The 288358-nt window shown below is 39.0% G+C and overlaps 6 protein-coding genes across 7 annotated transcripts in view; 3 read left to right on the top strand and 3 right to left on the bottom strand.

Annotated features, from left to right (window-relative positions):
* rergla (RERG/RAS-like a) overlaps positions 1–4130 on the top strand; it is a 7119-nt gene extending 2989 nt beyond the window's left edge. The window contains exons 4-5 of the mRNA XM_007259756.4: positions 824–972; positions 2360–4130. Of these exons, the coding sequence (XP_007259818.1) occupies positions 824–972; positions 2360–2645 (435 nt within the window). The 3' untranslated portion in view covers positions 2646–4130. The remainder of the gene's footprint in view (positions 1–823; positions 973–2359) is intronic.
* A 29447-nt stretch (positions 4131–33577) lies between these two features.
* Positions 33578–43626, top strand: il17ra1a (interleukin 17 receptor A1a). The gene is made up of 12 exons (XM_022671217.2): positions 33578–34217; positions 34290–34504; positions 36681–36705; positions 37064–37210; positions 37378–37502; positions 37594–37720; positions 37844–37891; positions 39374–39525; positions 40343–40417; positions 40536–40605; positions 40700–40816; positions 41501–43626. The coding sequence occupies exons 2-12, from the start codon at positions 34403–34405 to the stop codon at positions 42913–42915; spliced, it is 2403 nt and encodes an 800-aa protein (XP_022526938.2). The 5' UTR covers positions 33578–34217; positions 34290–34402; the 3' UTR covers positions 42916–43626.
* Positions 43627–50404: 6778 nt separating this feature from the next.
* On the bottom strand, positions 50405–51751 carry tmem121b (transmembrane protein 121B). Its single transcript, XM_007259768.3, has one exon. It carries the CDS (start codon positions 51686–51688, stop codon positions 50489–50491), a length of 1200 nt encoding a protein of 399 aa, XP_007259830.3. The 5' UTR covers positions 51689–51751; the 3' UTR covers positions 50405–50488.
* Positions 51752–54011: 2260 nt separating this feature from the next.
* mkrn1 (makorin, ring finger protein, 1) lies at positions 54012–70636 on the bottom strand. 2 transcript variants are annotated; one of them, XM_022671215.2, is made up of 8 exons: positions 70482–70636; positions 66600–66728; positions 61528–61745; positions 57597–57814; positions 56794–57008; positions 56540–56650; positions 56159–56321; positions 54012–55417 (listed from the first exon to the last, which is right to left on the bottom strand). In XM_022671215.2, the coding sequence occupies exons 1-8, from the start codon at positions 70553–70555 to the stop codon at positions 55205–55207; spliced, it is 1341 nt and encodes a 446-aa protein (XP_022526936.1). In that variant the 5' UTR covers positions 70556–70636; the 3' UTR covers positions 54012–55204. The 2 variants fall into 2 exon arrangements, with proteins under 2 accessions (XP_022526936.1, XP_022526937.1); XM_022671216.2 differs by having other exon boundaries at positions 57597–57811.
* Positions 70637–80161: 9525 nt separating this feature from the next.
* On the top strand, positions 80162–116250 carry cnot4b (CCR4-NOT transcription complex, subunit 4b). Its single transcript, XM_007259759.4, has 13 exons — positions 80162–80380; positions 92340–92576; positions 95914–96111; positions 100415–100501; positions 100644–100745; positions 100846–100971; positions 101062–101186; positions 101300–101500; positions 104479–104536; positions 104660–104915; positions 105043–105588; positions 111199–111426; positions 113978–116250. The coding sequence occupies exons 2-13, from the start codon at positions 92403–92405 to the stop codon at positions 114292–114294; spliced, it is 2418 nt and encodes an 805-aa protein (XP_007259821.2). The 5' UTR covers positions 80162–80380; positions 92340–92402; the 3' UTR covers positions 114295–116250.
* A 6559-nt stretch (positions 116251–122809) lies between these two features.
* tmem178bb (transmembrane protein 178Bb) lies at positions 122810–274683 on the bottom strand. The gene is made up of 5 exons (XM_049473320.1): positions 273762–274683; positions 271561–272561; positions 199906–200019; positions 137110–137247; positions 122810–129925 (listed from the first exon to the last, which is right to left on the bottom strand). The coding sequence occupies exons 2-5, from the start codon at positions 271964–271966 to the stop codon at positions 129675–129677; spliced, it is 909 nt and encodes a 302-aa protein (XP_049329277.1). The 5' UTR covers positions 271967–272561; positions 273762–274683; the 3' UTR covers positions 122810–129674.
* Positions 274684–288358: the final 13675 nt, after the last annotated feature.

Below are 288358 nucleotides of genomic sequence, written 5' to 3'. Positions count from 1 at the left end.
TACTTAAATTAAGGAGCTTTAAAGGCCGACATAATTAATGGCTCTTATGCAATGACTCCACCAGCCCTACGTTGCAGGCAGCAGTATTTTGTGTAGAGACCCTTTAGTTTGTTTGCCTTGTGTACCCCTATACACAGTTACATCAGACCACTCTCACTGTGCCACCACAACAGATTATGACTAGAAGCACCGCCATGGAAAGCATAGTGGTGGATAAATAGCCTATTATTTCAGCTGCAGAGAAAACACACACACCACATTCACCGATCTAATAAATATGATGTACATTGTTAAAATAAAGAGACATATGTGAGACAGTCATGTGAGATAATGAAGATGAATGGAGATAATATAACTAAAAACAAACAGAACTGAAGAAAATGTCTTTAGATTAATTTGTAAAATGTAGTTAAATGTAAAATTAGAATCATTTAAAGCCCATTAGCTTATTGTTATAGGATTATCAAAGGAGTTTGGAGGAGCATGTCATATAAAACCCTAGAAAGTTTGATTTGCTTTTGATTGAGGAAATCCAAAGAGCTCTCTGACTGTAGATGCAAATAAGAAATAGGTTTTAAAAGATCTCAGAACAATTAGAAAGCAGATGTTCCAGTGTCTGGACAATAATTTACAAGTGAGGAACATTTAGAACAACTGCCAGCATGACCAGGTCAGTCTGTCCTAGCAGGAACAGCCAAAGAGCAGATAACAAGATTCAGACTGACTAAAATAACTGAAAGTTTACTGTCTTTATCTGATATTATTCTGATGGTAAGCCAAACACCCATATCTTAAATTATGTGTTCTGTATGTTTCTCTGCAGCCCTGCGAAGGGAAGTCCACTCTGAACGAGCAGATCCACTGGGCTGATGGCTTCGTGGTGGTCTACGACATCAGCGACCGCTCTTCTTTCCTCGCAGCCACGGCCATAGTCCACCTGATTCGAGAGCTAAACCTGGGAGTAGCTAAAAGGTGTGTAGGCAGCAGAGAGCATCGCTATTTCTGTCCACCATTCACAACTCCTACAAGTACTGTGTAGGTGGTCAGCAGATGAAGAGGATACAGGCACATTATATTTTCACGACAGAGAATAGTGGCTGGAGTGGCTGGATCTGCTGTGGGAGGCTGAGTAGGTGCTATATTAGTTTAAGGTCTGACAGCAAATATGTGACAACAGTTGTCTGGTATTGAACGCCTGACTGTTTTTTTTTTTTTGTATAATTGATCAGCTGGTTATCCATAATGTGCATGGGATCTGGGAATGTGCTTCTCTGCTTCTCATTAAACCTGTTTTGTTTGGTCATGTGAGCACCATCCAAGGGGAGTCCCAAAGGGCCAAACTGAAGCAGGAATGTAAACGCCCAATAAAATTAAATCTGTCCTAGTTTGAGCTGAATGGAAACATTCCTTTAAGCTCAGAGTTTGGGTCTCAATTTAGAGAATCTAATTTGTCGATGGATTATAGAAGGATTCCAGTCAAGTATGTAAACACTGGATTTCTGTAAACATTAGTCTCTGTGAGAAACCACTATTCTCTATACAAGAAGGGACATTTTATGAATGAGGAAACTGGTCACTTGCTGAAATATAACTTCTCATAATCCATAACATGGCATCTGTTTCTCTTGGCCTTTAACAAAAAAAGGCTTGCTGGTTACATGGAGGAGATGGGAAAAGCCCACAACTCAAGATCAAGTTCAAGCTGAATATTGAACAAAACACCACAAACTCTGTAGTGAGTTAAAATATGATTCATTATTTTTGTCTTTTATCTTTAAGTATTTTGGTCCCTCCCCGTTTAAAGAGATCCAAGCCTTGTTTGTGTGACTGGAAATAACTTAAAGGCACTGTCGCAAAGATGGCTGCTAAGTGAACAATTTCAAAATAAAGGTTTTAAAGAGGAGTTCTTTGGAGTATTGTAACAGAAGCACAGCTTTCTTGAACCTATCAAGAAGCTTGAATACTGGAAGTTTATTTCTAGAACTGTATATCCAAGCCAAGAACCAGTTATTACCAGTCCATTTAATAGTACTGACATTTAATGGGATGTAATGATACAAATGTATTTTTTTATCTTTAAAACCAACAGATAAAGTGTCTGAAATGTTCGATATGTGCAATGTGTTAATTTCTGCATGTTTTTTTTATTATTAAAAATCATTATCACCATAGATGACATATTGGATTGGTTCCAATGAATAAAGATTCTCATACAAGTAACCTACAGAAGTACAATGAATAAAACTGATTTGGATTGATCAATAGAAAAGGCAATCATTGCAGAATAATCATAATCAAGCAAAACTCAAGCGTGTTCTTTCCTTCTGTCATTAAAAATCACCTCTTTATTTCTCTCCAGGGACTCGGACTCTGTGGTTTTCCTGGTGGGCAATAAGCAGGACTTGTGCCACATGCGTGAGGTCGACAGGGAAGAAGGCCAGAGGGTGGCGTCGGACAGTCGCTGCCAGTTCTACGAACTCTCTGCTGCTGAACACTGCCAGGAGGTGGCGCTCATGTTCACTAAGATGGTGCGAAATGCCAGCCTCGGTGGCAAGGCCAAGGAGCGCCGGCGCCGGCCCAGCGGCTCCAAGTCCATGGCCAAACTTATTAACAACGTCTTTGGCAAGAGGCGGAAATCTGTGTGACCTCGGAACGAATGACAACAAAGCATGGACACTGATGATGCCATGATCATGAGAAGCCCTGTGAGGAGCTTCATTATGGAGTGCAAGAAGCATCCAGTAGAGACCAAAGAAAGACAGATGTGGTTATGTTTTGGCTGCTGCATGTCCCTGTCTTTAAAATAAATGTCTTAGCTGTGTTGTAGCTGTGTCATACAGTGTGTCAGACGGCCTGTGTGTGCTAGAGCATCTTCGTGAAGTGCCCTTCATCAACGAAACCTTACATGTCCCAAGTGTGCACTTCTCATTTGTTTTCCTATCACTTCTTTTCAAGTTTTCAAGTGTCTTGGAACTTTGGAGTTACACGCCTTGGAAATCCTCTGACTAAGAAATGGGACAATCCTTCAGGAACCTGATATATAATCAGAACTGATACTAGCACAGTCTGTTGTGATAGCAGAGGAGTGCTAAAGCCACTGTGTCTTGTAGGGGTTAATGCAACAGTTATTTATTATCGTCCACCCCATTTCCTTAGTTGTAGAGAGCGGACGTTAGCCAATCACTACTTTTTTTGTTTGAATTTTCCCATTCCACCTTAAATCGTGCAGTTGCCTAATAAAGTTAAAATATACTATGGATATTTTCCTAATAACAAGCATAAGAATTACTAGTATTATGTAGTATTAAGGTAGCTTGCACAATTTGAGGCGTAACAGACTAGCTAACTTTCCTGTTCCACCTTAAATTGTGTTGGAGACTCAGGTGACAGAATGTAACTGCTGCACCATTTAAGATGGAACGGTAAAGTGAAGTAGCTAGCTATCAGTACATAGTAATAGCATTTTATTATGCGTATTATGAAGCAAGGGACCATAATACATTGAAACTACATTAAACTAAAATAATGCAATGGTCATTATTTTTCTTTTCCAGTCATTTCTAATACCGCTTTGTTTGGAGTTTGCTCTGAAAATACTAAGTTTGGGGGGTATGCATCCCTAACACTTTATTCTACCCCTCTATCCTTACAATTATCGGTACACCCTACCCCTAGGGATAGTTCATAGAAGCAAGGGTTGAAAGGGGATTGGGCCTAAATGTTTATGTGTCCATATATACAACATTGGATGTAACAATAAGGGCAAATCTGCTACTTTTGATGTATGAGGAATATGTCCAAGAGGCACTCATAAGTTGTAGCTTTAAACATGTCGAATAAAGATTAGATAGAAGTGCTTTACAGTGTCTTTAAAGTATAAACGTTTCTGTGCAGGTTTACTGTGTGAACTGTTATTCTTCTTTAATGTGATTGCAGAAATGACTGATTAAAGCAGTGTTCCGTACTCTACTGTAATTTCTCTATAAACTGGCCTGTTTAGTCCAGTCACTTTTATTGTCAGTAGAATAGGATTTACAGTATAAAGCAGTTGCCTGGAAACTCTTTTGCATTTGTGTTTAAAATACTGTGCCCTATCTACAATCAAATTAAAGCGGCTTCTCCCAGCTCCACCCCCATTCTGTGGCCATTATTTTGCTGCATGTGTGGACCAGTCTGCTGTGTTTTGAAAGCTTTGAGTGGTCGCAGCATGTACACCTAATTTTAGCGGTGAGTACTGCTGGGCAGAACAGGGTGACGTGGCCGCTAATTCTATACCACAGACTAATTAAATCTTACAGAATGTTACAGTTACAATGCAGAGGGATTTTACTGGAGAGAAAGCCATTTAAAATGATTCCAGTTTTATTTAGGTCTCTTTCTCAGGCCTTCTCTCAGATTGCACACTTTCCAGATACAGATAAAGCCTGGTCTTGAGCTCAGTGAGAGGGAGAATTTCTTTTTTTTGTCAGTCCTGGAGGAGACACAGGAGTAGACCCAGGACTGGGACAGACAGTCAGCTAGCGTCTACTAAGCCAATAATAGCAGCCCAGAACTGTGATTAATGGAGGAGATTGCAAGGAACAAAGATGACAGGCTAAGAAAACTATTGTGAGAGAAAACATGGCCATGGCCTGATAAGGAAGGAACTGTGATCTAGTAAATTTTGGAAACATACTTCCTCTGCTGGCAAACAGGGATTAAGACGTTTGTGTTGGAATGACTTTTGCTTATCTATTTTATAGGTTTAAATAAATCATTCAATGTAGCTGAAAGCATGGATAGTGTAATAAAAATATTAATTTTTAGGGCAAATATGGAGCCATTTATCTAAAAAGTAAAGAAAATAGTATCAACTATACATTTAAGTACACTCCAGTACACTGACATTCCGAATCCATCTCATGGGGCAGAAACTACTGTAGTATTGTTTCCCATGACATTTGGCATATCCCACGGAGGACCTGTGGGATATGCACTTCAGAGTAAAAAGTTGGCATATAAACAAACCCTACTAATGATGCATTCAATGAAGTATCACCAAAAAAAGAGGATTCTCTGAAGCAGATAAACAGTAGATAAACCCATTGGCACAATACATAATGCTAATCATGGGTTAGAGAAGATGACACTCCGTCCAGTACTTTTGGGATGGTGAACATCCAATATAATGCTCTTGTCATGAATGCAATCAAATCCTCACAGTAGAACTCCAGTACTCCACAGTTGCTACAATAAAAGCCGGATGCAATCTGGTTTAATCCTTTTGATTTTGAAAGAAACTGTGAATGAGCAGATGCTCCAGTACTGTGGTTCATAGCTTTAATCTAATATTTTCAGCAATCTTCTGCCAGAAAACCATGATAACCCTTAGGTGAGTAAAATTAGATAAGAATCAGAGAAGTGCTGATAGGTTAATAAGCACTCAGCATGACTCAGAGGCACAAATCCTGTATCTGATGTGCTTGGAGTGGATTAAAATGGACCATTTACTTGTTATGTAACATCGGCCACTTGTTTGTGGCTTTGCAGTGCTAATGGAATACAATTATATCACGCATCTTCACTAACACCATAATTATAACGATGTGAAACGCGTAGATCATTCATTTTAGCTCAGAAAGCAGAGCATAATGCATAAAACCCGACACTGAGTAAATCTAATGGCATGTTGTATAACTGCATTTAGCGAATATGCTGCAAGGCTGTATGATATACACATACTGAGAACTGTATTATAAAGACCTATACACCTACTAAATTATGCAGTTATCTACTACGCCAATATAGCTGCACTGCAGTGCATTAAATTACTCGAATATAATGGAAGCCAGAAGCTTCATTTAATGTTCACATAAACCATTAACCACAGGAATAGAGGAAATCCTACTGCTAAGCAGAGTATTTCTAGAAATTCTGGTCACTTTATATTTAAAGCAGCACTAGGTAGGTTCTTTTTAAAGAAGTGAAATTACAGCTTGAAACTTGGTGTAATAGGAGGAATAGCGGTGCTCTTGTGTCTGTGCCGGAGCTCCTGCGAGGCGGCCGCGACCAACGCTCACGAGAACTGCGACCTGCTTTCCGACCTTATTTCTAACAGTTCTACAAGGACTACTGGTTCATTCTTTACAAACTAACACACAGACACTCTGGCAGAAGCTGGAAAGTGACCGAATATGTCTGTGAAAGCCAGAAAACGAGAAAGAGAAACTAATCGACCTGAAACATTTATTACACTCTGCAACTGTAGGGGGAGCCCACGAGCACAAAATCTCAATCCTACCAAGTGGAGCTTTAAACTAAAACTGTTACCAGGCTCCTCTTTTGGAAACAACTTCCAAGGTGGAGATTTCTGACATCACACAGTAAGTCTGCACATGTCTGCTTTTGTTTATCATATTATCTGCACTATAAGACACCCTTAAAACCTTTAATATTTCCAAAAGTCGACAGTGTGCTTTATAATCTGGTGCACCTTATGTATGAATTCTAAGAGTCAGGTTGTAAAGAGCAGTAAAGCCACTCTGCTGAAGTACAGCATTATAAATGAGCTTCAGTGAAGTTTCTCCAGCACTACACTGAGCAATATTAGCATTAGCCACTAACCGCAGGGCTAGCTCTTTCACCGTTTAGAGGTGAGTGTATTGGGCTGTAGTCTGCATATTTACTGTGTTAAAACAAGCTGCGTCAGATGAACCGCTAGGTGATAGTGCACTGGCTTACCGGTTCCTCAGTGTAGCTCTGTCAGGAAGCATTTACTAGTGCTAACCGCTGCTAACTGTGGCTAGCGCTGCTGCTAATGCTGCTTGAGTGGTATTGCTTTCTGTGTGAATGGGGATATTTTCGCTGCTGGTGTGGAGAAAGATATGTTTAAAAATGCAGACAAAAATCTTTGTGTGGACAAAAAAGATTTGTGTGGACGGTGCCTAAGCGTGTAATAGATTTTTATTATACATTTCTTCTTATGTTAAATATATAAAATTAAAACCTTGATTCTTATATGAACTGTAAAAGACAAATAAGTTAAGTTCAATGCCAATAAAAAAATGCATCTTCACCCAGAAGCTTGTTTGTCGCCACAGCAGCATTTAAGGTGGAATGGTAAATTTAGACAATCTAATGTGAGTGATTTACGGAGGCAAGAAAGTGTATTTAAGACACCTAGATAGCAACTACTTATATGAATAACCCTGCGTTCACACTAGAACCGATGAGTAGCTTGTGTCGCACCGTGTTTGTCGACCCTAAAAAATATTTATTATATGTGTTTGTATTAAATATGTATTTGTTAACGAAATTAAGATCAATAAAATGGTTACAAATAAACTTTAATAGGACATAGTGAGTGTTTTTTTGTTAATATATATATATATATATATATATATTTTGTTCACCATCCAGTAATTTTTATTCCCGCTTGATAAATATACATATTGGTGGGAAAATATGATATAAATATGAGAAATCGCTTGGCCACATTATTCTGCAGCTATGAGTCCCAAGCTTGCTAGACTCTTAGCCATTTCTGTGTGGTAGGAAGGAGAACCAAAGGAAAGGAACAAAAAGTTCAGAGAGCAAAAGCTTGAGGACCTTGGACCACTTTGTATGTGATAGGTCCAAAGAAGTGCTAGAAGCAAATCGGGTTAGAATGTAAGGGAGGAATGGTGTGGTCCTCTTTAGTGGTGTCTGAAATCATATTATAAAACATTTGGTGGATTATTTATTTATTTTAGGTGATGGAAATGGGCTTTTAAAGATGTGTCTGTTGAGAACTGTCCTTTGAAATGTTTTTATTGGAAAGTGGTTTAATTTAAATGTTAATTGCCAGATTGGCACCGCTAAACTCTAGCTCCTGTTTTTTCCACACGCTTGCTCTATAATAATCTTTAAAGTTGTAGTTTTTTCAACAAATACTAATGATCCCACCAATAAATTCCTCTAACGTATCCAAATCATCAACCTTTAAAAAAGTGACAAATCATATTATGTAAATGTTGAAGATTAGTCTGCAGCTGTTAATCCTCCAGGCTGGATCACACAGAAGCTCACAAACAGGGTCAAAGCTCATCATTTTGCCCTCTTATCCCGTTAGCAGCGGGTAGGAGCAGAGACAGAGCATCACATTCTCTTCAGCTTGCTGGTGCTCTGGCTGGAGTCCAGTATCTCAGGGTACAGGGACAGACAGCTCACTGCTGTGGAAATGAGCTGCTGGAAGGAGCTCTAGCTTCTCCAGCTCACATACCTGCAGAGGAATGCCTGGGAAACAGGGACAGTCTTTCCCGGTTGGGTAGTGGATAGAATGGGTTGTTGGGGGGGTGTAGGAGGGAGGGGTGTTTGTGTGGTTGTGAGCTTTTAAACTTGGCTGTAGATTGTGAGGGAGATATCCAAGAAGAAAAAGAATGAAAAATTGATGGTGCATATAGGGGTCTTGTCAACATTTCTCTTATCCAGGATCAACACAGACTCAGACTCTCAGGCTGGTCAAGTCGTGCTCTGAATATTAAGCCATGTTATTAAGCAGATGTTTTGATACAGGCATTTCTTTTAAATTGTGCGAGGCAACTTTTTAATTTATGTGAAGCCATTTGAGATTATTTTCTAAAGGGGGTATTTTAGGGCTGTTTAGAGGCTTTAATAATACTAATTATTATTAGTATAATTACTAGTAACTAATACTAAGTTGTTCTGAGTATATAGTGGATACAATTGTGAGTAAACTTTGAGTAAGCTCAGACCCGTTCATTTTTTGATTGTAGTGATTCAAAAAATAAATAAATACAACACAAAACAGAAAGGGAGGAGATACTCACATAAAAAATGCAGCAGTTAATTGCAATCAAGTGCAGCAAGTTGCTGTAGATATAGAAATAAATGAAAAAAATAAGAAAAGAAAATCTTCTCTTCCTCTCAAACAAGTGAGTACATTAATACTTGGCGCACCTTATTTTTGTAGATATTTATTTTACTGCATAATTTGAACACATAACACTTTACACTGTGATAAAATGTATTTATGAATGGACCAATAAAAATGTGTTTTAGTATAGTTTTAGTATAGAACTATATATAGTATAGTAGAGTTATGGAAAAAAAATAAGAGATTTATAAGTATAGGTGCTATTTATGGGTATATGTTTGAGTAAAAACAACATTTCTCCCAAATTCCAAATAAAAATATTGTCATTTAGAGCACTTACAGTATTTACAGAAAATATAAAAAAATGTCTAAAATAACAAAAAAGATGCAGAGCTTTCAGACCTCAAATAATGCAAAATCTATATTAATATTTGAGTTTAAGAGATCAGAAATCAATATTTGGTGGAATACCCTGGTTTTTAATCACATTTTCATGCATCTTGGCATCATGTTCTCCTCCACCAGTCTTACACGCTGCTTTTGGATAACTTTATGCCTTTATACTGGTTGAAATATTCAAGCAGTTCAGTTTGGTTTGATGGCTTGTGATCATAGATCTTCCTCTTGATTATATTCCAGAGATTTTTGGTAATTTGGTAAAATCAAGGAAAAACAGCATCATTAAGTGTTTCTAATTATCTTTTTTCCAGAGCTGTATATACCATATAGTATTAATGTGTAGTAGACATTGTTGGATGTGGCTTAAGTACATTGTTAGCAATATTAGCCTAACATCTGTTGTCACAAACTAAAGAATGACATTTTTTGCAAACAAAACAAAACCTTACATTAGATACCAAACATATTGTATTGTAAATCAAAAATAATATTAATATATATTTTAATGATTGATAAGTTTTTGCTATTTTTATTGCTATTGTATTTTTTGTGTATTGCAAAGTGAAGTTACACAGAGAAGCTGTTCATGTCTATGGGTAATCTGTGCACTCATGCGAAAGTGAAGCGACAGTGGAATAACCTCACAGTGTTATTACACCTTTCTTTCGTTCCGCTTTTCTGCTTTTGCTTTTCTGTGATAGGAGGGAGGATTAGCTTGATAAAAAATAGGCGTATTGATTTAAGTGCCATCACCTCGCCCCCATGTTGCATGGCTAATCGCGTGGCCTGTGTCAGACAGTGTTAGTTATGGGGATTAGGACGAGCTCTATAGTTAGCTATAGTCTTAGTGCTGTATTTTTGCTTGGGCAATGATGGCTGCTGTAAGGTGTGGGCGCGTGGGATAGAAACAAGGCAGGCTATAATGTGCGCTCACACTCGTCATCCTCCCCTAAGCCCTACTCCAAATCTGGGCATGAGACAGAATGAATAATATTGTTTATCATACCTCTGTGTTCTTTCTCTTCCCTCTCTCTTCCTCTTTTACTCCCACTCACCCGGGGACGAGGTGTTGAAAACTGTGGCCAGTGTGGGGGGTGAGGTGTAAAGGCTTTAAGCAGTGCTGGTCTTGGCTGGTGTGTATATGGGCATGTGTGGGCGTGTGTGAGCATGTGGACATGCGCTTGTGTTTTTGTTGTTGTGTGCGAAGGGAAAGAGATAGAGAGACAGTGTAGAGAGGCCGTAAACATGTCTGTGATAACCACCCTGTTATGTAAAATACCTAAATAACTAACTGTCACAGCTCAGTAAAAGTAAAGACCTGTTTATGGAAAATGACTCACGTAAAAGTTACAGTGGACTGAGAAAAAAAACATTTAAAGTACCTTATATTCCCTATATAGTATAGGACCAAAAGTGCCATGAATAAAAGGCGTGAATAAAAATAAAAATGCTGCTTTACCTATTTTATCCATCTACACTCCTGGAACCTTTGGTTTCATAAACAAGCCTTTTTGTAAAAGATGGAGTACCAGTGTAAAGTTTGGACACACCTTCTCATTCAATGTTTTTCTTTATTTCTTTATTAAATTTATGTTCTACATTGTAGATTAATATTAAACACATGAGAACAATTAAGGGACACATATGGAATTATTTGTTAAAGAAAAAAAAAAAGGTTTTGTACTCCACAATCCCTTAACTTAACCAAACTGCTTGTCCTGCATTCTTGTCCTGTTCTGTGTGTCTCCTGTCTATCTCTGTGTTTTTCCTGCCCTCCTATTTGTTTATTTACCCTTTTCCCTTTAAATGGCCTTGTATGTTCATCATATGTCTCCTCTCCTGTCTTTAGTGCTCTTACCTGTGTTCATTTGTAGCTCCGCCCTTTTGTTACCTATCCCCATGTGTTTCCTGTCCCCTTCCATGTATATATAGCCCTTTATTTTCAGTGTTAGCTTGTCGGTTCTTGTGTGTTTAACTGTCTAAGTGTAGTCTATGTTTCTCCCAGTTACCCTGTGTGTTTATTTTTCCAGTTTTGTGTTTTTATCTTTGTTTTTCTTCTATTATTACAATTGCTTGCAAATTGTAAAAAGGTTGACTGGGAAAGTTCACCCCAGCCCAGCTGGTCTTGCTGTTAATAAATGTCTGCAGCTGTATGCCAGATTTTTATCAGTTTCATCTAGTGATTAAATATGCAACTGCAGCTTCATGTTACCTGCTCAAATCCTTTAATCTCGAAAAAAAAGATCTGATCAGCTTTCAAAAGTAACATATTTTGGGTAAGATAGGCAGTTAAAATAGGGCTTTCGAGATGTACAAAAATTATATCAAAAGACTTATTCAAGCAGCAGGATACTTAAAAAAAAACTTTTAAAATTATATTTTTAACATTTAAATTACACCCGCATATATACCAAACCTTCTAGGAAAAAAACTTAAATTACTTAAACTTTGCATTTTAGATTCTTGTAAAAGGTTGTGTAGACGTTTCACACTCTTACAACCCATTAAAAATATTATTCTGTAAAAAAAACTACTGTGGTTCTTCTATGGCATCCCTCCAAATCCTGTGTTCTGGCACCTTCACTTTTATAAGTTCTCTGGTTAACAGAGGGATGGGGTCCAGCTCCAGCTGTGAGCTGCAGGTATGCTTGACAGTTTCTGGATCCTCACCAATCACAACATGTGTGTCATCCTTACATTCTCCTGCAGATCTACCTGCCCACAGTGTGACGTGTTTACATTATGAGATAAAAGCCTGCGTTTTTCTTACATGCACAGGAATATGGGGATAGAACAGGTGTGTAGATGCAACACTGAGCAGCAAAGCAGACGACGGATATAGATTCTCCTCACACCTCCTTCCTCCACTCCCACAGCCTGCACTCACAGCGCTCACAGTCTCAGTCCTGCCAAGGAAAGTGTTTAAGAGGGTTTGTCTAGGCAGAAGATATGTTTTACTTGTGAAAAAGCTCTACACACTGAGTTGCCATGTTATGAGGTGCTCTGAAGGTCTGCAGTTAATGACTGTGGCCCACTGTTGCATGATTTATCAGCGCCGCAGTGCTCCATCCATCAATGGAAAATGATACAGCAATTATAATAATAATAATACATTATTCTTGAACTCGTAGAAATAAAAGTGCTACAAGGGGGTCAATGCCACAGACCCTAACCCAATTTGGGTTCTGTAAAGAACAATTTTGTAAAAAAATTGAGCTTTTAAACTGGTAAAGGACTTTCATATCTATTTAATCAAATGCATTGTTTTGATACATTGTATGGATAAGAGTCTGAAATGTCGCAAGATTTATTTCAATCCAGTGTTGCTGGATTCATTTTTCACCAAGATCTTGCAGCAGCATTGATGATGGTAGAGTCTGACCACTGCACAAAGCAGCACTTCTCCATCCAGCACATCCCAAAGATTCTCAATGAGGTTAAGATCTGGACTCTGTGGTGAACTCTCTCTCAATCCATGTGTGAAAATGATGATCTCATGCTCCCTGAACCCTGAACTCTTTCACAATTCCAGCACCATGAATCCTGACATGAATCATCTTGGAATATGACCGTGCCATCGGGGAAGAAAAAAAATCCATTGATGGAATAAACCTGGTCTATATTCAGTATATTCAGGTAGTCAGCTGACCTCATTCTTTCAGCACATACTGTTGCTGAACCTAAACCTGCAGACCAACTGCAGCATCAACCACACATCATTTACTTTTTTTTGGCCAGGCAGTGTATGTGGACAATGATTAAAACAGACATCTAGAAAATGCTCAATTACCAAAAAACATAAAATGCTAAAGTGTCATCACTCCAAATCCTACATTTAGCACCTTAATTTTTATATTGCTCTGGGGAAGATATCTACCTAGGGTTTTGTTTAAAAAAGATGGCCCAGACACGTAAAAAGAAGGAAGGTTATTGAAAACTATAATATCATAAATAATAAAGCTGACAATAAAGAGATTAACTTAAATATAGTAAAACATTTTAGTGTTAAATAGGTGATGTAATATAGGATGGTCAAGTATGAACTAAAGCCACAGTATGAATTTGTTTATTTTCTCCCGCAGCTCACCTGATTTATGTTAATGAAGGACTAGGTATTAAATGGTACTATAAATTCTGGCCTTCCCCAAGGACAATTTAGCATTCTGACCCATCATAACATATTATATTTATCTAAGCAATTTACGCTTAGTGTTTTTCCTCAGGTGGCTCAAGAATTTTGCACACAGTGCAAACACAGTGTATGAATACATAAATAGCCACAAAAGTATTGTTATCCCAATTACTTCAAAAAACTGCATAATATTAGTCTGAAGTGATTGTGTTTTCTGTGTGAGGTTTCCCTTGTTTTCTGAGGCAGAAACAGAAAAATACGCACACTTTACTTCACATTATTAGGCCAGAGACGGGTTTAATGAGGTACTGAATCATCTCCATGGAGAGACATGCAACTAATATGCTTCATTAACTGCGTCCACCAGAGATGAGAATGAAACTGCAATGGAGCGCTGGCCAGCCATTAATGAGGACGGCTGAGAGGAGTCACAGCAGAATGTAGGCCAGCATCTGGGAAAACTTGCTCCAGACTGTGGCACTGGCACCAAGGCACACTCTTAAAAGGTGTCATTCCAAAGTTTTATTCATTTTAAAATGTCTAGTTGTAGTCTCTAGCATGAATGAATACCATGTGCCATGCCAGTTCAGCAACATGCCTAGTCTTAGAGTCTCTGTAAAATGCAACATCCACCGGAGATCCTATGTAAACCTAGTTACTTACACACAGAGGTGGTTAGTCCAGGTCCTAAAATTAAAAATCCACCCCAAGGTGCAGCAGAGCCGCTCAGGCAGTTGAAATAAAACCCCGGGAGTGGATTTTTACTTTCTGGACCTGGACTACTCACCTCTACTTACACAAGATAGCTAGCTAGCTAAGTAACTAGTGTACTAGCTACTGCAGACAATGGAGGTTGAGGAACAGTTTCATGTGCAGCATCCATATGCAACTCAGAGAGACCTATTGTATTTTACAAAGAACAAGTAAAAGTGGATTTTAGTGATGGTTTTTGAATACATATGGCTCTGAAACTGCCCTAGTGACTCCATGCCCTAAAGTGCCCCCTATAGTGGTGAAAAAAGAGTCAATGGGCCCTGCTGGCTGCATTCTCATAGGGAAAAATGAATTTGAGTGCCGGCTAGGGTGACTTTCATGCAAAAAAATTTGATCTCTAGCCTGAAAAACCTAAAAAAAAAAAAAAAATGTCATTCTTAAACTTGCATCAATTCCATTCATTTAATTTTTTTCAGCCATAGCCAAATGACTGAGAATACTATTCCAAGAGTGTGCAAATATGTCATCAAAGCTAAATGTGAATCTAAAGTAAAGTAAAAAAAAAAAAAAAATCATAAAAAGAAAGAAAACACATTAAATGAGAAGAAGTGTGTCCAAACTTTTGTGATATTTTATGTGACCCATATTTTTCCCACTGGCACAAAAAAAACAGGAGATTCACAGACCACAGGTAATGAATTAATGGCTGTGTAAGTCAGTGTGGGAATAATATATTCTAGTTTAGTGGAGACAGCTTCTGGAGAACAGCCATTCAGGAAGAGGATACGTGCTCTAGTGCATGAGCAGTGGAGAAGAGAGCAGGGAGGACAGTAGGACAGCTCATGAATTCTTTCTTTTAGTAAACCTGTGTAAGTATTAAGAGCGCTTGATATGGGCCAAAGACTCTTGCTTTGGGACCCAGTAGGACAGTAGCTCTGAAACGTGACTAAAACCTGACTGCTGCTGGTTTCCAGTGATGCACAGCAGTAGTAAACAGTGGTAATTACACCACTGGGGTAACAGGGGATATGGTCAACACCAAAGAGCTGATGTCATCTCAGTTCAGCCCTGTACGCCGATAACTCTCTACTGTTGTGTCCCTTTGCGTCGCAGTGTCTGGAAATGACGTGTTTGACCGAAACTCGACGTCCGGAATCGTCACACTAATGGACTTTCGTTATGACGGCAGGAAATAGCGGGACTTCGCGTGTTTGAATTGCTTTAGGGGTGTGAGAGAGGGTAAATTGTGAATATAAACTCAGTAACATTAGACCCTATCTAAGGCTATTAGGGTCTCCTCCTTTCCTGTGTGATATCCTGTGATAAAACTACAGGGCAGAAATCGTGAGCAGGCCATTCCACTTGAGTAACGAATCCATTTTCTGGCACTTTAATTCAGTATCCAGTGTTTTACAGGAGCTGAGTAAGTGAAAGTCATTTACTCCCATTTAAACAGCCTGTAATTTTGAATGCTAAACAATTATTTATGTGAACTAGAAAAGTGCGTTTCCTAAAGGAAATGAAGAATAGTCATGGAGCTGAATAGGTGGAACTAGGGATGAAAAAACAACAAACATGAGTGTGAGTCAGTTGAATGTGAATCTAAGGGAGTCTAAGGGAGGCCTGATAGTGGGTGCAGATGGATGGGCCGTTCCATTTTTGAAGTTTTGTAGGTATTTAACACACTCAATCCATAGTGTCACCTGTGTACCAGGAATTTATCATAGTAGGCTAATATTACCACCCATAGTGGACAGTGAAATGGTAATGATGGTTTAGCTTCTGTGGTACAAGATAAATGTCATGATAACATTTCCTGTGCCATTACATTTGGCATGTATATGTGTATACAGCACTGTAAAAAAATAAGAAACCACTTAAAAATAACAAATTTCTTTGATTTTACCTATTTGAAAAACACTGGAATATAATCAAGAGCCAGATGAATGATTTTAAACCATCAAACCAAGCTGAACTGCTTGAATTTTTGCATCAGGAGTGGCATAATGTTATCCAAAAGCAGTGTGTAAGACCTGTGTGTAAGAGAACATGCCAAGATGCATGAAAACAGTGATTAAAAACCAGGGTTATTCCACCAAGTATTGATTTCTGAACTCTTAAACCTTTATGAATATGAACGTGTTTTTTTTGCATTATTTGCATTAGGTCTGAAAGCTCTACATCTTTTCTCTTGTTATTTCAGCCATTTCTCATTTTCTGCAAATATATGCTTTAAAGGACAATATTTTATTTGGAATTTGGGAGAAATGTTTGTAGTTTATGGAATAAAACAACAATGTTATTTTTTCTCAAATATAAACCTATAAATAGCTAAATCAGAGAAACTGATTCAGAAACTGAAGTGGTCTCATAATGTTTTCCATGTTTCCATGTTTCAGTTTCATGGTGACTAGAGCTCTGGTATAAAACTGTCCATCATTTCCAGTGATGATTATATTGGTCTTACCTACCACCAAAAAAACAACATAATTTAAATTCAATATCATATTTTAATATAAGGATTTTATATATGTCATATGCATAGAAAATGAATGTATTTGGATTTTTAAAACAAACAATGTATTCATTTGTTCTGAGCCAAGTGTGTCTGTGGGTGATCAAGTGAAAGGATTTCGCTTTGTTCATATTGGGTGAAAACTGAGCTGCCTGGTGATCACAAACACAAAGACCACCTACAGTAGCTCTTCTAGGTAGGTGAGCAAACCCAGTGCACTTTTAATGAAACAGCGGGGCCCAGCACCTGGCACTGCAAACCGCCCCAATGACGGGAACCAAGCACAGAGATGGTGCAGATAGCCCACTGCGTCTCAACTGGCGCGGAACATACCGGAGAGAGTGCAGGTATTCACGCTGAGATAAGGCACAGTGGCTCCCGCTCCGCTCCGTTTGGCCCTGCCATTCCGGGACAGCCCACCGCTGCTATGCTCGGAATGTACAGTCGAGTTACAGAACGGGAGTGAGAGGCAGCCAATAGATGGTAGACATGAGAACGAGGACCAGGGATGGATATACTGTGGTGAAGGGATGCTCTATAGTCCTGGAGATTTAGCGCAGTGGAGAATTAATGGCACACCCTAGGTGGTCCTCATAAAGTGGGCCGACCATGTAAAGTTGGAAAATTGTCATGTCACAGAATTATGAATTGGTTTTGCCATTTTTAACTTAAACACTATGTAGACCGACAGTACATCTGCTGGACCTGACCAATGAAATTGCTAACATGAAAAACTTGAGTTGACTGGATGACTGCTACTAATTGCAGGTGTTTGTAAGCATTATTACAGATATTTGGGTGTTATTAATATAGTTATCAATTGGTTGGCCAACTTAAAGTTTAAAGTAAAAAAGCAGGGGTGGATTTCTACTTTTTGGACCTGGACTACCCACCTCTGTGTAAGGTTTACATAGGATCTCCGGTGGATTTGGCATTTTTCAGACTCTCTAAGACTAGGTCAGTGGCTGAACTGCACTTAGCAGGGCATCACACATGTAAAGTAACATATGACATTGCAAAGACTGTTATTAATGTACAAATGTCTTTATTTTAAAACGTTTCTAACTCTCACAGTGCTGTTAGCCAATCAGAGGCAACATGAGCAAGAGCCGAAATCCTATCGTTTCTCCCCCTACTCCTCAACAAAAAGCAGCAATTTACCAGATTACCGGAGCCTTTTTTTATTTTTTCTCACAAAAAACAGCTCACATGATATTCATTCCTACTAGAGACCACAACTAGACATTTTAAAATGAATAAAAAAATGATGGAATAGGATCTTTAAGCACTGCTGCTTTATGCAACAAACCCACTAAATCCCATTGAAATCCCTGGAGAAGTTGCACATTTCAATACTGGATATTTTTCTATAGATTGCAAAACTAAATTACAAGCTGCTGTGTTTACATTTCAGTATGTTTAATTTGAGAGTTGTGGCTATAAGAGTATTAGTTTTTAAAGTGGCGAGGAAGTTTCTGACCAACACTGGGGAAGTTATGAGTACCAAACGCTGTATGATGACCAGGAAAAAGCGAAGCAGAGTAAATGCACTCAACAATTTAGTCCCAGAGAGACAAAAGACAGTTCCTGAGATTGTATTGTGATAACCTACTTTCATGAACACCAGTTCATCCAGTGGGCTTTACTGCTTAACCTACTTCTTTACTGATATCCTACTTGGGATTCAGGTACAGTACTGAAAAAAATGGGGCCAGTAGTCATACCAGGGTCATTTATGTAAGTGTGGATATATGTGTGTGTATGTGTGAGTGTGTAAGTGTGTGCCTGTGGGGGCATAGTGTGAGCTGTCCTATCCGATTATACCTGTGCTGCCAACTCTGCCAGAAGACAAAGTTTACTTTCAGGAGACCTTGTGGAGACCTATTCTTCTCAGGGCTCGGGTAGAGCATGAGAGGGAGGGGGAGACACACACAGATTACAGCAATCCACTCGTACCCATCAGGAAAGTATTCAACCCCCATTCCAGGAGAAAACGAGCAAGCAAACAAAAACAGGGAACATAGATGTGTTCAAAATGCAGCGCATTTCATAACACAATGCAAGCTGCCTTCTCAGGGTTGACACAAGGGGGCGCTAAAGGCATAAACTGAACACCAGAAACAAACTCTAGACTCCCAAGTCTCCTGGAAGACGCAGAGGTCTATCAAGTCCGCATATCAATAATGGTTCCCTGATGCCTGCAAATCGGGTAAAATCTCCCGGAATATTGCACTTGCATGCCGGCGACACAGATTTTTCCCCAATTGCATGTGTGAAAGAGAGGAAAAGGGAGAAAAAAGCGCTCACCTTGTGTGCATATTCATGAAGCACATGCAAAACAAAGAGGGTTCTGATTGGCTTGTTCTGTGCAACGAGTCTGTCAGTGAGTCCACCAATCAGTTTTTAGTGTGGGCGAGAAGTGTTTTTTCCCCCCCTCCTGGACGGGATGCGTTCAAGAGCATCATGGCTCCCATCAAAACTAATTTCACCTCTGACTACTCTAAAGTATATCCATGTCTGGTAAAAGTAAAAACACTGACAGTCTTGCCCAGTGTACAGTTTGTAATAATATTAAATAATTGCGCATGTTGAAGTGGCATGTTGGGGGGGGTTTCTTCCTTGAAATTAATTTTTGCAACTTGGGATGTATGAGACTCTCAATCTATTCATAAGTAAAGCAATATATTAATACTCCTCTACTTTTGAAACATTTTTTCCTGTTTACAGATACTCAAATTTGTCCTTTGTCACCCCCTGAATACTGAAAGCCCTATTGTACACCTTGTGCAAAGCACGTCACGATTCTCATTCCTATCTTACATCCCGTCAACAGTCTATATTCATGCCTTGTTCCCATGTTGTTAAAATTGGAGGCAAACTTGCTAACTTGCAGATAGCATGCCCATGTGGTGCTGGCATGGGCAGCCCAACTGGGTTTCAGAAAGTTTTGTTCCATGTTGAACCCATATATGGATGTCAGTGATGGGTTACATACAGTAGGTGACCACCTGGAACATAGAGAATATTGGCTGGGCTGCAGGTAAATTATGTAGAAGATTTCTATAACTAATTTCTCTAATAGTAAACCGATTCATTGTTAAATGTCATCCTGTGTCTCCTTGGAATTCTGTATTTCCCAAAAAAAAAAGAATGATTTGAGCTAGAAATTTGGCCAAGCCGTCCTGCTGAAAACCTGTTTGCCTGGCTGTGTGGCAGTGCAATTACACAGTTACACAACAATGACCCCAATGTCTTATACAGTGTGCTGACTGAAATCTGGAGAAGGCTCCTCACACCTTGAGATGGTTCCTCCTGAAGAATAACGTTTAGAAAATACTTTTGAAAGGATTTTATATAAGTTATATAACAGGCCTGTATCTGTGTGATGGGTGGATGGGGAGGATGGACTACTACCACTGATTCATTATGATCAGTCTAAACTTTAAAAATGTTGTTAAGTAAGAGAAAAGAGACGTGGAAACAGAGAAGGAGAAAGTGTGAGAAGGTGTCCGGCTAAAGCACTATATTTGGTAATGTTCAAGAGTCGTGTTGTGGATGCTGGAAACAAATGTTTCCTACAAATGCAGATCAGTTCTCCACATTGTTTTAGAGGAATTCTAGTACACTCTTATTTGCAGAATTACTTTCATTTTCTCTGTAGGTGGACCTTGGAGTATAAACAGCCCATTTTAGGTCCTGACACAGTATCTCAAAAGGGTTCAGACTAATAATTTGACACAGATAATGTTTAAATTGCAAGCCTTTACATTCAATTTAGATTGTTTGCTCAGATCACATTTGGTTATCATGATGGTGCACATTGTAAATGAGTATATGAATTCCAACAAAATCTTATCTAACCAAAAGTCTCCACCTGGATTTAAGTAAGTAAATAATGTGGGGTTGATGCTGCAGTTGGTCTGCAGGTCTAGGTTCAGCAACAGTATGTGCTGAAAGAATGAGGTCAGCTGACTACCTGAATATACTGAATATAGACCAGGTTATTCCATCAATAGATTTTTTCTTCACTGATGAACACAGCCATATTCCAAGATAACAATGTCAGGATTCATTGGGCTGGAATTGTGAAAGAGTTCAGGGTTCAGGGAGCATGAGATCATCATTTTCACACATGGATTGAGAGAGAGTTCACCACAGAGTCCAGATCTTAACCTCATTAAGAATCTTTGGGATGTGCTGGATGGAGAAGAGCTACTTTGTGCAGTGCTCAGACTCTACCATCATCAATGCTGCTGCAAGATCTTAGTGAAAAATGAATGCATCACTGGATTAAAATAAATTTCTTGTAATTGCAGAAGCTTATTGAAACAATGCAACAGTGAGTGAGTGCCGCAATCAAAGCTAAAGGCGGTCCAAACAAATATTAAAGTGTTTAAAAAGATCAGATTTGACATGTTCACACAGCCCTAAAATAATCTGATCTGTGTCATATTTGAGTCTCTTTCGCCTGGTACAATGAATGCAGCCTAATCTAATTTAAAACTTTATTTTTAACTCGGGTCAAATGTGCTCTTTGTGACTTGGGATCATGCAGCATGAGTCTTGCTGTTTCAGCAATCAGCTCCATCATGAACATCAGCGGCTGTTGATGTGACATTTTCCAAATAGTTTTTTAGTAAAGAGCAGAATGAATAGCATCTCTAAACCATCACATTACCACCACTCTGTTTGACTGTTGATATGATTTTCCCATTAGGTAATGCTGTACATGGAATTGTGCAAAAAGTAACAAGACCTCTCTGTTCTCTTATATTTGACAAACTTGAGATTATCTTTATAGTTAAACTGTTCACTTTTTAAACTCTTATTTTGCAGAGGTTTTTACCACACAAATCTTCCATGGATAGTGGGAGTATTCACCCAGTCTGTTTCTAACAGTGGAATCATGAACACTGACCTTATTTATCACAGCCTGATTAGTCATCGTTGGTCACTACTGACTCCAAGGTTCCAAAGGATCATTTAAAACTGGTTTATTCAAGTCTTTGGAGTTTCTGGCATGCTCTTTCTCTGTGGTTGAGGTTGTTTAAGTGCATGAGGGAGTATGTGTTTAATTATTTTTGATTAATTTAGTTTAGTTGTGGTGTATTCTTTACCCTCTTGGTGTTGGGATTAAACCTAAGGGTTTTAAACCTAATAAGGGTTTCTATTGGTCGGCCACCAGATTATGGGACTATGGTTAGGTCTTGTTATTCTGCCCCTTTAAAAGATACAGCTTTTTACCTTCTCCTACAAAGTTACTGCATCATTTTGAAGATTTAGAAGAATATGTACATTGTCATATGAAGGCCTACATGTACGTTTTCAGAAATTTGAATAGTTTCTTTGTTTAATAATCTCAAAATGCCAGTTTGAACCATTCTCAATCCAACCTCTTGGATATATCTTGTACAGTACCTTCTTCACAAAATGCCATTAATCTTGCTTATCTCACATTATAACCATTACTCTTATCTTTCGCAAAATAGATGAGCCTACAGAATATACATTAAAAAGTTATTATACCAACATTGTTCATATTACTTCTATATCTTTTTAATAAGTCATGCTGGTTTTTGGCAATAGGGAGTGTGCTTTGTGTAAAAGAGGAGAAGGTCTATGGCGTACTCCTTTTCCATCACCGGCTTAAGTGCTCTTCTGGCAGTAGTGAAGAGTCACTGTTGAGGAGAGCCTGATTATTCCCCCTCACTCTCCCACCTGCTTAGGTTTAAGTGTCACAAATCTCCATTATCAAATGTTCAGTGTGTTCAGTGTAAGACAATATGGACGTGGCATCTACTCAGAAATGGACTCAGGGTTGTTCTCAACATGTAGAAGGTCTAAATTTATCAATACACACAACCCATACATAATAAATGGTTGATTCAGAATCAGAAATGTAGTATATTTTACATTTACTTTGGCTTTTATTTTATTGCAAACAGAATGAACCCAAAATATTTGATAATTTGTCTTCTAATCTTCTTATCATTTAATTAAAATACCTCCATTTCAGGTGTTGTTTTGTCCCTTTTCTCCTGCAAGCACATCTTAAACTGTGCAAAATTACAAGGTTATTGTCACGTTTTCCAATTTAAACTTTTCCACACATTCTATACTGTTAACCAATCAGGACTGCAGGCAGACAAGTACATTACCTGTACCCTCGTCTTCCACAGCCATGCCTTTGTAACGTGTGCAGCATGTGGTTTTGCATTGTATTGTTGGAACAAGGCATGGACATTCTTGAAAAATGTCTTATCTTTATGTCTAGAATATGTTGCCCCAAAGTACTCAAAGGTGCTTGTCTGCAATAATGCTGCAATAACAGAAATGTACTGACATAACTCCATGACATGGCACCATGACATATCACTTTTATCTTTGGTTTAGAGCATGCAGCATCCATTGCTTTGAAAAATGTAAAAAAAATAAAAAATAAAGAAGTCCTGGAATACTGATTTGTCTGACAACAGCACACTGCTCCACTGTTTGATGTTTGGCATTTTTGAATGAAACTCTATATTAGGGTTGCATGATATATTGTTTGAGCATCGTCATCGTGATGTTCGCATGCGCAATAATCACATCGCAGGACGTGCGATGTTACTTAAGGCTATTAAATCAAACACGTCATGTTACAATGTTTAGATTCTTGACACAAGAAGTAAATACACAGCGCTGTCTCTGTGTTAGTGACAGGCTGCTGCTGCCTGTGCGAGAAGCGTGAGAGGGAGGGGGAGCATGGCTGGACAAAAAAAAGCTGTGCACCTCAGTCCAGCATAGTTTTGCACAGATATTTCCAGTTACAGCTGAGTTCACACTTTTAAAAGTGTAAACGTTCTTATTTACCTTTTAAAATGCCATTTAAATGTCTGAAAGGGCCGATTACTGTTGTTTTGCTGTTTTCCTCAGGTTGTGAGTGCTCAGCGCTGACTCAGCTCTTCATTGGTTTGGACAAGAGACAGCACGCTGGTGGGAGCAGGGTTGGTGGCATCATGGGCCCTGCATTGTTTAATATCACGATATATATCTTTGAAAAGAACATTTCTAATGTTTTTTTTTCCAATATTGTGCAGCCCTACTCTACATTGTAGTGCTTGATAAACATTTAGCAAACTAATATCTTTCTACAATTGTACTAAACATAGTTAAAAATGTTCAGACACACTTGAAATCATGGCATGATTGAAATGAACAGTTCATGCTGGTGTTTTAGTTTTACTTTGTTTGATTGTGTAAGAAATTGATTGGTATTTTAATGGTATTTTATGAATTTAATCATTACCGACTGCCTATTTCACTAATTAAAATGAATTTCCAATTATTCTATAAGCTGAAAAATGGTAAAACGTTGGACACTAAACTATGCAATACATTGGCATTATATAAGAAATAGTTAAACCATCCTGGCGGACAGACATCAGACTGAAAATGCTGGAGGTTTTTTTTTTAATATATAACAGCAATGAAAGGATTGTGAATGTTTTAGTATGATAAAGTGCTCTATTAGGAAGGTAATTTTCTCAAATATTAGTTTGAGAAGAGGAGAATGGCTACATGCTCTAGAAGTCCAGGGGAGGAATTCACCAGATAAGTATGTATGTCTGACAAGACAAGTTAACTTCTTATCACATCACATGTTCACTCCCTTTACACACTCTCATATATACTGTATATACATTGTTAAACACTGGGCTTGTACTAGCTATAGGGTTTTGACCTACAGTGCAGGCTAGGCATTCCACAAGGCTTCTATAATATAAGGGTCTTATTAAAGGTCTTTATTCTATATTTTTCATGTATTTCATATTTTCTATCCATTGCAGAATATTAGATTAGCAATGTAGCATGTTTCATGGTTCTTAGGCTTATTATATGACATCTAAAAAGTGAAATTTGATGTTTAACTTTGTTTTTTGTTGGCTCTAATATGAGATTATCCTATGAATATTAAAGTAATTTAATTTTAATGACATGTTACATTAATTCCTATTTGAGTATCTATTGTGAATAAACAGATAGGCTTCATAAACAGTCTAGTCAGAATATTTTGTCCATCTCCTTAATTCTACACTTATTGTCCATTTTATCAGCTCCACTAAGCATTTAGGAGAACTTTTTTATAGTTCTATAATTACAGTAGGGGTGTGCCATATCATATCACATGCAATAATAGTGACAACATTTTTGAATATTGTGAATGATATTATATCCTGGAATATCAGGCCATATCACCCACCCCTAATTATTACATCAGAGTACTACTTTTTTGCTGTTTTTAGTAAAAGAAAAATTCACACAGTTCTCATTTCCCATGATATATTTATTAGAGACATATTATATATGTCCAGTGTCATTTATTTTATTTTAATCCTGGATATATGGAGATATTTGAGTATAGTGAATTATAAGTATTATGATATTATGAATCATTGACTTTTGTTACAAATCTGATAAAATTCTTGAAATTTTTAATATAGCCAAGAGTATCATTAACGTGGAAATACCCTGAAATATTGGGATATTATTTTAGGGCAATATCGCCCACCCCTAAATTACAGACTCCTTAACATAGTCCTTCTGCTTTTCTGTGTACTTTATTATTCTCCATTTTTTGTTTATCAATGGTCAGAACTCCTACATGCTCACTGGAGCTGAGAAGACAGATAATGATTCTAGAAACAAGGAGGTGGTCATAATATTCTGACTGGACTGGACTGGACTGTGTATAATGCCATATGTCCTTATAGGTTATTTTCAGGGACTCAGGCTCTCAGATCATTCTAAGAGTAAGGAATTAGAAAACTCTGCCTCATTTGACCCTCTCTATTTTATACCTTTAAACATGACTGAGCTTGATCTTTGAAATATGAGTTTTATAACATGATATGAACATATGATGCTATCCTAAAGTAGAAGTTACTTGTGTTAAGTTCCCATAAGTGTTCACCTTCTTTTAAAGTTTCATATGTACTATGCAGACCTACTATTTCAGACCTAACAGAGCGCTCAGTCTAATCATACATTCTTAAAGGCTGGCGTTCTGCTTTGACTGTCACTGAGTAGGCTTTACCACAATATCTCAATGAAATCTGCCCATAAAACCCAGCTGCAGTCAACAGAACCTCACATCAGCCTTGTTTTTTACTGATAAGATTGGAATAGTTTCAGCAAATGTTTGACATTTCTTGGCTACAACTCAGTGCTGCATTGGCATGTAGACCATACAGTTAGATATGTGGTGGCACTGCAGGAAACAAGGCCCCTTTGGTGAAGGTAGAGGCCGGTCGGCTCCAATTGGGCCATTCATCGCTTGCCACTCAGTTAGGCCACGGTACAGCCACTATTCTTTCTTCTCTCCTCTACCAAATGAGATGAGGTCATCACAGCCAATCTCAGTCTGAACACTTCAAGCAGTTTGTTTTACAAGTGTAATGTTTGACAAAGTGTATTCCGCAGTCATGAGCTCAATTACCTAGAGTTCCAGGTATTTTCAATTCATTTTTCCATTTTGGAGAAACAGGAACTGCAGGAATGTATTTTTTTTTGCAATGGTTGTCAACTGAAATAAGCCTCAAGCAAGGCTGGAAATGATACTCTGAAATGCATGTCTTTTAATCATGGTCCAAGAAGGAACAAAAAAACACCAACAGTTAAAATAATTGGGCCAGTCTATGAGTGTTCTTTTTTTAATTTGAGGAAGAAGGAGAAGAAGGCCTGCAATACATACAAAAAAAAGTTAGGACACTAAAGCATTTACAGCATTTATCACTTTGTAACTTTGCCATTTCTTCTCACAAGGTTTAATAGATTTTAGGTTTTAGCACTTGGGAGGCCAAGAAATGAAGTATTTAGATCAAATATAGTGTAGAACAGTAGTGTTCTTAGTGTAGTTTTTTATTCTTTGAAAATTCTTCACAAATTCTCTATTGGGGACCATTTTGTTATGTTACTATTCACTCAAAAAAACAGAGGTACGATATGAGTACTTTTTTGTACTCAAAGGTACACTCTTCATAATTGTACCCTCAATGGTACCATATTGGTCTTTACAGGGTCAGATTTGTTCCCTCTGAAGTACAAAGTCATTTCTAACAGCAATAAGTACAGATTTGTACCATTTAACCTGCAGCCAAAGAGTACATTCAGTATTCTGTATCACTGTACTAATAAACTATATATATTTAAATTGCACATTTTTTTATTTGAAAGCCAGACAATTTTGCATCATGAAGTTCTTGACACATATTTAGTTTATGATAATGTTTATAATCTTTATAATCTATACTGGCATAAATACCATGGGTACAAAAAAGGACTTTCACTGAAAGGTACTTTTTTGTACCTCAATATAAGGTACAGCCCCAGCGACAAGCTTTGTACTCTTTTAAGTACAAATCTGTACTTACTTTTCTTAGTGTGTTCCTTCTCACAACATTTGGGCGGCACCGTGGCTTAGTGGTTAGCACATTCACCTCCCAGCACTGGGGCCTTGGATTCAAGTCCCTATCTAGGTGGGGTTTCCATGTTCTTCCTCTGTCTGTGTGGGTTTCTTCCAGGGTTTCGACCCACAGTAAAAAACATGGATATCAGGTAAAATAGATACTCTAAATTGGCCAGATAAATTGGGCAAATATATATGTATATGTGCAAATCTGTGGTATGTATGAAGTTTGTGTGTGTGTGTGTGTGTGTGTGTGTGTGTTAGGGGTGTCACGATCTCGATATTTTATCGAAATCGAATCGAAATGAGGTCACGATCTCGAGTATCGAAGTCAAAAAGAGGATCGACGATCCCTCCCGCGCGCGCTACGCAAATAGCGCAGCGCGCTACGCAAATGGCGCGGCACCAACACAGCGCATCCTATTCATTTAAATAGAGATAGCCACTGCATGAGCGCAGTCGGCGGGAGTGTGATCACTGTTTTTATCTGTCCAACGGGGGAGGGGGGGCGGGGGTTGGGCGCGCAGGTTTTGTATCTGTATCTAACTGAGGGGTGGGTGCGCGCAGGTGAGAGCGTGTGAACTCGCTGAAATGCGTGTGTCAGTGTGAGTTGAGAACACTGACTATAGATCACAGTGAGGTGGATTAAAAATCTTAAACTTATAATTGACTACACCTGTTGCTTTCCATTGAATTAAAAAAACATCTTTCTCTCAGATAAAGTAAACACAAGCGTGTTTCTGACTAAAATAAAAGCTTTTCAGGAGAGATATAAGTTATGTGTAAATATTTATAAGACAATACCCACATCACTTATCTAACCAGCCTGTACTGATTTCTGCCCCCCAATAATGCTTTCAATAACCTCTTGTAACCCCTGGGAGCCAGGGGTTACACTCTAATAGCCTTTAATAGTCTTCAGTAGCCTTTAAAAGACTTACCTGGCGGCCGTGGTGTGTCCACTAAACTCCGTAGTTATAAACATCCTGAGGTTAGCAGCGCGCTAACTGACCTGTTTATAATTTAATCCGAGTAGTGCCTCCGTGTCGGCTGTTCTAACCTGCTGCTGTTAGCTGCTTGGGCTGAAAGATGAACTGTAGTGAGCTGTATTATCCGGTTAGTGGGGTTAAAACCTTTATTTGTTTACAGAAACAGTAAAAACGGACTGGCTGAGCTCTGTAGCCCGTGGCTGGGCTGTACTGAAGTAGTGACTGAGTGAAGAGAGCTGCTGCTGCTAGTGGTTGGATGAAGAACTGCAGCTTCATGTAATGAGCAGTTTCACCAGCCATCCACACACAGCTCTGATAAACTGCTTGTTTTAATAGTGCACACTGTTGCTACCAAAAAAAGTCACTAGATGGCATTACCATATATATCTTAATAAATAATAATAATAATATTTATAATAATAATAATAATAATAATAATAATAATAATAATAATAAATATATTATTTAAATTTTATGAGGCATAAAATAATAACAAGAAAAAAAACAAGAAAATCGAGAATCGAATCGAATCGTGACCCTCAAATCGAAAATGAAATCGAATCGAGGATTTAGAGAATCGTGACACCCCTAGTGTGTGTGTGTGTGTAAATGTCTGCATGACTGTGCCCAGATATGGATTGGCACTCTGTCCTGGGTAAAATGCTGTAGTGTCCGATGCAGTCCTCCAGGTGGACGGTCGTTTCTGGTTGAGAGTAGGCTGTGCGCTATTGGTTGCTGCTTCTCACCGGTGTGTGGATGAGTGCTGAGTATGAGTGATTTATTCATTCATTCATTTGAAATACATTTTGTCACTGAGGATACCAGGCAATGAAGGTTTTTAGGTGTAATTTTGTCCCATTCTTCCTGCAAACACGTTTAAAGGTGTATAACAGTATGGAGTCATACTCACATTTATCATTGAATAATTCTCCACACACTCTCTATCAGTGATAGTTTAGGGCTGCAGAGAGGTCAGTCCAGTATCCATACCCTCTACTTCCACAGCCATGTGTGCAGCATGTGGTGTTGCACAGACACATTTGGAAAATTTGTTCATTTAAGATCTCAATGTTGTCAAACTCAATCTCTGTGTCTCGAAAAAATAATCTGGAAAACTGACCACATTACATATTTCCACTGTGTTGGTACATCCCAGATGCCACCAAGCCCAGAGAAACTGATGCTGCTTTTGGACATTTGGCAAAAGCCTTTTTTGAATGATTTGCACAGTATTGATTTAAGTGGGATTTCATGCAAGGTGTTTATACTGTGGATTTTTTTTTTTTTTTTTTTTTTTGGGGTGGCATAAAGGTTCTATACCAATGTAAGGTTCTTCTATTGCATTGCTTCAGGCCCTTTAATGTTAAAGAGTGCAACATACTACACAAGCTGAGTTCTAATTAGTTTTTTTTAGCTAGATGTCTTCTGTAGGTAGGATTTGCAGATCATTTTGACTTTGTAAAAGGAATACTCTTTTGATTTATCATTAAAATCAAAGTCTTTGTTCATCCCTCCACACCCTGCTCCAACACTGTCCAAACAACTCACTTTAAACCAGGGATGCAACATTTTAACACCCCTCTAATCCCTCTAATGTCTAGTCGCTCTATGAAAACATGGCTGTGAACACCTGGGCTGGGTGTGGGTAGCCCATATAGTGATCAAGCGGTTAATCTCAGGGTTTTGATATTGGACAAGTGTTCTGGCTTTGCCCTCATGGACTGGGCTGAACACACTGTGGGTTTGCTTTAGCGGTGCTCTCTACAGTTAACTGGCCCTGAACTATTACTGTACTCTCATATGCTTGGGCTCCCTGCACTGTTTCAATTCATTATGTGTGTGTTATTTTTTCATGATCCAGCTCTGAGATCATGTGCAGATGTATGGGGAGGAAGGCATGCTGGTGACTGTCTGTATAGTGGTCTACATGAAATAAGCTATTAATCATACACTACATGTCTAAAGGTCTTCAGACACCTGCTTATCCTACGTTTCTTCTGACATAAAGGCTATTAAAAGAGTAGAGAAGCATGTCTACATTTTCAGCAGCAACAACCTCTTTAAGTTGTAGTGAAATTGCTGTAAGAATTTGATTGCATTCAACCACAAAATTGTATTTGTTTAATTTATTTCTTCGAAAACCAATATTTAATCATCCTGAAGGTAGTTGGAGCTCCACTAGCCCAGAGATCATACTGTAGGTCCATTGTTCCACAGTTCAGTGCTTGGGAGTGTATGGTTATAGCCCTCTGGACCAGTTCCAGCCAACATGCTCATGTGGGGCTCAGTGTGGAAGTATGGAACATGTGCTAGGTGAGATTCTGGTGTTTTTGCTGGGACCCAGTTGGACTTCCCAATAGGCCTCATCATTACAGCCAACCTCAATGTCACATGGTTTCTGTCTACATGCCCCATGAGCAATATCCGATCCAGAATGACCCAATGACATCTACAGCTCTGGAAAAAAAAAACACGCCACTTAAAAATGATGAGTTTCTATGATTTTACCAAATTAAAATATAATCAAGAGGAAGATGGATGATCACAAGCCACCAAAAAAAGCGGAACAGCTTAAATATTTGCACCAGGAGTGGCATAAAGTTATCCAAAAGCAGTGTGTAAGACTAGTGGAGGAAAACATGCCAAGATGCATGAAAACTGTAAATAGAAAACAGGGTTATTCCACCAAATACTGATTTCTGAACCCTTAAAATTTTATGAATATGAACTTGTTTTCTTTGCATCATTTGAGGTCTGAAAGCTCTGCATTTTGTTTTTTGTTATTTCAGCCATTTCTCATTTTCTGCAAATAAATGCTCTAAATTACAATATTTTTATTTGGAATTTGGGAGAAATATTGACTGCAGTTTATTAAAAAAAATATCATTTAATTCAAACATATACCTATAAATAGCAAAATCAGAGAAACTGATTCAGAAACTGAAGTGTTCTTTTATTTATTTATTATTATTATTATTATTATTTATTTTTTTTATTTTTTTTTTTTCAAAAAAAGTCTGGTTCCTAGTTGACCTGGCAATACAGGTCACACACTGCCATGATATCCGGGGTGTTTCCCTGCCCTGGTTCTAAAGGACTCTATGCACTAAACATGTGCATTAAACACACCAAATCCAGCTAGTCAGCTAACAAACAAGCCTTTTTTAATTGAAGGTGGTGTTAGAGCAGGAAATGCAAAGCAAATGGTCCTCCATCACCAAGACTGAGAACAACTGCATCTAAAAATAAATCTATAAAAAGAAAAATATTAAAATTATATCTGAAAACATTTCAGCAAATTTAGAAAAAAGTACAACTTGTATATTTAGTAGTGGTATGATTAGTAGTGAATCAATATACAACCAGGACAGCTCTCAACTATTGTTAGAAGTTAACTACCCTTTTCAATACTATTTTAAACACTTTCTGCTTGTGTGTGATTAGCAGTTAAAACTTACTAATGCCAACAAATGGATTTATTCATAACAACAGTACAAGAAACCAGTGCCAGGAGTGCTACACTCTAAAAAACAGAGGTACGATATGAGTACTTTTTTGTACTCAAAGGTACATTCTTTATAATTGTACCCTAAAAGGTACAATACTGGTCTTTACAGGGTCAGATTTGTTCCCTCTGAAGTACAAAGTGTTTTCTAACAGCTATAAGTACAAATTTGTACCATTTAACCAGCCAAAGGGTACATTCAGTATTCTGTACCACTGTACTTATAAACAATATATACTTTAATTGCACATTGTTTTTTATTTGAAAGCCAGACAATTTTGGATCATCAAGTTTTGACACATATTTAGTTGATGATAATGTTTATAATTTTTATAATCTTTACTGGCACAAAAACCATGGGTACAAAAAAGGACTTTCACTAAAAGGTACTTTTTTGTACCTCAATATAAGGTACAGCCCCAGCGACAAGCTTTGTACTCTTTTAAGTACAAATCTGTACTTACTTTTCTTAGTGTGTAAGACTAGTGATAAGAGAGGAAAGTACTGCCATCCAGTGGTGAAAAAGAAAACTTGTTTGAAACATTCCAGCGTGTATTTTATATGTTTAAAAAGATGTAAACAAGGTTATTCAGATGCTATGGGAAACTTGTTTTCCTTGGTGACAGGAATCAGACGTTTGTATTTTGTAAATTATTTGATGTTGATGTTTGAACAGATAAATCATTTTTAATTTTATGTCTTTATTTCCAATTAATTCATGAGACGCACACGCAGGGATAATATAAATAAGGCAGAAGACATATATGGATTTACTTGTAGTTTGGGGTAGCATTATCTGTTGCAAACAATTCAACCACCTGTGTAAAGAAACTTGAGGTAGCATTTCACAGTTAAACACCACAATAAAGTTATTTTCATTTTTGATATTCAGCTCTTCATCAAAACCGATGTATGCATATACTAGTGCATCTCAAAAAAAATTATATAATTGAAAAGTTAATTTATTTCAGTAATTCAGTTCAAAATGTGAAACATTTTATAGATGTATTACACAACAGCAGATGGCATGGCTCTCCAAACCATCACTGACCATCAGCAAATTTTGCATTTTATTTGTAAATCAAGGGAGCAGAGTCTGGAGGAACAGTGGAGAGACACACAGTCCAAACTGCTTGAGGTCTAGTGTGTTTAAGTTTCTACAATCAGTGATGGTTTTAAGGACATGTCTTCTACTGGTATTAATGGGTGTGGGAGTGGGGGGAAAGTGGACCTGACTACCCAGGGCACGAGTAGGGAGAAAGGGGGCCCATGAAAGTCCTGATTTTATTTTTTATTTTTTGCTCACGTTTCTTGTGTACTGTCATGGATAGAGGCCCATTGACATTGAGAGTGTACAGGGCCCAGGATTTGCTGCTACGCCCCTGGTGGTGGGTAACATTCTTTATACTCAGCTTTACTACAGTGATGTAAATTTATTGTTAACACTGTTAGGGTGCTTTCACACCTGAAAGTCCGGACCGTGGTCCGAACCAAGAATCATGTGTTTGCTACATGTATATATTTGGTCCGCTTATTTTTGTTTTCAAACTGCAGTTTAGGGAAATATAAGCACAAGGAAAAACAGAAATAAATAAATCGGGAAATAAATGAATACAGAAATAAATAAATTGGGAAATAAATGAATGCAGAAATAAATAAATCGGGAAATAAATGAATGCAGAAATAAATAGTCATGTAAATAAATAAACAAAAATTAATTAATGTTAATAAAGAAATCCATAAATAACAATTTATTAAGACATTTCTTTTAAGTATATGTATTTATTTTTACCTTAATTATTTTTTTTTACCGTTTTTATCCACCATATTACTTTTATTGAGTGATTTACTAGTTATTATTTAGTTATTTATTTTTAATTTTGGCAGTTTTGGTCCTCCATAGACTGCAGCCAGCAGGAAGGCGGAGTTGGACGTCCAGTGCGTCTAGCTCCGCCCACTTTGTTAGCGTCATACCGTCAAGTTCCGCCCATTTCGTCAGCATCATGTCTTAGCTCCGCCTCTGAACGGAAGTAAACAATGTACAGGGCAGTTAGCGGACTTTAAATATAATTGACGATATAATGACTGCAGTCAGTACTAATTTGTCCGAAAGTTCGAACCATTCAGAAAAGCGCTTTCACACTGCAGGCGAACCGGACCATGGTTCAGAAGATCCGGACCGAGACCTCCTCTCTTGGTCGGACCAAAATCTGGTCCCTTTCACATCTGCTACTTTGGTTCGGACCAAACTGAAAAGTCCGAAAGTCCAGTCCAAACGAGGCAGGTGTAAAAGCACCCTTAATCATAGGATTTTCTAGTTTTAGTGAGCTATGGTTTATTAAAGATTGAACGTACTACGTTGAAACAATGTTGCCATATCAAAGTTGATTCACTTTTCAAAATCAACACCAAATCCAACATTGATTCAACCAATAACATCAACAATAACATTGAAATGCCAGCAGGGAAGCTACACTTAATGTAACAGCTCCTCTGCTCAGCTGAGACAGAGTTACAGGGTTGTTACATGTTGTTACAGGATGTTACACGGTTTTACACAGTTGTTACAGAGCGGGTTCGTCACTTGTGTCTCCCCCCGTGGGTTTTTCCCCCGCCCGCGCGCTTCTTTAGAAACTGTAGGCAGGTCTTTCCAGTAAGGCAGGTAGGTGTGAGCGTGCGCTTTAAGATTTGCATAAAATCCAGGAAGTTTTGATGGTTTTATTTTCTCTCTCAGTCCCTCCGCGAGACACTGTATCCGCCTGCTCTGCCTCACTACAACACAACAGCCCTGATGAACCCTGAGATTTATTAAAGCTTCATTAAGTTCTGCTCTATCATGTGAGGACCATGGCTCTACTCTACCTGAGGGCGGCTTTATTTCTCTGCTTTCTGTCTCAGAGCTCGGCTCTCCGCGTGCTCAACTCCTCCGAGCTGAGGTGTGCTCTCGAGGTAAGCTAAGCGGTCCTTTCAGGAAACTAAACTGGGAAGAAAAGGTTTAGAGTTCGAGAATAACTCACCTCAAATTTTAAAACTTTTAAGATATTACTTTTTACAAAAAAATAAAAATAAAAAGGAAATGTCCCTCCTTTAAGAGCTAAAGCGCTTAATTCTTCAGTTCCACCTTAAATACTACAGCTGTTTTTTTATTGAAGTGACTGACAACGCAGCATACTGTAACTGCTGTAAGCTATTATTTAAGGTGGACTGGAAACATTACGGCTTTAACCCAAAAGAGATGAAGTATTCTATGTGTCGCACACAACACCTTCTCACTCATTTTTACTCATGAAATCCATTAAAATGCTTTAATAAATGTTTTACGTTCCACATAACTAGTTCTGACCAGAACAAAATGTAAAAATATACAGCTCTTTGCTATTTTAAGTATATGTTTGGGTAAAATGAACATATTTGTTTTATTCTATAAACTAGGACAACATTTCTTCCAAATTCCACATAAAACGTTTGGCAAAAAATGAGAAATAACAAAAAAGATGCAGAGCTTTTGGACCTCAAATAAAGCAAAGAAAACACGTTTAACAATATTTATAAAGTTTTAAGAGTTTAGAAATCAATATTTGATGGAGTAACCCTGTTTTTTTTTTTATCAGTTTTCATACATCTCCTCCACCAGTCTTACACACTGCTTTTGGATAACTTTATGCCACTCCTGGTGCAAAAATTCAAGCAGTTCAGCTTGGTTTGATGGTTTGTGATCATCGATCTTTTCAATTTGGTAAAATCAAAGAAACTCATCGTTTTTATGTGGTCTCTTATTTTTCCCTATGTTATGAAAGTGTTGCTGTGTTATTTGTGTTACATTAGGATATTAACCCTTAAAATATTTACAGTCATTTGTTCACAATAATAAAAAAAACATTAAGCTGCTCTTTGAATTTATTTGATTTAATTTTGAACTTAAGTTTAATATTCAATAAATGGGTCTGGGTTCTTATGAGTTAATTTCAGGCTTTGTTTAGAAATGTCAGTTTAAATATAAGAAATTATCTCATTGTGTATGTCAGATCATCTGTGGTTTGAGTTTTCTGTTACAGTTGATTTGTATCTAATGTGTTCCCATTTTCTCCCTTTTGGGCTAGATTAAGTTACAGTTACATAATCTAGCAACAGAGTACATTTACAAGACTTTTTTTTAAGCTACATTCTTTCACATTTAATTCCACAAAAAAACTTTTTAACACTCAATTTAAATATGGCAGTTGTTCTTTACATTGTGTTGAAATTAGGGCTGTGCAATATGAGAGAAAACACATATCCCAATATATTTAAGAGAAGTGGTGATATATTTATTGGATAACATCATATGTCAGACTTTCAATACACTGTCCCGGAGCAGAATTCCCATATCTATGCTTTCCTACTGTATATATACAAAAAACTTTTGGTTTATTCTTTCACTGAATATTGATACTGCCACACAGGGCTGCACAATGTTTTGATTCACCATTGTTATCGCAATGGACGCATGTGCAATTGCCATATAACAGTATGTGCAGTGTGCTGTGAAAGTCAAAGTTCTTACTGTCCATCACATATTTACTAGAGACATTTTGCACCTGCTCAGTGTCCTTTATATAAACTCTAATATTGGATACGCAGGGTGCATTATACAACATCTGATTTTCATTGAATACCACTGCCTGAGATCTTTTTATTTTTTTTATTAAATCAGATATGTCAAACAAAAGGAATTGCAGCTTTTTTCAACAATATGCTGCCATACATACTTGCATATGCAGAACCTTTTATTTAATAATTATTTAATGCTTGTTTGTAATAGGGAAATAAAAAAATAAAATAAAACTAAAAATATGTATTTTCCAAACTATTATTATTAGGATGATATATAGTCCTCAAAAAATTTTATTGGGACAGGCCTAATCCCTTACCCTGTCTTCCTGTCCTGTTTCCCCCATTGTATGTTATTGTATGTAGTATGTATGTATGGATGGGTTGATGGCTAATTTCGCTTGTACTTGTGACCATGTGACAATAAAGGCAATTATGATTCTGATATTCCCAGATATGCTTTTAATGAACAAACAAAACAAAAAAACACCATTCTGTTAATAAACCTGTTCATCCCTTTGTTCTCTCTTTGCAGGACGTGCCATGTAAAGCTGAGTTTAGTAAGTATCTCTTTCTTCTCTTTTGTGAATTAGAGTACGCACACATATTGTCGCTGTCCAATGACAGCTTTCGATTTTTAGTTTACTAAATAATTTGAACAGACAAACTGTCTCTTACATTCTGCCAAAATTTCTTGATGAACAGACCAATAGAAATACTTAAAATGACCTGAATTAATCTCTTTTCACATTGACTTTCATTGAAAGTTTTGGAGATATTTGTTTTTCATTAGACAGCAACGATATATACATATGCAAACCCACTGTTACCATCCAAATCACAGAGGAACAGAAATAATAAGATTAACTTTAAAGTACTGAGTTGAAGCGATACTGAATAGTTCATTACTTTCTTCAGATAACTGCTTCTATGAAGAATGGATGAAACAGCAGGATTACACTCCGAGTGCGCCGCGGGATCTGAGAGCCAAATGGGATGTCAGGGTTGACGAGAATGGAGACTTGGTGCCGGTAATTGTGGCACAATGGAATGCAATGGATGATGGTAGGTGTTTTATTAAATGTTTTGACTTCTCTTTCCAAGCCTTCCCTTAAGATAACAACTCATGATTAACCTACATACTGCTATCCCATGACTTTTGGCATGTCAGTGTAGTTTAAAAAGTTATAACATTATGTAACTTGAACTAAAGTAAAGTGTGTTTCTTTTAGGAAGCATCTTTTTTCTGAAAGGAAATCAGCTTCAGGTGATGAAGTTAGACACCAGTGAACACTTGTGTATCCAAAACACACTTTCTGAGGGGCTTTCGGGTATGAGGAGTCCCACTAATGAACTGGTGAGTTTACAGCTAATGAATCTGCCTGTTGGTAAGTTTTAATTGCTTTAGAGATTTAATGTAATTTGTGTGTTTTTGTATATTTTTTAAGTGGCCGTTTTTCGTGGACCAAATGGTGGTTGACCCTGGATTTAACTATTCAGTTTCCATCTCCAACCTCCCTAAGCCAAATTCAGGCCAGTCCAACTACGATATTCGCACATTTGTTGCTGTTCCAGGTGAGTTAATGAAAGTAAACGTTAACCAAGTACACCAGTACACACAGCAAATACAACAAAATATTGTTAAATTGTTAAAAATGCTTTTTAAATTAATATACATATATTTATCTATGACCACAGACTGCAGTCACCCTGTCGTGCAGAAGACCAAGTTCTGTATTGAAACAGGTGAGAGAAAATCCAAGAGAGCAGGATTGTTGATTCTGAGAAGAAACAATACAGAATATTAGTTACTATTATTATTATTATTATTATTATTATTATTAATATTATTATTAATTAATGTACACTATTTAGACAAATGTTTTGAAACCCAGGTTCTTAAAAAATAATTATTCCTGTTTTTGCTGGAGTATCCAACTTTACTCTCCAGAGAAGGATTTCTCTTTGGTTTTAGGGCATTTCTGTGAGGATTTGGTTGCATTCAGTGACATGGACTACTGCATTAGTGAGGTTTGGATGGTGGATGATTTCTACCCCTGAACCCCAACTCAAACCAAAGTACTGAATTGAGCATCATCATTGCAGAGAACACAGCTCCACTGCTCTACAGCTCAACACATGGTGCCACTAGGCATGGTGCCAGTAGTTACATGTTTATCTGCTTCAGAGAGTCAGTATTCTATTGGTCAAGCGGTGTACTATTGTGTCACCAGCAGATCTAATATCTAATATAATAATATATTATATTATAAATATATAAAATATTTGCTATTATTAAGTGATTTAATTGATTTACTAAAATAACCTCAAATTATAGATTACAGATTGCAATTTAACGTCTTATTTTTGTCAAGTTTTTGGACATGACCTATGACCTATTATTTTTTCACCAGTCATTTTAATGTCTTTGCTATTCATGCAAAAAGGGGAATTATAAGGAACTATGGAAACTAACTTCCGCATTTGTATGTAAATAAATACCATATATATTTTCTGTAAAACAAAATATATATATATTTTTTAAAATCAACAAAACATGACATTTTGACTCTAAACTTTCTATATGATAGCATTAGTGTTGTACTGTGTTTAAATGACCTAATGGATTTAACCCTTGTGTGGTGTTCATATTTTTGTTACTCGTTTACTTTGTTATTTGTATTTAATTCAGCAAAATTAAGCAATTTTACATTAAAATGCTTTACACATGCTTGCTTCACCTAAATTGCAGGCAAAATACAAACAGCTTACATGGTTAATATTTGCCCTTTACCTTTCTTATGTTATATTTCTTTCAAAAAGTGATACTCTTTTTTTATTAGTTTTTTAATAAAATGTAAAAGAAAATGAATTAAACTCAAGATATGAGTAGAAAATTTGTTTAGTTTCAAATTTACAAATGAAGCAATGTTTATTAGCCCTTGGCCAAATATACTGTATGTAATATAAATGTGTGTGTGTGGGGGGGGGGGGGGTGGGTGTGTTTATCGAAAATGTGTTTTGATATATGTTTTTCACAAAAAATGAACCAATGCCAATGAGTTTGAGTTAGAAAAAATATTTTTTAGTATCATTTGATGAAAAATGAAAACGGGTCCCACAGACCCGAACACCACACAAGGGTTAATCACAGTTTTTGCTTATATGTTGCCAGGTTTTCATGGATGTTCCTCCTCATGTGAGTCTGATTTTCTCTCTTTGCCACAGGATCTTTTTGGCAGCCCAACATTACCATGAAACGCACAGGAGCAGATGACAGGACGCTGCTGGTTTCCTTTAACACGGGAGAGCTTTCTGAAAACTATTATGTCTTTGTGAGGTGTGGTGATGACAAACACAGAAAACAGATTCTCAATAAGGTATGGAGTTAAATTGTTACTAGACTGTCATAGAAACAGTCCAGAATCCTTGTTTCTACAGAGCATGTGGGAGCACTTTGTTGCTCTGTAATTACAGACTGTAGTTATGTCTGTAATCTGTTTCTGTGTATACTTTATTATTGTCCTCCTTTCACACTGTCCTTTAATGTCAGGACCCACAGGATAGTCCTCCACAGACAGATACACTACAGATACAGCAGTGCTGCTGGAGTTTTAAACACTGTCCACTCAATGGGACACTCCTACCTAGCTGCTCCACCCTGTAGTAGATGATGTAGTAGATGTAGTCTGAGACATTTGTTGGTGCACAGTGTGTGTTGGTCAGTCCTTTAGTCCTCCATTATTGGTTACAGGAAGCTGCTTACAGAAAGCTGTTGTCTGACTATTCCCAGTCCAGCATTAACACTGGGGTGTTTAAAAACTCCAGTAGCACTGCTGTGTCTGATCCAAGAATACCAGTACAGCACACACTAACCATCATCTTATCAGTGCCACTGCAGTGCTGAGAATGCCCCCGAAATGCCACCCAAATTATAGCTGCTCTGTGGTGGTCCATCCTGTGGTGTCCTGACTATTGAAGAACAAGATGAAAAAAGTATAATAAAGTATAAACAGAAACAGGTACTAGACTATATTCTGTAATTATAGAACTACAAAGTGCTACTCTATGGTCCTACATTAATGCAATAAGTGTAAAAACATGGAGATGATAATAATACTCTGATATTACTATATTATAGTTGTTACAGAACAGTTATTGGACTTAATGTTAAATGGTATCTGTTCTCTTTTACAGGACAAAATGTCATTGCTGAACATTACGTTTGACCTTGATGCTTGGCCACACACATGCTGCAAATTCAGTGTCCAGGTTTGTGTTCAGATGTATTATGTATTTAGAGACTGCCTACAACCAGTTACATATCTTGCATATGATAAAATAGTGTTTTATTTATTAAAGGTTTTGTGTTAAATGTCTTCTTATTTAGATCCAGCCCTTCTTCACCAAGTGTAAAAACGACTGCACCAGAAAGAACCGTTTTTTTAACATATGTCCAGGTATGCAATTCCATTCCTCAATCTATTTCTTGCAAATGGACAAGTGTGTTCCTTATGCATGTTTGTGAATGTTTCTGTTAATTGTTTTAAACAGAGGCACCGGCACCTCTAAAAGAGTCTAAGATGTGGCTGGTTTTTGCTGGACTCTTTCTTCTGTTCTCGGGTCTTGTGGTTTTTGCTGCTTGTTTGTGCCGCAGGAAGCAGCAAAGGAGTAAGCTCTCTTTAAGTCCTACATTTTATCCTGGCTGAGACGTTTATACTTTACATTTGGTTTGTTCTGTAGAAATTGAACTGAATATCATCTTCTATATGGTATACACTGACATGCCGAACATCATGAGAGTAGTACCAGTACGTAAAAGTAGTAGCAGTACGCGGATTGATTGCGTTACCTCATGGGACATTTTGCGACTGAACTGTATAAGTTGTGAGGTGTAATCTTGTCAGTAAGGCTGAATACATGCCAGTGTGCTCATGGCAAGGCAATGTGAATTATCAGAGTCAGTTATTTAAGAGCCAAATGGATGTGATATTCTGTTTCTAAAGATGTTCAGGCATTGAACACTCCTCAATCAACAGAGTATCACAGTTTTACCAAGAATACATCACAGGAGGCATTACCACCCACAGTGGACAGCGCAGAGCATGATGATGCTTGTGACTGGTGGTGTCTGGATAGAATTGTCAGTGCAAAATCACATTCACATTTAATACATAAGGCTACACAATGGTAGTTCCTGTCCCTTACTTTGACCATGACCTGGCATGTCAGTGTATACTGTATTCAGTCTACAGTAAAAGAGAAAAAAGATACATAAATACATCAATGAAAATTCAAGACTCAAAATAAGATATCTAATACTATATCTGTGCTTTTGCTTTTTTTGTTTTTCAGATCGATTAGAAAATGAACCACTTATTATTCTGCCCACACCCTCCCACCCAGTTCCACCTCATACGCATTCAGTGCTGATCCTCTACTCTCGAGATCACCCTAAATACACAGACATAGTACTGAAGCTCTGTGCCTTCTTGAGGGCCAAATGTGGCATACAGGTCTACCTGGACCTCTTGGATACGACCTCAGTCGGAGTCATGGGCCGCCTACAGTGGACCGAACAGCACATGCGCCTCATCGAACAAACCTCCAACAAGGTGCTGGTCCTCTGCTCTCGAGGAGTGCAGGCGAAGTGGGGAGCCATGTGTGGAGGACCACGAGTTTACCTACGGGAAGATGTCCAGTCGCCAATGGGAGACATGCTGACTCTCGCGTTACAGCTAATCACGCCCGACATGCAGCATCCAGCCTCGTACGGCAAGTATTTGGTGGCATATTTCGATGATATCTGTGGGGAGCAAGATGTGCCGTCCATGCTTGATGTGGCGGTCAAGTACAAGCTGATGAAGCACTTTGAAACGCTGTACTTCCGAATCCTGGATAGAGAGCAGTATCAACCAGGGAAGATAAATACAATTGAGGGGCTTGGGATTGATGAGTACTTCAACTGCGACTCAGGCAAAGCCTTAAAGGATGCGATAGAAATTTTCCAAGCCTACCAAGTGGAGAATCCAGACTGGTTTGAGGAGGAATGCTGCGACAGCGAAGATGAGGTGATTGCAGCCGAGAGCATCCCATTTATTGATGAGAACATCCCACCTGTTCTTACATGCGAGCCTGTAATCAATATTGGTCCCCCTGTCTTAAAGCACGGAGTTGAGATACACCCCATAGATCTGACGGAAGATGTACGGACTTCTGAAATACCCAATCTGAACCTGGATGTTGAAGAACCTTCCATGCTGGGCATCCAACCAGTGCTGAGCCAGGTATATTCCATCTATCCATCTGTAGAACCACCACCTGGCATACACACATCTGGTGTGTACCCGGCTCTCATAGATACCCACAGCTGCCTTTTGGCTGAACCTGCACTACATGAACTTCTACCTCCAAACCAGAATGAGCTGTATGTGAAGGATTATCTACCGTCAGATGACTGTGAACGGCGCTCAGTGGATGCGATGGAAGCGCTCCAGCAACTGCAGCTCTCCCTGATGTCTTCCCAGATACCTGCTCCTCCACCCTCAATGGTTGATCACAACCAGCCAGAGGAAAGAGATGAGAGTGAGATGGAAGAGGCGTCAGGTAAGAGACAGTCTAGATGGTCAGATCAAGGATACAGTTCCAGAGACTCCAATTCGAATGTACGGGAAGAGCCTCCAGCATTCTCTCTGGCTGATCTGGCCAAGTTACAGGAAGTTCTCTACCTGAACAGTCCCATCTCTTCTGGCTTCTGCACAGAGACTTGAAAGTTGAAAGTGAGACACTGATGTTCTGTTGATTGTTAGCTGGAAACAGCAGATTATTTCCAATGTAGTTTAAGAACCAACATCACTGGTTCTTAAACTAGTCCTTGTTGCCCCAAGCTTTATGACTAATGCAGTTGGCTGCTATTGCCGTTTATCACCAAATATGGAAGTATAAGTCATTGCTGCAGCTGAACTTTCTTCAAAGCTTAGTGCTGTGTTCTATTACAATCAAGAAATGAAATATACACCGGTTTGTTTTGATTACATTGGTACTGCACATGTTTATTTTGGGTACCTCAAAGAACATACAGGTTTTAATTTACAGAACACGAACTTCTGTTGTACTGCATGTATTATTCTGTAAATAATATATAATTACTTTTTCTAATCACTAAATGGGTCTGTGTCTAAGTTGATTCATGTACATTTAGAAGAATAAAATATACATTACATGGAGCTTTAAATTTAATACTGCAACAGTACATTCCTAATAACAGCAAACTCAAAAAAGCAGCAGTCTTTGGTTGTCTTCATGTGCTCTTTACTGGAATTTACTGTAGATCTGAAAACAAAAGCGTTACATTTGTCCAAAATTCCAGGTTTAATATACTTCATGTTGAGTAGATTAAGAAGATGGCAGGATTTGGATAGTGCAAAAAATGTCTCGTAAAAACAAAATGTAAATACAGTAAATAAAGTGTGTTGTTTCCAGCCCTTGTGGCAGAGTCTTCTGTAAAACATTTGAAAGTGTTATGCATTGCACATAGAAACAGCAATCCATCTGCATGAACATTTCATCATGTGGCCACATTTAAAGTTTTGATAGACACATATTAAACAGTTTCAAAGATTAGCATTTTTAACATGTTCATATTGCACGATGAGGCACAGAAATCCAGTTGTTAATAATGCACTTTCGGCCTGCATATTTAACACCCCACCCTCCCCTTCTCTGATCTGAACGTGTGAATGATGACAGAGTTAAGATGCACAGTCATTTCTGATTGTGGTCTGATAATCTGATTATCGAATATGTAATCGCTGCAGAACAAAACCTCATATCTCTCAAATTGGAACTTTGCTGGAGATAAGGCAAAAACACTCCATATAAAAATGCAGGTACTTGTAGGTCATTCCCAACTAGAAATATTTGGTTTGTAGAATATTAATTGAACAGTCTACTGTAAACTTTTGCCTTTATGGACATTCAAATTTGTCATGATTTCTGGATGATGCTAAAAATGTTTTTATCCACATACTTTTTTATGATTAATTGTTTATTCCCGCAATATATTAATATATATATGAGCTTTTTTACTTTTAGTAGACATATCATATTTAAAAAATGGTATTTACAATTTATTAATAAATGCTCAAAAGGTTTTTTATGACATTCATAAAATATTCATTATTAAAATGATATCAGCATGATTTAATAAAAAATGTTATAAGTACTGGGGAATTTTTTTTATATCAACTTTAGAGTTGATGTTTCCTGTATGATAGTGTCTAACTGTGAATGTGGTGAGAGAAATGTTTTAATAATGTCGTGATGCAAACAAATATTACATCACATGTTTTCAGAACATTACAGGAATATTATGTAACATTATGAACTAACCTCCCTGGAACCTTTTTAAAACAAAATCAAATGCTATAAATATAATGTTTCTTCTACAAGCTTTAGAACTTTTAAATACAAAATAGTCAAAAGAAAAAAGGAGTGAAATAAATATAGAAAGAATTATTTGAAGTTTGGAGTTATGAGGTTTTGCTCCAACAGCGATGATTGCTACCATATATTAGTAGGAACTGTACTAGCCACGCAAGTGATCAAAGAACCCTGTTTGTACAGGACTGTGTCAGATCTGTGCAATTACGTAAAACCAAGAAGAGTTTCAAAACAAGGGGGTTTCCATCCAAGTGAGATTTGCTTAAACTTCTTTCCTTAGCCTGACTTACTTCCTGTGACTGACCTAGCTTGAGCCTTGACTCTCTCTTTATCTGAATTCTGATCTAAAAACAAGGTGTTTTGCATGTGCAGGCAAATTTACATCACAACCACTCACATTTCATTGATCAGCTCTCTCTCTCTCTCTCTCTCTCTCTCTCTCTCTCTCTCTCGAAACACTAAGGGCATTTTCACACCAGCACATTTGTATCAAGTTAAAACGGACTCTTGAAAAAAAAAAATTGGGAGAGCCATGTTAACCCAGAGTTCAGAATCCAAGATGGCTGCACCACACATCAGCAATAGTAAAGCAGTAGTGTTATACAGTTTATTAGCACTGCTATCTTTCTCTATCTGTTTGGACATACGGACATGTTTGGATGCACAACATACTATATCGCGTAGTTTTGGGACACTGCTAACAGACATAGTAAATAGCTAAACTCTGGTGTGATGTCATTTCCAGCTCCAACATCCGGGCTAAATGGAATGCAGCATAAGCTCTGTTGGCTTTAATAGCCTCTGTATGCTGAAATGATTAAAGCACAAGAACCAGAAGACATAAATAAATTGGCTCCTGACTTGAAAAAAAAAGAGCAATAGGACCAAGTGTAGAGAGGTAGCCTAGTTCTGGGTCGAGACGGATGAGATGCCACTGCTGTAATGTGGCCTGCCGAGGCCACTGAAGAAGAGCGTCAGTTCTAAAGATGAATTACACTTTTCTCATAGGTAGTGCTATTCACAAAGTATCCGTGCTAATCGCTAACAGTATCAGCAATCACCACAAGCCCGTATCATACACCTTACAGCGTTTTTTCATTCTCAAGTACCTTTCTTCACATTCTCGTCACATCTGAATACAGGAAACAATACACAACGGTCACTATCTGAGAGATACACCGAATCTAGCAGGGCACAAGGTCTATTTACACCTCTTATAAGTGCATCCACTGACAACGTGTCTTAACAGGTCAGTGCCTGCGAGACGTCACCTCACATTTAGTAGGAAATGTCAGTTGATTTCCATGAAATGTTTGACATTTTACTTGTTTGATGTACTGTGGCATGAAAATGTTTGGCACTTCTGGTCAGAACCTTCTGTTACTGTGATTGGTTAAAATAATAAAAGATTACCTGGTTAAGAATTTTTACGCAAGATTCACTAGCATATTGTTTTGTTTTGTACATTTGTGTACAATTTTTAAATGAAAAAAAAAGGTAAGTTTGGGCAAGCAAAGATATTTTAGCTCTCTTTTATAGACAGGATTAGTTTTTCAGGGGGTCCTGGGGTAATTTTCTCTTTTTTATGGGGGTCCTGTGATTTTATTCTTGTCCAAAATGACCATATACATGTTTTTCTCAAATGTCCTCTGAGAAAATTACAGGCTGAATTACCTACTGTTTTTGCACATCTCTGAGTTTTATCAACTCGCATTTAATAAAATAGCTATTTGTCCACTACCACACACCGTAATTACACTTTAGGCTTGTGTTTCCACAGAGATCCACTTAAACACAACAGTCAGTGGAAATGGAGGAGCTACTGAACATGATGTCATGTGACCAAGAAAGCTAAAAAAAAACCTTACTGTTCCTCCTGTTTTTTAATTGCAGTCCGGATGCAAGAGATTTATCACTAAGTAGAAGTGTGAACTATTTTTCACAGACGCCCCTCTGAGAAACAAGTCCCATCAGGATAGGGCTTTTCTCAGACGTTAATTCACTTAGTCAGACCTATGGATTCTTCATAATATTTTTTTAGAAAGAAAAGGCTCATCAGTGGCTTCAGATTTTGCTACTAAAATTATCACTCCCACTGAATTTAGTATTTTTTCTGAAAGTTTTTGACAACCAGAAGCTATGGGCTCCTCTAACCAGCTCTCTGGCTCACAAGATAAAAGTAAGGCAAAGAAAAGTGTCTTCATGTAGAAATTTCCCAAGTTTGTAATGTACAAAATTAAGAAATGGCTGTTACCAAGAATGGTGTAACTCAAGTTGAGGTCTGAAAGACCAACAAAACTTTCAGAAAGAACTGCAGAAGACTTTCACAGAGGCTTACCATACTCTGAAGTGGTGGTGCCCTGTTCTGCCTGCTCTTTCGCCTGGACAAATACATCCTTTAAGGAAGAATCATCAGAATAAACAGTAGAAAACTTTCCTCAACATTTAGTGTTAATGACAGGGCCACCTCTCCAACTGTTAAGCATGGGGGTGGATGGATCATACTTTGGTATAGTTTTGTGCTTTAGGCTTTTCACTTTTCTTAAAATATTATAGAAACTATTAGTTACTAACTATTAGCTTAACTATTCACAGTCACAGAAAGTTTGAACAGAGGCTCCCAAATGTTTGCATGCCACTGTAGACCTCAAAAATATAGCACTAACTTTACCAAACAGCACTGTCTGTAACATCCCATGATATATTATATTTTCACATTATAAATTATAAAGTGCCTCACGATACAAGTGCAAATCAAACAAAAACAAAACTGCAAGTCACACATATCACTATGATGACCGTTCATGACCACAGCCGTGAAAGTGTACTGGCAAGTTTTCTTGGGGGGAAGAGGGAGATGGGTGCAGAAGGGAACTGGAGGCTGGATGGAGTAGATGGAGTATATATGGTTGGCGGAATGGTATATAGGGGCCGTACATATATATATATATATATATATATATATATATATATATGGTATATATTGGTATACACCAATGCTGGAGTGATATGACATCCACTGTCCATGCTGTTTTCTTTCATAGTCCAACAACATCCACTGGCTGTCAGACGATACAGCTGAAGTAGATGGCCTCTTCTTGACTAGCATTTCCAGTCTTTAAATCCAAAGTGGGTGGAGGATGTTTAGAAACCATTTTTATGATTTTACAATCTGCCTGCTTCACTCAGGAAGCAGCTCTGCAAACAATAAAGCGGAGCAGTCACCCAGTTCCACAGCAACCGCATGTCACAGATTTAGAAGTGACCTAATTGCCTGAACATATCTAATCTTAGATAAACTTTAATTAGCACCTGCCATTGTTACTCTCTGCTCTCTGCAATCGATGCTCTTGAGTTGGGAGTGAAGAACAGTGATGGTGGAAAATGCAGAGGAAAGAGGGTTCAAAGTAGGGCACATACGGTATGTGTCAGACTCCAGACCGGGGGGATCTATAGCACTGCTGTCGTCTTCCTCATTAAACTCACCTGGCTCAAGTCATCAGCTAATTAAAATGGCCTTTCCGAGCTGAACTTGTTTCTTTGGGTTGTCATCATTTTCACACCTATGGTTTCTTTGCTCTGCTCCAAATAAATTGCAAAAATGAGCTCTCTTTACTCACATCATGATACTTGTAAAATGGTTTTAAAAAGTTCTTCCAACCACAAAAAAACACACTTCTTGATCGATGAAAACTGAGCTTTTTGTAAATGCTCTCCAATGTGGAGATTTAAAAAAAAAACTCCAATGTTAAAATGCATGCATGTTTCTGGGATAATGACTGTATCGTCAAATACATAAGGAATAAAACTACTTGTTAAACTATCTTCATGTAGCTCTATATTTAAGATTTTGATATATGAATGTAAATACTGTTCTATTACAAATATATGATGCTCTGTTCATATTAAGAATCTGTGATTTCGTTGTTTGCATAGTACATGAGACTTAGGGACTGTGTTTTCTTCCTTTTTAGTGGTGTTTAAATAGTAGCATATTAGTCTTTTTGTGGATGGTAGAAATAATTAAAAAATGAAAAAAGGGAAATCTCAATTTCTAAAAAAATCTAAAAATATCCTGATAAGCATAGAAGTGGTCTTAGAGTGTGTCCCTTGGTTTGGTTGATGGAATGCATTCATTTGAGACCAGGGTTTGTTGAAAAAGACCATAAGTGACTAAGTGGAATTCTAATTCTGCATAATTAAAATGCTAAATCAGTCAGTTGGAACGGTTTGGAAGTGGTTTAATGCTCCATTCTAGAGAATCTTACATTTCAATGTTTATACTGGTGGTAAATGGACCCAGACATCTGAAGTGTTTTTAATGCCTCTAAAAGCTCTCGTACAGATACAGCTGCTGCATAAAATATTATGTTATGAATACGCTAGTGTCAGCCTCACACACTCTGCTGATAGCTTATGCACACAACGCTGGCAGGATTTTGTCAGCTGCATTCTGATTGGGTATCCACATGTCTGAGGAGCCTTTCCACCATTCTGACAGGTAAGAAAATTCTGCTTTCACAGCTGAATCCTGGCTAGTGATAGGGAACAGCCAACTGCTCTAGACACTGTGAAGACAAACGAGCCCTTTAGTGCAAGTTCATGTAGAACAGCCTCGTCCTGAAACAGTAGTCAGTTCTAAGCCATATTTGCTTTAAGAATTCTCACCAAATTCTCTGCTGATATTATCTGAACTACTTAATTTTGTATCCACTATTCCTACCCTATAGGATTTTGCCTTTGGCATGACAGCACTTTATTTACAATGGCAATTCACATACCATGTGTTTTTGGGAGATGGGAAGACAAGAGCATCTGATGGACACCCACACAGAAACTAAACTCCTCACTGGCAGTGTGACTAGAGTAAGGACTCTTGTATTTTAAAGTGCATTCATGGGAAATTACATGTTTTACACACTGACAAGTCATAAAAATTGTGACACATAAATTAATATTGGGTTCCGTGGCTTTTGTCATGCTGGCTAGATTTGCAATGCAGACATGCATCAGGCAAACTCAGGCAAAAAATCAGATTCAGTAAGTTTCTCTAAAATGAACCACAAAATTGCACCAAACCACTCTGAATGGCTGCTTACATCTTCACTACTGAATATCTTGATGCCACGTAGAGCCCAACAAGTTCAAACACACTATGCAAGATTTTAGCCTTTAAATAGAAGCTTTAAAATTGTGATGTTCTGCTGATTAGTTATAAAGCGACATATCTGCTTGCTCCTTCGCCTCATCTTACTCTATGTAAATAGAGAGATCCCTCTATCACTAGTGATGCCCAACACCAGGAAGGTGAAGACTAGCACATGCCTCCTCTGATACATGTGAAATCAGCCACCACCTGATGCAGCATTGTCATGTAGCATCACAGCTCGCTCTGAGGAAAGCTCAGCGACTTGATTCTGATACATCAGCTCACAGACACCTTGTGCTGAACAACATCACCCTTAGGAGTGAAAAGGGGAAAAAGAGCTTCATCTATCCACCCAAAGAGAGCAAGGCCAATTGTGCTCTCCCAGGGCTCCAGTAGCGAAGGCAAGCTACATGAACAGGATTCTAACCAGCGATCAATTAGGGAGATTTTAATTGCCAACCTACTACCAACTCAAGCACACTTCTGAAGGTCTGTGGTCTGACCATCCAGGCCCTTTGTTTGAGCCCTTCTGAATCTGATCTAGGTGATGTTAAATGGAGGGGTATTTAAGGGCGGATGAAATGCAGAGGGCAATGGTGGGCGGGGCGGGGCTGTTCTTCACTGGCACCGCGTGTCGTTTGGTTTTAGCACCTGTCGGAGACGCTGGAGCGCGACGGCGTCCAATAAAAGGCTGCTTGCTGCTGATGTCCCGCGACCTCCGGAGAAGAGTCCTCGCGCCTCGCGTCCTCTCTCTACGGCTGCGTGCTGACGGCCAGCGTGTTGACGTAGCCGTGCGGGCCCATGTCGTTCTCCGAGACGCAGTGCGAGACCTGCGCCGCGTGTCCCGCCAGCCGGCGCGCGCTGCGCGCGTTCGCGCACTGCTCGATGAGCTCCAGGCACGCGCAGGCCAAGAAGAAGGCGTTCTTGAAGAGGAAGAGCGAGGCCGGCGCGTGGTACAGCAGCACCAGCACGCACCGGATGGCCAGCAGCGGCGCGTTCACCAGCGCGCCCGTCAGAAAGCGCGCCCACGCCCAGCGGCAGCGCGCACGCGAGGCGGTCAGCTCGTATAGCCACACGACGGGCGCGGCCAGCGCCACCACGTGCGCTGCCACCACCGCGTACCTGACGTAGCGCGCGTCTGTGGGCAGCGTGCCGCGCACGAGCGCCTCCACGAGCTCGAAGCTGTCCAGCACGTCCATGCACGTGGCCGTAAAGCACCCGCGCGAGTGGTGGCGCGTGGCTCCGTTCGGGTCCTCCGCCACCGAGTTGATGAGGCAGAAGAGCAGCGGCGCCGCGAGCAGCACTGCCAGCTCGAACCCCGTGACGCCGAGCGGCACGCGCTGCGCGACCAGCTCCAGGATGGACGTCTCGAGGATCAGCACGACCTTGGGCGCGCACGCGATCACGTAGATGAGCCAGGCCAGGTAGGCAAAGGCGAACTCTCCCAGGCGGCAGCCGAAAAGCGAGCCCTTCTGGCGGAATCCGCACGCGCGCTCGCGCTTGCTGCGGCTGTTCTTGGCGAAGAAGATGGCCCAGCCGGAGAGCACCACGAGGTCCGTGGCGATCCACGAGCACCAGTACAGGTCGGTGAAGGCGATGAGGTAGTAGTCCAGCACGGCGCCCTGCGCGGCCAGCACCGCGAAGCACAGCGCCTTGTACAGCAGGTTCCGCCGCGAGTTTGGCACGAACAGCGGGCCAGCGGACGGCGCGAACTCGCCCGAGGACGTCATGGTGCGCGAGGCGGCAGAGTTGGCGGCGGCGGAGGCTGAGGGGACCAGCGGCTGCGTGCTGCCGCCCTCCGGGTTGACGCTGCCCGTGCTGGTCTGAGTGGGCCTGCGGAGGAAGAGCTGCCCGTGGTCCGGCGCCGAGGACGCGGGGGAGTCCGGGTACGCGGCCGCTGCGGCTCGGGGACAGCTGGCCGCGGGATTGTCTTTGCCGATTTGCGCGATCATCGTAGCCGCGCCTCGCGAGCTTGTTTTGTCTGCAGCCGCGTGCTGACAGGCGCTGAGTGGAGGGAGGGGGGCGCAAGGGCTGGGGGGGCTAGAGAGAGAGAGAGAGAGGATAAATCCCGACATGGAACATATTGGAATGGAGTGGAAGGAGCATACGAAAATGAATGGATACATATAATAATAATAATAATAATAATAATAATAATAATATTATATATATATATATATATATATATATATATATATATATATATATATATATATATATATATATATATATATATATATTATTAAATAATTAATTATTCAGCATATTTGTATATTGAGTAAATAAAAGCAGTCAAGGCAGCGCATAATGTGTTAAAAAAAATAATAATATATATATATATATATGATGCTTGTACAGCTAAAGCAGTCCTCAATGTGGTTGCTATAACGCTGCCAGGTGATTTTAGGTCCCTGCTTGCTGATTGAAATTGTGTTTTTAGGTGGTCGCTATGGTGTTGCTATGGTGGTTGGTAAGATGTTGCTGTGGCATAGATGTTGGTTGCTATGGCATAGCTGGTGGGGAAGATGTTGCTGTGGCATAGCTGTTGTTTGGAATAGTGTTCCTATAGTATAGCTGGTGGTTGCTAATAAGTTGCTATGATATAGCTGTTGGTTGCTATGCTACTGCTATGATAAAGCTGTTGGTTGCTACAATGTTGCTGTGACATTACCTGTTGGTTGCTATAGTGTTGCTGTGACATAACCTGTTGGTTGCTATAGTGTTGCTATGGCATAAATTGTGGTTATTAATAAGTTGCTATGGTGTAGATGTTGGTTGCTATGCTATTGCAAATGGAAGTTTAAAACACATTGGAGCAGTTTGCCAAACAGTTAATACACCTAGTCTTTAAGTACACAACATTTTGAATGAATGCTTTTTTCATGGAAATGTTTTGTAATGACTGTCTGGTACACTATATCCATAACAATACATATGTTTTGTCATATATAAATGGATGATCATTTTTGGCTGGGAAAGCCACAGTATAAAACGAAATGAACACAACAGGAGATCTAATTAATTGGCAGGTAAAGTCAAATTCGCAGCCAAAAAGTGGAGCATGCTGCAGGTTAGAACGTGTGGTTATCCAGCGTTTGGAACTGTGGGAGGCAGCCGTAGGGGCTTATATTAATTAATGGCTGCATGCAGAATCAGATGGAGAGGCTGCAGGTGTACTGCAGACAAAAAATGTAAAAACCCACCCCTCTTTAACATAATACAGGCAGATAATCAAGCAATCTAACCTCCATTAGAATCTGCTGTTTATGAACTGAAGCCATTTGCATTCTAAGGAAACACTGCAAGTCAAATGACCCACCTTGATTTAAGTTTTGCATGTACTCAGCTTGGCAGGAGACATGTATCCATGAAAATAAATATCAAAGCAACTGGTTCGGATAAGGATGAAGCTTAATATGGGCAGGGCTTCACGAGGTCCAGCCTTTGTCAAAGCAAGATAGGTCCTGGGTCCAAGTCATACAGATATGGCCTCACCCATTGGAATAGGGAAACATTTGAGGGCAGCATGATTGTGCCAGATTGGCTGGCTTGATTTATCTAGAACTTTTTTTTTTTTTTTTTTACAGTGTGGCCAAAGGAATTAAGGCAGTTTTAGTGCTTAGTGATTGCCATTTGGTTGCTGAGCAAATAATACAGTCATTACATTGGTGCCCCATGTTGATGGATGCATGTTACAAACGTATTTGTATCCTGGATACATGGATTAGGGTGCTAAAACTTTTACAACAAGTCTGATGAAAACCACACATTCAATCAAAAAGTGGTAACAAACAATCTGAAGCTGGAACCCTGTCGCTACCACAGTGCACAGCTGTAATAAATCTATAAATAATGAACTAGTGAACGCATAAATTAGGTCAGGATATTGGGTAATTACCACCACACTTTATCACCAACTCCCAAACTTATCCCAAAAGTACTGGAACAGTTCCACTGCTTCATAGCTAAATGCTGGGGGTCTTTATATCCATCCAGTTCACACCTGTCACCAATAAGGCGTCAATAGGTTCATGGTAATCTGCTTCAGAGATTTCAATGCTATTGGCAAAAGGTCTCTAAAAGGACTATGCATGCATGCAAATATCAAAAATGGGTGCAACTTAGAGAAGCTGAATGCATTCATTAGAAGGGATGTTCACACATTTGTACATACAGTGCATTCTCAACAAAGCAGCAGGTTATCTACAAACTGTGTTGTAGTATTTAGCAATACATCCAAAATGACCCATTAAACAAACACCATCAAAAACACCATTACTGTATTATGAAAATGTTTTTATTTCGTGAGGACAAATGTAAAAGATAAACTATGATACTTTGATAATAAACTTTAATTTTCAAGTTATGTTGGATGGTTCTGGACCATAGAAAACAAGCACATTTCAGTATAAACATATGCAATTCAACCAAGTTCGACAAGAACCGAATAAACAACTGGGTTTTTGTGGATTGGCTACTGACAGCCGAGCTTAAATTGCAATACTGAAGCAAAACAGAAATCTACAATTGAATAGACAGTTAAAGTGATGAACCACTGAGCTTCGTAATCGTATGCATTTAAGTCTGCTTTCGGGAGTCCAATTTCACAAAGGTATCGCTACACGCAGTTCTTAGGAGAGACTTGCCATTTGATACCACAGGTGCTGCTGAACCTGTACGGTTCAGGTACATTAAAAACTGACCTCCAGGCCAATTAGAGAGAAAGAAAGAGAGAGAGAAATAGATACAGAGAAACAAAACATTAAATGTTCAGTGACATGAATTGTCTTTATGAACGTTAAGAGTGCATGTGTGCATTTGACATCAAGGAAGCTCACCTCTGCCACCCACCCTATCAAAGTCAGTGCATGAATAGAGGAATAATCCAGAAAGCATTACAGCCACCACCAGTTACAGTGAAGTCTTACAAAGCTGCTGTATGCTCAGAGTCCCGCTTAAGTGGGACCATATACCTGGGTAGATGATAAGTCAAACCTATAATTCAGAATAAAACCATTAGGATTTATTAGCGATAATCCAATTTTTTAAATGTATAACTTAGTGTCTTTGTCATTTTTAAATTGTTTTGTATTTTTTATCAGTACATAAAGTGAACACAGACAGACTCACAGAACAGAGGAGGTTTTCTAGAAAAGGTTTTAGCACAAGCGCACAGACCTGTTTCTTTTTTTTTTTTCGGTTGCTTTTTTCTCCTTTTTTCTTTTGTCTGGTCTTTTATCATATATGCATATATATTTCATTTCACTTTGAACTGAACTTATCATTTTAATGGCCTGCTGAAAGGCACTGCCACAACACATGGGGGGGAAAAAGACGCTACTGCCCATCACTCACACGAGACAGTCCAGTCTAGTTTCTATTAAGGGGAAGAGGGGAGGGGCGTAATTGATAGGTGCATGGAAGATTAGTGAGGGGGGGACAGGAAAAGAAGCAGTAAAATAGGGCTGCTATAGGTAGAGCTCGTAGTAATCGTCCAACTCTTCGTGAAACAAGTCCCACTCGTCTTCAGAGTCGGTGACGTCGTCGTCGGTCCCCGCGGCCAGGAGCATGAGAAGCATCTCGCTCAGCTCGAACGTCACCATCTCCTCGTCGTCGTTATCCAAGGAGTCGCTGCTCTCCCGCTCGTCGAACATGTCCCACAGCGGCGTGCGCCTCGAGTTCTGCAAAGCACAAAGTTGGCAATATAACCAGAGAAAGACCAATCACTAGCAGATCATCCCTGCTTTATTTATTGCTGAGAGAAAAAATTATAAACACATGATGGACACTTGCTTAAAACTGTCAAAAGATGGTGCCATACATGTTACACAAGCTAAGGAAAAAAAAACATCCACCCAAATAAGAAGTGCAACAAATCTGTGGATTGCACACCCTTGAGACTTTTTCTTGGCTACATAACAGGCACAGCGGGATAACTCGTGATGGCTAAGCGTGGATTAGTGCTGAGCAATTTTACCTTAATTACTATTAATTAATTATCTTAACAAATACATAAATTCTAGTGTGGATTCTTTTAGATCATGTTAGTTACATTGTTAAAACATGTTAGAATAATGACAGTAACTATAAACAGTAGATATATCAGCAGAAATAGATACCCTTTTATAGTGAGCTGAAAATCTGCAGATGTGCATCTCAATCTATAACTGATTAGTCAAAATTAATGTAAGTTACTTTGTGCTGATCTTTAACTGAGTCCCAGATTACCTAGAAAGTTAAGAGTGGTAGATCAGTGGCAGGCTGACAGACCATACAGTATGTGCTAATTGATTCGCTGTACATGTAACAAAATTGACATGACTACAATTTGATTTAACCTGCAATACTGGTCTTACTCATTTAACTTCTTAGAATTTCAATCTAAATATGAAAAAAAAAAGAGAATAATAAGGAGCATTTACCCTGTTCCTCCCATTGGAGCCGTTTTGCCGCCGTTGAGACTGGTTCTGGTTCTGAGGCTGAGCCTCCTCCAGGTGTCCGTCAGGGAAAGCATGCTTGTAGAAGCAGTTGGCTCCAAACGGACATGTTCCACGGCCCTCATCAAAATACCGGCATGGTTTAGTCCTGAAGACAAAGAAAAGAACTGCTTGAAGAAAAAAAAAACGCCATTCCTCGTTATTTAAAACACAAATGCTTCATTAAACAAATCATGTTTTTAAATGAATAAAGAAGTTTAAAATCCAGCCGCATCCTATATATACTCAAAGCAGACCTGCTTTTAGTTATTAGAGATTATTAGAGTGTGTTCCTTGCAAGCATGAAAATAATCTGCCTCTACCTACCCCATGCCATCCTTGTATTTCTGGATGAGATTCTGCTTTTCCTCTTTGTCTTCCACCCAGTATTCACTTGGGATGACAAAATTGGACGTAATGCGACACTCTGGGCAGGACCTGGCGAGAGACAACAAACAAGCATCAGTTTTTTAAAAAGCTATACTTACAAATGTATCTGTTAGAAAATGGACAGACAAGAAGAGTAATTGCGTATGAATTATACAGTATATATTAGTGCAAGATTTACTCATGCGTCTTACTTAATGATCTTGCTCTCAAACTGCTTGGCACTCCTCCACTTGCGGATGCACTTGAGGCAGTAGCAGTGGCTGCAGTTTGACAGGATGCCAAAGCGGCGCTCGCTGGGGTTGGCCTTCTCGAACACCACCTCCATGCACACGCCGCACATCATGTCCTTACTGCGCTGGATGGCGAATGAAATCTCCATGTCTTTCTCATGAGCCTCAATGCATGCCTGTCATGCATGAAAAAAGGAAAGGAAAGAAAAAGGCAGAGAGTTACATAATTATATTTAATAATCTGTACTGGCATCACCTGAATTGTTTATGTTTCCATAACAAACCAGTTTTAGTTTTAGTTTCATCAATACCGCATCTCAGGAAATATGAAGAAATTATCTTTTTCGGTCACAATAATAGTTTTTTTAACCTAATAGCATCATCCTCTTGTAGTAGGACTGCTCTTCTTGCATTTTAAAGAATCGGATCTGTATTAGATTTCCATACTACATACAAAAGGAGTCCAAATTGAATTCAATTTTGACTGTTAGGTAAAACTTATGTTACATATGACAAAAAAAGATGGAATTTAGGACACTATTATCTGCTGTGTGAACAAAACCATACTAACTAACTAGTAAGCCCAGATTTAAAGTAATTTCACTTAATTTGTATAATTTAGAGTGTTTATACCTAATGTAGACAACAGTTGCTTATAGACATAAAAGAAAATACATAAGTACAACTGTCCCTCAGCACTGATCAATACTAAATAGAGTGAATCTGCATCCTGTATACAGTACAGGTCTAAAGTCTAGACTCACCCTGATGTGCTGAGAGCGCTGAGCAGTGTCGGACGGATGGAGCACCTGCAGGCCACACATATCACACGCATCGCCATGGAGATAGGCACAGTTGAGACCATAGCGGCACTCGCCCACGGCGGCATACGGGCACAGCTGCTTCTTCAGCTCCTTGTCGGCTTGTTCCTTCTCATATTCGTCCTCGATGAGAGGTCCAGGACCCTCCGCAAGAGTGTCTGCTGAGAGTCGAACAAATAACAGCTGCAGTTCAGTACTGGAAAACTGATGGTTCTGACAGTGAGAGTGGAGTACTCAGCTACACATGCTGCACTAAATTAAAGTTAACTTCAACAGTGCACAAGCCATATCTTATTATCATATCATATTTGTGTACCATAATACACAAAGCAGTATTTAAGTAGGGAGATTTTGACTATATGATATTAGTCTCAGAAAATATCACAGTATTTTACCATAATCTAAAAGCATTAACAGAGAAAGGATAAACAGAATTATAAATATCATGGATGAGTTATTTTCAGTGTATTTTAGCTGCTATTCTGAGCTGGATTTCACTCCGGTGGTTGTTGACAGCCTGAGTGTACCATGCTGGTTTCTCAAGGTTTTTTTGAACCTGTGTTTTTGAGCCTAATAGTTGAGCTTAGCCATGTGAAAGCCGCAAAGCACACACACACACACATCATCAGTAAGAATCTGTTTTCTGGCTTGTTGGGTCACCAAGACAAGAAATAGCAAGTGGCCATGGTATTATTATTTGTGCATTTTCACATCATGGCATACCTTGAAACCAGTTACTGCTGCAAGCCAATTTTCAATAATATGATCTTTAAGGGTTCTTTTTTTTTTTTTTGAATAATTTTGAGTCAATTATCATGTAACTCCAAAAATTGACATGGATATGCCCTGTCAATACCACATGTCCTCAGGCAGCCAGGCTGTAAAAGATACTCCTGCTTTTGACAGAGCAAAAACGCTTGTGTACTGTAAAAACACCAATGCAAACAGAACCACACTAAGCATTCATCTCATACTGATGACATCAGTGTACAGGCAGTTTTTTTTGGTCCTAGACAGCAAGGATGAAATATAGCTCTGGTGGATTCCAGCCAAGGGCATGCAACTCAATTTTAATATGAGGCTAATGATTAACGAGGCAGTTATGACTTAACACTTAGCTAACGGCAAAAGATTTAATCTGGAATAAATGGGTCTGTTTGCACAATATACATAATAAATGAGGCATCAGTGAATTAAATGTATACATTTGTAGGATCCACATTTGTAGCAACTGTTTTTGTGAGTTTAGCAACATGCTAAACGCAACAATCTTAAATCAAATCAAATCAAATTTATTTGTATAGCGCTTTTTACAACTGGTGTTGGCACAAAGCAGCTTTACAGAAACGTAAACACACCCAATGACTATTTACTCAACTTTGTGCTCTCAGATATATCTAACCGCCTGCTAGCCAGCTAACTTGTACTAGCTGGTCAGCTAAAGGTCCAAACATTAGAACTGGTCGCATTTTCTGTCACTTTTAAACCAGTCACTCTCTAACACCAAAATTATTGTTTATACTTCAGTCAGGTAACAGTAGCTGCTCTGAGCTGTCTGACACTCAGGGGGATTTATAGCCAGCTAGCTAAGCAATAACAAGCCTAGCCAGTTACCTACAGAACACACACACTAAGGGGGGGAGCCTCAATTTGCAAATCTAAGCTTACTGTAAATGAACAGAAGCGCTTAAATCACAAACAGTCTTTAGGAGAGAATTTTTTTTTTTTATATATAATTACAGTTTTATTTACTTAACTTCGCTTAGCTTTACAGGTCTGCTGAATGTAGAAGGGAAAAAAACAGTGACACCCCTGTTCCTACAATTAATTACTTATTACTAAAAAAAATTATTATTAATAATAATAATAATAATAATAATAATAATAATAATATATATATATATATATATATACACACACACATACACACCTCTAGTAGATAGGATTATATCATTATACTGACAAATTATCCAACAATTTACTTTTCAGAGAACACCATGAATTTAGCCAAAATCTGTAGAAATGATAAAAAAATGTTTATTATTATTTTTTTTTTTAGAACTTCTGTTCTGCTAATGCTATATGTATTTCTGCATTTCAATTTCATACTACATTATCACACAAATGTCTTCCAGGCGGTTATCGTGCTTACTAATATTCATGACTCTGGATGAGTAATCATTTTCACTGGATTTATATTATATATCTGGCATAATATAGCCCTAATCTCCCAGCCAGAACTATAAAGAATTTCTATTAAATAAACAACCATGGTCTGTCTCGCACAGCTAACAGATCTGTCTCAGAGATTCTAAGAGCTTCTGCCCACACATTTCTATCTTCCTAACATGCAGCTGCATTATCACGCCAGTTTGTGCAAATGAGGCGGTGTGTGAACAGAAACTGGCAACTACTTTACATAGAAAGGAGGATTCCTCGCAAATAGAGGCTCCAGAAACTGAAACATGAAGCTTTTCTTTAACATACAGCATCTCTTTCCATGCTGCAATGATAAAATGTGCTGAGGGTAGTGAGACAGGCTAGGCCAGTGAGCTCCAGAGCACTGTACAGTGTGATTTATTGGGGCTATGGGTTTATACACACTGGGGAACAAGCTTGAGGAAAGGCATCGTATATAAAATCTTCCGTAAGCACTACATCTCCTCAGAGGCATCAGTATTTCTAGCACAAACCTTACGTATGATGCTTATTTAAATTTTATACAACCCCAGTTCCAAAAAAGTTAGGAAGCTGTGCAAGATGTAAATAAACATCGAATGCAATGACATGCAAATGTCATACACTCAAATGTTATTCACAATAGAGTATAGAATACATAAGATGTTGAAAGTGAGCCATTTTACACGATGACACTGACTTGTTTAGAGTCTCTTAGAGGCACATATAAGCAGAGGTTAACCAATCTGATAAAAAAAAATGCATCAACACATTGTGGTCCAGAGAAAATGGAGGTGTTTCTGTGGTGTTTAATGTTGACATATGGCTTCCTCTATGCAGGTTTTGTGCATTGCTCAATAAACTGTTTACAGATTTCTTTAAGTGTTTCTGAATCCATGCAGTAATTTCCAGTTCAGGATCAAGCCCTTTTTTTAAAGCAGTGCATTGTGAGGGCCCGAAGATCACCAGTACCCAATATTGACTACTCGCCTTGGGTTGATAAACGACATTTTTGAATAGAGTAATAATTTAAGCTAGTGCATTATTCTTCATACTATAACCATGTAGCTTTTTTGGTCTTTCCGCAATGCGATGTGGATTGCACCTTCTCCCAGTTAAATGTTTTTCTTAAAAAAAAAGAATTTTTAAGTCTCATGGTCTTTGCTTGTTAATCGTCTATGCAGTATGGTCAAAACCACCAATGTGCGTGCACATTTTAGTATTCTTTTTTTGGCATCGTGTGAGAGACTCTGCCTTTAAGGCTATAAATCGGCCAAAAAATTATATTTTTTTGTACCCAAGACTTGCTTGCAAAATCTATTGCCCCTATTTGTTTAAAAATATGGGTCTATGTGATACTGGAACTGAAGTTGGGGTTGTAAACATTTACTATTTCTAAATTGCTCAGTTAAAATTTAAGAATGTTAAGTATTAGATAACTAGAGCTCATCCTTTGCTTATTTAAACTACTAAGCTGTTAAGTTAAACATTACCTCTGAATTTGGCAGCCATCTACAACTGCGACTGTTTTAAAAGGACACAGAGCCTACTTGTACTCGGTCTTTCACAGTCAAACAGCCAAATAATATGCCTCTACCAAGTACATGGACTGACTTGGACATGGACATTTACTGAGGAACCTTGCTCTGTGAAATATTACACTGGCCATTTATACAATTTGCGCTGCTACACTTACCCCTCCCACAGTAGGGCTGGCCAGGCACAAACTCGGCGGCATTGACCCAGTCCACTGCCCCGGAGCTGTGGGGCCTTTCCTGGGCATCGCTTGTGCCACCTGGCCCACTGGGCACGGAGTCAGGGGCACCAGCAACGGCAAGGAGGGCAGCGGGAAGCGGCGCAGAAGGCATGGAGCCAGGGAGTTCCTCTTGCTTGGCTGGTTTGGTGTGTTCATACCTAGAGCAAATATTGATAGACGATTATAGCTAAAATGGTAGTTATATGGGTGGTATCAAACAGATAACACAAAAATAATGCTGGAGCAGTATAGAAAAAACACAGTATAGACATGTTATTATATTCATGGACCATGTTTGCGTTTGGGTCTTCATTTGGGAGAACCCAAATGTACCCATTGCTCTCATGCTGCACCAAGTTTTTGGGTTTGGGGTCAGTATGTGGGGAATAATGGTGGTGGTGGTGGTCCTTCTTGGGGGATCAGGATGATACAGGGTACATGGGTTACGATTTAATTGATAACAGATAATAGAATATATGTTATTTTATATATCTTAAATTTTCAATCATATTCCATATCTGTTTAAAAAATTAAGTATAGTGATCCAGTTATAATCCTTTGTTTTAACATTTAAACAAGGTCTTCTAGTCTTCTAGGAACCATTAACAGTTTCATTAACAGTTATTTCACATCAGTAGTCAATTAAATCTGCATTTTTATTAAGAAATCACATTCTAATCTTTAGTCTAAGCTGTGTGTATTTTAATTCCACAAAAACACAAGCATATAAAATGCAGCAGTTAAGCAGTGTTCTGTATTTTTGGGATGCAGTTACTGAAACAGTAGTACACAGTGAAAGCACAATGCAAACAAAATCAGATCATCATCAGTAACAACAGTCATTAAAATTAGTTAATATAAATTAAATCAAAACTGCAACAGTATATTAGGCTGTTCCCTTCAGGATCCAGCAGGGGGCTGATACACCCCATGAATCTGCTCTCCTATAGTGGATTACAGATAAACCAATTTATCTGGTGTAAAACATCCTACATAATAATACAATAATGAATTATATATATTTAACGCCACATGATTCCACAATCAACTATTAAAAATTAAAATGATGAAATCTTGTTTTGCTTGAGACATTAATGTGAAATCTACCCCAGTACTTTTTGATTACACTGTTCCTAACTGTCTAGATTTGATAAGCAGCAAAGCTGCAAGGAGGTTCTAATAAGTCGTAGTCAATATAAAGAGGCTCGCACACGCTCACTGATTAATGTAATTACATTACAACATATCCTGTTTGTAATACATTTTATTAACTTCTAACACCAATCTGTATTAATGCAACACTACCACTGTTATCATTCAGATTCAAATTTACTGTTACTAAGATGTAATGCTGATTTGTCCTGTATGTTTCTGAATAAATATTCTTTTGTGCTCCAAATAAATGCGATTTCCAAAGTACAGCTACATCAAAGATACATCAGATGCATTTATTGAATACTGAAAAAGAAAAACTTGTTAAAATCAAATTTGGCTTTATGCAACATTATCAAATGAAGGCCAATGTCTTGCTGTAAAGATCAACCTTTTTAATTTATTATCTTGGTTGGCATCCCTCTTTATATTAACAATTATTAATTTGCTTTGTTTAAAGTTCTTTTATTATTGAAAAAGAAATCTTTACATCATTTTGAACCAGTGAGAAAAACAGCATTCTTAATTCATCACAAAAATAAATGCATCAGGATATTTGATTTACACTGACTAATTAATTTATGGTCTATATTCAGTGAAAAACAGGTGTGATGACCACTGCACTCATTTTAATTTCTGCAAAAAAAAAAAAATAAAGCTTTCCATTCAAATTGGAGAGTAAATATAAATACAGAACAGCACAAGCTGATGTGAAGAAACAGTGCAAGCTGAAACCTGTAATGGTGAGCATAAACACTAGTACGCAACAGACATGCTTGTTTGTTCTTTCCTCTTCCCCTGATTGCAAAAAAAAAAAAAAAAAAAAACACATTTCCCTTAAACATCTAACAAAACTCCATTCATGTGTGTGTATGAGTGTGGTGTTGGTGTAGTGGGGTAAAACTACATGATGGGAGAGATGGAGGCAGCTCCTGCAGAATGGCGGAGTGAACTGATTGAACCCAGCAACAGCAGTAGTAAGGGGACAAGAGGAAGAGGAGGGGGGAGAGAGGGAGCGCGAGTGAGAGTACGAGAGAAAATAAAGACAGAGAGAGAACATGTTAGCACATAGGGTTATGTAATTTCAATGCAGGCAGCAGTATGCTCTGTCTGCCACAGGGGGATGTATGGAGATCCAGAAAAGAGAGAGCGAGTGAAAAAAAAGAGAGGGAGGGAAAGACACAGACAGAAGACAAAATAAAAGGCAGGATTCATCCATAATGAAGTCAGACAAAGCCTACATGGCCATAGTCTGCACGGCCCCCTTTATTGCAAGCTGTAAGAAGCCTCCCTCCCACCAGGACGATAATAATGAGAACGGACTCCATATGGGGGGCAGAACCTCGAGTGCAGCAGAGCGGAGGAATGCCTACCTACCCTGACAACAAAGCCCCGTCAGACACTCGCAGACGTCATCAGACAACACACAGACACACAGGACCAAAACACAACCTCTGCTGAGTGGGGGCAGGTGGTAAGAAGGAGAGAGAGAGGGGGAGAGAGAGAGAGAGAGAGAGAGAGAGAGTGTAGTTGAGTAGGCTGACATTATGCGATGCTGTCATAGAGCAGGCCACAGCACACAAAGGCATTCCCTCGCTGCAAAGCTGCTCGCTGCAGTTACTATGGGGATGCACTTGACCGCAGACAGATACGAGGCACACACTGCTGCCGCTGTCTGGACGGCAGGCTAATTCTCAGACTGCTTCACAGCTCAGACATCCATCCACTTCACGCTGATTGCTTTCCAGCCAGAGAGACGAAACTCCATGTAGGCCCTGTGTCTGGGCACCACGGTCAAATGTTGACCTTTTACCGCGGTTTTGTTTAGTCAGAAGGTGGTGTTATCTTAACAGTTAGCGATGAAGACCGGCTTGACCGTGCATTCCAAGATACAGAACACCATTCTCTCTCTACATACGACCTTGTAGGCAACTCAAGGCTGTGTGATAAAGTGAAGCCTTCTGTCAGAGGCTCTTACAGTGAAGGTGTAAAACAGATCTGGAAACAGTACCTCTAAATACGTCAACAGAAATCTTACAAACACCACCAATTAATTCTTGAATATTTACATGCATTATTTGTGGACTATTTCAGTGCAAATGCAAACACACAGCTTGTCTAGACTCTGTAGAGAAGTATTGCCAATGTTGCCAAAGACTCTGAGCAGACAAATATAAAAAAGCATAGACGGCTAAATGCCAAAACCATTATTTTTATTGGAGGTTCATGCACCAGAAGGTCAGGTATTTACACTATACAGAAACACTTAATGCAATAGTATATTCAATATACACAAATTGTCTATCATGGCACACTTTGCTAATGGCGCTTTGTTGAGAGGTGGTTGCAATTGCTACTGTTCTGTGAATTTATGGTGCTCCTTCCAGTACTTTTGAGTTGGTGAGGTGGGGATGGTATGTTGGAGTGGTGGAGAACATCCTACTAATGTTCTTGTTTTTGAATACAATCAAACAGTTTAAATCTTACAGCAATGTTCCAAAATATAGTAGAAAGCCTCCTCTGCCCAGCAAATATGGTTACGCTAACAAAAACATTCTTAAGTGTCTATAAATACAATTTATTTCCTAATAACAATGAATAAACAAATGCCCCAACACCTTTATCCACAGAGTATATTTTCACCGTGTCACTAAAATCATTTGGCACAGTGTTTATACAAGTCATTACCACTGGCAAGCAAATAGATTAATATGCTATTTTAGTAAAACAGTAGGTCAATAAAAATAATAATAATAATAATAATAATAATAATAATAATAATAATAATAATAATAATAATAATAATTATGCTAGAAGGACTTAGTCAGTCAGTCAGTGACAGATTTCTCAACAAACCTTACTAAAGCCATTGTTCTCACATACAAACAACATTCAAACAAACAAAACAAAAAAACAAGCCTTTCAGGTGCCACAGACAATAAAGCAACAGTTCACAGAAACCAACCTCACCACCAGTTCATTCTGGAACATACACATGCAGGTCTGACACCCATTCATAAATTATATAGTGCTGGCAAGACCCAACAGGGCAATCTGGCCTTTTCATGTCCTTTTCATGCCCTTCATATCCAGGATATGAAATTAAAATACTGTACATATACAAACATAAGGAGTGCCAACTGATCTGCTCCAGCCCAACACGCAAAGAACTGAAATTGTAAAAGGCCCAAACTATTATATAACTTCTGCTGAGAGTAAGATTTGTGTCATTGCTTTGTCCAATTTATTGTCATTTATTTATTGTTGTAAGAGAATTAAAAAAAATTATACATACATAATTTACAGCATCCGTCACTGACTGACAATCATTACTCAGCGATTTAAATTAATTGTTGGTACGGCTATTTATCCTGGGTGTTATTGGTGTTTTTTTTGTTGCTTTTACATTGTTCATACTGATACTAAAAAAGGCCATAATATTCAGTACAGTTTAATGTATGTTGCTCTATGCTGCACCATGGTCATACAGGAGCGTAATTTTACTTCACTGTTTACTTGTATGCAGATAAAACAATGATTAAAGCATTGTAACTTGACTACTTATTAACACATCTTAACCAATATTAGAAACCAAACAGCTTCATTCACCAATATATATTATATATATATATATATATATTATATATATATATATATATATATATATATATATTATATATATATATATATATATATATATATATATATATATATATATATATATATATATATATATATATATATATATATATATCTGGGCAGGTGCACAACAAACAAAAACCTATATCTCCATTATTCGCTTTCAAAACATGCCTTACATCTTATGATTTTGCATGATAACATCATAAATCATATCTTACCTGCAACGATCACCAAACGCACAGCAACCTTTCTGAAAGAATTTGCAGATCATGGCTGGCTTGCTGCTGCTTTGATCATGAGAGTATCGACAGTTGTCCCCCTCTTTGCAAAGACCATGCATGAAATACCTTCAAAGAAAAGAGAAAAACATGAGATCTTTATTAAAGCTGTATTTGAAACAGCATTTGATGTGTAGATAGTATCAGTGTGATCTGGTGTTATACCAGCCTTCCAGCTCTGTTAAAAGAAAGCGAGTGAGTGTTCTTCAGCCAATGATTTTAGATAATCAAAGCAGAAGCGCTTTGAGGCCTAACCCAAACATTTGTTTTGACTTCTCCATTGTGGATCTTCAAAGGATGCTTCAAAACATACAGACGTTAGCTAGTATTTAAATCACAAAATGCAGTGTTGGTCAAATTAAACCTGAAGGATTTGATATCCCATTGTTAGTTGGTAATGTAACAGCATTTTTACAAACAACATGACTTTTTTTAAGTGAGATAGGTTAGTACTTAGGCTACAGATCATCATAACTCTTATTATGCAAATCTCTATGTCTGTTTTATAACCTAGTTTGCTATAAACAAGCTGAGAGAAGAGAACCAATTGCAATTCTATGAGTATCAGATGATAATCGCTTTTTTTTTTTCTTCATTACTGGCATTGGCTAATGTCTAGATATTTCAAACAGATACTTTGTGATCTATCTATTGCATGCTGGGAAAGAACCAAGTACCACTGGCTGAACTACTTTAAAGCCTATTGATTTAAACTATTTTATTTATTTGTTTTTAATTTAAAAATATATATTGTTTTATTATTGATTTTAATTCATTTTATTGTTTGCACAGAGTTGGTTGAAAGCTAAAATGCAAGGTATGTAATGTTACATTTATTTCTAAAATTATACCAGGGTGTCTGGTCTCTCTGCAAGTTATAAATATGTACAGGTGCTGGTCAACGAATTAGAATAATTTGAAATAGTGCAATCATGAAATTCTTTGAATGCATTTTTTGTGCAGAAAGCAAATCAGGTGTTCACCGCACCTGTCCTACTCATTAGACTAATCACAGAACTCGTTACCTGGAAAAAAATTTGCTCAGCTGAGCTTTCCAAAAGGCCCATTTAGGCCATTTAACTGTGACACTGTTGTTTCATTGAATTAGAATAAATGCTCGAATTTTTGTTTTCTGTGAAGAGTGTTCACTGTGCAGTATAAAGTCAGGGTTGAGTAGAATTTCTAAGTTGTAAAATCAATCATGGGTAAGCAGCGCGACCTCTCAACCGGAATAGTGGCTCAAAATCAAGCCCTTCGCCAACAAGGCTTGACCCAAACTAAAATTGCTGAGCAGCTCGGCATCAGCCAGTCTTCCATCTGCAAAGCTCTCAAGAAAAACTGCAGCAAGCGCACCAACTGTTCCGGCGTCCGAAAAACTTCTGCTCGCGACAAAAAGCAGCTGAGAAAGATCGCAGTCAGCAACCGGTTCAAGTCCACTTCCGAGCTCACCGACTTGTGGAACAAGCAGACCGGCGCTGACGTCTCCAGATCAACCACTTACCATTGTCTGCGCGAACTCGGCTTCAAATCTCGGAGAAACGGCTGAAGTGGGCCAAAGAACACGGCGAGTAGACTGCTGAAGACTGGCAGAAAGTGGTCTTCAGTGACGAATCACGCTTCTGCATCTCCTTCGGTGACCAAGGTCCTCGTGTCTGGCGTCGTGGTGGCGAAACCTACAGCCACGAGTGCGTGAAAAGATCCGTCAAGTTTCCCCAGAGCGTTATGGTCTGAGGATGCATGTCCGCTCGAGGTGTAGGGAAACTCTGCTTCCTCAAGAAGACTGTCAATGCTGCCGTATATCAAGATGTTCTGGAAACGTTCCTGATTCCGACTGTTGAGGAACAGTTAGGCGAAGAAGACTTCATATTTCAACAGGATCTTGCACCGGCTCATGCGGCAAAGTCGACCAAAGATTGGTTCACTAAAAAACAGCTTGAAGTTTTGGCATGGCCGGCCAACTCGCCTGACCTCAATGTCATTGAAAACCTTTGGGCCATCGTCAAGCGGAAAATTCGCGACAGAAAGCCTACTACGCTGGACCAACTGAAGCAGAACATCGCCACTGCCTGGGAAGCTGTGAGTGCGGAAACTTGCGACAAGCTGGTCAAATCGATGCCGCGGAGACTTCAGGCAGTCATACAAGCCAAGGGGGCAGCCACAAAATACTGAGAAAGTGATGATTGTAATTATAATAAAAATTATTCTAATTCAATGAAACGGTTTCTCCATTATTCTAATTCAATAAAACAACAGTGTCACGGTTAAATGGCCTAAATGGGCCTTTTGGAAAGCTCAGCTGAGCAAATTCTTTTGCAGGTAACGAGTTCTGTGATTAGTCTAACGAGTAGGACAGGTGCGGTGAACACCTGATTTGCTTTCTGCACAAAAAAATGCATTCAAAGAATTTCATGATTGCACTATTTCAAATTATTCTAATTTGTTGACCAGCACCTGTATATTGGCATTAGCATTGGCATATTGCTACATGTGTCATTTTGGATTTACGCATCAGCCCAGAATTCCCACATCCGTGCATTTCTATTAATTAACCCCTATTTATTTGTCTTTGCACTTGTGTCTTTATCAGAATCTGCCTCAAAACTGTTAATTTTCATACTTTTAACAGACAGGTTAAGCTAATAGCTAACAAAAATCACCAAAATCAGCTGGTAAAGGAGGAATACATGAATAGCGTTTGTTTATTCAGAATAAATAAATAATAAAATAATCTATTTACTAAACACCTAAAGCACTTGGCATTCCTAAAAAAACGTCTCTAAGGCTATTGTTCCCAACGTTAACAATCATCTACAAAACAATAGGCCTAGGACCAAGACGTTAACAGAAACGTTAACAGCTTGCTGTTATTATGCGAATCTGCATGTTCGCAGAAGAACAACATGTGTGGCTTCACTAGTTTGAGTTCATAGTGCGGTTAGCTAACCTAGAAAACCTATAAACAAGCTGGACGAGCAACCTTAACAGAGACGCTTATAAATCAAACATGCGTAGAGTCTTTATCACTGTGGATCTTTAAGTTAAATCTATAGGAGAGCATGCCATTGCTGAATGGGGGACTAAATGAACAACGTCAAAAATACTTTTATTTGTTAAAATAGATAACTAGTTTAAGTATTTAATGCCATGCTGAACTAACAGACTGGTTAAGCTAGATAACTCGGTTAAATCAGTTGGAGAATTCTTCAGTGAGCAGTGCTATTGTTTAAAAGGGGAGCTACAAAAATGACTTTTGTTTTATTCACAACATATAAGTAATAAAAGCGTCAAATTACACATAGAGGGCTTGACATTCCTCAATAATCGTCGCTTAGGCTATTGTTCCTCATATTTACAGCTATCTACAAACAATAGAGCTCTCCTAAGCTAACTAGCTAGCTGACAACTTATATAACTTACTCTCATACACTCATTATAATATCCTTGTCTTCACTTCTTTACTTTGCCATAAACAAGCTGCTTGTCTACGAGTAAACTGCTCAGAGAAACGTTATTTAATGGTGTTCTGGTTCTCGTACTGAGAGATAACCCGAGCTCAGCCGTGTTCCCTGCACCGTTTAGGCTGAACACACTGCAGCAGCCGTGTTTACTCCGCTGTTACTGTGGAGAGTCTGGCTGATAGCTAACCCAGCTATCGAGTTATCACAACAACAAACATCCAGCTCTCTCCCTCTGTGTTTCTCTACCCGACAAAAGACGCTGTTTTCAGCGGCTCCGTACAGCCAAGACACGGCGTGTCCGCATTAAACACACGGCCATTTTGATAACACGACAACACCTGTACTTCCAACGCATTCCACCGACCTGCAAGTTACGTGCTTCGTCCAGCCTCCCGCCGTTGTTGGAGCCGCTGTAGGTGCCGCCGCTGCCTCCGCCATTGCTGTTTATGTTGAAGCCCAGCAGCCGGATGTTCCGGCGAGCCGCGCGCTGGAGCGGAGGCTCCTCGGCAACAAGAGCAGAAACAGATCCCAGCGCTCGCCGCCAGGGGGCCGGAGAGGACCGTCTACAGCAGCACAGCGCACTGGCTGCGTTCCAAACCACGCACTAGCATACTAGCTCATTATTATGCAAATATGAAAGGGCCGTGTATTTGTGCGGCTAAGCCTAGGCGGTGAAGCGGCTAAAGCCCCGTACTACAGGAATGTGCGATTTGGAACGCAGCACTTCACAACCACTTACTAAAGGGACACGCTGTACCGTATTTTCAAGTGAACTAGATTACATCTAATAAACAGTGTTCTCCACACAGATACATCATGTTCAGATTAATCTAGTACAACTGAAACGTTTAAAAACGTTGAAAAAAAACATTGCATTTTTTTAACGGAACATTTTAATAATTTATAAATGTTTTCTTCTTAGTTTCTTAGTAACACATAGAAATTAAACGGCATAAACAATAAACCACTTGCACTGATAGCAGCTTTTTACATGTAGGAACTATAATAAACAGTGTTAAGAAGTTTTTTCATTTAATTATTATTATGAATATGTAATATATAAGTAATATATATATATATATGTAATTGCATTGTGCTGGATTTTATTTAGGGTTTTCAGAGTAAATGGCGCTGAATACTTTTGCACATCACACTTTTCAGATTTTTATTTGATTCAATTTTTGAAAACTTTGTATAATTTTCGTTCCACTTCCACTTTATATAGCTATGGAAAAAATAAGAGACCACTAAAATGATGAGTTTCTTTGAGTTTACCAAATTGGAAACATCTGGAATATAATCAAGAGAAAGATTGATGACAAGCCATCAAACCAAGATGAACTGCTTAAATTTTTGCACCAGGATTAGCATAAAGTAGTGTGTAAAACTGGTGGAGGAAAACATGCCAAAATGCCTTTAAAAACGTGATTACCAGGGTTATTCCACCAAATATTGATTTCCAAACTCTTAAAACTTTTTTTGAATATGAACTTGTTTTCTTTGCATTATTTAAGGTCTGAAAGCTCTGGCCTTTTTTCTTATTTCAGCCATTTCTTATTTTCTGCAAATGAATGCTTAAAATGATTTTTTTTTTTTTTTTTTGAAGAAATGTTGTCCGTAGTTTATAGAAGAAAAACAATATTCATTTTACTCAAACATATACCTATAAATAGCAAGAGAAATTGATTCAGAAACTGTAGTGGTCTCTAAATTATATATATAGTTAGTGCCTTTAAAGCTTTGATTAAAGTCTCTATGGAGATATTTAAATGTTTTGAATGTGGCGGAGAAGAGACCTGCATGACAGCATCAGGCTTTTAACATGAGTTGTTAAGGATAAATGATAATTGTTCTTAAACAAAACTAAGGGATCGATATGAAGACATATCACAAGTCATCTCAAGCTTCAGTTGAGTTTTAGATGATGGACTGACGCCCACAGTGAGATGCTAGACATCCTGTGTGTGTGGAAAAGAGAATGAGTTGAACGTTATTTTGGGAATGTTATGGAAAACTCCCCTACCTCCCTACCGTCTCAAAACATTGCTTAACATTCTTATAACATTCTCTGTTAGCTGGGAAGGAGACAAGGTTGTGTGGTGCAATGAAATCATCCCACTAGGCTGAAAAGGTGCTGTAGAAGCTATGTGTCCATGTGTCTTAAAAGAGCTTTACACCAGAGCCGCTCAGTAGCTGTGTTTTGTGGACAGAAGTGACACCCACCTACTGTTCTACAATATGTCATCACACACCTGTTCAAATATTACCTGTGTGTCCCTGTGGCAACAGCGGCTCACTCTTTCCCACTGGTCTTTATTATAAGAGATCTGAAGAACCAATTAGTCTAAAGCAGTCTCTAAAAGCTCTGTATTCCTGCTTCTGAGTGTGTTCATCTTCTCACTGTTTGCTGATGAGGTGCAAAGTAAAGAGGGCACTTCTGTTATGCAGCCCAGGCTATTTCTGTATCAATGGGGCTTATAGGCTTTGTTCACCTGTCTGTCTTCTATGCATGCATTAATTAACTGCAAATTGGACAAATATTAATGGGTTATCCTTCTTATAAAAGAGATTTATTAATTTATTAAGGTATATAACTAAGGTATAGTTCCATTAATCTTGGATGTCAGAACTGGGAAAAATGTCAAACGCAAGTTGACCGCATACCACTTTTAACACTAGCCAAAAACTCCTGACAATGTATTACTATCATTTTATGGCAAATCCATGCAAAATGTATCTTACCTTTTATGTCCAAGATTATTATTTTTAGCATTGCCTCAGGTTAGTATTGTTAGTAATATTAATTAATACTATTTACTAGTAGATTTCACACCACTTTCTTCCAGCTGGGTCGGGTCAGGCTCAAGAAAATGGTCTGTGAAGTAGGCGTCTGTTTTTTAATGGTATTTTTTTTATATAAAGCTATGGCGTGATAATAACAATATAGTATATAATATAATAAAGTTGCACAAGTTAGAATGTTATAATCTCGCAGCTCTGGAACTGCGCAGTAAGCACTGTGCACATGTATTAATAAACATTTTTATTGAATAACAGGTCTATGCTTTTTTAGTGTTGCAATTTTAATTAACACCATTCTGTACAGATTTTGCTCATTCACACAGCCTAAAAATGTCTTTAAAAGCTCCGTTTTAGCAATCTACTGACAAAAAAAATGTCGGGTTTAAATTGGGCTTGGGCTAACAAAGTCAGTTTATAGGGCTGGTCGGGTCGAGCTTCAGCAGAACGTCCATGGGCTCAGGTTGGGTCGGGCTGGAAATTTGGGCCCAATCTAAGCTCTGTGAGACACAAATACAAAGAACTGTTAATAATCTGTGTTAATGAGTGATGCAGCCATCTTGGATTCTGAACTTGGGTTGGTCAGGGTTCCAGTTGAAATTTCCTACTCGGAAATTCTGACATCATAGTACCAATGAAGTGAAGCATAATCCCAGTCAACCAGACAACACTCAGGTCTGCTCTATGATGGAAAACCTCTTATGTACACAGTTAGAATAAAGAATAGTCTACAAGTGCCTATATATTCCACCATACATTGTACCCTCAACAACATCATCCTTAACCCTTTATGGTGTGGTGTTGCCCCTCAGGCAACAAACCACTTTTTGGATTATTACACTGTACTTTCATTTCTTAGCACTACTGTTCATATTTGTGGATTTTTTTTTCCCAGACAAGAGATATAAGACAATTTTATGTCTCTTCTGCTATCACAACAGACTGGCAGGGTCACTGCACAATGTTCTTTAGCTATTAGCCTGATAATGAAGCAGTATTGTTTTTTACTTATTTATTTAGATAGCATATCAGGTTCTTGAAACTTTATTCCCTTTCATTGGGGGAAGATTTCTGTCACTTTCCTTTATAACTCAGTTTTAAGTGAAAGGGTGACAATTAGGAACAAGGGGTAGAGGTAGAAATGATAAATAGGAATAAGCCATATTATGATAGGATATTATGTGCTTTTTTTAATATTGTGGCGGCTCTGGGTTGTGTGTGTGGCTGCCTGCAGGCATGTTTCTGTTCTGGTTGGTGGGTTGGTGGCCTTTGGTGGCTGGGTTGGTGGCCTTTGGGCTATTAGAGTTCTGTGGGTAATGGTTTTAGCTCTCCTAGTCTTGTTAAAGACTGTAAGTGAGTGGCAAGCCGGTTCAATAAAGGAGCTGTTGAGCATTCAGCATGAGTCTCACGGGTCTTCGTTCCTCTTCCACGCCACAATATACTCTATTAACATTAATATTTTGAATCAGTGGTGTCTTAAAGTGGTCCACAAGACCACAGGTTCACCATATTCTGGTGGATCAGAAAACAAAAAAACTAAATGAGATACAGAATAATCTCTTGGGTCTGAATAGATGATTTATCATTTCCAATAATTTATCTGTGCAATTTATCAGTCACTAATCACAGTTACTTAAGCACTAAGGTGTTGTTTTCCAGGACATGACATATGATGTGTAAGTCATATAACAATTTTGCATGTTACTGCTGTCCAGTGAAAACAGATATTTTAGTTTTCATCATCTTTTAACCCTTGTAGCTGCTCTGTATACTGTGTAAATAATTCTGGATGAATGGACCAATAGAAATGCTCTAAAATCCCCTGCAAAGTCACTATTTTAAAGTCACTATTTTAAGAGCTTTAAATTGGACAGCGACAATATTTGATCCCTAGCTCTGTTGCTGTGGCTCAATAAACTATACAGAGTGAGTTTATCCCTTATTCCTGTTATGTCACTCACTCAGTACCCTCTGTCAGCAATGCCCCTTTTATCATTTAGACAGAGGATTAAAAGCCAAAACCCTTTGCCTGGTTACCAAATATACACTACTGCTCATGCACCAAACACACAAAACTTTAGCGCACAGCAATGATGTATGTTTGGCGTATTTTAAAAACGAGACATGTCTTAGATTCCACTGCAAATAAAGAGGCACACGGTAAACTGTTCTCAGGTTGTTCACTAATCCAGCATTTGTGTGCCATACATCTTTCAATCTTCTCCCATTCCACCTTTCTTTATGCTTTCTTGGTAACTAATAAACGTTACAAAGCAATTGTCCGTTTTGTTTCCACCGCATTGAGGACCTGTTTACCTAGGCTTAAGTCAGGAACAGATAAAAGCTGCTGTGGCACTTGTTAGCATTTGTACAGAGCAGACTAGCAGTACGTTGTTTTAGTCAGCCTGTCAGCACTAGTATATTTAAATTAATGTACATTGCAAGTTCTGCGCAAGAGTTTAAGGCACTACAGCTCAAGAAAACCAAGAATGTCCCCCCAATGTGTTCTTTTTCTGCTCTTAATACAAGTAACTACCAGCCTTGAGTGGGTCAGAAGAGTTAGGAAAGCTGGTCGTATTAGGATGCCTCAGGTACGTGAAGGTGGCTTTACGTTTCCAACAGGAGGGCAGCACATCTCTGATCAACCAGGGCACATCTACAGTGATTTTACCAGCAGCAGATGGACCTCTGGTAGGACTCATTTTGACCAATTTGGAGCTATTGGCTCAGGGCATTATAACAATGCCCACGGTCAACAGCAATATGGTCAATTCAACTCTGATAAGGTAAGAATTATGCTGTTAATTTATGAACTGTGTTTAAACAATTTGGAATTATGTCATAAAAGAAACACCACATTTTTCAAATTACATTGACTGACAATGATTATTTGTAAAGAATATGTTAAAAGGAGCAGAACCTTTTTAAATATTTAAAAAGAACCTACATTTCACGGTTTACAGCCTTTAAACATTTCACTATAACCATACACTTTTACTTTGAACCACAGCATTTCCTGAATATGCAATATTAATTTGATGAATCTAAAAAAAATGTGTTGCATGTGTGATATATGTACCAGTCTGCCAAAACATTAGTGCCACCTGCTTTATTTTGAGAAGCTTCCTTTTTTGTGGCCTCAAATAACTTGAGCCCCATGCTAAGAACCACATAGAATAGCCTTAGGTGCCCATGTGCACTTGCTGCCCAATACATCCCACCTCCTGACCGATGCTATTGTAAAGGAGGATAATCAGTGTTTATCACCTCACCTGTCAGTGCTGTTAATGTAATGGCTGCTCAGTGTATATACTTCACATGCTTTTAAATTATTTTGTGCTTCATTGTAGTCTGGCTGCAGTGGGATCAAATCACGGAGATGCAGTGAACCATCAGACTGCTCTGGATGTCTGGGTCTCTATACCTGTAACGTCTCCAACCACAAGTGTCGACTAAAGGGACGGTCACATTCACGCAGTAAGTCAGCTTACTTTTTAATAAACCCAACTGTCTGATATTTTATGTATTAAAACTTAACACTTTGCTAAGTAAAACATGCCATTGGCAACTAGGGTTGCCACCTGTCCATGTTTCACCTGGATTGTCCTTTTTAAAATAGTCAGTCGCAGGAAAAATGTTATTTCTAATTGTAGTTCATGTTTTTTTTGTGGGTTAGTAAATTTAGTGTGCTATGTCTGTTAAATTGACTATTTAGATTTACTCTGTTTGCTCTTGTGTTGTTTCTCACTGGTATTATGGGATCATGTGACTTGACTATCCATCAGCCCTAGCAGCTCCTACAGGCAGTGAATCAGTAACTGTGGTGCTCTGCTGTGGCATTATTTGAGGAAAACATCCATTAGTAGAAGATGAAGATAAGACTTTGTCTCCTGGGTCTGCCAAGCTAATCGAAAATAAAATAACCAGTGAACTCTTTTCAATAATGGCTGGATGCAAAATAAAAATTACACTGCATGGTTAAAGCCAACCACATTAACATATTCAGTGTTAGGTACAGCCTTAATTTAACAAGGGCTTCTCTGATTTTGTTCCATTCATCTTATGGAAAAGTATGTTGTTGTGGAAAAAAAACAGACTCTCAGTCATTAGTGTGACTGTTTCTGCATTTTTATTGGTAGCACTGAAAATACAAAGGTTCTTGAAATGGTTCTTTAGAGCGCAGATGATCGTTTGTGGTTTGACTAAGATAGTTATGTATGTGGTTCTAACATAATACATGTTTATGCTCCTTGTTGTTACAGGCAGATTCCTGAAGAGCCTGGAAAACATCTGACAAATCTGATTTAAAAATTCTCCCCGATTTGCCATTCGATTACACTTGCAGCTCATCTACGTCCCAAGCTGGAAGAAACCTGCAGAGGTACCAGCCAGGCAAACTGTCTTGCCAAACCAGACTCCAGGTAGCAGTTTGTCAGTAATTGCAGTTACAGTAGCAACTCTGAGCATCACCTTCTAAGCCTGTGATTGCATCTGGTACACCAAAATGCTTTGGGTATGGATCAGAGTGAAAAGACGAAAGAGCAAACATGCTAAAAAAAACTGCCACTTTCCCCTACCATGCTTTCAATTTCTACAGCCAGCATAGGTGGACTCCCAGCTGGTTGCAGCTTTAGAAGCCGAATCTGCATTCATAAGTGCGACCTTTACCTGGCCAATGGATTGTATCGACAATATCTCTTAGTTGTGTGGAATCCAGATACAAAACACTATTCATCTTCTCAAAGAACTTTGTCCAGAGCGAATGGTGCAACTATGAGCTCTTCTTTGCTGAACATAGAGTTATAAGCGTGAAAGATGATTTGTTAGTCTCCGTCCTACTGGATCTCCACCAGAGAGCTGATTTTAATTGAGAGCTTATTTGTCAGCCTTGCATTGTTACACCTTAGCCTGTGTCTGTCCAGTGTCTTTCCTTTTTTGGTTCCTTCCTGCTCCTGTTTTGTTTACCTGTCATGTTTCCCAGCCATGTGCTACTGTGTTTTGGTCATGTCTCCGCCTTAGCCCCGCCTTGTCATCTGTAACCCCTCCTTTCTCATTTGTAACTCCGCCCCCCTCATTACCTCCACAGGTGTCCCTAGTGTGTGCCTGTGTATAAATACCCCATGTGCTCCTTTGTAGTTTGTCGCATCTTTTGTCTCAACTTGTCACGTTATTATGTCCAGATTGTATTCATCTGTTTTGTTTAGCCACAGACCTGCTGTGTTGTTTGTCCTCAGTGTCTCAGGTTTGCTTTATTTAGTTTGTTTCTTTGTTTGCTTAGCTTGCTTGTTTGGTTCAGTATTTTAGTTTATCCTCTGTTTCACAGTGTTTTGTTTTAGTTACCTTTTCTTTTTATACTCCCTAGTGTTCTTTTCTTTGTTAGTTTAATTATGGATAATAAAAAAGACTTGCATTTGCATCCTGCCTCCTCCTCTGAGTTACATGCATGTTCTCTCCTGTTCTAAATAAAATGTAATCAGGATAAATTAATATAGTTATAATCATATATTATCATTTTTTCAAGATGTGTTCTCCTGTGTATGCCATTTGTTTGCTTTAGGTTTTAAAAAATGGTGAATGTTTCTGTTTTATAGTTTTGCAAAAGTAACAGGGTGTAAGGTAACAAATAATTATGAACATATACAATAAGCAATATGAGTGTTATTTTAACACTTTTTACCTGTGAAGAAAATATTTGTTACATAGCGTTATGTGATATGTGAACTCATACAGTGTTGATTTAATTGTAATTAAATATATAACCTTTTTGGTAGAATTTTGTTCATATCTCTGGTTTTATTGTTGTTCTAAATTCTTCCAGTAATCAGTTTATGTATTTTCATGTCCAGCGTTTGTCTGTATAAACACCCAAGGGTTTGACAATGTCTCCACCTACTGTTAATGTTTTCACATGTGTTGTGCTTTCATTTTCATTAGATGTACTTAATCATAATTTAATCATAATTTACTAGTAAGATATTTTTTTATGTTGTATAACCACATTTGTCTTGGTAGGTACTTTTGTTCTGATTCACTTTCCAAAAAAGCTGTAAAGGTGTTCTGTATTAATGAAAATAAGTCTGTGTTGAGTATAAGTTATAGTCACTGGTCAGTAATGTGTACTTGTTAATATTTTCAGCAACAAAAACATTGGTGAATCATGAACATGAATGCACAATACTACTGCAGTCACTCAAAATATTGTATGTACATTCTTATGCTGCAAAATTTTTTAAATGTTAGATAATAAAATTAAGTAATGCATTTACACAGATATAGTTTAAACTAATTGTGCATAAATGCCTGAATTTAATTCACAGAGCAATATTGAGAGGTTACTAATGCAAAAAACAGTGGTCCTCACACACGGCATCGATTTCTTGCAAAAACATTTGAGAGAACTCTTTTTGAGAGACAACTTGTAGCTTTACAAAGGTAAATAAATGCATTAGTAGCTCATATGTGGAGCAGCCTGTCTGAAGTACAAGAAAACAAAAAATGTGCTCAGGGGAAAAAGGCCAGGCAGCTTGCTTTTGCTGTTTTTTGCAGCTATAGCTACACAGCTGTGGGTACAAGCAAAAAGATGCATGAATTGACCGTTCACATATATGGACGCATGTCCATGGATCGAATATGTATTCGAATTAGGACCACATATGGAAGGCTATGTTCACATTAAAAGGCTGAAGTGACTCAAATCCAATTTTTTGCTCAATGTGGCTCAGATCTGATTTTTTTAATGGCTGTGTAAATGTGCCAAATCTGATTTTTTCAAATCAGATCTGAGCCACTTCCATTTGTGGTCCTAAATCGGATATGGATCCGATCTACTGACATTGCCAAATTAATCTGTGCGCATGTGGGGCGTTTTAGGGACAGATTTGTTCGCATTACACACAGATACAAGTCACTTACATTTGTGAATGTGAATCTTCAAGATAGACAAATCCGATTTGAGCAAAGAATCGGATTTAGGAATGTGGCTTGTAATGTGAATGTAGCCGAAGTGGCTCAGATCTCATTTTTTTAAAAAATGGCACGTTTACACAGCCATGAAAAAATCATATCTGAGCCAAAATGTAGTCATTTCAGCCTAATAATGTGAACTTATTCTTTCACATATGGTCCTAAATCGGATTCGTATATCAACGACGCCGTTCGCAAAGGGTTACTCATTAGTACTACATTACCCATAAGCAGTATGACCTGACGCATGCGCGGTAAGTTCTGACTTGTCCCCCTCACCCTCCTCACTCCCTCCTCCCCACTTCATGTAAGATGGTGGTTGGAAGGTGCCGCCGCTGTACATGGTCATAGAGGCTACGAGAAAGGGCTTGGTCACTTCAGTTCAGAACTGAGAAATAACCCCCCTAACAATTCAAGCACACTGCGGAGTCCGGGGAGTCTCTGCCATATTCCCATCCCGACTGCTGAGCATTAATCCCGGGGAGAACACAGTTAGACAGGGTGAGTATCAGCAGCCAGCAGCCCAACAGCTAACCCTATGGCTAACCTAGTTAGCGTTAGCTCACCTATAGCTCAGCAGCCAGCGCTCACCACAGACCTCACAACTCAAACTCAGAGTCTCCAAAAGTTTGGTGTGCCGTTTAGTGCGGCGCTTGGTGTTTGAACCGGAATGAACATGCACCTCATTCGGGTCTACAGGCGTGTTTGGGTTGTGTTTGAGTGAAAAATCTCTTGTAAGACTTGGGGTGTCGGGCTGTGCCGGTGTTCCGTCGAGTTATGCTATCCATCGATACGTGCTCCCTAAAGGCACTGCGCATGCGCTGACCTACACTTTTTTTTTAAACATTTCTCATGTTTATTTTGTTAATATATCTATTTGTGCTTTTTGTGCTTTAAACAAGCTGGATTTACGGTAATTGCGCAAAAGTGTAAATGTAAATTGGTTAAGATCAGTACGATACTTATTATTTACAAAAAAATCAATAGGAAATTGTAATGACCTCTCATTGCTGTAACTTTACCGTGATACAGTGATTTATGCTATTAAAATGTACTATCTACATCTACTGGGACTTTTGCTGGGAACATGCTCTAATATGGTGCTTCTTTTGTATTTTTAGAGTTAAACACACTAGGGTAGCACGGTTTGACAGGGTAGCAGAACTTGACAGAACACCGGGCTGGGAACTGCAGGCCTCGGCGCTGAAATAGCGATGAGCTCTGAGACGCTCCGGTAGTTAGCTAGCTAGCTTGTTAGGCTACGCTAGCCAGCTAGCGTTAGCTTAGCTTAACTAGCTCGTTCGGCGCCTCCACTATCCACCCTAGCTTGCTACAATTTTATACGTTGTTTTTTATTATTTTAATATATATTGCTGTGAAACAGCATATAAATATGAGTATTGTTGATGTCGGACACCATGTTAGCTTAGCTAAGCTAAGAAGTTGGTTTTGTAGCTAAGCTAGCTGTTTAGCCCGCTATAACTCGGCTCGTCTGTCAGTTAGCTAGCCACTAAGGCTAACCTGTCAGGCCGGCTGGAGAAAGATGTGTCGGGCTAATCACCTCAAACCTGCGCTCTGAGTGTGAGTTATAGTTCGTGGTTGATCAAGTTATTTGAGTTTCTGTGAATTGTCCTCCTTTTAGTAACTTGTTGTGTTCCCACCCCTTCCTGCACCTTTTTGGTATAAACTACAGAGTGACTAGTCTTTGAGTGGTCCAGCAGACTAAAGGCTGGAGTTTAAACTACAAGGGCGAGAATATGGGGGCGGCTCAGTGGACTAATCACAGCTGTCCGCAATGCATAGTTACGTTTCAGACTACGACTTAGTATTCACATCCTTCCGTAGACTACGCTGCAGGTTCGACACAGAAGTATGATATGAGAATTGAGAGTCCAAGAGAGCACAATTGGCCTTGCTCTCTCTGGGTGGGTAGAATGTGCACGGGCGGGTCGGTATGGATTTTTTGGGATCGATCTAAGGAGTGGGTTAAAGACGTAAAGTGGCCGTCCAGCCACAAGTTGTCATGCAGTGAAACTGTTCTGTGGAATGATGGTGCTCCATGCATCCATCCATCCATACTTCTGGAATTTGTCTTGGGAATTCTCTAGTGTTTATGACTGGTGGATTCAGGAATGCAATTGCAATCCAAATCTGTTATGTAATTTTTATGGACTTAACTCCCATTATCAGTAAATAAGTGAATATTCCATTATGTTCTATGGAAAGTTATGTTTGTAGGTTTTATAGGTATGGAGGTACTCGTGTAAGTGAATCTCCAGCAAGTGGCTCAAATTAAGTGGGTTGTTTAAGTCTGTGGGTGAATGTGGGAAATGTCATGCGTGGTATGATGCAGCATTCAAATCTTGTAGGTTTTCCAAAAGGCGTCCAAAAGGAGCCACACTTTTGGCAGCTTTAGTGAGAGTTTAGTCTCCTACGCTCAGAAACAAAGATATATCAAATAATCATATAAATGGTTTTGGTTTGAAGGTGATGCGTAAATTTGAATCAGAGTAACCAGTCAGGGTGTTTGGGGCTGATATTGATAATATATGATTTTTCAGGACTATAGGTCGATGGCTGGAATAGCTCCAAGCACCAACTCTGAGGTCCCTTAAATTTGTGTGCAGAACTTCTGTGTTACTGGGCATAGATTGTAAATTTGGGATGAACATCAGCTGATAACGATACATAGTTGGGCAATCCTTCTATTTTGATTAATAGTTACCATGTCTGTTGCCTTTCTTGGGTATACTTGAATTTAGGCTATTATGTAATGTGTTCTGAAGATAGGTGTGTCTTTATCAACATATCTATTTTAGAAAGGCGTTGTTTTATGTAGTTGCTCTCTTTGGAAAACTGGGACAGTAAGATAAAAATAAATAATGTAAAGAAAATGTTGGCCGAATCAGATTACGATGCAAAGGAAGATAGCATCAGCATCATAGTGAAGACTGCTTGCTCGCCGAATTATCTGTTGTTGGTCCAGATGTGTATCTAGGATTTATTTCAATGCAAACAATGCAAGTAAACATTTAATTGTGGTTAAACATTTTTAGCACATATTGATTATTTCCTATGTAAACTGCATTAGCATCATTTTGCAGTCTTTTTCTGTAGGTGTAGGCCTTTATGTCTTGGCAGGAATGTAATGTGGGTGCAGCACTGAAAAAAAAACTAGAAAAAGATGCAGTACACTGAAGTCGCGATTTGGTTCACAACATGGTTTGGACCTCAGTTCTGTAAAACAGTGGCTGGTGGCAACAGAACCCCCCAAAAAAGTATAAGACAAGTTTTTATTTTTTTTGTGTTCTAAGTTTCAGACTGTCAATTTTGATCTATGATTAGCATGTCATTTTGCAAATAAACAGCTTAAGACAGGGGCACCTAAACTTTTAATGGCAAGAACTTGTATCAACACTCACACAGTACACAGTTTTAAATAATGTAGTAAAACAAGGATTTTTTCTGTTTTCAGTAGGGCTGGGGCGACGCGTCGACATAATCGACGTCATCGATTACAAAAATACATCGATTTGCATAACGTGCGTCGGCGCGTCGTAAACATGGCGGCGCCTGTGGAGAGCATTAGAGGTTAGATCGGGCCCAAAAATTCCAACTGGCTGTTTTCGGGCTGTTTTAATGAGCGAAATATGATCAGAATTATGTTAATTAACACGGTAACATAGAAGCATAGAACTATTATTTAATTAAAATGATTTTTAAGAACAGCTAAACACAGTTCTGCAAGTCAAACGCGGAGGAGTTCACGTGCGAGAGACACAGAGAGAGAGACACAGAGAGAGAGAGAGAGAGAGAGAGAGAGAGAGAGAGAGCTACTCACAGGTGAAGGTTCTCTTTGATCTCCTCGTGCTCATATTCTAGTCCCATTCATAATTCTGCAGCTCCCTCAGTGTTTTCTGCCGTATTTTGCGGCTAGCGCGAGCGCTTACAACTGACACCGCGGACCGCGAGGTGCCGCCGCGTTTGTGCCGAATCCGACTCTCTGCTGAATCTGACTCCCGCTTCGCGGACAGAATCGGCACAACACCCCCGCTGTAGAACTGCGGTAGTGAAAACAGCGCTTATAAATAAATTAGTTTAGTTTCACTTTCAGTTTTCGTTATTTTTTTTTTTAAATAAAAATATCATTAAAAAACAGACGCCTACATCTCGGACTATTTTCTGGAGCCCGGGTCGGATTTACGGGCGGGCCTCGGGTCATGTCGGGTTCGGGCAGAGAATCTAAGCTCTGGAGAGCTTGGACTCCGGAGAGCAATCTCCAGCTACAAAAAAACGCCAGCGGGCATCTAAAGTTTGGGAGCATTTCACGCAAAAGGGCAACAATGTGGTCCTCTGCCATACGTGCAAAAGGAGCACTTGAAGCGCAAACATCCAGGAGCACTATGTCAACAGGGTCACACAGTAAGTTACCGTTTACATCAGGGTCTCCGCGGGTGTCCTTAAAAAGACTTAAGGCTGTCTACCAAAGGTTTTAAACCTGCCACAGGCAGAAATTATACATTTTTGGTTTATATTTGTGCATGGCATTTCACAGTTTCCAGAAACAGTAGCATTATTCATAAGTTCAGGTGTTTAGCTAAGCTAGCTGCCTTAAGTTATTTTAGCTAGCGCCGTCGGCGCTGCGGTGTCACACCGTTTTCTGTCACCGTCGGAATTTTGTGACCAGTGCTCACGGTTATGAGCGTTCATTGGCAAAACGGAAGCTTTCTATACCTACACCTTACCCTCAGCCCTAAACTGAACCGTTTTGGCCAGTCGGGGTAAACATTAGAAACGAACACGTTTCGAATCGGCCAGTGCACCGGTCTGCTGAGAACTACTTGCCAGTGGTCACAAAATCTAGCGGTCACAGAAAACAGTGCAACACACGGTTGTGGTGTATGGGAGCTTATCCATTTTTAGCGTTATAGATCTAAACAACGTGCTGTACATGTAAGTGATTATAAGTGTGGGGTTTGGTTTAGTAGGCTTGTGTTGTTGTTGTTGTTGTTGTTGTTGTTGTTGTTATTATATATAAATATAGTAATTTATCGTTTGCTTTAAAACGTAAAATAATTATTTAAATATGTTTCTCAATGAATAGATTAGTCGACTAATCGAAAAAAATAATCGTTAGAATAATCGTTTAAAAAATAATCGTTAGGGACAGCCCTAGTTTTCAGCTTCATGTATATACACAAACATATTAAATGCATTCAGATAACAGTAATATTTAGTTGTTTGTTGATTAATCATTGGGTTATAGGGCTGACAGGCATGTGCTTCAGTGTTTATAAAGTAACATTGGTATGTAAATATTATTAAGTGTTAATGAGGATCACTAGTGCAGTCATAAAACCCAACTAACACTTGATGCATAGCAATGCATGATGTCAGTGTTGTGCGCCACTTTGGCCTTTGATCTCGACCTAATGACCTGATGATGTAAATGCATTCCTCTGTGTTGAAGTAATTGTGCTGTGTTTTTACTAAGATTCTCTAGTAGTATGTAGGCCTGTGATTATAAGTGTATTGTTTATTTGTTGTACATATGTATGGTCAGGAGCTGAATACCATTTCTGACCTTGAAATTGCCTGTTGTGTTTACTTTATTGTTTGTTTACATAAGAATAAAACATACCAATATTTTGTTAGATAATAAACAGATAAAATTGTTAAAAAATGAGAATGTCAACGAAGACGTATGTCTAAGCATGCCTGTATAGCAAGTGTTTTCCCAGAAGTGGTCCAAAGATTAAAATTTTTTTCATACTTAACAAAATGAATAAACTTTATGTAGTGAAATCTTGTAAATAGCTGTAACGCATTTATTTCTATGTTTATTCATTTTTATATTATTTGCCTTATTTTTCCTGTTAGTCAGGCTGGACATGCCATAGCTCTCATAAAAGTCCTCTCTTATAGTTTCTTTGCTCAGTGTGCTTTCTGCCCACCTTTTTTTGGCTCTCTTTAATGTTCTTCTCCACGTAAGTGCACATTAGCGAGGAAAGAAATACTCTGCTTCTATGTGAAACATAAACGGACTCGGAAGCTCCTAGACAAACTTTAAAAATGTCTAAGTAAAGGGGCATAGGGTAGCGTAGGTCATTCCCCAAAAAGTTAAATGTTAAAGACAAGCTGCAAGAACTTAGTGTGAATGTCCTTAATATGCATGTTGTCGTCTAAAAATACTTTATATGCAATTTTTGTTTTCGTAAAAAATAGATGAATCTTGAAAGGGCCTTATTTCTACAAAACAAGTTACAGAGTACTGTGTAGTTTCTTTGAGTTAATAATAAATCATGCCTTTAAATTTTTGAACTAATTTAAGCATTGTTAGTGTTTGTTAGCTTTATGAGCGTTAGTAACTAAGTACATAAGTACGAGGTTATGATGTGTAAATAAATGATGTTTTTATATATATATATATACATACACACACACACACACATATAATATAAAAATTAGTCTCTTTGAGGCAGTCCTTGAGTATGTGACAGAATATCAAAATTGCAGTATATCATTTTGATTGTATCGTACCTTTTGCACACATTTTAAAAATATATTTCGCTACATATTTGCTGCAATGTATGGACAAAGAAACAATCACCTAATAGTTTATCAATAAATCAGTGACATTAAATAAATATATATACATGACATGAAAATTACAATAATGGTTTTATGGAATTATCTGTGACACAATATATTGTCCAAAAATTGTTCGTATAACTATTGCAGTAAGGTTCATTTGTAGGACACTGTTGCTTTTCAACCACAGAGAATAAAAGTGTTACATAGAAAACACAGATAAGCATTATTTTGTGTACATTCCTGAAAGTGAGTTGTGAGAGAAGTTGCCTGGTCTAGGTTTGAGAGAGGTCAAGTGTGAATAAGTGTGGCAGATGATTAAAAGAAGTAATCAGAGAGTAATAGATAATTAATACAGATGTATATCACTGGCCCCATGTGGGGAAATATGCACCAGCAGACATTGTCTACAGCAGACACAATGTTGTAAGTTTTTTGGCGAGGGTGGCTGCTAATACCAACAATGTTCCCAGGGGGCACATGCTGTAGTGTCAAGTTTCATAGAAATGACTGTGGCTGAAAGCCATAGGAGGCCTGTTACATAAAAACGAGTCTGCACGAGTGTAACAGAGTGGATTGCATTTGTTTGAATAGGCCCACCTGCAGCCTGTTGGCACAGTCTGTATTTAACTTTATGTACTCAGGGCTTCTGATAAGACCTATAAACATACCACTTTCTCTTTTCTTCTTGTCTTGTTTTGAAAACAGTGTTTTCCACAAGCCAAGATTACTGCTGTCATAAAATGACTGCATTTTCAGTGAGGAATCAGAAAACTTAAGTGTATCTTTTGAAGTGCCTTAATTAAATCATTTTTGATTTCTATGCATGAATTCTAATTTCTATAGTGACATTTTTTTTGATGTATCACTTAGTAGAAAAGGAAACGATGGAAACACTTTTAATTTATACATTCTTTTGTGGCATGTCATTTAAGTAACAAATGTAATTTTGCTTTAGGGTTACATTAATGGTATAACCAATAACTTTGAGGCGTTTTCTTTAATAAACTGCTGTGGCTACAGATTTAGGAGTTTTCCTCTGTTGTCATTTCCTTGGCAGCTACTGCTACCAGCTTGTCACTGTTCTGAAGTCCACAGAGTCTTTTGGCCATCAGGCCAGACCACGGATGTGAACCATGCTATTCTAACTGTCAAACTCTTGTGTTAGTCATGTGACGTGTAACACTTCCTTGTTGTATCCACAGACAGAAAAACAAGAAGTTGATGAAGGAACAGCAGATCTTTTAATGTTTGCTCATAGAGCTCTTTCAGTTTTTTTCTTCTATAGGCTGACGTAGGAATGAAAAATGAAAACGTGCTTTAACCATGAAGCAGTGCAGTGAATTTTAAATTTGCATTTATTGGACATGGTTGCATTTAGTAAAGTAGAACATGCAAAGCTTGTGGCAAATCTGGACTCTGGAATCTGGAAGTTTAGTTATTTAGCTCTATTTTTGTGCTAAGAGAGGTAAACTGTTTGACTCTATAGTTGCACCTGATCAGCCCTCACTATAAATAAACTGCAACACTACACCAAATTAAATAGCAAAGTGTACTTAGAAAGAGGCTGTATGGACCACACGGGAATGGAAACACAAATTCACTGAGTGTAGTACATCACTGATGATATATTGCGCTCTGCTGGATCCTCACTATTGCCATTGTGCTTACTCTAAAGAGGATGGACCCAGAAAAAAAAAACACTTAACATTTCAGTTTGTATTGAACTTAATTGTCTGGCACGCAATAACTCCAGATTAAGAAGCTTAACATCATAAGTTACACCAGTTACAAATACCTGACTTAAGACACTCAGTTGAGACCCTGAATGTATCTAAAGGTTCTGATCCATTCAATGGAACCCAGGTATATATACATGTGCCCTTAAAATAAGCTGGTGCTTTACAAAGCTGATCAGTCCCATATCTCTTGAATTCAGTGTAACAAAGAGGTCATAATGCAGTGTTGTGCATGTTGATGAAATTTTGTGCAAATGCACACAACCTCAAAATAATGTATGTAAGGAGTGTTTTTAAAAGCCTTTCAGATTGAGTAGAATAACTTCAGTGTGTATGTGTATGAGTTGGCCTATTCCAATATAAGACTTTTGCTTGTTATACCTCACCAGTATAAGCATCATTAATAGTACCATCCCTCAGTAGTCCACTACAGCAGCCTGCACATATGTATTCAGTCTGACTTTAACATATGTTAAAGTTTACTCAGTCAACTTTATTGCTCTGTTGTTGTGCTGCATTACATCTTTAACAGCTGAATCATTTGATTGGCCGTGTCTCTAGACTTCACTGCACTACATCTTGGTCTGCATTCATAATGCATCTGTTGTTGCTAGACCAGTAATATGTATTCAAATGTAGCATCATGCCAGATGTTAAAGTGACTGTGGTATGAGATTTTGCTGTGATGCATTCTTGGAGGGAAAATATAGTTTAGCGAACAGTGCTGTTTTTTTCCCTTTAGACATTTGTGTTGAGTGGTATGCTTTCTAAGAAGCAGAATGTCAGTCATGTTTCATTCTGGTTTGGTCTGATTGCAGCTATTCTTGTTGGCTTGACTACATGCATGTTTGCTTAACACCAGGGGTAGCACATTCTTGTCCTGATGGTATAACCTAGCATAGTTTAAAGAGATTTCTCGCTCTCAAAAAGCACCCGATCTGGTCATTACAAATAATGCTGTTTTCATGCCTGGAGATCTGCATTGACGCTGACTTTTGGTTTCACATTGCAATTTGCAGATCGGACCAAAGAAGTTTCCTGTGTCCTGTTATCTTCACATGCTTGGGCTTTCTATACTGCACACTGATTGATTGGTTTATAGAATGTTGTCAGTTAGGTGAATTGATTTCCTGGTGTAATGCTAAATTCTGCCTCTGCAAGAATTCAACTTTCCGTTGTGGACACTCACATCACGACAGATACAACTCTGGTTCCTTTTTAAATTAGGGTTAATCTACAGTTACAGAAAATACAGGAATCACCAACATAAGCTGTTGTGCACATACTGCTGCACGATGTGTGTGCATTAGAAGGGGAGTCTAATTTTTGCACAACACTAGTTATTTTTGTAGTATACTTTTGTATTCAGCTTCCTGTAACTGGTCTGAAAGTGTGCACCATCTAGAAAAGCAGCTTTACACTGCGGAAAACCCAACCATGATTGAGACTATCTCTATTGGCCTGATCCAATATTGGTTGGAACAATTTGGTACAAACCATTGTTAATTGCACCTGCTGTTTTGGTTCAAACTGAAAAGGTTGAAAGTCCAGACTTAAGACTTTCGGGCTTTTTATTGTCCGACTACATTGGACACTGGGCCTCAAGGAGTGGACTTTGAACCACTGCTATACAGCTATTAGTTGAAAGGTACATATATCAGATTTGTCCCCCAGACACAATTGAAGAGACCCCCTCCACAGGAACAGTGAGGGTACCATTCCCACTGTGTTGCTAATTCCATCCACGGTTCGTTTCAGCATGCTTGCAGGTCCCGCTTGGCCGCTTGGGACCTTACATCGGCCAGAGGAAATGCTGATGGCCCTACATGTAGAGCAGCTGAGTGTGGGGAGGGGTTATTAACCCCCTTTCCCAGCGTTTCCATTCCGGTTTCCCTTTTAAAGATAGAAACAGAGGGGCTGGCATCTTCTTCGACAGCCGGCCTGCCCTCAGCAGGGTATTTTTAGATGCTTCCCAAGTGTCCCGCCTCTCAGCCCTGTCTTATACTATTGGTGCTCCCCCTGCAGAGGCTCTGGACACACTGCCTCTTCACACACTGATTTGGGCAGAGCATAGACAGCACAGATATGTTGCAGAGGGACATTGACAAAGATGTGATCCAAATGTGAGGAGATGAACAAAGTACACATGAAGGACTGAGCCTGAAAGTTTCCGGGCACAGTGACCTGCTGTTAGACAGGCCATTTGTCAGAGATTTGGCAAGGCTGTGTTATAGTGGCTGCGAGGGCTGGGCAATTTGACTCAAGAACTGTCTTGATTTTTGGTTTTGGACAAAGTATAATGTTAAAGTATTAATATTTATTTATAACACAAAAAAGCAGCCTTTAAATAGTAAATATCAACTATGCATCTAAGTAAAATATATACGTTTAATAATGGGCATAAAACAATTGTTAAAATTCATCAATGTACAGACTTGTAAAATATACCGTAAAATACAGTGTTTCCATACAATTTCGACCCAAATCTTTTCAATGAATTTTAATGAATTTACACAGCCACACAGGGTAACCTGTATGGATGTAAGATGATAACGGATTTATATCGGTATCTGCCAATTTATGTGTTTTTTTTTTATTTTATTTTTTTTATCCTTGTGTGTGCGTGCGTGTGTATAGTCTGCCTAAGAAATCTGTTTGTGAAATGTTTCTTTTCAATGTGACTAGACTAGTGGGTGGTTTTGCTCCTTCCTGGGAATCCTATTCAAAGCACTGTTCAGTAGGTGAAGGGATAAGTCATCGTGAGGAAGTGCTGCCACTTGTTTAAGTGTGTCTGTGCTGCTAAGGCCAGTAAAATAAAGGCAGAGAAGTTTTTTTTCTTTGTTGGCCTTTGACATTGATTTATCAACTCTGCCTGATTTTTAGTGTTGTAGACATGTAAACAAGTTGCCTTTGTAAAATTACTTTATCATAAACCTTTCAAAACAAACCAGACAGCAGTTTTTTATTCTTATACAGTGTAAAATGTTATGTAACTAAGGCTAAATTGCTCCTCTTCCCCATTATTACATTGCAGTCTTTTTGTTTTAGTGCTTTAATGAAGGATCTGCTTGCTGATCCAGAGACCTTTGGCCTTTTTTTCTCATTTTCATTTTTAATTTCGCCTTTGCTATGGCGTTATTTCACAACCTAACAGCCACGTTTGGAAGTTTGGTTAAAGAAACTTGATGATGGTTTGTTTTCTGTGGTAATGGTACATGAATGGGACAGGAAGCAGGAGTTTATTCATAAATTAGCCTTGAAATGAGCCAAAAAAAAGAAAAATAATGTATTTCTGGAAATAGAAAGAAATTTAATAAACATGTTTTATTACTTGTTTGGTATCAGTCCAGTCTGATTTAGTTTAGGAAATTGGAAATGCTATACCAGTGTTGCTTGGAAACTGGATTGGGTCTGTCACCAATATTATTTTGTAAATACATAGCTCAAATCCATTCTTGATCTACTCAAAAAATGTCCAATTGGTGTCTTAAGTTGTTTCACATAGACAAATTCATGTGGTGTAAAACATTATGCTTTAGCTGTGCTTCTGAAGGCATTTTAACAGATCTGTCTTAGAGTAGGGTTTGAATAATGTAAAAAAAAAAAAAAAAAAAGAGAAAGAAACTAATTCGACGACAACCTATGTCCTGTTTTAAAATGAAGCTTTGCTGTGTTAATGGTTTATTGCTGCCAGCAGTGAATGTCTATATCCACTATGCAGTGATGTCTACTGTCTAGATCTAAAAATGCCTGGAGTCATTTAATATGATGCTTATAACTGGATCTGTTTTATTTACCTGAATCTGTAACTGTGCTAATCATTTATGTCTGAGCTGTCAGTCCTTTCAGAATTCACAATTTCAGATGCGCGCACAGGGAAATCCTCATCCTCATTATCTGTTTACGCAAATGCATTTCTGTCTTGCCGCCAAAGATGATTGACGCACACCTGTGTTTTGTTGCATCGTGCAGACGGCAGGCATGATGATCATATCTTATTCTTTTGTGCTATAAGTAGTGAAATTCAGTGGGTTAGCTCTTAATTAGTGGTTGTTCTGTTTCTGTAAATCAGATGCTTGGTAGAGTGAGTGTAAATTCTCTCTTTTTTTTCTTTCTCTGTTTCTACTCAGTCCAGTGCCTGGTCCTCCTCCTCCACTGCAACAACGCCGCCACTTGACGCCTTGTGCCATAGGATGTCCCGTAGCCCTGAGGTGAAAGAGGACCCAATGGAGTGCCCCTTGTGCATGGAGCCCTTGGAGATTGACGACGTCAACTTCTTTCCTTGCACCTGCGGCTACCAGATCTGCCGTTTCTGCTGGCACCGCATCCGCACAGACGAGAACGGCCTTTGTCCCGCCTGCAGGAAGGTAGAAAACCCATTTATTCCTAAGTTAATAGAAGGCCAAAGGGAAGGTGGAGTAAGGTTTTGTTTGCCTGTTTAATTCTGAATTGAAAATCTACTAAACCCTTTATCTTATCAAAAACACTCAATTTTCCTCTAAACAGTACATGCTGTTCTAAAACTGTGCTATCCTATGTCCTGTTTAGGCACAGTCAGTGAGTCTGATTATTTGACCTTCTAAAGATTAAATCACTGCTGTTTTTCAGTTTTTTTTTAAAGGAACCATTAGTGTGATTGGAGTAGTATTTTTTTTCTTCTTCATTATTATGCCACCTGAGTCTTAAAGCATCTTGAGAGCGGTTCAAATCATATTAGCGAGTATGGCTCGCTGACCACAGGAAGCTGCATTTTCTTGTTTCTGGTCAACCATTAGATGGCCAATCAGGGCTGGAGAAACATCTCTGGTTGGTGGCTGGACCAGAGGATCTCTGGCTCATGCTCGGCTCGGCTTGGTCAGTCTGGAGTTCCTGTTGTTCATGTTCGGGGAATGTGTAACTAAAACGTATTGATCACTAGCCAAATATTACCGCTCTTTATAAAGAAGCTTTCAGCCAATATTGTGAGTACCAGAGCTAACCAACACCGCTAACCACATCGAACATTCAAAACTTTGGAGTTTAGTCTCTGGAAACAGCTCATTTCAGTTATGTTTCTACTTTACTTTTTAAAGTAAACCACGTTTTTAAAGTGGTTGGTTTTAACATGTAAAGTACATTTCATGCTGAGAGACTATTCACAGCATATTACAGAAGCCCTCCATTAAGGTGGTATTGGCATCTAAGTAAACAAAACTGTGATAAAAATAAAAAACAATCTCTTTTTAAAGTCAAACACGTCTTGAAAATTAATCTGCACATAAATATCTTCTAAAACCCATTGATTTAAGTGAGTAAAGCCCTGCCCTCATCTTAATTAATCTGTTATATTGTGCCGGTATACAGGGCAGTAGCCATTGTTTTTTAGATACAGCTCTATTAGCCAATCATACGCGAGTTCCAAAATGTACTCAAATGTTTTTGAGCATTTAGATAAAAGTATTCTCATATAAATAGCCACATCTTAGCAATCACCCAGGAACACTTTACTAACCAGTTAGCAAAGCCATAACAAGAGCAGCGCCCTTGCAACTACTTAGCAACACCATAGCAACCAATTTTTGTATCATAGCAACACCCCCAGCTACTCACCTCATCTAGAAAGGCATAGAATCAACATATGTACTATATTAACACCTTAGCAACCACTACCTATAGCAGCAAAACTGCCAGGCTGCAATCCTGCTTGCAATTTCAGCAGGAACTGCACTGTCTAGTGACAGTTTAACTGTCAAAGTAATAATTGCATCATCTTTTTCGATTACATGATGTAGTTTGTTAAATATCACTGGGACCATTTTAAGAAGCATTTTTTTTTTTTACAGATTCACATTTAAAAGCCTTTTTTCTTAATATTTTCTTAGCCTGAGGATCTTCACATGGGTCTTTTGTAGAGCAGGATTTTATTTTTAGGGAACAGCTCCATGGGGGTCGGTGGTGAAAAGTGTTTTGATGATGGCTGGTGTTCAGCATCCCAGCTAGCTTTGATGGAGAAATTTCAGCTTGCTCCATCGCCTCAGGGTTTCGGCGATTTTTTTTATCGTTGTGCTGCTCTGCAGCTGTCTGGGGGAAAGTGGTGGAAGAACCTGAGTCCCACCAATTTGTCCTCCCTAGATCTGTTACTTTCTCTTTCATCAGAAACACCCCTCCCAGATCTGCTGATCAATAAATGAACATTCCCCAAGTGTCCACAGTACACACAAGAACACTTAAATCTACAGTGCCCTTTACTTCAACCAGTAAGGCACATATGGCTCCTCTGGAGGATGAGCATCATATAAGGCTTCTTGAGTTCGATTTTTTTTTCCTTTTCCAGCCTGGCTTGTTATGGCCATGTACTGTTTTTCTTAAGGATATCTGGTTCAGATTAAGCTTTATACTTGGCTCAGAAATATTTTATGACATGGTGGAACCTGAATGAATATGTATTTTATTGTGTGTCAAACTATTTGTTAGTCCATATAATTCAAAAAGTGGACATGTACTTATAATAAATATTTTTTAAGTGAATTCTTTAGTTAATGCAATGGTCCTTTTTGAACTGTTTGGTTGTATAAATGCTTCTTTCACTAGCTATGATGTATTATATATAAATTGGTGGAAAATCCTTAGTGGTTCTGCTGATCCAAAAAAGCTTTTGTAGTACTCTATATAACTCAGTTTTCTCAAGTTTACCCCATATTTTTTTAAACAACAAAAATACTCTTGATGTCCAGCAGACAAATTGATGATCAAATTAGGCTGTGTAACATTTTATTAGTCCTAGGTGTAAAAATAAATAAATAAAAAATAGACCTTAGTAACCTAACTAATATTGGATGGCATTTGAACTGGGATCTCCAAGTATAAAATTTCAACTGGAACACCCCAAAGAGAGCCTTACTAACACCAAGTTCAAAGTCCAACATGGCGGCTCCCCACATCAACAGTAGTAAAAGCAGTAACATTACACAGTTTATTTGCTGTCTTATCTATTTGACTCTCAATAAATCCCTGTCCAACTTCTCATGGTCCACACTGACATTGATGACCTGGGACACAAACAGTGGTTAGATTTTGGTTAGATATTCCATAAAAACCCCTGTAAAGGATTGATAATAAACAGCTGTATTAACCTTCAAAGTCTTTAGCTCACTGTTTTTTTTAATGTTTTGAAATGGTCCAGTTATTAATGTTTAACTGCAGCACAGGCAGCTCAGGTGTGATGGGATGGATTCCCAGTTCCAAAATCTGATTTTGAAGGTGAACGTGGCATAAAAATGAAACCGTTTGTGTTGATGTAGGTCTATAGTTTTCACTGGTTGTACGGGTTGATTTCAGGTGCATTATGTTGGGTTTAATGGAGCCAACTTATATGCATACATTACATGCATATTTATGCAAGATAAGTTAATAAATGAAACATGCCGTGCTACAACATTTTGCTTCTTGATGCACTGTTCTCAATTTGCACATTATTTCAAATGGAGACAGATTACGTCTTCCCCGAAAGACTTATTATTATAAGATATTGGTTATCTTTGACTTCTGGTGAAAAATCCCAGCAATTTTCAATATAATATAGAATAGTAGAATGTTTGAATCTCTTTTGGTTACAGTCTGGGAGGGCACCAACAGTGATTGTTCTTCCCTGAACATTAGCTGTTAGCTTTAAATCTGTCCAGAATCAGTGAAATTTGATTTAATGCTGTCATTTCTCTGTTCTAGCCATACCCAGAAGACCCAGCTGTGTACAAGCCGTTATCTCAGGAGGAGCTGCAGAGGATAAAGAATGAGAAGAAGCAGAAGCAGAATGAGCGCAAGCAGAAGATCACAGAGAACCGGAAGCACCTGGCCAGCGTGCGCGTTGTCCAGAGGAATCTGGTGTTCGTTGTCGGTCTGTCGCAAAGGCTAGCTGACCCTGAGGTGATTTTTACACCCACTCAAACCATATAAATATAAATGCAAATTCATCTAAAGAGTATTACTGTCATCACAATTCTAAAAAAAAAAAAAACATAATGCTTTATCACTTTTTCTTGGCTTTCAGCATAGTTGTCTTTGGTTGAGGTGTAGGATTGCACTGTTTAAGATAAGAACAGGTTTTCAGCAGTTACTTCCTCATTGGGAAATTCCTCTTTCTGTTGAATTACATGCTCAACAATTCCTGTTAACTCTGTTTGAACACACTGTGAACTGGTGAACGCTTTGTGGAAGATCATTCATGAGTCACGTTAGAATCCAGACTTCAAGATTAATAGTAATTCAAGCAGGAACTGCTAGACAGACACCCACGCACATTCAGTTGCATTCAGTTGTCCCTGTTGCTCTGAATAATACTGTGTACGTCAGTTTTCTGAGTGGTCAGAGATGAGTTAATAATATTCTTATATAATGGTATTTTTTTTTCCTGCACCATTCATGAGTCCTAGTAGTATAATTAAAACCAGTACAGATAGTAGAAATAACTAATTATCTAAGTAAATCAGCTTGTTTTAAAGGTATAAGCAGTGTTGTGGGTAATGTTCATTTAAAAGAACAGGAAGTGAATCCTTTGGAAATGCCTGATGCCGATGCTAACTGTGTTCAGAGCTGAATTAATCACTGTTTTTTTAAATATCAGAATGATGTTACTGTGCTGGTCAGCTATAGTACGATCTGCTGTTTAATACAGGTGTATGATGTCTGTAGTTTACTCTGGTCTTCAGCAAAGTCCTTAAAGGCATTTTCACTCTGCGGTCTTGTTTACAATGCGATCGTGTGCTTATTTCCAGCCATATAATACCAGCTTTTAATCTGTTGTTATCGGAAGAGACCACAGATTATCATTTCAGAAACTGTTTTTATCACTGTTTTAAAATATGACAAATATAATGAACAAACAACCAGAAAAACGATTGGCTGTTTTTACTGAAGGACAGGACTATATACTTGAAAGGGTGTTATAAGGTTTAGTAATAAGGTTTTTTTTGTCTTCAGTAATTAAGTTCAGAACACTGACATAGTCTTGGGCTTATATGACACCTTTAATAATAAATAACACATTTTTGATTTTTCACCATCACAGGCATTTAAATATTTTCTGTTGTGATAAGTACGGATTAAAAAAATATATTTTTCAACCCTATTTAAAATAACAGTAATTTATAACCCGCAGTTTTTATGCAGTGTGGTCAGTTTGGGGGACCCTTTGCTCCATATTAAGCTGTGAAAAGTAATAGTAGTTTTAATTTACTCTTCACCATGACAAGGCTTTTGCATGTTGCTTTGAATTTGCTCCCTCAGAAATTTGAAAACTAGCTGCCCACAAGCTTTTCAGATTCCAGTCACAGTCTGCAGCATGCCCACGGACACCTCCCGCTCTCTTGTTCTCTCTCTCTCCCTCTCTTTTTCTCTCTCTCTCTAATAATTTTTTTTCTTGTTTCCCTCTCTCTGTGCCATCACTGCTGACGTCATGCACTGTGAATAGCTCCCAGCACAGTGCAAATTATTCACTGCAAAAAGCAGAGGCAGAGTGAAAACACGCCTGCCTCTTCCCAAAGCGTACCAATGAGATTAGGAGCACAAAGCTGAGGGAACGTTTCAGTGAAGTGTTTATGGGCAACAGCATAGCTTAATCCTGAGTGTGTGCGCGTGTCGTGTGTTTGTTCTGACGGTGGAGTTTGGAACAGGTGTTCAAAGTATGCTTTTGCACCTTTGCAGAATAGTGATGGATTAACGTTATGAAACCTTTTACTCTTTTTCTTTCCCCCCTCCTCTTAACGCTGCGTACACTGTTTGGCTTCTATTGTGTTTTCTACATTTTCTGATGTTTTTTGAGGGAGTTGATGGATGGATGGATGGGTGGATGGATAAAAATGCATATCATGGTATGGTAGGTTTGTGACTTAATGAACTGTTAGGAGTACATGTAATATCATACATTAAGGCTTTGAATCAAGGTTTTGATTACTATTGGGTTTATTTTTTCCCACTCAAGTACACAATATATGAAGAAATCCGAATGCTTTAGCAGAAAAACACCTATAGAGCACTATAAATAGACCTAAAATAATTAATGTAAGTATCAAACAGGATATTTAGACACAAGTTTTATATCAATTTACAATATGATATTATTGAAGCCATTAGAGGCATTACAGTATTTACGCAGCTGCTTAAACTTTTCATATATTTAAAAGGGCTATAGTTAGTCATATTGCAAGGAGTAGCAGCAGAAGCTCCATGAGTTCTGTTTTCATGTTTTTTCAGGCAGGACAGCATGAGAAGTCCACAGAGCTGAGCTGCCGTTACTACAGTCTATAAGCTTGTTATGCTAACCTGCTGGCGTTAGCTAGCGAGCTCTGCTAGTGTGCTTCTTTAGCGGCGCTGTTCTTCATAGTACTCCTCAGCACCTCTAGTGGTATAGCAATATGTGAAAATGCATACCGGTTCTAATTTTCCCTTCAATATACTGTATGAACCGGTATACTACCCAGTAGGCCTGTCGCGTTAACTATGTTATCGACTTATCGTACGTCGATGTCGATCTTTTTTTTTTACTGCAATAATTTTGCCAACGTCAATAACAGCCACGTATTCCGTGTGGATTTTGGGAGAGAGCGAGTCCCTCTGCACTCTCGCACAACCATCCAGCCCAATTCTTTCAGCTGAATATTGAATATTAAAATTGTTCCCCCAGAGAGATCCTGCCTCAAGCCCCACATGGTAAACATGCTGGTGTTTCTTGCTCAGCAGGGGGGGTTTAGGATATTAAAGTTAAGGTTATTTATGATATTAAAATATTTTATATTGGGAGCCCAATGTCTGCTCTGAATAATATAAAGTTAGTTTAACTGTAAATTGGTGTAGCAATAAAAAGCATTTTCTATAGCGGTGCTTTAAAAGGAAAATATTATCGTTTATCGCAATAATTTCTGGGACAATATATCGTCCTGAAAATGTTGTTATCGTGACAGGCCTACCACCCAGCACTAGTGGGGATGGATGATGAGGCCAGCAGCCTTGGTTGAACAAAGGCCACAGAGAAATTTCTAGGCCGTGGTTCCGGTTAGAGAGTGACTCGAACCTCAAGCGTGTTGGTCTGTTGAACTGAAATCCTTTGCCAGTGAACTGCCACTCAATCCCCAGAGACCTGGCAGACTGATTCTGCTGGATTTCCTGTGTGGATTTGTTCTTTTTTCAGTGTTCGTTTGCTATGTTTTGTAAATATCTTGTTGATTTTGAGGTCAGAAGTTCTGAATGCAGTTTATCTATTGAACCGATCCCTTTCATTTCTTTCATTATCTTTCCAGGAATTGTAGTATTGTGTTCTGTAACATGGGATTTGTTTACAATGGTTTTAACGTTTTAAAGATTCTGTTTGATACTTTCTGTCTCTAGCATCTTCAGCCATGCCTCACGCCTCCCATTTGTGTTCTCAGCATGATGTTGCAAAACCTAGTGAAGGTAGTTGCGAAATACAGACAAAGCAGTTAGATAAGGTGGCACTTACATTGTTAACGTTTTCAGCCCTAATTTATTGAATCTGTTTGGTTAAATCCGGTGAGAGTATGCTGGTGTCTTTCTGATTTGCTTCTCTGTACTTGTTCATGCAATTCCTGTCTTTACCTGACTGCTTTCCAGCCATGGCTATCCCGTTAGAACCCTGCTGATCCTAGCTCTTACCACTCTGTGGCTAACCTACTTCATTTACTCTACTGTATCTTTACATAGGAATTAGTTATGTGCTGCTGTATTAATGTTAAATGTTACTGATAAATTACCTTTTAACTCTGTATATACACTTAAGAATTTTCCCTATGAAAAATAAAACATCTGTTTATTAGACAGTAGAATTGAGCCTTTTGGGAATAAAAAATATATGCTCATCTCCAATTATATCAAGATTTGTAACAGAATAATAAGCATTAGATAATTAAAATGTTCATGTCCCTGACTGCTTGATAAGTGATTTGTTGTTAGTTTGTATTCAGATCTGAATAATGTTTTGATATTTTTTAAGCAATGTTTTGTTTTGTTCATTGTTTTGTTCAAGTCCTGGCAGTGCAGTGTTGAATTAGTTTTACACTTTTTATTGTATTATTCACATTTAATTTTATACCTACTATTAAGAGGATTTTTTTATGTAGCTTTTGAAATCTTTCCAAACTTTCAGTAAGTCTGAAAGGTTAATCTCTTGCCAAATAGCATTATTTAGTAACTTCTTTTCTTCCACACTGTGTTTCAGGTCTTGAAGAGGCCAGAATATTTTGGGAAGTTTGGGAAGATCCATAAAGTGGTCATCAACAACAGCACCTCATATGCAGGCTCACAGGTACAATTAAATCGTACTTTCTTTACAGCTCTCCTGATTATAGTATATCAAACCATCTAACACTTTTTTTTTAAAATAAAAAAATCTCCTCCCAGCTGCTGATTTATCTAATTTGCCCTATTAATATCCTCTTTTCCAACAGGGTCCTAGTGCCAGTGCCTATGTCACTTACATTCGTTCAGACGATGCGCTAAGAGCTATACAGTGCGTCAACAATGTCGTAGTAGATGGTCGAACACTTAAGGTAACAATCAAAATTAATGCTTTTATTTAGAAAGACATTTTTATTTAGTTTAAGTTTTTCTTGAGGATGTACACAATTCACTACTTTATTTTTCCTGCAGGCATCTTTAGGTACAACAAAATACTGCAGTTACTTTCTAAAAAGCATGCAGTGCCCCAAACCAGACTGTATGTATCTACACGAGCTGGGTGACGAGGCTGCTAGTTTCACAAAAGAAGAAATGCAGGTAAATCTGGTTCGTGTTTAAAGTTTTTTCAGGTAAAGTTAGGCTTAGATTTAAGGTGGATTATGTGTGTGTGTGTGTGTTTTTTTATAGGCTGGAAAGCACCAGGAATATGAACAAAAACTTTTACAAGAGCTCTACAAAATGAACCCCACCTTCCTACAGACCTCCACAGGCACTGGAGAGAAGACAAAGGGCAAATCAGGCTCTGCACAAAGGTTTGATATTGACGTTTTACACAGTTATATTGGATTTTCTCTCAGTAGGTACATTTTATATATCTTTTTGATTGCCTCTTTCTTTCGTTCTCTTTTTTTTTTTTTATTAACAGTACCAACAGCAACAAAGACGCATGGCCATCGTTACAGCCTACAGGAAAGACCACCAATGGGCTTTCAGAACACCGCAAGAGCCCAACCCTAGATGGAGGCTCAGACTGTGAGAACTTGACTCCAGATGGTCCAGAGTCTGAGCTTGGCCTTGGTCCTCTCCCAGCCCTCTCGCCTTTCTCGTCAAACTGTGAACCTTCCAGGTAGGCGCATCAGCAGCCTTACAAAATAAAAATGACCTATCTGAGTAACTGAGTAACACAAATAGCAGTCAGGGACACTTTAAATGATGCGCTGTGTTATAATTATTAACTCTTCCCTATCGCCAGAAGTAGTGCAAATAACAATGATTACACAATCATTACACACAAGACAATGCACAATGGCGCAAACATCTGCAAAATAATATGATGTGTCTACAGTGAAACTGATGCAGTCAAACACAATACTGCTTTAAATTGAACTCTGAAAATGTGCAATAGCTGGTGAACAGACACCTGTAGGTCTTATGCTCCAGGCTGCTTGATGGGCTTGTAGGTCACAGCGATTACTTCTAGTGCTCAGTGTGAAAAGCTTGGTTTTAAGGAGAGCCTGAATATGATGGTTCAGAACCTACGCTGAGCAGGTCATGATGCTGTAAGAATTTAGAAATAACAGGTTGTAAATATCAATATATTCTAACCTATTTTATACAAGATTCAACAAATCCACCTTATTGTAATTTTGGACCTGCTACACAGGTTACCATCTGTGTGTGTGATTTGATTCCAAATATGATCTTGCATATGTCATTTCTGTGGTTTGGTTTCCAGAGGGAGGAATATTGTGCAAGTTATGCTGTAGAAACATTGTAATTAAAGGAGCAGCATGACCTCTATTTTAAAGCAGCACTAGGTAGGATTTCCTTGATTTTTGATCTTTTTAAAGAAGTAAAATTACAGCTTGAAACTCACTGCAGCGCTGCATTGAGGTGTAATAGGAGGAATAGCGGTCCTTTCGTATCTGGGCCGGAGCTCCTCTGAGCTCAAACCAGACTCTGTAGGTTTTCCGAGGCGGCCGCAACCAACGCTCGTGAGAACTGCGACCTGCTTTCCGACCTTTAGTTCTTTTGTTCTACAACCTAACATACAGACACTCTGGCAGAAGCTGGAAAGAGACGGAATATGTCTGTGAAAGCCAGAAAATGAGAAGGAGAAACTAATCCGCATGAAACATTTATTACACTCTGCAACTGTAGGGGGAGCCCACGGCACAAAATCTCAATCCTACCTAGTGGAGCTTTAACATCTTAAACAACATGATGCTGTACAGCGTGATAATACTATAAAGAGTGTAATTTTCTTATTTGTTAATAAACATGTATACATTACCTGGATATATTCCTGCCATATCTCATCGTGTGCAATAATGTCACCAGCATTTTGTAATATTGTGAACGATAATATACCCTGAAATATCGTGCCATATCACCCTTTCCTCATTTCCCATTATTTATCTACTAGAGAAGGTTATATGTGTCCAGTATCATTTATTTTACTTTAATCCTGGATATATGGAGATGTTTGGAGTGCATTATTAGTATCATGACATTCTGGATCATTGACTTCTGTTACAAATCTAAAACAATTTTTGTATATATATATATATATATTTAATATCTCATTTAGGGATGTGCTATATCATATCGATGCATTTACAATAAAAAAAAAATACATTTCCATTTTGTTGCAGTAGTGTATTCTTGAAATATTTTTTTTTTTTAACTCAGGAGTATTGTTATTGTGAAAATACAAATACAATAAAATGTAGTGTTTTAAAAGTGTAATGTTTCTCGTTACAAGTGTGTAGTTCCTTACAAGATAAAACTGAGTGTAGAAAGTGTAGATCTCTTAGCACATATTTAATGGCATGCTGAGGCTCAAGGCACTGCATGGCCTGACAGAAGGTAACGGTCAAATGATATTGAACATTAAACATAGCAATACCCTGCCTGTACTAGTGTGATGTACAGAACTTGTGGTTTTGTAGATGAAGAGCAACTATTGTTAAGCAGAATTTATATTTGAGGACTTCAGCTTTGAATTTCTCAACTCTGCAGTAATTGCGAATTTCTGGACTGGAAACTGGATTTAACCTCTGGTCTGCAGAATGCGTAGCACCCAGCCACACAGTGCTCAAAAATTGTCTGCCAGGAGGCATACGTTACCTGCCTGAGCAAAGCATTTGCATGCCAATTGGGCTTCCAGACTTAGAGCTTGAGAGCAGCATTCCCTTATCTGTGTTGTCCACACAGTGGTCACAGCCATAACTAGACTGTCCATTTCCTGTTTTCCAGCTCTGCTCTGATTGAGTGTCCTCACTAGTGCCAAAGACCTTTGCAAAAATAGTGAAAAAGGTATAAGGAAGCTGATCTTGCAGTTGTGCCCCCCAGGTTGCATGTGAATATGACAAGACTATCAAGAACATCAAGGACAATGGGTGGAATCTACTGGCACATAATCTACTAAAGCAGTTGTAGATTTTCTAACATGCATCAGCTAAACCTGCCTCTAACTACCTCTCCACTGTTTAAGACCTGTAAAACTCTGGCCAGAGCCCACAGATGTACAGATTTCTGCTGTTTTGTGAGAGGTTTGACCAACCTGCTTTATTTCTTGATCAATGTGGATGTGCACTAGTGGGATAAGCACAGAAAGACCCGAGGGGGCTTGGCTCTAAAGTGTGAAGCATGCTAGTAGGTCATACCTCTCAGAACTGGGGAACTATCAAGTCGACAGTTTAGTCTTAGGGTGTTTTCACACCTGTATTTGGTTTTTATAGTGCAGTTTTTTTTACTTTGAGAGTTTCCCCCGCGGTTTGGTTGAGTTTCACACAGACACAAACCTGAACCCACCAAATTGTGCCTTAACAAACCACGGGAGCATATTGTCTCCTCTGGTTGTTTAGAGCTGTCTGGTGCTGGAGCAAGAAAGTAAATATAGCAAGATTTTGCATTCCAGACCTGAGTGGATAGTTGTCGCAGTAAAATTGCTGCTGCGGTTTCAAACTGTTTTTTTTAGTGGGATGTCCTCGCATTAAGTGGAGTGTGTGACCTCTCAGTTTAGCTATTAGATGCAGTTTTGCCAGCTCATGCTCAAGCTCATACTTTTTAAGAATAATCACATCTTTTTTTTCTTTACAGCCCCAGTGACAAACCTCCAGAAGCCATCAGTTTAGTAAATGGGGAAATACTACCACAGGTATGTTGTACCACAGACAGTATTGTGCTCTCGTTAAATTCATAATATTGAATTTTCAGTGTATAATCTTTTTTTGTGCCTCCTTCTTTAACTGTTTGATGTGCAAACTTTTGCTCCATTCAGATTCCCTGCAGCGTCTCACCATCGCCACCTCCTGGCTTGCCCAAGCCGTGTCTGGTGGTGCCGATTAGTGTACCAGGCTTGACTGCGCGTTCGCCCTTTGAGGGAGCTGCAGCTGAGTCACAGTCGCTCTTTTCTGACAATAGCAATTTCCGGCACCCCAACCCCATCCCTAATAGTCTGCCCAGCTTCCCCAGCTCCACACACAACAACACAGACTGGCCCACTGCTCCTGAACCACAGAGCCTCTTCACCTCAGGTTAGCAAGAAACAGTTTAACCAGTACATTCTGTAGTTCTCCATCTAGGTAATCTAAAATGAAAATGAATCTCCTGCTGTGCTTTTGTGTTAAGATGTCTTATCTCTCTACCCCCCTCTCTTCACAGAAACCATCCCAGTATCATCATCCACAGACTGGCAAGCGGCCTTCGGCTTCGGCTCCTCCACCAAACAGCAAGAGGATGATCTTGGTTTCGACCCCTTCGACATCACACGGAAAGCACTGGCGGACCTCATTGAGAAAGAGTTGACAGTTCAGGACAAAACTTCACAGCCCTTCGGCCACATAAATCCTGCACCAGGCTTCCCCCACGGCCCCCTGCACAGCCCACTCCACAGCCTCCCCCCTGGAAAGGGCCCTCTGCTTCCCCCCGGCTCATCCGCACACTACCCCGTGAACTCTGGGATGCCCCCACACGGCTTCTCCCAGGTCCCACAGCGGGCAGTCTACAACTCCTTCAGCTTTCCCAGTCAGACACAGGTCTCGCGCCACAGCTGGTTGGCCATGTCTGCACGCAGCAACCTCCCGCACTTGAACCATAATGCCACAGCTGCCCCCTCTACTGCACAGCACAACAGCTTCTTGGACTTGAGTTTGCCACCTCAACAACAGCAGCAGCACAGTACAGGGTTGGGAGGCATACCTATCACAGGTGAGTTTGTTGGATGTACACAGGCTTTCTGGCGAATGCAGTCCTGATGTTTGTTTGTAAGATAAGTCAAGATAAATAAAACAAAGTTTAAGCCAGAAAATCAGTGCATTGCATTGTTTGTGGTCATAAAATATATTTAGAGTCTTCAATAATACAGTGCCACTACACTCATTGAGTTCAGTTAAAACTTTTTAGGAGGAGCCTTATTTGATTTTGTGGCCAATCAGAACACTAACATTACATGCTATACAATATAAAAACATTGTACACACATTCTTAGGGGTATTTCTCATGGGGGAACATTTGTCCACTAGGAGGCAGTATGGTGCTGTGTTGACAATAAGAGAAAGCTTGTAAATGTAGACCAACCACATACCTTGTCTGTAGAACATTCTGGAAAATGTAAAGGTCTTTGCCCAGAGTTTTTTTTTTATTATTTTGGATCAAGGGAATATTAAGTATTTCTTAAGATGTGTTTTCACACTGGTTTGATTGCATTTGTAGGTTAAAATTTGATCACAGAACAGTCTTGTCTGCCTCTGTTATTTTTGTCAGTTAAGTCTAATAACATGCTGCAACATAGCAACCACCAAAGATACCATAGCAACACCAAAACAGCAACCACGTAGCAGACAGTTAGCATCATCCTACCATGACCTGGGATAGCCATGGGTTGGAGGCATTTTAGCTGCAAAACCACCATGCATTTTCTTCAGTAAAAGCCCTTTTCTAGTTTTTAATCATTGTTCTCTAAATACCATATGCAAGGGGTCACCAAGCCCCTTTTCCTGGAGAGAGTTAATCAGCAGGCTATAGCTCCAACTGCTAAGGTGCCATCCTGGAGATAAAAGTTCCTGTTAGACCCTTTTACACAAAACTTTTTGAGCACTTTATCATTCATTACAAGCCTCTTAATTCAGGAAATGTAGGTAAAAAATATATATTTAAACATCTGGAGAAATATTTGTGTTCATCTTGCTGATCATTATGTTGTAATTAGATCAATAAACTTAAGCTGAAAAGCAGACCAAGCATCCTGTGGAGTTCGGATGCAGCCAGGCAGGTGGCAGTTCACTGTTCAGATTATTTTGATATGTTGTGTCTTAATACTTATTTAGAGCTCTGTGATTTAAGTGGTATTTTAAACAATGTTTCTTATTTTCGCCCCTCATTAAAGAGGTATAAAGCCCAATGACTGAAGAGAACTCCTCCTCTAATGCTTTAATTCAGCTTTGGACTATTTGGCAGAGATAGGGTGCGGGTGCTACAACCCCACAGAAAGTAATTATTGCTCTGTCTGTCACATTAGCTTCACTGTGGTCCAAACACAGCCTGTTAATATTAGTACAACAAAATGCATCACACACACACTCACCCTCACACAAACAGAAGTAGAACCAAAATAAAATCAGACAGATAAAAATGGAGTTCCTAAAGTTATATTACAGGTAATCGTTTTGTCTCTAATCAGAGTATTAATAAACCATGTGCGGTAAATAATGACCCAATATTTTTAGCTCAACTGTAAGCTTAGTTTAACTCACCATTAAAAATGAACAATTCTGCAGTGGTGATTGTGAATGGAATTTAAAGAGGCAAAATGGAAAGACCAATAATTGAACTCCGTCTTGATTATTTAGGTATTTTGTGTTTTTGTGGGGTTTTTTTTTAAATACTTTCCTTCACACAAATTTAACCTACAGGTCGCTGACATTTATGATTGTAAACACTCAAGATTGCCAAATTAATTTTGTGCAAATCATTAGAATTAAAGTGGTTTGTAATGTGCAACATAGTCTCCACATGTTGTTCCCCCCGCTACTGTAGATCACAAGCATTGTGTCTAAAGGCAGTGCCTACATGTAGCTGAGCTCACAGCAAGAATTCTCTTATCCTGAGATCTTTGTTGTGCCCAGAGCTCTTAGACAGCTATTTCATATTAATGTTTCATTGACTTTGTTCTTTTAAATACTGGCTGTGTTTCCTTTCAGTCTAGCTCTAAGGCATTGTGCATGAAACAGTAGTCATCTACCTAATTTGCTGAGACTGCTTTCGGGGTGTAGTAGTTTGTTAAATTGCTATTTGTTCCCCAGCATGCCTTTGATTCAAACTTTAAGATTTCATTAAACTTGCATTTGAGTTCATGCCAAAAAAGAAAGCAAAAAAGCAAGAGAGCTTTTTTTTTAACTTTCTTATTCATTTAGGATCCTGCCCTTTTGGTATGCTCTTGTTTTGTACAGTGCATTATAAAATATTGCTTTAACCCTAGACAATGAAATATATTTTCCTAAACCAAGATTTTTAATTATTAAAAAATAATAATAAAGCTGACTAATCATGCATGACCAGTTGTTGGCCTTTCCTCATTATTGCATGTCATATTAAAGAGTTCAAATGTTTAGAGGTAATTCATAATGTTAAATTATTTACATTTTGTATCTGTCCGTCGAGGCTTTGGATCACAAATAACTAACTTGACCTCTCTTTTCATAAGTGTTCCCACTTTTCTAGATCAAAAAAGATATTTTGAAATAACAATTTTAACGTGAACCAGAATGATGAGGAAAATATAGGAAGACCTATTTATCCCAAATATCCCACATAATCTAGTGAACATGATAAGCATTTATACAGCATTTGTACAGCAGCAAAGCTTGGGCATGTACTGGGTACCTGATTGTGTGTTTATTAATAAAACTGTTGTTAGACTCATAGGGTAATGCTATAAAAGGTTGATCCAAAACATACGGAACACAGACAAGAAACAACTGAATTTGACTACAGAAAAGGCCTGGAGGAATTTATCATTTACCAAGGGTTCCAAACATCAGCCACTCATTGAAACCTTAAATAATCCTTTTATTTATATTTGTTAATTTGTCCAAATACTTCTTGCTTCACAGTTAATACATTGTTTGTCAAACCCCTTAAATTAAAGCTTCAATTTTAAATCATTTAAAAATCTTTTGTCACGTTTGAAACTCTTATAGCAAATTGGAAGCATATTTTGGCAGGCAGATTCACACACAAGTGTTTTTTATTGGAAGAACCTGTGAGATTCAGTGCTTGGTTTCTGCTGCCAGTCTTTTGGAATCTGTTTTTTGACTAGAAAAACTGTAGGAGCAGACTTCATTACTTTTACATGAATTAAACATCAAACTGCTTGTTTATTCGTGCAAACAAATGGCAACACAGGTGGTTGCCATGCTCCACTTTCACACACATTCAGATAAAAAAAACCTGAGAGGAGATTTGCGTAGCTCCCTCAATTTAATTTACCTGTTTATAATACCTTTTCTTTTTTTGTTTTTGTAGACCATATTTGTGTTCTGTTGTAAACTGAATTAATTGTTAAAAGTTTAACCATATTGCTGTGGAATACAGTTTCACTGCCGCTGTTACTTTTTAGTTAAAAATTCCCTTAATCTGGCTTCAGAGCTGGACTGAAATCATACAGATTAGTTGATCACCTGTCATGTGAAAAGAGCATGCGTGTAAAACCGGTTTATGATCATTAATTAATAAGAGCTCAAAGGAAATACATTTTAACAAGACTGTGCCCAAATAAGTCACGAACAGACTAAGCAGTAGAGCAAACTACTTCTAACTTAAAAGCTAAAATGACTTTTACCTTTGTCTCTTTTTATCTTTTCTTTTTTGCGGATAAAAAAAATAATACAATTAAGATGATAACTCAGGTTTGAGATCTTCTACACTATACATTATGAAACACTGCAAACACAGAGGCTGACCACCAGGAAATGAGAGCAGTCCTCATTTGACTTGCATGCTCAAAGTGGATGTTCTGTAAACATATTTGAATAAATACAGTGCTTTTGACTGCAGTGCAATTTTGCACACATTTGTATGATTGCAGTTGATGATGCATGAAGCAAAAACTGTTCTCCTTAATTAGGAATTTATTTGTATTTCTTTTTCATTTTTACTACAAGATCTTATTGACTCATGCTAACATTTAGCTGCTAGTTGTTTTATTTAGTTGGTCTATTGGTCCAGACAGAACGTGAGGTGTGTAGAGCAGTCACTCTGTTTATATTCTGACTCAGTCAGTGCAGGGAAGATGGGTATATCTAAACCCCCAGTGTGTGTAGTGTTGTGTTTCTCTTTCTGACAGGCTGTGCTGCCTGCATGGGACTGACTGTGTCGACATGCAGGACTAAAGCTTCAGAGTCTGTTTCTTCTCCTTCTTTTCTTTTACTTCAGCACCACCTCATGTTCCCTCACATTTATGCTTCCTTACTGACTTGCTGACACCCTGCTTCTGCACCAAGCACATAAACGCAGCCTCCCTGTGGACAAAAGCTTCAGGTGCTTACTGCCTGATGAGAAAAGGCTTAGGTTTGTTTTGGCCTGAGTCCAGGAATAGTGCTTCTGTATTATTTAAGTAGATAGTCTCTTCTTTTCTATAGTAGTACATTGGTTTGGGTAATGAACATCCACATCTGGTAAATCTGGAAATGTAGAGTTTTGCAGGTTCTAAAAAGTGTATATTTTAGACTGCTCTTTCAGAAATTGAGGCCACGTTCACATTGCTATCCTGAAGTCCAAGAGCGCTGTTAGATAACACACTATTAGTGCTGTGTCTCATCATGTTGTGCTCAATAATATCGGCAACATTTCTAAATATCGTCAAATATCGTGCCAGATCACCCACCCCTAATTATCACATCAGGGTACTACTTTTTTGTTGTTTTGTGCAAAATAAAAATTCACACTTCTCATTTCCCGTTTTATATCTACTAGAGACAGATTATATCTGTCCAGTATCATTTATTTTAACTTTTATCCTGGATATATATAGATATTTAGATTGCATTATTTCTATCATGACATTCTGGATCTCTGACTTCTGTTATGAAATCAGATAAAATAAGATTGTATTTTTTAATATCTTAGTTAGGAGTTTACCATCATATCGTATGCAATAATACAATTTATTTTTCATTTTGTTGCAGTAGTGTATTCTTGAAATTTAGATTTTTTTTTTTTTATTACATTTTTTGTAATATCGCCAAGAGTATCGTATCGTGAAAATACCATGAAATATCGTGATATTATTTTGGGGCCATTATATCACCCACCTCTACACAGTATGTGGAATGTGGAATGCAATAAATTGTGCTTCTCAAAGGTTTTTTTTATATTATTCTGTATTCTGCTTGGCTGCACTAATTTCCACCAAGGTAGATAGTAGTTTTTTGTGCATTTGGTGTGGACCTTTACCTCATGCTACCTTACTCTTCCTCACTCTGCCTCCAGCCTTGTTATGTCACATGATCAGTCTGCAGCGTGAGGCGCTCCCTCTGTTGCTGTACATGTGGAAATGTGATTTGAGTTTGCTGTTAGTTACGATGTAATTGCAACTCTTGCAAAGTGTTTATCATAAAAACTTAAATCATGGTAAATCATAGGATTTATCTTACAGCTGTAATTTGGAGTATGACAGTTTTTTTCAGTAAGGGGACATTTGTGGGTGTATTGTTGACTGGTTGCGTATCACATTTTTGTAAACCTGATTTAAAATGCTCTGGCCGGTGTGTGTTTCTTATTTGTTCCTTTCTGTTTTTGCTTCTTTCTCTTTATCTGCAGAAAACAGCGGTTCAGTAGAGAGTATAAATGTCAAAGAGTGGCAGGATGGCCTCCGAGCACTTTTACCAAACATCAACATCAATTTTGGTGGGCTGCCAAACTCCTCGTCTTCCTCTTCCTCCTCCTCCTCTTCGTCCTCCTCGTCCAGCGTGAATCACACAGGGGGCATCACACACAGCCTGAGCTGGGATGGCACAGCAAGCTGGATGGACCCCGCTATCATCACAGGTATGCATGTACAAGTTTATGATTTTAGCCTTTACTGATTTGACTCTAGTGAGCAGATATTTGACAGAAAATAAAGAAGTGTTTAAGAGGCAAAGACCTTTTTTTATTAATAATAATTTATTTACCCCAATTATCCAGTACAATTATCCAAATATTATCTAGTAGTGTTTATTACTGAGTGAATCGATTCGATTGGATTCTGAGAGTGACTGTAAAATGTAGTATGTAGTAAATTGAAATGTATTAATTGTGTAGAATTAAAAAAATTAGAGAAAGATTGACCCATTCTCTAAAAATGAGCTTATCACAGTCACGTAAAAACCTTGTATTATTTAAAATTATTTTATTACTGTATTTTTAAATTAGCTTTTCAATAGAAAGTAAAAACCTTTTTAACTTTCAGTTAAATTTATTGTTAACATTTTATTACGGGAATTTTGAAGCTCTTCTAATACTCCATTAAAGCAAGGTAAATCATAATTGCTAGGCGCACACTGTGAAAAATGTTAAAACTTGGAGGTATGAAGATTTTGTAAGAAAGTGACAGTATTTAATCTTAAAACTGTGCAATTTATTGATTTCCCAACATTTAATCAGTGCTAATGTACAAACCTAGAATATCCACACAGAAAAGAAATCTTATGTCTCCTTCTTAGACCTAATATCCCTCAGTCCTTATAATTTTCCATGTTTTCCCGTGTAATGCAGAAGGCCCTGGATGACATTTTCTAAGTGTTGTTGTTTGGCCTGTTTTTTTTTTTTTTTTTTTTTTAAACCAACAAATGGCATATACAATTTGCTTTGTAAGGAAACAGAAATAAATAATGCATTTAGGCATTTAAAGCATTTTTATTTTTTGGTAACCTTTTCAGTGAAATGTCAGAGACGTAAAGCTGTTTTGTGGGTCACAGCAGAGGGCACCTGTTCCAGATCAATTTACCCTCCTGCAGGTTTAACTAGACCGACTGTACAGTGTACGAATGCAGCCAGGAGAACAGAAGCTGCCATGCTTCCACAGTACCGGGGAGTGGACTGTAATACCATACCAGCTTTACTCCTCTTTCTAGATGATCATCTTTGGCTCTCAATCAGAAAACATTAGAAAGTCATTAGTAGGCAGTGGGTCATATCATCCTAAAATAATATCTGAATATTTAGTATATCTGTTGGAGACATTTTGCAGAATCAAAGCAAATATCTACATTAGACTATTTTGTGAACAACATAAACATACCAAGACTCTTGATTTTCTACAGTATTCACAATCATGAAAAACCTGAAACAGTCACGGAATTTAAAAACGGCACATTTCCAGGCCTGGATAAGTTAAAAAAAAAAAAAAAAAAACACCTAGAAAGTTGTGAAAAGTCATAGAAATTTTGTCTACAAATCTTTTGTGTTTCAGTTTATCAATTGCGAAAATCTGTTTTGAGCTAACAAATATGTCGGCTCTGAGTTAATTGTTTTTATTTTTAAATCGTATGGTCATAAAAATTTGCCCTGAAGGCATGGAAAAGTCATGGAGAAAATCATGGAAATTTATTGGTTAAAACGTGGAAAGTAAAATATAAAATTATTTAAATTTAAGAAAATAAATTATGTGAAATAATTTGTGATTTAAATGTAGGTGACAAATTTATATATATATATATATATAATTTTTTTTTCTCTCTCACATATTATTAATTTGTCCAAGTTTGACCCAAGCGTCTTTCAGCGTGATTCACATATGACCTATTTTTGCATTTTTATTTTGTGACGTTTAAGAAACCTAGATTAAATCTCATAACTCTCCCTGACTCACTAAATCATTCACTCTTTTTGTTTAATTAAAGATTAGCCCTAAATCCCTAAAAATAAAAATTTAGCAAGTGCAGTAAAATGACAAATATTTTTACAATGGATATGGGATTTTGTTGTGTGTAGTTGAAATAAATATACAGTTATTGTGTATAATGATGCGTCGTGGCCCCCCATTGTATTAGACTATTTAGCTGTGTTTAATGGAGACGTCACTGTTCTGACATTAGGATGTGTGAAATACTAGGAAATTGTAAACAGCTCAACACTAATTTAGGGAAGTTGATGCAGCTCAATGTTATAAAGATACAGAGAAGTTGGTGTAAAGTACAGAAACAGCCACCGCTAGCTGCAGCTGGATCTGTGATCTGCATGGAAGTCACGTCTGTTGTCTGTGTGTTGGTGGCGGCTGCAGGGCAACATCCATCATCTGTGGGAGGTTTGAAATTAATGACTCGCAGCAAAACCTCCGGGCACGGAACATTTCAACTTCCTTAAACTGAGCGAGAAAAAGGTATCCAGTAACGTCCTGTTTCCATGGTAATTAATCCCTTAATGGCTACTCAATATATTTGAGTGCCCTCCATGGTGGCCTGCGTTCTGAGTAGACTTGAATAGACTTGAATGGAGGAAAATAGACACCAAGACCTGAACTTTACTGAGCGTCTCAAGTTCAATCAACTTAGTCTACTTTAAGTTTACTTGAGCTTGAACTTCTGCTGACTTGCTTTATCCCTCCTCTGTGCTGCAGGTATCCCAGCATCCTCGGGCAACAGTCTGGAATCTCTTCAGGACGACAATCCTCCCCACTGGCTCAAGTCCCTGCAGGCCCTCACAGAGATGGACGTCCCCTCCGGCTCCACAGTGCCCCCTCAGCCCCCTCACAACACACCCTTCGGTGCCCAGGTGCCCCTCCACAGAGCCAACTGGACCCCCTACCCACCCACAGCCTTGGCCAACCCCGCCAGCCAGTTCCACTCACCTCCCCCAGGCTTCCAGCCAGCCTTCAGACCCTCAGCCCAGCCCCCCACAGACCTGCTCCAGAGCGCTGCCATGGACCGCCACTAGGGACTGTGAAACTAAAACTAACACCATTTCCTTTACTGTGAGAAAACTCAACCAACACAGGAAGCCGAATCAGTACAAAAATACAGAACTGTTAAAGTAATTATAAGATTATGTATTCTTTTTTTCTTCCTCCTGGTCTTTTGAGCTCATTTTTTAATCTTTCTTGGTTTCACACTTTTCTCAGTTTACTCTGTTAAAGTTGCCCTCGTACTCTGTCCCAGCATTCCAGGCCTATGTAATCATAAAAAACAGAAGTAAATAAAATCTCTGAAGAGCCACATTTAGGTAGTATATAGGAGGAGGGAAAGAATTAGTGAAAGAAAAAATATTTATGTGAATTATATTAAATAATAGCTGTGTGGAAATCATATAAAAGTGATATATATGCATTATTGAATTCTTGGAGAAGGTTCCATTGAAACAATGGAGCATCTTGAGCGTTGAGATTACGATAAACATTTCTGCCTTTTAAAGCTACACCAAAAAAAAAAAAGATCAGCACCCATTTTACATCTACCTGCACAAAGATAAAGCTGCTTTCCATGAGTTCTTAAGGCCATGGCAATCATTTAAAGCAATCAAAAGTTAGGATTCAGAAAACAGGGTTCTTTCTCATTCTTAGTGCTTTTTTCTTCCTTTTTTTTTTAAACTTCCATTTAAATCAAAATCATACTTGACTGAGAGAAAAAGGGAAATCAGGAGTGATTTTCCACTCAGTATAGATGGTTATCCTTCCTGGTTGCAGCTGAGAAGCTTTTCTGTGGGGTTTCCACCACAGTTTCCTTGTGCATTGTGGCTATTTTGAGCCCTTATGAGCCAACCCTTAAAAAAACAAGCCAGGTCTGCTTTGGACCATGCCTCGTTTTACTGGGTGCCGCCTTTACTCAAGCCCTTGCTGACCCTCCTGCCAAATGATTGGTACCGGGTCATTTGCTCAAGAGGCTCTTCAGTTGCAGCTCTGCATTTAACCTCTGTATCAGAGGGCAGTGCATTGCAAAATCAACAGAATCCTCAGTTGTGCAGAGCAGGGAAGCTGTAAGAGCCTATCAAGCAAAGGGTGGGTGTAGCAGACGGAGCACCACTGTGTGGTGTCTTTCACAGCTGCTCCTACCGATACCTGAAGACATCCAGAAATAGTGAGTGTGTGTGTTCTAAGGGTTATGGGATTCCCCAAGGAAAACAAGACGGATGCAACACTTTTGTTATAAGGGTTCTGGGGCACATTTGCTGAGTTTGATGTATGTTAAAAAAAAAAAAAAAAGACAGATAAGGAACAAATTGCACAAACCAGAAAGTCGTAATGCATCTTTTCTGTTTGTGCGGTAATATCAGAGAGAAAAGAATGAACGCAAGTCATTTGTACTTGGTGGTAACTGGGAGTTTAATTGATTTGAATGATTGAAAGTTTTGATCAAGTGATTGTGTGCGAAAGAAAGCGGAGCTGTTATATTTTAAAGATATATTTGATCATTTGACTTCAAGGTTAATTTGATTTTCAGGTAAATGTTAGCATGTAAACACCTGTTAAAAATATAAGCAGGTAACATAGATGGAGATAATCTGGCCACACTAATAGTGAAAGCTGGGATAGCAGTACTGGTAGGCAACAAAACCAACCAATCAACCAACCAACAAAAACAAAAAATTCAGGCAAACGCCAGAATCTCAACTAGGGCCATACGAAAACCACTCTCCCTCCATCTGCCTCCCTTAATTTTCTTTTAACGGTCTTAATCCTGTTTCAGCTGTGTAGGTTCTTGCCAAACTGTTCAGTGTTCAACAATTCAAGAAGAATGATTAACCTAAATCTCAAAAAGAAGCCGATACAGTCTAACTCTGGGTTTTCCTCAGTGCTGAAACAATGAGAGAGTTTAAAATGAAGAGGTAAAGGAACTGTACCTCTCTGCAGGTCTGGAAGAAGAAACAAACCAATCTTAAATAAAAGAAAATAATGAATCCGGTGTTTCTCCTACTTTTATCTCTTCTGTTTGTCTTACAGCCACACCATGAAACACAACACCTACACCTTCTCTTTTCACCTGAATTCCTGTAAGAGAAACACAAAGTGGAGAAAATGTCTGATGAGCCCGTCATGAAGGCCTGTTTATTATTATTTATTTATTATTACAGGTAAACAGATGTTTTATGAGGTGTTGTGATCAACAGTTAAGGTCAATAGTGGTGTGCTGGTGATGAAATTTAGCTGTAAATGTTAACATGTTAAAAGTACATGCACAAAGTGGACAAATCAGCTTATTAGGAATGTCACTGCATGATTGTGATTACATAGTAGACCAATTTCTAAATCCTGAGCCCTGCTCCCACCCACAGTGTAGACATTTTGGCCAGGTCCTGCTCACAGTTCCACATACTTTACAAATACATAATTTTCTAAAATAATATTTTTTACATGTTAATTTTATTGTGGAGCAGGCTTTTATTAATAAACACAAAGCAATACTTAAAGTATTAGTCTCTGCTGCAGACACCATATTACAATTTAAATATACACTTATCTATAAAAAAAAGATGACTGAGCGTCTACAGACTTTCTGTAACGTAAAACACACTCCTCTGTTCTGCTCTTTAACAAAAAATACAGCTTCCCTGTTCTGTTGAGAAGGTCATCATGACCTTTTTTCATGCATTAACTGAATTAGCTGCTATGGCTAGTTGGTTTCTATAGTCTGAATCAGTTAATAAGTTTAAGTTAGAGTGTTTTCCCTTTGTTTGGTTTGGTTTCACACAGGCATAAATGTAAACGCATTAAACTATGCACTAATAAACCACGCAAGCACATAGTGTGTTTCCTCTGATTGGTCGGAGCAGTCTGGTGCAGAAGCAAGACAGTAAATATAGTGAGAAGAGTGTGTTCCAGTGCGTATATATGTGCAGTTAAAGCCAATATAACACACAACGCTGAAATGCAGTGCTTTCAAACGTAGATGTATACTTAAAAAAACGTCGCGTCACACGAGTCACATGGCTGAGTGTAGTGAACTCAGCACAGACCGTGCATGTAAACAGCATGGAGCAGCAGCAGAAACAGCGTTTGTTCGTAGCTGTGGTAATTAGCATTATCTGGCTAATATATCAGATTCAACTCAAACTGCTTATCAGCAGTTTAGCGCAAATAAAAGAAGTATTTTTGATAGCTGGTTTGAATCGAGACCGGATTACGTTCTTCCCACAGTCGTACCACTCCAACCAGAGTTCGTTTCGGACCAGACAGAGATTATTTCCTCTAGCAGGTCTCGTTCTGATTTTGTTTTGATTTGCACCCCAGTGCGATTACTGTTTTCACACCTGCTCAATCAAACCGCGCTAAAGGTACAAACAAACCAGAGTCCAAATTTAAAATCTTTCCCCATTTTCTCCCAATTTTGCTCAGCCAATTATCCAACCCACTCATTAGGACTCTTACAATTAATAGTAATGCCCCAACACACCAGGAGGGTGAAGACTAGCACATGCCTCCTTCGACACATGATGCCAGCCACTGCTTCTTTTCGAGCTGCTGCTGATACAATAGCTCACAGATGCCTTATGCTGCGGACATCATCTTTTGGAGAGATGTGGGGAGAGAGAGCACCATCTACCCACCCGGAAAAATTGAGCATATCTTTGCCATTTGTCTTTGTCCTATGCTTTGATTTTAAAGGATTCACTAGAATCATTTAAGATAATTCTAAAAGAATGATTCCAGATTAAATATCCATCCGCTATCAGTCAGCGTAGTGTCCATGTTGTCAGTCTGAAACCTTCTAGTTCCAGCCCTTGTCAGAGCCGATGAAGGGCGCGGGCGGAAAATGGAACAGAGGTTCTCATTGCCTGCTCCAGTGGGCGTCGGTATCAACCTCCGAACTAGAGGGCTTTGAATGCTTTTGATGTCGGCCAATTAGCTCAATGTGAGCGAGGAGGCAGCAGCTGCCAGATAATGTCAAGAGTGCATTAGGTGTTCGCTCGGAGCTTTCCGCTGTGCGCTCGGTGTTCAGCAGATCACAGTCGTTGCTCTCTCATCTTGCGGAAATTACCGAAAGTACTGCTGGAGCACCAAACTTAAGCGTACATCTACATTTTTGGAGGACATTTGCATGTATCCCAGCTCCTAGTTGGTGGGAACGCGCTGTTTGAGTACAGATTTGAGGCATACAGAGCTTTTATGAAGGTTAAGGTACTCCTTAGGCAGTGTGACTGATATATGATGCATCATCGACAAGCTACTGTGATCCAAATGAAATATTTTCGAGGCAAGAGACACGAGCTAGACAGCGCTAAAATTAGCCATAGGCTGTGAGTGGAAGCGGCTGTTGGTAGAAGTGCAATCAAAGCTGAGAAAGAAACGTTGCAAGAATATTTTCACCAACTTTGCAAAAGAGATTTTTTTTTTTTTTTTTTAGATGTACGACTCTGGATAGGGAGCAAATATAGTCATCATTGTTGGTGTACCACTCATCCAACTCTTCACCCACCAAACCCGGCATCATTCAGCTGCTCCCAGTGTGGGCTAGTAAGAAGACGGTTGAGCAGAGTGCTGGCTAGCTCTCGGTTGAAATGTAAGCTCTTAAAAAATACATACATACATACAAAACATACTTGTCTAGCAGGAAACCCTACAGCCCCATGGGCCTTTGGTGGATATGATTGTGGAGAAGACTGCCCTGCTGCTGAAAAACAAACACCAGATTCTCTAAAGCTGGTCCTCTGGATGGTCTTCAGGGACTTCAGATGGTTCACATGTTCATATCTCTGTGTTGTGAGTGTTGTGTGTTGAGTTGGAGGGAAAATGTAGACCATTTGAAGGTCCCTGAGGACTGGCTTGACAACCGCCGTCCTCATAGATGGATAGAATGTTCAAGAACCACACCAGGATTATTTTTCGGAAGATTTTAGGAACATTTTTCTCTTCACCCGAGAAGAGTACATTTTGAATGACCTGTCATAGACACTTGTAATGTCATTATTACATTATATTAAAACAAAAACCATATTTCTGAAATGTCGCATTTTGGCCGGGAAACTACCGTATTTTACCCCTCTTTCCCGTCATCCTCCAGTATTAAAATTTTCCTGTAAATTTTCTGTATTATTTAAGCAATGATGCACAAGAGGGAGTGCTATAACGTGTACAAACCTTGAGTGTGTTACTGTGATTATACCACAGTTCATTAACACTGTTTATTAAAAGAATTTGAGTCAAAGAAGATGAGAGAATATGATCTGACAACTTAAAATTGCTTTTTAATTGCTGCTCTGCTTGTAGCTGCGCTGTTTGGTTTGTAAGCGCTGCATCGTTGCTAGGTTCCCTGTATGTGGTGGAGTAACACAGGAAGATCTTTGGTTACAGTGCATTACCGGCTGATAATGTCACTCATGAAACGCCTCTCAGCCAATCACATTGCAGGGTTGGAACTAACTGGGGTATAATATAATTTTTTAAGTGCAAGTGGCAGTTCTTGCTAGGTTAGTGCTGACAGCGGGAACAACCCTGGAAGGATGAGCGATGGATAGATGGGCAAGAGAGGGCATTCCTGCCAAAAAAAAGTGAAGACTTCAAGTCCTGCTGGAAAATGAAATCCGCATCTTCATAAAAGTTATCAGCAGAGGGAAGCATGAAGTGCCGTAAGATTTTGTGGGAAAACAAAACTACACTGACTTTAGACTTAATAATAAAACACAGTGGATCAACACCAGCAGATGACATGTCTCTCCAAACCATCACTGATCATCAGTAAATTTTACATTTTATTCGGAAATTAAGGGAGCAGAGTCTGGAGGAAGAGTGCAGAGACACACAGTCCAAACTGCTCGAGGTCTAGTCTGAAATTTACACAATCAGTGATGGTTTGGAGAATCATGTCATCTGCTGGTGTTGATCCACTATGTTTTATATTAAGTCTAAAGTCAGTGCAGTTTTGTTTTCCCACAAAATCTACCAGCACTTCATGTTTTTTTTTTTTACGGAGATGCGGATTTCATTTTCCTGCAGGACTGGAAAACACACTGCCCGTACTGCCAAATGTACCAATTGATTTTATATAATATTCTAATTTTCTTAGACACTGATTTTTGGGTTTTCATTGGCTGTAAGCCATAATCATCAACAATAAAATAAATAAATGCTTAAAATAGATCACTAATTAAGTAATACTATCTAATACATCTATATAACATATGAGTTTCACATTGTGAACTGAATTTTTTTGTTGAGTGTTAACGGGATGGGGCATCACCTACCTTTTTTTTTTTTTTTTTACGTAGCACCATACAACCAAACTAAAATTTTTTTTTAGTAAAAGTATATTTTCTTCATTTGGTACATTTGGTCTAAGTAAGTTTTTCAGTTTTGTTGTTGTTTAACACAGTGTAATAGCAGATGCTCTGGGACCCCCCCCCCCACCTCCATGCTCCTGCAGGTCCTCTGCTCATTACATCTTCTTCACCTTGGTGAATGATGTGAGGAATTGCTTGTCAAACCCAAACCCGAGAGTGGACATGTGTCGTCACAGCAGGAAAGATACTGACTTTGAGAAGTTCACTGGGCCATTAAGGCCATTAAAGAAGATGTATTTTTTTTTTGACAACTTCACAGCGTGACCCGAATGCTCTTTAAAAAGTTCTCCTAGTGAAATAAGTGGTGATGGTTCACGCTGCACTAATGAACGAGTGAGGTGTTAGAGGATTCTGCGCTCGTTCTCGCGCTGGTGGGCCGTGAGTAGTGTTGGCCTGATGGCGTATTTCAGAGCCAAAGTGGTGTCTGAGAGTGAAATAAATAGGTAATCAAATGCAAGGCGAGCGCTCAGGGTCGGGAGATGGCCTCCAGCTTCTTGGCCTTCTGGTGCACAAATCAAGAGCTGTCCTGTCTTAATCAGCACTGGGTATTCATAGCGGTGCACCCCATCTAAACGCTTTCATGAAGAATTCATTAAGCCTCAAACATCAGCTTTTCATCTCTTTAAATGAGTCTATTAGTCCTTTTGTTCTGCTGCAGTGTACCAGCAGCCGGCGAGACCCAGCTCACGACATCATCTCCAGCCTGTTCCTCTTCAGGAAGATGTGATTTACAGTTTGATGTGAGCATTTATCACCATTATTCATCATTACTCATTATTATTATTTCTGATTACAGGGTGGGGTTTGATCATGTTCTTCAGAAGTGTCTTTTGTTGTGTGTCTAGTTTAACACATTTTTTTAAGGTCCTTATGCACCTTATGTATGAAGTCTACCAGTCAGAAAGCCACTCCACTGAAGTACAGCATCATACAGGAGTTTTAGTTTAGTTCTCCAGCAATTTTAGCATTAGCTGCTAACTGCGCTAAGTGCAAACTCTTGGACTGTAGCCTGCTGCTAACCCTGGCTTGCACTGCTGGAGCAGCATAAGCATTAGCTACTAACCATGCTAACCGCTAGCTCTTTCAACAGTCAAAGCTGAGTATAATTGGCCTGTAGCCTGCTGCTAACCTGGGCTAATACTGCTGGAGCAGAATTAGCATTAGCCGCTACCCACACTAAGTATTAGATTTTTGGCCGTTCAGTGGTGAGTATTATTGGCCTATCCTGCTGCTATCCTCGGCTATTACTGCTGGAGCAGCATCGTCATTAGCCGCTAACCATGCTAAGTGCTAGCTTTTTTGCCATTCAATGGCGAGTATGTTAAACTGTAGCCTGTATGTTTACTGTGTTTAAAAAATCTAAGTGGGATTAACCACTATCTAATATCGCCCTGGTTTACCAAAACACTCAGGGTTCCTCAGTTTCCTAGTGCTGTCGGGTGGCATTTACTGTTAGCTGCTAATCCAAATGCTGCTGCACCCAGCCTTAGTGGAAATCTGGAAATCTAAGCTTACTGTAAATAAACGGAAGCGCTTTAGTCACCAAAATAAACAGGTTTCAGGAGAGACATCTGTGTAGATTAACATCGAGCACTCGTTTGACTTTAAAAGAATTACAGTTTTGTTTACTTAGCTTAGCTTGACCTAGCAATGAGACTTAAATAAAAGGAAAAGTGTATAATAGGTACTTTTAAACATTAAACAAAAGTACAGTACTGCAAATGTCTGTGGCCCCCGTTCGTTAGTTCAATCTCTCATCAAAAAGCCCATTAAATACAAGTTTTTCTTTTTTAATGAGATGCTTCTCAGGAGATTAGATGTAAGATAATTTACAGTAACCCACTTGCATAAAAAAGTGGAAAGTCAAAGGAAAAAAACATGAATTTTCATTGATTTGTGAAAAGATTCAGAGAAAATGAGACTCGTAACAAACTGGTGGACCAGTAAAGAGATCCTGGTTCCTATTAGATGAGCAGCATTTAAAGCTTTGGAAATAGAGAGAGGAAAAATAAAGCACCACTCTTTCTTGTTTCCTGTTTCTGCGAGTGGGCAACGCAGCTGATTAAGAAGGTAGCTTCTCCTGACTGGATCTCTGCTCCTAGTCTGGACATGTGAGCATGATGACGACATTAGTGTGGTTTGTGCACTTCTCTGTGTGTAATACAGCATGCCATACAAATAATAAACACACCAATGAGATTTTATTATGGTTTTACATTCCACAGTTTGAACATTTCCAAGATTTCTTTTTTTTTTTGTCAACGTTTTGTACATTTTTTATTTTTATTCACGCAACAGACACGTTACTGATGGAAAAGATTCGATAAATCCTTCATTTCAAATTGAATTGTCCCATAAAAATGAAAGTTGCAGTTTCTGTGATTCTGCTACTATTATACAACATATGAAGAAGAAAAAGTCCCATTCATTCAGACCTTTATACTCAAGTATACTCCCAGTAAACAAACAACCAAACAAAAAAAAGACACAATGCTAATGTTTGGCTGCTTCGATGTAAACACTGACTCAGATCTGATGGAGAGATGGCAACTTTGTTATTAAGTTGTTTACTTCGCCAGTCTTGATGAAGACAGCTGTCATATGTAATCTGAAGTACTAAATGTGTGGTTTGTGTATCTATAAAGCCTGTAATGTAGTTGTTTGAGTGTGGTACTGTAGTAAATGTGTGAATCAGTGAGTTGTATTGATTACAGTCAGCCTCGGGTTGCTGATGCCATATAAGATAAAAGATTGCCAGAACCGCTCTGTCCACAATCTTGCCCTGATCTATGTTAAGCTTCGGAATTGCAATTTTAATCCCTGTCCAGCAAATCCGTCTGGAACTGATGTTGTTCGAGTCCAGCCAACATCAAATTCAAAAGTGCCCTTTGGCATTGGATGCCAGTGCCTGTGCCAGTCTGTGCCAAAGTGTACCTGTTTGTCTAAGCCTCATACAAACCAGCTGTAAAGATGTGATTGATGATAAATAGCTCAGGGTTTGTATGTTCATTTATAAAATGCTCCATTTATGAAATGCTCCTGTATGAAAAGCCTAATTCCTCTATTCAGTTTTCTATTGGCTTTAATTATATGTGTATTTTGATTGTTAGTGTTTTCTTTTCCTTTGTCCATTTCTACATATCTAAGTTTTGAAAGTTTGAAATGATCATAAATCATCTTTAGCAATTGACCAAATATTTTAAGGCGCACCTAAAATCCTTTAATTTTCCCAAAAATCGACAGTATGCCTTATAATCCAGCGCGCCTTTTCCTACCGAATTCTACCAGTCAGGTATTAGGGAGCAGTAAAGCCACTGTGCTAAAGTACAGCGTTATAAGGATAAGTTTTCAGTCAAGTTTCTCCAGCACTAAGACTGGGTGCAGCAGTATTAGCATTAGCTGCAGTGCTAGCTCTTTCGACGATCTTTCGAGGCAAGTGTATCAGACTGTAGTCTGCATGTTTACTGTGTTAAAACAAACTACGTGGGACGAACCGCTAGCTGATAGCGCCCTGAGATACCGAAACACTCAGGGTTCCTCAGTTAAGCGCTATTGGATGGCGTTTACTATGGGCTAGTGCTGTGGTTAGCGGCTAATGCTGCTGCACTCAGCCTTAGTGCTGGTCAAGTCATGTAATTTGAAAATAGCCATTTCCAGGCCTGGATACATTTTGGAAAACTAAAAAAAAAATACCCAGACAGTTTTGGTGAAGTCAAGAAAATTTGCACAATGTGCTACAATGTGTGTTTCCATTTATTGACTGAGAAAAGCTGTTTTGAGCTAATACGCTAATACGTCAGCACAGAGTTGGTTCAGTTATTTAGCCCTACACAATGTCAGCATTGCTCAAAAAATGTTTGTCATTATAGTTTTAGTTGTTTTTTCTTTTTTTTTTGTCCAGGTCTGCTTTGATGTTCTAAAGATCACCTTGTAGACATGGAAAAGTCCTGAAAAAGTAATGGAACTGTATTGGTTAAAAAGTGTATGCACCCTGATAGCTGAGATGTGCTGAGAAATGAGTGTGTTGTGTGCTGGTAAAACATTAGTCCAACACCTCAGCACTGATTAGGTTGGGCAGATGGGTTGGTACAGGCCTGCAGGATCTCTGTCCTGCTTATTTTACCTGTAAGCGAGGAAGCAGCGCACTGTACTCAGGCAGCCGCTGACCCCGTTTACATCGCTGCCTGGTTGCGTAATCCGTGCGGACGGAAATAAATATTTTTCTTCTTAAGTGTGTCAAGGAACACTATCTTATATAAGGCCAGATGGGCTTAATGCAAGATGCCTCTGAGAGCGGATTGTTTCTTTATTTACTTTGCTCATGACCCAGATGTTTTGTGTTGTAAGACTATAGTAGTCGGGGACGCTCCGTGTGGGCTGGGCTGTGGAGTTTTTTTTCTGTCAGATAAGGCAGATTTTAGTGAGTGCCTGCTTCTGGTAAGTGTGACTTAAAAAAAAAATAGGAAAAAACCTGCAGCTCAAGTTAATGTAATTTCATGGCCAATTGCCTTATCAGCTAGCGTCCCAAGAAGCGACCCGGCCTTCCATAAATATCTAGGCCACAGAGTGCAAATGGTTAGAGGCTGGAACTAGAGGCTTGGAGTTTATCCCAAAATCAACTCCCACGTCAGTACTGAACCCGGTAGAGCTGGGCAATACTTACTAGCAATGCTATTTCTCTCATATTTGAGCATCAGTGATTTTAAATTTATTAGAATTAAAATATTCAAATTTAGTTCAGTAAAATGTTCAATAAATCTGATTTCATTAAAATGTATGATACTGTGCAAGGTTTATATTACATTTTATTATATATTTAATATTACCAATAATATTTATATTACCAATTTTATTAGCTAGGATTCTCCTCTCTTTAGCACTGAAAGTTAAAGGCTAGTGCCACATAATTTTTCTGAATTGCCAAAAACATAACAAAACTTGGTGCATTCCCAATGCGTGGTACCTACTCTCGTGAATTTAAGCGTCCTCGACTCTACTTGACATGACTCTCTTTTTGGTAAATGGGACCTGGTTTGTTTTTCACTATTACAGCTCCCTCTGAAATGTAGCTGGTGATGTCACAAAACAAGTCATCACTAAATCATCTTCAGAGCAATGTCACAGTAACAATGGAGTTTCGGACCAGTCAATGCTCTAGACATTTTTTTTTTACAATTTACGTTTTAGTCCCTACTCGGCTCACTTGGAACCACCGGTTCCAGTTATACCAGGTACCAAATTTCCCTGATGGAAAAGCAAAATAAAATAAAAAAGTTTAGGATTAAGTCAGGAAGTGTAGGTAACAAGCACTGGAAGAGTGACAGAACAGAGAAAGCCTAGAGATGGGTAATCCAGGAACAAAAACTAAAAAGTAATTCCAGGATTTTAGTGCCAGAATTTAGTTTACTTGCACCACTCAGAGCTTGTATTTTGTTTTAGTTTTGTTTTGTGTGTTATAGTCTAGGGTGTAGGGCTTGAGAAAAGATCTGGACTGTCTGGGTGTTTCTCTGAAAATCAGATTCCGAAACAAAAAGTCTTTGAAATTGGAAATGCTCATAATGTGTCATTGTCAAATAGCCATATACCATATTTTTTTGCACTATAAGACACACTTAAAATCCTTTAATTTTTTCCAAAAATCGACAGTGCGCCCTATAATCCGGTGCGCCTTTTTCTACTGGATTCTACCAGTCAGGTATTAAGAAGCAGTAAAGCCACTCTGCTGAAGTACAGCTTTAAAAAGGAGGAGATTTTAGTTAAGTTTCTTCAGCACTAAGGCTGGGTGCAGCAGTATTAGCATGAGCTGCTAACCACAGCGCTAACTTTAATCACTGTTCAGAGAAGAGTATATTGGACTGTAGTGTACATATTTACTGTGTTAAAAAAAACTACGTGGGACGAACCGCTAGCTGATAGCACCCTGAGATACCGAAACACTCAGGGTTCCTCAGTTTAGCGCTATTGGGTGGCATTTACTATGGGCTAGTGCTGCGGTTAGCAGCTAATGCTAATGCTAAAGCTGCACGAAGCCTTATTGCTGGAGGGAAGCACTTTACTCACCCAAATAAACAGTTTTTAGCAGAGAAAGCTGTGTATATTAACACCTAGCAAAAAATATGATAATACGGATGATTGAAAAGCTATTATTTTCTAGTAGAAGATCTGTATCTTTCATGGAATAATGCTACTCCATACTGTATATCTCTGGATTCCTCAAATGCTCTCTCAACAGAATGCAGTGAAGCAGCGTGGACGTTAATGAGAGGCATCCGGTTATGAAAGGAATGCTGCGGTGATCAAGGGAGAAATAATGTAATCAGATCAGTGTAAGCAGCGAGGCATGATCTGGGATCAAAAAGGCCCAATAGCGTTAAGGGCTCAGAGATTGCATTAAGCTTGTGCTTTATTTAATGGGTGCTCTTATCTTCCGTTTCGAGGTCGCTTTCCGCAAAGGTGCCACCATTTCTTGGCTGCCACTGTTGCAAGTGCAAATATTAGAAAGTGAAGCGGTCATAGTTTGGGTTGGATGATGGCGCCAATACTCAGTTACTATTGAGTAGGTTATACATAGCTGTGATGTAAAGTTAGTTGTAAACAGTTGAACATATTTAGCACATGATATTAATTTTTTTTGGAGCGTTTACAATTGTAGGAAAACATAATGTTGGGAGTCTTGTCAAAAGACTCTTATTAGTACAGAAATCTTATATTTTCTGTCTTGTCTGGTGGTGTTACCCACGATACTGTCTAAAATGCCAAATGAGTTCAAAAGAATGGAAAGTACCAACACTTACACAATTAGAGTGCTACATATTCAATTCTAATTGTAGGCTAAAACTTTTCCACTGCAGGGAAGAACAGATTTGAGAATAGAGACATGGTTTGCTAACCGTACTCAAACTGTTTTGTGAGAGGGATTATTGGCTGCACATCTGCATCACCTTGTGCCACAGGGTCTGGTGGCTTTCTTAGTTCCATTAAGTTCCAGTACAGAAAGTGTCAATGGATCGTCAATGGTATTTTAAACAATAGGGAGATTGGGATCAGTATGTATGCTCTTTACTTCAATAAGTGTTTCCAATAGATGAGCTAGGCTGTGCTAATGCTGTAGTAGTGATGCCGGAAGAGGCCATTAGCCGGCATGCTAATGCTACAGCTTGACAAGGCATTAGCCAGCCTGGTAACACCAGGTTCTGTTAGTTAGCATGCTCCTTTTTTCCCTTTATGCTAACTTGCATGCTAACACTGTGAAGAAGATATTAATTTGTATCAAATTAGCAAAAGAAATGTAACCATAACAGGTCTAAACCAGCTCAAACGGTACAGTGCGGCCTGTATCGCAGTGTCCCTGCAGTGGAAAAGAGGCCAAAGTTAATTTCATTTCTCCTCAATTTATTGAACAATATATCAGCCGCTGATAAATTGTGCACCTCTAGCCAGTGCCACTGTCTTGTCAGGGATCGTGTTAGAATGGGGCTTCACAATTACTGCGCAGGAAGCGAGCTTCAAATGAGAAAATCTATTGCAAACGCTCTCAGCAGAGAGTCAGCGTGTGTTCCTATCAAATGGAATAAGTGCCACCTCACAGACGAGCTTAAGGCAGCGGCGCCGTGACGCCGGGGCTTCTTTCCATCTCTGCAAGCGCTGTCTAGAGGAGTGACTCGCAGGGACTCAGCGCTTTAGTTCTTTTAAACAGGATATGGCATCTTTCCTTTTCGGTCCTTTTCTGTTCTTCAAAGAACCTACCTATTGTTCCCCCTCAAGGCAGGTTTGGAGTTTGTGTTATTTCATGTGACAGTATTGTTTTTCCTCTCCTCTTCTTCTTCTTCTTCTTCCTCTTCTTCTACTATTACTATAGAGGCCAGAAAATCCCATCCTCCCACACATTTATCTACAGTATGAGAGCAATATGAAGGACAGATACACACACACACACTCACACATACACACATTCATGATACGTGTCAATTTTTAGAAAATAAAAAGGAGACAAACAAAAGTTAGACCACCATGTTAAAAATGTTTGATCCCATTTGAAGATGGAAGAATGGAAGTTCCCTGCCGGGAAAATAAAATGCTGCAAAATCTGTTCTCATGGTTCTGATCTGTATAGTTCTGTTGTTTGTTTTTTTTTAATCTGGAATATTATTTACAATTTGCTATACAGCGTTTAAGAGATACTGGCACCAGCAGACACGCACTCCGTTCCTCGAAATGTTCTTCCATCAGAAAAATGTCTATCTTGTCTCAGAATCTTGTGCACACAGTACTGATCTCTTGCCTGCAACCTAAAGGCCTTGTGGTAGTCTCTCCAGTGTCCAACGTTGACCTTTAGACAGTAAGTCATTTCTACGTGTCCCTGCATTCATAGATCCACTGCTTCTGAAGGTGTCTTCTGTTGCCTGCATTCTGTTCATCACCAACTCCTGACATAATTGGCACTTCCTCCTCCATTCAGTGGTCATACCTGGTGTTTCTCTCAAATTGACAAGAAAAAGACAGAAGAGATCCACAGAAGTGCTGGGAGGTGGCGTTTTCCAGTCTCAGAGCACCAATTTAGCAACATGGAGACGAGGACAAAACATCTAGGAACATCTCTTGCGCATCTGTTGAGCCCCCTGCTGCTGTATTTTCACACACTGATGTACTGAAAGTCTCTGCTGCCATTTCATGCTGTCCCTCTTCAAAGTTCTCGCAGGCAAAGGCTTTAATCTTCAAAGTGGATTTTTTTTCCTGCTTCAATATCTCCACTCTGGCATCCCCCTAAAAGTCCACCAACGCACCGGCTTACGGTGGTGCGTTTTTTTAATGTTTAATTTTCATCTATTTTTCTTTGAACGATCAAGACACTCATTTGCAAATTCACACAAAGATGGCGTCTGTGGCCTTGTGGTCGGTGAGGTTAGAAATGACTCGGAATGAACGCATGATTTGGGGTCATCAGTTGTGTAGTCTTACTATGTGTATGTTCCTTGTACGACGTGTACTGTGTTATACGTCCACATGGTGGATTTTGTGGTAGACGCGGGGCCCCGGCTGGCCCCGGCTTAACACACCGTGCCGTTCTCTTGCCGAGACTTGGGGCACGTGGATCGAGGCAGCGGCTGGACGGAGGGCGCCAGCGTGCAGAAGAAGCCGGCGATGAGCGACAGGCCCAGTCCGCCCCAGGCGCAGAACATGGACCAGCCGTAACCATGGCTGATGTCGTCCGGGAGCCCGTACAGGTAGCGGGGGTAACGAGACAGCTCGAAATTGATCCCCGCCACGCAGGTGCACAGAGAAATGATGCAGAATGTTCCTGAGAAGACATTGGAAAGATAAAAAGAGAGACAGGTCAGTGTGTTTTAGTTACTATCATCAACAAAAACTATTCATCATTGCTGTTGCATGCATCAAGTCTGATATCTCCAAAAACATTTCTTTCAGTGGAGGTGAGTGTAAAGAGATTTTTTTTTCAAAGTCATTTAGAAGCATTTCATCATGACAGTTAGACACAATTTAAAGAGAAGATTTAACTTCTGTTCTATTGAATCTAAATGTAAAAAATAGGCAAAATAGAGCTGCTAGTTTTTTAAAGGACAATTATATAAATAACATTATGGTAGACTGGCATCCAACAATACAGGAGAAGGAAAAAAAAAAGACTCAAGCTTTTTTCCCAACAGCAATGATTAAGTCCAGGAGGTATTTGCAGATGTTTTATTCAGTAATTAAGGCTGTGAAATAGTTATTAAAGTAGTTATTAAATGATAAATAATGTCCTATGAAAAACAAGTATCTCCGTTTGTGTCGATTTAGTTTACTACATAATTTAAACACACAAACTGTCCTTTACACTGTGTCAAAATGTTCCAAAATTATCTGAAATAAACTCTTTTTATATTGACTTCAATTTAAAGTTCAGAAGTTTTTTACTCTCTCCTGTAAAGTTGCTGTTTTGGAGATACATGTCTTTCATTGGACAGCGAGGAAATACTGTAACTAGAAAAGTGCATTTCCCATAGAAACTAAAGTTCAGTAACTGTTGCTATGTGGTTGCTAGGGTACTTCAAGTTCGTTCCACAATGTTCTACAGATGGTTGCTATGCTTGTGCTGAATGGTTCCTGTGGTGTTCCACATAGATGTTTCCTATTGTGTTGGTAGGAGGATGCTCTGGTTTGTACGTGGGTGCTTGGTAGTTGCTAGAGAGTCGGTACAGCAAGTGGTTGCTATGGTGTTAAGTTGCTCCTAGGTCATTTTTAAGGTGTTTTTAAGTGGCTGTAAAGATGCTAATACATTGCTAGGTGTGGTTGCTATGGTTTCCTAGGTGGTTCCTCGGGTGACCCATATGGTTGGTTGGGTGTTTCTAGTGTTTTGGCTGCTGCAAAAAACAATATATGCAGCAAAATATCTGGATAAAAATAATAATATCAATATCAATAATAATATAGTAGAGTATTGCTTTGCTCTTATCTCTCTTTATGAAGCTGGACTCTGGATACATTTAGTTTTTATTAAGTTTGATAAGAAATCTAGTCTACAGAGATGAATGATAAGCACTGAGATGACTCTGAGTACTGGATTCTTATGAACGCACATTTAATTCATATCTGAAACAAAAAATATCCACCACCTTTGCTGCTCATGTACCAGCGTCACAGATAACACCGTCATCACACGTTACCGTATAAGGGTAGGACTCTGGCTCTAATTGTGGACTCGTTTTCTGTGTTTGGTGCGACTGAGCGAGCGTTCAGCTGGGATTCAGCACCCCTCCCCCAGCCCCCGTAATCTGACCCTTGGCACTCCTTCTGCTTTTATGACTTAGCATCTTAATTGGCTTTTTAATTGCCTTCTCATTATTCAGGAGCAGGGAACTGCATTAATCCTGTGCATCTTAATTGCGTCTCCGCTTTTTGCTCTTCGCCGTGCCGGAGCTGCGTGGAGCATGCGGGAAACGAAGCGAGAGGGGCGTGCTCCCTCTGTTCTTCACATTAACTCAGACTCGCCATCTAATGTAATATTGAAATCAGAGCAGCATGCTCCCCTCCTCTTTACTGACTCGCATGCAGATTTCACTGTGAATAGTGATTATATAATGACTTGAGCCTAATTTATACTTCTGCGTAGGCCTGTCACGTTTTGCAAACGATATGTTGTAACAGAAATTATTGCGATAAACGATATTGGTGGCATTTTATATAATATAATGATAAAATGATGAAATTGATAAAATCATAACAAAGAAATAACACCCCTTTAAAAACAATAAATATATATATATATATATATATATATATATATATGTACGTACATTGCGAAGTGCGGAGGCAGGGGAACCGTGGGTCCACCGCACACACCATGACTGCCCCAGCTGGCCCGCATTGGACCGGTGTTGTGTCGAGTTATGCTACCCTGTCAAACTGTGCTACCCTAGTGTATGTTTAACTGCAAAAATTCAAACTATTATAACATGCTGTATGCAGTAGAAGTGTCTGTATGATTAAAAAGTAAAAATTCAACTGGATCCAACTGGACCTCGGTTACCCACCTAAAAAAAACCCAGTAAAAATAAGTTTTGTACAGAGCCGCTAAGTAGCACATATCGATGGGTAGCACAACTCAGTGGTTCAACACAGAAGTATATATTAGGCTAGATACTAGATACTACTATATTGTAGCCTCACTTATTGGCCATTTTATTAGCAACACCTGCCATGTACAGTCGTGTGAAACAACTAGGACATAGTATAACTTATACTACTAAAGTTATTGCTTACTTTGTGTGGTGTTGCTAATCAAATGAATAGGATAAATCTGCAGTGAAGAATATTGGTTGTCAAATTCTGTAAAAACCGACACCAATAAAACTGAAGCCATAATTCCTGGTATTTGCTAATTTATGAGTATTTTATTGTCTTCAGTAACTGAGTTACTTCAGATGCAGTAAAGTGTCATAGAGAATTTTGTTGAATTTTTTTTTTGTGATATATTAAGTTACACAGAATTGCAATATCATGATAATTTTGTACTGTATTACAGACTTGAGGCAAGTGTATTGAGGCAGCAGCTGGACTGAGTTCAGTGAGAAGGAGCATCATGGCTCCCATCAAAACTCATTTCACCTCTGACTACTCTAAAGTATATCCATGTCTGGTAAAAAAAAAACAACAACAACAAAAAAAAACAATGAAAGTCCTGCCTGCTGTACTGTTTGTAATAGTGATTTTAGCATTGCCCACGGGGGACTAAATGATTTCAAAAATCTAATATTAAATGTGACATATATATATAGTCCAGGTCCGGGGGTATCTCCCTAAAATTAATTTTTGCAACTTGGGATAACTGGGGTGTCTGGTGGTATTACCAAACCTATTCCATACCACCTACTAAGGTGGTTTGGGTGATCAGATTTAACGTATCTGTTTCAAATGCCTCTTGGGTGTTTCTGCACTTGCTTTTTATGTGGATTGGCTTTATCCAGATACACAGCCTGGCCAAAAAATAAGTCACCACCACCACCAAAAAAAAAAAATCATACACATAAGGTCACATATTTGGTTGGAGAGCCTTTAGCTTTGATTGTGTCACGCATTCACTGTGGCTTTGTTTCAATAAGCTTCTGCAATGTCACAAGATTTACTTCAATCCAGTGTTGCTGGATTAATTTTTCACTAAGATCTTGCAGCAGCATTGATGATGGTAGAGTCTGACCACTGCACAAAGCAGCTCTTCTCCATCAAGCACCATCCCAAAGATTCTCAATGAGGTTAAGATCTGGACTCTGTGGTGAACTCTCTCAATCCATGTGTGAAAATGATGATCTCATGCTCCCTAAATCACTCTTTCACAATTCCAGCCCCATGAATCCTGACATTGTCATCTTGGGAAGATCATTAGGGAAGAAAAAAAAAATCCATTGATGGAATAACCTGGTCTATATTCAGTATATTCAGGTAGTCAGCTGACCTCATTCTTTCAGCACATACTGTTACTGAACCTAAACCTGCAGACCAACTGCAGCATCAACCCCACATCATTTACTTATTTGGCCAGGCAGTGTATAATCCTGATACTCAGGATGCATTAAATGACCAGGTGTAAATAGATTCTCAGTGCAGCACAATCACTGTCACATTGTTTTCACACACTGTAAACGATATCCCTTCTTATCACAATACACATCATCTAGGTGATGAAGAAGCAGAAGAAGTAACTGATATAATTATTTGAGACTAGCTGTCATATTTAATGTACATTTCTATTGCTTTCATAGAAATGATGACAGAGCGTTGGCTCTGATGAGCCTTTATATAACCTTGTAATTCTGTAATAATGTGACCACTTTAGGGAGATGAATGTTTTATTAGAGCTTTACTGCAGCTGTAGGAGTGCTATATCACATTTAAACACCACATTAAAAGCTTTCCAGAGTTTATTGGGTACAGGACTATAAAAGTCTCTCAATGTAAAGCATTGTATATTTGGTTTACACACAGATTTAAAGGCGCTTCTCCTTTTAGGGAATAAAATCGTTTAGCCTGTGTTCACATTACAAGTCACGGTCCAGTTCTGTTTTTTTTTTTATTTATTTTTTTGCTTAGATCGGATTTGGCTGTATGATAATGAATCTATTCCTGAAAAAGCGCACCTGCACACAATGATATGTTTATGTACATCGACTCTTAACGTCACAGCTGTTCCTCTCCTCCGTTGTTGTTTTGCCAGGCTACTGTTTTTTTTTTTTCATTTTTACCTTTCATTTATTTTATTTATATCGCCATTTATCTATTTATTTATTTATTCACATCTTTTGGCCTTTTACCTTTTATTTTTATTGCCCTTTTATTTATTTGTATTTCTGTTTTTCCCTTCAACCTTTTTATTTATTTATTTTATTTTGTCCTTTTATTCATGTAATTTTTTTATTTATTTTACGTTTTATTTTATTTCTACTGTTTACTTTCTTTACAATCTTTATCTTTTTATATTATATATTATATATTTTTAGCTTCTTAATTTTTCTTAATCTTCTATTACTTTTAATTGTGTTTTATACTAATTATGTCCACTTATTCTTTTATTCTGAATTATTTTAGTTCTTCCTAACTAATCTGAACTGTTTGCTTTTTTTATAATTCTCTTGCATTTATTTTTTTATTGTTTTGTTTATGAAGTTTCTTATTTTAGCTTAACCTGACTAAATAATTTATGTTAATGTATTACCCTTAATGTATTTCTGAAAGAAAATAAAGATTGATTGATTGATTGACATCCAGCAATAAACTTAAAGCTCCACTAGGCAGGATGGAGATTTTGTGCTCGCGGGCTCCCCCTACAGTTGTAGAGTGTAATAAATGTTTCAGGCGGATTAGTTTCTCTTTCTCGTTTTCTGGCTTTCACAGACATATTCGGTCTCTTTCCAACTTCTGCCAGAGTGTCTGTATGTAAGTTTGTAAAGAATGAACCAGTAGTCCTTGTAGAACTGTTAGAACTAAAGGTCGGAAAGCAGGTCGCAGTTCTCGCGAGCGTTGGTCGCGGCCTGGTTTAAACTCAGAGGAGCTCCGGCACAGACAAGAGAGCACCGCTATTCCTCCTATTACACCTCAATGCAGCGCTGCAGTGAATTTTAAGCTGTAATTTTACTTCTTTAAAAAGATCAAAAATCAAGGAAATCCTACCTAGTGGGGCTTTAAATAAAGCTTTCTGTCAGCCGCCCTAAAAGTGAACATTGCCCAGCCTCCAAAATTCTACACAATCCTGTCATCCCGAAACCATCCAAAATAGTATTTATCTTGTCCCGTGTGCTATTTATTATTTGCTCTGCATCCATAAACTTTGCTGTCTGATCAAGTACAACTATGTGATTAAAGAACAACAACAACCAGGTCCCATAATTCTTCATAAAAAACTCTCATTGTGTCAGAATTTCTAACCTTATGTGCTCCTGTATGAACCTTCAGTATGTTTCTTTTTATTCAGGCATGAAAGAAACGTTGGAAGCGTTTTCAGCAGCGTTTCAAGCTCAAGGACGCCTCAACCACAGCGTATTAATTCTGTCTTTAGATTGGTCCCTGGTCCTGGCACTGCATGCCATAACAGCTATGATGAGTAGCTGAGTGCAGTGCACTTAATACAGTGGTGAAGAAGAGAAAGGTACACTAGCGTGGCCTCTCTGAGCTGCATAAAAGAGCGAGATGTGCTCCGCTCTGTGAAATTAGCTGTGGCACACGCCTACGTCAGTCACCTCTCTCTGATGCGTAATTAAAATGCTTGAGCGAGCGACAGGCGAAACATGACTCAAAAACAGTTTGAATGTGAACGGGACAGGATATCTGAATGCTTTTAACAACCTTACCGAGGTGAGACTTTACACCATTCTGTGTCTAAATGTTCTCTTTCTAAATATATTCAGATTGTTGTCACTATAAATGGTGCAGCAATTTTTAAATGCACTGAGACAATGTGTGTTTTGTCTTATCTGGCCACCATAGTTACACTGGAGATACTGTTACAATGCTTATATCATTGTTTACAAAATATTATACAGTAAGGGCTCTGTAGACCATCTTACACCCTGCACAAGGTGCGTCATGATGCTCATTGCTACCTTAAACCCCACCAACAGGCTATTTTTACGTTTTGTGCCTGTGCTACTAAAATAGCAAAGATGTTTGTAAATATATACACACTGATGTGTGTGGTGGGCTGGAAATAATTCTGGTGTATTGCTATCCTGGCACCGGAAAACACAGGTGTGCCACTGACTGATTAAAACCCTGACAACAGTCAACTGTCAGACATTCATTGTTACCTTGGCAATGCAGTGCTGCACGTGCTCAACACACATGCACTCACAAGGATGCGCAGTAGTGCACAAAATGCAACTTTTGCATCAACAGAATATAACATTAAAAAACATTGCTGTTTCCGTACAAAAATAGCTGCTCACAGATTTTACAGCATGAACGAGCAGGTCAGTCTCCACTGCTGAAAAGTGCAGAGGTGCTACATCCTTTAAATAGCAATACACCAAAATCAGAGTGCACCTGGCTCTTAAAGGGAATGGCAAGTGACACAGTAATTGTTTATTTCACATTATGCCCAAAACACAGCCATGATTAATTAAGAAAATTAGTATATGACTTTTGGACATTTTGAGCAGCACAAGGCGTAATTTTTGCATTCTCACTTCTTTACTTTAAGAGTGAACAAGCGGTGTGTTCATTAGCAACAAAAAGAACTGGTCAGTGTTTAACCTCACTCACAAGATAGCACCTCACAACTTGGAATGTCAGTACAAATGAACAGTACATAGGATACAGTGTAAGAATACAGATAATAGTGCCTTTATTGAGATTTCTTGACACCACTACAAAATAGGAGATTACAATATAGGACACTCCATAGTTCAGGGCTTAAGTTTGAGTGTACGTGTGTTTGTTTGTGTGTGTGTGTTTGTTTGTGTGTGTGTGTGTGTGTGTGTGTCTGCACCAACTCACCGCCCATAAGGAAGAGCAGGCCTGCCACGTATTGCATGAGGCCACGGTCCCAGCAGCAGCCGAGCATGCCGATGATCCAGCCGAACAGGATGATGGCCACGGCCATGCCCATGAAGCCGGCAGTCATCCTCCGCAGGTCTGCAGGAACACACACACACACACACACACACACACACACACACACACAACAGACGGTCAGACTTACTGATGATTAGAGCTCAGGAGCAGACTGATGCACAAAAAGCCAAGAACAAATCAATGAAGCCCCAGGTTCTCCTCACAAGCTGTGAGCTGTTTTTGCTTGTGGGCCAGTTATTAATACATTTAATACACTTTCATTCAGAGAGATTCAGTGGCTCTTTACTGTCAACGTCCTTGTCTGCCAACAAATTCATTACATATATGATGTATATTAATGGATTAACAGGATTTTATTGCGAGACAAAAGACCAGTTGCAACAATATTCCAACAATGCTTGCTTTCTAAAAGACTTCTTCCAGTATTACTGAAAAGACAATTTCACTAGATAAAGATAAAAGCAAAGATGTATTTTACGTATCATAAATATATTTATCCGGACAGGATTCATTTCTCGTTCCTGGGGTAATTTTCTATTTTTTGAGGGGTCCTTTGTGATTTTATTCTCATCTGAAACGCCCATATATGTGTTTTTCTCAGACGTCTCTGAGAAAATTACAAGCTACTGTTTTTTCGCTTTGTGGTCCTCCAGTAATTTAAGTCCAGTCCGGATCCACATGTCTGTCATTTGTTTACTGCCACACACACCGTAATTACACTTTGGGCGTGGGTTTCCATGGAGATCCATGTAACCACAACAGCGAATGGAAATGGAGGAGCTACTGAACACAATGTCATGTAACAGAGAAAGCCAAAAAACTCACTGATCCTCCTGTTTTTTCAATTGCATTCCCGATACAAGAGTTACTGAGTAGAAGTGTGAAATAAAAAAGGGCTAAAGAAACCCTTCTGTAAACCGAGGATACCCTTTCATCCCTGACACTGAGTTTTTCTGTGTTGTGTGGGTGTGTGTCCGACTGCCGGCACAGGCCACATATGTAGGACGGTCAACTCTGTGAGCCAGAGGGCAGGTCACACGGCTTCAGTGTCCGAGTGCTCTTTTTAATCTCACAGTTGAGTTCTCCCAGTATGGAAAAGGTAGCTGTTCCAAAACGCCCGGGACGGCAGCCTAGGCCAGCCGACTGTGAAAAGGTTACAGCAGAGTCCCCGGGGCAAAGATCCGCAGATAGTGGATGGAACCAAGCTGGTAATAGAAAACCATATTCACTCTGCCCTCTCAGGGTGACAGTCTTTGAAATTAATTTGATTTGACTTCTGTATGAAGAGCAATTTGTACGAGATGAAAAGTATGATTAAAGAAGCAGAGCGATGTGACAGATTGTTCTGAAGCTAAAGAGGCAGAGAGATAATTCTTCTACAGCCCCATGCCCACACAAGCCTGGAGAACCACTAAAAGTAAAGAATTGTATAAAAAAGGTCTTAAATTCTGTGGTGTTTACTTGTGACCATCCATTTTACAAAAGCACATTGTGAGTTTCATCGGGCTTGTTGTCCACAGTCAATGCCCTGTAGGACAGTGTGTTCTCTTTATCTTGTAAGTTTTTATCACAGGACACGAGGCTTTATAACTCTTGGTCAATAAGACTGTTTGCTTTTGTTACCTATTCACTTTTGCAGGCAGAAAAGAAACGACTTTACAGGAATGTTCAGTGATTTGTGTAACAGTTGAGAAAGTTCTCATATCACTGCTGTCAAGAAAAAAAATTGTATCTTTGTTTTTGCCTTTTCCACTTTTTGATACAAGATGAATTTGGTAGTTTCTCCTCACATTATATCAAAATGTTCATGATGAATGGAGCAAAAGAAAAGTCCAGTTTGACTCGAGATAAACTCTTCTTACACTGATATTAATTGAAATAAACAACATTTATGTAACCACAACATTTTGTATTAACTAGCAACAGTTTTAAAACGAGCCCCAGGGTGGTATAAACAGTGATGTTCACTGATTGGATTGGTGAGCAGAGTCTCTGTGCCTGAATCCAGTTTCTCTGATTTTGCTATTTATAAATATATGTTTGAGTAAAATGATCATTGTTGTTTTATTCTATAAACTATAGACAACATTTCTCCCAAATTCCAAATAAAAATATTGTCATTTAATGCATTTATTTGCAATAAATGAGAAATGGCTTAAAATAACAAAAAAGATGCAGAGCTTTCAGACCTCAAATAATGCAAGTTCATATTCATAAAGTTTTAAGAGTTCAGAAATCTTATATACTATTTGGTGGAATAACCCTGTTTTTAGTGTGTTTGTGTGGAGGGGGGTGTTTGTATGACTGTATGCCCAGATATGGACTGGAATTTATCCTGGGTCAGCTCCTCAGTGTCTAATGCAATCTTCTAGGTGGACGGTGGTTTCCGGTTGAGAGTATGCTGTGCACTATTGGCTCTATATAAGTGTAACTTCATCTTTTTTTGGGAGATATTTTGCTAGTTAATCATTCATTGCATCATTTTTCCAGACTGAAAATTGTTAACAGAACGAAAAGAAAAACTAATGTGGATTGGACTTGTATTGGAGCGATTTGGTGTTTTCTGAGCTGTTTTGGTGTTTTTTTTTTTCGAGGGACAGCTGGCTCACCTGTTGAGTGAGATTTGATGGTCTTTTCTGTGGTTCAGGCACAGCTGTCCACTGTGCTCTCTGGGGAATTACATATCAGTCCGGAGTGCGTGAAGGGAGAGGAGCTTGTGCAGAGGTTAAAGGGAGGTTACAGACGGCCTGTTATGGAAGCTGCATTCTGGAACCAAACCAAAGCGGCGTCAGCATCTTTCTGATGAACTGCTGTGTAGGTTACAGGCCCGAGGAGGAGAAGAATAAAGCAGGAGGTGGAAAAAATTCAGCCTGGTCTGTCATGATATTGAACCGGAGCCAAAAAGCCTTTGGAGGTCTCCAAAGCCAATCTAATCAGCCAACTGTATTCTTTTTTGTACATTATTATTTTTTTTTATCTTCGTGCTATTAAAGCCAGTAGGCATCTGCCTGTCAGTCTGTCAGTCTGCTTGTCTGCCAGGCTCCTGCCATTCTTTTTTTTTTGGGTTGCCATTCAAGTAAAGTGAATGAAAATGAGATGACAATAGCTGTTCTCTTGTGCATAAATGTTATGCTCAGAACCTCTAAGGCAGAGCTGTGTAATTATGTCTGCGGAAAGATCCGGCAATTAGATCTCGCACGAATATAGCAAGAGAGGAAGTGATAGTGAGTGCGAAGTACGAAGGCAACGAGAGTGAGAGAGATAGAAAATCACGTCCTTCCTGCCGCCATTACTTGAGGCAGGGGCTTGTTTTTTTATTACAGTAATCACTGTCAGATACGTCACGTCAACGAGATGATGAGATGCTGCCGCAGGGTCTTCTATATTGGGTTTGGAACACATTTTGCAAATTGACAGGTGCCTCAAGTCTGACCAAAATCCCTCCGTCCAGAAACTCAATCCTTTAATTGTGCTTTCAATTCAAGCTGATATACTTCCCTGCTTTGATCACTCCAAGCTCTGGTAGGCCTGCATCTACCGAGCCATGCTCAAGTTACAGCTGAATCTTCGCCAGTGGTGCATTCACTTGAGTGGGAGTTTCATCGCCTCGGTGCCACGCAAATCCTCAAGAGCACTTTTGATAGTCGTGCAAGGAATAATTGTCCCTCGGCTTCTTATCCTCTCGTATTCGTAGAACACTGACTAGTTTATTCTGACATTAAGTGTGAAGTCTTGGTAATCTCCTCACTTCCCGTTTATAATCCCCTGTACTTCACTTACGTCAAGTAAAATCTCTATTGTGTGAAGAGCAGAATCACTCGCTTAGGTAGAGAACAGGTAGACTGGTGCAAATCAAACCTAGAGACATTATTATTGCTACTTGTACCAGTTTTATTATTATAAGGCTTTGTGTCTTTTAGGCTTGGCATGAATGGTATTTCTGAACTACATCAATATTCACACATTTCTACTGTTCAGTTTTTCTTGTTGCAGTTTCACTGTGGCATGGTTTTATATCACTCTCTTTAGATGTTGCCTGTTTAAGTTCTCTCAGGCTCTGCATTTCATAAATTGATAGTCGTGCAAGGAATAATTGTCCCTCGGCTTCTTATCCTCTCTTATTCGTAGAACATTGACTACATTTATTCTGACATTAAGTGTGAAGTCTTGGTAATCTCCTCACTTCCCGTTTATAATCCCCTGTACTTCACTTACGTCAAGTAAAATCTCTATTGTGTGAAGAGCATAATCACTGCCCAACCTCTTCACACAACACTCGCTTAGGTAGAGAACAGACATACTGGCACAATCAAACCTTAATACATTACTTATACCCATTTTAAAAAAATACGGTTTTGTGTCTTTTAAGCTTGGCTTGAATGGTATTTCTGAATTACATCAATAATCACACATTTTTACTGTTTATTTTTGCTGATTTGTGGGCATTTTTCTTGCAGTTTGTTGCAGTTTCACTGTAGCATGGCTTTATGCCTGTTTAACTTCTTTCTCTTTGCCTTTTATAAATTCATGCAGTAGTGCATAGGCTCAGCTGGCTGAAATTTAAAAGAGCCAATGTATGTATCACAATTATTGTAAATGTAAAGTATGAATTAAAAATGTTTGATATCTTAAAAAAAAAAAAAGTATGACATATCAAAATGATTTCTGATATATCTGAGCAGCGCTGTGAGAGCTCACTAACTCATGCACTGTCAAGCTAAGAAGTAGTTTAGTAGTTTAGTAGTGTGTGAGTTCACTGTTCACCTCTACTTCGCTGCACCTTGCTCTTTTTCACTATATCTCCAGCCTTGTCATGTCATGTGAGCAGATGAGTAAGAAGCTCTTTCAATATGCTTATCATAACAAATCATGATATTCTGAAATGCCAAACCCAAAACTCGTCTGAAAAACGACTTATTATTGCTCTACCAGAACTGTCTAGTGTGTTTGCACTCCCGGATGGATCAGGGTGGCACATAAATTTCAGCTCCGATTAGTTGGACCGCTGTTTACCCTGCTTGGTGTCATGGAACTGTAAACAGCTCAGCGATAAAAAGACAGTAAATGTCTGTAAAGATGATTCTGCTAAGGTCAAGTTAAATCTCTCTTTTTTTTCTCAGGGAATCCTGGCTTATGATGCTACATAGAGGATGATTATATACAGTATCAGATGATGCTGCAATGGGAAAAGAAGCAGATCAGTTTAGTTTATTCTTAGTTCTCGTTCCCCTCTATATTCTTCTTGTGTCCATGTGGGCATGCCTACATGTGAAAATGTTCCATTTGGTGGCAATTAGCAGCCCCTCTCTGTGAAGCCAAATGAAGGACTACTGTAAGCAGAGGAAGCAGAAGGGTTATGATTGTGTACGAGACTGACTCCTGATGGGGAGATAATGGCTGCACCTGCTCGCTGACACACATTACCATGCCGCCCCCACACCTTTCAGGAGGGAAGCTTAAACTCAGTGTGGAAAAAACTACAATTACACACACATTATTATCTGTCCTGAACAGGTCTGTGACATGAAGGGCTGTCCTGATGCATGAATCCGGTCTGCAGAAGCTAGTCTTTTGTGGACGTCTCTCGGGTCAGCCTTCGCAGACGTGTATCGTTGCAGGATAAAAGCTAACAGCAGGTTCTGTGGAGCCACAAGGGCTGTCCCACTCGCCAGAAGGACATTCAGACAGCATTGTATGAGCCTCCAGCCTTGTGACAACATTACTGGACACAATAGAGGCAGAGTAGAGAAATTCGCTCCTGACATTTTCAACATGATACAGAATAGAGTCCGGTCATTGTCACAGAGAGGCTCTGTTTATGGCAATGAGATGCATTACAGGAAAATTCGCAGGGAGTGCAGGGAGTGCAGAGTGGACCGCTTCAGAATGAGAATGGTGATATTTTGGAGAGTGCCAATTCAAGCCGCTTTCTGTAATGCAGTTTCAGACGGCTTTTTTTTTTACTTTTTGTTGTTGTCTAGCTTGACAGCTTCCGTCTGTTTCTCCTGCATTAGACCAGTAAGCCCTGGCACAGCGTGGATAACGGCTGTGTTCATTTATTTACAGTATCAGCCGCCGACAGGCTGAGCACTGTTTGCGGGTCCTATCTGGCTTGTTAGCCTGCATTGTTTGAGCCTGAGCCACTGTCTTCTTTTAATTATATCGCTGCTCTTGAAGTTGACTCTGCAAATGAAAAGCTGTTGGGGACAAAAGGAAAAATTTGGTTTCTACTGTGCTGATTAACGGTGTGGTTAGATAAGCAGACTCGCTGTATATTTTTTTTTCTCCTCGTGCTACCGCACACAATAAAGGAGCATAATGATGTGTCTCTGTGTCTCTAGGAGCCTTTATAAAATTCCAATATTCAATGTGCTTTAAAGCAACACTATGTAGCTGTAGCAATTTTAACTTAAAATAACAGCTTCAAAACTGTTACTCTGGTACACTTGTCAGTGTTTGCAATCAGGTTTTGCATGTTATTATTATGGAATTACAGCAGAAGAAAATGTTCAATATAATATGTTTACATCCATCTATTACATTTTAACAAAGATACTTCAGATGACGTAGGATTTCATGATTAGTGGCAGAATCAAAAGAACCAAAATTAAATTGCTTTTATACATGTAGCTCTGGTAAAAAATAAAAAAAGAGACAACTTAAAAATTATGAGATTCTTTGATTTTACCAAATTGAAAACCTCTGGAATATAATCAAGACGAGGAAGATGGGTGATTGAATTTTTGCACCAGGAGTAAAGTCATAAAGTTATCCAAAAGCAGTGTGTACGACTGGTGGAGAGAACATGATGCAAAGATGCGTGAAAACTCTGATTATAAAAACCAGGGTTATTCCACCAAATATTGATTTCTGAACTAATTTATGAATATGAACTTGTTTTCTTTGCATTATTTGAGGTCTGAAAGCTCTGTATCTTTTTTTTTATTTCAACTATTTCTCATTTTCTGCAAATAAATGCTCTAAATGACAATATTTTTATTTGGATTTTTGGGAGAAATGTTGTCCGAAGTAATGGAATGAAACAACAATGTTCATTTTACTCAAATATATAACTATAAATAGCAAAATCAGACAAACTGATTCAGAAACTGAAGTGGCCTTTTTAATTTTTTCCAGAGCTGTATATAGAAAATGTTCTTAATATTCTTGAAATATAGGAGATTCTCAATTAAGATTTACAGTTCTTGCATAGCTTCAGTTTTTTTATTTGTAACAGACAGTATCATTTAAAGTGATGCACAAGCTATTGTTTCCTATATATTAACTTTCTAACATACATATAGATTTTAAATATAGATTTTAAACTAAATATGGTACAAACATATCCTCCTTGTATTTCAGTTTACAAAAAGTGTAAAATATAAAAATCACCACATAAACAGAAGCACCGAATCTACTGAGACCTACCTGCCCCACCTGAAAGGTTTTATATGTAAAGATGCACCATCACAATTATTCCATTTTGAAAATCGCATTTAAACATTAATTTGATTAATCTGAACGTATGATATGGTGCCATAGTTTCTTTGATCACCAGCCACACATGCTATTAATAAGAGAGCTGCCGTTATCCTAATTTATAAGAAAATCATAGTGTAAAAATATGTGATATTTGGGTGTTTTTCCACATATTTTTTATGTGTAATTCCAGAATTTGCAAAAATGTGGTGGATGGATAACTACTACAGACTACTACTGTCTTGTAAAAGAAAGAATTGTTCCTCTACATTTGCTTTTCTGGTCCAAAACACTGCACCATTTAATTTATTTGAGTAGAAACTAGCCCTTTTTAGAGCAACTGCATAATTCTGCTTTTAATACTGACATATTTTTGTAAAATCCTGTAATATTAATCTCCCGCTTAATGACATTAATATGTCATTTCTATTTCTCTCAAGCTGTCCGTCAGTAAGGGGAAATGCATAGCACGATTTACAGCAGTGGTGTTAAAGTAAATTAAACTTTCCATTTGTACTTAAAGCCCAGGAACAAAAAATGCTAATTCTTACATAAAGCTGCATAATTATGCTTTAAACAGAACCTTTACTGCAAAGCTTCCATGCTTTTCGCTTTTAGGTTTGCTTGTTTTAGCAGATTGAAAACAGGAGCTTTTGGTTTTCCGTATTGATTGGAAAGCACACAACAGCAGCAAGTTCTACGAGGACTGTTGGGGCATCTTGTCTTCTGGACGTGAGGGTTGATTTGTAATGACTCAACACATTTGAACCTTGTGTTCGGCCCGGCTCTGCTCTCCTCACGCTGAGAGCTGCTGACTTTAATGTGTGTTTGTTTCTCTCAGGCTCGGTTGTCACAGAGGACAGCTCCGCCTCGACTGGCTGGGAGTATAATAGAGATTAATTTCATTACGCTGTGTCAAAGTGCCGCCAGGGAGAGAATCGTCACATCCCTGGAAACAAATTACACCCAACAAGGGAGAAGGTAGCCGGGGGAGCAGAGCTGTACAGCTATCCTCACACTCTGCATTCTCTGAGGGTACGCTTGTGTGACAGTTTACAAGGTGAGGGGCCGTGACATCACACGCAACACGCGAGTCTGCTTACAAGTTGGCTGTCGTGCCTCTTGGGAAGAAGCTGCTGTGTGAGTGTGGCACAGACCAAAATAGCTGCAACTAATTATTAGTTCTATATTCAGTTTTTCTATTGGGCTGATTTGACGATTAATAAACTATTCATGTCTGTAACATTATGCATTCTGCAGCTTCATCTCACTCACAGTTCCAGCTGTGCCATTCCATCTTTACTGTTGAGTCAGTAAATTACAGTCATTTAATCTCATCAATGCTTGCTGTGGAGAATACAGTTTGAATCTCCAAAATGGTGAAAGCAAGGTCTCAAGTCTCAAGCCGGCTTCCACCAACTTTATTTTTCCTTTTTAATTATTGCAAATGGCTTACTTATACCACTTTATAAGTATCCCTAATAACTGTGTAGTTACATGTTAACAGTCCATATAATAGTGCAACTTCTAGTGAAATACACATTGATACTTAATTATTGCATTGATACTTAATTATTGCAGCCGTGGTTTTATGTTTTTTGGATACAATCCCGGTTAGCACCCGAACATCCCTTTCAGAGAGCTTCCTCTTACAGCGTCCACAGTTAATCCTGTTAGATGTGGCTCGTCCTTCTTGGTGGTATGCTGGCTGACATTATCCTGGACACCGTGGCTCTTGATGCATCACAAAGACTTGCTGTTTTGGTCACAGATGCGCCAGCAAGACGTGCACCAACAATTTGTCCTCTTTTGAACTCTGGTATGTAGCCAATAATGTTGTGTGCATTGCAATATTTTGAGCAAAACTGTGCTGCTCTTACCCTGCTAATTGAACCTTCACACTCTCATTGCTCTTACTGGTGCAATGTGCAATTAATGAAGATTGGCCACCAGGCTGCTCCAATTTAGCCATGAAACCTCCCACACTAAAATGACAGGTGTTTCATTTCTCTCAGTTTCATTGTCCAACCTCTGTAGATATACATTACCAGGCTGAAGTAATCCAAAAAGCTCAGCTCAGAAAAAGGTTTTGGTAGGACAGTAGGTAGCAGCTTAAATGATGCGATGAGTAATCAACATTGTCAATTAAATGCTGTGGACCCTGCTTTACAGGAAGCGTTAAAAACCCTAAGAGAGCAGTTCTGCCAAGATGATGCAGCAGTGGAGAGCTATGAGTGACAGCTCTGATGTGCTCAGTGGCTCGGAGGACTCTGGGTCCTCAGGGATGTGCCAGTCAGACAGTACACTGCGATAGCATCCACGCAGGGGTGGGACGAAGCTAACGCTGGGGCTACAGGTTGAAGAAGGGCACGGTGGGGCATGAAGATGTCAGTCAAGCGCTCGACGAGTAACCCACTGAGGGGAGCGCTGAATGGCGGCGCAGCTGGCGTTCGTGACAGTTGCTATGGTGACGTGTTGTCCATCACCGGGAAGCGGGATGGTGAGAGGAAGTGACAGGCTTGTTCTTGCGGACGGTGACTGGTGCGCGTACGCTTCATCAGATACCGGGGTTCACGACGACACAGCTGAGCGTGCTAAACAGAACGTCCTGTCTTGTTCCTGTCTTGCAGCCAGATTGTAGAGAAGACAATTAAGCAGCAACCCAAACATTTCTACCACCCATTTAATTAGTCTAAATAGTGATGATTGCAGCCACGGAGCACAGTGATTGCACTCGGTGTTAAGTGCCCGGGCTGTGAGATACTGTTTACTCGTGCGAGAAAAAAATACTGCTGCCTTCTCAGATGTCGTAGGTCTTGCTCTCGAAGTGCTAAAATCTACTAAGAAGAGTTTTCAGCAGTGTAGAGACCTTCCTAGCGGAGCCTGACGAATTTAAACGCATAACGTTTTCACTTATACCAATAGTTATTTAACACTATTTAAGGCACAAGCTTAATTTGCATCCAGGTGTGTGTAGCAGTGTGTACTAACTGAACCCAGGTCTAAGTAACAGTATGTACTGTTACTATTCTACTATTGTAATGTGTATTATTCTATGTTTACAATTAAAGTTAATAGTAATACCACTATTACTACTGGTTTAAATATTCCTGTAGTGAAATTCATTACTGCACAATTACCTTTTTTTTTTTTGCCTCATTTTTTGTTAATTACATATTATATCTTTATACTGTTATATAGCCTTATAGCTCTAGAATCTAGAATCTCTCTTTTACTCACTTAACTCCAAATATTTTATTAATGGCCATTTTAACATCTAAGAACTTTATTTAGAATTTACCTATATAATTAATCTTTATTCTATATTTTACCAGCAAATTAGATATTCCGAGTCATTATGGTATACTGCACTGCAAAGTTTTAAATGTGAAGTCAAATTAGCCAAATGCTACTTGTACCCGGAGGGAAAAAAAGTCACTCCCTTTAACAAAGACTTAAAACATATATAGTCTTAGTTACTTCAAATTACTTAATTACTTCAAAATAATTCACCCAATATCGGCCAGTTTTCAGCCAAAATGTAGGAGTGGCTGATATTTCTGTAATTTAGCCGATCCTTCGAGCTGATCAGATCATATTTGTGACTTATTATTAGGATTACAGCATATTTGTAAGAGGCAACTGTACAGGTTCCTCTATCACAGGAAGCTGTAGTTTCTTGTTTAACTGCTGGAAGAAACTACAGAGCTGGTGCACAGCCATTCTGCTCTTGCAGTTCCTGTCTTAAATGTATTTAAATATTTGTTGGTCAGCTGACTACCTGAATATACTCAACCACCAGGTTATTCCATCAGTGGATTTTTTCTTTCCTGATGACATGGGCATATTCTAAGATTGCAACACCAAGATTCATGAGGCTCAGATTGTAAAAGAGTGCATGAGAGATTCAGGGATCATGAGACATAATTTTCATACATGGATTCTGACATCACCACAGAGTCCAGACTTTAACCTCATTGAGAATCTTTGGGATGTGCTGGATGGAGAAGAGCTGCTTTGTGCAGTGCTCAGACTCTACCATCATCAATACTAGATCTTAGGGTAAAATGAATGCAGCTCTGGACAGAAATAAATGTTGTGACATTGCAGAAGCTTGTGGAAACGATGCCACAGTGAGTGTGTGACCTTTTCTGGCCAGGCAGTGTATTTTTACTCTATCACTCAGCTCTAATTCTGGCACCATTTACCTTCTGTAAAACAAGCTGAAAAATAACCTCAGGTTACATTAATCATGTGAGAATAGATGTGTGTAAATATTCTGTCATATCCTGTAGAAACAAAGAGGTTTTCATGTTCTTTGGAGTAGAGTTTTGGTGTGCCTGGCACAACCTTACGTGTTTTTTGACTTATATTCAACAGTCAAATCCAGAAAATGAGCAAAAGGACTCATTAGAGTTACACAAACACTTACAGCTTTAGGTAAGTGGTGGTGTAGCATACCTGAACACACTGTCTGTTTATTTTTTAAATTAATGATAAATATATATATATATAAGCTACAATAGTAAGAAACAAGGGTGTCGCCATGTTTTCCTTCTAATTCAGCAGGTCTTGCCACACTGGGGGCCCCTATGTAAACAAAAATTAAATTGTTTAAAGTCAAACGAGTACTGAATGTTAATCTGCACAGATGTCTGTCCTGTAAACAGTTTTTTTGGGTGAGTAAAGCACTTTCATTTATTTACAGGAAGCTTAGATTTCCAGTATTTTCGTGTGGTTAGCAGCAGTGCTAGCCACAATTAGCAGCAGCTCTAGTAGCACTTAGCGCTAGAAAATGCCACCTACTTCCACTAGACTGAGGAACCCTGAGTGTTCCAGTAAGCCAAGGCGCTATCAGCTAGCGATTTGTACAACGTAGCTTGTTTTAACACGGTAAACACACAGACTACAGTCTGAACTCACTCATCTCTGAACAGTGAAAGAGCTAGCGCTGTGGTTAGCGGCTAATGCTAATAATGCTTTAGCTTCTGTGCTGGAGAAAAACTTCACTGAAACTCCTGTATAACCCTGTATTTCAGCAGAGTGGCTTTACTGCTCATTACAAATTGAATGGTTAAAATTCATACATAAGACGCACTCTCAATATTTTGGAATTTATGGATTTTAGGTGCGTCTTATAGTGCAAAAAACACAATATATTATAAATACATTTTTCACACGTGGGTTACAGAATTGGTTATCGTCCTCTAATACTTTATTAGTGGTCTCAGGACACTCTTGAGGGTTGTTATTCTTGGAAGATAAACCTATATAAACCATATAACCCTGGCTAAATAAGACCATATAATCCCAAATTTCCAAACCACATTTATTTTCCTAAACAACTGTACATGCTGTCGAGAACAGGAAGTAGAAAACATCCAGGAGCAAAAACAGCTCAAGCCACACTCACACACTCAGGAAACAAGCGAGTGTTGAAGCATGTAGCCTGTAATAATCATCAGTCCTTTGTTGCAGCACTTGCTGCTGAGTTCCAAACTGCCTCTGGAAGCAGCCTCAGCACAACAACTGTTTATCAGAGTTTTATTGATTGGGTTTCCATAGCTGAGCAGCTGTACAAAAGCTGGAGATCACAGCTATACTGGTGTAAAGCATCAATCACTGGTCTTTGGCGCAGTGGATATGCATTTACACTAGTTACACTTTACCATCTTGTAATTCTGGACTTGAATTTTGACTTGTTGATTTGATAAATATCTGAAGAACTCTATGTGTTTACTAGGGATAGAAAAATCAATTGGCTATGTATTGGTATTGGCTCTTTTTAGTTTAAAATGCTGCAGCAAACCCGACAAAATCAGCACTGTACTCCGCAGTACTGGCTCTATGCTGGCTCCACTCCACACAGGTGTTTATTTCTTCATTCATTTATGTTTTATTGTATCTGAAACAAAGTGCTTCATGAAGAAAGCAGATTAAAGGCTTTTAACATCACTAACAAACACCACTAACCCCTCATTTAAAAAAATATGTGTGAAATTTACTTCAAAAAAGTTTCACAACTTTCTGCATTTGCTTTTTTTTTAAGTAAATTTAATTTCAGATAAATTTTAGTAACTTCAGCACAGTTTCAAGACTTAAATGTTACATAGAGTAAATAAGTGAACTGAACTTCAAACAATCCTTTCTTTTAGTAAACTTTACTTAATTTCTGCATACAATATTACTTAATTACAATTACTTCATTTATACAATATTACTGAAATAATGTATGATACATAATATATTATAATTCCAGAAATTTAAATATTTTTAGTTAAAACACACATATTACACTGTCTCAACACATGGATGGCATGTAATGCATTATTCTTAGTATACTATAATACTAAATATTTGAATGCGTGTTTTAACTAAAATTATATATAGTAATATTGTATAAATTAATTAATCGTAATTAGGGTATATATTGTATGCAGAACTTAAGTAAAGTGTATTAAAAGAAAGGATTGACTGAAGTTCACTTATTTACTTTATGTAACACTATGTAAGTCTTGAAACCGAGTTGAGGTTACTTAAGTTTACTTAAATTTACTTAAAAAAAAGCAAATGCAGAAAGTTGCAAAACTTTTTAAAAGTAAATTTTACGCATCATTTTTTTCAGTGCACAACCACTTTTTAAAAGTACAGCAGCACCAGTCAGAGTTTGACAGGGTTTAAATGTGGCTGATTTTAACATGCAAAGTACATTTTAACTTGAGAGGTGATGCAGAACATTACTGCTCGAAGATGCATCACCTAATTTGGCAACTGTTTAATGTGGTGATTGGTCTATGACTCATAAACACCGATCATCATCAATGTTCTTTTCGGAGACCAGTGCCTTTATCCTTGCAACCGTGCCATACACAAGATTGTTGTTCAGTGTTCTCGTGATGGTGGACTCATGAACATTAACATTATCCAATGTGAGAAAGGCCTTCAGTTGCTTAGAAGTTACCCTGGGGTAACCTTCACCAACTTCACCAACTTTTACACCCTTGCTCTTGGGTTGATCTTTGTTGGTCGACCATGCCTTAGGAGGATAATAATAGCCTTAAATTTCCTCCATTTGTACAAAATCTGTCGGGTCTAGACCCTTTGGAGATGGTTTTGTAACCTTTTCCATCCTGATTAGCATCAATAACTCCTTTTATGAGGCCATAATACACTTCCACAAACATGTATTGTGAAGAACAGACTTTCGATAAATGCCTGTTCTTTAAATAAAACAGCTGATTCTGACTTCACCTTTAAACTAACTGCTATTTATAGAGATTCAGATGATTTTGCCACTCACAAATATGGAATATTGGAGCATCTTTATTAATACATGAATTACAAAGTATAATATTTTTGTCTCATTTGTTTAACTGGGTTCTTTTCTTTATTTACTTTTAGTAAATAAGACTTGTGTAAAAGTCTAAAAAATGTTTTAGGTCATATTCATGTAGAGTTACTCAACATTTTAAAGGGTTTACAAACTTCTAAGCACCACTGTAGGGGGTGCAAATAAATAAAATCTGAATATTTCTAACATCTCTTTTGTAGATTTAGAATTAGAGCAAACCACAACACAGCCCTGTTTTAAAATCTGAACAGCAGCACAGGGAGGAGATAAGATCAGATGTTTGTATTTGTTTTGAGTGTAAATAACAGCAATGGTATTCGTACAGAGATTGGTGCACACAGAGCTCGGGCCCAATAACTGTGTTCAGACTTTCAGACTTTGACGAATGCAGGGTCAAATCTTACAAGCCCAAAGGTCACACCGCCTGACCGCAGAAGGCCTGTTAACCAGTCGGCTGCAGGTTCTCTTTGTATCTCTTTTCATTTACAGGTTCTTATTGCGTTCGTCAGCATCATCATCTGCATCTAGCGCCGCTCAGATAGACGTGAAAATCCCATTCAGAGCCGGGCACTTACACAGCACTCTGCCTAAATGACTCGACAAAAAAAGCTGCACTTATTTACCGCTCCATAAAGCAGCCAAAAAAAAACGGCACGTATCTGCTGAGGACGTTTCTAGAAACACTGAGCATGACTGGCTTCTTCTCTGCATCCTCCCATCTCCCACTATCTTCACAGGCTGGAGGAGAACGGTGGGGGGGATGGGCGGGGGAAAAAATTAATAACATTTTTTTAATCAAGCGTCGAGGTTGAGTGGTTTTATGGAGTCGTGCGTGGCTGCAGGAGTGCTGATGTAGGAGGGCTGGTGGAGGAAGTGTGTGTGTGTCTATATATGTGTGTGTCTATATGTGTGTGTGTGTGTGTGGTGCCAGTGCTGCTGACAATCTATCAGTCAACCTGAGCTGCAGCCTCTGCACATTACAGCACATCATTAGCGTGTCGGTTTGCATGACAGAGTTACCAGACTGGCCCGTTCCAATAAGCTGAACGTATGACTCTGCACTTTTTTCTTTTTTTTTTTCAGCAGGCGACACTTCACTCGTTCATTTAATCTCTCTCTTTCTCGGACGCTGCGCGCTAGAGGAAGAGGCCTGCGTAATCTGTACGCTGCTCCCACTCCCCGCCCACCCCATCAGCCGATGATGGGATTAATACAGCGTGATGAAAACTCTACAAACAGCATCCGAAGCTATTTTATGCCTTTCTGAACATGAAACCCAGCAAAACATGTCACAGGGAATGTAGTAGAGGCTCTGTTCTGCCATTTAGAAAAAATAAATAAGAAATAAATAAAATAAAAAACACCCAGTAAAAATACACCAAATATCTGGCAGCAAAGTCGCCAGTAAGAAGAAAGTGCGTGGGGAAAAAACGAGCACTTCTGTACTTCTGTACATGTAGTTATGCTATAAAAAGTCCTTAAATCTGCAGTTAATTAAATTCTTACATACAGTATATACAGCCCTGGATTTTTTTTTAAAGACTTAGACACTTCAGTTTCTGAATCAGTTTCTCTGATAGATTTTGCTATTCATAGGTATATGTTTGAGTCAAATGATTGTTTTATTGTTGTTTTATTCTATAAACTACAGACAACATTTCTCCCAAATTCCAAATAAAAATATTTTAACATTTAGAGCATTTATTTGCAGAAAATGAGAAAATTAGCTATAAAAAAATGAGCTAAAATTAGCTGATTTAAGCTGAAATGAGTTTTCAGACCTCAAATAATTTTTATTCACAGTTTTCTTGCATTTTGGCATGTTCTCTATGGAGTCAAAAAAGGGTCATAAAGATTTTGAGTTTGTAAAACAGAAGTCACAAATGTACTGAAACTTGTAACTGCGTTTAAACAACTACATGCACGAAAATCCAAATCCACAAATTAACTGGAATGTGCAAACTTGAAACTGAAAGTAATATTAATAATAATTCAAATGTACAAATGTGAAAAAAATATTTTAATTATATATAAATATATATTTTTTAAATTTGTAAATCCAATCTCTTGAATGTGTGAATCAGTACTGCTCAAATGGCTTAAGCTGGGTCAGACCAAAAATCACATGGAATTTGTGAGGTTGTAAATGTGACAGTGGGTGTTTTTCACTGTGGAGCTAAAAATCCTCTCATTCATCTTCTCTGCTGCGTGTGCGAAGCTCTAGCTGCAGTTGCGAATTTTGACCCTGTTTTTACGCCTGATTGGCGGACCAATAGGAAAGCTTTATATAGACCAATCAGATTACGGGGTTTGTTTAACCAATCAGAACACTGGGTGGGTCTCTGCAGCTCGGAGTACTGGGCGTGTCGAAAGGTGTGGGCGTGTCGAAAGTGTGGCCGCCATTTTGGAGTCGGCCACCATGCGCCCCCCAGTGGATGAATTTACACTGAGGAAGGAGTTTAATAAACCGATAATATTCATAACTCTACCAATTTTTACCCGATTTACACACGGTTTGGTTTGTTACAAACAGCAGAGATGTAGTTATGATACAGGACACTGTGACACATTACAAATACCTGCTTTCATGCTGAAATACTTTATATTATGTTCTAATAATATGAATTAATTTTATATTTATGTACATAGATGCACACACACATATACACACACACACACACACATATATATATATATATATATATATATATATATATATATATATATATATATATATATATATAAATAAATCAATTAATTTATGTACTTATTAATATGCTATACCATATGTCTGTCTTTGTTAAAGAGCATAATGTAAAGTATTTCAGCATGAAAGCAGGTATTTGTAATGTGTCACAGTGTCCTGTATCATAACTACATCTCTGCTGTTTGTAACAAACCAAACCGTGTGTAAATCGGGTAAAAATTGGTAGAGTTATGAATATTATCGGTTTATTAAACTCCTTCCTCAGTGTAAATTCATCCACTGGGGGGCGCATGGTGGCCGACTCCAAAATGGCGGCCACACTTTCGACACGCCCACACCTTTCGACACGCCCAGTACTCCGAGCTGCAGAGACCCACCCAGTGTTCTGATTGGTTAAACAAACCCCGTAATCTGATTGGTCTATATAAAGCTTTCCTATTGGTCCGCCAATCAGGCGTAAAAACAGGGTCAAAATTCGCAACTGCAGCCAGAGCTTCGCACACGCAGCAGAGAAGATGAATGAGAGGATTTTTAGCTCCACAGTGAAAAACACCCACTGTCACATTTACAACCTCACAAATTCCATGTGATTTTTGGTCTGACCCAGCTTAAGCCATTTGAGCAGTACTGATTCACACATTCAAGAGATTGGATTTACAAATTTAAAAAATATATATTTATATATAATTAAAATATTTTTTTCACATTTGTACATTTGAATTATTATTAATATTACTTTCAGTTTCAAGTTTGCACATTCCAGTTAATTTGTGGATTTGGATTTTCGTGCATGTAGTTGTTTAAACGCAGTTACAAGTTTCAGTACATTTGTGACTTCTGTTTTACAAACTCAAAATCTTTATGACCCTTTTTTGACTCCATAGTTCTCCTCCACAAGTCTTACACACTGCTTTTGGATAACTTTATGCTTTTACTCCTGGTGCAAAAATTCAAGCAGTTCAGTTTGGTTTGATGGCTTGTGATCATCCATCTTCCTCTTGATTATATTCCAGAGATTTTTCAATTTGGTAAAATCAAAGAAACTCATCATTTTTAAGTGGACTCATTTTTTCCAGGAGGTGTATAAAACATAATACATATATTATATTAATAATAAACTAAAGCTCTAAAAAGATTTGAGCAAAATTTTATTTAGTTCAGATAATCAGACAAAGCAAAGTTTCTACTTTCACAAGTAGACTTTTATTATTATTACATTTACATTACATTTATTATTACAAATTTTATTGTAATTGAAATTTCCCTAAATTAATTGATTTTGAATCGAATCGGGAGCTTGTGCATTGGAATCAAATCGAATTGTCTGACCTATTAGCCTTATAGTTCAATAAAAACTTCAGACACCAAACTCGTCAGGAGCATGGTCTGGTGTGAGAGCGCTCAGGCAATAGTGGATTTGCATGCTGAGAGATGGGCTAAGCTGAAAGAGAGAGGGAGAAAAGAGAGAAAGATTTGGAGAGGTTGAGAGAGAGAGAGAGAGAGAGAGAGAGAGAGAGAGAGAGGCAGAGCATGCTTATAATTGCCCTCGATCATGAAAATGAAATGTGGCTATGCGTGAGGAGGTGGAGGCTTAAGAGAGAGGAATGAGTGCAGGTCTAATTCAGAGAAAGAGACGAGTGATGGGACTCAAACCCTGCATCTATTTCCTTTTCCCCTACAGTCCTAAGTGGAGCAGCTCAAAGCCAACTCTTGCTCATTACACGGCCTGTATTCACTGTGTGAACACACACACACACGTTGTGCTTGTGCTAATGAGTGTGAACATACCGTTACTTACAGTACATAACAGCAAAAATAAAAGTAAGTCAGCCCTTTAGAATTAAAGCCCCTGAATCTAACTGAACTTCTGCAGTGCAGACTAGAAAAAGTAAGTGAACCCAAACTTAAATGCTTTTAGCAGCCATTTTCTCCAAAAAACATTTCCTGTAGCTGCAAATAAGATCTGAACAATGTTTAGGAAGAATTTTGGAGCATTTTTGGTTATTTATTATTATTTCTGAAATGCCTTGCCTTCTAAGCACAGACCTTTTCATACACTACAATCTTGGTTACAATGTGGTAATAAAAGTATTTTATTTCATATTGCGATAAGAATAAAAATATGATTAATCTTACAGTCCTAGAACATGCTTTGCATCGTTGTCTTCTTGTTGCATCACCTACCATCTCATTACTTTAAGGTTATGGACAGTTGACGTATGTATACACATGTAAAAGGTTTTGATGCTCCTTTGATTTTATAGTTCCCTCCACAGACCAATACTGACCAAAATGTCAGATGAACTGTAAAGCAAGGTGGCGGAAGCATCATTGTTAGGGAAAAGCCATTTCAAAATATGGTGCTTCCTCCACCATGCTTCACAGTTGAGTTGGCATTTACAGACTACAGTGTTTCTTTCTTTTGCAAACATTGCTTTGCTTGTGGTGTCATGTTCAATGTTTTTGTAATATAAGACACATAAATAATGGTTTTGCAGTTTTTATTGTTCTGAAAGTCTTCATCTTGGGTTATTTTTTTTTTTCACACTTTTCACTTCTATCACAGTTTACAATCAGCTCGGCCTGCGTCTCTAAAAGTGCCCAAACAAAAGAGATCACACGTTTCCTCACTAAAGATCAGCATTTTCCACATTTAAAAGGCATTTAAATGTTCTGGACATTTCTTCGGCATTTAAATCTCATGTTTAGCTGTTTAATTTCTATCATTTTGAACTGATAGAGGAAGCTAGAAACAGGAGCCATAACCACAGCAAGCAAAGATAGAGGACATGGCAGAAATTATTGTTGACTTATTGTCTAATCTGAGAAATAATCCGAATAAAAATAATCATTAGTTGCAGCTCTAGTATGTTCATGGATTTAAAGTTTAGAAAAGTTAAGGTGTAGTTTTAAGTTAAAAAAAAATATTTGATGGCATGTTAGGCCTCAGATCACAATCTACAACAAGAAAACTCCTGAATAATGTTCTGCAAATCACCTGCACTAACTAACAGTGCGTCTAATGGCTGCAAGTGAACAAACCAATGCTGGGAGGCGGAGCTGAAGGCACAGTGGAGGTGATATCCCACAGTGTGTTTGGATGGCTCACTTGTGCCCCTGCCCGTGTGTTAAATTGTCACCTCCTCTGCCACTTTGGCAGGGGTGCGGGTATTTTGGAGAGAGACTGGTGCTACTTCAGAACAACACAGCCAGACAGAGCTTGCAGAAGGGCGAGAGAAAGAGAGAGAGAGAGAGAGAGAGAGAGAGAGAGAGAAAGAAAGAAAAAGAGAGAGAGAATGAGAGAGAGACATAGTGTAAAAAATAGCTTGTTGTCCAACCTTGCAAGAAAAAAACATGCCGCCATTGCCAGTATATAACCATCAATTACATTTCAACAGTGGAGAGCAAAAAATGCTTAATGTTGAGCTTTTTTTCAATTTTTAACTGTTTTGATACTCCTTTGAGTCATGTGGACTTCAGAAAAGTTGCAGAAAAGCAACCCCAAACTTTGATGCTCCCTCCACCATGCTTCACAGCTGGAATGACGCTTTGGCATTGGTATACAGGCTTTTGAGAAGGCCATCACTTGGCAACTTGGCATCACCAGGGACAAAACTTGCAACCTCCCAGAGATTAGGGCTGCAACTAATGATTATTTTGGTAGTTGACTAATCTGATGATTATTTTTTCGATTAGTCAATTAGTCAACGATTATTTCTGACATGTCCTCCATCTCTAAAAGGGATAGAAACAGCTGAACATGATATTTAAAAGGCTTTTATATGTTTGGATGTTAAATGTTTAAATATGGAGAGTACTGATAAATATAGTGAGTAAATGTGTAATCATTTACACGTCTCCCATTGTGCTTCTGTCCCCAGCACTTTGTGTAATGCAAAGCCATAACAAATTAACAATTATATCAACTAATCGTTACAGAGCCAATTTTTAGACTGTTGTTCAAGTTGGGGTGCCATAGTAGTTAAACGTAAAAAAAAACATTATAATGTGACAGTAATAATTCAATGCTTATAAGGTTTTTAGTGAAGCAAAGTGATGAAAAAAAGCAAAAATATATATAAAAAAGCAAAATTTGAACCTCTGCCCGCAGTCAATTTTCTACAGTGGCTTTTTTCACAGCCTGGGCTTCACAGTTCAGCGTGGGCCACAGTTCAGCCTGGCCATCTCCCAGCTCATAGATTTTAGCTGAAAGCCTCGAGTGTTCGAATGCTGCCGTCCAGCTGTCAGGTGGCTCGTCTCTCCTTTATCCACCCCCCCAAGCTCCCATCAAAACAGCTCAGTGAACAGGAAACCCAGTGTAGTACTTTACACAGAAGTAAGGCTGCCTCACCTCGAACAAGAAGCATGAAATGGACCCACTCTATCCTTCAATTTATCAAACCCCCTGCAACACAGCAAGATAGGGCAAATAGTAATACCTCACTGTTTGTGTTTTTCAATATATGTAGCTTATGCTTCACCATGGAAGTGTGAATGACAAAAACACACTATATCTGATATTTTCAGTTCAGATTTTTTCATATATGGTGGTGAAATGATTTGATTCATGGGCAGAAAAACACATGGTTGCTTAGAATAATACAGCAATTGGGCCAAACAGTGTGTGCCAACACTCCGGTTGCTGATTATAATACAGCAATAGGTCCTAACAGTGTGTGCCAACACCCCTGTTGCTGATTATAATACAGCAATAGGCCCAAACAGCGTGTGCCAACACCCCAGTTGCTGAGTATAGTACGGCAATAGGCCCAAACAGTGTGTACCAACACCCCAGTTGCTGAGTATAGTACGGCAATAGGCCCAAACAGTGTGTACCAACACCCCTGTTGCTGAGTATAATACGGCAATCTGCCCAAACAGTGTGTGCCAACACCCCAGTTACTGAGTAATATACGGCAAAAGGCCCAAACAGTGTGTGCCAACACCCCAGTTACTGAGTAATATACGGCAAAAGGCCCAAACAGTGTGTGCCAACACCCCAGTTACTGAGTAATATACGGCAAAAGGCCCAAGCCATGTGTGCCAACACCCCAGTTGCAAACAACATTTGGCCCAAGACCACACAGCTGATGCTGGGTGTCCGCCATTGCTGCCATGCCTGAGCCATTCTATCTATAATACTGTCTGTCTGAAACTCACTTTTTATGTGTACAGAGCTTTAAACATGGCTTGAAGAGTGTTAATAATGAAGAAGTGTCTGAATTCATTTGAGTTTCTACCACTGGTTAGTTACTAAAATGGTCTTTTCCTAAACAGTGCAATGACTAATGAGGAGGTCGGGATCCATTTCGGTCACATCACAGATATCCAGTTAAAAAATGCTGGAGTGTTCCTCTAAACAAGGCTGAATCTTGTCACTGTGTACTTATTTTTTCCAACCCAGAGGGTCTTCCAGATACCGGCAGTGTCCTGTCACAGTCAATACTTAGACATTTGATTAAGAGGGTATGGTCACCTCGGGAGCCCTCCTCCTTCCTACTGTTCAATTACCGGGCTCTTTCTCTTCCATTAATCCGACCCAACCTGCCTCCAAAGAATACCTCCACTTTCCTCCTGCCATGCTTTTCTCCTCTATATGCACGGGCTGCCCGGCCTAAGTTAATGGGAGCAGACTAAGAGGGCAGAGTGAGAGAGAGTGAGAGATGAGACGAGACAGGGAAGTAATTATGTCTTAAGTTTTGCGAGGCAAATTAAAGGGACAGAAGGCCTCCTGGCTCTCCTTCTCTGAGTGACTGCGCTCCAGACGGGCACCGACAAATACGCCCCGGTGGCTAGGACATTTCAACACTGAGCTAATGGACAAGTGCCACTGATAAATGCACACTGAGGAGTGCAGAGCAGCAGTGGAGAGAGTAGCTTAAATCCATACTCACGTAAATGTGCTGCCACCTCAGTGGCGTAAGACAGTGAAAATAGGTACTGAAAAATAGCAACTGCAGAACTCCATACAGAACTGTACAGTGGATCTTCAACTGACTAAACTCTACAGTGGATCACTTTACAATAGATCTTCAATTGACCAATACCCTACACTGAATCACTTTACAGTGGACCTTCTACTGACGAAACTGTACAATGGATCACTTTACAATGGGTCTTCAACTGACGAAACTCTACATTGGATCTTTAACTGACAAAACTTTACAGCAGATCTTCAACCGACAAAACTTTACAGTGGATCTTCAACTGATAAAACTCTACAGTGGATCATCAACTGACAAAACTTTACAGTGGATCTTCAACTGACAAAACTCTACAGTGGATCTTCAACTGACAAAACTTTACAGTAGATCTTCAACTCACAAAACTCTACAGTGTATCTTTAACTGACAAAACTTTACAGTAGATCTTCAACTGACAAAACTTTGAAATAGATCACTCTACAATAGATCTTAAAACTGCTAAACTCTACAGTGGATCTTCAACTGAGAGAACTCTACATAGGATCACTTTACAATGGATCTTGAGCTGACTAAACTCTACAATAGATCACTCTACAATAGTTCTTCAACTGACAAAACTCTACAGTGGATCAACTACCTATAAAAGTGAACCTTCTACCTATAAAACCTAAAAAAGTGGGTCACCCTACATTGGTTCTTCTACCTATTTAATTTGACAGCTGTGCACTGTGGATATTCTGCCTATAGAACTCCACAGTGGATGTACCAATATAACTATACAGTGGACGACTATACAGTGGGTCTTCAGCTGACAAAACTGTATAATGGATCACTTTAAAATGGAGCTTCAACTGACAAAACTCTACAGTGGATCACTCTATAATGCACCCTAAACAGACATAACTCCACAGTGGTTTAATCTACAGTGGATCTCCAACTGACAAAACTCCACAGTGGATCACTTTACAGTGGACCTTCTACTTATAAAACCTAAAAATGTGGATCACTCTACAGTTGACCTATACTATACTATACTATACAGTGGATTGCTCTACAGTGGATTTTATCCCTATAGAATGCCACACTGGTTCACTCTAAAGTGATTCTTCTGTAGAACTTTATTTCCTCCTGTTTAAAAAATTAGTGCACGCTCTGGAATAATGAAGCTGTCTAAGTGTTGGCCCAATCATCATGAAATTGTTTCATGGCGATTCCACACTCATCTGTGGCTAGGCAACTAAAAGAGCCTTTGGCTTTGTTCTCGCTGTGTGGGAAGTAATGTCCTCCCTCTCACCCCCTTCGTTTCCAGTGTGATGGTAACTACTGCAGGTGGTTATTAGTTAAGCTGGTAGAAAATGATTTCATTTAGCAGACAATTTAAAGAAAAGAATACTTAACATTTTTCTTTTTGTTGCTTTGTTCCTATCAGTACTACAACACTGATATAAGTATTGGTAAAGAGTGGATAGAAAACAATGTCAGAAAGAACCATGGAAAAAGTTAAGAGATATAATTAAGAAACATATTCCTATATATATATATATATATATATATATATATATATATATATATATATATATATATATATATATATATATATATATATAATGTTCCTATAATAAAAAGTAAAAAGGCCATTTCTTTCAAAACTTTCTATTCATTTAAAAATTCTGTTTAATGACCTGGAACTCAATGACCGCAACCACTTACTACCCTGGTGTGGAGTGATGGAGCTGCAGGCTAACTGACCTGAAGAAGCTCCTCTCTCATGCTGGCCTAAATATGAACTGAGATGAATATACAGTACACGTTTGATGTGCAGTGAGGATGTCAGCTGTCCGTGAAATGCACTCTGGGAACACTTTTTTGCTGTATTTTTGATCTAAGCATGTTAAGGCGTGAATTCTTAAACTATACAACATTCGTCTGTGTGTGGAACCTGCCCAGGATCTAAGTGACAAACTGCATTCCTTGGATCACAATGGAAAAAAAAGAACTCTCTCAAGATTAGTGCCAAAAGTTTCACTCTGTGATTCCTGGTGTGCATTTTTGCTCCCCTGCGGAAAAGTAGGACAGAAATCGGAAGAGAAGGGAAGGACTTACTGACTCTGCTCATCATTCATTTTCCCTCTCTCTCTCTCTCTCTCTCTCTCTCTCTCTCTCTAATCCACCTGAATCCAAGCACTATTTTCACTCTGGGAAAAATAAAGTGCTCCTAGCACCAAGACAACAGCAAAAAAAAGAGACAGCAAAAGCACTCACACTTGGTGCACTTGGTGCATTTTGAACATAGCCTTCACTGCAGCAAAACATCTCAGAGTTTTTTAAGGACTGAACATTTTTGCAGAGAAGCTCAGAACACAGAATAGGCTGATAAAGTTTGAGTAGTTACCAGACTAATTTTCTCAGCTCCACAGATTGAGGTGATGTCTTATGATGGATGCAACTGTTTGAAAATGACAATATTTCAAGTTCAATTCACGTACAATGGAGTGTGTGCAGATATATTTCCACTATAGTCCGTCACATTTAGTTCCTAATTCCATTTTAGTGTAATTTCTCTCTCTCTGTTCTCTCTCTGTTGTATCAGCATTTGGTCCACTTTTTGTTTTTTTTTGCCCACATCTTATTTTCAAGCATTAGCAATTTATTTATTTTTATTTTTGTTAGAAAAACTGGGCTAATCTAATTTAGGTTGTAGGAGACTGGATGTTCTAAGATGTTACAAGATGTTAATTTTATTTCTAATGTTTCCCATTTTCTCCCCAATTTACACGGCCAATTACCCAACCCACTCATTAGGACTCCCCCTATCACTAGTAATGCCCCAACACACCAGGAGGGTGAAGACTAACACATGCTTCCTCTGATACATGTGAAGTCAGCCGCCGCCTCTTTTCGAGCATTGCCAAGCAGCCAGCGCGCTCGGAGGAAAGCGCAGCGGATTGGTTCTGATACATCAGCTCACAGACGCCCTGTGCTGCGAACATCACCCTAGGAGTGATGTGGGGAGAGAGTGCCATCTACCCACCCGGAGGGAGCAGGGACAGAGGGAGCAGGGCCAATTGTGCTCCCTCTGAGCGCCGGCAGCTTGATGGCAAAGCTGCATGAGCGGGGTTCGAACCTGCGACCTCCAGCTCATAGTGGCAGCGCTTTTGGACCATTTTGGACCACTGCGCCAGATGCAAGTTTTTATAGTGGAGCACCAGCGGGGACTGAGTGGTCCAACAGTCGAATGCGCTGCCACTATGACAGAGGTTGCACGTTCGAATCCTGTTTATGTAGCTGTGCCATCAGCTGTCAGCGCAAAAAACTTCCCATTATGATCAAAGGTGGCGATCACTCGGCCAATGCTTCCTCAGCAGCAGCTTGAAAAAAGAGGTGACTACTTTTTTTTTTAACTTTATTGCCATTAACACACATTAACAGGCAATTAACATTGTGTAACAAAATCTCCTTGAGATCGGGCTTCACTTAACACATTATATACAAATAGAATCAAAGAAATATATCTATCTTTACCTTATCTTCATTCATATCTACGTATTGATACATGTTTACCTATACATACCTACAAAACATACATACATACCTATATACATACATACCTGCATACATACATTCCTACATATCCACCTTTATAAGAGGTGACTAATTTAACATGTAAGAGGCGTGTGCTCCACTGCACCCTCCCAGGGTCGCAGGCGGCACTAGTGATGGTGATGCACAAAGGGGTGGGACAATTGAATTGCCAAATTGGGAGACAATTATATTTAAAAAAAAGTGGAGCACCAGCGAGCCGCCACTATACACTATTAAAATTTCACTGGTGATGCTCATTAGCAAGACTAATTGTTAACTGATTAATTTACTGTCCTCTGCTTCTTTTTTTTCTTGTTTAAGAAATAGTCATGTCTCTTAAAGGACTCTACCTTATACTTACTCTGCACTAAGTAGGTAATACATACTATTAACCCCAGTAAGTGTATCTGTGTTAACAGTGTGAATAAAGTGCATAAACACCCTGGTGCACATGGTAGACAGGCAGGACTTTAAAGGCACAGTTGGGTCACTGTCTCTGCAGTGGTTTATTTAATGGCCTGAGGTTTTTATGAGTGGCTGTTTTGACCCAGCTGCCGCTGGAGTGCTGCCCATGCCCCGGCCACAGCTGTGAAGTAGAGGGCACACACTCCTCTCTCTCTCTCTCTCTCTTACAGCGTTTGCCTCGGTGTGTATTGTGCCTCAACTTCTTTCACCTCCTGCCTCAGGCTGAACGCCGGAGCCACTAGACCCGCCGCTCTGACTGCCGACGCGCCGCTGGAGGTGAGAGGAGCGCGGCTCTGCTCGTCACATGTCACAACAGCAGTGTGAGCCTCGGATGTGAGTGCGGGGAATTTAGCACCAGCCAGGCGGGTGTGAAGCACAAGAAACGGCCCTGCAGCCTTTAATTGCAGCGCTGCGGCTTCTGTTACTGACCTGTATAACTGCTTCTCACAAGTAGCTTGCTGGGGGTGGGGGTTCAGGATGTGTTTGAAAAAAAATTAACTTCAGTTTCTGAATCAGTTTCTCTGGTTTTGCTATTTATAGGTATATGTTTGAGTAAAATGAACATTGTTGTTTTATTCTATAAACTACAGACATCATTTCTCCCAAATTCCAAATAAAAATGTTGTAATTTAGATCATTTATTTGCAGAAAATAAATCTCCTCCACCAGTCTTACACACTGCTTTTGGATAACTTTAAAAATAAATAAATAAATAAATAAATCATGATGGAATTTCAAACAGGTCATGTCAACAGGGTTTGTAATCATGTTTTGGTAATAAAGCAGTATCTACGAAAGAGAGGGAAGCATGAAGCGCTGTAAGATTTCCGGGAAAACGCTGCACTGACTTTGGACTTGATGGACCAACACCAACTCAGTGGACCCACACCAGCGAACCACCTTGAAAAGTCAGTGCATTTTTGTTTTTCCCGATAAATCTAATAGCACTTCATGCTTCCCTCTGCTGAGAACAACTTTTATGGAGATGGGGATTTCATTTTCCAGCAGGACTTGGCACACTGCCCACACTGCCAAAAGTACCAATTGGTCTTAAAAGCCATAATCATCAACAAAAGAAATAAACTTACTTTGACTGAAAATCGAACACTCTGTGTGTAATACATCTCTATATGAGTTTTACATTTTGAACTGAATTATTGTAATAAAGTAACTTGTTAATGATATTCTAATTTTTGAAAATGCACCTGTATATAAGGAATGACATTTTGACCAGGTTGACCAGGCACAACACGAACTTGATCTTGGGGTCATAATACTTATACTTAGATACTAATACTTAGAACAGCATTATTACATATTATTATATTGATTATCATTTTCGATACTGTCTCATCCTTTATTAATTGGGGATGCATTTAGGAAGGAAATGCTCAGGCATATTTAGACATGCAACAGATGTCCTCTTGAGTTCAATCTGTTTAATCTGATAAGATTCAAGATATATAGAGTATAACCAGAGAAGATGCTAGTAAAAAAGTTGGGACATGTTTGGAAGTTTGCTCTACTCTTCTAGAGGTTGCAGCTCATTTGTTAGGAGGGCACCGTCGTCCAAAAAAACAAACTGTGTGTGTTTTTCAGCGTCTCTGCTCCTCTGAAGCGAGACAGAGATGGAGATGACCTTGGGCACTGCAGACTGTCCTTCGGCCGCGTGTGCCAGGGAGATAAGGTTCGCAGCCGCCGATGCTCGCCCTGTCTCCCAACACCGGTCGCAAGCTCTGACAGAGAGATGCTCCAACGCAAAGGCCATTTACATCACAGACAGAAGGAGAGGGAGAGGAGGATGATGAAGCTATAAGACTCCTCACAGAGCTGCTGCTGGTGGAGAGCAAACTGACAGCTCTTGCTGAATGACTTTGTTCAGTCTCTCGCCAGGGAACCGGCTCTTATCTTACGCGCAGTAGTTCTGTACCTTTCATAACTTCTATCAGGACATGCAGTAAGGCCTGTTGTTTGTTGCGTGTTTTTGCTTATCGTTCTGAGGAGGTGGGAGTGTGTTTTTTTGGGGCTGTGTAAACGCACATTTCATCTAAAATTCATCCAGGAGAAGAAGCTAAGTAGGTCAAAAGCCCAAAGTGCACGGCTTCCGCAGTTAGCCCATATAGAGCTGTAGCAATTTGTTTTACTCCTTATCTGCAGACTGACCAGAGGCAGTGCTTTCCTCACACTGTCGCTTCTGTAACAAAGCCTTATATCTCCCGAAGGGTAACTTCACAGGAAAAGGAAAGAACATCTTAACTTTCAAGTATGTTAATATGACAAGTTTTCATTCCAAGTCATTTTGGAAGAAAGTCTCACTTGATTTTGCTAGCTTCCACTTTTTTCATTCTGTAATACTGCTCAAAATATCAAAATATTACCACAGTATACAGTATAACCCGGGCTGGTAGTACAGTAGTACAGATGTTACTGTGTTTGCGTAGCTTCCATACCATTCTGTACTATTTAACCTCTTTAGACTCTGCGTCCTCATTTGGGGACATCACAATTTTTTGCACAATTTTTAGCTTTAAAATACTTAGTATTTAAAACTTTGACTCTTTGATCTCATATGAAGACACTGTCTATACCAGCCAATCTCTGCTGGTGGGTCACCGACACATTCTGGACTGGTCGTGGACTTTTTTTGTAAAAAAAATAAATAAATAATGAAGTAATAAAGAAATTAAAATTAAAAATAATTAATGCTCATCTGATTTTGTACTGATTTTGTATTTTATATGGGAAAACATAGACAGAGACAGAAAGAGGCATATGAGGCATATGCAAGCAGTTTTCTCATTGCCACCATTCATAACCACCATTCGGTTGCGGGTGTTGTTCATCTGTGCCGAATTCAGCCCCCCCGCCAGGAAAAGCACCTGTTCCTGGAAGCACACCCACACCGTCTTCTTGGCTTTATCTTTACTTACAAATACAGAAACACCCAAGATGCTGTTCTAAACTACGCTGACCTATAATGAAAAAGAAACACATCCCTAGAAACTCCTAAGAGGGGGTGCTTTTCATGGCAGAGGTGCTGATTTCGGCACATGCCCAACTGGTTCACTAACTTCCAACTTCCAAAAAAAGACAGGTTAGTTGAAAACATATTCATTTTGTGCAGTAGTGCAGTTTCGATATTTAATTATACTGTAGTAACTTTTATACATGTATTGTAGTTGTCATGTTCCTCCTTAGATTCTTAAAAGAACTGCTTCTAAGAAATGTTTGAATGCGTTTAGATTTTTTTTTTTATAAATTAGTTTTGGTCGCGACTTAATGATCATGAGAGAATCCCTGGTCTATACCATGTATTGGTTATATGGCAACTTTATACTCAATTAATACTCAATAACGGTTTTAATCCCAGTCAAAAGTTTCTACAGCCAGTACAGACAGAATCAAGGGCCAGATAAAAAAAGTCTCATTCAATTTTATTGTTAGAAACTAGTTTATTAGTAAATACTTACTGTAGAAAGCTACAAAAAATAAACTACTGTCCCCATATGAGGACATTTTTTTTTTTTTTTTTTTGCAAAAAATACATCCAGCATTAGCATTAGGCTAGATTGAGAAAACCTTGAGTGTTTTGGAAACCCAGGGAGCTATCAGCTAATGGTATCATCCCACGTAGCTTGTTTAAACATGACAAACAAGCAGACTATAGTCCGATATAATTACTCTGAATGGCGAAAGAGCTAGCGCTGCGGTTAGTGGCTAATGCTAATGCTGCTGCACCCAGCCTTAGTGCTGGAGAAACTTTACTAAAACTCTACTTTACTTTATATAATGCTGTACTTCAGCGGAGAGGCTTTACTGCTTCTTATAACCTGACTGATATACATAAGGCGCACCGGATTATAAGGCACACTTATGATTTTTAGGAAAGTTAAAGGATTTTAAGTGCACCTTAGAGTCTGAAAAATACACTAGAACATTCCTATAAGAACATTGTTTTTTGCAAAAATTACATCCTGTACACAGTAAAGCTTAGTTTTCAAACTTATATCCCAAATAGCGAAATTAAAAATACACATCAAGCAAAGTCCAGGTCTCAGAAGATTGAACATGGATCTCAGGTTTAAAAATGAATATACTAAAAGTAAAAACCTGGAAGTTATTAAATAAATAAAATAAAATTCCAGTCTCAATTTCAATAAGGCGCATTCATTCACATTCAGTAAAACTGACAGCAGATTGAGAGCTGCGTGCTCTGTTATTTGGAAGCACTTGACTCTCAGTAATACCAGAAACATCTGATTCAGCGAGCCGTCTATAATACGACTAAATGGGTTACTGAAGATTTGACTCATTTCTGAAATGATTTCTGTTACAAGTCTTTTCCATTATCCATTTCCAGTTGTATTTGGCTGGTTCCATTTCATCTGTGAAGAGTGTCTGCCTGATTCTGGCACATCGAATCTGATCCAGGTCTTCCCGGAGGAACCAGGTCTATAATACATCATAGTGCTTTAGAAAGCTGTATTTCCATGCTGAGAAAGAGAGAACTGAGAACTTACACACACACACATACAGGGGTTACAATGAAACTGAAACAACACAATAATTTATTGTCCCGATGGACAGTTCTGGTGGAAACAGGAGAGTTGAGGTGCACACTGAATTCTGCTGTGATTTGTTCAGCCATGGTTTTATGTTTTTTACATAAACAATCCGGGTTAGCACTCAAACATCCCTTTCAGACAGCTTCCTCTTACAGCGTCCACAGTTAATCCTGTTGGATGTGGTTGGTCCTGCTTGGTGGTATTCTGACATTACCCTGGATACCGTGGCTCTTGATGCATCACAAAGACTTGCTGTCTTGGTCACAGATGCGCCAGCAAGACGTGCACCAACAATTTGTCCTCTTTCGAACTCTGGTATGTCACCCATCATGTTGTGTGTATTGCAATATTTAGAGCAGAACTGTGCTCTTACCCTGCTAATTGAACCTTCACACTCTTACTGCTCTTACTGGTGCAATGCGCAATTAATGAAGATTGGCCACCAGGCTGCTCCAATTTAGCCATTAAACATCCTACACTTAAATGACAGGTGTTTCACTTTTATTGTCCAACCCCTGTACAGTCATACAGTACAAACACACACTGTCTTATATCAGCTCATCCCTCATTGTCCCGAGAAGATCCGTAATGTGCCTAAAATAATCAGATGATAATCCTACAAGCCTTTATCTGCTCCGCCATTCAGCAGCACACACTCCATTCAATATAATCACAAGTCTCTGTGGCCTACATCTAGCAGTTGTAATCTCTAATCCACCACCAGCAACTTCCTGCCAAACGCTGTGGGCAAACAATGGCGGAGCATGTAAAGCAGAGCAAAGGGGAGATGTTCTCTGTGACCGAGGCTGTTGTGATACAAGTGGTCAGAGCTGGAGTGTTGATCCGGCTGATGCGCTGCTCAAAGGGCACATACGCTGCGTGGACAGAAACATGCTTCTGCAGATACCTGACCTTACGACATGCGCTTGTGTACACCGCGGATCACATGCTGCCTGCAGCAGAACCCAGGACTCAAAGAAAAGATGGATGTCCTTCTCAGTGGAGTGTGCTGTTTTTAGTTACCAGGAGAGATTGGGAAGCAGAGAACTGACTGGAAGAGATGTTTCATGGTCTGTCTAGACGGTCCTCAATGCAAGCGGTAAATGTCACTCCTTAGCCTGTGTCTGTCTGATGTCTTTTCTTTTTTTTTGGTCCTTCCTGCTCCTGTTCTCTGTTCTCTTGTTTTGTTTACCTCCCCATGTTCTCCATGTGCTTTGTTGTTGGCCTTGTCTCTGCCTTAGCCCCGCCCTGTTGTCTGTAATCCCTCCTGTCTCATTTGTAACCCCATCCTTCTAGTTACTTCCACAGGTGTCTCTTGTCTGTGCCTGTGCATAAATACCCCATGTGCTCCTTTGTTCTCTGTCAAGCTTTTTGTGTTTGACCCTTTCTGTCTTTGTGTGAGCTCTAGCCTTTTGTATTTTGACCCTGTCTGGGTAGACCCAGTCTTTTTGTTTGATTTCTCTTTGTTTGATCCTCTATCCTCTATCTTTAGTTTCTGGTTTGTTTTCTTTAGTTTATGTTTCTTTGTTTGCTTATTTTGCTTGTTTGTTTATTAGTCTTATGGTTAATCCATTCGTTTATAGTCTTTGTGTTTGTTTTACTTTCCTAGTGTTTGTTCTTTGAGATACAGAAAATAAACGAGACCTGCATTTGCATCATGCCTCCACCATGTTACAGTAAACTTGTTAGGTATCTTGTTACCTGAGTTTATAAGGACAAAAGTATTACAGATTCCACATTGTATTGTTGTTACTACAGTATTCTGAGGCCAGATATTGGATTCTACTTAGAGAGCAAGCAGATTGTTTATTTTTTTAGAACTAATTGTGCCTTTTGAGGTTAAGGTTGATGGAGCTTATGGAAGGAAAAGGTTGAAATATGCAGATTTTGTGGCTTAAGTGAGAGAGAGAGAGAGCGAGAGAGCAGGTGGCAGACACATGTTAGACTGGTAAAGATAAACGATAGGGGACTTGTAACAGTCATGTCAGTAATGTCTGTATTGGTGGAATTTGGATTCAGAGCTGGGGGGGCCAAGAGCAGTCATAAAGGAACTGTCAGAAATAGCTGAAAGATTATTTTTTAGTATTTTTCATACATATGGTGCACCAGATTATAAGGAGCTTTAAGCGACACTAGTAAGGATGCCTACATCGAAGTGAGCAAGGGTGTAGCCATGTTTCGATTTTAATGGGAAAGCTGGGGGAAAAGCGCCTAAGAAAACAAATCTATAATATTTTCTTTTAAAGTCAAACGAGCGCTAGATGGTAATCTACACAGATTTCTTTCCTGAAAACTGTTTATTTAGGTGAATAAAGCTCTTCCGTTTATTTACAGTAAGCTTAGATTTCCAATATTCTGTCTAAGGAGGAGTTTTCAGTGAAGTTTCTCCAGCACTAAGGCTGGGTGCAGCAGCATTAGCATTAGCTGCTAACCACAGCCCTAGCAGGAGGTAAATGCTGCCCGATAGTGCTAGACTAAGGAACCTTGAGTTTTTCGGTAACCCAAGATGTTATCAGCTAGTGATTAATGCTAATGCGGCTAATGCTAATGCTTATTATGCTGTACTGCAGCAGAGTGGCTTTACTGCTCTTTAATACCTGACTGGTAAAATTCATACATAATGCACACCGGATTATAAATTGCACTGTTGATTTTTGGGAAAATAAAAGGAAAAATACAGAAGTCAATGATTGTGGTTAAGAAGGAATGAGGGTAGTTGGAAAAGGCACTAGTATGGTCGCATAAAATTCTATATAGCAATTTAGAAGGGGAATGAGTCTGTGATGTCATAATTCACTGCTGAGTCTTCTGAAGGTGTTTTAAGCCTATTTCAGCCAAAAATAATTATATATAATTAATTTATTTGTGATGGGAAGGTTAGATGCATTTGAATGAACTGATCCTTCACAAAATGTGAATTTTATGTTTACTTTAAATGTCTTACTTTAAATACTACACATACTAAACAAGCTAAATCATGAACAAAAATCCACTGTAAAAGATGATATATGTTGAGTTTGCCTTTACCTTCTCTGCAGCTGTTTTTATTTGAATTAAAGAGTTATTACATAAGGAGATATAAAAAATATAAACAGCCCTGCCTCCCAGTCCTTTACAAAAACACATTTAAAATGCATCTCAGCTCAAATAACACGTTTGCATATTGATCTCCAGATACTGTATCACAGCGGAGTAAAAGTCTACCTCCACTATCTGAAGAAGGATCAGAGCAGGGCTTGGCGACCTATTTCCCTTCAGTGGAGGCTATGGGCAGATGGTGAGGGATGTGAAAAAGTACATGTAGGGGTAAAGCTCTCCCCTCTGATACTGTTCCTCGATCCTGATCTGGATCGCACACATTAGTCTGAGAAAAGCTCGTCCCTGGGCTGAACTTGGAACGGCGAGGGGCCAGAGCCTCGCTGTAAATCAATAGGCCTTTTACATTCCGCCTCCTTATCAGCGGCTGTTACCTGTCCTGCACCTCCCCGCCTCCTATTAGGTGCTAAAAGAACCGTTTTACACGAGCGCCGCACTCTGCATGACCTTCAGCTGTCAGCAGCCAGGAAAACCGACATGCTAGTCTCCCAGGAGACCAACCGCGAGAATGCAGAGCAAAACAGCCCTGCCACACTCGACATACAAATCACTCCTTCACTGGTCTCAACCCGCTAATGTCACTGCTGCAATATCAGTGTTAAAAACACTGTTATATACTGTATATGCTACTGTGTAAAATTGTGGTTGTGATGTTGCAGTTGTAACACTACTTCGCACAAAAGCAATACAGCTATGGCATATTCTACATACAAAACTGTTATATCATGGTTTTAATATTGTAATTCACAGTTGCAGTGTCACTGACGTAATGTCAGTAATGTAATCATTGTTGTAACATCATTGCTGTAACATCACTTTTGTAATGTCATGGGTGTAACATTATGGTTGTAACCACTGTTGTAACTTTGCTGTTGGTATGTCACCTTGACACTGGTGTAATGTGGCTGTTTTACCACCGCTGTTGAAACAACGCTGTTGTAACACTGTTGCAGAAATACTGATGTAACGTCACTTATGTAACACTGCTGATTTAACATCACTGATGTAATGCTACAAGTGTAACACCACTAATGTAATGCCACTGATTTTACTACCACTGTTGAAACAGCACTATCGTGACACTGTTGCAGAAATATTGATGTAACATCACTGAAGTAACACTGCTGATTTAACATCACTGATGTAATGCTACTACTGTAACACCACTGATGTACTGCCACTGATTTTACTATCACTGTTCAAACGATGCTGTCGTAACACTGTTGCAGAAATGTCACACATGTAACGCCACTGATGTAACACCACTAGTGTAATGCCACTGAAATAATATCACGTAATGATGTAATATCACTGACATAACATCACTGATGTAATGCTACTGTTGTAACGCAGCTGATGTAACCTTACTGATGTAATGCCACTAGTTTAACACCACTGATGTAACATTACTGATGTAATGCCACTATTTTAACACCACTGATGTAACATGACTGATGTAATGCCACTAGTTTAACACCACTGATGTAACAATACTGATGGAATGCCTCTAGTTTTAACACTACTGATGTAACATTACTGATGTAATGCCACTAGTTTAACACCACTGATGTAACAATACTGATGGAATGCCTCTAGTTTTAACACTACTGATGTAACATTACTGATGTAATGCCACTAGTTTAACACCACTGGTGTAATGTGGATTTTACTACCACTGTAGAAATTATAAAGTCACAGATGTAACGCCACTGATTTAACATCACTTGTGCAACCCCACTGATTTAGCATCACTAATGTAATGCCACTAGTGTAATGCCACTGATGTAATGCCACTGTCACAGATGTAACACCATGGATGTAACACCACTAGTGTAATGCCACTGATGAAATGCCACTGATTTACCATTACTGATGTAATGCCACTAGTGTAATGTCACTTAGGAATGCCACTGACATAACATCACTAATGTAATGCCACTGATGTCATGTGGATTTTACAACCACTGTTGAAACAATGATGTCGTAATACTTTTGAAGAAATGACACTGATGGAATACCACTGATGTAATACACCTACGCCACTGACAATAATTACACAATTCCACTAGTGTAATGCCACTTGTGTAATGCCTGATGTTATATCACTAACGTAATATCACTGACTTAACATCACTGATTAAAATGCCACTGATATAACACCACTGATTTAACATAAGTGTTAAATAAGGTGTAAATAATGCCACTAGTGTAATGCTGCTGATGTAATGTGAACTTTACTACCACTGTTGAAGCAATGCTGTCATAACACTGTTGCAGAAATGTCGCAGATGTAACACCACTGATCACTGATGTAATGCCACTATTTTAATGTGCATTTTACTACCACTGTTAAAACGATAGTGTCGTGACATTGTTGCAGAAATGTCACTGGTGTAATGCCACTGATTTGACATCACTTATTTAACGCACTAGTGTAACATCACTGATGTAATACCACAGTGTATTGTTGCTCTTGTAATGTGAACTTTACTACCACTGTTAAAACAATGCTGTCATAACACTGTTGCAGAAATGTCACTGATGTAACGTCACTGGTGTAACGTCACTGATGTAATGTCACTGATGTAACGTCACTGGTGTAACGTCACTGATGTAATGTCACTGATGTAATGTCACTGATGTAACGTCACTGATGTAATGTCACTATTGTAATGTGCATTTTAATACCACTGTTAAAACGATATTGTTGTGACATCGTTGCAGAAATGTCACTGATGTAACGTCACTGATGTAATGTCACTGATGTAATGTCACTGATGTAACGTCACTGATGTAATGTCACCGATGTAACACCACTAGTGTAATTCCACTAATCTACCGACTGCTCATTTCTGCATTAGAACTTCATGCTACAGTATACAGCAGCTATACACTCCTCTGTAAATCAGAGTAATCTGAACAATGTTTAAGCTCGCTCTATTAATATTCATAACGCACACATGCACGTATCGATTGCGAGCAGTGCCTCTCGCGGATGAGCACAGCTCTACAGCTCCAGCTGTAAAGGCTGTTGAATTTTAATCAGCATTAATGTCAGATTAAGTGTAGTGGTTGAGGTGGGTGCTCAGCACATGCGCTAAACCTCTCAACAGTGGGGCTGGTCGGCGAGGAGCGGTTTTGATCTAATGACAGTAAACAGAAGAGCATTACCGAACGCTGCGGTGTGAAATTCTATGTGGCAGCCAGTCAAAGCGGCGTAAGCCACCTCCTCCTCTTTAAAGTCTAAATTAGTTTGGGATTTGCCAGCCAGTGGACACCCAAGCTCTGCGATGTGACTAACCAGATTACCGCTGCTGCGGTTTCGGAGGGAGGAAGCGGTCCTGGAAATGGCAGCGGAGCCACAGAAGGAAGCGTCTGGAGACGCTGAACATTAGCTCATAATGGGAGAGGAAGGGTACCCACTCTCAACACTGCACTCTGCACTCAGCCAAATGATGAGTTATTCTTACTAAATGTCTGAGGTCAGAGATTATTCTCATCTCTAAGCCTGGTTTATCATTCAATTACAGCTGTCACTATGATTGATACTGGTAATTGAGTAATCCGATGATTATTGCGATGATTAATCAAGTAATCAGTTTAGTTAAAGGCCAAATGATAAAAAAGTCAACTTTATTAAGCCTCCTCACTTAAAAAAAAAAAGAAAGCTAATATAGTCTTTACAAAGACGAAGACAGAAATAAAAACGAGGGCACATTTAAAGCAGAAGCTTCCATGGAACATGGCAAAATCATGAGTCATAATTCTAGTTTTTACTTGTGTGACGTGACAGTGTACATGTTTAATAAGAACGATTCATAATTCATAATAATGCACTGCTTGCAATTAACATATTGGGAACAACTGTACCCAAATAATTAATCTTTGGATATTTTTGGAGGAAAGCGCAGCGACTTGGTTCTGATACATCAGCAAACAGGTGCCCTGTGCTGATCAACATCACCCTAGAAGTCGTGAAGTCATGAAAGAGTGCCATCTACCCACCCAGAGAGAGCAAGGCAAATTTTGCTCTCTTTGGGTTTCGGCAGCTGATGGCAAGCTGCATGACTGGGATTCAAACCAGCGATCTCCTGATCATAGTGGCAGTGTTTAGCCTGCTAGACCACTCAGCGCCCTTAAACATTCTCCACTTCTATCTAAATTATTTTTCACACAGTGGAGTGGGTGACTTTAAATTGTTTGAAGATCTTTTTAAATCCACAGCAGACTCATCTTCATCTAGACATGACAAGACAATCATATACACCACACTTGTGCTGGGAACAGATGATGGAATTTCTGTGTGAATACACACCTACACACTAGTAAGTACACTACTGAGAAGTACACTAGTGAGGGCGGTATGACTGTCATCTATACTCTTCTTTCTGAAGGCCTCAGAGAACTCATTAGATCTAGCCATGGTGATCTACTAACTTCAACGATCAAGATTAAATCAGACCAGAATTTCTGAGGTTTAAACTAGACAGGCTCCTCCAAAAACTCCTCTTTAACCATGGTCCAATCATCTGCAACAATTAAAGAAGTAATAAATGTAGGAATTTCATAACTTTATTCCCCTCATAAAAATTATACAGCACAGGAAAAAATGAGAGACTTAAAGAAAAAAAAAATCCTCTGGAATATAATGAAGATGAGGAAGATGAATGATCACAAGCCACCAAACCAAGCTGAGTGGCATAAAGCTATCCAAAAGCAGTGTGTAAGACTGGTGGAGGAGAACATGCCAAGATGCATTAAAACTATTTCTCATTTTCTGCAAATAAATGCTCTAAATAACAATATTTTTATTTGGAATTTGGGAGAAATGCTGTCTGTAGTTTAAAGAATAAAACTGATTCAGAAACTGAAGTGGTCTCTTAATTTTTCCCAGAGCTGTATATATTGAAAGACATTTATCGAGGCGTATTAGTTTAGTTATTTTAAATAACTTAAAATGTCCATATGTCCATAATGTCCATAATGTTTTCAATGGATGTTTTTTTCCCCATATGTCTGTCTAATATTTTTCTGCTGTCAGACGTTATGCATGATACTTTGTAATGGATTCTCTTCATGCTTGATTAATGAGTTGTGTAAAAGTCCCAGCAGATTTCAGCTTTCAGCCTGAAAGCGTCTCCTGGTCGTGTGTGCTGGACTTGGCAGGAGCAGTACTGTTTGTATATCTTCTGTCTCTTGTGCCTTAAGAGGAGCACCAGTGTTAGAATGCTGAGCCAACACATGGCACACCTCCAACCTTTCTCCATCTCTTACTCATGCAGTTTAGAACAGCACTACACACACACACACACACACAGCACATATATCACACAAATATCCAGCCCTGATCATCCCGGGGACCGAACATCTGTCATTCCCAGCAGATGACGGCTGGACATAACCGCTGCCGCGCTGGAGATCCCTACCCATAATGCTACAGTTAAATCCACGGGACGTCAGAGAATGCTCTGAATGCTCAGAACAGCATGTTTTCCAGTTGTTGGGAAAAAGGAGGGATTTGGCTGTTGAGAAAGAGCTGTTCTACATGCTGCTTTATATATACGTCACTCGTGCTATCAACCTACTTTATATCCCGACTACTGACCCACTACAACTTACTCAGCAGTGCACTCTGAAAACCTCCAGTTAAGGCCCTCTGAGGACAGGATTTATTTAACATATGTGATGGGACAGTTTACTTTTTTTTAGCTCGATCCGATTCCGATACAAAAATGATATAAAACTGCTGATACTGATACAAATACAGATACTTTTAGTTTATTATTATTACTATGATTAAAGGTTACATAATGAGGCTGAAACAGTTCACACAGCCCTTTGAAGAGTATGCACAAGTGCATTTAATGTAAATGCATTCCAAAGTCATTTATCTGACACACTTTATATACAAACACACAATAGTTTTTTTTTTTTTCAAATTAAATATTTAAATTTGTATTAAATATTTAAAAAATACAGAGCTCTAGACTATTTTTTTGCACTGGTTGCGCAGGAGACTTTTATTTTGACACATAGCATAATGGATTAGCTGTAATATCTAACAGCTAACCGGCGACGCTAGCTGTATTTCCAAGCTGAATTAATCAGTGTTTTTTCATAACAGATTGATTTCTAAATACTAGTTAGAGAGTGTACGATCTGTGGTTTGATATTCGATGTGGATTATGGCTGTAGTTCAACCCAAGTCAATTTTTTTACACTGGATTTCTCCTTTAATCTTAGAAACTGGCACCACACTTAAACACAAGTAACACAGAAAATGGTTAACTTCGGTGGAGTTAAGTTAAGAAAATTGAAATTTAAACACTGTAAACTACTAGCAGCTGAGAAAAACAGTTAGCATCACAGCTAACATGTTCAAACACTGCAGAGGCTGGCTGCTGTGTCCGTGTAAAAGCTTTCAAAGCTTTAACACTGCTGAGGCTTGCTGTTAGCATCACAGCTAACCTGCTATTATAGGCTATATAATGCAGGTTCAGAATAAAAGCAGTAAACAGAGTTTCAATAGCACGTAATCGCAATTGCTAATAGTTTTTGATTCAGTTTGTATAGTCGATATGCATTGTTTACCAAACAGAGATATCAAACTTAACTTTTGATTAAAATAAACTTGATTATTTGCAAACTTGATATAAGTTATCAAGACAGGTATTAAGCCTAGCTGTAGATCTCTATTTAAAATTAAATAATGTGTAGTCCAAGACAAATTGCCTTGAGTTATAATAGTAACTTAGCTAACTGATTAGCTTAATAGGGTGTGTTAGGTACAAAGAAACAACATCTAATCATGAAGGGTTCTATATAGAGCTGATACACAAAGCAATCCAGACTGTTCTCATACAGAGTTCCCCAATGGTGGAACAAACTACCTTCCACTACCAGATCAGGAGCGTCCCTCACTATCTTTAATAAACTCCTGAAGACAGAGCTCTTCAAAGAGCTCTTACTCTCCTAACACCTCTAACACACTAACTACTTCTAACCTCATTTCCTTCTTCCCCTCCTTCACTTCTCTATCCCTTTATTTCCCTTCAACCTCCTTTAAGCCCTATCTTAACTTCTATTACTTTTGTACTTGACTATTGTAAGTCGCTTTGGACAAAAGTATCTGCCAAATGTAATGTAATGTAATGTAATAAGGGGTATTGGGTGCACATAAAACAAATGTAGAGCTCTTTTTGGTGTCACTGTATATACACACACCTTTTTAAACTATTTTATAAGATTCAATTAAAACTAAAAATGCATCTAAACATCTGAAAAGAAGAGATGATCTAAAGCAAAAGAAGAAAAAATCCACGTCAATTTGTAGCCTGTGTTCATTTTCAGCCCGTCCCCTCTAGTCTACAGTCTGAGGCTGTTGAGTGTGCATTTAGATGATTAGAAACGCTGACGAGCAGCATGATGAATTATTCATTATCTTGTCTCCTCGTTATTCGTGCTAAAGCATGTAGCCTGTGTGAAGCGTACTCCAGGCTAAAGGGGCTTTGCTACAGAACACTGTTAAATACAGGGCTGTAAGCCGTCGGGGGGGAGGGGGGTGGGGTCTGGATGTGCAGAGGAAGGAAGACGAGCCAGGCTGGCTAGAGTCTGCGTGCGTGCCGAGGAAGAAAGTACGTGACTCATCGTTATGGATGCAGTCCGTGGAGAAGCGAGCGAGATTCTCCCAGCCTGAGCTTTCTGGAGGACAGTCTATGGGACGGAAAGCTGTTCTTGTGAGGGTAGCGGCTCACAGAAAAAGAGATTATCCATACGCATAAATATAGAGCGGCAGCGAGCGGATTAAAGAAAGCGATTACGGCTGGAAAAACTCACGCTGATTCACGGAGGCTCTCGAGCTTTCCGGTTTGCACGTGTTTCAGACGGCACTACGTCTTTCCGAGGGTCGTCGTCGTAGAGCGTGCAATGGTACCAGTTATGCACGGCTGGCGTGTTCTTGCATTTCCAACTCTATACAGAGTATTAATTATTTATCTTTGTTTTGTTTTGTGTTGATCGAGGAGCATCGTTCATCATTTCAGAGAACATCTTCAGCGTTTTTTTTTTTTGTTTTCAGATTTGTAGGAATAATGCAGAAACAGAGAACTTCATCAAAAAGATCAAGGTTAGGGGTTTTTGTTTCTCCTTTCTGAAATCTGATTGCTGAAGCTCGTTTAGCATAAAATCCATAATGGATGTGCTCAAGGGCGAAGTAGGACACGCTGAGTGATCGTGCATATCCCTGATATGGTTTCAACGATTCAATGAAGGCTGCAAAGCCGTCCCAGGCCCGGGTCGCGCATCGATTATGTCTACAACACCGTCCCTGAAAAGGGCTGAAACGGCTCACTGGTCATCCGCTGATGTAATTCGCGTAGAATGGGTAATGGCTGCACCTGGCGAAATACATCAGCTCAGGCTCAGTTAAAAGCGCCCGATTGATTCGCGCTCCCCTGAGAGATCACCTGCTAGGTTACGCGGAGAAAGCAGACGCTGGGCCAGACCGTGAGCGAGCATAATTTCTTGGCTTTTTTAGAGACTTCCGGTATCATCCAGCAGGACGATGCTTCTCCAAAAACCCAATTAAAAAGGCTTCCACAGAAAATACATTTCAACAACTTTGCTTCTGTTTGATGACTCGCCATCTAAAAAAGAATTCTCTCAATTATTGGTAACACTTTACTTGGATGGTCCATTTTATGGCCTCACTAATGCTCAACTGACATTCAACTAACATTCAACTGCATGTTGAACTGAATGCAATTGAACTGAAAGGTCAAAGTAAATGATTCTTTATTGAATGTAACCCAACATCCAACTCTAACCCAAACTCTAATCTTAATCTTAATCAATTTTAGGATTATGATTTTGGGTTTAGGGTTTGATTTAAAGTTTAGGTTATAAGGTTAACATTAGGATTAGGTGTAGGGTAAGATTTTAGGGCTGATCAATGGTTAAAGGTCTCATTCCTTCATTTTTTCATTTATTTTATTCTAGTATGAACAAATGACACGTGAGCTGTTTTTTGTGAAAAAAAATAATAAAATGCTCTGGTGATCCGGTATAACGCTGCTTTAGTCCGGAGGAGTTGGGGGGCCGATAGGATTTAGGCTCTTGCTCATAAATATTTATACATGCAAATATAATGCCTCTGATTGGCTAACAGCACTGTGAGGCAGTGAGACGAACAGCAGTTAGAAACGATTTAAAATAAAGACATTTTTACACTAATAGCAGTCTTTGCAGTGTCATATGTTACTTTACAACATGTGTAATTATGCCCTGCTAAGTGCAGTTCAGCCACTGACCTAGTCTTAGAGTCTCTGTAAAACGCAAAATCCACTGGAGATCCTATGTAAACCTATGTAAAACACACAGAGGTGGCCTGTGGGCAGCCATGAGCCAAGGTGGGTGAAGCCATGGATAGTATTTCATGAGTTGACCTAAAAAAAGTGACTCGTTTTTCTGAATATTTTCTTTTACTTGCTACTCACCAACAACCAGCAACTCACAAAGAACAAGAAAAAGTGGATTTTGGAGGAAGGACACCTTTAAGGTTGGGGTAAGGTTCTATTTTGAATCATTTACATTCAACATAGGGTTAAGTTGAATTTAGTAGACATTCAGTTCAATGTTTGTTGAATGTCAGTTGAGCATTAATGAGGCAATAAAATGGACCATCCAAGTAAAGCGCTAACCAACTATCTAAACCCAATCAGCTGATTTTTGTAATTGCCTGCTAATCCAGCAGCACTTCAGTTTTAGGTGAGAACTCATGGCTCGACCGGTCCTGAAACCTTTTCCTCCTTTTCCCTAAAAAAACACAGTGGATACATCATTAGCATGATGTCATTAAGCTGCCCTCACTCAAGCGCTTAATGAACTCAGAAAGCCACAGCCACAGTCGAGCAGTTCGGCTAATCCAGGAGAGTCTCTGTGGAAGTGGTAGCTCGTGGCAACGAGGCCTTGGCTTCCTGTGCTTTGGGGACCGAGGTAACAAACTCTGGTGCACGGATAGTGCCCTTTCTCCTCATTACTCCGCTGTTATGCACTTCTCTTGAAAGCCCGGGGGAAGGACAGTCGTTACATTAGAATCCCTTTAGGCCATTAGGCCTTGGAACCAGTGCTACTGTACAGCAGCATGTAGCAGATACGCTACACAAAGCACAGCTATAGCACATAGGATTTGTAGCAGTGACAACTCCACTGGGGTTCTTCTACATATGAGCCCAAGCTCAAGAACCCATGTCACGGTTAACTCAGACAGGGCCCTTTATTAAGCTTTAGCTTCAGTTTATATGCCCAACAAATGTGTCTGGGATTAATTTGGTGATCTCCCATTGTTTTCCAATTAGGGGTTTACTACTTTCTCTGTTATACCAGGTTTAGACGTTAGAACTTGGAATGGCGTTATCTCCAAGTTCCAGTCAAACATTCTTAAAACTTTGTTTATGTCTCAGGTTACCATTGTTAGCGTTATCCCACGTTAGCCATCCAAGCATTGTTAGCACTGTCCAAGTTAAGCACTGTTACTATTGTCTAAGGTTAGCATTGTTAGTATTGCCCCAGGTTAGCATTGTTAGCACCGTCCAAGGATAGCATTGTTAGTATTGCCCCAGGTTAGCATTGTTAGTATTGCCCTAGGTTAGCATTATTAGCACCGTCCAAGGATAGCATTGTTAGTATTGCCCCATGTTAGCATTGTTAGTACTGTCCAAGGTTAGCATTGTTAGTATTGCCCCATGTTAGCATTGTTAGTACTGTCCAAGGTTAGCATTGTTAGTATTGCAACATGTTAGCATTGTTAGTACTGTCCAAGGTTAGCATTGTTAGTATTGCCCCATGTTAGCATTGTTAGTACTGTCCAAGGTTAGCATTGTTAGTATTGCAACATGTTAGCATTGTAAGCACTGTCCAAGGTTAGCATTGTTACTTTTGCAACATGTTAGCATTGTCAGTATTGTCCAAGGTTAGCATTGTCCCAGGTTAGCATTGTAAGCACTGTCCAAGGTTAGCATTGTCCCAGGTTAGCATTGTTATCTTTGTCAGCTTTGTCCCAGGTTAGCATTGTTAGTATTGCCCCAGGTTAGATTTATTAGCACTGTCGAAGGTTAGCATTGTTAGCACTGGCCCAGGTTAGCATTGTTAGTGATTCCAAATGACAACAATGCATTACACAGAATGCATAACAACCAAATACTATGAACACATGTCTAAATATAACATTAGGACAGTACTGTGTGTAAAACTGATTTAATGAGACAGAAATAGACCAAAATTATAATAATATTCTGTATAATACTACAGCTTTTACTTTTTTTATGTGTGGGACAGCCATCTTGGATTTTAAACTCTGGGTCGGTTAGGCTCTCCTGATTTTCCAAAGAACCAAAAGGACATACTATTCTAATGGTGCAAATCAATTCTGCCACCAGATTTAAGCCTATTGAATATCCTACTCTCTTCAGAATGCTGTTTCTGATTGGTCAAGAAGTTAGTCCAGATTGCCCTGAGAGCTATTTATCACCTGAAATCCTAAACCCAGAATGCACCATTGATTTTCTGTTTTGGCTTATGGTAAACATGAGCTTCTCTCTTTTCAGGAGCTCAGAATCAGACCACACATTAAATATATTACGTATCAATGAGCTCTGTATTAACTGGTTTATAAAATCACGAGGGCACATGCTGCCGGTTTGGTATTGTGGTGGGTAACCATGGGAACATGTGGCATTTTATGGCAGACTGAATTAGAAAATTACAAAAGACAGAAATTAGACATAATAATTGAGATTCCAGAGCAGCATGGTTCAGAAACTTGGTTGAATATTATCACAGTTGTCAGCGAAAGTGCATAATTAAATCTACTCAGTCAGTTTAAAATTTCTATTCATATGACATTTACTCACATCTTTTGGTTACACTTAATTAACTTAGATGTACTGTTTTTTTTTGTTTTTCCTTTGGTCCAGACCAAGAAAACTGTACTGAGTGTATGAGCACACCATACAATTCTGTAAACATGTAAACATATAAATCAAAAAAAAGAAAAAAAAAACTCAAAATGCGTTCACAAGTTACTGTGTCAATTAAAACCCTAAGTCCTCAAGGGGGCAACAGAGTTCAAATAAGAGCATTTGTGAAGAAGACAACTTGGCTGTCCCCTAATTTAGTGTCTCCAATTTTTATTTTTATTTTTTTAATTCAAATTTTCTCCCATTTTTCTCCCCGATTTATGTGGCCAATTGTCCCACCCAATCAGCTGCTAGTCAGCTGTATATCCCCCATCAGCAGTGATGCTACAACACAAGGAGGGTGAAGACTAGACACGCCTCCTCTGATACATGTGAAGTCAACGACCAACTCTTCATGCATCATCGCTGAGTAGCATCACAGCTCGGAGGTGCTCGGAGAAAAGCGCAGCGACTCGGTTCTAAAACATCAGCTCACAGACGTCTTGTGCTAATTGACATCACCCTTTGGAGTGATGTAGGGAGAGAGCGCCATCCACCAACCCAGAGAGAGCAAGGCTAATTGTGCTCTCCCGGGGCTCCGGCAGGTGACGACAAGCTGCATAACCAGGATTCGAACCATCGAACCAGCGTTTTATACCAGTCAGCACATAGGGGCACATTTTTTTAATGCAACTACTCAGGAAATACCCGCAAATGTGTTGTCCTTGACAACATTTACATTTTCTGTTCATATTTAAATGACACCAGCCGAAGCAGTGTTCTGTTTACTACAGTAAGTTCTGTAGCGACACTTCAGAAGTGCTGAACCTGGCAACCTTTACTAACAACACAAAAAAAAGCAGGGCTTACGAATCTGACCTTGCTTTCTGCTGTCACGTTTCCCGCCACAGGGCCTTTGTGGTGAGTTCTTGGCTTAATTTAATCTGAAGACACACTAGAGCACAACAGGATTCAGAGATGGTTGAGTCAGCACACACTCCAGGGAGGAGTGAATAACAATAGGCCAAGGCTTGACCCCCAAGATATGCTTGAAATTGTTGCACTTCATACTGTGTACAGATAAAATACTGAACAATTGCAAATAAAGAATAAAGAATGCATGATAAATTGGATAAAGGAAAATTTTACTACTTTTTTGCTGTTTTATCAAAATAAAAATGTACACTTTTCTTATTTTCCATTATATATCTACTAGAGAGAGATTATAGGTGTCCAGTATCATTTTTTTTCCCTAAATCCCGGATATATGTAGACATTTGGAGTGCATTATTATTAGTTTAGTACCATGACATTCTGGATCATTGACTTCTGTTACAAATCTGATTAAATTCTTGTTTTCTTTTTTACTTTTCAATTAAGGGTGTGTCGTATCATATCATATGCAGTAATAAAATAAATGTTAATTTTGGTGCAGTAGTGTTTTCTTGGAATTAATTTTTTTAATTCAGTGTTTTGTCAAATCGCCAACAGTATCGTTATTGCAAAAATATAATGAAATATTGTGATTTTTTTTTTAGGGCCATATCACCAACGCCTAGGGTCGGATCGAGACCAGATCACATTCTCACCACAAGCAAATGTGTACATTAACGCTTTAATGTTGACAGCCCTAATTATTATATATTAGGAGTGGGCGATATGGCTCTAAAATTATATCACGATATTTCATGGTATTTTTTGCGATAACGATACTCTTGGTGATTTTACAAAACACTGAAATAAAAAAATATATTTATAGAATAGACTACTGCAACAAAACAAAAATGTAATTTTATTATTGAATACGATATGATATGGCACACCCTTAACTGAGAGATTAAAAAAATACTTTTATATATATATATTTTTATATAAATCTTATAAAAATAATTTTATAAGATTTGTGACAGAATTCAATGATCCAGAATGTCATGATACTAATTATAATGCACTCCAAATATCTCCATATATCCAGGACTGAAGTAAAATAAATGATACTGGACAGATAAAATCTCTAGTCTCTAGTAAATATATAATGGGAAATGAGAACAGTGTGAATTTTTCTTTTGCTAAAAACAGGAAAAATAGTACCCTGATGTAATAAATAAGGGTAGGTAATATGTATAAATATATATTTCAGGGTATAATATCGTTCACGATATTCAAAAATGTTGGCAATATTATTGCGCGTGATGCGATATGGCACACCCCTATTATGTATTATTAATTATTTAAACATGTAAATGTGCCTCTACATTGCGCTGCAAAAAAAGCACTGTATTGAACAACACAGCTTTACAAGCTGGTAATCCCTCTCAGCTCCATACACTCATCATCTCACCATTACACAATTCACTTCACTCCAGCCTGGCATCACAGTCATGGAGGTTACGCAGGAGGTTAGCCTGAGTAAACAAGCCAAGGACAACAGGCCTGGCAGTTTCAGCGGACACACCGCTCGTCACCGTAAGCCTGTTCTCTATGCCTTTTTTCCACGTGGGTGTAGGGATCAAAGTGTGCCGCTGATCCTTAGTCACGAGTCGCTTCCGGCTGGCGCTCCATCAGACTGATCACCCAGCATCCGTCTGACGGATTACAGCCCCTGCGGGGGCGCCGGGCATGCAGTCAAACCAAGAGGGATTCTGGCTAATCTGAAATGCCCCACATGCATGTGTGTAATGAGGTGCATCGATCCAAGACCGCAAGCTTTGCGTGGCTGCTAAGTTGCATTTCCCCCTCCTCTTCTGTTCATTATGCTTGATTGTATTTTCCATCAATCATCTGCAAACAAGGAATTGAGGGGGAGGGGTCTGAGGTCTGCTATTGTTTCATTAGTTCAGAGTGTTTTGCGTCTTTAGTGGGTTGTCGGAAAAAAAAGAAGCTAAAGCTGAAGATAGAATTGAAGAGCGTTTGCGTGATTAGCGACTGTGAATTCAACACATATAACCGAAGGTGTTGTTTCGAGTCTAAAAATATGCCGTTTTATAATTATTGTTTTGTGAAAGCTTGATAAAAACAGGCAGGTTATGATTACCTCATATGTCTGCTACTCTGCAAAGATAAACAACAGTGATTAGCTGAAAGTTTGCTTTGACTGGGGAAGCACATGGACAACTGTTGTCTTGCGCAAATTCATACACTGAAACCCACAATAAGATTAAACTCAAACAAATCAAGTCTGTTTTATGTAAAACCGGATATTTCCAAATATAACTTAACTATTACTTTTAAGGCCAGAGGTCTAAAGCGCGTCCAGCGATCTAAAGCGCAGCCACTATGACCGGGAGGTCGCCGGTTCGAACCGCCACTCATGCAGCTTTACCATCAATATGCCGGCACTCAGAGGGAGCAAAATTGTCCCTTCTCCCTCCAGGTGGGTAGATGGCGCTCTCTCCTCACATCACTCCTAGGGTGATGTCCGCAGCACAGGGCGTCTGTGAGCTGATGTACCGGAACAGAGTGGCTGAGCTTTCCTCCTTCCTGCGCTTTTCTCCTAGTGAGTGGGTTGGGTAATTGGCCATGTAAATTAGGGAGAAAATGGAAAAAAAAACTATTACTTTTAAGTTAGGTGAACATGTGTGGGGACATATACATTCAAACAGAGGCTTCTTTGACTAGTGTGATCGCTCACTAGTTGGTTCACTTGGATTTGGGCACGGTCCACATGCAGTGTGAGCACGGAACCAGATGATGTTAGTGATGCATCTTTCCTGAAAACAAACTGGTGTTGTTGGTGTTGTGCCATATTTAGCACCACTGTCAGGAAAAGCACTGTGACTACGATAACCGTGACTTTTGCAACATATTTCTAAGTAAGTTAAAGCAGATTATCTCCTCTTTGATCTTTTTATTGAGGGGGTGTTGAATTCGGCACAACACCGGCAATCCTATTGAACAGTGAGTAATGATGTAAGCGTGCTTGGGCACGGATTGTTTAAACGTAGTGTTAGTGCAGGCCAGCGGGGGATTGGGGAGGGGGCAGAACTGTGCACTGTGCTCCAGCACGATTCAACCAAACCCTGCCTAGTATGAGTACACCCTAAAAAAAAAACCACTGCGTTGGCCTGGAGGATATACACATTTTACACACATCCTGCCACATCATCATATGTTGTACATGGCTACATTTATGTTTTTATAGGCCCATGTACTGTACAATTCCACAGCCAACACATTAACACCTCTGTGTACATCCAGTATTTTGATTTCTGTTGGTTGTAGTCACTTCATATCTTGTGTAATCTTATGTATAGCTTGTTGCTGTGCGGTGCCATCAAGGTCACTTTCACTATAATAACAACAAGGATTTCATCAATTCATCAGTCTTAATTACAAAAACCACGAGCGTTCAGTTACAGAAGGAAACTTCGCATACTGACAGCTAATACAGAGCACGTCTCCACTAATGGCCTTTTTTCTAGTGTTTTCTCCCTAACCCTCCACTTTTACCCACTTAGCGAAGGGCGAGGGAATAGGCAATACGCAAAGAGCCAGTTTAAATATCTCGAATAACAATGTGCTAATGTATGTAATAACCTTTTGTCTCCTCTCTCGCACTCTCTTTCTCTCTGGCTGAGGAACGAGAGAGGAAGTGATAACAGCCTGAAAGCAGGATCTCGCGAGCTCATTTAGGACTGCCACTGAGATGTCCCCGATGACTGTCATGAATCGGCCTTTGGAAAGGTTGAGGATATCAGAGGCAAAGCGGAAAAGGTCTCGTGGCTGTTTCAGGGGCAGCGTATGATCAGACAAGTCAAAATGCCAACACTTTTGCTGTAAGACTTCTCCATCACCTCCTCCTCCTCCTCCTCCTCTTCCTCGACTCATTCCCACTATCTGACTCATGCCTGCGATCCTGCTGCCGATTGCACTGATGTCAGCCCCCAGACGGCCCCAGATGTTTACTGAGACCATTTTCCACTTTCATTACATATTAATGCAGAAGCCTCGTTTCAGGGAATGAAATCAACTGAAAGCATTCAGGGATCGCTAGAATGTGCCAAAGAGCGAATTAACCGAGGAGTCTGCAACCACAGAAGAGATGGAATTCGCCCTTCTGCTCTTCTAATGGCAAAGAAGCAGTTGATACCGATTTTCGAGTCAGTGTCAGCGGAGACGCACACATTCCTCCAGCCTACCTTAGCAGCAGCTGATTAAAGCAGTGGTGGTTAATTAAGCCCAACGTTCTATTTCCTCTGTGTGTCTCGATCTGGGTTACAGAGACTGAATTACAGTGTGGAATGTTGTCATTACAGATGAGGGTACTCGATTACAGTGCTGAGTAATCAGCTGGTAATAAGACCTAAAGACAAACACAATCAAACTGGTGCCTTTCTCAGTGCAGATACAAGCATACATATATATATATATATATATATATATATATATATATATATATATATATATATATATATATATAGTCTTGCAATCTTAAGGGTGGAAAGACAAATTAGGTCATTCATATTCGTATTGTACTTGCTTGATGGGTAGGGTAGGTTATGCCAGAATTCGGTAAGGTCACACCAACAACCAATACTTTAGATGTACTGTACTGTACAGTATATACAATATTGGACAAAGAAATGTGCATTGTTTCTTTCAAGGTCAGTAACTGTTGCTACTGGGAAGGCTTTCTAAACTAGTCCCTGGAGCATTGCTGCGAGGAATAAGTGAGGAATAAGTAAGGTCAGGATGTTGGATGTATCTGCTCCAGATAAGACAGTCCTATTCTATCAGTAATACTTATTTGCAGGGACTGTACATGCATTTTTAGAAAGGGTTTCACAAACAGTTGGCCATGTAAACAAACTTGTGTCAATTCTAAAGAAGAAACACAAAATCTTTCTTTAAAGATGTTCTTTCTCTAGTTTAGAGATACACAAGTGAGATTTATTGTTTTTTTTACGTGAGAAAAGAGGAAAATGAGGTAAAGTTTCTAAACTAAAGATGCCCAATCCTCATTCTGAAGATTCCACTCTGGAGAATCCAGTTCCAAACACACCTATGACTAATTATCAGGAGTCCCTAAAGGCCTGCGGTCTTCATGATGGTAGATTTCTAGTACCTAGTTACCCCAGATCTCAACCAATTAAATATATAACTGTACATCCAAACCATTTAAGAACTCTTATTTTGTAAACAGGACATCTTTATTTGAACCCTCACATGTTTCCTTTGCTTTTTCATTTTTGTCACACTTAAATGTTTTAAATTAGATTTACAACAAACTTTAATATCAAACCAATATAACCTGAGTAAATATAATAAAAAGCACTTTACCAGGAGTGGCCGCCCAACCGAAATTATTCCAAAAGGGCATGAACAACTCATCCAGGAGGTCACAAAAGAACCCAGAACAATATTTAAGATCTGTAGGTGTGGAGCTACTTTGAGCTGGATAATGGTGGAAAAAGCAATTTATCAGGGGCAAATTATGCCCCGTGTCACCCAGTCTGAAGCGTGTTGGGACAAACTGTTAAAATTTCTGGATCTCGTGACACCAAAAGTCCATTTTACACCGGAGTTCTCCTTTAAGGTCAGTGTTAATAATTCTCCATGTTAATAGTTTTTGTTTCAAGACAAAAAAAGAACTGCTGACCAAAAAGAAAGCAATGATCCATTTCACATTTGCCAAAAAACATCTTGACTTTTTCACGCCACTGCATATATTGGTTCTCACAGTTATTACCGTTTTAATCTTACTTATAGGCTTTTAAAACCTTATAGCAGTGTGTTTAAAGAATGATCAATATGATTTTTTTTTCTTTGACAGCTGGCTATAGACCATCAGTGTGTAAAAAAGGCCCTACATTGACTAGCCAGCTCCCCTGACAGCTCACTGGACTGAAAATTTATTGCTCAACTGCTCATGCCTTGTTCGCTGCTTCCCTTATGATTAATAATGGATGGGTTTTGATGAGGTTTGTTCTAGTAAAGTTTATAGATGAATGCTTAATAATGACCCATAAAAAGAGTTCTCTGGCTTGCCTCCCTCTAGAGATCCACCTCCAGACTGCCCACATTTGATCAGACTTTTTATTTGTAGTTATTTATGCAGTATAGAGTATATGTCTGATGTTTGATTACTCCACAAGATATCCTACAATAAATCCATTCATTTATTCCCCTGTCTCTACAGTAGATTAAGATAAGTAGATGCTTTAGATAATGATACTGGTATCATTCGTAAGCCTCTTTACTAATTTGCAACACTAAGAAATACATTCACAAAATTACTTATTAGTAAAATTGTGTTCTCGTTTAGCAATATGACACAAGGGTTACAATTCATTATACCACATTTAGTTCCGACCCTGTAATAAGATTGGCTGAGAGGCTTTTTATGAGTGCCATAATCAGCCGGTAATGCACTGTAACCTAGCAACGATGCAGCGCTTACAAACCAAACAGCGCAGCTACAAACAGAGCAGCAATGGGACTATTTTAACTCGCAGAGTTTTTATAACCAAACAGAACGTATTTTCTCGTCCTCTTTAACTCAAAATCTTTCAATAAACAGCGATAATAGAACTGTGGTTTAATCCCAATAATACACTCGAGGGTTTGTGCAATAACATGTAATATTGGCTAAACACAGCAGCAGTGCCAATATTACGCGTTATAGAACTGCCTTTCATTTATTATTGTTTAAATATACAGGTATATCTCAAAAAATATATAATAACATTGAAAAGTTTATTTTACATTATTTTGCTTTATTCTGAACCAAAAAGTCAGTATCTCAAACAATTTGAACGTTATATAAGACCACTTTTGATACTTTTGGCAGTGTGGGCCGTGTGCCAAGTCCTGCTGGAAAATGAAATCCGCATCTCCATAAAAGTTGTCAGCAGAGGGATGGATTTTACTAGTTTGGAAGCCACAAATATGTTTTTTTAGCTCTGAATGAATAACAAAAGCAGATCTAGGAGAAAAGCTGAGTTTTTAAGTATTTAAGTTTACAAGCAACACTTGTGCCGCACATTCTTTGCTTCCTAAGTTCCTAATGTAGTAAATATTTTACTATTTTATTTTTTTAATTTTAAAATGAGTTTGATCACTTCAACCAAACTGCAACCGACCGATTGCAAAATCGATTTATCGTACAATAAATGAACATGACCTCAACAATTTTGATCATTGTGATATCGTTTATTGTGTTTATTTGTATGTTTGTCCACCTATATAACAGTGAACAGTATTTTATCCAGTCATGCTTTAATAACTGTGACTCCATACACACAGTGTGGACTAAAGTAGGTGAAAAAATAAGTATATAATATTCTCAAACTAATTATAATAAATGATTAATTCAAATTTTGTTGTCTTAAAAAAGTGTATAATTACTTTTTTATGCTATTCTTTGATCATTATTTCAGTGGCATTTAATAGTCTTAAAATGACAAAAATATTGTTTATTTAATATCGCAATTATTTCTGGAACAATATATCGTCTACCAAAATATCTTCTTGTGACAGGCCTACATGCAGCACATCATCTTGCTCTCTCTCTTCCTTCAGAGTATAGTGTAAGCTAGCAAAAAACCCTACAGTACCGACTTCTGTCAATTATCTCAGGCTGGCACGGGGCAAAGAAAGAGATTTTCGGCTTTAGAGCAGTAAAACCATTTAACGCTCAAATCTATAGTCTTCGCAGACCGAGGTCCAAGCTGACGATTCGCTCTTTGTCTTCGGTTTGCCGCTCCTTCGTAGCCGTAAAACGGCCCTGGCTGTGATCGGTATGCTGAGATGTAGGGGATTTGGCTTCCAGGGGAATAATTAGTCTAGTCCGACACCTTTAAGCGCTGCCTCTGATTATTCCCTGTCATGTTCATTGACAGCTCATTTTGTGCGCCTTCTTTTGATGTTACAAAATCCCTAAGCTGCAGTATTTACAGAGCGAGGCCTCCTCCTGCTGAAACAAAGAGGAGGAAAAAAAATAGAGAGAAAAGCATCAAGTGGGTTCAAATGAATATGCACCAGCGTTGTCCACAGTGGCAAACAAAAGATGTCGGCATGTGTGCGCGAGTGCAGATAGCGTGTATTCTCAGCTGTTGCTTTGATGTTGGGCTGTAATAGAAAAAGGCACCTTCATTTGCGACTTTATCGCTGTCATGGCTGCTTCCGTGAGAGTTTGACTGACGGGTACAAATGAGTGCTGTGTACATTTTGCTTTGCAGGCTTTGTAGCTCGGCTGATGTCACCCGAGAGTTTGCAATAGATTATGTATTACAGAATCAAATAAAAACGGTAGAAACATCCGTGGAGAAAACTTAGCATTGTGCGATTTTGACGCACTTCGCCAAAGTCAAGCCTGAGCCTGTCATCCAACAACACAGTCTAAAAGTGACCAGGCTCAGTCTGACATGATGCTGCCGCCGCTTCCGTAATATCTGTAGACTCTTTTCCACGGAATGGTTTAGGTGTTCTCATACCGCGCTGCCAGTCATGAGTGGACAGGAGCTGAAATATCCAGCCGAGCTCTCGGTCTGCCAGCATCTCAGTATTTCTCTCTCTCTCTTTCTCTCTTTTTCTGATCTCTTTCCTCTTCAATTCTAACGTGGAGTGAATTTTCAGCTTGATGTCTTTTTTTTCCTCCCTCAAGCTTTTCTGAACCTCTTGGCCTGCTTAGCCCCAGCCATTGATTTTGCACTCAGCGATGTGGGATACTCAGCGGTGCTTGCTTTTGTTTATCTGGCCTTTCTCTTTATTTTTTATTTTTTTTCCACTCCGCTTCTGCCGTCACATGACAGCTCATCCATCACAGCAGTTTGGTCTGCCTGGATGAGGAACGGCGTGCCAGGACAGCTAGTAATAAGGACATTAAGCATCTCAGCCTGACGCTGGCCTGACTAAGAGAGTGACCTTCTGCTCCGAGGAAAGCGGCGTCCACCTCCACCAGCCAGCCCAGCATTCCCCCATCAAACAACCTGCCTACTGAGCGCTCTCCAGACTGACTGCTGCGCACTGCCTGCAAAAAATGATCTTAGACTCAACAGAAAGAATACGGAGTGCGGTAGATTTACTGGATTCAATAATGTATTTAGGTGTGAGGCCAAAGAGGAAGAGCTGAAACAAACTGAAGTAAGGAAGCTGAAGTATGTCAGACTGAGAGTGAGAAAAGAGCTTCAGTAAGAATGACAGTGAGAGACCCAGAGTAAGACAGTAAGATATCTTGACTCCATCAACATCAGAGGGCAAGAAAGAGTCAAAAACGAAAAAAAGAAAGAGTAAACCAGTGAGAGAGAAAACGTCAAAAGTAAGATTCAGAGTCAGAGTGAGTATGTCAGACTGAGAAAGCAGCAGAAATAGTAGGAGAGCTAAAAAAAAGGACAGAAAAGAGTGGGAGTATATCGTACGGAGAGTAAGGCCTGCAGTAAGAGAAAAAGAAAAGTGAGAGTGAGAGAGATAGCAAATAGCCGGAGTAAGGGAGACCAGTGAAGTCTTTTGGTGATTTTTCCAGTAAATCAAAAATCACTCACACTGGAATAGACAATTTGCTATATACAAGTTGCAACTGATATATACAGGTTGCAAAATTGATTTAAATACAGTCACTCACAATTACTGTTACAACTGTCCAAGTGTTAAACATTTCTATTTTTAGCTATTTGTTTAGCTATTTAGCTATTTTAGAGTGAGAGACCTTGAATAATATTGAGAGGGAGAGAGCTGGAGTTAGAGTGTAAGAGCTGCTGTAAGAAGCAGTGAGTGATTCAGAGTGAGAGAGCTGGAGTAAGAATCAGAGTGAGAGAGCTGTTGTAAGAAGCAGTGAGTGAGTCAGAGTGAGAGAGCTGGAGTAAGAGTGAGTGTGAAAGCTGGAGTAAGAGAGTGAGAGCTAGAGTAAGAATCAGAGTGAGAGAGCTGCTGTAAGAGTGAGAGAGCTGTTGTAAGAAGCAGGGAGTGATTCAGAGTGAGAGCGAGAGAGCTGGAGTAAGAAGCAGTGAGTGATTCAGAGTGAGAAAGCTGTTGTAAGAGTGTGAGAGCTGGAGTGAGAGTGAGAAAGCTGTTGTAAGAGTGTGAGAGCTGTTGTAAGAAGCAGTGAGTGATTCAGAGTGAGAGTGAGAGAGCTGGAGTAAGAGTGTGAGAGCTGTTGTAAGAAGCAGTGAGCGATTCAGTGTGAGAGTGAGAGAGCTGGAGTAAGAGTAGGAGTGAGAGAGCTGTTGTAAGAAGCAGTGAGTGATTCAGTGTGAGAGTGAGAGAGCTGGAGTAAGAGTGTGAGAGCTGTTGTAAGAAGCAGTGAGTGATTCAGTGTGAGAGTGAGAGAGCTGGAGTAAGAGTGTGAGAGCTGTTGTAAGAAGCAGTGAGTGATTCAGTGTGAGAGTGAGAGAGCTGGAGTAAGAGTGTGAGAGCTGTTGTAAGAAGCAGTGAGTGATTCAGTGTGAGAGTGAGAGAGCTGGAGTAAGAGTAGGAGTGAGAGAGCTGTTGTAAGAAGCAGTGAGTGATTCAGTGTGAGAGTGAGAGAGCTGGAGTAAGAGTAGGAGTGAGAGAGCTGTTGTAAGAAGCAGTGAGTGATTCAGTGTGAGAGTGAGAGAGCTGGAGTAAGAGTAGGAGTGAGAGAGCTGTTGTAAGAAGCAGTGAGTGAGTCAGAGTGAGAGTGAGAGAGCTGGAGTAAGAAGCAGGGAGTGAATCAGAGTGAGAGAGCTGGAGTAAGAGTGTGAGAGCTGTTGTAAGAAGCAGTGAGTGATTCTGTGTGAGAGTGTGAGAGCTGGAGTAAGAGTGAGAGAGCTGTTGTAAGAGTGAGAGAGCTGGAGTAAGAGTGAGAGAGTTGTTGTAAGAGTGTGAGAGCTGTTGTAAGAAGCAGTGAGTGAGTCAGAGTCAGAGTGAGAGAGCTGTTGTAAGAGTGAGAGAGCTGGAGTAAGAGTGAGAGAGTTGTTGTAAGAGTGTGAGAGCTGTTGTAAGAAGCAGTGAGTGATTCTGTGTGAGAGTGTGAGAGCTGTTGTAAGAGTGAGAGAGCTGGAGTAAGAGTGAGAGAGTTGTTGTAAGAGTGTGAGAGCTGTTGTAAGAAGCAGTGAGTGAGTCAGAGTCAGAGTGAGAGAGCTGTTGAAGGTTGGGGGGGGGGTTGGGGTTACGGGAGCAGTGTCTCTTGCGTGTCACCTGACAGAGACTGATCTCTGCTGCCTGCTGGAGTGTAACTGTCGGACAGTTTGAGGGCAATGCTGCGTCCTGCTCTCTCTGCTGCCTGTGTTAGCCCTGCCACCAGGCAGCTCCCAACCCCGAGACCACCCTGACAAACAAATCCCCCCTCAACCAGATCCTCAGAGCAAATCTGCATACTCTCACTGTCACTCAAAACCCTTGTAGTTCTCTGATTTTTATATTTATTTTTTTCCCTTATTTTAAACACTCAGTTGGCACTATCTGGAAATTAGATATACGTAAATAAACGTATGTAAAATGAATGAAGCCAAGTCCAAAAAAACAAATGTAACAAAATTATCCTTTTAAACCTCAGGCTTATTACTCAGATCTAGCCTGAAGTATGAGCTCACACTGTGCATTGTTGTGTTGTTAGCTATGTGTTTTAACCTGTGGGCTAGCAGAGGGTTTGAGTCAGAGGGAAACTCTCAAAGCCATTTTATTTATACTTCAAAATTTGCATACACTCAGCCCACTAGCAAAAGCCGTTTAAAGCTAAATGGGACGGCTAGTTTGGAAGAGAAAATAATTAAAGCTAAAGCTAAAATAGCAAAAAAAAAAAAGTTAACACCAGCCCAACCAAAGCAGACTGATCTTATGCGTTATCTGGTGCAAGGATGCACTCTCTGCTTTAAAGCAGATACAGGCTAACACTAATTGCGCTATTATCCATATCAGTTAATAAGTCAATTTTTGTGGAGGGTTTTCCCTGTTGGTTTGGTTTGTTTTCACACAGGCACAAACCTAAACGCAACAAAACTCACCCCAACCAACCATGACCATCTGGTCACATAAGAGCAGAGTTATTACTTTTTTATTATTTTTTAATAAATCTAAAGTGCTATGTGTGGTGAAAAAGTTACAATTCCCATCATCCTGAACACACCATCCCCACTGTGAAACATGGTGGTGGCAGCATCATGATGATGTATGGAGTTAAATACAAGGCAAACCTGGAATAAAACCTGTTAGAGGCTGCAAAAGACTTGAGGCTGGGAAAGATATTCACCTTCCAGCAAGATGATGACCCTAAACATACAGCCAGAGCTACAGTGAAATGGTTTAGATTAGAGAATATTCATGGGTTAGAATGGCCCAATCACAGATGCTCTCCATCCAACTTGGCTGAGCTTGAGCAATTTGTAAAAACAGAATAGGCAAAAAATCTCTATAGAAGCTAAAAGAGAAATACCTCAAAAACTGTAATTGTAGCAAAAGTATTGCTTTTTGGAATTTTCATTCCACTTCACAATTAAATGATAATTTGCATTGGTCTTTCACTTATAATCTCAGTACAATAAAAGTGAAATTTCAGTTTGTGGCTGTACAGTGACAAAATGTTTTTTAGGGGTATGAATACTTTTGCAAGAAACTGTTTACATAATCAACAACCTCTATGAAATACTCCTGGTACACACATGGACATACAGAGCAAGGAATGATAAAATCCTGCGCAACTTAAGAAATGGAATGCCCCATCCGAGTAGCATCCACTATCAGGCCTCAATCAAACTAAGATAATTCACAGGGCCTTGCCATGAGCATGCTGACCAGTGTTCAGCCTCACTCACAAGATAAAACCTCACAACTTATACAGGCATAGATGTTCCCTGAGGTAACATTTTATAATCAAGTTGCATACTGCAATTCCATGAGATTCTGTATGTCAGTGTATAGTGATGATAGTCAAATGAATGTAGTCAATATGAATCATTAAAACGATATTTAAAATTGTTGCTATAGTCGCTGGCTGGCTGTTGTCTACTGAAATAGAGTGACAGGGAAGTTTAAGAGAAGTTGTTCTTGTGTGGCCGTGGCTGCAGACCAGGAGAAAGCTTATTGAGACTGGATTGTCGTGAGCTTACTCATATTTATTCTTTTCCTGCTGCTTTCAGAGATAGCTCAGCTCTGTTTCGTATCCAGCGCTGCCAGGAAAGGCTTTTGAGGGCTGGCGTGCGTCTGCGGCTCCGGATGTGTTATACGAAACATGAAACAGGGGCTTCTCTGCATCATGGAGTTTTAATCCAGCGAAACTTTTAATAGCAGCATGAGCGCTCGTGTTGAATGGTTCCGCAGAGTAAAAATTGGGTTAGTAAGGCATTTTTGGCATCGGGACTTGGGACTGGTGTCCTATTTAGAAGGAACAACAAATTGCAATGGCTGTGTGTCTCGGATCCGCTGGATCTATCGGGAGCTCGCTTGCAAATGAAGTCAAACTGCAATGCATACGCATTTTTTTCGGGTTCATTTAGAAAATTAAAGGCTTTTCAGAAAGTCAGAGAGTCATAAAACTCTTTGAAACCAGTGAAAAAAGCGAGTGAAGAGCGAGTGTAGTATATTGTGAAATGCAGGTTTCTAAGAATTCACTGCATGCATTACCTCGTATATACATCCACAGATTACAGATAATGAGTAACAATGCTGTTTTTATCCATCTAGCCCTCCTTCCTTTCATCATTATTTCTACCCATCACCAATAATCCAGTCACACTTTCTTCTTTCCTTCTTTCCTTTCCTTTCTTTTTCATTCAAGCAATCATAATCTAATCTATCATTATTGCAATCCATCTCTCCACACATCTATTCTTTAATGTATCCTTCCCTGCCTTCTCCACCATATTCTTTCACTCATCCATCATATATCAATTGTCCTTATTTTATTCATTGGCCATCCATTCTAGCCATCCAGTCAAACCTTCTATTTATCCATCCATCTTTCTGTCCTTTATTTCTCTTGATCTATCTACCATTCAACCCAACCTGGACCCAATCTGGACAAGGCTAAATGAGTCAACTAGCTTTACCAGTCTGACCAGCATGAGCTGGCTAACCGTCATTTTCATGTCTAGCTTATGGTAAAGTCTGATAAACAACTAAATGGTGTTTCAAATATGGGTGTGGCCTATTGCATTATTTTTTGATATCAGTATTTTTTTACTGCAAAAAAAAAATACATATCATAATTATTGAGTTGTATTCTGTCCTGAAAACAACTGTCCTTGAAAAATAAAATAATAAAATATAAAATTTTAAATTAAAATATTAATAAAATATTTTTGAGAGTTTTTTCATATTGCCAACAATATCGCTATCCTACAAAAATAAATTCTGAAATATTGCGATACAGTATTACTTTAGGGCCATATCGTCCACCCCTAGTTTCAACTTCAGTATATTTCTTGTACAAGAGAGTGTGTTTAAGCTCTACCAACAATAAAAGGTCATAGCACACCACGATCTAGACTCAAAAAAACATTATAATCTTGCTTAAGATTAACAACAAATCATTCTTTATGGTTCTCTCACTTCAGCGCTTAATTGCCATCCAATGCATGGTGTGTCCATTAATTGTGCAAAGTGTTCTGAATACAGTAGCCTACCAAACCCAACTGTCAATCTCACTGAAATACCCCTCAAATAATTGAAGAATGTCATAAATAAAAGTTCTGTTACTCACGCAATGAGTGCCACTCATCTTGCCGGATGGTCTTGGTGATGTTGTAGGACAGGTTCTTGGGTATCGTGGCTGAAGAATAGTGATACTTGATATAGGAGCATCTTGCAATGGCACCTAGAACAACAAAACAGAGATCAGTTAAGTATGAGTGCATTTAAATCACAATTAAGCAATTATGAACTGTTCAAAAACATATTTTTCATATATAAACATTTTCTCACATCATTTTATTCTCCAGTAGAGCTGCAGAGAAGCACAGACACCACGCTTTATCTGAATAAAGCCAGCAGCAGAGGAACATTCACAGAATGTCTCTCTGTAGGAGGCTGTTCACTCCAATGCATCTGATGTGCAGACATTTATTTAACATCTGCTTTAATGCACACTGCCTTCATTCCACTATAGCATGTTTACTACAATCAGCAGCACATCTGATCACTTCTTCCTTTCTTCTGCCCATCTATCCATCCATCCATCCATCCATCCATCCATCCACCCATCCATCTATTTATCCACCCATCCATCCATCCATGCAATCTTTTAAACTGGTAGATTATATTATATTTTATCTGTATGTCCATCTCAAGTGGTAATACACCTGGTTTTGTATTTCTCTCCTTTTCTATCCATCAATCTATCTTCCTTTCATCATTCCATCTATCTATTCATCTACCTACTTTATCTATTCATCAATCATTATTCTTTTTATGCATGATCTATGCATCCACCCTTGCATTCTTATCTCTTTACTCATCCTTTACTTCCAACCATCTTTCAGCCTTTCAACAACAATTCATCACTTAGCTCTTTTCCTTTTTTACATTCATCCATCTATCCATCCTTATATGAATCATTACATCTCTTCATGCATCGATCCTCCGACCCATCTGTCAACACATTCTTATTCTCCTCCTGCTTTCTATCCATTCAACAACCTATCCATCCATCCTTCTCTACACCTTTATATGTATCATTATATCTCTTCATACATAGATACTCCCACCAATACATAGATACTCCAAGCACCAATAATTTATCTACCCTTTCTCTGATCCTTCCTTCATTCATCTATTTATCCTTATTTTCCTCATTCCTTCCATCATTAATCCATCCATCAATAACCAACCACATGCATCCTTTCTTCTTTCTTCCCATCATTCATTCATTCATTCATCCATCTATCTTTTACTTTCCTCCTTCTTCTCATTTATGCTCCAGAAAAAATGTCCACCATTTCTTCTTACCTTCATTCATTCATTCATTCATTCATTAATGCTTCCTTTCATTTTTTCATTCATCCATACTTCCTTTCTATCTTTCTATCTATTCAATCTATCTATCTATCCTTCCTTCTGTCCATCTGTCACCAATAATCCACCAGACTCCTTCTTGTTTCCTTCTTGCTTTCCATCCATGCATCCATCCACCATTCTTTCAGCCCATTTATCAGTCTATACACCCTCTTTTACATTCTTTCAACCATATTTTTATCCATTACCCCATCTATCATCTATACTGTACATCATCCATTTATTCATAGAATTTGCACTTTCATAAATCTGTGCATTTATTCATCATTTTTTATCACTCTCACTTCTCTCATATCTTCCACTCTTTCCTCATCATGTCTTTCTTTCTTTTTTACACTTTGCCTCATTTTGTTCTTTCGTTCAGCCTTCAGCTCCTCCTCTACTGTTGCTCTCTTATGAAATTCCGTCCCAGGAGAGAGAGGTGAACAGCTGTACGCTTCCTTCCTTTCTTTTCCTCCTTTATAGAAACTAAAGCAATTACATCCCTGATCATCAGCAGAGCAGATAGCAGGCTTGAGCACGACTTCACCATCACGCCTTTTTTACACTGCTGATTTCTAAGCATAGGCTAAGCGCCCATTTTGTGAACATGTGCATGGCAGTGCTTTGAAGAGCGTGAGAGATGCTCCTCTCCGCTTCAAGGCTAAAGTGATTTCACTGGAGAGAGGCACCTCCGAGACTCAACGGAAAAACTGCACACACCCCTCTTTCAGGCAAACGAGTGATGTACTCACATGTCCTGAAGACACAATCACTCACACACACACACACACACACACACACACACACACACACACACACACACAGGGGGGATATGGCTGCTGACAAAGGTAATTATAATCTACTGAGTCCCCGCTACTGTACACCCCGGCAGTCATTCAGCATGCTTCACCATCTAAGATATCATTTCCTGTTAATTATAATGTTATGCAGATTGGACACAAGCGCTTCCTTTCATCCTGAAGAGGGAATTGCAGTCCCAGCGCTTGGCCTGATGTTCCAGCACAGCTTCCAGGAACCTGTACAGCAGATCTAACCTACATACACTCCACAGCACTCTTCATATGCACACTTCATATGTCCATCCTCAATACATCATCCATTGATCCATCATCAATACATCATCCATCCATTAACACATCATACATCCATCCATGCATCCATCCACACATTCATTAGCAATACATCATCCATCAGCAATACATCACTCATCCACACATCCATTCACTGCTTCAGGAATGTGGGATTTTATTGTGTGTTATATTGACAGTATGATCATTTCCTAAATTAAGTTTAAAGCTACATCAGTAAACGCCTCATCACTGCTCAACACGCTGCTTCACTGTTAGCTTTTCAGCTCTGCCTTATCCCAGCACATCCTCTACAAACAGCTCTAGTTACACGCTGCATGTTCAACAGCGCTCTGCACTTAAAACACTGCGCTCTGCCCGCGTGGACCTGAGGCTGATTAGGGCCGAGTGTAAACCAAAACCATTCCTCTTCCCCGTCCCACCGGACCGCCCTGTCCTACTGTATATATCTCCTGATGGCTGGGGGAGCTGGGAAAGAGCCAGGCAGAGATCTCCGATAAGACAACAGAGGGTGAAAATCTCAGTGGCTGTTCATCAAAGAAAGCTCCAATACATCTGCACTGCTGACTGGCCTTGATTTACACTTGATTTTCACACAGTTCATATAAGTGATTATGTGCCTAATCTAGGGTGACCATATTTTCATTTGGGTAAACCAGGACACCAAAATGAATGACGTGTTGATTAGAACCAATCACTCTGTTAGGGGAAGGCCTTAAAACAAATAATATGGCGATTAGAACCAATCACTGCATCAGGTGGAGGTCTCTATACAAACAACGTGGCGTTTAGGATCAATCACTAACATGAAGAGGTCACAAAGCAAATAATATGGCGATTAGAACCAATCGTACCCAAGGAGAGGTGTCAATACAAATGACATGGCATGTAGAACCAATCATTCGTCTCTAAAAACGAACATCATGGTGATCCAATCGCACTCAGGGAGAGGTCTCAAAATGTATGACATATTAATTAGAATCAGTCTTTTATGGGGAGGTCTAAAACAAATGATGCTGCCTTAGGACCAATCACTTTTTCAGGGTGCAGACTCAAAACAAATGGAATGATTCGTGATTATGGGAAGGTCTTAAAAAAAATAACATTGTGATATCGACCAAATCTCTGAAAAAACATTCTGGAGTTCTTATGTTGTATGACATTTTTTTCACTAAATCATTTTAAGGAAATTTAGGAGGTCATTTTGGACAACATTTTGCTGGTAAGAGTCTATATTGCCGCTCTTTCATTATTTTTGTAAATTCAGGTAATAGAAACGACTCAATCTGCATATCTTCCCATAGAGCCACAGCAGTCTTCACCCCCAGCACTCTCCATTCATCAGTAGTCTGCTCTGCTGCTTTGAGCCTGTCAGTGAGCAGTCACTTCTCCTGCCTCTACCTGAAGAGTGTGTAGTCCTGCAGCACTGGGACTCTACCTTTAGTCTTTGGTTCTGTGTTTATCAAAGAGAACCTTTTCTTTCTCTGTAGGTTTAACTCCAGCAGGGTGTTTGGGTGTGTGGGTATATCCCAGGTGCTGCTAGAAGGACTTATATTTCAGGAGTTGTTCCAATATGAGTAACATTTGTGTAAATGTATATTTCTTTGGGGTTCTTTTGTTTTCAAATTAGGGGTTCTAATAAGGCAACTGATTCCTGACAAATTAAACCTACACACTTCTCTCTGAACTCCCAACATGCCTGAAATTTTCTGCATTTGCTGTCCATTTTTTCATTTCTTTTGAAGTTAGGGTTAGGGTTACTCTTTCACCTGTTTTCTGCGCTACAACTGTGCACTCTTGCCGCTTCTAGAGTCTTTGGCTTGTTTTCTACGCTACAACTGAGAACTCTTGCCTCTTTTAGACTCTTTGGCCTGTTTTCTGTGCTACAACTGCGCATTCTCGCCACTTGTAGACTATTTGGCCCGTTTTCTGCGGCACAACTGCGGATTCTCACCACTTTTACACTATATGGCCCGTTTTCTGCGGCACAACTGTGCATTCTCGCCACTTTTAGACTATTTGGCCCGTTTTCTGCGGCACAACTGTGCATTCTCGCTGCATAAAGACTCTTTGGTCCGTTTTCCATGCTACAACTGCGCATTCTCGCCACTTTTAGACTATTTGGCCCGTTTTCTGCGGCACAACTGTGCATTCTCGCTGCATAAAGACTCTTTGGTCTGTTTTCCATGCTACAACTGCACATTCTCGCTGCTTTTAGACTCTTTCGTCCGTTTTCTGCACCACAACTGCATATTCTTGCAGTTATATGTTATTTGGCTAGATAAGAGCTAATTAGATCACATAGAACATTTTATGCAAACATCGGACTTTAAAACAAACTGCTAAGAACTTTGTACAAAGTGTTCGCGACTGCGACCAACAGCACAACCTACACCACATGATCAGTAATAGTATAATTAGCCAGCTAGTTCCCTGAAACCTCGATTACAAATCAGCTACTCCATGTAATGAAAATAAACTGTAAATAAACAGTGGAGATGGAAAGATAGTTTAGAGAAGCAAAGGAAGAAGACATTTGGCTGCTTTGTTACTGAAACACTGGGGAATGGGTAGAGCTACACACCATATTGCAACCTTCCAGCAGAGGCGCTAAACCTGTGGTGGCTTTTCCACTTCTCTACAGTCACACAGAGAAACTGAAAGAAAAATAAGATAAATGCTTAAACAAAAGTCACTGCTGAATTTCACTGCTTTGATATTCAAGGGTTAAAAAAAGAGAAGTAAACTAATTTAAATATAGAAATAGACACTTCTTTTGTGTGGGATTAAAGAGTTAATCACTGGTTATCGTTATCGGCGCAGAAATTCTACATGGGTGGATGCCTGGGAGAAAAGGATTCTGGAAAGTTGGCAGTGGCTCCTGCTTCACCATTAATCTAGCACTCCTCTTCTTCCGCTTCCAGCGTTACAGAGTGGGCTCCTTTTAACCTTTCTTCTGAAGGGTGGGTTTGATGTGCGCTTCCTCCTTATCACAAGGGCATTTTCACCTGCTTTCCAAAGGATTCATCATCGGCATTTTCCACAGCTGATGCAAGAGCTCCGACTGAATACGAAAATAAACCATCCATTTGCCACGCTTTCCTCATATTGGATTCTAAAATGTACCTCTGAGACACAATTTCAGAATTAATTATCCTTGAATTCTGGGGGATTTATATTTCCCTTGGATCCTCTGCATGGTGGCATCTTTATTAACTCCTGGCCTTTTTTTTAAGTGTTCCTAACTTACCCTCATATGACTCCTCTCTCTCTCACTCTGGCCAGTGAGCCAGGCATACAAAAAAAAAAAACACTCTAGTGTAAAATATTGGCAGTGGAGTAAGATGGCAACCTGCCATTTAGTGTCATGTTGCAAAGTTACGCTAGCTAGTGGATATCAATAGGTGAAAGGTTACAATAGCAGTTGGCTGATTAGAGTTTGGCTGCGATCGATCAATGGTGTGCAGTTCTCATTACATGTAAGCCTGATCAATGTGTGACAGCCTGTATCTCCTGTAACCTAATGCCCCAAGGAAAAAGCTGGGGCTGTGCTCAGAATTAGCGTCAACAGGAACTGTCGTGTGATACAGTTCTGTACTTAAAACAAATCTACTTTACATTTAATTCTTAATTTAAATCAGACCACAGTTTCAGCAATGTAAATGTACCATCAGACATTGTTCATCATTTTAACTTTTAATGTACAAATTGGTCATTTTCTCAGGGGAACAGTGGTTGTTCTGATGTCAAAGGTCATGGAACAGCAGGTAAATTAATCGAGAAGTCTTACCTTAAGGTAAAGTTTGGGAAATTTCACAAGTTTGTAAGATGTGAGGTGTTATCTTGTTCACAAAGAGGTGGCTCAATGGCTATCACATTTTCCTCACAGCACTGGGGTATTGGGTTTAAGTCCCTATCTGGCTGGAGACTCCATGTTTTCCCCATGTCTACGTAGGTTTCCTTTGGGGGCTTTCCTCCCACAGTCCATAAACATGGAGATCAGGTAAATTGGATACTTTAAATTGCCCTGGTGTTTGTGTATAAAATAAGAGACAACTTAAAAATGATGAGTTTCTTTGATTTTACCAAACTGAAATCCTCTGGAATATAATCAAGAGGAAGATGGATGATCACAAGCCATCAAACCAAGCTGAACTGCTGAAATTCTTGCACCAGGAGTAAAGTCATAAAGTTATCCAAAAGCAGTGTGTAAGACTGGTGGAGGAGAACATGCCTAGATGCATGAAAACTGTAAATAAAAACCAGGGTTATCTCACCAAATATTGATTTCCGAACTCTTCTGAAAACTTGAAAATGAATATGAACTTGTTTTCTTTGCATTATTTGAGGTCTGAAAGAGTGTGTGAAAACGTGTAAAAAAAAAACATCATTTGTAAAACGTCCTTGGGTTTATAGAAAGGGGCTATGTAAGTGTAACTTAATTCATCGCCAGTTTGGCGGAACACTGGCCAACATGCTCATGGCAAGGCAATGTAAGTTACTAATGTGAGTTCAAGCAAATAGTGGGTGCCAGATGGATGAGTATTAGAAAGTAGTACACATCATTATACACAGTAATTATCACCCACAGTGTACAGCGCAGTAGGTAGTAGTAATATTAGCGCACAGCAGTGTCTGGCTAGGACTGTCCTTGTGAACAGAAATCATGGGACAGGTAATAATATCATGTCTCATGACTTTTGCCATGTCCCACAGAAGCAAATTTATGTCAGTGTATGTTCTACACTCATTTTACTTCTGAATAAGAACAGATCAAATAAATAATTAAAAGTCCAGTACTGCCATGAAGCGTGTAAACTTTCGATTACAACCGTCTTCTTAAAATTCTCACTGTGGCACTAGTTTAAGCCACAGCCTTCTGTCCTCTGAAACGAGTTCAAGCCTCGGCTAGCACCATTCTTCTCATTTAAATATTTATAAAAGTGTCTTGGCTCACCTCTGCATTTCGAAACAATCCGGCTGAAAACACAGTTATCAGGAGCGCAGTGTTCTCTCTTCTTCAAATATTTATACAAGCACGGCCAATTACGCATTCATCCCCTGAGCCTTTCTGTCAAAGTCACCGGAGGTTAGACTGACAAAAAATGTGTTTCCTCACACGGAGCGCATATTGTTTAGGGGAGGGGATTAATGGAGAACTGTGATATCCTGCCATTTGTTTCTGAAGATTTGATCCTTGCAGAAAGCAGGGATTGTGCTGCTCATGGCTATAGGCCAGACTAACACAAGCCTAGTCAGTGCAGGGCAGTATAGATAAACCTCGGTAATACAATGTTTCCCAAATACAGTACCAGTCAAAAGTTTGGACACTCCACTTCACATTCAATGTGTTTTTTTTTTTTTTGTGTGTCCAAACTTTACACTGGTCCTGTATTTCACAGGATCACAAGATGACAGGATGTTAAAATAATAATAAAATAATAAACTTTTCCATGCTAAGTAAAATGTCTTTACAGAGTCTAATTCGTTATCCCATTTTCTCCGCAATTTTGCACAGCCAATTACCCAACCCACTCATTAGAACTCCCCCTATCACTATTAATGCCTCAACACACCATGCTTCCTCCGATACATGCAAAGCTAGCCACCGCTTCTTTTCGAGCTGCTGCTGATGCAGCATTGCAGAGTAGCATTACAGCGCGCTTGGAGGAAAGCACAGCGACTCGGGTTTCCGATACATCAGCTCACAGACGCCCTGTGCTGCAGACATCACCGTTTAGTGATATGGGAAGAGAGCGCCATCTACCCACCCGGAGGGAGCAGGGCCAATTTTGCTCCCTCTGAGCGCCGGCAGCTTGATGGCAAAGCTGCATGAGCGGGGGTTTGAACCTGCGACCTCCCGCTCATAATGGCAGTGCTTCAGACCGCCGGACCACTCGGCACCACCTAATTTGTTACACATCCAAAAAACACCTTGCAACTTATACAGGTGTGGTCATTCCTAAGCCCCAAAACTCAATGATCCCCTAATATGATTTACATATTGATTTCTATCATATGATTCTTGAAAGATAAGTGACTACAGAATAAAAAAACAGTAAAAGTTTGTTTTGTTTTGAGTAATTATTGGTATGTCCACTATATGTACAAATGTTCTAAAAAATGCATTCAGCTTCTTTAAGTTGCTCCCATTGTTGATACACATGCAATTGCACAAAGCTTTAATTCTTAAAAAAAAAAAAATATATATATATATATATATATATATATATATATATATATATATATATATATATATATATATATATATATATATATATATATATATATTTTACAGTCAAACTAGTGCAAGATATTGTGTAGATAATCTACAAAGATTTCTCTCCTCACTGAGATTTCCAGATCTCCACTAAGGCTAGGTGCAGCAGCATTAGCATTAGCAGCTAACCGCTAGCCACGGTTAGCCCTAGTAAATGCCGCTGGACATCGACACACTGAGGAACCCTGAGTGTTCCAGTAACCAAGGGCAATATTAGCTAGCGGTTTGTCCCACGTAGCTTGTTTTAACAGGGTAAACGCACAGACTACACTCAGGAGGCGCTTTACTGCTGCTTACCATTTGACTGGTAGAATTCATACATAAGGCGCACCAGATTATAAGGTGCACTTAAGATTTTTGAAAAAATTAAAGGACTTTAAGTGCGCCTTATAATGAAAAAAAATCAGGACTGTAACTCTGAGCAATATATAATAGACACCTATCCATCACTAACTCCTAGAATAAAAATGACACTGAGGGATTTTTCAGTTTCTCTGTTCGCAGAGCTGTTCCTCCGTTGATTGACAGGTTAACCCCCATGCTAGCAGCTGACATTCTGACATGAAAAGGGTTTTTTAGATAATCTCAGATAAATTGCCTCCCTACTTGGAAAGGATTGAGTTTGCAAACTCCACAGAAATAAGAGTAAATCCTGGAGGCATGATTTATTCTGACCTTTTCGGGGGGTAAACGTTTTGTATTATTGCCGTGGCTTGTACCAGTACTGTGCATACACACTGCTGAAGTGTGCATTCATTTGGGTGATGTAAGGTGTTTGGCGAGCAGAGATACAGTGCTGGAAGCAGGAGTTATCGGAGGCTGCAGTTGCTGTGATGCTTTTCATATATATCTCCCAATCAATCAAACCCTCCCGCTGCCTGCTACGCTGCACAGGAGCAGTGCATGAGTCTGCTGCAGAGTTCACCACTATCCTCTGCTCGTCCTGCTGTAGATCTTCTGTACAGGAGGAGGACAGAAAGGAGGGAAATAAATAGCTAAATTTGAGTAGGAAAATTTGGAGCCATGCCCAGTTAAGGACATAATTACATAATTTACTATACAGTTTGTTACGTAAGAAACTATATTTACACATCCATTTACTGCTTTTGAACATAATTCAAAGTGAATATATTGAAATAAAAAAGAGCTAATTCTTAGAGGTGTCACAGCTTGGTTTACATCACGGTTTGAACACCGCAGTTTGGTTTAAGTTTAATAAAAAAAATAAATAAAAAAGCTTTTATTTTGCTTTTATGGTTTTTGGAATATAACGCACGGCAAGTTAAGGTTACAGATATATTTCATTTAAAAAATAGATAGGTCATAATATTTATGTAAAACCATACAAAATTAATTTACAATTGACTTTAGAACTGAAAATTATCTCTTAAGTTAAAAATATTCCATGAAAAATACAACTATAGGGCAAGGAATGTTTAAATATGTAAAAAACTGTAATTCTTTAAAAAAAAAAAACGTTTATTTTAAAGTCAAACTAGTGCTGGATATTAATCTACACAGATTTCTCCCCTAAAACTTTTTTTGTGTGAGTAAAGCACTTCCCTTTATTTACAGTAAGCTTAGAAATCTAGTATTTTGTACAAGGTAGAGCACTAGCCACGGTTAGCAAGCACTTAGCTAGCCAACCCCCCCCTCCCCCAAGGTAGCAGTGCTAGCCAGCTGCGGTTAGCAGCGGTCCACCTATTAGCTTATTAGCTAGCGGTTCGTACCATGTAGCTTGTTTTAACACGGTAAACTCGCGAACTACAGTCCATTATACTTACCTCTGAACGTCAAAAGAGCTAGTGCTATGGTTAGCGGCTAATGCTAATGCTGCTCCAGCCTCAGCACTGGAGAAACTTCACTAAAACTCCTGTATAAAGCTGTTGTACTTTAGGGAAGTGGCTTTATTGCTACTTAAAACCTGACTGGTAAAATTAATAAATAAGAAGCACCGGGTTATAAATAAGGCGCTCTGTCAATTTTTGGGAAAATTAATATTTTAAATGTGATTTTATAGTCCAAACAATATGGTAAACCCCATAGTCAGAAGCCAATCAACTTGCACCATAATCATAATTTTACAGCAACACTAGCATTTTGGCTTTAAAATAGTAGCTTCAAAATTGAATAATGCACTGACTGTAACAGGCAGACAGAAAGTGTCACTATCTTTGCTACTTTAGCCTTTACACACTGCTAACTGAACAATAAAACTCTGAATAAGCAGACAGCATAACGCTTGCAAAAATTTTGCTTAACCAAAGACATTTTTGTGTAAAATTCTGCAAAATTACTTTACCCCATAAGTCAACATGATTCTCTCTCTTTCCGATTTCAGTTCTGTATCTCTTTTAGCTTGTCCAGTAATGTGTGCCTCAAAGATGCAAATACATTTCCCAACAGTAGGTGGAGCCTGGGAGCAAGAAATGCCAAATCTTACATAATATTGCTTTATCTGCTGTTCACACACCTCTTATATTCTATAAGTAACTGGATGTTCTGCACATTTCTCAACACAGTCTTTCTCAGAAAAGCTCTTAATGCTGTTGAAATCTGGTGGTGAATATCAAGTGCTGGTGTATTAAGCCAAAAATCAAACATGCGAAAAACTTAGATATGCACTACATGTTGTTTTTTATTAAACATTTTGTACATCTTGCCAGCTTAGATATAGATCAAGTAACATAGAATTTAAAATTATTTCTGATCAGACTCTTTGGGACACATTTTTCCAGGTTTTCAGTGAATCAGTAACCTTCTTCTACTTTATTATCCCCTAAGACTGTCATGATGTAACTGCTTAACCAATGTTATACGCCAAGCCTTAGGAGATTTTGAGCTCCGGTCCTCCAATCTGACAGACTGACACTGCTTGACCCATGCTCTGTGGCCTAATTATGAACATGCCTCGTGGTGCTAGGTGTCCTCATAAGGAAGATGATAGAGATAGAGGAAGACTTTTGGAGTGCATGAGTCAAGATTGTGCTTAGAGCCACTTTATTCTGTCACCAACGCCCATATGGGCATCATACATCACTGTCACTGCCTAGCATACTGCACAAGCTGTTACTGCCAAAGCCTTGAGGCTGAATTGGTTGATGAATCAGTGGCTTTGTTTCATGTTCTGAGCATTGCTGAAGCACTGGGCTTCTAAGGCATGTAAACATTAACGTCAGATGTCATTTGAGCGTGTGTGTGTGAGTGTGTGTGTACAAGCCACTGGGCTATATAATGTATAAAATGACATACTAAAAAATGCAGATTACACACACGTGGCTAAAAACATGATCATGACAGCATTGTCTATTCCAGGGGTGTCCAAACTACGGGGCATTTTAGAAATAGAATGAAAGTTGGCCCGCTGTTAAGCAGGTTTTTATAATGTGAGATTCAAAGTCTGAACGCTAGGTGTCAGAAAAGGGTCAAAGAGTCTTAAAGCGGAGAGAGAGCGCAGTTGTAGCGCAGAAAAACGGGCCAAAGAGTCTAAATGTGGCGAGAGTGCACAGTTGTAGCAAAGAAAAACAGGCCAAAGAGTCTAAAAGTGGAGAGAGTGCTCAGTTGTAGTGCAGAAAAACAGGCCAAAGAGTCTAAAAGCGGAGAGAGGGCGCAGTTGTAGCGCAGGAAAACAGGCCAAAGAGTCTAAAAGCTGAGAGAGTGCGCAGTTGTAGCGCAGAAAAACGGGCCAAAGAATCTAAAAGCAGAGAGAGTGCACAGTTGTAGCGCAGAATAACGGGTCAAAGAGTATTATTTAAAGTGATATATTTCATTATTTGTTTTATTACAGAGTCTGTGGCCCGTGACTTCAAATACATTTCTTCTTCTGGCCCCCAACAAAAAAAGTTTGGACACCCCTGGTCTATTCATTGCTCGTACTAGAAGATACTTATCAGGCATGGAGGACAGCAGTTCCCGCTCTGCCTCCCACTCTCTCTGAATAAAATTTCTCCATGTTAACGCACATCATACCAGGACAGGTGGCGAGCATCCGTACTGTGTGTGTCAGCAGCAGAAACGGTGAGCTATCTGTCAGCACCGTGTCAAAATGCAGGTATGTGTGTAGGTCAGTTTGGACTGGAGATCTCTCTCTCCTGCCCTGTTTTTTTTTCTTTTTTCCTAGTCCTCCACATCTCTGGCAGAGATGGGCACACGTAGCTGGCAGATGGACCCTACGACGCAGCTCATGCCCTGGCCTCATTATTTGGTGACCTAGTTCGTCCCCACCCCCCTACAGCCCCGGTCCAGGCCAGGCAGGATTAATGGATTGAGATGTGGGGAGGGATGCTACAACAGCCACGGACGCTTCGGCCCAGCTGCTGCATCTATCTGTCTACTTTATTATAACCCAGAGAAATCTCCACCGCCTTAGTCTCAGCCTCAGCCTCAGCCAGTCTGCGAAGAGGATGTAAGAGCTTGAGCATAAAATAAAAAAAAGAAAACAGCAGCTTATGTGATATGCATGATATGACTACTACTAAATATTGCATGGATTGGTTTAGAGTAGCATATTCAAAATGTTGCTTTGGGAGTCATTTTTATATGAAACGACATAAGAGAAACTGGCTCAACTAAATATAGATGCTAAAAAAAGAGCAAATATACACAAACCAGCCTGTATTTAAAGGCTTCGTATTCCAATTTGACATGGAAAATTTAGAAATGAAATCGTATGGTTTCCATTTTTCTGTGTATCTATTTATTTAAAAATTTAAAAATGAATCAAATAGCCAAAGCATACACTGACCAAATACTACAGATATGGCAGTATTTGGTTCACCAAAGTCAAAGTTTCACTCCCTCACAAGATCACATATCACTGCACACACCGCCCTCCAGGAAGTGGAGTCATCACCGGAATATTGAATTGACCTGTCCACACTGATATAGATACACCCTCACGCCACACACACCTTGCTGAGTATTGCTGGTTTTCCATGTACAAGGCATTTATCCCATTGCCGTTGTTTACCCTCTTGTGTACGACTGTTGGATTGCTGTTATACACTATTTTACTATTTACTATTTTGCTACATTATTATTATTAGACAAAAGTTCACAGATTGTTTTTTTACCCCTGAATGTTTGAAACTTACATTTAAAATTTATACAACATTTTCAGTCTTCTTTTTTAATATTGCAAAAATACACTGAATTATTGTGATGCTATTTTAGAGCCATATCGCCCAACCCTAGTGCCATTAGTATCTCTTTGTCAGGTTCGTTATTCACTTTTGCATAGTGATACTTTTTAACCCTTTAACCCAATCACTGCTTAAAAACACCACTTGAGAAAGCCCAACCACGAAATGAAGATTGTTGTTCAATAGCTAACAGCTAGAGACTCCCCACTTGAGAAAGTGCTGTATTATTGGTTGATCCCTAACACTACACTATCGGGTCATCTGTTCCAGTCTCAGAACAATGAGAGGTGAAACTCAAAATAAGTACAAAATAAGTACGAACACAGCTTAATACTGCGACTTGTCATAACCTTGACGTGAACCTTGAAAAAAATGCTCTGTGTAATTATTAATCAGAAGAAAATTACCTTTTTCATATTACTGGTGGTGCCTATAATCCACAAGCCCACCAAGAACCCATTAAGAATACTCTCTGAAGACTGTTTGCCTGTTGCAACAACAGAAAGAAGGAATGTAACAGCTGGCATGCGGTCTTTATCTTCTGACGCTTTGCTTTGGTTTCATGCGGAGAGAATTTTGGAGGAGCACGCCCAGAGCCAATTAAAAAAAAGGTATCAATTAAAAAGCTATTCCACTCACTCATCAAATCCACGGGTGGGCATCAGGCCTCATCCGTCATCCGCCGCGCTCCGGAACATCGTTCACTGCGATCTAATGCTAGCGTTTCAGTTTCGTAAATATTCTCCAATTTATCTTTCATTTACAAGCAACATTTCAGGCATTTATTCATGCTGGGGGTGGGGGTGTGTTGCGGGGGGATGCAATAGTCACGCATTCCGTTTCTATCAGTCAGCAGTTCCATGCTGACGAGGATGGGATGATTATAGTCACATCATCATTATCTGTAGCGAGCTGCCCATAGAGCTGAAGCAGGCCATTACTGGCCGATGCTATCTGACCACTGGGGGAGAGATGGCTAATTAAAGGTCGGAAAGCGAGTGCCAGCAGACTGTCCTTCAGTCAGAAAGGCAAAAACAGAACACTGCTGTTTCACAGATGCTCAGAAAACGCAGCATGTTAGCTTGACCTGTGATACCATTGGAAAAGGTCCATTGCAACAAGGCAAGCAAACCAATCAATTGCATGAAGTCCCAGACGATGAATGGTTATGAATTGAATGCAATGACAAACTGTGTGAACATCCCTTTAAATTTAATGACATTCAATAAAGGAAAGTACAACGACACTGTTATTGCCAACAGTAGCCCGACAGCCAGGTTTGTCATTCCTGCAGCTGGCAAAATATGAAGATTCAGCAATAATAGTGGAATTATCAATTAGAAATGCGTGTAAAGAAAGGAGAGAGAAAGAAAGAGGAAGAAAGAAAAAAACAATACAGAAGTAAGTGATAATTTATACAGGATGAATTAGGCCTACGTTTACAAATGCTGTAATTTAGCAGCACGTTGGGTAGCAAAAATATATGGGCAATAAAAATATTAGCTAGTCACCTGCCTGCCAGTCAATGTTAGTAACCAACTGGAACTGTTAGTTCAGCTTGTTTTTAATGGGATGATTATATGGCTATACACTGTAATTAGTTATATTACAAAGGTTTAAGAAAATGCATATCTGTTCCATATGTACTGTTTATTGTATTTAATGACATGACATTGCAATAGCCTAACATTCTTAACTTCGATTTTGACAAAGGTGGCGTAGCTTCTCTGGTATGCTAGTGTTAGCAATTCTAACGTGATATTCTATCGGGATAGGAATAACCTACGATAATTCCATCTATCAAATAACCAGATTTCTATCAGGTAGAAACAAGATAGATATAATATAGATAGAAAGATAGAAAACACAGGTGCGCCACGGATCGATTTAAATCCTGACAAACACTCAAAAGTCACCCATCCCTACTAACTATGCAGGTGCGTACATAGATGAGCTGCAATGCCCCAAACCAGCTTTTACATCAACAATAAACAGAATAAAGAATAACATATCATTGTTATTCCCTTTCACAGCAAGAAAGTGCAGGTCAATTTCCTCTGCTGAGACATGCAAGGAGTTGTTCTGTTAAGATACAAACGTGCCAGAATCATTGCACACCTGCTTCTTAAAAGGTAGTGACAAGTGAAACACTGATAAACACTGGTTTATTTCATGCTACCCCCAAAACATATGAAAATTAGTACATGCCTTTTGCGCGTTTCAAGCTGCACAAGGCTTTTTTTTTTTTGCATCCTCACAATACCAAAGACACACCAGCACTCCCTAAATCCTGGAGCACCACGCCTGGATGAAGCTTGCCTATAGATTGCTAAAATAGAAAACAAAAAAATAAAAATGAACTGATTTTCATAGCCAATCACGCTACAAAAGGAGAAGAAAAAGGAACAAAAATCAAAGTCACTGCTAATCTCGTGTAAGTCTTTATCTTTCTACAGAATGGTCTAATATTGGTAAGCTAGCCATTATTACACAGACGTAGATATTTCAAGCTGAAGATTCCAAGATGATAAGGTCAATTTTACACTGCTCAACAATTCTATATCATTTTTATATTACAATTAACAGTGTGACATTGGTAAATATTGGTAGACTTGTAAATATTCACTAAAATGAGTGAGCAGATCCTGCATTTCAGAAAGTGCACGTCCTTAGTGTTGCTGACGAAGGTAAAAATGAAGGTAGAATCTGATAAATCACAGGCATTAGCTCATAGAGCACCCTTATGTCATCTCGTTTTTTTTTTTTTTTTTTGTTCAGTTTTGCTGTCCTTGTGGAAACTTTGGTCCTTGGGAGCATTTGTCTGTCTGTATTTAGCCTAAGCTTTTAATGCAGAAAGCAACTAATCTGTTTCACTGCCGCGATTTGAACTCTGAGGTTTCTTCTTCTTTTCCACCAGACTTCAGAGCAGACTGTCTTATCAAAAGTTGGGATGATACAGAGTGGCTGTAAACTCTTTATAGCTTTGTTACTTGAGAGATGGGTTTAGACAGTGGTACAAATTGATGTTGCGTGTGTCAGCTTGGTATGATATAGTGGCCTGGCATTTCAGGCCCAGGCTCTTTTGAAATCCCTGGAAAGAGCGCAATTGATTGTCCAGATATTGTTTGACTGGGAGCGGTCTCGTTTTTGGAGCCGGGTAGATAAAGACGGATCTTAAGAAGTCAAAATTCTATAAGCTTTCATCCCAGCAGGTCATAATAGACTTGAAAACTGCAGGACCAGCCAGCCATCCAAATGAATTGAGCATGCCCAACGGGACTGATTTCCTGCATTTTGGAGAGAAATGTCAAAGCTTGCCTTTAGGTAGGGGGAACCTTTTATGTTTCCAACCTCCAGCTCTAAGGAGAAGATGCTGAATTGGGCAGATTTGCCGGACTTAAACTTTCTCTGTGTGGTCTATAGGAGCAGATCAAAAGATTCAATTGGAAGCGATTTGTTGCCTTGCACTGCTGCCCACTCCCACATCCTCTCAACACTCAGACTCAGGGATTCCCTTGAGTGGCATAAAGTTTTCCAAAAGCAAAGTGATGAAAGTCAGTGATGATGCTTCGGTGAAATGCTTGAATGCATTTACAAAACGTGCTTTGAAGTTCAATGATGCCTTAGGTGTTTAATATGCGCTACAGTATATATACAACTCTGGAAAATCATTCAAACTGAAGAGACTTCAGTTTCTCAATCAGTTTCTCTAATTTTGATAAGTATAGGTATATGTTTGAGTAAAATGAACATAGTGTTTTTATTTTTTAAAAACAGACCACATTTCTACCCTATTCCAAATAAAAAGATTGCATTTAAAGCTTTTATTTGCAGAAAATGAGAAATGTCTGAAATAACAAAAAAGATGTAGAGCTTTCAGACTTTAAATAACGCAAAGAAAATAGTTCAGAAATCAATATTTAAAGGAGTAACCATGGTTTTTAATCACAGTCTTTTAATGCATCTTGGCATGTTCTCCTCCACCAGTCTTACACACTGCTTTTGGAAAACTTTATGCCACTCACTCCTGGTGCAAATATTCAAGCAGTTCAGCTTGATTTGATGGCTTGTGATCATCCATCTTTCACAAAAAACACAAACAAATCAATATGCTAATATAGCTAGCTAAATGTCTGATCTGCTGTGAACAGTCATACAGCTATCAAGGAGAGGTTGAGTTTGTGTTTATGCATGCTGAGAGAGTCTTCCAGGCTCAGTTCCAATGGAGTGAATGAGGTATTGGGTCAGGAAGGGAAACGCAGGAAGAAACTAATATTTTCTTCCATGTGTAGATGTCATGGGATGTACAGCTACATGTATAAGAAGTATAGCTGTATTTGCTCCAACATCTGGCAGCAGAAGATCTGGCAGCAGCGATATATATGATAGAATTCTGAAAAAAGGTGAAACCCAATCAGAATGCAGTAAAACTGCAATCCCTCAGAATCAGGGCGGCCAAACTTGACCTAGATGCTGCATATACAAACGACGCATCCAGAAACTCTTGTTACTGGAATACAGAAGCAAGTCCTGGGTGAAATCTGTCAAATGAAGAGGCATGTTCAAGTGTAGAGATGGACCGTTCAGTGTCCCTTAGTATGAAACGTTTTTTACTTTACTGGGAACTCCGGCTGAGCTCCAGTGAATCCTGCCTATTATTTTGAACGTCCTTCCTGTTTGGTGTGGATAGAGCCATTTTGTCAGCTCTGCTGTGTTGCTGTGCTAATAGCTACTCATTCTATAGGCTCAAAATCCATTTATTGTATGGCTGCAACGATTAGTCGATATAATCGGCAATGTCGATTACTGAAATTTGTGGACTACAAATGTCATTGTTGATTAATCGTTAATTTGTAACAGTACTGCATTACACAAAGTTTACACTCAACTTAGTCTGTGTCTCCAAAAGTGCCCAAACACATCAGATTACATATTTAATCACTAAATATCAGAGCGTTCCATGTTTAAACAAGATCTAGACATTTAAATGCCTTTTAAATCTCATGTTCATCTGTTTCTTTCATTTTTAGAGATTGAGAACATGGCAGAAATAATCGCTGACTAGTCGACTAATCAAAAAAATAATCATAAGATTAGTCAACTAAGAAAAAAAATCATTAGTTGCAGCCCTGATTGTTGGAGTTAAAATTCTTTTTTCTCTTTCTTCCAACAGATGCATTAGTCTTACACATAGTAGTCCTACAAATATGAATGGTAGAAACAGCAAAAAAACAAACATCAGACTGAAAAAGCCAAATTCTGTACAACACAAGCCAAGTTTATGAGGTAGTGTCTGCAGACATGGACGATATTTTGACTAAAAATTGGTTGTTACATAGCCAATCAATCTTTCTATCTCAATTTAGTTCAATTTAGGAAAACGTAATACAGTGCCTACATTTAAAATTCAACACAAAGTATAGAAGAATAGAGATATATAAGTGTCCTTCAGTCATGTTGTGAGATGAAAACCTTGTTCTACGAAGACTTGGACTCTCCTAAGCCCGAGGAGGCTTTCCTTCACTGTGATATCTGCTCACTCTGGGCTCGGAAAAAGCAAGAAGAAAGAGTTCCACACCTCAAAAACAAAAACATTCCTCCTTTACTATATCACTAGTCATTTTGTAGAAATCATTGCTCTCTGCGCTGAATCTCCCAGCAGCCCCCTCTGTGCTCCAGGCCATGGCTGCCTTCCCCTCTTTTGGGGATGGAGCCGGCAAGAATTATGGGAGCTCGCAGCCGAAGCGAGCGCGATGAACGGATTGGGCTGATCACTCGCCATTAGAGAGATTTAGGCAGAGCCACGGGCAAAACGTGGGCAAGACTGCTGTCATGAAACACGCTGCCGATTTTACGCCGCCGACTGATCTGCTGCCTTAAAACCAGGCTTCAAACGGAAAGAGAGGGAGCGTGTTGTTTATCTGAAGCCGTTCAAATATTCAGACGGTGAGAACTTGGGTCCAGAACATGATTCATTGAGCACTTCTGAGTCTACAGGTATTCCTCCCACCTGTTTTACTAATTACAATTCCTTCATTTTGTAAGAAGGACAGCTCATTAGCGAGGCAGGTGGTATTGTGCCTGGTTGGAACGAATATCTGCAGCCGCCATGGCCCTTGATAGATCAACTTGAGAGCTGCTCTCCTCTGGAAAACAGTGACGTGATTCTGCAGACTAATTAATCTGAGAAGACACTCTCCATTGAATGTTTTGTCTCGCAGATTGTCTTGCAGATCTCGCAGATGGCATTCATTCCTGGTAACAAATATCCCACAGGATACTTTCCCTGTCTCATCCTTCCCACAGCCCATTGATTTCTGCCAAGGCTTTATGCATACCTGAAAAAAAGCTGGATTCACCAATGAGGTGAATGTAATCAGATGTAATCAATTTTAGCACCCTTCCCTCTCCCCAAGGAATCAACCTTCTTCAATCTTCAAACATCTTTTTCTTCTTTGGTGAGGAACCAGAGCAAATACAGTATGAGGACTTGAAGTGCAGACAGGACAAGATAAGATGTTCTGTGGCTCTCTGTGGGTTCCGTAACTTCTGAAGCAAAGAACAGGAAAATACCTTGCTTTAAATGCTTCATGGCCTGTGGGCCAACGCAAGCAGCAGAGCCATGCATTAATAAAACTGTGTCAGATCAGGTCATCCCCGACCGTACAACTCTATTTTTTCACTTCTCCCACTACAGGGATACTCGAGTGATTCAATGTCAACACAATTACCACAATTACAATAAACACCTTTAATAACTTTGGTACTACGTTGGGAAATGTGTAATGAGACGAATCCCACTATAGGAGGCCTTTGAAGAAAATATTGTGGAAATATCAGGCAGTTATCAGGGCCAGAGACTAAACAATAATTGATTTTGACAGACTCTGAAAGTAATGTGTTTTTTTTTTTGTATTTTGTGTTATCTTTCAAAATTTATGATATGACTTATTATATGGTACATATATTTTTACACCTTTACTTTTTTTTAGAACAGGTAAAATATTCTATGGTTCATTTTCAATTTTGGGGTGATTTATTTGAACAGCTGGTATATTGCTCAGACAAATACTTTGCATTACTACAGCTATTAACTAATGTATAAATGTCATTAAAACAAGTTAAACTGCACACAAATCTGCACCAGTCCAAAACACAGAATCTTCTTCTATGGCTGCACAATATATCATAAGAGCATCATTATCACAATGTAGGCATCTGCATTAGTCACATTGCAAGATGCGCAATATTACATCAGACTAAATTAATTTTTAAAATGTAAGATTTTTTTTTGCTCTTGAGCAGCAGTACCTTCTTCCTGTATTCACTTTCTTGCTCTTGTAAATAAGATAAATTAATGAAAATGTATAATAAATAGCAATTTTACCCCAGAACTGTTTGTCCAAACCAAGAACCTCTGAGGTCTGCATCAAATTCATCATTAAGATGATAAATAATAGTTTAAAAAAAATTGATGTGACCTGTTACCAATCCTGATATTGCTATGAAACCTGATAAATTAAGACCTAAATTAATTAATGTTTTTATTTTTTTTGCACCAATTCTTTTCATTATAATAAGTAGTTTGGTGTTTTCACTTTGGACCTCAACCTCACTTAACCACTTTCTCAATCACTTAACCCTAGACAATCTCATTTACCTCACTCAATCTCAGTTATCCTTGCTCTACCTCACTCTAGCTCCCTTACCTCACTCAACCTTTACCTTAATCTACTTTTCATATCTTACTCAACCTCACTCTACCTCTCTTACCTCTTTCTACCTCACTAAGGCCCAATCCTATTTCACCCCTTGGCCCCACCTTTGTCCTGATTCTTGTTAGGCTGGAGGGGTAGGGGGAAGGGATAGGGCTTGTCTCGGAAATGTTTCAGAGACGCACTTCAAACAAAGGGGTATAAGAATCACTGGTAAGAAAACAAAACAATGCACTATTTTACCATAGTTTAATGAGTAGTTTCAGTGTTTTATGGCCAAATTCTTCATAACAAGCTTAAAAAAAGATCGCTAGCAGTTTGTTTTAGTAGCTAGCTAGCTAGCTAACTTTCCTGTTCCATTTAAAATGGTGCAACAAATGGCAGAAGCTGCAGCATTTAAGGTAGAACGGAAAAACACCATTTCTAAACCACTACACCACTTCCCCACTTTCTGAAGACATGAAATAAAGCCCTGAAGGTAACAATAGTTAACCAGCAGCAGCTAGGTTACTGAACTTTAGCGCTCCTGGTGACGTATCGGGTGCCTGAAGTGTGGTCCCAATTCTTAGGGGGAGGATTTCCCCCCTTCCTCTTGTACCTTTGTTACACTCGAGGGTTACGCTTGAAAATAATAGTAGGGTTAAGTGGTAGAGCCAAAGGGTGAAATGGGATTGGGTCTTAACCTTACTCTACCTCATTCTACTTACTTCACCTCCCTCTACTTCACTCAACCTCTGGCTACCTCACTCTACTTCCCATACCTTACTCAACCTCACTCTACCTCATCATGGAAACTCATATTGTGAAAAAACAGGCCTAGTCTAAAGTCGAGCACTGCCTAAACTGATCAGTGTTCCAGATACAGCACTTTCCACTGCATGGTTCTACCCTCCTCAGCAGGATTCTCTGACGGCCTATTAAGATGTAGGTCAATTTGTTTGTGTGACCCACGCATAAGTGGATTGCGAGGTTGGAGGAGAGAGAGTGGCATCGAGTCAAGCTCTGTCAGACTGTGTTGTCATGGCATGGCCCGCTTGCCCTGTGGCTCTGCAGTCGGAGGCATGTGCACTAATGTATGCCAAACAATGTGGGCCATCTCTACCACAGCATGCCATACACACACACACACAGAGAGACACACAAACACACACGCATGCTCCAGCATCTCTGTGTGCTCATGCAGAAATGCCATCACGCTTGGACATTACTCCAGGCCTGAAAAAAAACGCTCGAGATAGAAGGAACGCAGTGGGGGGGCTGCAGCAGGCATGTAGCTTTCGCTTACTGAACACTTTCTATACCAACGATGAGACCACTGTCAGAACCCTGTTGTGTGTGTAGAGAAGATGGGAAAGGAAATGTTCCTCAAAAGTACTTCCAGGAAGGTGAGATCAAATGGAACTTTGTATTTCCAACAACCAAAGCCAATTTATATAGGGCTAAAAAAAATCCATTGATATCATATATACAGTCCAAATTTCATTAGTACATTAGTAAATAGTGATGGGACAATATATTGTTATTGTGATATATTGTATCAATTTTGTTCGCAATCCATTATCGATAGCTTTCAAGTAGAGCTGGGCGATTAATCAATTTTATCGATTAATTCGAATTTACAGTTAAGGACGATGTATTTTTAATCTCTGAGTTTTAATTTTTACCACTGACGCTCCTCTGTGGGCTCCTGTACTGAGCTTAGCCCCGCCCCTCTCTCCCTCCCTCCCGCACGCACCCCACACAACACACACACAAACACATGACGGCGGAAATTGTGCCCAAAAACTCGGAAGCTTCGTGATCTGGAGTTGGTTCAGTTTTGCTGCGTCGGACGTGGACTGAACAGCCCCTCGCTGTAAGGTGTGTTTAAACCAATTGCTTCTACAGTTTATGATTTTTTGCATATTCATGAGAAAAGATCATCTCATTTTATAGAACACTGGCACTTATTTAAAAGCTTTGTTTTGCAATTCAAGCCCAGCGGGGAAAACTCTTTACTTAATAGCAAATTAAATTGTACTTGTTTTCTATTTTGTAAGTTTTATCAAAAAGGGCACCATTTTATTTCTTTCTATTTGTTTTTTAAAGGTGGGTTTATTTATTTATTTTTTAAGTTTGAGGGTGCATTGTGTCAGTACCTAAACTTGTACCTTTGCTTGTTTCTGGTTGCACTTTAACCACAAAGGGGACATTTAAGTGAAAACTAAATAAATAAAAAATAGTTTTTAATAGTGGTGAAACGATTACTTGAGTAATTCGAGTTACTCAATAAAAAATGATTGATTTATTTTCTGTGCCTCGAGGTATAATTAATTTTAAAGCGCAAAGCACAGAATTTAGCGCAGACTTTTAATGTGAAACAGCGCACTTAGCATTATGTCACCCACACCCAGAAAGCAGGTGGAGGAGGCGGAGGCTTTTAAAGTGGTGAGCAGGTAAATTGAACTAATAACAAAATCAATGAGATTAACATTAATGTAGCTTAATAACAGAACGACAGCGCTGTGGAGTGCAGGTAATTAATAATACTGTCTAATATGTGTGTGGTTAGTTTATCACAACGGAGTTCTCCACTTAATACAGGTTTTATGTAAACAGTAAACACAGCAATGTGGAGTTCAGAAGATAAATAAATACATATTAAAGCTGAGCTACACTGTCTCACTTACACTGGCAGGAATACACAGATATTAACTTACTGTATTATTGTCATTTAGTCTTAGCGATGTCAATTAATTAGATCTGAGTAGTGTAAAATGTAAATAAAAAAAGAAAAAAAAATTGTTGTCACAATTATTTCACAGGTCTTGATGTATTTTCAAAAACATCCCCTGTCCTCTCTGCTGTTGAGAAGCTAAGATGCATAACATAAATTCAATGTTTACACCTTTATTATTGATTAATGCCCTATATTTTTAATACTTACAAGAAATCCTAAGTTGAAATAATTAAACTTAATTAAATCATTAATAATTTATTAAATTATTACTTGTGGTATTTATGTCTATTTTGTGTTTTATTTATTTCTATTTGTGTTTGCAATGTGGAAATGTATGTTGTGAATTTAAAAATTAAACCAATTGGTCATTCATTATTAAGCAAAATTTCTTGTTTTCTCTTGTGTATTTTTAATTGCTTTCTAGGCAAGCAAATATGTTTTATCTGATTTCTCGATTAATCAAAGCGATTTTTCAGTAGAGTACTCGATTACTAAAATAATCGATAGTTGTAGCCCTATAATCTGATATATTAGCCAGATAATGTTATTTCCCACAGCTATGAACAACCACTGTCTCTGCTCCACGCTGTTTACACACACGTTCTGAGCTGCGTTCACTACTTGAAAGTTGGCCCGCTGTTAAGCAGGTTTTTATAATGTGAGATTCAAAGATTGGACGCTAGGTGTCAGAAACGGGCCAAAGAGTCTAAAAGCGGAGAGAGAGCGCAGTTGTAGCGCAGAAAAACGGGCCAAAGAGTCTAAAAGCGGAGACAGTGCACATTTCTAGCGTAGAAAATCGGGCCAAAGAGTCTAAAAGCGGAAAGGGTGCGCATTTCTAGCGCAGAAAAGCGGAGTAAAAGAGTCTAAAAGTTGCCGTAATTAAGGAGTTTAATATTAAGGGACATCATGAAATTAAACATCAATTCGAAAAATCTTAGTTTACACAACACTGTCAAAGATAAAGATAGTAAGTCAAGTAAAATGGTTTGTAAATGAAATAATCAGGAAAAAGTATTATTTAAAGTGGTATATTTCATTATTTGTTTTATTACAGAGTCTGTGGCCCGTGACTTCAAATATATTTCTCCTTCTGGCCCCCAACAAACAAAGTTTGGACACCCCTGTTTTAAGCATTTAATTTTTTTTCCTCGTCAGTCGATAAATCTGTGGAACCTTAATATCAGTGAGTTTCATCGGTCTGTATACGAGACGAGCAGAGAGACGAGGATCTATTCCAAATCTCTTAACTCAAGTGCACTTAATATAGTCCAGTGCTTAGCTGTGGTGAGTCAGGTGCACACACACAGTCAGCTTTCCAGGGGCTCTAATTGAGACCTGTCGACCCGCAGAGGGAGTCTTAATTGATTGATCGGCTTGCAAATTTCCGAGGCAGGAGACTTCAGCAAGCCGCTCAATCAATCCCCGTGCGGAACGCTGGATGCAGCAGGATGCTTGAAGCTTGGGCTTGTCTCTCAGGAGGATCTGTCCATCATGCTTCCAATTTACAGACATGAGGCTGATCTAGCTCCCTCTGATATTCCAGCGGACTCATGATCCGTGGGAAGAAAACTCTCGCATCAAGCTTTCCCTCGCTTACTACACGCAAAGCTGGAGCTGTTTAAGGATCTGTTTTCCACATGGAGACTCTCTAAGCTTCCCCTCCACCTGCTGGAGCTCTGAGCCGATAACTGAGCCCTCTATATTTATCTCCTCCATTCTCCATATCTCTGCTATTCTGCCCTGTTTTGCCGCCCGGCTCGGCCGTTGCTTTCTCCCTCCGTCTTTTCCTGGAACGCCTCGTGCTGGATCTTAATGATACGTTATCTGTGCTTTCCTGAAGCACACGTCGTCATTAAATAAGTGCAGCCAAGTATCTGAATTACCATCTGCAACGATGCCTCTTTAGGAATTATAGAGCTTTCTCTCTTTCTCTTAAAAAGAGGAGGAAGGACTAAACAGCCTTCACAATCTTCACTGGTTCCCGCGAGTGACGGAAGAAGATGCTCTGCACTAAATCTCTAGATAGCTGCCTTAAAAATAGCAGTTTTATAAATGTCCTCAAATTGCTTGTTATTTCAGGCCCAGCACTGCTCACCATGCCCCGAGCGCCGGCACGGTCACTGACATTAGTTTATTTGTAAACTGATAGCTGCTACCCTAGGTGCCATCAGAAGAACCAGGGTGAACCGGTTGAGGTTATTAAGCCTGGAAGTTCTTTATGACTGCGTCTGCCAATTACCCATCAACACGACCACAGGGTCTCTTTGTGGGCCCTGCAACATCTGCAACTTCTGCAAAACAGAACAGGAAAATCACTAGCTTTAAATGCTTCATGGCCTGTGGGCCAACGCAAGCAGCAGAGCCATGCATTAATAAAACCGTGTCAGATCAGGTCAACCCCGACCGTCCGAGTCAAATACACTTCTAACGTTCTACAAACACACACACACACACACCTGCACGAAGCACAAAGAGTGTTCAGCAGGACCTTGCACTTAGCAATGGTGGTAGAAAACCACCACAATGTTTTATTTTATTTTTATCCCACAAACCACATCCACATTTAAGCCTGAATTATTTTATTATATTATTTAATCTCCATCTTTTAACAGTGTTTATATTGTTTACATATATTTTAGTTTATTTTGAGTTTATTTAGTGTATTTAATCACCTAAACGCAGCAAAAGCAGAAACTTCGAGCTACATCATTCCGACTAACAATTATGCAGAACATTTCATGAATACAAAATTTGTAGTTTTTGTAGTCTTAATATTGGTTTCTTACTACAACACGCAGCATTAATGTGGTTAGCGGCTAACGCTAATGCTGCTGCACCTAGCCTTAGTGCTGGAAAAACTTCAGTGATTATTTGTAATACAAAATAATCAATACACTTGATATTAAAAAAGCCAAAGTTAAAAAGTAAAATTCAGTTATTATTTGAAATTTGCTGTAAACATGCCAACCCACATACTCATACTCACAAATACGTATTTTTCTGACTGCTGAAGTACAGCATTTTAAGGGTGAGTTTTCAGTGAAGGTTCTCCAGCACTAAGGCTAGGTGCAGCAGCATTAGCATTAGCCGCTAACCACAGCAATGCTTGTTGTAATGCGTGTTGTAGTAAGATACCAATATTAAGAGAAAACTACAAAAAGAATCTATGAATACACTAATCATCAAGATGACAATGACAATTGACAATTCTGTCAATATCGCATGACAATATGAAAACGTCTCTGTAATGTACGGTATCAAAACCTCTGCATGAATATATATTTAGCTTTACATTCTGATGAGCCTCTGGTGACATCTTACAAAGTTAAATGAATAGGTGTCATCAATGAGAATGTGATGTTTGCATATTTAATAGCTCTACTTAGGATTTAAAAACATAAATTAAACTGTCTTCTTTAATTTGTTATGAAAGAACTGAAAACATTTATATTGTAATTGAGAATAGCTGATATATTTAAAGAACATTGAGATTTTATTTTTATTACAATATTTTGCTCAGCGCTTGGCTGAACCATAGTGACATATTTTAAGATGCTTTTAAATTCATACCTTAAAAATTGCATATGCCTTCTTGAGTTTTTTTCTTCCATTTCATTCCACTTCTTGCTTAATAAGGCTTACAGTGTGTTCACTTTAAAAAATGGAATGACACCTGAATCAGACCAGAGTGGCTGAGATAAGAGTAATGGGATCGGGGGGGGAAAGAGTAGCAAATTTTTTTATGCGCTGGAATGAAATGAAATAGCTCAGCTGGCAGAAAGGAAAATCGGAAGGTATGATCCAGGATGGCACATTTTTTATTACAGGAATTTTCTCTTTAAGCCAGGGGCCGGGGGGCTGCGGGAGGTCTAAGGCTAACTCTTTTTTTCTTCTTTTGCGTGCAGATCTGTTCTCCTGCTCCGCACCTCCGAATCAGGTGTTGGTATTCTGCAGGTGACCAAGTGCCTCCTGGTAATTACACGTGCTGTGATATGTTTGCCTTTTGCCACTTTGGCCCCGGCGTTTCCTCTCTTTTGTGTCTCGGCCCTTCTGGCGAGAAGGCGTGGGCCGGAATAGCAAACATGCCTGGAAGCGGCCGTAAATACAGATACTGGGTGGGCGGGCGCCGTGGCGGGTGCCATCTTTGACTGCAGTCTGGTGAGGAAGCCTCTTTTACTTTGCATCACCTCACAGATGGGTGAGGTTACTACAGAACCGTCAGTCCGTTTGTAAAGCAGAACTACATTCAGAATTAGCATCTCATTAGAGAGAACTGCCAGCTCTCTCCGTCTCAGACGGAGCTTCTCCGTAATGAGTACGCCTCTAGCCCCTCATGGCCGTGCTGCAATACTATAGACGTTTCTTAGATGTTTTTTTAATACACATTCAAACGAGCCGGTGTTGGAGGACACAATCTGACCTTAAACCCCCCTCACTTTCAAAGAGCTTTTAAAGGAAAACTGACACACTACATTTTTCTTCGCTAAAGCTGGGGTTACACTACGAGATTTTAGCCCTGATTCTCAGTCTGGCTGAGTTTGGTCTGATTGACTCTTGTATTCAAATTTTTGGTAGCTTTTCTTTATCTATGTGCCATGTTTACTTTTTGTGCTCAAATGTGCTTAAACGTTTTCAGTTACCTCAAAAAGTTGCCTTCTATCAGGCAGCGTGGTATCATGATAAAACAATCCACCTTAAAAGATGCAGCAGCTACAATCTGGCACTAGTCTACGTCTGTTAAAATACCAATCGCGCAAAATCACCTTAAGAGTGCACCTCACTCTTAAAGGAGATAAAGATAAGTGATATACTGATTGTTTTTAATCACATTATGCCCAAAACACACCCATGATCAATTAAACGTATTAGTACATTCCTTTTGCACATTTTTAAGCCACGCAAGGTGTACTTTTCCCATTGTTACAATAGCAAAGACACATAGTGACTAGGGGTGGGCGATATGGCTCTAAAATAATATCACGATATTTCATGGTATTTTCACGATAACGATACTTTTGGCGATATGTCAAAACACTGAATTAGAAAAATTAGTTAGAATTTTATTATTGAATGCAATACGATTTGGCTAACTGAGATATTAAAAAAAAGACTTTTATCAGATTTGTTACAGAATGATTCAGAATGTCATGATACTAGTAATGCACTCCAAATATCTCCATATATCCAGGATTAAAGTTATATGATCTGTCTCTAGTAGATATATAATGGGAAATTAGAACAGTGTGAATTTTTCTTTTGCTAAAAACGGCAAAAACGTAGTACTCTGTTGTGATAATTAGTGGTGGGTGATATGGCACGATATTTCAGGGTATAATATCGTTCAAGATATTCTAAATTTTTGGCGATATATCACGTACGATACGATATGGCACACCCCTAATAGTGACACCCTAAACCAAGTTGCATGGTGTCTGGTTAAAGGCTCACCTATACTCGCCTATAGATGGCTAAACTTCAAAAGACATCTAGTGTACCCAAGGCTTTACCCCATATCCATATTCACTTAGGAGGTTTTGGCACAGAGGTTTACAAACATAAAACATAATTTATAAATCACAATTCATTTCTACATAACCATTTCCCAAGCACTCTTCATGTTATGTAGAGCTTAGATTCAAAATCCATCGATCAGCCTAAAAATAAACACCACTTCTATGTTCATTAGCCAGCAGGCTCATCACAATAACTATTTTTGTTTGTATGATAGATACTGTCCCTGAAATGATTACAATAAACAATATTATTACCATTTAGAACCAATTACACCCTTTTGCAATACATGTTTAATGTGAAGAAATATACAGACACTGCAAATGGAATATGTTTTTGTTTCTGAATAAGTACACATAAATAAAATATGCTGTTTTTAAGTCGACATACCTTCACTGGGGTTCAATTCCTGGTCTGGATGACTATACTGCTCTACACCAATAAGAGTCCTTGGGCAGGACTCCTAACCCTACCACCCTGATTAACCTCTGTTATAGGAATAAACTAGAAAAGTCACTTTGGATAGAAGTGTCACCTAAATGCCATAAATGTAAATGTAAATGTAAGAAAAACCTAATGGGCAATATTGAGGTCAGCAAAAATTTGGCTTTTAAATGATAAAACAATAAAGTTATTATTGTGATAAGCATTATCAAATAGGGTGACTGGTATGACTAGCATCACAAACCAAAAAAACATACCCTATGCTTGTAAGCTAACCAGCTCTTAACCAGCACAGTATATTTGACCTTGGTTATACTAATTATGAGGGTTGATCAGCTTGGTGATACTGGTCATGCTAATTGACCAGCAAGACCAGCATTACCAAGCTGGTTGGCCTACTCATAACCTGTGTGACCAAACTCAAACACATGGATGATCATGTTTAACCTCTTTAACTACCAAAACCAGCCTAACCCTCCAAAACCAGCTACCGGCATTAGCTGCTCTAGAGCTGGATTTCTATAAAAGAGGATAAAAGTACATTTGAAAGCTATAAACAGTAGCAGAAAGCGCTGTGTGTTAAAGTCGTATCTGTACTTTGGGTTCTTGCTCCTGCTAGACCAGCAAGGCAATCATTCAGGCCATAATCAACACACACCAAACCCACATAAGCCCAGTCCACTTGTAGAAAATGGAATTTCTACCAGAAGTCTGACACTTTATTGTCTCTATTCTGCACGCGTCTCAAAAGCTACTGAGTGTAGCGCTGTCACTCACACATTTGCCTTTCATGAAAATTCCCCACCACCCAGCCCCATTCCTCTCCGTATTGCTTTGATGTGTGATAACACATTCTTCTGGTATTGTGCTGTTGTTGTATATAAATCAGCATCTGTTGTCATTTACCGCACCGTGCACTTGAGCGCTAATAAATGTTGTCATATCAGCTCCAATAGTCTCCTTCTGTGGTCTGTTCATATCTGTCATTTATATTTTTTCTATCATTGTGTCATAATGTCTAAACTTTATTATCTTTCCCACAAGACCAGCATACTGATTTTCATGCTAGAGCTTAGATCGGGCCCAAATAATCCAGCCTGACCCAGCCTGAGCCTGTTCAGGTTCTGCCCGAGCCCGACCCGACCCAAACCCATAAACTGTCATTATGAGCTTTAGCCTGATTTAAACCTATTAAAAATAAACTTTTTAAAAACATTTTTAGGCTGTTTGAATGAGCAAAATCTGTTTAGAATGATGTAAATTAACATTGCAACACTAAAGAAGCATAGACCTTTTATTTAATAATTTTTTTTGTTTGTTTTTTTAAGAACTGTAATGTAACTGTAATGTGTAATAAGTAGAGGAGCTCATGTGTGCGTGAGTCCCAGAGCTGCATGATTTTAATTAATGTTTTATTTTGTATCATTTACACACACTGCCTTTAAAAGTGCCAAAAAGTGTAATATTTAAAAAAATATTCCAATTTAGGTTGTGGTTCATGTATAAATTGCAACTCTGTTATTTTACCTCAGAATAAAACTTTAATCGAGACTCCATTATTATAGTATCTTAATTTATCCTGCCTGTGACTAATATCTTGTCAGTGTATGTAGATATAAACTTTACTTGGCTTTAGAGGTCCAGTTCAGTCACGCTGATTGGCTCTCTGCTCTTTATATATTACAGCAAAATAGGAGCTTGCCCAGAGAACATATAAATGTGGACTGAGCTCTGATTTTTATAGATTGGTATTTGTGTGCTAGAAGCTCATTTACGGAAAAAAGTAATGTTATTTTATTCAGCCTTCTGCTTATAGTTGATGTAAAAGTTGGTTTTATGCACTACTGCATGTACTCTTGTGTGTAACGAGTAGGGGTGTATACGACTGTGTTGCCAAGATAGCAATAAACATCTGACAGATGACTATAGTCTAGGTTCTAATCAGTCACAGTGACGCACATGTGTTTTCTATTGTCAAGATAGCAACATGCCCCAAATTTACCTGAACACACCTACTCACTTCCATACTACTGCGGTCATCAGCATAGATATAATCAGAAGCTCTGTTGCTATTTAAATAACGTAGCCCAGATCCAGTTCCAAAGTGTTCATTAAAAATTGATACCGCATTTTTAAGAATCTATACAGTTTAACAAATAATAATATCATGATACTACCTTTTATTACACCTCTAGTGTATTCTACCTTATTAATTAGCACTGTGCAAACTAGCCTAGATGCAAGTTGAAAGGTGAAGGTTTGTAGGTTTAAACAATTAGCTGTTTGTGTATCAGCCTACAAATTAGCAACACTTCCCTCTCTTTAGCTTCTGCTTTTGGTATTCTGTAGCGCACCTGACACAGCCTGGTCTCTCAGCTGGCCCTGTGCACCACATTAATACTAGGCTGCACCTGCTGCTTGGTGCAGGAATTCAATTACAGCGCTGGTGTGGTGATACGTTAGACCACTGAGACTCGCTCCATCTCATCATGCCGGACTCAACTTAATGAAGCCTGGGCCCAGAGACACTGCCAGTGTTAAAGAGATAGAGGGAGTCTTCAAATACTCGCTGTGAAAGTACACGGGCAGTAGGCCAAGCTATACTCTTCCAGGATTCTATAATAAAGACTTTATAAGCACAGCTTTTTTAAAGAACCATGATAACTCATTTTGGATATCTCATGTTTTGTTGGTTTAAGGTTTTTTTTTCTGCATTAGTGAAAAATCTTTTTAAAAATGGTTCTATATGGCATCATAGGGTGTGTATTCGATAAATTGTGTACATTTAGTCTAGATTTAGTTTTGTTTCACACTGAAGTTTAGTAAGCAGCTTAAAGAGACACTAAACCATTAAAAATATTTTTTTCCATTAATTTCTAAAATGTGTCATTTTTGAAGTAATGAAACATACCGGTCCTGCTTAAAAGTTTTATAAACATTTCCTAACCTTTAAAAACTTTTATTAGCTTTTATTGTGGTAATTTCTGACTCTGCAGCACCCTCTCGGGTTCAGTTTCTATCAGAGGCACACTGCTGCTGCTGCAGCTCAGCCAATCAGCTCTCCCTCCTGCTCTGCCTCTAAACCCATACATCATCCAGTGCCCCTCCCAAACTACCCCTCCCATTTTTTGCCTTTTTAAATTTGAGTTGAGGCCAAAATCAGGGATTGGATTGGACTGCATTTTTCTATCATTTTCATTGACTGGTTTGTAGAAGGTTGTCATTTTTGAGAGCTGCCTTTCCAGCTGCTGTGCTGAAATCTGCCTCCCTGCCAGAATCTCCCTCCCTTCAAGTGCATGCATGTGGTGCAGCAAAATGAGCAGAACAGTTTATACATTATCTGTTACACCCTTACTGCTGGGTGATGTGAGTATATGCATAGAGGAGTCATATTTCGGCACAACACCAGGTCTTTTTTTCAACCATTGTTTAATCCTGCCTCATTTTCCTGTAATTGGTCCAAACGTGCAAATGATCTAGAAGTGTTTTTCCACTGCAAACACTCTGCACCTCATTTAAAGGGATCTAGACCAAGACCCCCTTTTGGTCCGGACTGGGTTTTAGGATCTTACACATACCAGCTATTTAGGTTTGGGTGAAAATGAAAAGTCCAAGTCGAAGTTTCGATCAGTCGAGGTAGGTATCAAACACATTTATTCAGTACTATATAAAACACTTTTGGTTTAGACTGTAGACTTCAAAGTTGTCCAACACCACTCTCTGCGTTTAAATAAGGTCAGATATTCATCCTTCTTTAGGTTTTAACAGAAAATGAAACTCAAACTCATCTGGGATCAGCATTCTTAAAAATATTCAATTTTATAGACATAATATTTAGATTGCTGAACACAGACACTCCACTACAGCTTCTGGTAAAATTAATGGGCCAAAAATTACACATTATTACTCTAATAAAAGTTTTATCACTGTTCACAGACTGTGAAACTGAGCTGTACAAATATTGTTTTTTAAAAGGATCTATGCATATTTCAGTAGCACTTGTTCCCTCTGACTGGAATAATTAAGTGAATATATTACAATGCAATTGGAAATTGTCCCACATTTTGCAGTTTTTTTCTATTATGTATAATTCTGGCTTTGCTGAATCTCTGAGTTGTTCACAACAAAGTACAGGGGTGGCAAACATACAGCCCGCGGGCTAGCCAATCAGAATCTCTATGATTTGGCTAGGGGTTGGACAACAAAGAATCAAAATCAGAGCCTAAACCAATCAGAATCGCCATTATTTACATTATTGACAAAGAGTCAAACTCTGAGAATGAACCAACCAGAATCTCAGTTATTTGATGGCAAGGAACATCTGATGGCAGGAACACAGTGCGACAAGTTCAGAGGCACAACCAATCAGAATCGCCATGCCATTTTTGGATGGAGGCAGGACGATGGCAAGTCAAACTTAGGTTGAACCAATCAGAATCTCCACAGCAGCTTCAGGACAGGAAAACACAAAAACAACCTCAGAGGTCGAACCAATCTAAATCTCTGTTATTTATTTGAGGGTGGGGCAACAATGACTCAAACTCAGAGGCTAAACTAATCAGAATCCCCATTCCAGAAAAGAGGGTGGGACAACTAAGAGCTGAACTCAGGGGCAGAACCAATCAGAATCTGTCGTTCAGCTAGGGTTGAGATAACAGAGTCAAACTCAGAGGCCAAACCAATTAGAATCACTCACAGTCACAGTATTCTTTCTACTACCTCACTAATACAGACCTGATGTTCTACAGAAATGTTAGCTAGCACAGTTAGAGCAATACAGTTAAGAGCCAAATCTAACACTGGGCATTGGTTGTGATATAATGGGTTAATTGGGATATTGTGTTTTGTTATACTATAGCTTTGTCAGAGGGTAAATGTAGAGAGTCAAGATAAGTCAATCAGTTGCTTTTTTGTTTTTTGTTTTTATCAAGAATACAACTACAGTAGTGCTAAAGACATTTAATTCTCCATTAGCAACTAAGAGCTTCATGTTTCTTTTTAAAAAAAAGTGAAACAAGCAGCTGTGTTTCAAATTCTAGGCTGCAGCTAAGGCAGGGAAGGTAGTTGGTAGAACTGTCTTATTAAATCACCTTCTTAACAGCCTACATACACATGGAACAGTCAAGTGAGTCTGTATGGTGACCACCAGAAAGGTCCTTTCTCTTGCATTTGATGCACAAAGCTTGTGAGTATACTTGTGGTAAAAAAAACAGAGTCTGTTGCATCACCTATAGATGAAGGCTTCCTTTTTTTTGACATTTTTTGGTGCTGTTTTTTTATCTTTAGGATTAGCTCTGAAAACTGTACGTAACTAAGGGTCAAAAATGCTTTGAACAGAGGACTGCATTTGGAGGACAGTGGACAGTAATTAGACCAATTTGTGGACTATAATTTCTTTGTATTGAAAAATCTCAACTCAAAATGATGTATAATCCAAGACTTTGCTTAATCCCTGGTTCTCTACAACACAGCAGGTGTCAACCTCAGCTGCAGTACAGGTTTTTGGAATTCCGCTAGCATCAGTTTTCCCAATAAAAATCGTTCCTCACGCAACAGCACTTTGGTGTTGGTGATCATTGGTGTGTTTGATCATTGGTTTATGTACTAATAGTCTAATATAAAGTCAAGTTTCAAGAAAACAAAGCCTTGTATCTTCTTATAAATGGAGCTAATGAGTGTGAACTAAAGCCATAAATTATGATCTCTTAACCTCGCTTCATTTCCGCATTAACATTTAACCGGGCCTACGCAGTTATTTAGAGGGCAAGTTGGTAACCTGCAGACTGTGACGCACGCAACCGCTGGATAGCCGTGCCAATTACACAGATCCCCCGCCTGGGAGACAGGAACTGAGAGGAAATCAATGGAGTCGCCTGGATCAGGGAACCGCTTCAAAAAATGTTCACCACCTCTAAGGTCCTTCCCCCACCGAGCTGCAGATAATTGTGTCCCCTCTGGGCTCCCTTCAGCAAAGGCCTCCGATCTGTGGCCTGTAATCGTGTTTGTAATGTGTCATTAGCAGAGCGGGGACCAGAAAAGTCGTGAAGTTGATTGATCAAACGTCACAGCGTCGAGCCGCAGTCTGCATGCGGCAAAAACCCTGCAGGACTCTTAATGGGGGGTCTGTAAATAACGACTAGATTAGATGGGCGAATGTAATCTCTGATTGTTGATAATTACATGCCTGACATTAGCATTCCTTCACTTCTCATTACGCTCAAGGAAAGCAGAGAAATCACTGTTTGCTGCTCTGGAGGAGTTAGGGTTTATTTTTCTGTAGTGGATTTGAAAAGCCCACTGGATGGAAGCAAAAGAAAAAAACAAGCAATCAGATGTAATTAGCTGAGTGCCGGGCAGTTGTCGTGTTCACTTGGCTGTACCTTGGTCAATGCTGGCCTGGAACCCCTGAGTCATCGCAGACAAGATTTATCCAGTTGAAAGCAGCTGGAGGCTAATTAGAGTGCTTGGCCTTAGCCTGCCATTTTGATCTGCACTTTGATTCCCCGGTGAGCAGGTATAAAGTTAAATACAGAGAGATTGCATGGTGTAAAAGCTGCAGACCAAGAGATCACGCTGCTTTAAGATCTGTCCCCAAGTTCAAGGTCCATTCTTTTGTGAGGGTTATTGAGAAAAAGCTGTCATGAAATGGAAGTTTGATTTAACATAGTATTGATTGAGTCTATCACAGAGCTCAATATCATTGTGTTACAATTAGTAAGAAGCCATAATTGTGAGAAGGCCAAATTATACTAAATTAAACTAACTAACTTAAGTTATAACTCATCATAACATTTTTAATTAATAGTTGTTAATTAAAAAGTACTTTTGCTAAACTACAGTACTGATTTTTTTTTTCCTTTTTGTAACCCCTATGGTGTGTACTCTCAAAAACAGTGCTTTGCTGATTTTTTGCAACAAATTAATCGCTTTCAGTTTTTTTTTTTAAAGATACATTCACTGTGATTATTCCTTAACTATTTCATTTGCAATTAAATGTAGGATTATGATGGAAAATATTACAAAACTAATTGGTCTAATGTCGACAAATGATGACCATTTTACTCTTTCATATCTCAGACTGGGCTGGGTCGAGTCACATGACTACACAACATTAGGGCAGCAACGATTAGTCGATATAATCGACAATGTCGATTATTTAAATTTGTCGTTAATTTGTAACAGTACCACATTACACATTACAAGTGCTGGGGTCAGAAGTGCAATGAGAGACTTAATTGGGAGACAGTAGATTACATATTAAATCACTAAAAAAACAACAGTCAAATATTTAAATGCCATTTAAACCTCGTGTTCTTGCTGTTTCTATCGTTTTTATAGATAGCAGGAATAATCGTTGACTAATCGACTAATCGAAAAAATAATCTTCAGATTAGTCGACTACCACAATAATCATTAGTTGCAGCCATATGCATACACAATATGTGTAATATATTAACATGTGTAAACACACACACAGTGGGTAAAGTATTATAAAATATTATTAGCAGTAGTGCCATATCATATCGTACACAATAATATCTCCAATATCTGTTTTTATCAAAAGAAAAATTCACGCTGTTCTCATTTTCCCTTTATATATATCAACTAGAGACAGATTTTATCTGTCTAGTATTATTTATTTTACTTTAATCCTGGATATATGGAGATATGTTGAGTGCATTATTATCAGTATCACGACATTCTGGATCATTGGCTTCCGTTACAAATCTGATACAATTTTTGTATTTTTTAATATCTCAGTTAGGGGTGTTCCATATCATATCATATTTTCATTTTGCTGCAGTAGTGTATTTTTATTTTATTTTTTTCAGTGTTTTGTCATATTGCAAAGAGTATCGTTATCGGTATCGACAAAAATACCATAAAAATAGTGTGATTTTTTTTTTTAGGGCCATATCGCCCACCACTACTCCGCATAACATCCACAGGGTCCATCTCAACCTCAGAGTTTTACCTTGAACCATACACATGAATGCACATGGTCAGGGAAGCCTGCATTCAAGGGCAAAGCAATATGGTGCTATTAAAGCCTCAGTGGAGCATATGAGGTGGTATCACGTGGTTACGGGCAGGTGTGTGTGTGTGCGGGGGGAAGCGAGAGAGGAGCGAGATGGCAGAGCAGAGGTGCAGATAGCCCAGGGGAAAGGCAATTATCCAGAGGGCTCCCTGCTGCTCCTGGACTGAACATACATCCAGACAGACAGTTATCTGCCTTTCCTTCATTATCATACCAGCAGAGAGCGAGCAAGTCGGAATGGAAACGCTTACAAAACATCTCTCTCTCTTTCTTGCCCTCTCTCTCCTTCTACCTCTTTTCCTCCACTGAGCTCTATCTCTCTCTCTCTCTCTCTCACTGCTCTCTTTTCTCTGACATACCTTGGACACTCTCACTTACTTCTGAATAGGGCTACATAACACACAGTATAGTTCCAGTGAAGACCCATATTAGAGAACAACTGTCTTTTTATCTTGCTCATTTTTGTACAGGTTGGTGTAAAATGTAAACACTCTCCAGTCCTCTGAGTCCAGAAAATGTACAGAAAATACGCGTCAAAATCTGCAAAACATGTTTTGTGGCATCATTTCAAATCAAATCAGTGCGTTTACATATAGTATATTCACTTATTCCTCCCCAGCAGTTCAGCTCTAATCAATAATGTAGTAGCTGATGCTGAAGGAGTCTTTCAGGTTGGATTGATTTATGAATAAGGCGCAAAACACAGCAACCAATCAGAACTGAGGCAATTTAGATATGTACATCAGTCTCAAAGGTACACCCTGATATGTGTCAGAACTCTAAAGAACAAACTGAGGATGAAAAATGTTTAGTGAAAAATGAATTCAGACTGGTTTTGACACACCTTGCGCAAAGCACATCACGATGCTCATTCCTATCTTACACCCTGTCAACAGTCTATTTTCACACCCTGCACCCACATCGTTAAAATAGTGTTGCAAGTGGCTCCTAGTGGTCCAAGTGGACTAAGGTGCTGCCACTATGATCAAGAGATCGCTGGTTTGAATCCTGTTCATGTAGCTTGCCAATGGCTACCCGAGCCCAGAGAGAGCACAATTGACCTTGCTCTCTCTCTAGGAGGCTAGATGGCGCTCTCTCTCCCCACATCACTCCAAAGGGTGATGTCGCTCAGCACAAGGCTGTGTCTGTGAGCTGATATATCAGAACCCAGTCGCTGCACTTTCCTCCAAATGCGCTCGTTTGCTACTCTGCAATGCTGCATCAGCAGCAGTTCAAAAAAGAGGTGGAGGCTGACTTCACATGTATTGGAGGAGGTGTGTGCTAGTCTTTACCCTACTGGTGTTGGGGCATCACTAGTAATAGGGGGAGTCCTAATAATTGGGTTGGGTAATTGGCTGTGTAAATTGGGGAGAAAATGGGATAAAAATTAAAAATAAAATCATAAAAAAATAGCCTTGGAGTTTAGGATCTACACTGATGGGCGTGATGGTCTGATAGTGAGGTGTGTGTTGACACAGGTGCTTTACTGACTGAAATTAACCTTGACAACAGTCAATTGTCATACAATGTGTACACTGCAGCTCCTTAAACACACATAAGGACGCACTGCAGAGTGCAAACTCGACTTTTAACTCAACAATAAACAGGATAAAGAATAAAATAACAATGCTTATATGAGCTGCTGGCGTACCTTCACAGCATGAACACACAGGTCAGTATCTTGTGCTTAGATGCACAAAGCACTGCACTGTTAAGATACGAATGCGCCAAAGTCAAAGCTCACCTCCTTCTTAATTAGGAAATGACAACTGGTACACTGATTGGTTTATTTCACATTACACCAAAACACAGCCATGATTGATAAGGAGAATAAGTACATGCGTTTTGCGTGTTTTGAGCCATGTGTTTTTTGGCCCTAAAAAAACAAAGATACATTGACATGCCCTACATCAAGCTGCACAATCTGCTAGAGACCGGTGCACTATAGATATTTTAGCGATCTATAGGAGAGTTGCCAAATGCACATCGTGCAGCTTTGTTTAGGGCATGTCAATGTGTGTTTTGGGTATTCTGCAGATTCAACTCAACTGTTAATTTTCAGGATTATTAAGTCAGTAACCGCAGGGAAATTTGTAAACACCACAACTAAGCCTAGATTATTTACGATAATTTAATTTTTTCTGAAGTACTTCTTTTATATTCACTTTCTACAGTGATTTTCATTTATTTAGGTTCATTTCTGAGTCTTGACTCCACAAAATTGGCAATTTTCCACTTAGGAAACTTTTTCCATGCTGTCATTTGGCCCTGGTGCCAGATGTCTTGAGTAGAGTTGTGTGTGTTCACTTGCTCACCTGATGGGGCATTTTTTTTTCTGATTGCGCAGTTTGATTTACAGCTGCCACAGCGGAGGTCGGCGTGGAACGGCACCAGAACGGAACGGCATGGCAAATTTGTTTTTATAGCTGCCACTCCTGAACGAGTCATCGAGGATGAATGGATAAACGGACGGATGGATGGAGATGGATTGATGGCTGCTGGTTTATGGGAATGACTGGGAAAAGATGGCAGCAGCAGCATGCCTTCAGCATATTCAAGCGTGTTCTCCGCCGGCGAGTTGTCTGCATGCTTATTTTGCCGTGGCATTTTCTTCTGAACACAACAGTTATCACCTGCTGGAGAGGACAATAACATTAAACCATGACTTGCTTGCCTGCACAAATAAACGTGCATGTCTGTTTGCTTGGCGCGACATATTCATTCTTATCTATGTGTTTGATATCAAAGCTGACCTTTAACGCCACGTGTTGGTAAAAGGCTAAAGGCCAGTGGCTGCAGCTTAAGCCGCGCTCTCAGCTCGAGACGCCAGGAAAATCTCTCGGGAGCTTGTCGCACATTAACTGGCAGCTTGCAAATAAGCAGTGATGAGGAAGAGATGTCTGCTCCATCTCCTGAGAGCCGAGTGTGGAGGCGGTCATGCCACTGTTTGCCCTTCAAGCCATAACTTTATCATGTGTGCAATTATGCAACTGTTGCATAATTTACAGATCAAGTGACACAGAGGGAGCAGAGCATTTGCTCTGAATATCCAGCCATATATAATGAGCTCTGAGTGTCTGTGCGTGTGTTTATAATTCCGTAAAGCATGTCAAGCTGGTACAGAACTGAATTTTATGGACAGACTTATTTTAAGGCTAATTTATAGTCAGCGTTAAAAATGGCTTCAGATATGAACGGAGGCTTCTGTCCGTATTCTGATTATTTCATCCGTATTTGTGCACATTCTCTGAAAAATTACATCCCTGGGCCAGTCTAGCCAATAGTAAGGCAAAAAAAATTACAGGGTAAATCAAAAATTAATTATGCCAGATTTTAAGATGGCTGATTTCCTTTTTTTTTTTTTTTTTTTTTTACTTTTTGACTTGTGCATTATTATAATCTTTTCCAACATTACCATATTTGTTGTTCAGTATTTGTTGTGACTCGGACCTGTACATAACTTGACATATTGCTTTGCATTCATGCCAATGTAAAGAATGAACAGAAGCATATGGGTAGTGATGTTACAATATTAGACTCTTTTTAAAACAAAATGTTTCTAACTGGCTCTTGGCAGAGAACTACAGTTTACACCAGAGTTTAAACTTGGCATTGTATGTATGAAATGTAAATAATAGTCTTTGGTTGAGGGTTTAAAATGACTGTTTAATGGGTGCTAAATGGTCCAGCGGTCTAAAGAGTTGCCACTATGATTGGGAGATTGTTGGTTCGAATCCCGGTCATGCTGCTTGCCATCATAAGTAAGCATTATCGGAGAAGCCATCTGGGTGGGTAGATGAGTGGAACTCTTTTAACTCATCACTCCTATGGTGATGATGATCAGCACAAGACATCTATGAGCTTATGTGTCAGAACCGAGTTGCTGTGCTTTAAAATGAGGACACGTATCAGGCAAACACCTGCTCACTGATTGGATAGAAGATTCACCTTTTGCACAAAGTTCACTTCGGCTCTACTTTCATTACATTGCATCCCCCACACTTCAAACTTGAATCATCGGACCCATGATGCACTGCACGACTGCGTCTGATAGAGCTAATGCTTCCTGTTGAAAATGAATGGGATACATCGTTCTGCGTTGATGCGATGGAGCAGTGTAAATGCAGCGTAAGGGTGAGAACTGGCCAGCATGCTCATGGAAAAGCAACATGAGTTATCATCCTTTAAGAGATGTTTGATAGTGTGAGCTTTTATAATATCTCATAAAAGGCATTACTACCCACTAAGCTGTTCACTGCATTCAATGCAGAAGACTCAACACACACACACACACATCTTTACACCAGGTCAGTGCAGCTTTCTTTAACTTCCATGGGACAAGACAAAAAAGTCATTGTAACAAGCAATTAATACAAGGAAAAGATAAGACATGGATATGGTTTTGTATGAATGAATTACAACTAGTTTTGCTCCACAATGTAATACCACGTAATAATTGAACCCGAGGGACATAAAAATAAATGTTGATACAGTTGTGCTAACTTCAACATGGAATTAAACTTAAACCTTGTTTACTCGCAAATGTCAGAGGTAGATTCAATATGTCTGAGTGAGTAATATTCTTCGTGCAAATAAAGATGAAGCAGTGTTTTTTTATTCTATTCAAACAGTGGCTCTGACTCACGAGAAGACGTTGTGGGTTTAAGTCAGATTCAGAGTGGGATGGCTGTGTGGTAAAGAATGATAAGTAGGTGCTGTTTTAATTTGATTGTGAACGCAGATTGAGGCGCTGGTTGTACCAGTGTGAAAGAGCCGGGTGGTGAGGGGAAAGTCCAGCGAGCGTGTCTTGCTGGTTTTACTCCAGTTGGAGAATTTAACAGATACTGTAGTGGACAGATGGCCCAGGAGTTCTACACTGTGGGCTAGTGTACTGTAGCGTACTGTAGTGTAGACAGAGAGAGAGAGATAGAGAGAGAAGAGAGAGAGAGAGAGAGACCATGCCAGGCCACATCAATGTGGTCTCTCGCCCATCACTGCTTGGCCGTGTCGGTGGCAGCTCCCTCGAGTGGGAGGGAATTTCATCTCCTCTCTCTGCATGAGAGGAATCGAGACGCAGTCAGTCACCAGGGTGTAAATGGAAGCCCCCATATTTAAAAAAAAAAAAATGTACCTTTACCCCTCTTGTTATGATTGCACAAGCTCCTCAGAGCTAACCAATCCTTTTATTGTTATTTTCAGTGTGGTGTCAGAGGACATGCTTTATTTTTTCTATTTTTTAATCTTTCTTTCCTTATTTTTTTTGCCCATCAGTTTGTTCTAGGCCTGACAGTCTCCTGACTCCTCCATCTGCCAACCACTGCTCTCCTGAGCGGTCTGTGCGTAGCCTGAGGCTCCCTCTCGCTCTCCCTCTCTCTCTCTCTTTTCCACTCTCTCTCTCCCCCTCTCACTCTCTCTCTTTCACTCACTCACTCGCTCACTCTCTCCTTCGTGAAAGGCTGAGGCAATAGTCAAGAAACTGGCACTGATTCACCAGGCATAGCTTTAATAAATTAAGTGTTTCATCATTTAGCGCATGTGTTCTATAACTTATCCTTTACCCTACCAAGTAGGTAGAGCCCTAATATTTCCTCAAGGTGGAGAACACAGATGGAATCATGGAATTGAAGAATAAAAGGGGAAGTCAGATAAAAATACACACAGAAAAACACGGAATTAGAAAATAAAAAATATCTGCTCTGCGTAAACTATAAATGTGTTGTTTTAGTATCTGTACAGTCTACATATCCCAAAATGCTTCTGTATTTTCGGTGTTCGTGTAAATAGCTGGTGTGGGAATGGCCAGGATCTCTGGGATTGTCTGCCAGACATAATCTAAAAAAAATTACAATGTATGATTTTTTTAACGATTTACTTGTGTGTTACTGCTGCAAATAAGCATTTGAACACCTGGGAAAATCAAGTCTGAAGGTTGCATATACCAGATGGTTAACTATTAATTATAACTTCACTCCATTCAGGTGCTTGTAGGAAGATACCACAATATTATTCTGCTAAATGTTGGAGTGTAATACGAAATATATAATAAAAAAATGTAAAATACATCACATCTTATGTACAACTTATGTATAATATAGAAATCTGAGTTTTCCACTAGTAAATTCCACTTCATTGGTACAAGCAGTCATTCTCAGTTGTAAAAGCTCTTGGTGCTTGGTGCAAAAATGACACTGTGTGTCCTATGATACCCATTAATGCCAACATGTCCAACACGTTCTAAATGGTGACACTGGAATGCACCTTTAATATAACACTTTTTGAAACTTCTTAGCTTATTTCCCAAAGAAACTTGTTCTCTCATTAATCCAGCTTTGTTTTCTTCCACTGAAAGGAGTCGTGCAGTCTGCTCCTGGGCAGAGAACACTTCTGTACTACATACTTCATGCGAAGAAACTGTGGGCGGCACAATTCTCTATCCGGTTCACCTGAGTAGATTAGCCTACGCAGACATTTTCATAGCGCAAGAGTTCTTAAATGAACACGAGTGAAGAGAAGTGATTGACCTGTAGGTGAATTTGCCCTCTGGTAGCACTTTCATGCTTCATCCTGCTGAAGCTGCACTGATTAGGAACCTTTAAGCCACAAAGCCAGAACCCAGGGGAAGAGGAAGAGGGTTTAGATGGGATCTAAAATGTGTGTGTCTCTGAGCACATCTGAACACCAACGTTTAAAGAATTTCCCAGGTTTCATAGAAGAGATGTCACACAGTGTCACTGTCAAACGGAAGCAGCTGTCAGCTCGTGTCAGACTCTATTTGGAGACGAGGGCTGGGGCCTATTACTCACTGGTATACTGGCTAGACGGCTTAGTTAGAGCCACAATTGGAAATGGTTAAAAAAAGTCTAGAGTCTAGAGGAGTCTAGAGAAGGTAGAGATGACTTGACTGAGTCAAGCTGATATCAGATATTGAAAGGGAGCAAAAAAAGAATGAATCTAGTCCAACTCAACCCAACCCAACAATTTTAGCCACACATGCAAGTGTTGTTTGAGTCACTTGAGTACTGTACTCTAATTTAATGACAGTTTAAAACATGGACCAAGCAGTTCCACACCCTTGCACATCACATCTGCCATTTTTTACTCCAACGTCAGACTGACCAAAACAAAAGTATCTGTTAATATGACGAATAGCACAACACCACATGATCAATAATAAGATTATTAAATAGCTAGATGTCTGACAGCTCTACTAAAAGCTCTACTCCATGAACATGAACAGAAAGATCCTGTAGATGATCCGTTCCAGCAAAGGAGGCCTTCAGTTGCTTAGAAGTTACCCTGAGGTCCTTTGTGACCTCACCAAATATTTGATACCTTGCTCTTGGAGTGATTCTTGTTGGTTGACCCCAACAAAGACAATGGTCTTGAATAGCCTCTATCTGTACACAATCTGTCTGACTGTGAAGTAGGGGTGTGCCACATTTTTGAATATTGTGAGCGATATTATACCCTGAAATATCATGGCATATTACCTACTCCTAATTATCACATCAGGGTAATATTTTTTCCTGTTTTTAGCAAAAGAAAAATTCACACTGTTCTCATTTCACATTATATATTTACTAGAGACATATTATATCTGTCCAGTATCATTTATTTTACTTTAATCCTGGATATATGGAGATATATGGAGCACATTATTAGTATCATGACATTTTGGTTCTTTGACTTCTGCTACAAATCTTATAACATTTTTTTTTTGTATTTTTTTAATCTCTCTGTTAGGGGTGTGCCATATCATATTGCATTCAATAATAAAGTTTATTTTTTATTTTGTTGCAGCAGTGTATTCTAGAAGTATATTTTGTGTTTTGTAATATCGCCAAGAATATTTTTATGGCAAAAATACCATGAAATATCGTGATATAATTTTAGGGCCATGTCGCCCACCCCTACTGTGAAGAATTGTTGGAGTGCAAACTCTTAATATATGGTTTTGTAACCTTTTTCAGACTGATAAGCATCAAAAACTCTATTTGTACTTGTCCACAAACATGTGTTGTAAGCACAGACTTTGATAGATCCCTGTCCTTTAAATAAAACAGGCTCCGCCCACTCACACCTGATTTCTATTCCATTGATTGAAAACACCTCTCTAATTTCACCTTCAAACTAACTGCTTATCTTAGAAGTTCATATACTTTTGCCGTAACACACTACATATCCCACAAATTATAATATTGGTTAATTTTGCTCAATAAATAAATGACCAAGTATATTATTTTTGTTTTATTTAACACTTTATCTACTTTTAAGACCTCTGAGGAAAATCTTATGAAAGATACATTAGATATTTCTCATGAAGAGGACTGTCTAGAAAACCACTCAACTTGAGAAGCAGACTTAACATTATGCCATCAATTTATGCCATACTGGGATTAATATGTGACGAAAAACAATGACGTGTTTTAACAATGTTAATTGGAATTGAAACTTGCAACAAGTTTCTTCAGCCATTCTAAATACTTACTCTTCCACTTTAGCATGCTGGTTTATAGCCTGAATAACAGCTTTGCATTAACAAACACAAATCTACACACCACATCACCTTTTGATGAGAACTAAGCAGCTGTGTGTCAGTGGATATGAAAATGCAATCTTTCAAATGAGGCACAAATGAAACATAATGGAGAATTTAATAGAGACTCCAGGAAACAGCTAGCGCAGCATTTCCTGCCGCTGGTTTTCCGAAGAACAGGATTAGAATTATTTGGAATTTGATGTTTTAGGGCTTTTTTTTTTCAAACAAATGCTGGGAGAGCTCTGGCACACAGTCAAGCTCCAGATGGGGTATAGAGCAGTGCAGAAGCCAGTACCTATTTCATTATCATCAGTGGCAGAGACTGATCCAATTACATGTGGGGAAATAGATGTCATTCAAATGTCACAAGCCTTTTCAGTGACCTGCCTGATCTTTACACAAGCCGGGATTCTTAATTAAACACATTTTCTTTGTGTGTATGTGTGTGTATGTGTCTGTGTGCGCTTTGCAAACTGTAAGATGCGTAGGTGTGAATTCGATTTCAATAGCTGTGTCTCAGTCTGAGAGATCCGTCCGTCATGCGCGTGTGTGCCCACTCAGTGCAAGTCCAGTAAAGAAACAAAGCTTCACCACTTAACTCCAGTAAGACTCTCTCCTCTCGCCACTTAACGCTTTGTCCTTTCAGATTCCCATCAGAACAGAGCTCTAGTTTCTCTCTGTCTCTCTTTCTATCTCATTCTCAGCTTCTTTTTTATCTCTCGTTCTCTCTCTCTCTCTCTCTTTCATTTCCCTTTTGTGTGCATTTACAGTGGCATTTCAGTGTCTACTGACATTTGCATGCACCGTGTTCTTTTATAGCTACTGTTAGAACAGTGTTTGGCACACATTTGGCATAAAGAGAAATTATTACAGCACAACATCTCAGTTCCCCTGAGTGTCCCAGCTTTCTAAAGGCTTCTGTATTGAATATACAACTTTAAGCTTTTTAACCTTAAGCGTAGCTATGCACTCTATGCTGTAGCCTTACACACACCTCCACAGAAGTATAATTCAGCCTTATAAGCTGGAACTGTCATCAGGATCTGGTCCAGACCTCCAGTAGTGCTACAGGCTAGGGGTGGGCGATACGGCCCTAAAATAATATCACGATATTTCATGGTATTATCGCGATAACGATACTCTTGACGACATGACGAAATACTGAATTTAAAAAATGATTTCAAGAATACACTAATGCACCAAAATAAATATTACATTTTCTTATTACATATGATACGATATGGCACACCTAACTGAGATATTAAAAAATGCAAGACATTTATCAGATTTGTAACAGAAGTCAATGATCCAGAATGTCATGGCACTAATAATGCGCTCTACATATCTTCATATATCCAGTATTAAATAAAAAAATAAATGATACTGATACTGTGATTTTTTCTTTTGCTAAAAACAGCATAAAAAAGTAGTACCCTGATGCGATAATTAGGGGTGGGTGATATGGTACGATATTTGAGGGTATAAAATCGTTCACAATATTAAAAAAAAAATGGCGCTATTATCATGTACGATATGATATGGCACACCCCTACTACAGGCTGTTGTGGATGGGAGTCCCGGAGAAGATAGCTGGCCTAACTCTCTCTGGGTGGGTACATTGTAAGCCTGGATAAGTTGAATTTATTTCAGTAATTCAATTAAATTAAAATAATTTTTGCTGAAATTATACTGCAACTTGAAGTTCTTTATACCTAAATTATTTAGAAATGTAACTGATATTTATTAATTATTTATTATTGTATTTCTTACGTCAATTTTGCTTTGCACAGAAGTTCTACTCTGTTTTGCAGGTAAATAAAAGAGATCTGTAAAATAGAGTGTAGTAATAGAGTATAGTACACAGACAACACATATAATTATCCTCAGTTTTAAAGCCTGCAGCCTAAAACAACAAGGTCATGTGGTTCTCTTCATATTCTTATATACAGTATAATCTACAAGTTTACCTAAGGTGATTACCTGAGGTCATGATAGCACAGGACACACGCAGATACAAAGTAAGATACTGTATCACAATCAGTATTCATACAAAACAGTGGTCAGAATGAGCAGAGTCAATCACCAGTGAACAGCAGCAAGAAGGAGCAAACATACCATAAACAAGAAACAGTGTAGTGAATATGTATTTATATAGGTGTGGACAGGTGAATTCAATATTCCGGTGATTGGCTTCCTGGAGGTGCCATGTGCAGTGACAGTGCAGTGATCGTGAGAGGGAGTGACATCAGTGTGTGGTGCATTCTGGGTATTGTAGTCAGAGAGTGGAGATTGCAGGTAGAGCTGAGTGTGGGTGAGAAAGGAGCATTTTTGATGCCAGACATGACAAGCCAGGGGTATGACTATACACTGATGGCAAGTGGCAGTGCCTGGACAAATGCATTATGCAAATAGTTGGTGCCAGCAGGCAACTGAAAAGAAACAGTCAATGGCAACAGTAAATGGTCAGTTCTTATAAGTTGAATCTATATGTGGCCACAATTGTTCACCCAAATTTAGGGTTAAAGTATATTGAAATCAGGGAGCAAATTTACAAAAAATCTTCAGTGCTCTTCTATTCTAGGGCTGCAATGATAAATCAATCAAATCAACTCGATTATTTAACATTTGCCAACCTATACATTTCAACCTATCTCATTTGACAAATGGAAACTGAACAATAGACTTGAGCAGGTGAGCTAAGACAAACACAGAAATGCAGAATAATCGTTGACTAATCAACTAATCGAAAAACAGACTATTCAACAGCATTAGCTGTACACTCTAATATGACAATAATGCACATCATAGCACCTACATATACCACTGTATAACTGTATTACACCTCTGTTAGTGATGCACTAGACTCATTTAAATGTTTGTACAGGCCCGTTCATCATCATGTGACGCGTAGAGTTATGTAATGCTTGAGTCTAAGTTAATGAAGTACCCCTATCCTTGTCCGCACACACTCTCCACACTTCCTGTCTCTCTCTGGATGTGCCGTGCAAATACCAAAGCAATTAAAAATCTCGAGGGGGGGAAAAAAAGCTCCCGCTTCAGAGAGCAGAAATAACATCTGTCAAACAGTGTCCTCAGTGTTGCCATGACAATGGAAGGGGGAAGGAGGGATGATGATTACACTTTTTCTAACTGTTCCTGATGAATGACGTGGTTCAGCTTTCTGCTCCGGCACCAGCTTGCTTGCTCCAGTGAGAAGGGAGAAACAAACATCAATACCCACAGGCCGCTTTGAAACACCTCCATAACGCGGTACCCGACGGGCAGTCTTCAGGCTAGGCTTAGTCTCGACAAGTCCCAGAAGCAGCCGCGTGTGAAGTCAGTGTGATTTCACTGTAGAATTGCAGAGAGCCGAACACTGCTCTGCTGTGCACGGCATGCAGAAATCCTGCCCCGTCAGGACTCCCTGAATGACTGAATTACAGGACTGAGACAGTATGCAAGCTATAAAACTGATAAATTAAGACATAATTATGGATTGATTTAAAAAATAACATTACTATACTGAGGAACTCTAAGTGTTCCATTAACCCAGGGCATTATCAACTAACGGCTTGTCCCACATAGCTTGTTTTAACATGGTACACACACAGGCTACAGACTCACCTTTGAATGGTGAAAGAGCTACCTCTGCGGTTAGCGGCTAATGCTAATACTGCTTCAGCCTTGGTGCTGGAGAAACTTCACTGAAACTCTTTTATAATGCTGTACTTCAGCATTCAGTGGAGTGGCTTTACTGCTCCTTAAAACCTGGTAGAAGACTGGTAGAAATCATACATAAGGTTTACTTTAAATTTTTGAGGAAATTAAAGGATTTTAAGTCCATCTTATAGGGCAAAGAATGTGGTATGTTTATCACTGAAATATTTATACACCTTGGATGATTTCTGATTCATCTGTGTGATACACACAAATTAATAAAATACAGCAGTGGGCAACTATACAGTTGTCCAATTTATAATCTATGCTAGGATTTGAGTTTTTGTGTCCTGACAGCTAGCAAAAGTCATGCTCAAAGTACCTGAGTTCTAATCTAATGGTGTACTGACCTGAACTCTTTCCCCCTATTAATACATATACTTTCAGCAATATCTAGCAACCATTTGGAACACACACCTGGATCCACATAATGAACACTTGGTACACCGTTGCAACCTTCTTGTAACACCTTAGAAACCAAATCGCCTTTGACTTTACAAGACATAGCCAGTTTTAAAGCTTTCAGCAAATTTTGATTCAGTAGCTCTTCTGTGGAATTGGACCAGGCAAGCCCAGGCTTTACTGCCCACTAGGGATGTCATGAGAACCAATACTTCACAGCAAAGTCAAATCCAAAATAACAAAACATAAATATACTTAATTTCCCTGTTACCAAAAAAAAAAATCGAACTTCCACAGTCATCACAGGCTTCTTTTCTAACCACAAGATCCGGGCTCTTTATATTTCCAGTACAGGAAATGGTGGTGACCATATCGTGGTCTGTGGTGGACATGCTAGCTCTATCTGCCACCTTCAGTTGACATTCATAAAGTGTAGTCTGTGCCACTTTGCATTCATAAAGTCAAAAACAGTTTTTCCATTTATTTATCGCACTGCCTTTTTTAAGTTAGCATAAAATCAAGGTCACATAATTATTACAATTAATTTGTTTTATTTTGTCACTTTTCACAGCTATCTTAATTAAATTATTGTTCAGGCAGCTGCAGAAGAAATGCTATGCCATCATAAATAAATTGCGTTATACTGCTTAATCGTTTTTTTTTTTTTGTTTTTTTTTTGAGAATCCTAGAATTTTAAGAAAATGACTGAAATTACTACTCCTCACATGCATCAGTGATGCCCATGGCCCTGTCCTTGGTACACTGGTTGTCTAACTCCCTGGGCCAGACAATAAAACTGAAAATATTAAATTAACTCTTACAAAGTTGAATTCAACACTGTCCAGAATAACATTCTAATAAAGTTCGTACTCACTACAGTGTGAAAACCTTCAAAAAACCCTTATTCACCATCCAACCCAACACCAAGAGAATGAATAAGGGTCTACCATTGGAACCACCACAAAACAAACACAAACCGCAAAGCAAAATCCACTCTGTGAATTGTTAAATTATAATAAAGGGTGGATAGAAGAACTACCTGAAAGTCAAAAAGTGTTAAGACTGCGATTTAAATACTAGGGATTTTACTGAGTAGGTACTGATGAGTGCATACCTGGAACACCCCACAAGACCTGATGCCTAATCTAGTCATCTACCCATCACAAATTTGGCACCAACACAAATTTTGTTCCATTTGGTTCCTTACACCAGCCCATTATTCCTGCTGCCAAAACATCTCTGAAGAACTGACTGTTCACTTGCTGCCTAACCTGTGTTGGGAGACAGGTATGACACCTCAATCATGAATTTTGAGGAAACAGAAAGCTATTTTTCACTCTTCCTGCTGGTTTAATGGTTCAAACCAGTAGTATTTCATTCCAAGGCCACTTCTATAACTTTTACACCCAACCCTTTTCCTCTCCCCAAACATCACGACTGGCCCTACAGCCGAGCCTCTGCTTCTCCAGGCCACCAAGCTAAGCTAAGCTAACTAAGTTAACTCTCGGTCAGCGTATACTCTCTGGTCTAAAGAGCTTAACAGCTGTATGATCCCTCTGGCTGGTATAATTCTTGCTTTGTAGGCTGACTGAAAGCTCCCCATTCAGCTGGGCAGCTGCAGTGAACGTGGCTCTCATTAAAATGGCCCCTGCTTTCCCGTCCGCACGGCCCCTAACAAGCGCCGCATCTTTTCCTGCTCTCAATAGGAAGCTGATTGGTGTCATCTCAGTGCGGGCTTAGTCCTGGCAAAGTCCAGGCCTTCTGATGAACCATTGATCAAAGAAGAGGAGAAAGAGCAATGGAGGAAGAGGGGATGGATAGAGAGAGAGAGAGAGAGAGAGAGAGAGAGAGAGACGAAGGGGGCAATGCCCACCTGGAGCAGAGATCAGAGCTGGTCAAGATCCCAGTCTGCAGCTCAATCAGGCCTATTGAGGCCTGTTCAAGGCTGCAGGAAGTGCAATTGAGGTGATGGGTAAGGATGAAACCTTCTGTGTGTGTGAGTGTGTGTGAGGTTGTACCTTAAACAACCTATTCTAATTAGAATTTGACCAAAATTCCTAAAAAAATCTATATTTATTAGGTGACAAGCCTCATATTATTCAAACACAATGTAACAATAACATTAAAAACCTGCAAAAAAAATACATTTTGTCATTAAGCCGTGCAAAACCATTATTTTTTAAGCAGCGCCAATTATCAAAGTTTAAATAGGACCTAAAAGTATATTCTTAGGCATGCACCAAATATTTTGCAACCACAAAAGGCACCACCCATCCCTTTGCTGCTCTATAGAGACCGGCAAACAGACGAGAAACGGCAGGTTTAAGTTCATTTTACACATACTGAAAAATAACTTTGACTTCATTTTTCATGCTTGGTATGTGTTACTACTACTGCTTGACAAACTGACTGGTTAAAGCTGAAAGATACAAGCTGTACAGGGTTAGGGATAGAAGCGTTAGTCTCAGTGTAATTAAAGTAGCGTTAGCCTCAGTAGGCTAACTTAGCCTCAGTAGGCTAACTTAGCCTCAGTGTTAAATGTTTTAGTTTTATATACAAAAAAAAATGTAATTACTTCTATGATGTATTCAAGCTACATATAGGGCCTGACATTGTGGCTTGAGGAATATTAAATACCAGCAGAACTTTGGAAATGGAATATCACATCCATCCGGCACTTGAACTCTAATAATTCACGCCACATTGCCATGAGCACACTAGCCAGTGTTTAATCTCACTCAAAAGAAAACTCTTTGAAACTTATAAAACAAGTGGACGCATTCCCAACCTGCCCGATTAAGCAACAGTGTGTGGGCAAGTTACCCACATTACTGTACCTCCAAACCAAAGAGGATTTAAAATCAGGGCCAGTTTCCCACCAAGTACTATATTTTAAATTACCTTTTAAAAAAAATCTCTGAACCAATCACAAAAACGCATTTTGCTGTGCAACGTGAAGATATTTCCTTGCTTAACTTGGTTAGTAGCAGCTAATCTCTCCTAACACAGACTTAACTACCCCTCTACAAGTATTATATGAATGTTTCATTCAATAAATATACACTGCAGAAAACCCTATAATGCTTCATTTTCTGTTGAAGACACATGCAACATTTTTTTTCATTTACTTCATACATCAATTTTACCTAGTATCATTAGCATTCGCTTTAAAAATATGACTATCAACATGCCCACCCATTATGTTCTACTGCCCCACCATGCAAAGCGGTCTAGAACCGGAGCTGTTAAGAATAAAAAAATGAAAGGAAGATGAAAAGCAGGCTGTCTATGCAATCACAGCTTGAGCGACTTCTATCACATAATGTATGAAGTTTTACTCATAAGTACCTTTTTTAAACTAAATCACGACAGAGTTAGTCTACTCCAACTCCTCAGATATTCTAAACGTGTGGTCGATTTTACTTTATTTTAAATCTGTGCAGCACGCTTCCCCGCCAGTCCATTTCTGATCTCCACTTTCACGCGATGTCTCCTCATTAATGATGCAGCGATCAGATGCTCCGATTATCTGCTAAAGCAGACTGCTGGGCTGGAGTGGAGAAAATTTACCCTATTAATATCAAAGGAAACTGGTCTGATTTTTATCATTCTTTCAAACTCAAAGCAGCCAATTATCAGCCGAGTCGATCAGGTTCTGCCAGACTGTTTATAATAGTTCAGCAGACTGATAGTTTCAAGGCAAAGCTTTTGAGTGGCCCAAACCCTTTTACCTTCTGATGGCCAATCCAAAGCCCTCGGCAACGTGTCACCATGGAAATGTCATACTTAAAGGTGAAAGGCATTGGGAAAATGGCAGGCTTGAGAGAGGGGAATGATGGTTTATGCTCCAATGACGGCTTTTTCAGTGTTATTTCTGTCCAGAGAACTGAACGGAGGAATGAAAGGAGAAACGGGTAGGGTTTAGAAAAGCAGAGAAGATTTGCAGGAGCTCAACAGAGGGAAGACGCAGATCATTCAATTTCATTTCACATCAGCTGAGCAGCGCCTGACTGTAATATCAGCTGGCCAATATTATTGGCTGATGTTAAGCTTCTGCAGGTTTATCTGGTTTAGCAATAACTCTGTTCATAAAACACCACAGTTTACTGTCTTGTCTTATATAGTAACACATTCCTCTGATATAAAAAAAACTTTACAGGCAACACCAAAACTGACAGTCAACCCTACTATGTATGTCTACAGTATAAATATGTAATAAAGGTGCTTTAAATGGTGGTTCTTTAAACGATGCCACAGATTCATCACTTCTGGCTCCTTACAGTACGTAAAGTGTGAGTTACTTGATAATAATGCAGGACAGTATATTGCTTCATCCAATATACTAGTTCTAATTTCCCTATAAATTTCCGCTATGCATTTTCACATACCACCACACCACTAGATTCACTACGGAGCGCTGCGTAGAACAGCACTGCCAAAGAAGCATACTGGTACAGCTTGCTAACTAATGCTAGCTAGTTATCATAACAAGCTAAAACACTGGAGTTAACAGACTGTAGCTCACCTCTGTGGACTTAAACGCTTGTCTAATAGAGGAATGAAATTGCGCAACTGACCCACAGCTCAGACAAACGTCACCCTCGTCCCCCAGAAGAGCCCAGAATCTGAGTGCGGAATCATTTACTCAGCACAAGAGATAAAACTCCCTAAAACACTGGATACAAGGAGCAAAAAAGCTTAAACGCAGTAACTATAGCCATTTTAAATGTATTATTACTGTAGTTTCGAAAGATAATATTAATTCACACTGAATTAAATGTATTTGTTAGCTGGAAAACCAAGGGAATTGTGACTGATATACAGTTACTTTAATACTTAACCATATTGTAATTTAATATTAAACTTGTGTCCAAATTTTGCAATAGAATATTTGAGAAACATCTCGCTAAATACCTACATTTGGGTATTTAAGGTTCGTTACAGTGTTTATGGAACTATTTGAAATATTTAGTTTTTAATAGAATGGCACATTTAAATAACCAATCCTAGGGACAGTCATGTCACTGATGATTTTTCAGAACCAATAAGAACATGTATTCTGAGGAAGTTGATTTACATGTCATTTACATTAAGGTATAATCGTTAATGTAGAGACAGAGAAGTTAAGACTTTTCCTGTAGCTTTTAAGATACTTATTTTTTTTCTTTCTTATTTCCATTATTTTGTCTGATTCATATACTGGCGTGTCTGTAACACTACAATGATTTTTTTTCAGAACATTTTATTCTCTATTGGATATCCTGATTTCTGTTTTTTCTTGATAATTGGCAACCTTAATAAACCTTTAGCTCCAGGATTATTTTTTTAATATCTGTGTCTTCAACTTCAACTGCCTATTTTGCAAGTTATTACAGACTGATATCTACAGTGTTAACTGCTCAATTTGCACTATAAACTGTGTTGAGAGACAATTTAACACAAGCCATCAAGCTATAATATTAAAACCACAAAAACATAATGCCAAAAAAATTACCATCAAGGCATGGACACCTTCGGTAGAACTATACGGATGTTCTGGATGTTTCCGAAATTTTCTGATCCAGTCACACAACATCACAACTGGCTTTTGTCAAGCTGACTCAAGTTCTTACCCTTTTTCTCAAAGGTTCAAGCAATTTCTCTCCGTTCCAACATGTCATCCATCATCTTCACAGACTCACTTTTCACAAACTGTCTGTACTCTTTATATTAATATTACATTTCAACAATCTGTTCATTACTTGTGTGTACTCACGCAGTTCTCGTCGCTGTGAGGGCAACTCCCACACCTCAACTCTGCAGCATTTACCATGCAAGACTGCTTCAGAGTGACGGCACGCTTCACCAGGGAGACATGGAAAAAAGCGCAGAACAACTTCACATCATCAAACATTGATGCCCGCTCTCTGGCTCCTGGCCATGTGAAATAACAACATTCATCACCACTCCCCCTACCCACACTCCTCATTTCAAAACACACACACACACACCGTCGCCACTGCTCAGCTAAGCAATAAGTGCGGGACTCGCTCTCAGCAGCACACAGACTCTGTCCATAAATGACTCTGTGTCACTAGAGTGCATTAACACTCCATTTGTGGATAAACAGGGCTAAACATAAAGGCTCTACAAACAGAATATCCCAAGCACCTACAGCCAAAAATATCCTTTAAGTTTTTAATGCTTTTTATATATATATTGTTCTGTGATCCTGTGATTTTCCTACATTTTGCTCTTTGAGTTTTTTCCATGCATTTTTTTTAGTTTCGATAAACATTTCAACTGCCGATACGATACACATTCCAATGCAAGAGCTCTTTTCATTTTTCAACTTCCGATACCTATACACATACCAATGCAAGAGCACTGTAAGGTGCACCGGATTATTAGACGCATTATGCGATACTAGTAAGGAACAGTGGAGATCCCTTTCTTCTAATTCAGCAGGTCTCGCTGCTGGGTAACTGATAGGGAGTACGGTTCATCCCACGTATCTTGTTCTAACACTGTAAACGCGCAGGCTACACCTCTGAATGGCGAAAGCACTAGTGCTTAATGCGGTTAGCGACTAATGCTAATGCTGCTCCAGCAGTGCTAGCCGGGGTTAGCAGCAGGCTACAGGCTGATAATACTCACCTCTGAATTGCAAAAGAGCTAACGCTCAGCATGGTTAGCGGCTAAAGCTAATAATTCTCCAGTCTTGGTTCTGTAAAACTAAACTGAAACTCCTGTATAATTCTGTACTAAAGTGGCTTTACTGCTCCTTACAACCTGACTGGTAAAATGTATACATAAGGGGCACCAGATTATAAGACACACTGACAATTATGGGGGAAAAAAAGAGTTTTAAGTGCGCCTTACAGTGCGAAAAATACTTTTTTTTTTTTTTTTTTTTTTACATTATCACTACTATTGTCTGTGTGTTTGCGTGTAAGCTCACATCATGAGGTGAGGTAATAAATAGACGACAGAGCACACTGTTTAGTGTGTTTTTGGAAGGCAGAAAGTCTCTGCAGGTGCTGATTAACAGGTTAATTAGTTAACTATAAAAAAAAACTGTACTATGTTATATGCAAGAAATATTTGACTTTTACACATTATACATACATATATATGTATATGTATATGTATATATACATATATTTATATATATATATATTAGGGGTGTCACGATTCTCTAAATCCTCGATTCGATTTCATTTTCGATTTGAGGGTCACGATTCGATTCGATTCTCGATTTTCTTGTTTTTTTTTTCTTGTTATTATTTTATGCCTCATAAAATTTAAATAATATATTTATTATTATTATTATTATTATTATTATTATAAATATTATTATTATTATTTATTAAGATATATATGGTAATGCCATCTAGTGACTTTTTTTGGTAGCAACAGTGTGCACTATTAAAACAAGCAGTTTATCAGAGCTGTGTGTGGATGGCTGGTGAAACTGCTCATTACATGAAGCTGCAGTTCTTCATCCAACCACTAGTCGGAGCTGCAGCAGCACAAGCCCCGCTCTCTTCACTCAGTCACTACTTCAGTACAGCCCAGCCACGGGCTACAGAGCTCAGCCAGTCCGTTTTTACTGTTTCTGTAAACAAATAAAGGTTTTAACCCCACTAACCGGATAATACAGCTCACTACAGTTCATCTTTCAGCCCAAGCAGCTAACAGCAGCAGGTTAGAACAGCCGACACGGAGGCACTGCTCGGATTACATTATAAACAGGTCAGTTAGCGCGCTGCTAACCTCAGGATGTTTATAACTACGGAGTTTAGTGGACACACCACGGCCGCCAGGTAAGTCTTTTAAAGGCTACTGAAGACTATTAAAGGCTATTAGAGTGTAACCCCTGGCTCCCAGGGGTTACAAGAGGTTATTGAAAGCATTATTGGGGGGCAGAAATCAGTACAGGCTGGTTAGATAAGTGATGTGGGTATTGTCTTATAAATATTTACACATAACTTATATCTCTCCTGAAAAGCTTTTATTTTAGTCAGAAACACGCTTGTGTTTACTTTATCTGAGAGAAAGATGTTTTTTTAATTCAATGGAAAGCAACAGGTGTAGTCAATTATAAGTTTAAGATTTTTAATCCACCTCACTGTGATCTATAGTCAGTGTTCTCAAGTCACACTGACACACGCATTTCAGCGAGTTCACACGCTCTCACCTGCGCGCACCCACCCCTCCGTTAGATACAGATACAAAACCTGCGCGCCCAACCCCCGCCCCCCCTCCCCCGTTGGACAGATAAAAACAGTGATCACACTCCCGCCGACTGCGCTCATGCAGTGGCTATCTCTATTTAAATGAATAGGATGCGCTGTGTTGGTGCCGCGCCATTTGCGTAGCGCGCTGCGCTATTTGCGTAGCGCGCGCGGGAGGGATCGTCGATCCTCTTTTTGACTTCGATACTCGAGATCGTGACCTCATTTCGATTCGATTTCGATAAAATATCGAGATCGTGACACCCCTAATATATATGTATATATATATATCTTTACTAAAACACTAATACTGGCCATAATGTAATATGAAGTGGTCGGAATTACTGGTCGACTAGAAAAGAAAAAAAAAAGGCAAAAAACAGCTTTTGCATGTTTTTTTGTGTGCACAAAATTACAGTTAAACTAAACACTAACAGCTAAGTATCGAGGAAATTGTTTAACAGTTCTTAATTAATTAACTAAATAGCTTATGCAGCTTTATTGGCTGGTTAAGGAAGTATCACTGAGCGGGAAATTTCATTAGCTAACGCTAGCTAGCCAGCTAAATGCAAAAAAAAAAAAAAAACTACATTTGCGTGTGACAAAATTAATTGTGACCTAAACGGTAGTCATCTAACTATTGAAAAAATTGTTTAACAAACTCTTAATTAATTAGCTAGCTACCTTACACGTCTTCACTAGCTAGTTAGCTAATGAAATTTCCCCTCTTGGGAACACTTATGCTGGGTGGGAGGCTGCTGTCCAGTTCCAGGCTTCTGCAGCTGCGGCTAGGCCCTTTTGCTACCTCTAGAGTGCTTTGCAAGTTAGCTTACCCCTCAACTAGCATTTGCTAACTTTATAGAAACTTCATTATATGCCTCTACTATTTAATGAGCTCCAACCCCCCAATCTGAACACTTTATTATGATTAGCGCTGCTAACGTTAGCGTAGCTAGCAAGTAGTTAGTTAGCTAGCCTCAGCAATAAAACTGAATTAGTTTTGCTCGATATTACCGGCAAACAAATACTATATTTGTTAAAATATTGTACGATAACAGACTACCGCCAGCTTTAAGTGAAATTTAATAGGTTTTAACAAGGGCGTAGGAGCGGGCTTGATATTGGGGGGGACACATTTGCCAATATGAACCCAAGCCCACCCAATAGTTTCCTAGAACAACATTTGTGGAAATTACTTTTAATTAAAAGTAAATTATTATTATAAGGTGATTTTACAACCTAAACATGTTACTCCACATTACAGCTACTGTTGTTAGAAAAATTATGCAAGCAATGTCTGAGTTATCACCTAATATTTAAAATAATATAACAGATTATTATTATTGTTATTATTATTGTTATTATTATTATTATTATTATTATTATTATGTATTGGCATGTCAATTCTGTTGTATATTTACATTTTCTCCTGCACTTTTATTTTTTTCTACTGAGAGCTCTTCTTAAGATGGTGTCCTTTTATGTAAAAGAATGTAACTTTACGTTTCATAGAGACTTTTATAAACGTCAGGATATGTGGTCTTACTGTGAAATACAAATGAACAGAAGTCACGTTACAGCAGTATTTCTCAACCCAGTTCTTATATATTCTACTGCATATTAAAACTGTTCTGCATATTCTAGAGCTTCCTCTGGTGGATATACATGATTAATTTAGGCTCCATAGGGGGCTAAAGGATTTTAACAGGTAAACTCAGTAAATGACTGTTTATTAGCTGATCAGGTGGAAAACACTAGTTTAGGGCAGTGATCGGGGTTAAGTAACTGCTTTAAACTACCAACTTAAAGTACTGTACGAAATTCTGGCGATCATCTACATCCAGCTTCTAGATAACTAGTTAGTTAAATCAATTTTCGTTCAATATAGCTCACAGTAAGTCCTGTAATCCTAAATGAATAAACAGTTTGAAAATTAAAGTGATTAGCTGATTAGGTACAGGGAAACATTACATATATATTTTATTTTTTTCCTTTAACCCTGACTCCCAATCTAGCTAATTCCAAAGATAAGCTTACACACTAACACAGCTGCAGTTTATTAATCACAGTGGGTTTAAACTGTGTGCTGATTCAGAGACGTGTATTTTTAACCAGCTATCAGAAACATATCATCACAGTTGAAGTGGTTAGCCTATCGTTACCTTTCTTTTAGAAAAATCTCCGTATATCCATATCTGTTTTAAAATCAGCTGAAGCTGCTGCGTCCCGATCCCGCTGCTAAATCTCACAGCGAGGGGGCGGGGCTTCCCCAACAGCAAACTGCCTCTGCTCCGCGCGCCGCAAAACCAGCAAGCTGATTGGCTGTTTCTACTGAGAGGCGTGACTTAATACTTGAACCGGCTCCGTGATTGGTGCGGTCTGTCTCCTCATTAATAGTACAGCTGACCTGAGCGAACTGATATCATTTTTGGGGGGGACAAATCCACCTGTTTCTAATATTGGGTGGGACATGTCCCACCCATCCCCCCCGGTTCCTACGCCTATGGGTTTTAATTACCTTCACTGTCCAAAATGTAAGCAAAAGCTTCTGAGGAAACCGTCCAAGAGGAGGGAAAAGGTGGCGTATGGAAATCCACAGCTGTGCAAGTATTTCTGTCTGGGAGGTTGGGGTTTTCCGAATTCCGGGTAATAAAACATAACTACTTTCTTTATTCTTAACATGATTTAGAATTGTAGCATGTAAATACTACAAAATATAATACCTTTTCCATTATTCAAACATGTTCTGATAAAAAATAAAAATGTAAAATACATGAACTGTATTTCTTTGTAAATTGAGCAACCCACCATTTCCCATTATTTCAGTGTACCTCCACCCCTCAAAACACAGATTTTTGGCAGATTCAGACTAATATCTGCAAACAAACTCCTTTATCCATAGACTGTGTATAGCTGGACATAGCATTGTCTCTCAAAAGTGAAGCCACCACAGGTCGGGCGCCCCCTGCTGTTCAGTTTCAGAAAGCTGTTTAACCCCACCCATCCCCATAGGTTTCAATGGCAAAACAGACAACTTTCAATCACGTTTTTTCCCAATATACTGTAATTCTACCTCGATTATTTAAATGCAACAGCTAGTTTAATCTCTGCTTATATTGTCAATTTTTTATATCCCCACATAATTCATTTTTTTAGCTCTATTCAAAAAGGTGTGGTTATTGTAAAAGGGCTGGGTTACAGTAAAGTCTTGCTCTTTGGTATTTCCACATTAGGATATCTCCAAAGAAACACATTTTAGACAAAGCAACAGCTAGTTACTTAAGGCAGAAGCTGCAGTGCGTGTAAGATGTGGAACTGAAATCCGGATCAGTGATGTGAATGTGTTAACCTCACGGCGGGTTTATGGTCCAGGTTCATCCGATATCCGATCTTTAGCTACATGAGTATTGAATCTGATATTGGATCGGATCAGACCCATGTTTAATAATGATTCTATAAAGAGTTCTCTGGTAGCTTCCAATGTAGAACGGTTCCACTCCAGTTTACACACCTAAATTTCAAATATTCTGCATATTTTCAGTAAGAAAAGAAACCAAAGCACAATGGTAGCAGTTTTTTGCGTAAATCATGCTGACATCAGGGACATGTTTAGTTGTGGAGTGATGCCATAGATGAATCACTCTGGTTCCCTACAAAAGCATGTGTGTAGTAGTGATGTGTGAGTGAGAATCTAAAGCAGCATGACATGATTTAAAAGGTATATTCCCCAGATAATAACTACAGCTCTGAACAAATGACATATCTGCTGTTGCTCCATGTTACACTGTACAGGAATCAGCAGTGCATTAGTCCAGAATACAGAAGCTTCTTCCTGTATTTACTTTCTTGCTAAAGAATATTTGCTTTACATTACATTATATTCTTTTTTACAGTTTTGACCAAACTGAACCCTTTCGCTAGAGATTTCTGTAAACAGTGAGATAATAGACGCTTAAGTTGATAAACGCTGACAAAGAGCTCAATCAAGTATGCATAATTTCCTACAAATAAGGAAAGAGGATATCTGAATGGCTTTTATTGATCAGTGTCGATTTCTCATACGCAGTGTCTTAAGAAGTGGACTGACCTGTATTGATTATACTGGCCTGCATACAATAAAAATACATTAAATGAAGGATCCTTAAGGCTTTGTTTATTGCTATGGTGCAATAAAATAAATGCAATAAATTAATAAATACCATTAATTTAAAATAATAGTTTATAATTAATAACAACAACATAATAAGTATTGTTTTGGACCGTCTGATGTACTCACTAGTATAGTTAACAGTACTGGAGAATGTTGCAGGCTGTGGGATGTGACTGCGGCGCAAAAAGAAAGTTGGCTCAAAAAAGAAAACAGAACTACAAGCTTGCAGGTTTAAATCCTGTCACGGTAGAGCAGCAGAAACAGATTAAATATCAGAGGAGAAGATGACTTTTTCCTCTTTTGGGTTCGGACTTGAGAATCCTTTAGGGCCAGATAGGAGCATTCCTTGATTTCTTTTCCTTTTTCAGCACATCTAAAAAAGTTTTTTTTTATGTAACCCAGAAATGACACAACCTGAGGCTTTTTCCATGAGACCATGTTCTTTTTTAAAATCACGACTAAATTTTCATTGAGTCACAGTGACCCTTTTAAGACACTAGAGTATCATCAGTATTTTGCACAAGGACCCAATGGCTCAAAATCATACCTAAAACATTAATATTTAGCTTTTTTTATTTCTAGTATACAATACTTCAATGTACAGTATGCTCTAAGTATTTCAGTTACAACAGATAAAAATATATATAGCTCAGGAAAAAAATTAAGAGACCACTACAATTTCTGAATCAGTTTCTCTATGTTTTTAATGTATAGCTATATGTTTGTACAAAATGAACATTGTTGTTTTATTCTCTAAACTACGGACAACATTTCTCGCAAATGCCTAATTAAAATATTGTAATTTAAAGCATTTATTTGCAGAAAATAAGAAATGGCTAAACAACAAAAAGATGCAGAGAAAAAAATAATGCAAAGAAAACAAGTTCATATTAATAAAGTTTAAAGAGTTCAGAAATCAATATTTGGTGGAATAACCCTGGTTTTTAATCACAGTGTTTTCATGCATCTTGGCATGTTCTCCTCCACCAGTCTTACACACTGCTTTTGGTTAATTTTATGCCACTCCTGGTGCTACAATTCAAGCAGTTAAGCGTGGAATTATCGCTTGTGATTATCCATCTTCCTCTTGATTATATTTCAGAGATTTTCAATTTGGTAAAATTAAAGAAACTCATCATTTTTACCATTATCTCTACTACTAAAACACTCCACCATGTTTAAGAATGTAACCTCCGAAAGATTATATATGTTTCAGATGAAAATAAATAATCTTTCAGTATATAAGCCTCTTATCAAAAAACAAGGGTTTCGGGGTGCTGTTGTGTCTATGTTACCTTCTGGCTCTTTCATTTGAGTTAAAATGCTAAAATGAGTAACCAAACTCAGATACTGTTCTGTACTTCATACTCTGTCATAACCTGTACTTTTCAGATTAGATGCCCACACCTTAGCTACTGCTATGTGCCTTGGACTAGCTGCCTAATCATCATTGCTGACTATTTCCAACTGTTATTAAATACTACCATTACACTTCACCATTAATGTCATTATTCATTACCATAACTACTGTAATTATATCAGTACGCCTGAGTGGTTTGTTGGGTGATGTTTCTAAAAAATGTATAAGCAGTTTTGACCAGAGGAGGACCCTTGTCACTCTTAGTTGCTCCAAACGTTCCTTCCACCAGGGTCCTCCAGAGAGTTTTGCTGTGCTTTGTAACATTCGACTTGCTCACCAGGAGTATGTTTATTTTTTTATTTTTTTTTGTAAAGCTAGGTTACATAGGTTGCTACATTGCTTCTCTAAATACTAAAAAGACAAGGAAATTTCAACAGATACTTGAGTATTCAAGTTATTCAGGGCATCCAATTATAGCAATATGACTTTCATTGTAAAACAGTCCAACAGCATTTCCCAAGTGAAATTCAAGATCAACGACCCGTATGTCACAGGAGGTCCTTCGCTCCTTGGAGACGCAGCCAACACCTCGGCCTGGTTGCCTTCTAGTTGATTAGTGTCATCACCCAGGTCCCATAAGGGCTTCAGTCAGGAAGCAAGAGGGCGTACCGTCGTCCTCCCACAGTGTCAAATTTAGACACCCAAAGGCTAGGGAGATCCCTGTGGAGCTGGCAGGTAATTCTAACCACTCACCTCCATCCCTCTCTCTCTCTCTCTCCATCTCTCCCTCTCTCTTTCATTAGGTTAGGAGGACAGACTGTGTGGTTTTGGTAGGGGGTTGACTATCCCTCACTTTGGCTCCTGCTCTCAGTGATTGAGCTCTACGGCCTAAATGTCTTCATTATCTCCTGGTGGGTTTCCCGCAGGGAGCTTGGGACAGATGGTGGACGATGTGAGGGGTTGGCTTCCCCTGTGCGATCCTTCGCTCTCGCTCATTCTGTCTTTTATTCTCTCTTCATTGCCCATAAAATCCAGATGCCAGTGTCTTGTGCCTCATTTCCTCCGAACTTTACCTTTCTCTTTCCCACTCCTCCACAGTTCCTCACACTCCTCCATTATTTCTCCTTCAACTTTATATACAAATGTTTTTGGACATCTCTTCTAATAAATGCATTTAGTACTTTAATCTGCACCCATTGCTGATACAGATGAGCAAAAAATACACACACAGCTTGTCGAGTCCAGATGTGGATTAGAAGGTATAAAATCCCAAAGAATTGAAGGTGTGAAAATATATTCTCTGGAACAATGACGATCATGAGTTAGGGTGGTGATCATCCAACACCCTGACCTCACTAATGCTCCTAATGCTGAATGCAATCAAAATCTCACAGCAATACTCCAAAATCTAGTAGAAAGCTTTTACTGAAATATAGAGAAAGTTACTCCAACAAAGCAAGAAAATCTCTTTTTAATACCCTTGATTTCATAAGAAACAATCAACAAACAGGCGTCCCAATACTTTCAAATATTGTATAAACTGCCTGTTTAAAAAAAATGCGCATCTTGGAACAGTGCAAATATTTTGTTTTTTTATGCCTCAATTTCGTGATTTTGTCCATATTCTCCACATTGTGGAAATCATGGGACCTAGACTATGCACTATATTTACATAGGATTTTATTAAGGAACAATGTTATCAGTGTTTAATTGTCTGATATATGGATTTTTTTTAATGTATTGTTCATTCCTGGTCCTGGAGATCCACTCTAATCCCTAACACCCTTTTAAGGCCTTTGGGAACATGTAAAATTCTAGACTCAGGTGTTAAAGATCTGCAATCTCCAGGGCAGAAGATATACAGGTGCAGGACTGTACAACTTAAAGTGCATCTTTAAATAATAATTAACTTTTGAATTAATGTAAATATTATTTTTTTTATGTTTTTTGATAAACGATATGGAGAAAATGAATATTACTATTTCTTTTTTTAAAATCTGAATTGATATGCAATAATATATCAATATATTTGACAACACTTATGCCCATATTGACAGTGTTCATTCTGTAGAAAATACGTGTTATTTGGAATTTTTCTATAAGCTGATTCGATATGCATCAATATATCAATGTATAGGACAATATCTAAAAATGTATATAGTCTTCATGCTACAGAAATGTATTATTTTACAAACATTCATAATGGATATGCATAAATTTATTTATATGTTTGATAGGAGTTGTTGTTTTGCAATACTCAGCATAATCCCTGTATCATCATCATACATATTGTATTGCCAAGTTTTGCCAATACACAGTCTTAATAATTGACAACACTTGCACATGCATGTATACATAGTGTTCATACTGCAGACAATTAGCAATGATATCAGTTAAAAGAAATCAGAATCTATTTAATCAATAACAATATATTTAGCAAAAAAATTTTTCAACCCTTTCCCCTGCAGTTCATCAGTCCACTCTCCTCATCTATTTCTCTGCTTCATCCATCACACCCTCCCCCATTTCTCCTCTCTCTCTCTCTCTCTCTCTCTCTCTCGTGGGGATTTGGTGTGTAGGAACAGAATGAGCATCCTCTGGGAGAGGGGGGATGCCAAGTCGAGTAAAGTCAGCAGATTTCATGCAAAGATATGTCGCTTGTCTGGATAATAATATGGATTAAAATTCTGCTCAGCACATGTGCACATGCAGGAGTAGACACACACACAACCATACACACACACACACACACAAACACTCACACTAAGCAGTGAATTTTCATCCATTTTCAAACAGGCTCTCGACAAAGCCGACAGCAGGTTATCTCTACAACATCCAAACAGCTACAGTCCCTAAATTGCAACGTAATGCACTTTGTAATGCCAGCTCTGTACAACATAGATCACCCGTGGCTGATTACTATACACACACACAATTTGCGGTTTGGAATGATGGTGCTGTAGCTGCCGAGTCACACTGCCAAACACCGAGCGAGCTACTGTGTGGTGCTGGCAGTGGCCCCAGTGAGAGAAGATGAGCTTTTGCTGATCAGACAAAACACAAGCAGATTGTGTGGCACGCAGGCCTGTAACACGCAGGACTACAAAGCCGCCCGCTAACCGCAGATACAAAATTACATAATTGTGCAAAATAAACACACTTGCACAGGTTTGGGCGTGTGCTTATTTCGCCCCGGTTGTACTGTTCATACTCCCGCCCGCAGATGAAAACATGTTCACCTTGGCAGACGTAGCCGGAGGGCAGCCTTGGCCGTCTTGTCTGTTGCTGGTGAGAACTGGACATGTCATCTAAGCATATTGACTTATTTAGAGAAGCATGCCAGACTTTGGTCCAGGCTCCTTACTGGGAGGACCATACTGTGCTGTACAACAGAAAAAAACACACAGGCTGAAGGTGCCCTAGAATATCAAACTGTATTTTTTATTGGCATAGTTGAATAATGAGTGGTTGGTAACAATGGAGGTAACAAATGTCAATCTTGATATCTCTTCTCAACAAAATCTGTAAAAAAGAGCTGTAAAAAAGCTAATTCAAACCCCCCAAACTCTTACATAACAGTTTTGATACATATTTACAGCTGCAAGATGTATTAACACAACCCACTAGAAAAGAAAACCCTAGTCACAGTTTGTGAAACAATAAAGATCAATGTATACTTTTGAGACAATTATGTACATACTTCATAGCAGCTTATCACCTCCAGCAAGTTATGGAAAAACTGGTTAAATCAGGGTTCATGCTTGGAGCTTTTTTATTATTCCAGTGCCAGCACACAACAAAATAAACCAAAACTCTAGCCTGAAAGCTAATGGTAGCGGTTCTCCAATGTCCTGTCCTTGGAAAATTACTCAACTAAACTACTTTAGTTCACCACTAAACTGGAGCTAAACACACATCGGAAAAGTAAAATATCCTCTTACTTTTGTACTTTTGATTCTGGTAAAGACTCAGGAATGCCAAATCAAAGTCAAGGCTAAAAGCTAACTCTGAAAGGAAACAATAAGGAAACTAACTGAAAGGATACAATAAGAGAAAAATATTATATATTAAGCTATAATATTTGGCTTATGTGAGTCCGTCTTCCTCCATAAAAGACAAATCGGCATGTTTCATGCTAAAGCAAAATACCAAGGTTGTGAATAGAATTGTAGCATCATGTCTAAACATGTATCATCCCATTCAAAGGAAGATTCTTGCTACGTAATGCATTGTGAGACCATTTCAAAACTTCACACCAAATTCCTTCCTGTTATCTTTAATACTAACTAAATAAGCATGGATGCTAACTAAAGACAGAGTCTAGTCATTCTAAAAATCTAATTTGCTTCAAATAGTTAGTCAAAATTCCCAATCTAAAAATAAATTAGCATATGTGGTTTCATAACGTGGTATGACATATGTTTTTTAACTATCAAAATGAAAACATGTACTGTATGTCAAATGGCTAAAATCTAGTAGCAGCCATTATTAATCCCCTGTCGAAATTTTTATTCCAAGACCAGCTTTTGCTGGTTTTAGATGGTCTAAGATGAAAACATACAATATGCTTGTAGATTAACTGGTTAACTAGCTCTTTACCAGCATAGTGTATGTTGGACTGGATTTCGGTTATGCTTGGTCTTGCTGGTCAAGAAGTTTGGTCATGGTGGTGTTGCTTGGTGTTCCCTATACTGGTCAAGCGCTAACTCTACTGGTCATCCAGTTTAACCAGCTTGATCAGCATAAGTTGTTGTATTATAAATGGAAGCTATAATTTGGCCAGGTCAAACAGGTTAAAAGGGTGTGATGTCAATTGTAGTAGATACAGTGCTAAGTGCCTGGTAGTTAGTTTCCCTTGGTTAGCCTTGAGGAGCGCCAAGCTGAAGAAATTTCTCTATGTAAAAACATCCCATAAGAAAACTATAAACAAGCACTTAAAATTTGTTCCTATTCAAGTGTTTGACTAATGTATTTTCTTAACCTTGTTGAACACCACAAGAATAGATACAGCTTTACACAAGATGTAACTTAGTAACCCTTGGTTTTCCTCCATTAAAGAATCTATATTCTATGCTAAATCCCTATCTGAGGGAAATCTATCCCTTACAGATCATTCTGAGGAAATAACGTAAGCTGCATTATGCAACTGGGCTCAGGTAACAGATCAGCAGGCCTACAGTTACAGTTTAGAGTGCTAGCAAGGAAAGGTAGCATGAACTGAGAGAGCCTACAACCAAGCTACAACCAAGCCTGCTCACACAGCCCGTATAAGAATGTGTACTGGATCACAACAAGACAGATTAAAACTAAAACACTAAGACACTGATGTAACATTTCTCATTATTGGGAAGCTCTGCTTTAGCTTTACATTAAGGGACAGTTCCTTAGCCTGGTTAGCTCTTACTGTAGGTAAATATTTCAACTGGTTAAATATTACAGCCAAACGTACACACAGAGAGTCGTCAGATAAATTCTGAAAAATATCTGCCCAAACTAAGATTTGGCAAATTCAACATCCATTTTTCTCCTCCTTTTTTTTAAAGCAGAACCATGAGAAATGTTTTCCTGAAATACAAGAACTTAAAAACATATATTTGTAGATCTAAACAGTTTCCATTCATTTTCTCAGAGAAGTCACCAAATGATGCATCCTCAATGAATCCTTAGTTTGCAGGCCAGAGCAAGAACACGTCTGGAAACTTAACAGTTCTTTGTAAATATGTTGATATGCATCTTGAGCAGCAAAAGATGATGTAAGGCAAGAACATGAGGACGCAGAAACACACAATATGCTTATTGCGAAAAGCCTGGGACTAGAGACTGGGAAATGGGCAGTGGTGGGATCAGAGACTACAACATATTTCACAACAGATTTCTCCTCCTTAAAAGACCATCCATAGAAGGACAAACTGGAGCACACTGGAGCACTGATGTTAAAAGATAGATACCAGTGCTTAAACTCTAAGCTAAAGCCAGCAGGTTTACCTAACCCCTAATACATCACAATTCAACAATTCCATAGGTCTTGCAAGAGAACCCTGGGGTACTCCACAACTCCACAAGATATGCTAAATCACACTGTTCCCAACTACAATAAAAAAACAGTCTCTTCATCTGGGTTGATAACTAGATAATAAAACCTAGGTTACAGGGAGCATATCTGATGATACATCCTGATCATTTTACAGGAGTTAATACATAGCATACAGCTCTGAAAATATTAAGAGACCACATCAGTTTCAGAATCAGTTTCTCTGATTTTGATATTTATAGGTATAAGTTTGAGTAAAATTTCCACTATTGTATTCTATAAACTACGGACAAGATTTCTCCCAAATTCCATATAAAAAAAAATTAATTTAGAGCATTTATTGACAGAAAATGAGACATGGCTGAAATAACAAAAAGGGTGCAGAGCTTTTAGATCTCAAATAATGCAAAGAAAACAAGTTCATATTCATAAAGTTTTAAGAGTTCATTAATCAATATTTAGTGGAATAACCCTGGTTTTAATTCACAGTTTTCATGCATCTTGAATTGTTCTCCTCCACCAGTCTTATACACTGCTTTTGGATAACTTTATGGCACTCCTGGTGAACAATTCAAGCAGTTTAGCTTGGTTTGGTGGCTTGTGATAGTCCATCTTCCTCTTGAATATATTCCAGAGGTTTTCAATGTGGTAAAATCAAAGAAACTCTATATTTTTAAGTGGACTTTTATTTTTTCCAGAGCAGTATATCGCTGTCCAATGAGAAAAAAAGTATCTCCAAAACACCAACTTTACAGGGGAGAGCTAAAACTTTCTTAAATGTCAATGGAAGTCAATGTAAAATTCATTAATTTCAGGTCATTTTTGAGAACTTATCTTAGTTCTGTCGTCAATAAATTTTAAGACAGTGTTAGGGAGAGTGTGTTTGTTCAAATTATGTACGAAACTAAAAATTGACAAAAATTGAGATATTTGTTTTTAATTGGACAGTGACGATTTGCAATACATATCGCTCCTTTAACGCCAGCCTCACCTTTCCGAATGAGGTCCTCGATGTCCTGGTCGAAGCCGAGGCGGTGGCACTTGTTCCACAGGCCCATGTTGGTGGAGTTGTACTGCCGGCTACACTCATCCGCCGCGCTCATTGCGAACAGCTGGCGCCGGTTGCGCGCGAGCAGCAGCTTCTCCTCCCAGCGGTCGAGGCGCGCGCGTCCGCCAGCGGTGGCGGAGGAGGAGGACGCGCGCAGCGGCAGGCTAATGTTGGGGATGTAGATGAAGCCCGGGTCCTTGCGGCGGCTCGCGAAGCTGCGACAGCGCTCGCGGTACCGGCGCGCGTCCGTCTCGTACCAGTGGTCGGAGCACACGGCCACGGCCAGCATGCCCAGCGCGCACAGGGACAGCGAGAGGCCGGCGTAGAGCAGCAGCTTCCCGGCAGCCATCCTACACCTTCCTCCTCCCGCTCCTCCTCCTCCTCGTGCTCGTGCTCTTCCTCTTGCTGCTCCTCGCGCACACGGATAGAAAGCTTATTACACACGAACCAACGAGTGATGTACGGTACGCGCGCACTCACGCACGCAAGTAAGTAAGCAGCCTACGTACGCGCGCGCACAGGCAGCAAGCAAGCGGCAGCAGCAGCTCGGATGGACGGAGGCTCCTGGGTGCGGGCGGGCGAGCAGGAGAGCACACACACACACACAGGCGCGTCTCTGTGCGCGCTCAGCTTACATCACCCCTCGCGAGAGCGTAGCATCGATGGCCCAGGGGGGTGGGAGACAGAGGGGGGTTCTCTGAGAGAGGGGGGCGATAAATAAATGAACGCCGGCGGACGGAGGAGAGGCTGAGGAGGAAGGAGGGAGGATGGAGGGATGGATGACTGTGGACCGTGTGAGAAAAAAACAGAGAGAGAGAGCGAGAGAGAGAGAGAAGATGCCTATAGTAGCTATCCCAGCTCGTAGGTGCTCCCGTCCGTATCCCTGTCCGGTGCAGCTGGCTGGCGTAGAGGAATCGAGACACGGAGGCGTCCGAGGTTCAGCCCTTTAGCAGGAAAGAGAGAGAGGAGAAAAAAAAACAAATGAATCGATTAATAATCGATTAAATCGATGATGCAACTCTCACACACCAGCGCCGCGCACCAGCCTGCAGACGCAGCTGCCCCAAATACACAGCTAAAGAGGCGCGTGATATGGCGCTGTTGTTGGCCGTGACGTGCAGCGGTCCAGAGCAAACACCACAAAACAAAACCAGCTCAGACAGCATTAATGAAGCACCCTATCCCCCACCCCAGCCCCCTCCACACTTTCACCTTTCACTCAACCATCCCTTCAGACTCTCCTTATTGTTTAGATATAGCTGTTTAGCTGTTTATATGGCATATGCCAACTTAGCTCCAGTAATAGTCTAATACTAGTTAGTAGCTATATTGCCTATTGACAGATGTAGCTATTTATCAGTATATATATATATATATATATATATATATATATATATATATATATATATATATATATATATATATATATATGATATATGATATTATACAAGATATAAGATAAGACAATATTATTTATATCAATATGGTTTACCCTTTCGATACCGATACATAGCTATTTATCTTTCTATCTGCAAGATATATCTCATCTTCATCTAAAGCATGCATAGCATCTATAGAATGTTAATAAAAGTACCATTTTGTCACAAAATGTCTTGTTAATTCCTTATGGGATGAAAAAATATTGAGATATATATTGTATATCGGCATTCAGCTAAGAAATATTGAGATGTTAGTTTTGAATCATATCGTCCAGCCTTAAAGTGTGTGTTAATATCTATATTTTTGGCAATATTGGCATTATGTTTTCGTAAGTAAGTACAATAAGCATAGTAAAAGTCTATTGATGTGAATAATCAATAAACAGTTAAACAGTGGTTTTATTATAGGTTTTATTTGTGTAGGACATTTTAACACACACATATACATATATATTATATATATATAAGCTAGCTTTAAATCTGAATGGATTACTGTACACAGAAGCAGAGCAATTAGCTAGCAATTAGCTCATATTGTCTGGCTAAATACCGTGAATACACAATAGGGGAGCTGGAAAGCATCTACCACTAATAATAAACTCCATTCCCGAAATAAAACAATAAATCATTAATTTTTTTAGTCATAAACGCTAATGAAAAAGGGACCACACGTTAAAACAGCTCCTCGGCTGGACCGGTACTCACCGTGCCGCTCCCCGGGCTCTGTCAGCGCTCTGTCCGGCGCTCTCAGGCCGTTTTCCCGCTGCCTTCCCTGAGCTCCGCGACTGCTGACACTGCTCCCGCTGCTGATGCTGATGCTGCTGCTGCTGTGGTGGTGGTGGTGGTGGTGGTGTTGGAGTTGGTGGCCATAGCGTAGAGCTGGAGCTCAGCACGCAAAGCCTGAATTAGCCACAGTCTCCTTCCTCCACACGCCACTGAAAATAACACACACACTCACACACACACAGACAGGGATGCTCGGCCAAGCAGCGTGTTCACACCAGCGAGAAAATCCACAAAACCGCCCCGGATCAGGGGCTGGGAGCTGCAGAGCCCGCGGCCAGGCTCAAATATGGCCTCACCATTTCTCTCAGTGCGCTTCAGCCTCCAGAAAATACAGCGGTGATGTCATGCTGTCAATGGGAGACGTTCATTGTTTATTAAAGCACCTTCTTAAAGGGGTAGAGCTGTTTTCAGTCATGCTGAGGTAGTGCAGGGATGGACAGGGGTGTACACACATCTCAGGCTTAGGCTTAAAGTTTTAATTCAGATTTTAATTTAGAGTACTTTTAAAAATTGCAGAAATTTGTGTACACTTGAAAAATAATTAAATCAATACATTAATGAGTATTAATAATGCTAATTTTACCAATTGCACCTTTTTAACCCACTATGGTATGATGTTGCCTAGAAGCAACATTGAATATTTGACCTTGTGGAATGTGAGGCATCCCAGACATTATTATACACCCCCTTACGAGCATGCACTCCCTATACTAACCACTATACATGCAATCTATTGGACACATGACCCACTGGCAGCTATTTTGAATCCTCTTTCAGCACATGCCATGCTCCTGCCGTGCAACGCCACATTTCCTGTTAATAAAATTGCAGTTTTCCCTAAATGGTACCCTGCGAATAACACTTAAAAACTAGCAACTTTTATTGGTGAATAAAGATGTATTGTCGATGATTTTACAAAAATTTGTATTAATAGATTTATATTATTTAATAAAATAGCAAAAAAATAAATGTTGCCCTAAGGCAACACTGTACAATGTACAATAATGGAATCACTTCAGGCCATACAGGGTATAATGAGTTTATTACATCTGTAAGGAAAACAGTTTAAATTATGATTTGCCATGAATACGATTTCCAAACGCATCTACAGGAAGATGTAATCTACAAAATATAAATCTGTATAAAATATTTTAATGCAGGAAATAAACCAAAACATTGCCTATGGCAAGATGAAAAGGTATAACATACAGGTGGGATTAGTGATTTTACAGGTATATTTGTGTGTGCATACACATTTCTAAACATTAGGATAGTTTTGTACTCAGTGTGAGGACAGATTAGATAAAATGAATGTGTTCCACAATGGTACAATGTTGCCTGTGAGACACAGTTAAACATTTATATTTAGTGTCTTTTTGTGAAGCATGAAAACTCTTGTGTCTTAGAAAATTAGAGTATTATATAAGACTAATTAGTACTTTTGGCAGTGTGGGCACTATGGAGATGCTAAAAAATGAAATCTGCATCTCCATAAAAGTTGTCACCAGGGGCATTTGTTGTATTTGTTTAGATTTTAAATGTTTAATAAAAAGTTTATGTGAGTCTCAGAACATTTAGTGCTGGCATAAGTGAGCAGAGTGGGCAAGGCCATAGATAACAGATACTTTATTTAGCTGTGGGCGGAGCTTCTGAGGCTAATAAACTAATTGAAATGGGACCGTTCCGATACAATATCGGTATCGGGGCGATATTGACGGAATTTAATCTATCGGATATCAGGTGACCGCGGCCAATCAACTTAGCGATCCACATTTCAGTCCGCAGTTTGAGCTGGACAATAAAATAGGCGTTATGTTAACACGAAATGCATCACTGATCTGGATTCCAGTTCCACAGTTTACTCTGAACCCCAGCAGCTTCAGTCTGTGGCTGACTGAGTAAACTTTATCTGTTTGTCTACAAAAAATCTATTTTCTGGAGAGTTTTTACATGAAACACCGCACAGCAGAACAGCTACATGTAATATTTGTAAAGTCAGCATCCGAGGGGTGAACAGATTAACATCAGCAGTCTGTTAGCCTAGCTAGCATTGGCCCGACAGCTGCATTTTGGTTGTGTAAAGGTGTTAACTACAGACTGGAGTAAACTATAGTCATAATCCACATATCTCACAAAACCACAGGGTCTACAAACACTAACCAGCACAAATTCACCCATCTGTTGTTAAAAACAGCAAATAATTTAGTTCTAGCTAGCATTGGGCCAACAGCTGCATTCTGGCATTGTGAATGTAATAAGTACCTATCTCACGTGAACTATACCCATAATCCACATCGAATATCAAACCACAGATCCTACCCACTCTAACCAGCACTAAGAACTCAATCTGCTATTAAAAAACAGTGCTCAATTCAGCTCGGAAATACAGTTAGTGTCGCCGGTTAGCCTTTAGCCTTTGCAGCTAATCCACTACACTATGTGTCAAAGTCTTCTGCGCAACCAGCGCAAATAGATTAGTCTAGAGTCCTGTTTTAAATATTTACCATATTTAATAATTAACTTAAAAAAAATATTTACTAAAATAAAAAATAATTAATTTGAAAGAAAACTATTGTGTGTTTGTATATAAAGTTTGTCAAATAAATGACTTTGGAACGCATTTACATTAAATGCACTTGTGCATACTTTTCAATGGGCTGTGTGATCTGTTTTAGCCTCATTATGTAACCTTAATCATAGTACTAATAATAAACTAAAAGAGCCCTTTTATCGGTATTTGTATTGGTATTAGCAGTTTTATTTCAGTTTTATATCTTAATCAGTTTGGAGCTGAAAAAAGTGGATCATCCCATCACTATAAGCGAGAGACAGTTTATTTAAATTTATAACATGGCTTAATGTTAGATTTTTGGTATACTACAACAAAACATCATTACACTGTTGATAAGTGGCAAGTGGAGGAGTCTTTCCTTCTTTTTTTTCTTTCTTCTTTTTTTCTTCTTTTTTCTCCAGTCACGTCTCTCATCACACATTATAAGTAGAATTGTTGTACAGTAAATTCATGTTAGGATAGCTTTTCACTAACAGCTGGTGTCCATATTTTAACATATGGTTAATGTGTAGCAACATGATAGGACAAAACCAATCCCTCTCGCTACAACTGCTCCATTATATGGAGATGGAGCTGTGGTGCTGTCCACAGCCTGCAGTGAGAAGTGAATTGCTGAATAATTGATGAAACCAGCAGCTGTCTGTCAGACAGTAAGCCTACTGAAACGATGAGTCACCGGAGCTGTGGTGGGGTGGTTTCAGGTATTACAGGGCATTAGGTCATATTGGGCAAAGAATCGAATATATTGTGGTACAGTGTTGAATGCATTTATAAAAAAGCAGCTGGGAATTAATATGATTAATATGTGTCAGTGGGTCGCCACCAGCCGCACACCACTGCTGTCTTTCAATTTACTTGTTTGACAAAATTGGTTGATAAATTTAATATGATATTTATGTAAAACCAGTAGACACTTTAATCATACAAGGAGCATGGAGGAGTGTGTGTTATGATGACAGTGTGTTGGATATTATGATGATGGTGTGTTGGGTATAATAAGGACAGTGTGTTAGGTATTATGACGACAGTGTGTTGAGTATTAAAAGGACAGTTTGTTGGGTATTATAAGGACAGTGTGTTAGGTGATATGATGATAGTGTGTCAAGGATTATGATGACAGTGTGTTGAGTATTATGATGATAGTGTGTTGGAAATTATGAGGAAAGTGTGTTGGGTATTATAAGGACAGTGTGTTGAGTATTATAATGACAGTGTGTTGGATATTATGAGGACAGTGTGTAATTTAATATTATGATAGTGTGTTGAGGATTATAATGACAGTGTGTTGTGTATTATAAGGACAGTGTTTTAGGTAATATGATGATAGTGTGTTGGGTATTATAGGGACAGTGTGTTAGGTAATATAAATGATAGTGTTGGGTATAATGAGGACAGTGTGTTGGGTATTATGAGGACAGTGTGTTGGGTATTATGATGACAGTGTGTTGGGTATTATGATGATAGTGTCTTGGATATTATGATGATAGTGTTTTGCATATTATGATGATAGTGTAGGCACAGGGTGCTGAGTATTATGATGACAGTGTAGGCACAGGGTGTTGAGTATTATGATGACAGTGTGAGGACAGTGTGTTGAGTATTTTGATGACAGTGTAGGGACAGTGTGTTGAGTATTATGATGACAGTGTGTTGAGTATTATGATGACAGTGTGAGGACAGTGTGTTGAGTATTATGATGACAGTGTAAGGACAGGGTGTTGAGCATTATGATGACAGTGTGAGGACAGTGTGTTAGGTATTATGATGACAGTGTAAGGACAGGGTGTTGAGTATTATGAGGACAGCATGTTAGGTATTATGATGACAGTGAGTTGGGTATTGTGAGGACAGTGTGTTGGGTATTATGAGCTGGATGTGACATGATGACAGTGTGTGAGGTATTACTATGATATTATGTTGGGTGTTTAGTGGACAGTATGGTATTATGGGACAGTTTGATGAATATTATGATAACCGTGTATTCAGCTTTATAACAAGAGTCGTGTCTGAATATTTAATGTTTTTATTTTCTTTTTTAGTGTTAGAGATCTCACTGTGCTCCATCTATCAGAAGAGTTTGGTGAAATTAGAGGTTTCTGTAATTTGTTTTGCGATGTGTATCCAGTTATGAAACTGAGCAGCATCTGTGAGACAGCGTGTGGTTGAGAGTAATAGTGTACTTGTTTTCAGTTTAATTTCACATCTTATTTCAAATGCTGCAGTCAGTCAGAACTCCAGATGGTCAGTGTTTTCTTGTAGCCGGAACAATTCCTCCAGCATTTCTCTTTGACTAATTAAAAAAGTGACTGAATGGATGCTGTCATACTGTAATATGAATTTAATATGATTCACTAAATACAGTGTATAGTATTTATGCACTGTACATAAAATAACATTGATCTACCTATTCATGATCAGTATCAACAGCAAACATTAACAAACAACTCATTTATGAGCAGCATGAAGAGCAAAACTAAAAAAATCAACCAGCAAGAATATCAAGACCAAGCAGATCAACCAGCAGGAACAGCAAGACCAAGATAATCAAACAGCATAAACAGCGAGGCCAAGATAATCAACCATCATGAAAAGCAATACCAAGCTGACCAAACAGCATGAACAGCAAGACCAAGATAATCAACCAGTATGAAGAACAAGACCAAGATAATCAACCAGAATGAACATCAAGACCAAGCTTATTAACCAGCATAAACAGCAAGACCAAGCTTATTAACCAGCATAAACAGCAAGACCAAGCTGATCAACCAGCATGAACAGCAAGACCAAGATAATCAACCAGCATGAAGAGCAAGACCAAGATAATCAACCAGCATGAACAGCAAGACCAAGAAAATCAACCAGCATGAATATCAAGACCAAGCTGATCAAACAGCATGAACAGCAAGACCAAGATAATCAACCAGTATGAAGAGCAAGACCAAGATAATCAACCAGAATGAACATCAAGACCCAGCTTATCAACCAGCATAAACAGCAAGACCAAGATAATCAACCAGAATGAAAAAGACCAAGATATTCAACCAGCACGAACTGCAAGACCAAATTAATCAAACAGCATGAACTGCAAGACCAAGAAAATCAACCAGCATGAACAGCAAGACCAAGACAATTAACCAGCATGAACAAGACCAAGATATTCAACCAGCACGAACTGCAAGACCAAATTAATCAAACAGCATGAACTGCAAGACCAAGATAATCAACCAGAATGAACATCAAGACCAAGCTTAATCAACCAGCATAAACAGCAAGACCAAACTGATCAACCAGCATGAACTGCAAGACCAAGCTAATCAAACAGCGTGAACTGCAAGACCAAGATAATCAACCAGCATGAACAGCAAGACCAAGATAATCAACCAGCACAGACTGCAAGACCAAGCTAATCAAACAGCTTGAACTGCAAGACCAAGATAATCAACCAGCATGAAGAGAAAGGCCAAGCTAATCAATCAGCATGAACAGCAAGACCAAGATAATCAACCAGCATGAACTGCAAGACCAAGATAATCAAACAGCTTGAACTGCAAGACCAAGATAATCAACCAGCATGAACTGCAAGGCTGTATTCGGAATGGCATACTACTATACTGCGTACTGCATACTGCACTAGTATGTACTGCATACTACACGCTGCCCAGTATGTAGTATTCGGTACTGTAACACTTTTGATTGTAGTACCCTACACAGTCCTGCTGTGACACACCAGTCAGTGCTCTGTAGTGCTCTGAATTCCTCAGAGTGAGTTGTAAACAGAAAGAACATGAAAAATGTCCTACCTTTTCATTATTAAAACTAATGAGATCTGCATACTGTCCAGAACAGCAATTGCTGCTTTTATTTTAGAGTTTAGCAGCTAACCCAATTCTAACAACCAATTAGCAGCAGCCCCCACAACCCAAGTATGTTCCAGTTATATTTAAATATGTTTTTCTATTTATTTTAGTAGACTACTATTTTCATCTATGTAAGTACCAACAAGAAGAAAACATTTAAACAAACTCTCATTCATATTTACACAATCTCAACACAAATCAAACAATTTTATTAATTTGTATTCAAATAATTCCCTTATTTAAAAGAAAAATATGTATTTAAACACAGGGAATTATTTATTAAATCAACAGAACGATTTATTAAACAAAGGTAATTATTTATTAAATAAATAGAACGATTTATTAAAACTGAGGGAATTTTTTATTAAAGTAACAGAATAATTTATTAAAACTGAGGGAATCATTTATTAAAATAACAGAATAATTTATTAAAACTGAGGGAATCATTTATTAAAACTGAGGGAATCATTTATTAAAATAACAGAATAATTTATTAAAACTGAGGGAATAATTTACTGCATCAAGGAAAGTAATGGCTCACCGCTGTCGAGACCCTCCGCTGTCCCGGCCGCGGAAAGCGCTCGGTCGCGGCAGCGGAGGGTCCCGGCCGCGGAAAGCGCTCGATCTCGGCAGCGGTGGGTCCCCGCCGCGGAGAACGCGCGGCCGCGGCAGCGGAGGGTCCCCACCCGCGGAGAACGCGCGGCAGCGGAGAGTCCCGGCGGCGGACAGCGCTCGGCCGCGGCAGCGGAGGGGGCTCGACAGCGGTGAGCCAATACTTTCCAAAATAATTCCCTTAATTTAAAAATATATTTATTTATAAAATTTAAAAATCTCTCGCACTCGCCTCCATCTTGTTTTTTTCTGAAGCGAGCTGGAGAAGCCAGTCGCAATGCATGTTGGGATGCAGTACACCGCGAAGATAGCTCCCCATGCACACTGCGGAATCGGAGCGGAGTAGTACACCATCCGGGTACCTGTAGTGCACTACAGATCCTCAGTTTGGTCACATACTGTGTACTGCATACTGGCTTTAGGCAGATTTAGTACGCGAGTAGTATGTAGTATGCCATTCCGAATACAGCCCAAGGCCAAACTGATCAAACAGCAAGACCAAAATAATCAACCTGCATAAACAGCAAGACCAAGATAATCAAGCAGCATTCAGAGCAATACCAAGCTAATCAAACAGCATGAACAGCAAGACCAAGATGATCAACCATCATGAACAACAATACCAAGATAATTAACCAGAATAAACAGCAAGTGTGTGCAGTTTACTTTAGCGCTGGATTTGCAGGGAATACAAACAAGGAATTCCAGCAGGGCCAGCTGGACAGACGGACAGATGACAGAATGGATGAAAGAACAAATAAACAACAGGATGAACCACCAGGTGAATAAACAAATGAAACAGCTGGCACAGAGACAAACACATGATCTAGCTTGCAAGGTTTGTAGTTAAATAAATGCCATAAGATTCATCCAGATTAAAAATCATACTGGCGTTTCAATTATTATATATTATTTAAAAAGGCTGACTTTCAAATATACCCAGCTAAGTATCAGGACTAGCTTTTGACCAGTTTTAAGCTGGCATTTGTTGGTTTGGGTGTTTGAAAAGCTGGCCTTTTAGGTGAAAGCACTCCATATACTGTTAAATTACAATATACACTTATATACACAGTAAGTGTGTATAATAAGGACCATGGTTTTTTTCAGAACCAGCAGAAGGGGTTTTTCTGTAGCATTGCTCAAGAATCCATTTGTAGCACCAAGAATACTATATTATATTATATATTATTTTTAAAAATAATTTTCTATTTAATTTCAATCCAATTTTCTTCACAATTTACACAGCCAAGATGAGATAAAAGAGAGCCATCTACCCACCCAGAGGGAGCAACGCCAATTCTGCTTTCTCAGGGCTCCGACAGCTGATGGCAAACTACATGAACAGGATTTGAACCGGCGAATAGTGGCAGTGCTTTAGACCACTCAGAGCCAGGGTGGACATCTTAAAGAAGAAATCTGGTGTAAAATGGACTTGGGGTGTAGTGAAACATGATAGCAAATATTTTTTTGTCAAATAGCCCACCTCTGTTCTCCAGCCCCCGCCCCCCTATTCAGAAATCCAGCTCTTTTAGCTAATGCTCCAAACACTCACAATATGCAAATTAATTAATTAACGCAATTAATTAATATTACCGCTCTCTTAGTGATGTCCAATCATTTGCACCTCACCGCTATCAGAGCCAATTAGTAGCTCTCCCTCCTGCCCTGCCTCTAAACCCATACATCACCGAGTGCCCCTCCCAAACTTCCCTCCTATTTCCCTCCTGAGAGAGTGAAAGTCAGATACAATCCAGGGGCTTTAGTCACCCTTTAAACACTGTCTTTATTTCTATCTTCCACTTCACGGACACTCGGTGTCAGAACCACACAGTCAGAATGAACAGCACAGCAGCCGCGCTAATAGAATATCTTTGTTTCAGGGAAATTGGAAAAGTAGCTGTGTATTTAATGTGGCAGTCAAAATGCAGTCATAAGCATTCTCATAATCTGTGCCTTGAGGGAGCAAATAAAAGTGGGTTTAATAGTTCCTCCCACTCCTGGACGCCTCGTTTTTCTCCACTTTAAACTGAATTTTGACTGCACTACAGTAATTTTCTGTGGGACAGTGTGAATGACAGCTTGACAGCAGGATTGTAATTATATTTCAGGCAAGGCTGAAACTTATTTGCTGCACTTTGGGACGCCAGACAATGTAATCTGAAAATGCAGCAGATAGACCAGAGCAATTTGTCTTGCGCTATGTGAGGATGCGTTATCTCCTTTTTCTTTTTTTTAGTTCCCAGAATTGTGTTAATAGATACATCCTCTGTGAGAGAGGAGAAATCGTGACTTCCATACTAATGCAGAGAGCCGTCTATCAAATCATTAATTATTTTTTTTTTTTTAAGCTGATCTTGATTTCATGAGCAGATCCCCATCTAGTGGACAAACAAACACATGACAGAAGTGTGGCAGTGTGCAGAACTGAACATTTAGTACAGCTTGTGTTGACAGTTGACAGCTTGACAGTGCTTTTTTGTACTTATATGTGTTTTTAATAATTTTACAATAACAGATAACAATAACACATTAAGGTGTAACTCAAATTCATGGGATAGCAGAATGTAAATTGATAATTTAGTATAAACCTCAGTCCAGTGTATTTTTATTTTTGCTCCTGGGCTCCCCTACAGGCGGAAAGTGCAACACTCTTACTTCAAGGCAAAAGATTAACTGACCTTAAATTACTTAGTACTTAACTACGTAGTAGTTTTTGCCATAATAACGATTAGAACATTACTCAAATATGACAATTTACTGTATACCAACTTCACATCTTTACAACTGATGCTCTCAAACCCATTAAGAAGCAAGAAATTCAAGTAATTAACTCTTGATAAGTTCAGCACAGCAGTTAACTGAAATCTGAACATTCAAAGGGACTTTCATAAAGCTGACTGAGAAAACGCAACCAAGATGTGCAAAACTGTCATCTAACAAAGGTGTGCTACTTTAAAGAATCTAAAATACGACAAACATTGTGGTTGTTCAACGCTTTTATGTTTACTAAATGATTCCTAAATAGTTTGAATGAGTTCAGTGTTAATCTACTATGCGAAACATTTTACAATAATCAAAAAAAAAACTGCTAAATTGTGTCCAAACTTGACTGGTACCCCTTTTTTTTGTTTACTTATAGACAGATTATTCATTTTAATTCACACAACTTGGATTGGCCATTTATTAATTACTTTGAGAAAAGAAAAACTGCTACTTAAATATGATTATCTTCTTAAAGCAAAGTAAACAAGTAATTGCCCCAACCAACTAATTGTAGACCTTAGTAAGGTTATTTGAGAGCTTATACAGCTTTTATATCCCCAAACGTTTACACGATGCTCTTTTCAAACCATATAACTACATTACAGCTGCAGCCTAATTTTACAAGTACCCCTCGCTGCAGAACCACAAGTCCAGGGGGTGGGGCTGGATCTGATCCAACTCTTCCTACGTCGTGTTTTCATTGGTCTGAAGCAGATCGGACTCTTCCCCATCCGGTTTTACTCACTCGCCTTTCGGAGTCAAGTAAACAATCACGAACGTGAAAGTAAGTTCATAATAGACACATTTTCATTTTGCTAATACTATTAATTAGTTTCGTTGGGTGATTTTAGGAAATGTACAGCATTTTATTATGTTTGTAATCACAGACATGTTCCTTCTTTTAAATCTGTATTGTGTGATTTAAATGTGCTACGTAGCAAATAACATTTTGATCTATAAACGGTAAAAGTCTTAAGGTTGGGTTATTTGATAAGATAAAATAAGTCCTGGTCGGGAAACGTAAGCGACACGTGTTAAGTTTAACGACGAATTGAAATGCGATGACTTAAAACCAATGAAAAGAAGATATGGGTGGTCAGGAGGTCAGGCTCCACCCCTTGGATCAGATCCAGCCCCACCCCCTGGACTTGTGGTTCTGCAGCGAGGGGTATCTCTAATTTTAGGCAGCTGTCTAGGTATTCATTATTTCAAAGGCAGCATACGTCATCACGTCTAGCGCGCTGCGCTCGTGAGCTTTTTACAAATTCAAGCAATTAACCACTTACCTCAGGATACATCTCAAACAGGAGCAGCTATTTTTTCTTTCCTTTACACCTCTGCAGCAATATACTCATCCATTTTACTAAAAAACCTTAAATATTCATTATTTGCTTACATTTACACACTTTCTGTCTTGTATGTATGTATGTATTTATTTTTTTATTTTTATTTTTTTATGATTAGATGCTTGAGTAATGTAACCACAATATAATAAAAAGGTTGTAAAAGCAATCAAAGCTAAATCAAACTAAACTACGTTTACACAATACAACGTTCATACACAGTCAGCGTATCTATTTCGACATTTTAGTTGCAGAAAACAAAAACATGCTTCATAAAGTGTTTATTTGCGAATAAAAGTGTGAAATTTACTCATACTCACTAGTTCAGATGTGACACTACAATAAGTATAGTGACAAAAAAGACAACAAGCAAAATTAATAATGTTGAGATAGAATTTTTTATTCAATTTAAAGAAGAAAAAAAAACTCTAAATAAAAAGAGCTAACTCTGCCTCCAGCCAGTCTGACCGGAGTTCATCTTCCCGTTATAAGAGCCTCTTCCCCTGTCCAGTAATCGCATTTATCCCTGTGGAAAAAGTAATCTGAATCAGTAACGGAGTTTAATGAAGAACACGATCATATTTCCACTGTTTACACTTTAAATCACGGAGTTACAAGTTCATCTACAGTTATTCAGTCTAACAGTTAAACCTGTTACATTGTACGACCGCCTGCCGCTACTAGCATACCATCAGGGTTTAGTTTAGCATGCTAGCCGGGTTTTCTTAGCGCGTCAGCCGCGTTTGGTACTCGGAAATCTGGCTAACGCATTTAGCTTCCCCGGTGAATAGGCTAACCCACTAAGCTAACGGTAGCTTCACCCGGTCAGGTCTTATTTTAAAATAAGTACAGGCGAAAACAACACTAAAAACAACTTAAAACAGTGTAAATATACTAATGTGATAAACACATACAGCAGCGAGTTGAAATAATAAAAAAAAAGAATATTACTTACATTTGTACAGAAACTCCCCCAAAGTGCCAGCTCCGTCATGCACATTTTTAAATCTGAGCGCTGGAATACTAAACTGGTGAAATGCATCATGGGATTGCCTTCACTGACTGTGTATGAATGTACACACGTAGCTTAATATATTACATTATGATTACATTACTCCTGCATCTAATCATAAATAAATAAAATAAACAAATACATAAAACTGACCAAACTCTGAATATATTGTGATGAAAAGCGTATAAATTAAAATAAATAATGAAAATTTGAGATTATCTGTGATATTTGGATGAGTACATTGCTGCAGACGTGTAACGTAAAGGAAAAAGAAATAGCTGCTGCTGTTTTGAGGTTTATCCTGAGGTTAGTGGTTAATAACTTGAATTTGTAAACAGAGCTCACGAGCACGAGTTAACCCATTCAGACACTGCGCCCATTATGGTGGACAGTATGTTTTCTTTTTTGTTTTATTTTTTTGTTGTTGCACAGAACACTAATTAATACGGAGCCCGGGAGGGGCCGTGGATAAAAAAAACAATTAAATCGAGTGAACGATGTAGCAGTTCGTGCTCACGTTTTCTTTAATTCGAGTGAACGATTTGCAATTCGTGCTCACGATTTCTTTAATTCGTGCTCACGATTTCTGTAATTCGTGCGCACGATTTCTGTAATTCGAGTGAACGATTTCTGTAATTCGTGCTCACGTTTTTATGCGCAATAAGACAAGAAGCTCGGAGGGAAAGGAGCATTTTCTCTCTTGATCTGTTACAGGGGTGCAGTAATGATAATCAGTTATCTACCTTTATAACCTGCTGTTATTAATGCACTAGTGTTACAGTTAGATGTACAGTACAGTGAGCAGATTTTGCCTGGTGGTGGAATCTCTACAGCGCGTGGGGGAGAGCCGTCCGCGGCATCGGTTCCCCCGCCGCCAGACACCTGCCGCGCGCGCAGGTCTTCACGGAGCTTATTTACCAACAATGTAGACAAATACAGTCAATTCCAGTCATGATTAAAGGAAACAAACATTACTAATGCAGGATAACTGTGTGTTATTAAAACCAGATCAAAACAAAGTTATAATGCAATGTGGAACTGTTTATAATTTCTTATTTTCAACAATAGTATAACGTAAAGAAGTATAATTATATAAATATACAGCTATAAGACTTAGGTCCAAATGTACACTGTAAAAGTTAATAAAGATAATACAAAATTAATGCAAGGTGTGACAGTTGTCTATGAATGGCTCATATAAGAGCTGCTTTAAATATGTAACACTATATAAAATCAAAATAGCTGGTCTAAAATACTATTAATACAATGTATTAAGATATTTAGTAAATAGGCATTTCATATAATAATTTGGATCAATTTGATAATTTATTCCAATATGTTTCCTAAAATAATTAAGTTTCTATATCTGATGAAATGTCCTGAATATCTGCTTATTCTCAAATCACAGTGTCCTGCCCAGAAACATGCCACAAGCTTCAAATAAAAAAAAATATAATAATTATAAACTTCTTAAATGTATATTTTCTGAATTATGTGTTTATTTATTATACAAATTATTAAAATATAGATTAAATCTATCATAAAAGTAATAATGATGTAACCAGATTTAAGAAGGTGTGCATTTCCTTGGAGGCTGGCTGAATGTTATTTAGAAATTAATAAACACATTTGCACATTGCATTATAACTTTGTTTTGATCTGGTTTTAATAACACACAGTTGTCCTGCATCAGTAAAATGTTTGTTTCCTTTATTCATGACTGGAATTGACTGTATTTGTCTACATTGTTGGTAAATAAGCTCCGTGAAGACCTGCGCGCGCGGCAGGTGTCTGGCGGCGGGGGAACCGATGCCGCGGACGGCTCTCCCCCACGCGCTGTAGAGATTCCACCACCAGGCAAAATCTGCTCACTGTACTGTACATCTAACTGTAACACTAGTGCATTAATAACAGCAGGTTATAAAGGTAGATAACTGATTATCATTACTGCACCCCTGTAACAGATCAAGAGAGAAAATGCTCCTTTCCCTCCGAGCTTCTTGTCTTATTGCGCATAAAAACGTGAGCACGAATTACAGAAATCGTTCACTCGAATTACAGAAATCGTGCGCACGAATTACAGAAATCGTGAGCACGAATTAAAGAAATCGTGAGCACGAATTGCAAATCGTTCACTCGAATTAAAGAAAACGTGAGCACGAACTGCTACATCGTTCACTCGATTTAATTGTTTTTTTTATCCACGGCCCCTCCCGGGCTCCGTAAATTAAAGCCTATTTTCCGTCAGAATAAAAAAATACAGTAGCATAGCCCCCGCCCACTGCATTAGAAAAAAAACTGCAAATCAGACATTAGGGCATGGCAGCACTAGAGCCAACGAGACTAATTAAAAGCTT

The sequence above is a fragment of the Astyanax mexicanus genome, chromosome 2, assembly GCF_023375975.1.
Source record: "Astyanax mexicanus isolate ESR-SI-001 chromosome 2, AstMex3_surface, whole genome shotgun sequence".
Lineage (NCBI taxonomy): Eukaryota > Metazoa > Chordata > Actinopteri > Characiformes > Acestrorhamphidae > Astyanax > Astyanax mexicanus.
Note: the sequence above shows the minus strand (reverse complement) of the source record. Positions and strands in the feature narration are given on the sequence as shown.

Excerpts from the sequence above, each read along its gene's own strand:
- cnot4b (XM_007259759.4), top strand. The coding sequence starts at position 92,403 with ATGTCCCGTAGCCCTGAGGTGAAAGAGGACCCAATGGAGTGCCCCTTG. Across the intron at positions 100,746-100,845 it reads TAGATGGTCGAACACTTAAG|GCATCTTTAGGTACAACAAA; the intron begins GTAACAATCAAA and ends TTTTTCCTGCAG. Across the intron at positions 104,916-105,042 it reads ACAGAGCCTCTTCACCTCAG|AAACCATCCCAGTATCATCA; the intron begins GTTAGCAAGAAA and ends CTCTCTTCACAG.
- mkrn1 (XM_022671215.2), bottom strand. The coding sequence starts at position 70,555 with ATGGCGGAGGCAGCGGCGGCACCTACAGCGGCTCCAACAACGGCGGGA. Across the intron at positions 61,746-66,599 it reads GCGTTTGGTGATCGTTGCAG|GTATGAACACACCAAACCAG; the intron begins GTAAGATATGAT and ends TATTTGCTCTAG. Across the intron at positions 57,009-57,596 it reads AGCGCTCTCAGCACATCAGG|GCATGCATTGAGGCTCATGA; the intron begins GTGAGTCTAGAC and ends CATGCATGACAG.
- tmem178bb (XM_049473320.1), bottom strand. The coding sequence starts at position 271,966 with ATGGCTGCCGGGAAGCTGCTGCTCTACGCCGGCCTCTCGCTGTCCCTG. Across the intron at positions 200,020-271,560 it reads CGAGGACCTCATTCGGAAAG|GTGCCATTGCAAGATGCTCC; the intron begins GTGAGGCTGGCG and ends TTGTTGTTCTAG. Across the intron at positions 137,248-199,905 it reads AGATGAGTGGCACTCATTGC|ACCTGCGGAGGATGACTGCC; the intron begins GTGAGTAACAGA and ends GTGTTCCTGCAG.
- tmem121b (XM_007259768.3), bottom strand. The coding sequence starts at position 51,688 with ATGATCGCGCAAATCGGCAAAGACAATCCCGCGGCCAGCTGTCCCCGA.
- il17ra1a (XM_022671217.2), top strand. The coding sequence starts at position 34,403 with ATGGCTCTACTCTACCTGAGGGCGGCTTTATTTCTCTGCTTTCTGTCT. Across the intron at positions 36,706-37,063 it reads GCCATGTAAAGCTGAGTTTA|ATAACTGCTTCTATGAAGAA; the intron begins GTAAGTATCTCT and ends TACTTTCTTCAG. Across the intron at positions 39,526-40,342 it reads GAAAACAGATTCTCAATAAG|GACAAAATGTCATTGCTGAA; the intron begins GTATGGAGTTAA and ends TCTCTTTTACAG.